The following is a 288,358-nucleotide window of genomic DNA, read 5'->3' as shown; positions in this document are numbered from 1 at the left end:
GTGGATTTCTACCTCATACCTGCAACCAGCGGGGTGATTGCCATGTAAATGGGGTTGGCCCAGCCTGTCACGCCAACCTTCTCCCTTTCACTCCATGGGCTTCAGCCTCCATTCCCGTGGCCCATCACATGACCCTGCTGTTACCAAGAACAACTCTGCCTCTGACGTCTTAAAAAGCTTCTCGCAGCCTCCTTCCCACTGCCGTTCTAATACGCATGGAAGCCTCCAGAGCTCGATCCAGGCCCTGATCTCTGTTAGCCTTTATTCTGTTGGCCAGTTTGTATTATTCGTCAGGGCTCTCTTCCTGTGGCCAGTGACGGAGCCACTTTAAACTTGAGTAAAGATGAGAAGGGTCCCTGAACATGGCAGAGCGCACAGCCACCTCTGTTCCTGTTTTCAAGCCTGATGACTTATGGTTTTTCAGGTTGTACAGTGCTATGTGGACAAAGAGTCCTTTCAAGTTGAGGAGAGGTGCTTTTTCCTAATCCACACAATGGTGCTATGTGGGCGAGGATGACCCTGGCCAGTCTTTTACTCTTCATCTCTCAGTTCTGTTTTTATTATTCTGAAGTGTTGTAGAGGGGTTCCTCTACCTACAGGTGTCAGTGATGGCTTCACAAGGAGAAAGAGGTGCTAACCCTTCTCTGGACTAATAACAGTATTAACCAAAATTTGATCAGCACCTTGAAAGTGTTTTCCACTTTATTATCTTATTTAATCCTTATAACCAGCTTGAAAGATGGGCATTTTGATTTCTGTTTTACTGCTCAGGAAACAGACACAAAAAGACCCGCTCAAGTTCACCTGGCTTTATTTAGCTCAAGTTCAGGACTGTTGACTTCAGCCTGGTGCTCTCTCCCTGCCCATAGTTGCCCTCGCTGTTGGCACTTTGAAGAAGTGGGTTTGTGTAGTGTTTGGTGTAGCGTTCTGTAGTGTCTCGTCAGATTAACATTTGGGGAGCTAGAGAAGATGAGAGTGGGCCAGAAGAAAAGCAATTTCCATGGCCTGGATTTTCTATTTTTTATTTAACACTAGGGGCCCGGTGCACGAAATTCGTGCACTGGGTGTGTGTGTGGGGGGGGGGGGAGTGTCCCTCAGCCCAGCCTGCCCCCTCTCACATACTGGGAGCCCTCAGGCGTTGACCCCCATCACCCTCCAATCGCAGGATCGGCCCCTTGCCCAGGCCTGACGCCTCTGGCCTAGGTGTCCGGCCCGGGCAGCGGGGACCCGCAGTGGCAGCGGGTGGCGCTGCGATCGTGCGGGCTCCGCCCCTGCCCCTGCAGGACGCCTCTAACTGAGGCGTCCGGCCCGGGCAGCGGGGACCCACAGCTGCAGCGCCCCGCGATCGTGGGCTTCGCTTTAGGCCCAGGCAAGGGACCCCTAGCTCCCGGGACTGCCAGCTTCGACCGTGCACAGCTCCCATCGCTGGCTCCACCCCTACTTCCTGCTATCACTGGCCAGGGCGGAAAAGGCACCTGATTCTCTGATCATGGCTGGGCCTGCCCCCCAGCTCTTAGCTCCCCCCTGGGTTTCAGATCACTGTCAGTGGCAGGGGACTTCTTCCTGCTTTCCTTTTCACCTCCCTGCATTGTGCCTACATATGCAAATTAACCGCCATCTTGTTGGCAGTTAACTGTCAATCTTAGTTGGCAGTTAATTTGCATATAGCCCTGATTAGCCAATGAAAAGGGTAGCTCGTACGCCAATTACCATTTTTCTCTTTATTAGTGTTGATGTTCTCTTATCTGAGGAACCATAATTCAGTCAGCAGATCCCAGTTCTCACTTAATTTGCTTTTATATGAGCTTTCAATTCAGAAATTAGTATGTCCTAATAAACCATCAACTTTTTTCTTATTAGATTGAAAGAAACTTGACAGCACATATTTGTATTTTTTTCTTTTAAAAAATATATATTTTATTGATTTTTTACAGCGAGGAAGGGACAGGGATAGAGAGTTAGAAACATGGATGAGAGAGGAACATCGATCAGCTGCCTCCTGCATACCCCCTACTGGGGATATGCCCACAACCAAGGTACATGCCCTTGGCTGGAATCGAACCCGGGACCCTTTGGTCCGCAGACCGATGCTCTATCCACTGAGCCAAACTGGTCAGAGCCATATTTGTATTTTTGGTGCCTGTTACAATGTTTTGGAAATAAATATTGCTGAGGGAACGCATTTTTCTTTTATTAACAAGCCAGAGCCCTTTCCTCTGAAGTTAAATATTTAATACCTTAAAGTTCCACCAGATGGCGTTCCAAGACTGCCTCGTTTAGGTAACACTGGCTGAAAAAGAATTCTGGGCACAGGGACAAGGCACTGAAATGCTATTTTTGGTTTAAAAGAAAGAAAAGGGAGACAGAAGAGAAAACACCTTTGGTCTTGGCATTCTTGGCATCAACAGTTGAGCCGTAGCATGAGACCTCCTGTGGTTTTACTTAGGCATTTATGACTCCCTCTTTTTCTAGCATTTTCTAGCTGCTCTAGGCCAGGGGCTCTCCTATTTTCCCTTGTACTCAATACAAGGTCCAGTGCATAATAGGAACCTGATATATTCTTGTTGATCTGAGATGGCTAGCTCTGTCTGGAAGCTGACCTCTACAACATTTCCCTGAATTAGGCTTCTTCCCCTACTGATCACTTCTTGGTTGATGGCATTGGCTGTCCTGGCATCATGGTTGAATCCTCAGAGCCACCCTGCTGCCCAGCAATCCCTCCACGAGTCTCTGGTGGGCATCCAGTCCCATTTTATACAGTAACTGTGTCAAATCTGCAGTTCTCTCCTCATTCCTCCCTCCCCTCCCTTTCAGGAGATGCCCCCCCCCCCCCAACTCATAGATAAAGTAAAACATCTGTGGAGACTCTCTCAGCTTCCTAACTCTGCACCTCTGAACTTCCTCCTATTCCCGTCTATCCTCTTCAGCTCGCCTTCCGTGATGCTAGAGGAGGCACCTTTTATTTTAATCAAGGTAAATTCTATCTACCTACACTGTTTTAGTCTTTCATTTGTTCATTTATTGACTCATTCTTCAAACATGTATTAATTATTACTGTGTGCTAGATTCTGGGAATACAATGGTGAGTAAAATGGATAAGATCTCATAGGAGAGACAGCTGGTTATTCATTGAGTAACCAAACCTCTAGATCAGTGGTTCTCAACCTTTCTTATGCTGCGACCCTTTAATACAGTTCCTCATGTTGTGGTGACCCCCAGTTTCATTGTTACAAATTGAACATAATTAAAGCATAGTGATTAATCACAAAAACAATATGTAATTATATATGTGTTTTCCAATGGTCTTAGGCGACCCCTGTGAAAGGGTCGTTCGACCCCCAAAGGGGTCACGACCCACTGGTTGAGAACCGCTGCTCTAGATGAAGTGGGGTCAACATTTTCATTCTACACTGAGATATGCTAAGAAAATATGGCTTTTAGTTTCCTATAACTGATATGTCTTCCTCACAACCAGTTATGGTGCCTCAAGTGTAGACTAAAGAATCAGAATAAACATACCGGGGCAGGCCATTCCCTCTAATAGAGTCGCCTGCACCTCCTGGGGGAGGGCCCTGCTTGACTCCCAAAGAAGGGTTCTGCTGGGCACGGTGGCAGGAAGGCCACCAACACGCCATTGATGCTGATTTCTCATATTATGCTGCCCTGGTGTCTGTGGTTCAGCTCTCCCATTGCCTGGTGGGGGACATGGGAAGGCCTGAGTGAGGACAGCATAAATGTGTGGCACCTATGGCTAGACTCAAAGAGAAGGATTCTGGGAACTAGTGGAAGCAGGTCCAGTGAATGTTCAGGCCAAGTTCATGTCCAGGATTAATTATCTGAAGAGGCCAAAGAAGAGCGTAGAGACACAGTTGAGGCAGGGCTACCATATGGAAAATGGGGGGATAAAATTATATGAGGCCCTGGCTGGGTGGCACAGTTGGTTAGAGTATCATCCCAATACACCAAGGTTGTGGGTTCAATCTGCAGTCAGGGCAGATACAAGCAACAACCAACAAATGCTTGTGGGACAACAAATCAATGTTTCTCTCTCTTTTTCTCTCTCCTTTCCCCTCTCTCTCTCTCTAAAATCAATAATTAAGCTTGGCTGATGTGGCTCAGTGATTGAGCATCAACCTATGAACCAGGAAGTCATGGTTTGATTCCCGGTCAGGGCACATGCCTGGGTTGTGGGCTTGGTCCCCATATGGGGCATGCAGGAGGCAGCCCATTGATGATTCTCTCTCATCATTGATGTTTCTCTCTCTCTCCCTCCCCCTTCTGCTCAGAAATCAATAAAAAATATATTTAAAAAATCAATAATTTAAAAAAAGTGGTATGAAAACAAGATGGACACCATGCCTGGTAAGAGTAAATGTACCTGTTTTGACTATGGGAGAGAATATTTGAAATTGGGAAGAATTAAGAAAATTCTGGTTTTATAGCCTTTTCTCAATAAACGGGTCACCCTAAGACTATTTAACGGTGTGTGGAGTCCTCAGTTTTCTTTCTTTTTCAAAATATTGCCTTTTTCCAGTTTCACAATATTTTCTATTACCCTCTATGTTTCATTCATGTGCCTCTTGACTTTAGGTCTCTAAGGTGTTCTATTTGGAGTATAGCAAAACCTTAGACACCTGGCGTCATTGCAGAATGAGCCCGTTGAAGTTTCTCATCATCGTATACCTCTTCAGACACACTCGGGCTCTCTGCGCTGTAGTAGTAATCCTCCTAATAATAATTCTCAGACTTCCTGCGGTTAGGGTTCTGCCTGTGACGTAGGTGTGCTTTCTGAGACTTGGATGTCAGAGGGGCATTCCTCACAATGTAGGGTAGCTATAAGGCGGTGGCGATGCAGAGACACTGGGTCTTTCTGGATGCTGAAGTGGAGCATCTATTCTGGCTCCGGAGATGCCAAGTGGCAGGCAACAGCAGGAGTGGGGTTCTACTAGGATTGTCTCATGGTGCAGTTGCCCTAAATTTATAGCAGCCAAACTTAATTCCATGTCTCCAATGAATCCTGTAAGTCATACTGTAACAAATCCTTGTAGGTTTAAACTAGCAGGAACGGGGATCTGAGTTAATCTCTCTCTGTCTTTAGCCCAGACTCTGACTTCTAGACCCCTGTACCCAGTGCCCACTGGGCATCCGAACTTGGGTGCTGTGCATGCACCTCAAAGTTAACATGTCCCCACTGAACTCAGCATCTCTCCATCCATACCTGGACCTCTACCCAGGCTTCCGAAATAAAAACTATTTCAAAAATACAAACTTGATTGTGCTTTGCCACAACTCACCATCCCCTAATGACATTCTTTGGTAAAATTTCTTATTTTGGCGCTTACTATTCACTCCTCCTTTACACACACACTGCATATCATCCATACAGAGCTCCTTGCATTCCTTACAGTCATGCTGTCTTTCACCTCTGGACCCCATACCTCTGTCACTTCCTGTCCCCATCTCTCTGTTGGGGTTCTCATGCTCTTCTTTTGGGCTCTCCCTGAGTCCCCAAGACTAGGTTAGATATCCTTGCTATGTGCTCTTGTGGTGTGAGCAATGGGGAACGGAAGGCAAGAGGCAAAGACACACTTTGAGAAGATGAAGCTTTGATCATCCGAATGAGCTGCTATGCAGAGCATTGTTCAGATACACTTTATTTATTTATTCTTTATTGATTAAGGTATTACATATGTGTCCTTATCCCCCCATACCCCCCCCACCCCCCATGCCCTCACCCTCCTGGTGTCTGTGTCCATTGGTTAGGCTTATATGCATGCATACAAGTTCTTTGGTTGATCTCTCCCCCTTACCCGCCCCCTCCCCTACCTTCCCTCTGAGGTTTGCCGGTCTGATCGATGCTTCTCTGTCTCTTCTCTGTCACTTTAAAACCCAATTCTGTGACTGTATTGAAAGGAGAATCTTGTTCAGGGCCCAGGGCAGCCAAGTCATAGCCTAGGGTGTGTCCTGAACATCCCTTCGATTACTGGCCACACCAATCTAAGGGACGATGCACAAAGCCTGCACTTTATTCATGCCTTCCATACACAGGCCACGTTTCTCTTTGTAAGAGCCTGGGCTAAGAGAGGTCAGTTCCATTGGTCCTTAGAGGTGGCATCCCCGTGGCCTCTTTGATGCTGCCCCAGAGTCCAGTCCGTTGGGAAGAAGTGCTGACAAGCTCAGGGCAGCCTCAGCCCTGACCTGGGGGGCTGGGATTGGTTGGTCTGCTGCTGACTTACGTGTGGCCTCAGATTATTTACTCCTCCCTCCTGGTAGTCCTTTATTCACCTATAAAATGGCTATAATAGTTTTAACCTACCTCAGAGGTGCATTGGGAGGTATAATTAATGGTGGTTAAAATATTTTGAGAGGCATAGATGAAAGGCTCTATATAAGTTCACATCCTTATTATGATTAATGATATTTTTCTTCCTCGAACACACTGGGAGACAGCCCTCTTAATTTCAGTCATTTAACTGCATCTCAGCTCCCAGTTCAGACAAGAGGCAGTACAGCCTCCAGGCTGACCACACAAGAAACCTTTAATACTTTGGAAATCTATAGACATCCCCAAAGTGACTTAAGTCTTTTACTCACTCTCTTTTGAGATGCCTCCCAAATGATGTGATCATGAATAACCTATTTAATTCAAAGCATTTCAGCAAGTGTGAAGGGAGAAAAAAATATACTCGTCATTGTTAATTAATATGCATGGATTAACGTGGCACCAGCCCAGCCTTCCCCCAGATCACAGAGATAACCCAGGCATTAGTGAGCCAGCGAGGGACCCATTTCCCAAGGTAGGAACCCAAGTGACTCATTAGGGGGCAATGCTAAGACCCTGTTGGGTGTTTGGGTTCCTGGGACTTGGGATCCCTGCTCCTGAAAAGGGAACTGCTTTGTGATTCCCACCCAGACCCCTCCAGCCCCATCCCGTGGAGCACATGTTACGTGTAGGTTGTGAGTAGAAAGCGATGGCTTCTCTGGTGGCCTGACAGAGGGGCACACCGGCCTGGGCAGCCAGGCCAGGATTCTCGTTCCTACCTGCTTGTAATTAGCTGGGTGACCTTGGGCAGGTTACACAAACATTCTGTGTTCCCTGAGGACAACACGTGTCCTTCTCCTTCATAAGGTGATCAGGGAATGGAGAGAGAGAAGTTACCGTATGTGAAACACCATAGAGCTGGGGAGGGGTGAGGATTAGCCATGTGTTTTTAAATTATTTAAAAATTTGTTTGAGTATTTAAAAATGCCTCTTATTGTTTAACAGACTTGTAAACGTCTAACACTTATTCACATGCATGTATTCGGACCTGGACTCCCTATGTGTGGGCTTATGAGGACATGGCAAGGTGGCTTTAGTTATATTTGTATCCCAACTCATTGCTCCTCTTTTTCTTGATCGGAACATGCCCTGGAGCAGGGGGCTCAGTTCTGAACAGCACACTTGAAGAGGGACATAGACAAAAATGGAGGGAGTTTGGAGGTGATGCTCAATTGGTAAAAGGAATCACAGAGCTGAGAGCTGGAGGGGAGGATGGCTCAGGGAAGACGTGATCACTGTCTTCAAGTGTCTGAAGGTGAAATGAAAGACAGGAGAAACCCAGGGGCCAAAGGCTACAGAGGGAGAGCTCTCGGCTCACTAGAAGGAAGATCTTCCTAACTGTCTGGCTGTCCAACATGGACCAGACCGCCTTGGGGGTGGGTTCTCATCAATTAATGTCTCAGTAGATAATGGACAGGCCTTGATCAGAGGATTTAGGCGCTGGGGAGGTGCACTGACTTAAATCAGGTCTCTTTCAAATGTCCAAAATGTATGCCTTATGATTCTAAAATTTGCCTAAATTAACAATCCATGTATAGAACATATGGCAGCTTTCTATTTACCAGAATAGTTGCTTAGTGGGAGTGTCTGTCCTCGGCAATGCTTTGTAGTATAAGGTTTGCTGTAATTTTTTAAGTTATGGGAACATAGCCTTCGCTATGTACTAAATACTACTAAAAATATGAGCATACGCTTTAGTATGAAGCTACTTTGCCAGGCCCTCCAAAGTTGGGGAGTGGAGCCACAATGTAAACTCCTTTTAGCATCCACAGTCCCTGTGACCCCTTTGGTCAGTGTAGGTGGGAGATGCTGAAATAGTTTGACCAATTACTTGGCTTAGTGATGCTGGCAACATCTCTGATGGCTCCCAGGCCCTTGGGGGAAATGCCCTGGAAGTGCACTCAGCAAGCTGCAAGCCAGCAGAGCCCGGACTTAGAGGTGGACACTGGACGATACCTTGGTCCACCGTAGGGTCCAGTCCTGCTTTAAGACTAAGGTGTAAAGAGCTCGGAAGGTAAGAGAGGGTCCCACACAGGCAATAGGCTAACTGGGGATGTGACTCTGGAGCCAGCAAAAGACTTCACTTCCTTGAGTCTGTATCTTGATGTGTGGGATGGAGGCGATAATTACAGCACTTGGCTTACGGGATTGTTAGGATGAAAGGAGCTGATGGGGATGTTCCAAATGTCTTAATTCGGTTTTAAATCTTATTGTCTTTAGAAGGATAAATGACCCAAACTTAGAAAAAACCCCATAATTTTATTTAAAATATGTTTTTTTTAAATTTTGTTTTATTGCTTAAGATATTACAAAGAGTATTATATATGTCTCCTCCCCCCCTCTTCTTGACATCCCCCCAGCTTCCCCTATCCCCCAGTGTCTTATGTCCATTGGTTATGCTTATATGCATGCATACAAGTCCTTCGGTTGATCTCTTACCCGCCCCCCACTTGCCCCCCAACCCTCCCCAGCCTTCCCTCCGTAGAAAATATGTTTTTATTGATTCCAGAGAGAGAAAGGTAAGAGAGAGAAAAACATGGATTGGCTGCCTCCTGTAAGCTCCCTACTGGGGATCGAGCCTGCAACCCAGGCATGTGCCCTGAACACAGGAATCGAAGAGGCAACCTCCTGGTTCATGGGACGACGTCCAATCAACTGAGCCACACCGGCCAGGCAGAAAAAAGCATCATTCGTCATTTTAAATGAACTCAAATGAATGCCATTAAAGCACTTTAGAAGAGTGCCTGACGTATAACAAGTGGAATTCATACTTTGGAAAACTCTGGCTTTCTGGGAAGCCACTCCTGAAATCTCACAGATGGAAGGCATTCACTAGACTAGATGTTTTCAGGGTATATGAGGAAGAAGAAAAGGAAACGGGGATCCAGGAGCCAGTGGTCCCCAAACTTGAATGCTTGTCAGAATCACTGAAGAACTTATTAAAACTAGATCGCCGGGCCCCACCCCAGGGCGTCTGATTCAGTAGGGCTAGGGTGGGGCCCCTGAATTTGCTTTTCTAACAAATGACAGGTGACGTGGTGCTGCTGGCCTGGGGAGCACACTTTGAGAATCACTGCTGTGGGGGAACGGGTGAAGGAAGCTGATCTGGTCTTCAGGTCACCTCACCTTCCTGGAAGGGAGGAGCCCAGGAGGCCGGGTCCGGGCAGGCTCTTCTCCACACACCAGTCTATGAGTGGATGGGTGATACGAGAAGGAGAAACTCCCAAAGTCATAAAATGGTGGCTGAGGTTAGAGCAAGCACCCCAGAGGCCCACGGGTGGATGTAGAAGGGAAAATGGTGACCATCTGAGGCAAGTCCTGGTAACAAATCCGAGAAACACTCCTGTGAATGTTACATTTATGTGTCAACTTGGCCAGGCAATGGTACCCAGATATTCGGTCAAAGATCATTCTAGATGTTCCTGTGAAGGTCTTTTTTTGAGATGGGTTCTGGGAGTGGGATGTGGAGGGATTGAGCAAAAAAAGAAAAAAAAAAAGAGAGAGAACTCATGGACATGGACAATAGTGTGGTGAATGCGGTGGATGGGAGAGGGATGGACGGAGGGGGGGGGCAGGGCATGGGAGGATAAATGGCGATGGAAAAAACAAAACAAAGGAGATAACACTGAAATCAGTAGAGAAGATTACTGTCCATACTGTGGGTGAGCCTCATCCAATCAGTTGAAGGCCTTTGGCCTCGACCTGTAACTCTTCTCTGGGTCTCCAGTCTGCCAGCCTACTCTGCAGAGTTTGGACTTGACCAAGCCTCCATGATCGTGTGAGCCAATTCTCTCCCTATATACCCTGTGGGTTCTGTTTCTCTGAGAGCCTGACTTAATGCAGCACACATGGGGATGTGCCCACTGGCATCTTAAGAATACACATATAATCCTTGTTATTGTCAAAACTTTGAAGGCACATTTTGTCAACACAGTTTGAAATGTCCATTCCCACCCTGGGCTGGAGGTGGGTGGCGGGTGGCAGTGTGTATCTGTTGTGGTGTTATTTGGACTGAGTCAGAGGAAGAAAGTTGGTCCTGTGGGAGGCGGGCACATCCCTGATGACAAAAGGGTAGGCACTAATTTGGTGTTTTTCTTCTAACAAATGATGTACCTCTTTATTTTCCATTTTGGGAGACTCAGCACTTTCAGCTTCAAAGGTGCCTGCAAAAAGTAATTAATATCCTTACAACAGCCCTGGGAAGCAGAGGGTGTTATTTCCATTTTATGTCTGTTAAGACTGAGGTAGTAAGAATGTGACACATCTGAAGATGTGAATAGAGACCTAACTTGGGACTCCCTGGCACCTGGGTCTGTGTTTTCTACCAGGCCTTGCTTCCTTCTAAAGAGATTCATAATTGGAGGATCAAAAATACTTTCATCCTATATAATAAAACCCTAATATGCAAATTGACCGAATGGCAGAACGACCAGTCGCTATGACACGCACTGACCACCAGGAGGCAGGTGCTCAATGCAGGAGCTTCCCCCTGGTGGTCAGTGCGCTCCCACAGGGGGAATGCTGCTCAGCCAGAAGCCGGTATCATGGCTGGTGAGCAGCGGCAGTGGCGGGAGCCTCTCCTGCCTCCACGGCAGTGCTAAGGAGCAGCAAGCCGAATGGTAAGGAGTGAGCAGGTGGGCAGTAAGGAGTAAAGGGTCCTGGACTGCGAGAAGGATGTCTGTCTGCTGGCTTAGGCCCAATTCCCAGCCAGACATCGCCCAAAGGGTCCCGGACTACGAGAGGGCGCAGGCCAGGCTGCAGGACCCCCCACAGTGCACGCATGTCGTGCACCAGGCCTCTAGTTAATAATAGCTACCATGTATTGACAGCTACCATGTGGCAAGTGCTGTATAAAATACTCTGCATACATACATTACCTCATTCAGTTCCCCATTACCGCATGTAGCTGATGAGATTACCATCCATACTTCACAGATGAGAAATTAAGATTTAGGAAAGTTAAGATATCTGTTCAAGGTCGCTCAGTTGGGTAATGGGAGTGAAAGGGTTTAAACTCAGTCTCATTTTCTCCACATCCCACACCTGCACCACCACATCCTAAGGCCTTGTATGAATCCTGAGGAGCCACTGGAAAACAAGAGCTTGGAGGCCAGAGAGTCTGAGCATCAGAGATTCTGAGCACCACTGATTGTAAACAACACGAGGGCAAGGACCCCAGGCTGGTTTGCTCACTACTGCAGCCCCGTGTTTAGCACAGACCTGACACCCAGTAGGTGCTTAGTAAATACTTGTGGGAGAAAACAGAGAATAGTAGAATGCTTTGGGAACTTCCTGCAGAAATGCCTTGAAAATAAATAAGGCAGCTTATTTATTTATTTATTCTAGCTCTGTAAGATATTGCAAAGAGTATTTTGGTGCCCCAAAAAAGAGGGCAACCCCAGAGACATCTGTAAGGTGTAATGTGGGAAGCAGTATGGTACTCGAGGACCTGCAGACGTGGTTTATGGTGCTAGTGGCTTCTTCTGGTTGGTGTTCTGTTTGGATGAGTTACCATATTCTATCTCTCAGCAAAGCTGGAGAAATAGTATTGGGATTCAAGATGTCATGCCAGCCCGGCCAGCATGGCTCAGTGGTTGAGCATTGACCTATGAACCAGGATGCCATAGTTCAATTCCCTGTCAGGGCACACGTCCAAATTTCAGGCTCGATCTCCAGTAGGGGGCGTGCAGGAGGCAGCCAATCAATGATTCTCTCATCATTGATGTTTCTATTTCTCTCTCCCTCTCCCTTCCTCTCTCTCTAAAAGTCAATAAAAAAACAAAAAAAGAGATGTCATGCCAGCAGGATGAGATGATGTCCACTCCAGCAGCAATCTGTGACAAGGGCTTGACTCTTTCTACAATGCTTCTCCTCAATTTCTGTCCATTAGAGCAAATCTGGGTTGCGCTTGTCCCTCCGTCAGCTTAGAATCCAGAAGCTTCTCTCTCATTACATTATTTCTTTCTAAAACCCAGGTGGTAGAGAAAAGGTCTACCTGTTACTGGCTCAACCATATTATCTTTCAAGGTAGGGCTGAGTTGAAAACAATTATTTTAAAATTAGTGATGTGTTATAATTAATGATATATTTAAATTAATGCATGTTTTTTTATTGTGGTAAAATATACGTAACGAAAATTTACCATTTTAACCATTTTAAGTGTACGATTCAGTGACATTAAGTATATTCACATCGTTGCGCAACTGTCATAACCATCTCCCTCCAGAACTTTTTCGTGTTTTTATAATGAAAGGCTGTTAGATTTTGCTAAATGATGACAAAAATCTACCTATTGAGATATCATGTGGCTTTCCCCCCTTTATTTCATTTTATTTAAAAAAACATTTTTAAATAAGGGTGTTTCCTTTTATTACATTTTTGTTAATCATCACCTGAGGATATTTTCTCTATTGATTTTTAGAGAGAGTGGAAAAGAGGAGGAGAGACAGAGAGAAACATTGATGTGACAGAGACACATTGATTGGTTGCCTTCCACTTGCACCTGACCAGGGCTGGGGATCAAGCCTTCAACTGAGGTATATGACCTTGACCAGGATTGAACCCAGGACCCTCGAGTTCTTGGACTGATACTCTATCCACTGAGCTAGGGCTCCCATTTATTTTATTACTAGAGGCCCATTGCAGGAAGATTCCTGCAAGAATTGGGCTTCCTCGGGCCTATTCCTGCAAGAACAGGGCTTCCTGAGACCAGAGCGAAGCTCACTGAAGTGGGCTTTGCTCCCTTCTCTGCTGCCTCGCTCTCTTCCTTCGCCGCTTTGCCCACGGCTCCCTCCCGTCTCCACTGCCTTGGCTCCCTCCCTTCCCCGCCGCCTCACTCCCTCCCTTCTCCGCCACTTCACTCCCTCCCTTGTCCCCTGCCTCAGCTCCACTCCCGTCTCTGCTACCTCTGATCCATTCCCTTCTCCGCCGCTTCGCTCCCTTCTGCAGTGCTTGGCTTCCTTCTACACTGTCTTCAGTCTTTGCTGGGTGCCTGTGTATGCAAATTAACCGCCATCTTTGTTGGGTTAATTTGTATACTCTTCTGATTGGCTGGTGGGTGTATCGAAGGCATGGTCAATTAGCATCTTTGTCTTTTTAAAAAAATATATATTTTATTGATTTTTTTTACAGAGAGAAAGGGAGAAGGATAGAGAGTTAGAAACATCGATCAGCTGCCTCCTGCACACCGCCCATTGGGGATGTGCCCACAACCAAGGTACGTGCCCTTGACTGGAATCGAACCTGGGACCCTTCAGTCCACAGGCCAACGCTCTATCCACTGAGCCAAACCGGTTAGGGCTGCATCTTTGTCTTTTATTAGTGTAGATGGTCTATTACATAGATTGATTTTTAGAAGTGAGCCCAGCCTTGCACTTGTGGGACAAGTCCTTCTTGGTGATGGTGTATTGTGCTTTTCCATGTTTCTGGAGTCGGCCAGTGCTCTTTCATCAGCTACAGTTACACCTCACAGGCTCCTTCTCTTCCTCAAAGCAAAGGTCTAGATCTCCCCTCTGACCTTAAACACTGCTGACTGTTAAATGCTAATCTGTAAGCCAAACACCATTCAGTACGTCATCTTGAAGCAAACTTATAGATGTAGTCATAGGAGAAAAATAGCTGCTTCCTCAAGGGACCGTCGGGACTTGGTGAGGCCGGCCACAAGGCCAGCTCGGAGGAAGCTCTGGGATACTGCTGCTATTCGTCTGGTGTGTGGAGAGACAGTCTGTGAATTGCAAGTGAGCTCAGTGAGTTGATGGACCAGGTGTCCCACCACCATCCTATTTTCAAATATTTTTTCTGTCGGGCATCAGACCGCATGTCCAGATTTTCAGCCTAGAAAACACAGCTTCTCTTGTCATTAGAGCCAAGCCATCCAGATCTCAACCCCAGATGACAGCACCGTCTGGAATGTGGACCATCACCTATGGCTACAACTCGGGGAGAGGTTTGGCTCAAAGCAGATGTTCCTCCACCTCAGACTCTCGATTTTCTCACTTGGTCCCAATTTTTAGTTTTGTTTGCATTTTAAACACTACAAAAAAATGCAAGAAAAAAGACTCTGGAACCGGAGGGATGAAAATTTATTATAGCCAGTAGCTGGCGGCATACTAAGCACCCTAATTATAGCACATGGCCCAAAATGTATCCGCAGTAAAGGAAAAATAGTCAGTAAATCATGTTGAAGCAAACTTATAGATGTAATCACAGGAGAAAAATAGCTTTAGGTTTGGAATTAAATCAAATTGAGCCCTCGGACTTTATGGCTCTCTGCACTAAGCACCATTATTATGTATTATTGTTATAGATCAAGGCAGGAGGATATAAATCCTGAGTCCTCCGTGGAATTTATGGGCCTTAAGGCTGTCATGCCATTCCTGGCGCCTCTTCATGCCTCTTGGAGCGTCCACGAGGCTGGTTCCAGCGGCAGGTTTTATCTATCTCCCCGATGAACTTTGAAGGAGGGCTTCACATCCAGGCCTAACATGGTATTTTGAATACATTTCTCCACTCAATAGTCTGAGCTGATCCTGCCCCAGTTCTTGAAGAAAAAATCCAAATGGCTACAGGAGGTCCAAGACTTGCCATGCCCAGGGGTAGTGCGATGTGAGACGTGGGCAAAGCTCGAGTTTCAGGTTTCCTGCCTCTTACTACGTAGGAAGCTTGGGACTTGTATCTTAATTAGAGACAGAACTTCTGTCTTTTTCTCCAGGAAATTGAACTTGCCTCTCTGAGTTGTCGTGATGATTATTAAATGAATGTATGTAAGGGATTTAGCAAGACGCTGGGCATACAGGCGGTGCCCAGTAAATGTTGATTCATTTTTCTCCTTCAGTTGAGGCAAGAACATATTCTGCAGCTAAAGACCCAGAAAAGAGTCAATAGCACATGGTGGCTATGGGGTTGTAGCCATGAAGCCAGGCATGGCCATATCAAGAAGATGTTAAGAGCGAGAGGGCCTGGGGTCAGTGCTGGCTCTGTTACTTACTAGTCATGTGGCTTAATCCAGGTCACCTAAACCCTCTGAGCCTCAATACCCTCATTTTATTTTATTTATTTTATTTTTTTAAATATATTTTATTGATTTTTCACAGAGAGGAAGGGAGAGAGATAGAGAGTCAGAAACATCGATGAGAGAGAAACATCGATCAGCTGCCTCCTGCACATTTCCCATTGGAGATGTGCCCACAACCCAGGTACATGCTCTTAACCGGAATCGAACCTGGGACCTTTCAGTCCGCAGGCCGACGCTCTATCCATTGAGCCAAACCGGTTTCGGCAATACCCTCATTTTAATAAAAGAAGTGACTTTTATTAATAAGATAGTGTCTGAGACGGAGGCATTTCTTTGCTAGCTACTGTTTCAATACTTACATATGAGAGTTTGAGCTTCATGCTTGGACCAACCAAGTCCTCCAATCTTTTGCTTTTCCCATCTCTGCTCTCCCCAGGGTACTCCTTGCACCTCTCTTGCCTGGATGACTACGGCACGGCCAGATTGGGATGCTGACCACAAGTCCCTTGGCTGTGGCACGGTGACCCATTCTTTATGCTATGGTGGCTACCAGCATGGGATCTTGGTCAGTCATACAGTATGGGCCCTGTCAGTTACAGTTGGTGACTTTGATACATGACTTTATCTGTGGCTCTTTGTTTCCTCATATATAAAAAGGGACTAATGATATCTAACACTTGCTTCAGAGAGTTGTGGTGAACTTTAATATTATTGGTTAATATTTATTAAGCATTTAATCTCAGTAAGTTAGTGCTAAGCATTATGTTAAATACTTTGCACAAGGTTCCTCATCTAATTCTCACGATTATGAAATGAATAATATTATTAAGCTGTCCAATGAACAGATGAGGAAACTAAAGCTCCAAGAATAATCAATCTTCTTTAAGGTCACATAGTTATTATATGACAAAGTTGGATCAAGGCCCATATTTTTCTGACTTCAGAGGCAACCTCTTAGTCAGGTAATAAGACATGTCTAAAGCACTGATAACACAATCGGTGCTCAAAACAAGCTACTTGCTCTGATAAATAGAATATGTGAAGTGTGGTGAGATTGATACTTCTTTAGCTTTTGAGGATGACCAAATGCCCTGAAGACAGAAGTCAGAGGCCCACCTCAATCCCTGTACTCCCTCTTGCTGTATCTGCTATTCTCCTAGGGATCCCCCGTACTCCTGGGACAGGGAGACGGCCACTCTGCGTCAACACAGCTGCTTCCTCATAAAGATGGCACCTGGCTCACTCCTGGAGGGATGAGTGAAAGAATGAGTAAAGCAAGACGGTTAATGAGTCAGACTCTACTAGAGAGAGGTGATCGTGTGAGGTTGGGCTGGAAGAGATAGAGTTAAAGTTTATGGCTAATGCTGGGTTTTCCACCCACTGCCTATGGAATGGGGTTGAGCCTAATGAATGTTTGCAAAGGGTCTTTGAAATTTCTGAGATGAAAGGCTGTGCCCCATTTTTTAAGGAGCTTTTCTAGCTCTCATTGATCTATTTGTCTGTTATTGGGGATGGAGAGCAATTAAATAATTTTGAACATCAAAGATGTATTACATCACTTTGTATCCTCACTGCTTAACTGAGTGTCCCCTGTGGATAATGGGAGCTCTATAAACATCTAATTTCATGAGAAAAGATGTGGGCCACCTGGCTTTTCTTATGGCTCGGGTTGTCTTCATTTAGCCATCCCCTCTTCTGTTAAATGTGTATGAGGTGCCATGCATGTTAATGGGGATTGCTGGAGGAATAGAGGTGGTAAAAGGGAGAGAGAGAAATGGAGCATTCTTCTTTTCTCTCTTTTGCATGTCAATTAGAGTATATAATGGTCAACACATGGGAGTTCCTGGCACTAGGGCAGCGGTTCTCAACCTGTGGGTCGAGACCCCTTTGGGGGTCGAACGACCCTTTCACAGGGGTCGCCTAAGAGTATTGGAAAGCACATATATAATTACATATTGTTTTTGTGATTAATCACTATGCTTTAATTATGTTCAATTTGTATCAATGAAATTGGGGGTCACCACAACATGAGGAACTGTATTAAAGGGTCGCGGCATTAGGAAGGTTGAGAACCACTGCACTAGGGGAATGTGTGTGTGTGTTGGTGTTGGGGTGTATAATGAAAACCAAATGCAGAGCAAAAATACTATTCTCAACTCTAAAGGAATCAGAACTTGTTGCTATAGGGAAAGCCCTCCTGAAGGGCCTGTGAAACTGAGCTGTGCATTTGGGCCAAAGTTGTATTCTCTGGAAACCAGGCCTGGGAACACCTCTCAGGCAACGCCTTTCAGAAGCTGTGACATTTATTCCCCCAAGATAGACCTCAGGTTAGAGTAATTATGACTTTTAATTAATTAACTAACGAATTAATTAATTTTTTACTGTTTCCACTGGCTAAGCAATGCCATTATTGATAGAATTCTGGATGTCCTATGCCTTAATTTCTGGAACTTCTCAGATTTTCTTTATCACAAACATTCATGAGGCTCTCCATTACCCTCAGTTTGCCGTTTGGGTTTGTCAAGCTACCTAGCATTTCCTCCTTGCGGGATTTCAAATGAGATGCTACCTGTGTTCAGGCAAGTGAGGGGACTGGGCTGGTTGGGTGTAATGGCGTGGGGCTACAGGTGAGCTGTCCCTGCTTGGGATGAGTATGGAGCAGTTTCTAAATTTTCCCCCAGAAGGTCTACACCACCGGCCAATCTGATAAACTAATTCATGCAGGGACATCTGGTGCGGTAGGCAGAGCCCTGCATTTTAAATCAGAAGACTTGGGTATAAATAATAGCTCAACTACCTATAAAGTTGTGTGTTAACTGACCAGCTCTCTGAGCCTTGCTTTCTTCATTGAGTGACATGAGTATATTCATATCTCTCTCTGTTACCGCTGTTTTGGGATCAATGGGATGATGAATGTGAAAGGTAAGGGGCTATATGGAGGAACAGATTTGGTAGAGAACTAACCAACATGGCAGGGCACGTGCCTATTTTAATTATATTTTCTAGAGAAAATAATCTTTCCTTCATTGTCAAACTCTGAGGTACTTGGTTTCAGTTGACTCTCAAGTCACATAGCTAAGAATCCAATGCCCAGAATAACAGGTGACATTTGATAGGCACCCAAACATTGTTCACTGGGTGACAGAATAACTGGGTGCGCCATGGAATGTGCTTGTGTAGACACCTTCTGAGTATTGTGGGGAGCATTTGTTTAGTGGGCTTAAAAGCATAGTTTTAAATATAGGAACTCAGATATCATAAAAAATGAAGGAAGCTCTAGAGTTCTCAGTAAAGAATCAACAAAATATTGCATTATGTATTACAGGTTACAAACCCAGAATTGTTTCTAGTAATTTCAAAATACATAACTGAGTATGTCTCGCAGCTTCAAATCTACTCTTCCATACTGGGCTCTAGGGCAGGGACTCAGCAAATCACCTTTCTCCTTTGCCAGTTGCTCCCCGGTAGCGCCAGGAGGGGGCGCTGGAGGAAGGCTGGAGGAGGAAAAAGGGCATGGACTTGGCCTATCTGTGAGACTTAGGTGCCTCTCAGCATCACCCAGCAAGGTTCCTCTTCACCTTGGCACAGCCAGTTTGTTCCAACAGCAGCAGGTGAATCCAATCCACTATTTTCTCATGTTCCCAGAATCAGCCTTGTGACAGCACTCCTCCCTGCCTGACCTGGGCCATCAGCTCCAGCTGGCCGGTGTCTCCTCCTCACAGGTCTGGATCCCAGTCCCATTGGACTCTTCCTCCAAGCTTCTAGGTTTTCATCATTCCACCCTCTTCCCTTTGTTTCCCAGCCCTCCAGATGGGAGCTGTGTCCTGCCCCTGTTCCCTCTTTTTGCCTTTGCAGTTCTTCCAGATCGAGCCAACCCTTCTTTATATTAAATTGCCCCTGTTCAAATCACAGGTGTGGCAGCTGGTATGGTGGACTCCACTCTGACCCATACTCTGAGTCTTGGAAACCCTGAGAGCTCTAATGAGAAGTTGTTCCATTCATGGGGGTTAGTGGGTCCTGAGGGACCACCTTTCTAGCCAGAAGGCACAGGGCGATGTTTGAAGAGGCACTGCCTGTTCCAGAACATCTGGAGAGGTCGCATTATTGGGAGTTAGGGGCAGATCCTTTAGTGGATATCTTACAAATATCTCTGTCTCATTGTTTAGAACTTTTTCTCCTGGCTTTTCAAAATAAGAGGCTGGAAGAGACTTCAAGGACCACTTAATTTAAGCTCTTAATTTTATCGGTGAAGAAACCAGGTCCAGAGAGGTTGATAGCTGCTTGAATCCAGTTAATTAAAGCTATCGCCTGGGCTGGACCGCATGTCTCTGGATGCTCATTCCTGTGCATTTGTCACATCACGTTGGTCTTAGTTATCGGCTCACCTTGGCCTTGAATGGGCTGATTCCTGATCAGATGGTCTCCCACCCATGTGGGCGTGGGGGATGGTTGCACTTTCTGGAGTTATTAGGCATAGGATATGGCTCTTCGGGGCTGTGTTGTGACATGTGTGTTGTATTTTTTTCTGGAAACTTCACATCATAGATGCCACTGAGAAATGACATTTTGACTGTGGGGAAGGTATATACGCTTGCTTTGCTGGCTTCTTGCCTTCTAAATGTCCAAGTCCCCCAAGCCTTAGGCTTTGAACCTTTTCCGTAGCTACACTCACTCTCTAGGTGACCTTATCTAGTTTGACTTTCAGTTCATTCTGTTTTCCAGATTCATATCTTCAATTTTGCCCTACTTTTCAGACACATACAGCCAACTGCCTATGTATCATCTCCCCAGGGACACCAGTAGGAAACTCAGACTTGACATGCCCGAAACCAGACTTTACCTTGCCGCAGTCCCTAAGCCTGCTTCTCCCGCAGTGTTCTCCATCTCTGTAAGTGGTACCACAATTCACCTTGCTGTTCGGGTCAAAAAGCCCAAGAATCATCCTTGATTTTTCTTTCCTTCATCTCCACATATAATTAATCTGCAAGCCCCATGGGTTCTACCTCCAAAATATACCCAGAATCTAACTTCTCCTCACTTCCTCCACTGCTCTACCCTGCTTTAACCAGACTACTGCAGTTCTCTTTTAAACGGTGTCCTGTTTCCACTCTTGCCGTCTTTCAATCTGTTCTCCACATTGCAACCAGACTTTTACCACTTTTACCCTGCAGGTCAGAGAACTGGAAACAAACAATGTGAGCCCAATGGTCACTCCAGGCTTGCCATCTGGAAGTGCTCTCCAGACTGTCGTGCAAGGAGGGAGAAGCTAAGCAGAACATGGCGGCCTTGCTGAGCTGAGGAGAGATTGGAGTTTGGGGGTGGGGGGGGTGGAGTTTAGTTGCTGAGGCAGCTAAAATTTGCAAAGCAGAGTAATGAAGAGGAGGAGGGGGCACACAGAGAAAGAAATCCTCTTGAGTCATCTAACTCATCTCTTGCCTCTGGTCTTGCTTCTTACAATAAGTTATCTACAGTCCAGTTAGTGTGTGCAAAACTGATCACTTCGCTCTTCTTTCTGACAACTATTCTCTCTTCTGAATAAAGCCCGAAGCCGTATTCTCACCAAGCAGAAGATAGCATCGTGCAGTGTGTAGTCTCTGCATTGCTAGCTGGCCGACTTGCTAGAAAACCAGAGTAAAAGAACTACTTGCCATTCTCTGTGGTCCCTGAACCTGACCTCACTTCTGGGCTCTGGCTAACCAATGTCCAGAAGGGAAGAAGGGCAAACAATGACAGTAAAATGGAGCAAGTACCATCACAGAAGCCAGCACTGAATGTTCTGTAGGAAGCAAAGAGAAAAGTGCTTGGGAGTGGCAGGAGGCAGTTGGAGGAAGTGATGCTTAAGTTGCATCTTAAGGGATGAGTAGGAATTTTGCAGGGTCAAGGTGAGAACACGAATTCTGGGCTGCGCACACACTGTGACACAGGTGCAGACGTGTCAGATGGTAAAGGGTGTGTTATGTCATGCACATGATTCTGCATATGTACTGGAGGGTGTTAGAATCAGATTTGTGTGTTGAAAGACGACTTTGGCAACAATGTATGAGATGGATTTAGTGGGGAACTGGAAGCCAGAAACCAGTTAAGAGCCACTGCGATAGTCCAGGCAAGAGATAAGGAGGGGCAGAAATACCACCACTCGCTAACATCCCTTCAGAGCTTAGTATGTTCCAGGAACATAGTAGGTTCCCATTTTATTCTAACAACTTTTCTATGAGGTCAGGAAACTGAGGCAGTTTTCCCAGGGTCTTACAGCCAGTTGCAAAGCTGATGTAGAAGCCCCAGTGGTGCCAGGCTGGGTGGCTCAATGGTTGAGCGTTGACTTATGATTCCTGGTCAGGGCACATGCCCGGGTTGTGGGCTCGATCCCCAGTAAGGAGTGTAAAGGAGGCAACTGATCAATGAGTCTCTCTCATCATTGATGTTTCTATCTCTCCCTCTCCATTCCTCTCTGACATCAATAAAAACATATTTTAAGAAAAAGGAAAGAAAAAGGAACCATCGTGGTGGCTCCAGAGCTCATGCTGTACACAGGGGTTGGACTCCAGTCTTCTAGAATATTAAGTAATTAAGGGACAAGTTCCCATTTTCCTCCCAGAATAGTTGAACTCAGAGTGCCTGACTTGGCTTGTGGGAGGGTCACCAGAAGCCAACCAATCTCCCCTGAGCATGGAGGACATGAGTCAGGCCTTCTGGGCTGGCAGCTGGGCTGGTTTGTGTTTCCTCTGAACTTTGCTTGCTTTGTTTCTGCCTCGTCACACATGCCACTGGATTAGAATGATGAGAATTACTGCGGTAGGTGGGTGCAGCGTGGTGCGTGACAATCTCCAAATTGGAAGGAATGTTCCCTATGGGCTAAGTTTAGGGCTCATCAGGAGGCCCAGAAAATGCCAGTATGCAGAGATTTAGCAGCAGCCTCTCCGTAAGGCAAAGCAGATGGCTCTGTTTTCTGGGAGGGACTAATAAGAAGAAAATGACTTCCCAGCATGTACCACTCACCAACAAGGTAGATTTTGAAGACCAAAGTGATAAAAAGTGTTTGTTTGTATTTCCTAGATCATTTCTACCTAATAGGAATGCAAATTTATTTTTATTTTTTTGAATATATATTTTTTTATTATTAGTTAAGGTATTACAAATGTGTCCTTATCCCCCCCATTAACCCCCAACCTCCCCCCCACACACAAACTCATGTTCCCATCCCCCTGTTGTCCATGTCCATTGGTTTGGCTTATATACATGTATACAAGTCTACGCCATACCACCCTGAACGCGCCTGATCTCGTAAGCGAATTTATTTTAAGCTTTAAAACAGCTGTGGTGCATTAGTAACCGGACAAGCAATGGATCCGTGCTGCCTGTCACTACTTGAGCCAATGAAGCAGAGACAGGGTTCAATCATATATGAGCGTTTATTCCAATACTCCCTGCAGGATGGGAGAGCAGTAGGTCAGCCACAGAAATCTGCTCTGCAGCTCCCCATAAGCCAACTCTTTATATAGATAGAACTACAAAGGAAGAGTAGGCAAAAGGGCAGTTTACAGATATGCAAAAGGACTAGGGGTCCTTTCAAAGGGCTTAGTGATGCAAGGGCTGGGAAATGGCCAAAGGGAGTGCCAGATGGACAATTAACAGGTGAGTAGGCTGGAGGTTTGCAAAGGCCTGCAGGTGTGCAAAAAGGACTGGGGATCTTCAAAGGGCTGGCAATTCTGGTTTCTGCAGCAAAGTTGTTCATCTTTCCATGATAATAGTTAGCTCCAAATGGGGAGGGAGGAAGGGCTGCATGACCAGGTCAGCTCCAGCCAGGGTAGAATGTACCTTCTTTAATTAGAACAAAGCAATCATAGTTAACAGAGCAGGATTACTATTCTTACAATACTTTCTCCCCCTTTAACATTTACACAAAGAAATACTACGTGGCTGTGAAAACCTCCCTGACATCTTACCTTTTGTGACAGCATGGATGGGCCTGGGATTATTGTGCTAAGTGAAATAAGCCAGTCAGAGAAAGACAAGTACCATATGATCTCATTTATATGTGGAATCTAATGAACAAAATAAACGGATGAACAAAATAGGACCAGAGCATAAATACATGGAACAAACTGACAGATCTCAGAGGGAAGGGGTTTGGGGGTGAACGGATTAAGCAAACACACACACACACACAACATAGATATAGACAAAAGTGTGGTGATAGTCAGAGGGTGGAGGTGGAGGTGGGCAAAGGGGGGATAAATGGTGTTAACATAAAAAACCATTGAAGCCTGTAAAGAATTTTTGTGAATTTATTTGAGCCAAACTGTGGACATATGCCAGGAAGTAGAACCTCAACGAATTGAGATAATGCTCCGGAGAATGGAGGGTTACATCTGTATTTATACTTTGCTATCAAAGGAAAGGGATGTAGGTGGGTTACATGAAATTCATTGGTGATAGATTAAGGAGGTGGGATTAAGCAAAGTCGGGAAACCTCTGGGATAGGATAAAAAGTGAAATGATGGACATGTGCTTCTCTTACACAGATGGGTACAGGATAGCTTAACATAATTAACAGTTGACAATTAACTTGATAATAATAACAATGAGGGAATGTCCTGGTGCCTTTTGTTGTGCCCTGAGGGGTCCGGGGGTAAAAGAAAGTTACAAGTTACCCTGACATATGGAGGATATGTTATCTTAGAGGCCAAAAGGAGAATGGGCTCAGTAAGGATCAAAGTTGATCTTTGTCAGGGAAAATATCGGCTTAGGACATGACTACCCACTATAACCTGTTTGTAGTTAATATTTAATTTTCAGACCTTCTTTTGTGGTTATTTTAGGTCTCTGAGTTTGCAAGACTGCCACGCAGGCCTCCCCTGAGCTTGTCAGGTTAGCATGTGGCTCCTTTCATCCACAATGGGAACAGGAAGAGACTTTACTTTGGGTGATGGGCACACGATTCTGTGTGCAGGTGATGTTTTGTTGAGTTGTACACTTGAAACCCGTATGGTTTTGTGAACCAATGTCATCCCAGTAAATTCAATTAAAAATTAATCAAACACGCTATTAGTGATCTACTAGTGATGGCTGTATTATCATGCTTCTTTTGCCAAAATAGACTTTTTGAGCTCCACTGGCAGTTGGATAAAGCAGAAGCAGAGCAAGCAGGACCCCCTGCTCCTTGAGAACCTCTGTAAGTGCCTGAGAAACCCCGGCAGCTCCAGTGTCCACACAACTGGCCTGCAGGTCACTCTGATGTGACAACCTTCACAGTGCCCTTGAGCCTACTGGACTTCTGTATCCTGCCGCAATCATCTACAATGCACACGAAATAAACAAAGCCTTAAAAAAATGTAAAGAAAAAATAAGTAGTTGAAGTATAAATGTTTTATTGGCAGCATTTTTATTGTGTTTAAACCTGTGGATCTCAAAGAATCACTTCACTTCCTTTAGCTCTCTGTTCAAGACCATCCTATCTGAGAGGCCTTCCAGACCCCTGAATATAAATACCAAGGTTCCTTTTTTTTTTAAAAAAAATATATTTCTTTATTGACTTCAGAGAGGAAGGGAGAAGGAGAGAGAGATAGAAACATCAATGATGAGAGAGAATCATTGATTGGCTGACTCCTGCACACCCCCTACTGGGGATCGAGCCCGCAACCCAGGCATGTGCCCTTGGCTGGAATCAAACCTAGGACCCCAAGTTTCCTTTATTAAAAAAAAAATATTTTATTGATTTTTTACAGAGAAGAAGGGAGAGGGATAGAGAGTTAAAAACATCGATGAGAGAGAAACATTGATCAGCTGCCTCCTGCACACTCCCTACTGGGTATGTGCCTGCAACCAAGGTACATGCCCTTGACTGGAATCGAACCTGGGACCCTTCAGTCCGCAGGCCGACGCTCTATCCACTGAGCCAAACCGGTTAGGGCCCAAGATTCCTTTGTCCTGCCCACTGTTACCCCCTAACCCTGTTGTCCTGATTTAGTTTTCCCCATAACACTTAGTAGCACCCAATAAATATATTGTTTGTCCTCCATTTCTCCCTACGAATTAAAATTTCATGAGGGCAGGGACTGTATTTTGCTCACTGCTCTATCCCCAGTACTTAGAACAGTTCTTGGCACACTGTAGATGCTTGACAAATATTCATGGAATACTAATTTAAAAACTCCTACCTCCTTCTAATTACATTAGTATAAGGTGTATTCGAAGTTCATGCTGATCTTCAAGCTGCATACTCAAAAGCCTTCTATTTCATTCATCCCTTTTCTGCATTTCTTTTTTTTTTTTAAATTAATCCTCACCCGAGGATATTTTCCCATTGGTGTTTAGGGACAGTGTAAGAGAGAGGGAAAGACAGAGAAAAATATTGATGTGAGAGAAACACATCGATTGGTTGTCTCCTGCACGAGCCCCAACCAGGGCCCGGCCCAGGGAGAAGCCTGCAACCAAGGTGCGTGCCCTTGACCAGAATGGAACCTGGGACCCTTTGGTTCTCAGGCCTACGCTCTATCCACTGAGCCAAGTCTGCTAGGGCTCTGCATTTCCTGCTGGTGGCGATCCTTTTGCAGTTATAACGCTCCTCACATGTGGCAGAATTGTCTTTGTTTTTGAGAATCATTCCTGTTGTCAAAGACCTCAAAGCAGGATGTGCAATCTGCTTCTCATCATTTTAAACATTTATTTATTTGTTTGTTTATTTATTTATTTTACTATTGACAGTGTTACAGATGTCCCCCATTTCCCCCCGTGTCCCCCTCCACCCGGCCCCCGCCCACCCCAGGCCTTCACCACACTATTGCCTGTGTCCATGGGCTATGCATATAAGCATATAAATTCTTTGGTTAGTCTCTTCCTGTCACCGCCCCAACACCTCCTCACCCCTGCCTGAGATCTGTCAGTCTGTTCCTTGCTTCTGTGACTCTGGACCTATTTTGTTCCTCAGTTTATTTTGTTCATTAGATTCCACATGTAAGTGAGTTCATGTGATGTTTGTCTTTCTCTGACTGGCTAATTTCGCTTAACATAATAATCTCCTGGTCCATCCTTGCTGTTTTAGAGTCAGAGATCCTTCTTTTTGACAGCTGCACAGTGTACTTTTGTTTCCATTGCCCCTCTTAATAATCTCAGTAAATTCCTAAAACTATGTGAGCGTAGCCATGTGCCCCAACAATATACCAGAGGGCAAATGACTGCTAACACCAAGTGCTGGTCAAGGACATTTTGGCTCCAGAGTTCAGCTTTGTTTTTGTGTGAAGGCTCATGCATCTCAAGTTCACGAATAGAAGAGCTTCTCTATTCCCAGGCATGGTGTTATGCCACTGCCCCATCACCAGGCTCTGTAGAGTGTCCCCTGGAGGCCCTGAGAAGTCCTGCTTCCCCCCGCTTCTCCCTCTGCCTGGAATGGTCTCCCCTTTCCACTCGTCCAGCTCAAGCCCCTGTCCTCCTGAGGCCTCCCTCACTGCCCCAGCCTGCAGCCCTGTGGTTCTTTCCTCTAAACCAGTGGTTCTCAACCTTGGCTGCACATTAGAATCGCCTGGGAATCTTTTTAAAATCCTGATTTCTGGGCCTCATCCTCCGGAAATTCTGTTTCTTTGTTACTAATGTTGTGGCCTCACTCCATAACAAAGAGAATCAGTCTTTTCACTTAGGAAATTTCAAGATATTCAGAGCTCTGTGCCAGAAAGGAAGGAAGGCCGGATATATCCATTTCTTATTATAAACTAGAGGCCTGTTGCATGAAAAGATTCATGCAATAGGCTTTCCCTTCCTCTGGCTGCTGACACCAGTTTTCCTCTGGCACCCGGGACCCAGACCTTCACTCTGGTCACCGCCTTCCATCTTTGCTCTGGACACAGTCTTCGCTGTGGCTGGAGCCTTCAGTCTTTGCTCCTCATTCTGGCGGAAGCCTTCAGTCTCTGGCCAGAGCTGCTCCTGTAGCTCCTTCCGCCCCCCACCCTTCCCCTCATAGCTTGATCACTGCTTCGCCTGCAGACCTCGCCGATGGGCTCCTGGGTCCCAGGGGTGCCGCCTTGCCTGTGGCCTGGCTTTCCGATCACAATCACTGTCTGGGGCCCGGTTCTCTGATCCAGGGCCACCTTTGCCCTGCCACCTGGCTCTTGCCTGCCTCCTGGGTTTCCGATCACCGTTCTGTCCTTCCCCTTTCGCCTCCCATCTTTGTGCCTACGTATACAAATTAACCGCCATCTTTGTTGGCAGTTAATTTGCATATCGCCCTGATTAGCCAATGGGAAGCGTAGCAAAGGTATGGTCAATTACCCTGTTTATCTTTTATTAGATAGGATTGCAGTATCACCATGCTGCATCTAGAGCAGCCTGGCTCATACTAAGAACTTCATGTAACCCATAGCTGATGGGTGGTGGCCGGCGACAGAGTACATTTTAACTACAGTTGCAAAATGAAATGACTCTGACTTGGCTTTGTTTCCTTCTGGGAACTTCCAGGTCTGGGCCAGGGTGGTGAAAGAGAGGAAGAGAAAAAGAAGGAAGCTGAGCTTTTTGTTTTTATTTTAAATATAATTTTATTGATTTCAGAGAGGAAGGGAGAGGGAGAGAGAGATAGAAACATCAATGATGACAGAATCATTGATTGGCTGCCTCCTGTATGCCCCACACTGGGGATCAAGCCCGCACCCCAGGCATGTGTGCTTGATTGGAATCGAACCCCGGGACCCTTCAATCTGTAGGCTGACGCTCTATTCACTGAGCCAAACTGGCTAGGGCCGGTTCATAGTTCTTAACTCATATCACTGTGTGAACCAACTTTAGAGTACAGTATTTATGTACATCCAATTCCATTTTTCTTTATTAAAGGCTAGTTTATTGATTTTTAGAGAGAGGAAGGGAGAAGAAGGAAACATCAACATGGGAGCCCTAACATCCATCAGCTGCCTCCTGCACCCCCTTCCCACCCCCCGACCCCCAAACTGGGAAGCCAGCAACCTGGGCATGTACCCTGACTGGGAATCAAACCAGCAACCTCTCGGTGCATGGGGTGGTGTCCAACCAACTGAGCTACAATTCGGCTTAATGCCGAATACATTAAGCATCTATCATTATATTATAGATGCTCACATGGTCTCCTCTCTGTGTGTGTTACTTCTCTTTTTGTAAAGACACTGGTCACACTGGACGTAGGGTCCACCCTAATCCCAGTAGGACCTCATTTTAACTAACGATGGGCCAGGGCAATTCTCTTTTTCTTTAGCCTTATAGTTTCTAGTCAAAACAACTTTCTCCAATTTTTTTTTTCAGTTACTTAGTTTATCTTCTTTCTCTTCCCCCTACTCCTTTTAATGTATCCCCCTTTTAAAATTATATTCTGCCCATCTGGCTCAGGAATAATGCCAGATGTTGGTTTGTCAATGAGCCTTTGAGCCATGAAGTTTGTCTCAAGTCAGTGTAGACCTGCAAGAGCATTTTGCCAAATAAATGAGTTCTCTAGATGGTTTTCGTAAAATGGTAAAATCAATTTTTCACACATATTTACAATTATATGAGTCATCCTTGCTTTTTCTGGAAAACGGGGAAATCGTTGCACTATAGCGAAGTGTAAGGAGCCAAATGGGAAGGCTTTCTAAGCTCACTCAGGAGAGCTACTTCCTCCACATTTCCAATAACGCGTACCACATTATGTAACCTGTACCCTGCAGTTAAAAATAGTTTTTAACCCCTAGAATGAGTCTGGGGGAGGGGGAGGAATGTCAACTGTGGTCTGCAAAACACGTAGTTTCCCTTGAGAGAGTAAGGGATTGAAAAGATGAGATGTGCTGGAAGCAGAGATGGAAGTGAAAATCATCACCTTCCTGTTTCTGCCTTACATCTGGGTGGTTGCGCGCTGCGATTTCCCCTTTGCTTAAACCCTTTCTCCCAGAACATTTGACCCCCTTTCTCCAGGCACTTTTCGCTTTGCACGCTGTAGGAACTCAAGACATACTGGTCATGCAGTTGAAAAGTAGACCTAGCCCTAACCGGTTTGGCTCGGTGGATAGAGCGTTGGCCTGCGGACTCAAGGGTCCCAGGTTCGATTCCGGTCAAGGGCATGTGCCTTGGCTGCGGGCACATCCCCAGTGGGGGGTGTGCAGGAGGCAGCTGATCGATGTTTCTCACTCATCGATGTTTCTGACTCTCTATCCCTCTCCCTTTCTCTCTGTAAAAAATCAATAAAATATATTTTAAAAAAAAGAAAAAAAGAAAAGTAGACCTAAGCCAGCCTTGAAAAGAATTCGTTTCTCCTTAATTTCAGAGAGCTATTTTTTATTTGGCAATAAACACTTTCTTCAGTGTGTTCGTCATGGATCACTTTATGGTTTGCCCACATTTCACATGTTGATGGTGCTCTTCCCGCCTCCAGAGCCCTTGATGGGGTGAGTTAGCTGAGCCCCGTGTGGCCTGCAGGCATCCATGAGGTGGGGCTCCACCAAGGGCAGCTCGGTGCCTCCTCCACCCACTTTATTGGCCACAGAATGTACTTTGGTGTCTTTAACAGCAAATTCCTTTTAAAGGAAGAACCACAAGAGGGACTTTTTGCCAGAGGCAGAAAACCTTTCTCCTCCCTTTCTTCAAATCCACCACTTTACACAAAGGGTGTTTTAATGGGGAATAGCTAATAAAACTTTTTGCTTTAGATTTGTTTTTCTTCCCAGGGGAACAGTAATTGGGCCATATACAGCCATTCTGTCTGGTGGACTGACTGGTCCTAAAGACTTCGCCTCCCTAAGCCCAGTTTCCTCTCAGGATGACCCCCTCACAGCATTGTCAGGGCTGGGCTGGTGCAGTGCTGGGCTCCGTGCTTGGGGCTTAGTACATCTCTCGTCTGGGCTGTATGTCTGGCTTCGTGTCAGTGGGAGAGCTACAGGGAAGCTGAAGAAACAGCCTGGTTAGCAGGGCACTCAGGCATTGGTGACACCGGCAGGGCCACCCTGTTCATGAGTAGCTTGTTTCTGCACAAGGCAGATGACTTTGTGCATGTGTGTATGTGTGTATGTGTGGGGGAGGGGGGGAGGGGGGGAGGGTGTGGGGGTCTGCTTCCTCGCACCCTGGGCTGGGACTGTGTATTATATGAATTTCCTAAGGCTGCTGTAACAAGCTACTACCAACTGGGTGACTTAAACCAATAGGAACCTATTCTCTCAGAGTTCTGGAAGCTAGCAGTCCACATTCAAGATGTCGACCTGGTTCCAGAGGCTCAGAGAGAGAATCTGGCTCATGACTCTCTCCCAGCTCCCCCTGGTTGCCTGGAATCCTTGGCTTGTGGCAGCTTCAGTCTCTGCCTTGATCCTCACATGGTCTCCTCTCTGTGTGTGTTACTTCTCTTTTTATAAAGACACTGGTCACACTGGACATAGGGTCCATCCTAATCCCAGTAGGACCTCATTTTAACTAACTACAGCTTCAAAGAGCTTATTTCCAAGTTAGGTCACATTCTGAGGTTCCTGTTAAATATAAAAGTTGAAGGGATATTAGTCAATCCAGTACAGGCTGCACCAACCTGGAGGATAAGACACCTTTTCAAAATTTGCCATTGGTCCTGTCTGCTTGCCACGCTGTATCCTCTGCTTTTTCTCTCATTTGTACAAAGGCACAATACGGGTTAGCCGGGGCTCGGATACCATGGAAGCAGTCAGCTATGCAGGATCCATTAGTTTGCAAGCTTCCTCAACCAGAGACCCTGTCTGATGCCTTTTTGGGAACTGTCAGAGCTTGTATGGTAGATATCGAATTCTCAAAAAATATATATTGCAATGACAGTAAAGGAACTTTAAAATAAAACTTCTGGTTCCTGCTATTACACCAAACTTAAAAAACAAAAGCCAAAACAAAAAACAAGTGAGTAGTTCTTAACCTATTTCATTCCATATTTTTCTGCTTCTCTGGTGGTTTGGAAAACTTTCTGGGACTCTCATGGGTTAAGTGAAGTAGGTTCTACCTCATCACTGAGTCATAGAGTGTTTCTCAAAGTGTGCGCCATGGGATATTAGCCCCATAAAAATTGTTCCAGGAGAAAAGGGCTTTGTGGTCAGATAAGACCAGGAAATTGTGCATTTGCTATTCTCTTCCTGGAGATAAACAATGCATACTGGTTTTGTAAAGGTCTGACAAGTCCTGCAGCAGAGAAGCCTATTATACTTTGTTTAATCCAGTGTATCTCAAATTAATTTGACCACAGAACCCCTACCATCCTTTTTTTTTTTTTTTTTGTAAATGAATACCAACTAGTTAGTGTCTAAGCAATAATCTCTGAGATCCACAAGAAAGTGGTCTAGACTAGTGGTTGGCAAACTCATTAGTCAACAGAGCCAAATATCAACAGTACAACGATTGAAATTTCTTTTGAGAGCCAAATTTTTTAAACTTAAACTATATAGGTAGGTACATTGTTATTAACTTAATTAGGGTACTCCTAAGGCTTAGGAAGAGCCACACTCAAGGGGCCAAAGAGCCGCATGTGGCTCACGAGCCGCAGTTTGCCGACCATGACTCTAGACTATAAATATTGGAATCAGGCTCAAATTCAAAACTTAGATTCACTGACTTCAGACAAACAACTGATCCTCTCTGAGCCTGAGTTTCCTCATCTGCAATATGGCATTGCTTTATAGGACTAACTAAAATTATGTAGATAAAGGCCTTAGCCAGGGCCTGGATACAATAACCACCGAATACATTAAGCATCTATCATTATATTATTTTTTATTTCTATCAGTGTACATCCCTATGACTGCTTATGTCATTTCTAGAGATCGTTTGGAGGAAATGTCAATCTTTATTCTAGCAAAGTGGATGAAGTTCGCAACACTGCTGTCCTTTATACAAACCTACTCTGGTAAGAAAGTCGGGTATTTTTTTTCTCAGCTTCTCGGAACTCTGGAGATTAACATTCGCCAAATCCAGTCCTCCTGAAACCCAGGGATTTTTCCTTCACCTGTCCATCAGTTGTGATTTCTTAGGCTGCTCATAAACCAGTTATGTTCACCTGAAAGAAAAATTAAACCCAAGGTGGCAAATGAAGTTCTACATTTCAAAGGGCATTTCCTAGTTGCTGGCTTACCTCTGGGCAGGAGAGAGACAGTGTGGAACCGATCAGGGGGAAGTGACTGAAAAATTCCCGGGTTCTAGGAGCACTCACCTGTCCTTTTCCGATGCAGGTACCACAGTAGACGTCACAGAGTCCACTGATGACTTGGCTAAGGCAAAGCACTGCTTCGACCACGCCGATCCCTAGGAGGATGGAGAACAAGACCACGTTCCACAGGACGATATGCTCAGGCTCCTGGCACGTGGCCCAGGTGGGCTGGTTGAACAGGTAGTTGTCCCTGCCAGGATAGACGAGAATATGAGCCTGGCTTTGAGAGACAGTAAAGGGAGGGAGGTGTTATTGACGAGCACGGGAGAGGCACTAGTCCAAACACAGGAGATTACAAAGCCTTAGGGTCTTCATTGTTCTCATTTTCACGAAGATAGAAGCTTTATTGTTGCCCCTTGGTGGAAAGGCTGAGCAGACCCTTTCCCTCCGATAGCACAGTTTCTCAGCAAGGCGTTGTGGATGTAGACATAGCTGCACAAGACAGCATATGAAGAAGCGGGAAACCCTGGGCTACAAGATTTTAACGGCTGCTATGAGGTCTCAGAGGCAGTGGAAGTGGTTAAGAGCTTGGGTGTGAAAGTCCCGCAGAACCAGGTCCTAACTCCAGCCTCCTCATTAAAAAGTTCTACATAAGTTTCCTAAATGTCTTTGTACATAGGATTCCTTATGTATAAAGTGGTGTTAAAAATGATGACAAGGCCCTGGCCGAATAGCTCAGTTGGTTAGAGCATCGTCCCAATTTGCCAAGGTTGTGGGTTCAATCCCCGGTCAAGGCACATCCAGGAATCAACCAGTGAATGCATAAATAATTGAAACAATAAATTGATGTACACCCTCCCTTCCTCGCTTTAAAAAAATCAAATTTAAAAAATGGCATCAACACCATAGAGCGATCGGGAGGATTAGATACGGTGTTAGCACATCGCCTGCCATGCAGTAGGCAGTATAGTTTAGTTATATCCTCGAAAGGGGAAGACTGGAGGGGTAGAGTAGCTGGAGAAGGCTTCATAGGGAAAGCTGGAGTCACCTGGCCTTGAAGGAGACAGCAGCAGAGAGGAGAGCAATGAATTATAAAAAGAAATAGCATGTGAGCAAAAACTGTAAGGGAACTTTGGACTCACAGTGTACTAGTTGGATAAAGGGAAAATGGAATAGGTTTTCAGGCCATATTTCATAGAGCTGTATATTCCTTGACATTTCTGTCTTTATTTCTACCTTTACCCATATTCATATACGTATCTATTGGGTTTCCAAACTTAAACTTACATTTAAATTTCTTTAAATGTAAACATTTCTTGGCCTTATCAGCATCTTTACATTTGACAAAAACCCTTTTGGCAAAAGGATTGAAGGACAAAATGGAACCGGGATACTGTTGCTTCCTAAACCTGGTCAGGAGCCTCCCGGGTGTGACCTGAAACCAGCCCCCACAGAGGGTGGGTAGGGAGAAGCTGAAGAAAAAGACAAACCACACCAGACTGGGAGGCGGCACGTTTAATAAGCAAGGGAATTTACTTACAATACTTACATGGCTACAAGATGAGTGGTTTTCCATACCCACCCACCTGCCAGCATCTTAAGTTTTTATAGAGAGGCCCTCACTGGATTCAGTCCCGTAGAGTCTCACTGTCACATTGCTCTCTCCAGGCTGTATCCTTGGAACAGCTTCTGGGAGGGGGGAAGGCTAGTGAATGCACATTTCAAGGACGGGGGAGGGGCTGAGGAGCCTCCAATTGCCCCGGTCCAGCTTGACTGTCTCTTCTTCTTCTTTTTTTTTTTAAATATATTTTTATTGATTTCAGAGAGGAAGGGAGAGGGATAGAGAGAGAGACAGAAACATCAATGATGACAGAGAATCATTGATTGGCTGCCTCTTGCATGCCCCCAACTGGGGACCAAGCCCACAACCCTGGCATGTGCCCTTGACCAGAATTGAACCGGGACCCTTCAGTCTCCAGGCCAACGTTCTATCCACTGAGCCAAACCAGCCAGGGCAGTGATCACGTCTTCTTGATGAGCTCCCCCAGCAGGTACTTGTTGGAGGTAGATGGTGTTGGAGATTGGGTGCAGGGTGATACAGACTAGGTGAAAAGCAATGTATATTCAAGATATTGTCAGGAGAGAATTGACAAGATCTGGTAATGGATCGAACATGGGAAGGAAGAGGAAGAAGAATCAAAGATAACTCACAGCTTTTAGGTGACATTTACTAGGGTGAGGATGACCAATAGGAGATTTGTGGACATAGAGTTTAGGACATATTAATATTGAAATACTATGTGTTCGAGAGGAAATTTCAAGGAGGTAATTAGATATTTGGGTCAAGAACTCAGAAGATTTAAGCTTGAGATAGATACTTTGGGATTATTTACATGGATAGATGGATGGTTGTGAAAGCCATGGGGATGGATGAGGCCTGCCAGGGAGAGAACATGAAATGAAAAGAGAAACAGGGTCTTTCTCAATCAGTTGGTGTTGGGTTTTTTCTGTGTCCCTTCAGGAAAATAAATGTGCATCATAATCACAGGGTCCAGACACTTCAGGTAATTTGTGTAATTCCAAACTTGGTAATTATCTTCCCAGTATGACTATAAACTACTTGCAAACAGGCAAGTTGTCTCATCCTTCCTTTGCACTCCCTTCTCTTATCACAGTGCCTAGCAAGTACTAAGCAGACCCTCAGCACATACTCAGTTGAGTTTAATAACTGGGGCTAATGAAATCAGGTATTAATTATATTGAATACCTTGGGCGGACTGCTTAATTCATGAGCACTTCTCCCCTTGGCCAATCACCTCCTAGAGATTTTAGATTTGGAAGCAGGTGTGGAGAGAGGAACAAGACACTAGGTCTGAATGAAAGTACCTGATCCCTTGGTCAATACTGAGAGCACATACTCTTTGTGGTCATCAGCTGTATCGTCATTAGATCTTAGACACTGACCCAAGACCGTGAATGCTACTCACTCCAGGCTGTCATTCCTGAAAGGATAGGTGTAGTTTCCACTGCCTGTGTCACAGAAGGGGCCACTGAGCAAACCCAGTGAAGAAATGACCACACAGTACACAGCCCCCATTGTGCCCTGTGTGGCCAGAAGCACAGGGAACAGCATCTGCAATGGAACAGAGTCAGACATTCAGTGCAGCAATGGGAAGGACGGTGGTGGGAAGCCAGCTTTTTACAGATGCAGCCCCTGAGTTCCCTGGCAAATTGAAAAGGATCCAAGTCTTTTCTTGCAGATGCCAGACCTGGTAGGTGTCCTTGTTTTGCTTCCCACATGTACAAAATGAGTGCTGGAGGCAAGACGCCCTCTGTCCATCGATCTACCCCAGTTACAATTCTAAAGAATGAAATGATCCACTACTATTTGCCATCCTGGTGCTCGGTGTTCAGTACGTGTTTGCTGTATGGCTGGGTGAGTAAATGAATAATTACTTGTCGCAGGGAGGCAAATGTCGAGGAAAGGTGGCATATTAGCACATTAATGAACTGGGGCGAAGCTGGTGAACTTGTTTGCTTCAAAGCATGAGGTTTTATTCCTGACACATCCATGTTGTGTCCCTCTGACCGCAGGGAGTGAGGCAGGGGGACAGCTGGGGCAGAAAGGAATGACTCAGGGAGCTCCTTGAAGATGGTCCTCAGGCGACATGGGGCTAAGACCTCTGCGATGCGGTCTGATTGGAAGCTGCAAGGGTTGGGGCAGGGACTTTTGAAGCAGAAAAGAGAAATGAGACGGTGTGTGAACTAGGAACCTAAAACCAATGGACAACTTGCTGTGATCAGGGACAAGATCAGGAACAAGAAATAAATCCGTAATGGAAGAACTTACAGGGTGGCAGCTTTTGTTCTTCACAGGACATTTTGAGAGAATTCCTGTGAAAGTGTTTTTGAGACTACAATCTTCAATGTCCCCTCTTGCTTGGGGACGTTCTGTGACGTGTTACCCCATTGGCTACCAGGGAATAGGAAAGTCAAAGGATGTGGGGGTCCTAGACCTCCCCACAGACAGACAGGCAGACAGATAGAAGTGCAAACAGCCAAATGCTAGCAGGCTAGCCTACCAGAGCTTTGTGTCCAATGCAAGTGACTCTCCTCACATCTTCTCCAGGTTCGTTTTTCCCGGATCTCTTTTAGCTAGAGCCCTGCATAATATCACTATGTTCCAAAGGAGCACTGGTCTAAAAGCACATGGCCTAGGCCCGGGGTCAGCAAACTGCGGCTCGCGAGCCACATGTGGCTCTTTGGCCCCTGGAGTGTGGCTCTTCCACAAAATACCACGTGCAGGCGCACGTACAGTGCGATCGAAACTTCGTGGCCCATGCGCAGAAGTAGGTTTTCGGCCAGGGCGAGTCTATTCTGAAGAAGTGCTGTTGCTATTTGGCTCTGTTGACTAATGAGTTTGCCGACCACTGGCCTACGGAATAAGCCCTTTGGGGGAGGGGAAGGTAGGTAGGAGGTTAAACGTTCTGTAGAATCCACAGAACTTACCCCACATCTGTGGACACAGCAGCCTCCTCCACCTCCTCTCAACAGCATTAGTGCTGGCACCATGACCTGTGGCAAAAATATAAATAAAAATGAAAACTCTTGTAATGAAGAGAAGATTACCTTTTTGGAACAAGGTTTTGATTGTGTCTGATGGCGAACCTTTTGAGCTCGGCGTGTCAGCATTTTGAAAAACCCTAACTTAACTCTGGTGCCATGTCACATATAGAAATTTTTTGATATTTGCAACCATAGTAAAACAAAGACTTATATTTTTGATATTTATTTTATACATTTATATGCCATTTAACAAAGAAAAATCAACCAAAAAAATGAGTTCACGTGTCAGAGGTGTCATAGGTTCGCCATTACTGCTCTAGCTATTAAAAGGGTCCAATGATTCCTCATTGCCTGTAGAATACGACATAGGCCCTACTTGGTGTACATGAGCCTTCGTGGCTTCACCCCCCCTCCATCATTCAGACCTCCCGACACACCAGTTTATGGCCTCCCGGGATGGACCCAGGACTTTCCCTGCCTTGGGCCTTGAACAGGCCTTTCACCCGTGGCTATCAGGTAAACTCCTTTTCACCCTCAAAGGGTCCGTTTAGAAGCTATCTCCTACGGTAGGCTGAAAAATGCCCCTCTCCAAACCCTAAAGATATATTCACTTCCTAATCCTGGGACCTATGAAGAGTACCTTCGATGACTAAGGATGTGGTTAAAGTGGGGTTTTACTAGGCGTTTATCCTGGGTGGGCCCTAAACATGATCACATGCAGAGGGAGTTTTGAGAGACCAACACACAGAGGAGAAGGCAGAGGCTGTGAAGATGGAGTGATGGAGCCACAAGTCAAGGAATGCCAACAGCCACCAGAAAAGGCAGGGAATGGATTTTCCCCTTGAGCACAGAACATGGGGCTGTGCCAACACACTTCATTAGAACTCTGGCTTTAAGAACTGTGAGGGAATACATTTCTGATGTTTCAAGCCACCAGGTTTGTGGTAGTTGATTATAGCAGCCGTGAGACACCCCATGCCCTCTTTGTAGTTTTCAGTGACCTCTCCTCTCCCCCTACCTCCCACAGCTAAAGTGAATAGCTCCTTCCTTCCCACCACTCTGTCCTGTTGCCCTGAGCTCACTGCATTCTCCTCCTCCCTCTGGGCTCTGGGCTCTGAGCTCTGAGCTCTGGAGGGCAGCAGCTCTTGCCCCAGTGCCGGACACAGAACCAGACCCAAGGACATGGTGGTGAAATTTGTGATGATGTTTCCCCCGGTTTCTTCTGGCAGTGTGGGATAGGAGAGAGGGCACTGGCCTGCTGAGACCATGAGCCAGGAACAGGAAATAAATACACAATGGATGAACTCAACTTTATGAAAAAAAATCACCTCACCGAGAAAGGGTTGGTAATGTGTCGCTGATGCAAGCATCTGAGAGACCCCCAGTCCCCTGTCCTCATCAAGGTGACTAAGACATACCTTAGGGAAAATACGATTGGTGTGTGGTTGATGCTAATGATGAGAGCCTGAGGCTGGGTGTGGGGGGATTGGGGCGCAAACTCACATGATTTTAGAGGCTCTGCATGTAATATTAAGTAGAAAGTATCTCCTGGTATAAGGTATTAGGGAGTGGTGGGGACTGTGGAGAACTGGAGGGCACATTCTCCTCCCCAGAGTATCCAAGTCACTGTAAAGCAAAACATGCAGACACTGCACCAAACTCCCAGCTGGTGTGCAAGATTTGACATCTTGATGAGAGCTGGGACAGTTCCGTGGCACCCAGTAAAAGGAGAGCCACAGGATTTGGCAGTGTGTATCCACAATGCTGGAGAAGAGTGCACTGAGTTTGCCTGATTATCAGCTCTCTCTTTATAGTGGAAGTGGGTGGATCCAACTCCATAACCCTAGATACAAGGGTGGTTTGACCTCCCTTGCTCCGATTCTCTTATGGCTGATGCTGAATGAGCCCTAGCTACAAGCCAGACTTGACTCTCTACATGATCTCATACAGTGCTCACCATAACCGTGGGAGATGGCTGTTATTGATAGCCCCATTTTACGGAGACTTCAGAGAGGTGCTGCGCTGTGCCTAACATCTCACAGCTCAAATACCCCCTCTTCTCTCCAACCCCATGGCCACTACCTTCGTTTACCCTAGAGCTGGGCACCTGGGAAGACATAGAGCGGCACTAAAGACCGACTGAACAAAAGAGAAGGAAAAGAAAAGGGAAGGGGGGGGGGGAGAAAGAGGGACTGGCTTTCTGTTTTTTACTTTATGCAACCATTTTCCCAGGAGATCCGGGAGGTTTTGTTGGGAAGCTGGAGCCAGGGTTGGACAGCCGCTGGTGTTAAGGGGTGCAGTGGAGACAGGGTGTCGGGTCCCTGCTTGAGCTGGGCTCCCTCTGTTTTCCTCCTGATCAGAGAACGCTTTCCCTCCGAGTCATTCTCTTCAAATACAGGTTCTGAGATTCTGCTTTTAGGAAAACCTGGTCTCAAGCTGCTTGATTCCTTTCAATAGTCACTGTGCCTGCTCATTTCTATTTTGAGAGAGGTTGGGTGCTGATGTTCCTGTGTTCTACAGCTGGAGAGAGTGAGTTTAGGAATTTGCCTGGTGGCGGCGCTGAGAAATGCAAACCTGTCCTGCAGAAAGAAGCAGCGAAGGTCAGAGGCAGGAGTCAGGCTCTGGGTGGACCCACAGAGAGGGTGGAGGAGATGGGAATCCATCCGCGCCAGGAAAGGGGGCAGCTCGCATTTCACTGGCTGCCGGGGGCTGGGGGCACTCTGCATACATGGTCTCATTTAGCGTCTCCACCTCGTTGTGAGATGGTCCTTTCACTGCCGCTCAGGGAGGAAGCACAGCAGGCGCAGGGCAGACTCATCATCTGAGCAAAGTCTGTTAGACTCCTGGGTCTGTGCTGCCCATAAAGAAGGGCTCTGCGCCGAGAAACAGACAACCTTGGCCCAGGAATTGCTGGTTTAGATGTTCTCTTGTGCAGGGAGGGGCGGGTGGTCAATGGATGCAACTTGAGACATCACTGAATCTAATATGTGGGGGGCGGAGGGGGGGGGCGGAGGGGGGGGGCGGAAGGGGGGAGAAGCAGGAAGGGGGACAGTCTACTTTTTCTGAGGCTTCCTTAGGCCCCATGCATTCATCCATTTATTGAACACTTACTCAGTGTCTGGCACTTGGGTCTCCCATAATCAAATGATCTTTTCAAAAGGGACTATTGGGAGAGGAGGAGCCAAATGAAAACAAAGGCGGGAAGGAAGGAAAACACACAATGTCTACTTCACGGGGTAACAAACTACAACCTGTAGGCTAATCCAGCATGTTGCCTGCTTAATAAATCAAGTTTTATTGTAATATAGCCACACCCATTTGCTTACATATTGCCTATGGCTGCGTTTGCCCTGTGATGACAGAGCTGAGGGCTGAAACAAGAGACCACATTGCTTGCAAAGCTGGAAATTTTTACCATCTGGCCTTTTACGAAAAAGGTTTGCTAATCCCATAATTTTTCTAGGGAAGCCTGGATGGGAGTGACATAATTTATATTTCAAGGTGATCATCTTGAAACCAGATGAACTTGACAAGTACTCAGTTACTGTGCTTTTTATAAAGTGTATCTTTCACGCAATGAGCAGCCACATATTAAGCTCTAGTCTCAGCCAGCACTTTGCTAGGTAGGCTCTTAGTGGGCAAAGGTTAACAAGATTTGGACTCTGTTCTGGAGAAGCTCACAGCCCAATGGGGGAAGCAGGGACATAAAAAGATGCTTGCAGCATGATATGTTGGGCACAATGTGGAACCTGTTTGTGTATCATGTGTTGTGGGTCCAGAGGAGAAGCAGTCAGCCAGGCTCCGGGGCCTAGGGAAGGCAGCTTGAAGATGAGACAATTGCTCTGTGACTTGCCGGGTGTTAAGAGGAACCCTTCACCTGGAGGAGGTAAGCTAGCTGAGCCTCATTCTTTTTGTTGTTGTTAATCCTCACCCGGGGATATATTCCCATTGATTTTTAGAGAGAGTGGAAGTGAGGGGGAGAGACAGAGAGAGAGAAACATCGACGTGAGAGACATATCGATTGGTTGCCTCCCACATGTGTCCCGACCAGGGCTGGGGATCGAGCCTGCAACTGAGGTATGTGCCCTTGACCAGAATCAAACCCAGACCGGCAGTCTATCCACTGAGCAAACTGGCTAGAGCTAAACTTCATTCTTACCAAGAGACCAGCTCCAAGAAAGCCGTGGAAAAACCAGACCAAGTCTGTGATCTTGGCAGGCTCCAGCACCTGCCCATTGGGAAAGTACAGCAGGAGGTTGGCAATGATGGCAGCAATGGCCAAGGGCAACAGCAGCATGCCGGTGTACCTGGAGCCCGTCTCAGAGCACATGGTGGCTCCTCCCTGGAAGAGAGAGAGAAAGCAACCAGGAACCTGCGCTCCAGCCAGTGCACCCGGAGAGAGTGCAGCACTGCAGAGCCCCAAGAGCAGGTGCCACGCCCACCTCCCCACCCTCTCCACTGGTAGGTGGTGTGACCTGGGAAGGCACGTCATCTCTCTGAGTCTCAGTTTCCTCTGCAAAGCAGAGAAAAATATCGACCTCCTCGATCAGTGGTTCTCAACCTTCTGGCCCTTTAAATACAGTTCCTCATGTTGTGACCCAACCATAAAATTATTTTCTTTGCTACTTCATAACTGAAATGTTGCTACTGTTATGAATCATAATGTAAATATCTGATATGCAGGATGGCCTTAGGCCACCCCTGTGAAAGGGTCATTCGACCGCCAAAGGGGTTGCGACCCATAGGTTGAGAACCACTGTCCTAGATGGTGGTATATGGACCAAAGGAAGTAAAGTCAATGTGAAGACTGCTGGCTCATACTAGATATCCCATAGGTTGCCTTAAAGGACTGGGGGGACTGAGGTCGTATTTAGGAAATTACTGGTATCCTGTTCTGGTTCTTTCATCGACTCCAGGAGTAATTCCCATAGTGATTATGAACTAGATCCTGGGTCTGAACCCTGGCTCCACTACACAGCAGCTGTGTGACCTTGGGCAAGGTATTTAACCTCTCTCGCCTCAATTTCCTCATCTGTCAAATGGGTTTGACATTAGTCCTCCCCTTGTGGGATTGGTGACAGGATGAAAATAAGGTAACATATTCAAATCTTCTCATACAAGGTCCTCAATGCATGGTAGCTGGAGAGTAAAACACCAGGGGACTTGGAATCATCTCATTTTATTTATGTAGAAAACATCTTTTCTCACGTTCTTTGTCAGTCAAGTTTATTGAGCCTGGAGGTTACAGAGAAGCCAGGATGGAGGCACATAGAGAGAGGGAAAAGTTCTACATTTTATTTTCCCTACACTCACTGCTACCAAACATACAGGAGATTAAAGTCAGGGATTCATTCGTTGGGCGAGGGCTGCGGGAGAAGCCTGTGGAATGTGACTGCGACCCGGGAGGTGTTCCAGTTTCGTGTTAGGGGGCGCTCTCCTGGCACCTCTTTGTGGCATTCTCGACTCAGATTCCAGCTGAGATTGTTGACCGGCTCTTGAGTAGCGGCTCATTCACTACCCGGCTCCTCAGACATGGAGGCCAGGTGCCCGGACTGGCCAGTCCCAAGGGGAGACCTGCAGGGATTTGCACAGCCAGGGGCCGCAGCTGAGAAATGTCTGGCATTAGCTCTCTGCTCCTTGGAAGGTTCAAATAGTTATTAATGAACAACGGCTTACGCAGGAAGATAAAGCTCGGAGTCTTATTTCTAACTGTTATCTACGTCCAGGCTGCAGAAAGCTGATGCCTGAATGGGGTGCTGCCCCTGGCTCCTTTGCTGGGATGGAGGAGATTGAAACTGTCGACCTCACTCCCCATTGTGACCACTAACAGCTGTGATCATGAAAATGTAACACTTAGCGGGGCATTATACTGGATGAGGTGCAACAACACGCAACTACTTGCTGTTTGCTCAGGCGCAGTATAGACATTATTTCATTTAATCCCCGTGAGGTAATAGCTCACAGCTCCACGAGGAAACAGTATTATAGAATCCAGGGTGTCCCAGAAGCAAATGTCAGACCTGATACTCAAATGTTGGTCCGCCCATTTCCACCTCTAGTTATTCCCAGTTAGGGCGGGTGGATGAGTAGGCACTGGGAGCGCTGAGAAGCCAGGGCCGTTGAGCCTTCTTACATCCTGTAAAAGGGTGCAAACCCAACAGCCTCCTGTTTCTCCTTAGCGCACGATGGATGTCACAGCTCTTGCTGCAGTGAATACAGTTGTGCTCACCCTCCGGGAAAGCTGCAGATCTTCTTAAGAGGAAGGGAGGGTGGGTGGAGACGGGGCCATGTTTGGAAAGGGGGAGCGTGTGGCACTCAAGGACGGCACTTAATTAAACTATAAGAGGCCGATCATTCCCTTGGGCCATGGCGGAGACTGTTAGATACTAAGAACTCTCAGAAATCCAATCCCTTCATTTCCTGGCAAGCATAGCCCCAGGGAGTTAAAATAATTTGTTCAAGGTTTTACAGCTGGGCAGTTGGAATAAAATGACAAACATAGTCACAAGCATGTTCCCAGACTTGACTTCATTTGACTCTTCAATAATCCCATTACAGAGACATCATTATAACACCCATTTCACGCATTTGTTGCTGGACACAGTCTGAGCTCAGAGAAGCTGAGAAACTTGTCTGAGGCCACACAGCTTGTCATGGGGCAGATCTGAGTCTATCCAATTCCCATAGCTTTTGGCCTCAACAGGTGGGACAAGCACAAGCCCTTGGGTTCCTTCAACACAGACTTCATTTCAAATCACCTGCCTCTTGCTTCCCACATAGTCACAGTCATACTTGTCGGACCAGTGTACCCCATGTTTGGGTTTGGACAGCCTGGTGGCCGCCCTGAGGCTTTTAGGCCGGCTGGGTAGGGCCACGCCGTGGCACTTGCTTTCAACGCCAATCCTGCCCACCCCTGAGCAGAAACACACAGACACACCCGCCAACCCAGTACCTGGTCAGTGGGGGTTTGGGGCGCAGGCTTGCTGGGAAGCTGCTTCTGGCCAAGCCACCCTGGCCCCACCAGGCCAGCAGCGGTGAAGGGGCCCTGCCGGCCGTGTTGCAGTTCCAGAGCCTCTTCTAGCTCAGCTTCTGGAAGTTTCTGGATGGGCACTGGATCCTTTCACCTTTCAGGAGACACAGGTGAGCCCTTAGAAGATGTCGGAGAGCAACAAGTCCCAGGCTCCCACCTCACAGGACCGTTTAGACATCCAACCACAGCGTCAACTCTTCCCCGAAGCCTCTTTCTGAATGAGCAAGACCTTTGTCTCTGAGGCCGAGGCCCAAAATCTTTCTAGGCCCCTCTGAGGCCGCTCAGCACTATGGCAGGCTGGGTTCTGCGACACTGGGGCTCCCCTCGTCCTGTCTGTCCCCACCTCTCTCCTGCTACCCCCAGGCTGGGCAAAGTGGCTCATATTCCCTCAGTAAGAGCTGGCACTGCCTTCCCTGCCAGGCGGCCCCAGGGGAGGAGCCCAGCCACCCAGTCCCGAAGGCTCCCTGTGCTGGGTCATGCCTGATAACCTCTGAACAGTTTCCCTGGCGGATGTGTTTCCACCGAGCTGAGATGGAGGAGGGTGTAGGGCTGTGATTGCTCTGGATGATGGTGGGCAGGACGGGCATCAGCCCTGCGTGAACACCTGTGGGAAAGGCTCAGGTTATTTTTTTTTTTTTTCAATCCCTCCTCCCCCATTTCTAACGTTTAACATTGTTGTAAAGGAAACAATATTCTTACTGAGCTTGTTATGAATGCTTGTGGAAATTTCTAAAATTGTAAATGCATTTACAATTCTGAAGGCTCAGGTTATTGACTGGAGGGTTGGAGCATCACCTTGTCATCCTGCAGAGGCCCTGCTCAAGGACCCGGGGCTGTTGACCAATCACAGGCCACCTTGATGGCCAACGGGGCCTCCTGGCTGTGTTTGGTTTTCTGGCTGGGCTTGGTGTCTGAGCCAGCCAAGGAGGGGAAACAGACGGTCCAGGAGGCCTTCCCTCGCTTCTCACCCATTCCTCTGGCCCTCAAGGCTGTGATGTTGATGTGGCGAGAGATGGATGAAGTGTAACTGGGGCACTGTGCCAGGAATCTGGTTATCTGATCCCCCAGGGACGTCTATCTCGACTTTCGCAGTCAGTGGCCAGCGGTGGCGGCAGGAGAATGGCCTCTTTGTCTTTGGTCTGGCTGTCACCCCTTCCTGCCCATGAGAACACATTTCCCTTTAGGAATCTGCCAAGTCTTATTTTTCCTCCACAGTGACCAGCAGTGTGTTACTAAGCCTCTGAGAAAGTGGAATCAAGTGATTCCGTGATCAGATACCAGGCTCCTGAGGTCTAACCATGTTGTAAATTATAACCCACATCTTAGCAAAGTGCTTTCCTATGCTGTGTCTCTAGTCTAGACTGTCCTTTCCGCAACCCCGAGGGCTGTCCGGACAGATGTTTTCCCCCTCAGTATTCAGATGGGGGAACAGATTCATGGTTGAGCTGGCTTTCTGATCTTGGGCTGTCCCACACACAGCCTGCCGCCTGCAGGAAGTCCCTGGACATGCTGCCCATAATAATTTCTCATGTGTGATTCTCCATCCCTTGTCTGCTGGCTGGATACATAGAAATCCTATGCTCACACCACAAGACCTTTTCAGCTCTATCCTCCATTCCCAAGTTCCAAACCAGAAAACTCCTGTCCCTGAGCCTTCCCAGGTTGAAGGACTTCTCATCTCCTATTCTCTTGGTTTTTTCAATTATTTTACTGTGTTTTTGGAGGGCATTTCCAGGAGGGGCAGAGACAAACACAGGTACGATCCTTCATGATTAAACAGCAGTCCTGTTTGACCACCTTTAGAATTGACATTGGAGCGGCCAATGTTAAAATAACTTCAGAAACAGTGATTTTGCATTTATTAGTTGTTCTTTGGGATTTGTAAGCACAAACTACACCTGTGTAATTCATTTACCTTTAATAACTGGATAATAATTAAATAGGACATTGAAATTACATATAATGTGTGGGTTTTGTTTTGCCTTTTTTTTGCTTTAATTTTTAATGATTTTTTTTTTTAAAATAAAAAGGGATGGTGGGCCCTGGCTGGGTAATTCAGTTGGTTAGAGCATCGTCCCCAGAATGCCAAGGTTGTGGGTTTGATCCCCAGTCAGGGCACATACAAGAAGCAATCAATGAAGGCATAAATAAGTGAAACAACATATCAATGTCTCTCTCTGTCTCTCCCTCCCCCTCAACCTTCTGTCTCTCTCTAAAAATCAATCAATAAATTAAAATTTAAAAAAAATAATAAGAAGGGCTGATGGGAGCTTCCTGTGCAGTTTTGCCGCCTGAGCTTGTTTACTTTCATGCTGACTTGGATGCATGCCTGAGGCAGGCTGAGGCTGGCATAGCTCCTTGGTGGATGTGGCAGAGGGAACTAGGATCAGGTGGGCAGCTGAACTAGATGAATGTTGGGTTCTCTCCCACCTCTGAGGTCCCATGACTCTGTGTAATGTCTAATGTCCATTTGTAACTTTTTTGCTCTTCTGATTCAAGCATGAAAGGCTAATCACCTCAGCCTCTCTACTGAAGTTACTGAACAGCTTTCACATATGTTTTAAACATGTATTTTGAGTCCTTTTCCGAAGATCAGATGAGAGAAATTTGTACTGAACGTTACCCTGTCTGGGCTTTAGAATATCAGAAGGCACCACAGCGTCTGGTAGGCCATGTCGTACCCATCGCGTCCCTGAAAGGGTGAGATCAGACCAGACTTCTGGGTGAACTCGAGGAGCTCCTCTGTAACAAAATATGGCCATTAGAGGGAGCCTAGACCTTGTGAGAACATGAAACCCTGGTGAGGGAAGAATTGCATGAAAAAAGCAGCAGGGCATAGATTCTCTTATTCAGTTTTTATTAATTTTATTAATTAAGAAAATATGCGTGGGAAACAAGATGCCTAATTCCTGAGGGTTCATGGACAAGTCAACAAACTAGAGGCCCGGCACACAAAATTCATGCATGGGGGTTGGGGAGTCTCTCAGCTGGGCCTGCACCCTCTCGCAATCTGGGACCCTTCGGGGATGTCCGACTGCTGGTTTAGGCCCGCAGTTGGACATCCCTCTCACAATCCAGGACTGCTGGCTCCTAACCATTGGCTGGTCTGCTTGCCTGCCTGCCTGATTGTCCCTAACCACTCTGCCTGCCTGCCTGATCACCCCTAACCAGTCACCTGCCTGTCTGATTGCCCCTAATGCCTCTGCCTGCCTGACTGATCACCCCTAACCACTCACCTGCCTGTCTGATTGCCCCTAATGCCTCTGCCTGCCTGCCTGATCACCCCTAACCACTCGCCTGCCTGTCTGATTGCCCCTAATGCCTCTGCCTGCCTGCCTGATCACCCCTAACCACCTCTGCCGGAGCCCCTGAGGCTGTGGCTTCGTCCTGAAGGATGTCTGGAATGACATCTGGAAGGTCATTCAGCTATCTGGTCTAATTAGCATATTATGCTTTTATTATTATAGATAGTTAAATTGACCACTATTAGTAATAATTATAAGTATTTATGTTGACTTTGATAACGTTAGTTCAAACTAATAAAATATTTACTTATAATGACTTAATTATTCACAGTAATAATATCAATCATGTGTTTCTTGGAGAGCAGAGAGACACATGTATGTAATGGCTCTGTTTGGGGACATCAGGAGAATTGTGATGCGCTTTTTGGTGGAGTGAAGAGGTGAACCTGAGGAGCTGAGCCTCCTTCTCCAAGATCCTTGGATCTGAGGGAGGTGGTGGCTAGGCTCCAGCACTCAGCAAAGGCTCTGCATGGACTGGGGATCTGCTCATGTTTGCTTGTCATCATTGTCTTGTGTGATGAACAGAGAGTGTTCCTGAGTTTAGCTCTTTACACTAAATGAATGGGCAACGAATAGGCAGACAGGGCAGCAGAAGGAGGACACCGAAGAGCCGGGAAGAAAACAGCCTTTCGGTCTGTCCTAGCGCACAGACACCACAGAGTTATGCTCTATTGTGTGCCACCTACTGTTCTTGCCAGAAAGACTAGGGACCCATTTCTTTTGACGTGTGGAGAAGGTGGGTTGTAGCTGATGATGTGCGTTAATCCAAGTGATTTCTCCGCCTGGCCCAGAGCCCTTGTCATTGGCAAGTCAGGGAGTGTTCCTCCTTGCTCAGTAGCGACTGTCCCCACCCTGACTCCTGGCCTCCTTCAGGGCCCCAGGCGGGTTGAGAATGCAGTGCACTCCTTCCTTGGCAAAACGCAACACCGTGTGGACTTCCGCTCCTTCTGAGTCACCCAAGCTGATTTGACAGCTCCACTGGCTGGTGTGGCTGGGATTTCATCGGGAGCCCACATGTTCATTGCATGTGGGTCCTTGCCCAGACATTGGTGTTCTTTGTCAGGTTCAAGATACAACTTTGTGTTGCTAGAGGCAGTTTGGGGCAATGAACTTGTACAAATAGGAAAATATTCTTAATAAGGAATATTTTTTAAAAAACCACCCAGATTCTTACTGTAAAGTTAAAATTTATAGAAGATTTGGAGATATTTTTTTTTTTTAGTAACACACATGGCTTGATGCCACTGTTAAAGTTAGTGTAGACAAGAGAAAGAGATTTGGAAATGGAGGGGAATACTTTTCTTCAACTCAATTAGGCAAAAATAGTATCATTGAAGGGAAGAGTCCTGGCCTCGGAGAAGAAAGCTAGGTGACCTCAGGGAAGAATTGTCAGATTGAGCCCAAGCCCTTCTTTCTCCTTGAAGCTTCTTTCTTTCCCTGCCCTCCCCTCTCTGGATGGTTCTCTCCCTCGGGCCAGAAACTCTCTCTCCACCTTGTAGGCACAATGTTCATTCCTTATTTAGGTCTCAGCTAATATAGTTTACTTCTAATTGGGAGGCTTTCCTGTCACATGCTCCCTACCCACTACTTCTCCCCAGATAACCTAGCCTATAAGCCCATGAGATCAGGGATGGGTATCATACATGAAGGCTCTAACACAGTGCCTGGTCTTTGGTGGGTGCTCACTAGAGGACTACTGGTTGAAAAATAAGACTGCTCAAGCCCTTGCTCACCTTACCTTTCCCTACAATCTTATTTCACTTACTGTCCTGTTTCTACTTCCCAGGGCAGTATTGTTTCCATATTTTTCAATGTATGTATTTCTTATGAACTCAAGTACATTATAAACTACCGGGGACTGGGCACCAATTTGATTCTTCCCTGAATTCTCCTGGCCATCAAGCGAAGAACTGAAAACCTAATGGGGGAGAGGGGGGTTTATAAATACTTTCTGGTCTATTTAGTGAATGGATAAGACTCTGCCCAAAATTAACTAGGTCTTTCTATTTCTCCCCATCTTCCATCGCTGTTTGTGATTTACTCCTTTTTCCTCATGGCTCCACCCTTTCTTGGCCCCAGATCACTCAGCCGAAAGAGGGAAGAGATGGAGCCCATAATTAAGCCTACTCACAAGTGTCTTCACAAAAAATACTCTTCAGGACTTTACAAAGCCAGATTAAATATCCCAGAATCCCTCCCAAGGGTCCCGAGGCTCAGCACTTACCCCTTTAATTCTGAGTGATAGAACCAATCTAGCAAGTTGGTAATGAGAGCCCTTTGCCTCATTTTTCCCATATGTATAATGGGGTTAATAATACCTGCCTTCTGCCTTCTACACAAGAACATGGTGAGATAATGTCATAACATGCACTGCTGTCCTCAGATGAAAGGTACCCCATAAATACCAAATGCTATTAAAAACCCTTGACCTATGGAAGATCATGGAGGCTTTATTGCTTATGGCGTTCACAGCAAGATGAATGAAAAGGGCTTTTTGGCACTGAGACCTGGCAGCTGCCCATGAGAATTAGAATCTGTGCATGAAGCAAGGGCCTAAAAGCAATTTGGCAGTGATCCAAGGATGCTTTAAAATTTTTTAAATAAATGTATAAAATAATTGACTATGGTTAATAAATCAAAGTAGAAAACACTCTTGTAATAAAAGTTCCTTGTTTCATCCTTTTCTAATTCCTGTCCTTTTCCCAGTGTAGCCACTTGTAATCTTCTTACTGTATTTTTGATATTATCTGCTGCATCTAAAGAAAATATTTGTCTCCTGTTTTCTTATTGATCAATTTTAGAAGTTAGTTATTGAATTTATGCTACTAATTTATTATGATTTTACCATCCCCTTTCCCTCATCCTTTTAATGTAGCTATATCACTATTTTATTCCTTTTATCACTGTTCTTTGAAGCTTTGTCATAAGTTACCACTCTATTTCTTGTTCAGCTGTAGACATTTTTTACTTCCTACCTTAAAAAATGGGAACATTTGCATCTTTACCTTTTCTTACAACTCCCCTTTCTGCTTTCTACCTTCCCACTTCTATCATTTGAATTTCTACACCGTCAAGATCTATAGTATTTACACTCTGTCCCAAAACCATAACTGTATTCTGTGCTCTTCCTATGGGTTTAGCTTCAGAGCTAAAGTTCATTTAAATTGCTTAGTGTGGAACCCTATTTTGTACTATGATTATACTTCTTCTCTTGTAGAGCTTTGGGGTTTATTTTTTAAGTCTCTATCTCCTTTCCTTTTCTGGCACTGTTTCTTTTTATTATGTTTATTATATTTATCTTTAATTTATTTTCAGCTAGGCTTCTTGATCCAAATAGGCATTCTATTACACACCCCTCACCCACTTCCCTGAGATACCCCTCCTGGGCTCTCCATCCTCTGACTGACTCTTCTCTAAATGCTGCACAGTCACACTCTGGGACTTCCTCACTGTCTCAGGTTTTTAGAGCCCACATTTTCCTCATTTTTGGTTAATCTTTTGTTTTGCTGAGGTATATTCTCAATAGCTCCCCAAAAAGGCATATTAACAAATAAATATTTAGTTTTGAATGCCTAGAAATGTTTTTAATCTGCCCTCAACATAAGTGGTAGTTTGTCTGGGTAGAGAATTCAAGGTTAGAAATAGTTTTTTCTGAGAGTTTTGAAGAACTTATTCTATTATCTTCTAGTTCCCAGTGTTGCTGAGGGGAAGTCTAGCGCCAGTCTGATTCTTTTTTTTTTTTTTTTTTTTTTTTTTTTTTTTTCCTTATGATTACCCACATCCATGGCTGCAGTAACTATGGACAAATACATGCCCAGTTTTATAAAATCTCATCTGAGCTTCTATTCTCAACTGCATATTTTACCATTTCTACTTGGGTATCCCAGTGAATGGCACCACTATTCACCCAATTTCTTCTTTCAGGAGCCTAGGGATCTTTTTCCTTTATTGCTCATATCTAATCAATTACAAAAGTAATCAAGTTTGACTTTTAAGTATCTCTCTAATATGTTCATTTCCTTCTGTGTATACCATTGCCACCTCTTCTAGCTGCTTCATAGTGTTTCACCTAGTGATTCTTTTTTTTTTTTAAATATTTTATTGATTTTAGAGAGGAAGGGAGAGGGAGATAGAAACATCAATGATGAGAGAGAATCACTGATTGGCTGCCTCCTGCACGCCCCCTACTAGGGATCGAGCCCTCAACCCAGGCATGTGCCCTTGGCCGGAATCAAACCCGGGATCCGTCGGTCCACAGGCTGAGGCTCTATCCATTGAGCCAAATCAGCTAGGGCTAATTCTTGTTCCTTTGTCAGTAACCTGTTTTCCTCACCATAAAATCTCATAGAGTCTTTCTGTTTCCTTATCATTTTGAACTTTCACAATGATGTGTCTAGATGCGGGTCTGTGGAGACTTGGTGGGCCCTTGCAATGTAGGAGTATTTATCTTTTATCTCTGATAAGTTTTTCATATAGCTTCTTTGATAACTGTTTTTCCTCTTTGTTTTTCTGAATTTTTCTTTTCACTCTTGCTGGTTGTCATGGGCTGAGTTGTGTGCACCCAAACCCACATGTTGAAGCCCTAATCACTAGAACTTGCACATGTGACTGTTTTTGGAGATAAGGCCTTTAAAAATGTGATTAAGTTAAAATGAAGTTATTAGGGCGGGCCCTAACCCAACGACTGATGTCCTTTTAAGAAGAGGAAATTTGGACACACAGGGAGACACCAGGGATGCATGCACAAAGGAAAGACCATGTGAAGGCACAATGAAAAGGGAGCCATCCGCAAGCCAAGGAGAGAGGTCTCAGAAGAAACCATACTTGCCAGCACTTTGACCTTGGATTTCTGGTCTTCAAAACTGAAGGACAATAAATTTCTGTTGTTTAAGCTACCTAGCCTGTGGTACTGTATTTTGTCAGTCTTAGCAAATTACTACACTGATCAAGTTCAAGTGAAACATATAGAAATTAACAAACTTTAATTGGTTTCTTTTAATAAAGAAAATTGATTGGTCACATAACTAAATAGTCAAAGGTTGGAAATGGCCTTGACCACTGCTGAATTCAGGGGGCCAAGCAACATCACCAGGATATGACTTCTTTCATCTCTCAGCTCTATACTCTTCTATTCTGCCATTATTCACAGACTCTGGGTGGGGTTAGGGTCACATGGTCCAAGGTTTAAGTGCAATGGGAAAGAATCTCTCTTTTCCTGAAGTTCTAGAAAAACATCTCCTTTTTCTTCATTTGTCTTTTTGAGTCACATGTTCCTACCCAAATTTTGAGACCAGGAGTATGTAGTGTTCTGATTAACTAGTACGGTATTACATACTCCCCTTCAAGCTGGGGGTGTGGAGTCATCTGCACATCCCCATCTAAACTGAATGAGTGTGAATGGAAGAGGGATGGTTATCCAATCAGAAGAAATAAATGTTGGTGCTAAATAATAGCAAAGGTTTATATTGTTAGGTTACATTTAGAATTTTGATTTAAAGGTGTCTGGTGAGAGGAGCATAGCTGCATTCATTTATATAAATTTGAGATATTTAATAGTGGAAGAGAACAAGATAAATTGGGAGAAACCAAGATGGCGGCATAGGTAAACACCTGAAATTGCTGCCTCACACAACCACTTCAAAACTACAACTAAAAGACAAAACAGACATCATCCAGAACCACAGGAAGGCTGGCTGAGTGGAAATTCTACAACTAGAAGGAAAGAGAAAAGCACACTGAGACTCAGAGGAGGTGTGGAAATAAAGTGCAGAGGTATGGAGGTGTGCACAGAAAGGGCTGGCAACTGAGGACGCCGGTGTCTTTTTCAATCGGGAGTTAGACACAAGCTCCCAACGGCTCTGAACTCCAGTTCCGGGCAAGTCTCTGGGGACCCAGACTCCTACAGGGTGAAACTGGACTGTCTGGCAGTGGGCGGAACTCAAGGGTGGCTTTCTCTCAGAGGTGCTTGCAGAGATTACCGTGAGACACTGAGACCCAGGGGTCTGTTAGGGCAGGACTGAGGATCAGCCATAGCTTTTTGCTCCGCCCTGTTGATTCCCTGAGACCCTGCCCCACCCAAGCTGCAAGCAGAGGCTTTTGCATATGAATGGGCTGGCCCTTTGCAATCTAAAATTACCTAAAAAACTGCAGCTGGGTCAGAGAGAGCCAGAAAATCCAAAAGAAGGCCCAAGCGCCCACAGCAGCTTGCATTGCTTCACAACTGGGCCTCATCTGGGCACCTCCAAAACCCAAACGAGGAAGAGGAATCTGCAGTTCTCTCCATAGCTCCTGCTGGGTAGCCTCAGGCAGAGGCTAAATCAGCACCTGCTTAGAGATCCAAGAGCCAGTGTACCCAGTGGTCAGATTGGGACCATCCAGATTACAACTCCTCAGATCCATAAGGGACACACTCAGTGGGCAGACTCAGTAAGCACCAAAGCCCCACTGAAGCAAGTCTTGCCCCAGAAGGGTGTCTCCAGCTCAGAAGTTCTCCCACCATAGACACAGCTGATTCTCACAGACAATTGGCCTGGAGGTCAACTCCTCCCAGTGATACCAACAACAATCAAGGCTTAACTACAACAAGACTGTGCACACAGCCCACAAAGGGGTGCACCAAGAGTATCCAACTCAGGTAATTTGGGAGGCTGACCCACTGGGCCCTATAGGACACCTAGCACAGAAAGCCACTCTATCAACACAGGGAAGCAGCCAAAACGCAGAGACAAAGAGACAGATCACAAACGACAGAAATGGAGGAAAGCAAACTACTGGATATAGAGTTCAAAACCATGGTTATAAGGTTTTTCAAGAATTTTCTAGAAACTGCTGATAAATTTAGTGAGACCCTCGAGGATATGAAAAAGGACCAATGAGAAATTAAGCATACACTGACTGAAATAAAGAATAATATACAGAGATCCAACAGCAGACAAGAGGATCCCAAGAATCAAGTCAAAGATTTGAAATATGAATAAGCAAAAAATACCCAACCGGAAAAGCAAAAAGAAAAAAGAATCCAAAAATGTCAAGATAGTGTAAGGAGCCTCTGGGACAACTTCAAGCGTACCAACATCAGAATTATAGGGGTGCCAGAAGAAGAGAGAGAGCAAGATATTGAAAACCTATTTGAAGAAATAATGATTGAAAACTTCCCCTATCGGGTGAAAGAAATAGACTTACAAGTCCAGGAAGCGCAGAGAACCCCAAACAAAAGGAATTCAAAGAGGACCACACCAAGACACATTATAATTAAAATGCCAAGGGCAAAAGACAAAGAGAGAATCTTAAAAGCAGCAAGAGAAAAACAGTCAGTTACCTCCAAGGGAGTACCATACTACTGTCAGCTGATTTCTCAACAGAAACCATGCAGGCCAGAAGGGAGTGGCGAGAAATATTCAAAGTGATGAATAGTAAGAACCTACAACCAAGATTGCTTTATCCAGCAAAGCTATCATTCAGAATTGAAGGTCAGATAAAGAGCTTCACTGATAAGAAAAAGCTAAAGGAGTTCATCACCACCAAACCAGTATTATATGAAATGCTGAAAGGTATCCTTTTAGAAGAGGAAGAAGAAGAAAAAGGTAAATATACAAATTATGAACAACAAATATGCATCTACCAACAAGTGAATCTAAGAATCAAGTGAATAAAAATCTGATGAACAGAGTAAACTGGTAAATATAATAGAATCAGGGGCATAGAAAGGGAGTGGACTGACAATTCTCGGGGGGTAAAGGGGTGTGGGGGGTGTGGGAAGAGACTGGATAAAAATTGTACACCTATGGATGAGGACAGTGGTGGGGGGGTAAGGGCAGAGGGTAGGGTGGAACTGGGTGGAGGGGAGCTATGGGGGGGGGGGGAAGAGGAACAACTGTAATAATCTGAACAATAAAGATTTATTTTAAAAAAGATAGTGGAAGAATGGTGAGTGAGAGGGAGTAAGGGTCTGATCTAATTAGTATTTGGCGAGTATGTACTCTGTACCTTGGAGGTAAGTGAAGGTGAGGACAAAGAACCGTTTTATCTTTAGTGAGTGTGTGTGTGGTCAGTGATGGTTGCAGCATTTCCATCTGTGTGCAGATGGGTCATCCTTTAGCACTTTTCCATGACCTCTGTCTTTGTAGTGGGATGGGGAGTTATGGATCATCTTATTCATCAACACTTGAGGCTCCATGAAAGAGCTCTGGGAAGAGAAACTTATTTCAGAGGGATTATTATCACTGGTCTTATGGTGTTTATTTCAATAACCTCTGTCACCAGTGGATGAGTCCATGGGCCTTTCTTTGACAGATGGCTTTCAAACTGATGTTAATGTAGAGAAAGTGGGCACATATTTTTAGAAAATCTCCTAAGACTAAATGAGATTTGACTATGCTTTGTAACTATGCTCAGGAAACCCATTTCTGGGATTGGTTCCAGGTCCCATTACTGACTCACTGAATGGCCTCTGATCTGCAATTCATAGCTGATTGCCTCAGTTTCCCCATTTGAGAACAAGCTGCAACCAGACCCATTTCCTTCTGTAAGATGTTGTGATATGTAATTAGAGTTTTACTTTTCTTTTTAAATTTTTATTGAATTTATTGGGGGTAACATTGGTTAATAAAATGAAATAGGTTTTGGGTATACAATCTACACTAATAAAAGAGAAACATGCAAATTGGTGTCACTCCGATATGCCAACCAGCCAATCAGGATGAGTATGAAAATTAACCCAACAAAGATGGCGGTAAATTTGCATATGCAGGCGCAGATCGAAGATTGAAGAAGATTGAAGAGGCTTGCCTTCTCTGCTGTGGTCAGAGCGAAGGCCTGGGTCCCGGGTGCAGGAGAAAAACCGGTGCCAGCAGCCAGGGGAAGGAAGGCCTATTGCACGAATTTCTTCGTGCAACGGGCCTCTAGTTGTAAATAATACATCATCTGTATATTGTATTGTGTGTTTACTACCCAAAGTCAAGTCTCCTTCCATCACCATTTACTCCCTCATATCCTCTTCTACTTCCCTCCACTTCCCTTTCCCTCTGGTAATCACCATACTATTGCCAATGTCTATGATTTATTTTTTGCTTAGTCCCTTCATCTTTTTCATCCAGCCCCTAACCCTCTCCCCTCTACCAGCTGTCAGTCTGTTCTCTTATGAGTCTGTTTCTATTTTGTTTGTTAGTTTATTTTGTTCATTAGATTCCACATACTAGTATAAATGAAATCATGTGGCATTTGTCTTTCTCTGACTGGCTTATTTCACTTAGCATAACAATCCCAGGTCCATCCACGCTGTTGCAAAGGTAATATTTCCCTCTTTTATTACTGCCGAGTAGCATTTCATTGTGTAAATGTATCACAGCTTTTTTATCCACTCATCTACTGATGGAACTTGCTTCCATTGCTTGGCTCTTGTAAATAATGCTGCATTGAACATAGGGGTGCATATATTTTTTCAATTCAGTGTTTTGGGTTTCTTTGGATATATTGTCAGAAGTGGAATTGTTGGGTGGTAAGGTAGTTCTATTATCAATTTTTTGAGGAAACTCCATACTGCTTTCCACAGTGGCTGCATTGTCTGCATTCCCACCATCAGTGCAGGAGGGTTACCCTTTCTCCACATCTTCACTGGCACTTGTTTGCTGATTTACTGATGGTAGCCATCAGTGAGGTGATATCTCGTTGTGGTTTTAATTTGAATTTCTCTGATGATTAGTAACATTGAGAATCTTTTCATATGCCTATTGGCCATCTGTATGTCCTCTTGAGAGAAGTATCTATTTAAGTTCTTTGCCTATTTTTTAACTTGGATCGTTTGTTTTGGGTTATTTTGTGTGTGTGTGTGTGTGTATGTGTGTGTGTGTGTGTGTGTGTGTGTGTGTGTTGAATTGTATAAGTTCTTTATAAATTTTGGATATTAAGTCCTTATCAGATATGTCACTGGTGAATATGTTCTCTCATTCAATGGATTGTCTTTTCATTTTGTTGATGGTTTTCTTTTACTTTGATGTAGTCCCATTTGTTTATTTTTTCTTTTGTTTTCCTTGCTTGAGGAGATATATCAGAAAAAAATATTGCTATAAGAAATGTCCAAGATATTAGTGCCTATGTTTTTTTCTAGTATTTTTGTTTTTGAGTCTTACATTTAAGTCTTTAGCCCATTAAAGATTCTTTTGTATGGTATAAGAATGTGGTCTAGTATCATTGTTTTGCACATCTCTGTCCAATTTTCTCAACACCACTTATTGAATAGACTATCTTTACCCTATTGTATGATCTTGCCTCCTTTGAGTTTTATTTTCTTCCTCTCTTAAATTTATTTCCTCCCACAAGCTGCCCTCATTGCCAACTGATCTCAGTTAAAAGGGAAGTGGTATTTATTCTTATTCTCATTACCATTATCATCATCATCATCTAATAACTACTACAGTAATAATAGCTTACATTTATTAAGTGTTTTCCATATATCAAGAACTCTGCTAAGTGATTATTTTTAATAACGCTTTGTGGTAAGTGGCCTCATTACATAATCCAATTTTAACATATGAGGAAACTGAGGCATAGAGGGGCTAATATGGATTTGCTTTTTTTCCCTTCAAATTTTTAGCTTTTTTTCTTACTTTTACAAACACATTTTATTTATTTATTTTTAATATTTATTGTTGAAAATATTACATAAGTCCCCCCCCCCCCCACTGACCTCTTCTAACCCTCCACCTACCCAGGCCTTCACCACCCTGTTGTCTGTGTCCGTGGGTTATGCATATATGCATATAAGTTCTTTGGTTGATCTCTTCTCACCTACCCACACTCCCACAACTTCCCTCTGAAATTCTGCAGTCTGTTCCATGCTCCTATGTCTCTAGATCTATTTTGTTCATCAGTTTATTTTGTTCACTAAATTCCACATATGAGTGATATCATGTGATCTTGTCTTTCTCTGACTGGCTCGTTTTGCTTAGCATAATACTCTCCAGGTCCCTCCATGCTGTCTCAAAGGGTAAGAGATCCTTCTTTTTATTGCTGCATAGTATTTGCCTCACTCTGGAGCCATTATTCTTAACTGTTATACACAGCTATCTTCCTGAACAGCAAGAAGTCAAAGGGCTTATGGAACAACAGCAGCTTCTAGCCCAAGGTTACCCAACTTCAGTGGTCAGAAGACTAAGACTACTTGGGGGATTTAGGAAGAACTTTAGGGGTCATAGCTCTTAACACTCAGATCATAGGTGAGAAAGTTAACATAAAGAGATTGAGTGACTTCCTCAAGTTCATACTGAATAGGACCTCTTTATAAACAACGATTTCCAAATACCTTCTGAGCCAACATCAGAGCTCACACATTAATTGCTAATTAACAAAATGTTCTACTCCTTTAACATTGATTTTTAGTGACAAAGAGGAAAGTTACAAGCACGACTTTCTGATATGGGTACTTTCCATTTCAAGAACTGAGTCAGACTCTTCACATTGGTATTTCATCCAACTCTTGGAAAATTCTTGCTAGTATGGGCTCCTCGTTGCTGTTCCATGATGTGTGCTGTTAATGTCATCTGATACCAACAGTACCTTCGATATGGGAATTTTGTCATTAACTCCTCTATATTCTCTTTAAGTATCATATTGTGTGTTTGTTTTTAAGTGGGGGTTTTTATTTTTGTTTTTTGTTTTTTAACTTTTGGGTTGGTTTTAGAAGCTTTTGGGAACTATCTAACTTATTTACTTTTGTCCTGAGGAGTAAAAGTTTGAGTCATATCTCTGTGGGCTTTTTGCTCTTCCAAGACTAGATTAATCAATTTATTGAAAAGCAAGGCCACTGGGCTTCGTTTAAACAAGGAACAAGAATAATTGCCCTGAGGGGGAACCAAGATGGCTGCTTTGAACAACTACTTCAAAAGTAAAACTAAAAGACGGAAGGGACATCACCCAGAACCACAGGAACGCTGGCTGAGTAGAAGTCCTACAACTAGGAGGAAAGAGAAACGCATACGGACACTCAGAGGAGGCGCAGTGCTGAAGTCAAATTCTGAGGTGCGGAGTGCGCGGAGAAGGCTGGTGGCGGAGGGCGCGGTTGTTGTTTTCAATCGGGAGGGAGTCGCAGACTCTGAGCTCCAGATACAGGCGAGTCTTTGGGGACCCAGACTCGGGCGGGAGAAGCGGGACTGTCTGGCTTCGGTCAGAGCGAGTGCAGCTTTCTCTCCGAGCTTTGCATCGGGTGCTGGGACTCAGAGAGGCAGAGCCCCTGGGGACAGGACTGAGAGCCGCCATAACTGCTCTCTCTGGCCCACCCTGTTGATCCTGTGCGACCCGCCCCGCCCAAGCCCTGCACAGAGGCATTTGCCGGATAGCCTCAGGCAAAGGCTAGATTAGCACCTCCCTAGAGGACAGAAGTTCTCTCACTGCTGACACTGCTGATTCTCATAGCCACTTGGCCTGGAGGTCAAACCCTCCCTGGGATTAGCTACAACAATCAAGGTGTAACTATAAGACTGCGAACAAAGACCACTAGGGGGTGCACCAAGGAAGCATAACAAAATGCGGAGACAAAGAAACAGGACAAAATTGTCAATGGAAGATATAGAGTTCAGAACCACACTTTTAAGGTCTCTCAAGAACTGTTTAGAAGCTGCCGATAAACTTAATGAGATCTACACGAAAACTAATAAGACCCTCGATCTTATATTGGGGAACCAACTAGAAATTAAGCATACACGGACTGAAATAACGAATGTTATACAGACTCCCGACAGCAGACCAGAGGAGCGCAAGAATCAAGTCAATGATTTGAAATGCGAGGAAGCAAAAAACACCCAACGGGAAAAGCAAAATGAAAAAAGAATCCAAAAATGCGAGGATATTGTAAGGAGCCTCTGGGACAGCTTCAAGCGTACCAACATCAGAATTATAGGGGTGCCAGAAGATGAGAGAGACCAAGATATTGAAAACCTATTTGAAGAAATAATGACAGAAAACTTCCCCCACCTGGTGAAAGAAATGGACTTACAGGTCCAAGAAGCGCGGAGAACCCCAAACAAAAGGAATCCAAAGAGGACCACACCAAGACACATCATCATTAAAATGCCAAGAGCAAAAGACAAAGAGAGAATCTTAAAAGCAGCAAGAGAAAGAAACCCAGTTACCTACAAGGGAATACCCATACGACTGTCAGCTGATTTCTCAACAGAAACTTTGCAGGCCAGAAGGGAATGGCAAGAAATATTCAAAGTGATGAATACCAAGAACCTACAACCAAGATTACTTTATCCAGCAAAGCTATCATTCAGAATTGAAGGTCAGATAAAGAGCTTCACAGATAAGGAAAAGCTAAAGGAGTTCATCACCACCAAACCAGTATTATATGAAATCCTGAAAGGTATCCTTTAAGAAGAGGAAGAGGAAGAAAAAGGTAAAGATACAAATTATGAACAACAAATATGCATCTATCAACAAGTGAATCTAAGAATCAAGTGAATAAATAATCTGATGAACAGAATGAACTGGTGATTATAATAGAATCAGGGACATAGACAGGGAATGGACTGACTATTCTTGGGGGGGAAAGGGGTGTGGGAGATTCGGGAAGAGACTGGACAAAAATCGTGCACCTATGGATGAGGACAGTGGGTGGGGAGTGAGGGCGGAGGGTGGGGCGGGAACTGGGAGGAGGGGAGTTATGGGGGGGAAAAAAGCGGAACAAATGTAATAATCTGAACAATAAAGATTTAATTTAAAAAAAAAAAAAGAATATTTGCCCTAACCGGTTTGGCTCAGTGGATAGAGCGTCAGCCTGGGGACTGAAGGGTCCCAGGTTCGATTCCAGTCAAGGGCATGTACCTTGGTTGTGGGCACATCCCCAGTAGGGGGTGTGCAGGAGGCAGCTGATCAATGTTTCTCTCTCATCGATGTTTCTAACTCTCTATTCCTCTCCCCTCCTCTCTGTAGAAAATCAATAAAATATATTTAAAAAAAAGAATATTACATGGCTTTGTACTTGAGAAGTTCCATCACAGATAGTACACTGGCACTAGAGACGGATGCATTGTCCCTTCATTAAATCAACTTTTCAGATACTAAAAGAAGGTCACTTTCTTTTTCAGTCACTGTGGAAAATCATCACATTCACAGTTTCACTTATTCCAGTACAAACTCACAGTCTATAGTTACCCTAGCATCTTTTTCACTCTCATAAAGGGTTGCTTTTGACATGGAGACATGCTAAGTAATCTTTCAGGTAAAACGCTAACAGCTCTGCCTCTGCAGGTGTCTGCTTTGAAACCAAGGGGCCTTTATTGTAAAATGCTTTGGGCAAATGAAGCCTTTGATGAAGGGGACATATAAGATATGGTCTCATACCACATTAAACACACCTGTAGGAAGAAGTATCGATACATGAAAACCCTATTCTCTGTCTATATGCCTCTTTCATTAGGATTTATTATAGCATTGGTTGTTCATTTATATGCATTTATTAAGCACCGTAGAAGGTGTTGTTGGGGGATATGAAACTGAGCAAGCGTGGGATCTGTTTTGTGGGAACTTGTTGGATAGCTGGGGATACAAGTTGTGAGCACAGGGCGGCTTGCACAAGAACTATGACACAGCAGTCAGACACGTTGACAAGGGTGCTACAGCGGGATATAAAAGCCCAGGTAATTCGGGATGTGAGGAAAAGGGGGCAGGGCTAATATTCCTACGGGAAATATTTCTGGAAGAGCTGGATTTTGATACACTACCTTGAAGGAGGTAGAAGCTGTGAATTAGAGAAGAGAATTATGGGATTTGAGGAAAGGAGTGTGAGGAAAGGAATCTACACTAATAAAACAGAAACATGGTAATTGGCGTACGACCGATACCCTTTTCATTGGCTAATCAGCGAGATATGCAAATTAACTGTCAGCCAAGATGGCGGCCAGCAGCCAGGCAGCTTGAAACTAACATGAGGCTTGGTTGCCTCAGTGACGGAGGAAACCAACGTTCCCCGCCTGGGGCTGCAGGCCTCTGAGCGGGCAGTTTAAGAAACATTGTAACAAATACCGCCCAACTTCAGCCAGCAGATTCGCAACATTGTAAGCAAAGGCCAGAAACCTACTTTCAGCCGCGGAGGCCTAAGAGCTGGAGCCAAGCCTCAAGCTAAAGCTGGCCCAGAATAAAAAAAAAAAAAAAAGGAAAAAAGGAGTGGTTGGGAGCTTCAGTCACCCCCAGCCTAAAAACAGCCCTCAGCACCTCACCCAGACTGGCCAGGCACCCCAGTGGGGACCCCCACCCTGATCCAGGACACCCTTCAGGGCAAACCAGCCGGCCCCACCCATGCACCAGGCCTCTACCCTATATAGTAAAAAGGTAATATGCCTCCAGGCACCGGGATCAGTGTGACAGGGGGCAGTGCCCAAACCCCCTGATCGCCCTGCGGCTCTGTGTGTGACAGGGGGCGGGGCCCCAACCTCCCTATCAGCCCTGCTCTGTGCCTGATAGGAGGGAGCTCCCCCCCCCACGGGCCCTGCTCTGTGTGTGATGGGGTAGAGCCATAACCTCCCCATCAGCCCTGCCCTGAGTGTGAGAGTGGCGGCGCCCCAACCCCCTGATCCGCCCTGCTCTGTGTGTGACAGGGGGGAGCTCCTCAAACCCCTGATGGGCCCCGCTCTGTGCGTGACAGGGTACGGAGCCCCAACCCCCCTGATGGGCCCTGCTCTGTGTGTGAAAGGGGGCAACGCCCCAACCCCCGGATTGGCCCTGCTCTGTGCATGACAGGGGGTTGCTCCACAACCTCCCCATCGACCCTGCCTTGAGTGTGACAGGGGGCGGCGCCCCAACTCCCCAATCGGCCCTGCTCTGAGCCTGACCAGGGGCTGCACCTAGGGATTGGGCCTGCCCTCTGCCACCCGGCAGCAGGCCTAAGCCAGCAGGTCGTTATCTCCCGAGGGGTCCCAGACTGCGAGAGGGCACAGGCCGGGCTGAGGGACCCCCCCTCCCCCCCGAGTGCACAAATTTTTGTGCACCGGGCCTCTAGTAAAGTATAAAAACACTAAAATTGACTTGGCAAAACATTTGTTTAGCTAGAACACAGGCAGCATGTGGGAAGTAGGTGGTGGGATTTCAGAGGCGTAGGCTTGGGGAGGGGGGGCTCCGTGGATAGACGACAAACTGAGAGGTTATGATTTGATATGAAAACTACATGGGAAGCACTAAATGAAGAACTGCCATGTGAAATAAAGAGTTTGAGAAGGGCTTTCTGGCCCGAAGGAACAAAACTTGGCGTCACTGGAGGTTGGAGATCATCTAGGAAATTGTAATCACCCAATAGAAATATAATGCAAGCCACATATGGAATTATACATTTTCTTATAGTCATATTGAAAAAGTAAAATTAATTTAAATGACATGACTTATTTATCCTGATATGTAAAAACATGACATGTGCACATGTAAGTGATATACAGTTATTAATAAACTATTTAACAGTTTTTTTATATTGAGTCTTTGGATTTGTGCACTTATACTTATGGCACTTCTCAATTTGGATGTTGAAGTTTTACTGGAAATATTTTATCTGGGTTTAGATTTTATAAAATTTACAGTTAAAAAATGTTGATTCACGTACTCAAGTTGTTCCCAACATACTTGAATGTTTACCAATAACTGAATTGAGTCCTAGCTATTAAATTAAAATTACTTAAAATTAAAGTGAAAACATTCAGTTTCTCCACTGCACTAGCCATATGTGAAGTGCGCACTGGCTTCATGTGGCTAGCATTGACTATAGGGACAGCTCAGCGCAGAGGCTTGTACTGAGGGGATCGGTAAGAGCAGGAGCTCGAGTGGAGGGAGTTTCCATGGAATTGTGCTTCTTGATGACCTAAAGAGCAAAGTAATTTTGTCCTGAAAGAGAAGAAAGATGGTCGCCTTTGTCTAAAAACGTTCCATCGTAAGTTCCCTGATGGCAGGGGCACACAACTGTGCTCACATTCCTTTTTAATCCTCCCCCAATGCAATGCTTGTTATGTGGTGCGTGATTATTAACAGGCTTCTTAGAACACCATGGGTTGTTCATCTTTGTTTGAATTACAAATCCACCTTTGCCTTCTAGCCATTATCAGTATTTGATCGCAGACAGGAAGCCTGCCTCTCAGGGACCCTGTATTAAAGAACATTGAGCGGAAAGTCAATGTTGAAAAGCAGGCTACACAGAGCTTGATCTGGGTATTTTCTCCTTTTTTTTCTTGCTTTTTATAATATTTTCATTCGATTTATTGTGGTGACATTGGTTGTTAAGATTATGTAGGTTTCAGGTGTACAATTCTATAATACATCATCTGTATATTGTATTGTGTGTTCACCACCCCTAGTCAAGTCTCCTTTCATCATCATTTATCCTCTCTTCTATTTATTATTTTCTAGCCCTTCTTTCCTTCCTACTCCTGTTTCTTTTTTCCTTGTAATAGGTATAATATCTGAATCAAACACAGAAAATTGTTCCACAGCATTATAAAAATCTGGGAACTTCTCATTTTGACCTATGAAGAGAGCTGTGGTCACTGTTCTATGAAAGGGCAAGGATCAGATTGACCCTGCAGAAGGTGCCCCTGGCTTTCATCTTGACCCAGACAAGAGTGAGTGGGTGGCTCTGTCACTACTTGCCAGGTCATTTCATTCAGCTGGGACTTATTAAATCACTGTGCTACTTGGGGCCTCAGAAAGCAGCCTTCATGTGTGAGATATATATATTAATACTTTTTTCAAGACTTTTTTATTTTTTATTAACTTTTAGAGAGAGAGAAAACAAGCAGGAGAGGGAAAGAGAGAAACATCGATGTGAGAGCAAAACATTGATTGGCTGTCGAAACCCAGGCATATGCCCTGATAGGGAATCCAACCAGTAACCTTTTGGTGCATGGGACTACGCCCAACCAATTTAGCCACACCAGTCAGGCACCCCCTTTTTTAGAACAGATTTGGATGTGCAGAGTAATTGAACAGATAGTACATAGAGCTCCCTGTACTCTGCTCCAGAACCCTATCACCCCAACACAATTTCCCCTGTTTATATCTTGCATTAGTGTGGTACATTTGCTAAAATTCATAAACCAATATAAATGCATTGTTATTCACTAAAGTCCATAGTTTACATTAGGGCTCACTCACTCTTTGTGTTGTATACTTTACAGGTTGTGACAAATGCACAATGACATGTAGCCACCATGACAGTATCATACAGAATCATTTCACTTTCCTTAAAGTTTCCAGTGCCTCATGTAGTTAAGAAATCAAAAGGACAATATTAGTTAATGATGTGAAAATTATGTGAATTCCAATTGCAATTCCATAAGTAAAGTTTTATTGAGACACAGTCACGTTTGTTCGCTTACCTATGGTCTATGGCTGCTTTTGCTCTGCAATGACGTTCAGTAGTGGCACCAAGGACACCTGGCCTGCTAAGCTGAACACATCCACTACCTGGCCCTCTACAGGAAAAGGTTGTTGACCTTAGTCTAGAAGCGTTTCTCAACCGGTGGGTCGCGAACAATGAAAATACATCCTGCATATCAGATATTTACATTATGATTCATAACAGTAGCAAAATTGCAGTTATGAAGTAGCAACGAAAATAATTTTATGGTTGGGGTCACCACAACATGAGGAACTGTATTAAAGGGTTGCAACATTAGGAAGGTTGAGAACCACTGGTTCTGGAAAGTTTGAACTGTCACCTCATAGCACGCAATGAGGGAAAATGAACCTAGTAGGTTTCTATCCTAACCTGACTGATTTCAGATACAAAATGTCCTCTCTGGAATGTTTATCATCTTTTTCCTGGGGCCCTAGAATCCCTCCTGCTATTTTGCTGATGGGTCTTTATCACTTTTGTCTTGAAATGTGCAGTTGAATGTTTATAAATCATAAAACTGGGGATATAAGAATTAATTCATTTTTTCATATATTGTCCCTCACTCCCTACAACAAATATTTCACTTAATATTTGCTTTTTGTTGTGCACAGTCCTAGTTAGCAGAAGTTTAAAAAGCACCTCCGTTCTTTAGGGAGGTCGGATATGAGTGTGGATGACAGACAGATAAAATAACACCAACACAATAAGTCCAGAGGCATGGAGGCATCAAACAGACTGAGAGGTCTCTGAGAGGAGAACTTATATACTTACTAGTGGTCCGGTGCATGAATTCGTGCACATTGAAAGGAAATTAATTAGAAGAAATATTTTTTTAAAATTTTTTAAAATATATTTTATTGAGGTTTTACAGAGAGGAAGTGGGAGGGATAGAGAGTTAGAAACATCGATGAGCGAGAAACATCGATCAGCTGCCTCCTGCACGACCCCACTGGGGATGTGCCCGCAGCCAAGGTACATGCCCTTGATCGGAATCGAACCTGAGACCCTTGAGTCCGCAGGCCGATGCTCTATCCACTGAGCCAAACCGGTTAGGGCTAGAAGAAATATTTTAATGTCGCTATTCGCCCTTTCTCTATAATAGAAGTGTCAACCAAATTCACAATTGACACTGACAGATGGAAACACATGTGTGCGATTGGCGCCAACGAGAGCTTTATATGTATCGCACATGCGCAAGTCAACTTAGCCTTTTAGAGAACAAACTTGCTTAATTAGACCTGCTTTCTGATTTAGTTAAACTGTTTCCAGCCCAGTGAAGCACCCCAACTTCTCTTTCAGGTAATTGTCAGCAATACAGCAGTAAATATCAACACAAAGCAGATTATTATTGTAGATCATGAAGGGAGAACAAAGGGTAAAATATTTAACTGCAACGGTGTTTGATTATATTCTGCACAGTGAGAAAACTTGAAGTCATTTTCAAGGTCCACCATTTCTTACTTCTTTTCAGTTGGGTCAAGTTTCTAAGCTTTCTAAATCTCCATTTTCTAGCTAGTGAAAAGAAAATAGGATTCCACCAAGTCTCCTATCTACCGACTCCAGGACTTCTGTGAGGATCAAATGAGATGAGGCATGGGAAAATGCTTCACAGACATTTGGTTACAGTGTAAAATGTTTCCAGCTGGTTATAAAGCAAGTCGGGTTCCTGGGCTGAAGAAACTCCAAGGAGGCTAGTTGCTAGGGAGAGGAAGCTGGGCGTTGCTATATGACATCATTACCCGGATGAACACTTAACATATTAGCCTTTTATACATATGTAGATATGCATAGCCCATGGATACAGACGATAGTATGGTGAAGGCCAGGGGTGGGGTAGGGGCTGTGTGTGGGGGGAAAAAGAAGCTGGGAATGAGAAACATCTATAATACTATCAACAATAAAAATATATATTTAGAAAATAATAATAACATCAACACAGTGTGGTGAGTACTATAATTAGCCTCAGGCATCACAAATAGAATCATAGGCCCAAGAATCAAAGAACCACCAATCATTTATTTAACAAATATTTACTAGATACCTGTTAAGTGCCGGGTACTGTGCTAGGTGTTGGGAATATTATGGTGGGCAAGACAGATCTGAAAGAGCTTTAAGTCTAGCTTATAGTTTATAATTATCATAAATACAGGAGAGATTTTTTGAGGCCATCTGATGCAATCCTCTTATCTGATGGAAAACCCTTGCAACTGCTTCTTGACAAGTGCCATTTACATGAATGTGGTCTATCTCCAGTGATAGGAAACTCCCAAATTAATTTATATCTAATGTTGGACAATATAAATGTTGGTTGTTATGCTTTATTTGACTTTATTTTATCTACCCTGTGCCTCTCAGTATAAATGATATATTTCACTGCTGAAAGGTACTTGGTAGACCATCTAAAATCCTTTTTTTCATGTGAAAATATAAAAGATATTAACATTCACTAAAATATAAGCTTCATAAGGACAGAGATTTTTGTCCTTGTTCACCACTTTAGTTATAGCATTTACCCTGGAAGAGATTTTGACACATGATAGACATCATGTGCGTGTAAATGAGTGAATAATAGGCTTATCGTATAATGAGCATAGACTATATATCAAACTCTTTACACAAATTATCTCATGTCTTATACCATGAGACTATTTCTTCCTTCTCATCCTCCTGGTGGGTCAACTGATACTTAAATAACTTGCTGAGACCAACACACTTAGGTGGTAAAGCTTAGGCTACAGCTGTTCTATACCTTCTGGTGGCCAGGTGTCATTCTTGCCTGTACTCTGGAGACCAAGGGTGTGCAGGCAGTTCACAGGCTTATCTTTCCTGGCACAGGAGGGTAACTGGACAAGGACAGGCAAAGTTACATTGAAGAAGTAACCAAGGAAATGTTGAACAATCTTTGTGGCACCACTGAGGCCAGGGGCACTGCATGGGGACTATTTGTAAGGATGCCACGTCTGAAGGATGGTAGCACAGCTAGCCCATTTCCTACTTGCTCTCAGATCCTTCCCCTGCCATCCCCATGACATTTTATGTATCATAGATAACTACATTTCACAAACTCCCTTGCCAGCTGGGTTCTGAGTGGTGTGGTCAAGAGGATGCATTGCAAGAGGAGAGCAAAAGTCAACATAATCTGCCTTGGGTGGCACTTCCGGTGGTGGCTGTCTCTCTGATCTTTAGCTGCTGCAAGATGGCCTCTCCCTTTGTGGTCCCACCTCTGACTGGCAGCTTCCACAGGGTTCTCCTTCAGCTGCCAGTTCCGGTATCCAGTTCTGACAAAGCTCCCTTCTTCTGTTGTCCAGCTGAGCCCAGGGATAGAGCAGCAGCACCCTGCTGTTGCTAATTTAAATTTTTCTAACAGGCACTTTTCAGCTCTGAAATATATCATTTCTACTGAGAGGCACAGGGTAAAATAAAATCCAGTCAAATAAAGCATAACAACCAACATGTATAATTGTCCAACATTAGACATAAATTAGTTCATGAGTTTCCTACCACTGGGGATAGACCCCTTTCATGTAAATGGCACTTGTCAAGGCAGCAGTAGCAAGGGTTTTGCATCTCACATTTGACTTGTAAGTAAGCTCTTTCATCTTTTGTGTAGCCACTCCTTATTTTAAACCAGGGGACAGCTCCTGCATGGAGCATCTGCCCCCTGGTGGTCAGTGTGTGTCATAGTGACCAGTCATTCCCAGTCGTTCTGCTGTTAGGGTCAATTTGCATATTACCCTTCTATTATAGGATGCAGGCCTGGTGCACGGGTGGGGGCCAGCAGCTTTGCCCTGAAGGGAGTCCAGGATCAGGGTGGGGGTCCTGCTGGGGTGCCTGGCCAGCCTGGATGAGGGGCTGATGGCTGTTCTCAGGCTGGTTAAGGCCCCCCTAGTGGGGACCCTCACCCCATGGAGGTCTGGCCAGCCTGGGTGAGGGGCTGATGGCTGTTTTCAGGCTGGCCACACCCCCTTTAGGGTGGGGGGTCCCCACTGGGGTGTTTGGCCAGTCTGGGTGAGGGGCTGAGGGCCGTTTTCAGGCTGGCCAAGCTCCCTGGCGACGGAAGCTCCCAGCCTCTCCTTTTTTTCTTTCTTTTTTTTTATTCTGGGACTTATTTACCTTCTATAATTGAAACTTTGTAGCCTTGAGTGGAGCTCAGAGCCGGCTGTGGCAGGCAGGAAGCTTGGCTTCCTCCATCACTGGGGCAACCAAGCATCCTGCTCACTCCAGCTCTGTGGCTGCTGGCTGCCATCTTGGTTGGGTTAATTTGCAATAGTCGCTCTGATTGGCTGGTGGGCATGGCTTAAGGCATAGCGAAGGTACAGTCAATTTGCATGTTTGTCTTTTATTAGTGTAGGTTCCCTCTGTTGAAAGACTTAGAATTGTTTCTGTTGCCTGACTGGGTGGATGTATCTGATACACAGTTAAGTCCCCGAGTTTCAAGGCCTTAGAACAATACAGATTTGTTATTTCACATGCTTACAGTCCAGTCAGGTGTTCACTGGGCAGCTGTCCACATGACTCAGGCCCATGGTCCCTCCTTTGTGACTCTGCCTTTCCCTGGGGCCTCAAAGCCCTCTCTTGGATGCTGTGATGGCAGAGGGAGAGTCAAGCATCACACCTGAGAGGGTTTTATGGGACAGTCTTGGAAGTGGCATATAACACCACTGTCCACAATCTATTGGGCAGAACTTCGAGGGAGACTGGTAAGTGTATTCTTGTTGTGGGTCCAGTAGGAGAAGGAGATAGGTTGAGTAATCAGCTAGCCAGTCTTACTACACTGGGGTATAAGAATCTGGTTGAGTTGGGCTATGTGTGCACAGGTTGCTCTCCACTCCTTGTCATCCCCAATTCACTCTTCTCCTCTCACCTTGTTCATACACCATTCAGTTGAAAGGCCCTATCGAAACCTAGTATAAGGTAATGCCTACTCTCTGGGGGTAGAGATGAAGTGTATATAAATATGTTCTTAACCATCTAGTTAACCACAGCATGCCCCTTCAGGTCCCAGAAGTTGGTACCTGAAAGTAGCCATGGGCAGACTTGTGATAGCTGCATATTCTTTCATATACTGCACGAATGAAGGTAGGGATCTGCTCCCCGATACATTGATGTGGTGTAACCTTTGCTTCTCAAAGAGTGCATCCCACCAATCAGCAGCATCAGCAACATCTGGGAGTTTGTTGGAAATGCAGATGTTCGGGCTTCAGCCCAGCTGTGCTAAATCAGAACCTGCAATTTAAGAGGATTCCCAGGTGATTTGTGTGCACATTAAAGATTGGGAAGCAACTAGTGTAATTCATAAAGTTAATGCTTTGCTCAGCTGGTATCATACAGGCTTCTATGTGGGACACGCTATGCTCTTTCCTGGCTTAGGGAAATCTTGCTGAGCATCCTTGGAGTGAACTCATTCTGTTCTACCTTCTGGACAAGCTAAGAAATTGTATAGCTGGAATATGTTCTTGGTATTCCTAACAACAACAGACACATGAAAGAACAACAGAAAGAAAGAGGAGTAAATGAAAGAATGAAAAAAAAACCCCAAAGAAATGAAAAGAAAGAAAAAGGGAGGAAAGAAGGAAGGAAAGAAGGAAGGAAGGAAGGAAGGAAGGAAGGAAGGAAGGAAGGAAGGAAGGAAGGAAGAAATAAAGAAAGGAAAGAAAAGAGGGAGGGAGGAAGGAAGGAGGGACGGAAGGAAGGAAGGAAGGAAGGAAGGAAGGAGAGTGTACCTAGCTGGAGGGTTCTCTGGGCCAGAAATGCCCAAGCTGTCCAGGGATAAAACTCACTGGGTAGCTGCTCAGCTGGGACCAACCCTTCCCCTAAAGTTAGCATGTGTAGTGACCAGGTATGAATAACTTACCACTGCTCTGGTGGCCATATTTGGGCTGTGGGCAATGGGCCAACTCTTAGCCATCTCCGAAACAGTCAAACTCTGATTTTAATTCCTTCTTGCCTTATCTGCCTGCATGACAATTCCTATGTATTCTTCAAACGGAGCTTAAATGCTAACGCTTCCATAATTCCCTGAATCCAAAACGTACCCCAGGCCTTCAGTACCATTCTAGATGGACCTTCCTGGGAAGATTCTACAGCCCTCTCTCCCCAAACCCCCACCCTCATCATCCCCACTTTTAAAAAAAGAAATAAGTAGACTTTTTTTTTTTTTTTGAGCAGTTTTAGGTTTACAGAAAAATTGAGCAGAGAGTATAGAGAAGCCCTGGCCAGTTTGGCTCAGTGGATAGAGTGTTGGCCTGCAGGCCAAAGGGTCCCAGGTTCATTTCTGGCCAAGAGCTCAGTTGTAGGCTCCTCCCTGTACTAGGCCCTGGTCGGGGCTTGTGCAGGAGGCAATCAATCGATGTGTTTCTCTCACATCAATAGTTCTCTCTGTCTTTCTCTCTCTCTAAAAATCAGTGGAAAAATATCTTCGGGTGAGGATTAAAAAAGAAAAGTATAGAGAATTCCCATATACCCTCCACTCCTCTCCCAGTTCCTCCTATTATTAACATCTTGCATTAGTGTGATACATTTGTCACAAGTGATGAGCCAATATTGATAGCGTTATTAAAATACAGTCCACAGTTTATATTAGGATTCATTCTTGGTGTACATTCTATAGTTTTGGACAAATGTATGAAGACATATACCCACCGTACACACACGGACCCACCATTATGGTATCACATAGCACAGTTTCACTGCCCCCCAAATCCCGTCTGTAGCCCCTTTTGCTCCTCCGTCCGCTGTCCTCAGGATCTGCCGCCTTGCTTCCCGGGCCCATGCCACACCCACTTGGACTGACAAGGCGCAGCTTGTACTCAGGTTACCTGCCCCACCCAGGAGCTTGGCTGACTTAGCACCCAGACATCTCTAAATCTCCACCGAACTTGATGGGAAGTTCACCCTGAGAACTTGGAAAGTTCCAAAAGGAGATAAGAAGAAGCAGTGTCTCTGGGCTCAGAAAGTTACCAAGAACCCAGCAGGCTGAACAGGGCAATTTAATTTCCTGCTGAGCAGCCTCGGGGATTTTCCCAAGAAATGCCAGGATTTCAGAAATGGCGTTTCTTTAATCTTGATGACTCATTCCTCCCGAGCCAGTCCCCGTCCTTTAATGGAGCGTTTTGCGGACATAATTTTAGAGGTGCCACAATGTGTCTAATGAAGTAATAGTTTATGGATGCCCAGGGTATACGAGGCAGGAGGGGGCCCAGTTTCGTGAGCTCGGAAGCGAAGCCAAGGTCTCAGCCCGATTTAGAAGCTGCCCATTTCCCAGGCTCTACTGGGCTGCCTCACGTTGGGCCCTGGGAACCCTGTGATTGGGAAGGACCCTAAGAATACATTTCACATGTTATCTTTAAAATCCTTGTTCCAGGAAAGCAGCAGGGCAGACGGTAGACATCCCAGTTTGCAAGACTGTATCTGAATCTGCTGCGGGCATGTTCTGCTGGGGTTGGGAGCGGTGAAATTCCTCCTCAGAGAGATACTGATCTTCGGGAGGCAGAAATAAGGTACGATTCCTTGTGGTCTGCAGGGCCACCCCAGGTGACAGTTCAGGAGGCCAGGACTGTCCCAGCTCTCTTCCAAGCTCTCTCGCTGAGGCCCCTCCCCATTCCAGACTCCAGGGAGCTGCCTTCTGATCCGTCTGGGTGCCCCTGCCACCTGCTCCCCAGCAGCAGGCGCTTCTCCCGTCAGGGAACTCATCAGAACCTATTGTCGCTGTCTCCTGACATGTCCATAGTCCCCACTAGACTTCTTATTTACTCACTGAGGCCTGGACAATCCCTACAACATTGTCGGCAAAGTCCTCAGGTCGGTTGAATGAATGAATGAAGTGAATGGTGACGAGATCCCATAAATGGCATCTCTGTTACAAAACAGAAGCCTCAGCACTGTTCACTTCTTCCCTCTTCAGCATGTGCTCATTCTATTTAGTCATGAACTGCTACCCGTTTTTTTTTATCCTAAAACATCTTTGCAAACCTCTTCATTTCTTTGTCCCTACCAGAGGTAAGACTCTGAGCATCTCTTGCCAGATAAAATATAGGATGCCCAGTTACATTTGAATGTCAGAAAAACAAGAAATATATAGGATGCCCCCCCAAACGTATACACACACTTTGAATAATTATAAAGGCAGTGTTTATTAAAATACATTTCATTTTCAAAACTGAGCTATCAGCTGTTAAAGTGTGTATACATTTAAGGGGGGACACTCTGTATATTTTTTTAGTATAAGCAAGTTCCAAATATTGTTTGGGACATACTCTTGCTAAAAATAATCCATTATTTATATGAAGTCCAAATATAATTAAATGGTCCTATATTTAAACATTTTTTTAAATTAAATTTATTGGGGTGACATTGGTTAATAAAATTATACAGGTTTCAAGTGTAATGCAATATACAGAAGATGTATTAAGATTTTTATTGTAATAAAGCACACAAAATTTACCTTTCTAGCCACTCAATTCAGTGGCATTAAATACATTCTCAATGTTGTGCAACCACATCACTATGCATTTCCAGAACTTCTTCATCTTCCCGAGTAAAAACTCCCCATTGTGAAGAAACTCCGTACTCCCACCTCCCTGTGTCCCCTCGTAACATCTGTTATACTTTCTATCTCTACAAATTTGCTTATTCTAAGTGCCTTATAGAAGTGGGGTCGTACAATACGTGTCCTCTTTTGTCTGGCTTATTTCACTGAGCATCATGTTTTCAAGGTTCATACATATTGAAGCATGTACCAGAATTTCATTGCTTTTTAAGGCTGAAAATATTCCATTGTTTGTATATACCACCTTTGTTTATCCATTCACCTGCCAATGAATAGTTGGCTTGTTTCACCTTTTGGTTCATGTGAATATTGCTGCTCTGAACATTGCTGTATAAGTAGCTGTTAAGTCCCTGGTTTTAGTCTTTTTGTGTATATATCTAGAAGTAGAATTGCTGGATCATAGGGTAAGTCTATGTTTAACTCTTTAAGGAACTGTCAAATTTCTTTACTCATTCATCCATCATGGCTTTTTAGGCTGTTTCTACATTTTGGCAATTGTGAACAGGGCTGCAGTGAACATGGGAGTGCTAACATTGCTTCGAGATCCTATTTCAGTTCTTTTGGATAAGTATCCAGAAGTGGGATTGCTGGATCAAATGGTAGTTCAATTTGTTTTTTGAGGTTTCTTTACTGTGTTCCATAGCAGCTGTACCATTTTACATTCCCACCACAGAGTACAAGGGTTTTAATTTCTTCATGTCTTTGACAACTCTTACCTTTTTTTAAAAATAAAGGTTGTCCTAAAAGGTGTGAGATGATATTTCATTGTTTTGATTTGTACTTCCCAGATGATTAATAATGTCGAATATCTTTTCTTATACCTGTCAGTCATTTGTATATATTCTTTGGAGATATGTCTAGTCAAATCCTTTGCCCATTTTTCAATTGGGGTTATTTTTTTCTATTAAACTAGAGGCCCAGTGGTGTCCCTCAGCCCAGCTCACACCCTCCCCAGTCTGGGACCCCTTGGAGGATGTCTGACTGCCTGTGGGATCAGGCCTAAACCGGCAGTCAGACATCCCTCTCACAATCCGGGACTGCTGGCTCCTAACCGCTCACCAGCCTGCCTGCATGATTGCCCCTAACAGCTTCTGCCTACCAGTCTGATTGCCCCCTAACCACTCCCCCGCTGGCCTGATTAATGCCTAACTGCTCCCCTGCCAGCCTGATCACCCCCAATTGCCCTCCCCTGCCAACCCAATTGTCCCCAACTACCCTCCCCTGCTGGCCTGATCTCACCCCCAACTGCCCTCCCCTGCTGGCCTGATCTTGCCCCCAACTGCTCTCCCCTGCAGGCCTGGTTTCCCCCAACTGCCCTCCCCTGCTGCCATCTTGTGGTGGCCATCTTGTGACAATGTCATGCGGGGCATCGGTGTGACGCCACCTAAGCTTTTATTGTATAGGATTGGTTTCCTTATATCTGTTGGATATTAACCCTTATCAGATATGTGGCTTGCAAATCTTTTCTTCCATTCCACAGGTTGCCTTTTTATGACTCATTGTGGTTTTGATTTGTATTTTCCTAATGAGTAGTAATGCTGAGTAGCTTCTTAATGTATGTATTGGCCATTTATATATGAGTTGTTTGGCGAAATGTCTACTCTAGTCCTTTGCCCATTTTCAGATTGGGCTGTTTTTCTGTTGTTGAATTGTAGAAGTTCTTTACATATTATGGAAATTAACCCCTGATACAATATTATCAGATATATGATTTGCATATATCTTCCCCCACTCCATAGTTTGTCTTTGAAAGGACCCTGTATTTTTATTTTTATTTTTATTTATTTATTTTTTTTCCCCTGTATTTTTATTTGTTAAATCTGGCAACTATATGTGTGTGAGAGTCCCTCTATATCAGTGGTTCTCAAAACCATGGTGGTTTTGCCCCCAATTTGAAAATGGGCAAAGGATTTGACTAGGCAGGTCATACAAATGACCAACAGGTATAAGAAAAGATACTCAGCATCATTAAAGTCATCAGGGACGTACAAATCAAAACCACAATGAGATATTTGGAAACGTCTGGAAGTGTTTTTGGATGTCACAACTAGGGAGGAGTGCTACTAACATCTAGTGGAAAGGGACCTGGGATGCTAGTAAACATCGTACAGTGAACAAGACAGCCCCTGGTAGCAAAAAAACTGCCCAACCCAGACAACAACGACGCTGGGGTTGAGAAATTCCACACACTGCTGCTTCTCAGCTCATCACCCTCCAGGATGTTTGGGAGCGTCAGCTCCAGTGATGACACTGCTCTCAGAGCTTCTCTGGGGCCCTCTGAGGCTAGTTCTGCCACTGTGGGCGCAGAAGGGGAATCTGCGGCGTGAAAGAAAGCAGATCACAGTGAGGGGTAGTTAGAAAAATACCCTATTGACCTGTACCATGGAGCTATGATAGCCCTGAACTAACTTCCTCGACTCCCAGAGACCAGATCAAGTCCTATTTCTGATACGAAGCCTCCCAGACAAAAGACATATTTATTGAGCACCTGCTCTGTACACCAGGTCTGTCCTAGGCACTTTGACAAACATTAATTTGATCTTGGAAAGTAAATATCATTCCTTTTATGCATGAATATATTAATTTTTAGAAAGATTATAAACTTTAAGTGCTAGATTGGATTATGTGTGTGTGTGTTTTTTTAACCTGTGTATCTCCCAAGATTACTAGTAGCTCATAAATTAAAGAATCGCAGAAACATAATAAATATTTGTCAGATAAGTGAAAATTAACATAGCAACCAAGTGGAGGAGCGAGGGTTTACCTTCCCAGTTCACTTGTAGGGTCTAAGAGAGCTAGAATCATTTGCTATATATTTTTAATAGTTCCTTGAGTACCTAGCATACTGCTAAGAATATAATGAGTGTTCTATAATTACTTGTTGTTGTTTTTTTAAGCTAAGTATCATTTTTGGAGCAAATACATTACTTAGGAACCTGAATGTTTGCCTTGTGTGGGGCTCCCATGGATTCACAGAAATCTCAGAGACGGAATTCACCTTGGAGGTCATGCAGTACACGCAGCCTGATGGCAGGATTTCTGCTTTGGCAGTGGTTATCAACTTGTGGTTCCTGGATTAGCAACATCAACAGCACCTGGACGTTTGTTACAAAAGGAAACTCTCTGGCCCCACCCTGGAACTACTGAATCAGAAGCTCTGGGGTGGAGCTGGGCAATCTGTGGTTTAATAGGCTTTCTAGATGTTTTTGATTCAGAGACAGCTTGAGAACTGCCTTATTGCAGTCTTGATGTCTAGTTTTGCTCTTTCTTGGACATGGCCACTGATGGGTTTCACCATGCCCTGTTTCATTACCCTTCACAGATGTGTGTTTTTTCTTGTTTTATTTTAAGTTTTTTATTTTTATTGATTTAAGAGAGAAAGTGATAGGGAGAGACAAAAATATCAATGCTGAGAGAGAATCATTGATCAGCTGCCTCCTGCACAGCAAACTTTGGGGATCAAGCCCGAAACTCAGTTATATTCCCTGGCCAGGGATCAAACCATGATCTCCTGGTTCATTCACATCATTTTAATTGTTAGAAAGATTCTTCTTATTTTGAGCTATAATCTGTTGCCATTCCTACATGTTGACCTGCCTCTATATTCTGGAGCTAGATGGAATAGGGATCAATATACCAGAATTTTCTATCAACACTAATAAAAGAGAAAAATGGTAATTGGCGTACGAGCTACCCTTTTCATTGGCTAATCAGGGCTATATGCAAATTAACTGCCAACTAAGATTGGCAGTTAACTGCCAACTAAGATTGGCAGTTAACTGCCAACAAGATGGCAGTTAATTTGCACATGTAGGCACAATGCAGGGAGGCGAAAGGGAAAGCAGGAAGAAGCCCCCTGCCACTGACAGTGATCGGAAACCCAGGGGGGAGCTAAGAGCTGGGGGACAGGGCAAAGGCGGCCCTGGGGCCGCCTTTGCCCTGCCCCCCAGCCATGATCGGAGAATCAGGTGCCTTTTCCGCCCTGGCCAGTGATAGCAGGAAGTAGGGGTGGAGCCAGCGATGGGAGCTGGGCACGGTCGAAGCTGGCAGTCCCAGGAGCTAGGGGTCCCTTGCCTGGGCCTAAAACGAAGCCCACGATCGCGGGGCCGCTGCAGCTGCGGGTCCCCGCTGCCTGGGCCGGACACCTCAGCCAGAGGCATCAGGCCTGGGCAAGGGGCTGATCCTGTGATTGGAGGGTGATGGGGGTCAATGCCTGAGGGCTCCCAGTATGTGAGAGGGGGCAGGCTGGGCTGAGGGACACTCCCCCCCACACACACACTCAGTGCACGAATTTCGTGCACCGGGCCCCTAGTCTATATATATAAAAGCCAGCGACCGGAACACCACAATGACTAGAACGACCGGTCGGTCGCTATGACACCCACTGTGGCCAGTGAACAAGCCCAATGGTGGGGGGAGGGGTGGGCGGTGACCAGCCAACCCAGCCACAGGTCTCCCCCAAACCAGCCCCACCCGATTACCCCCCCAATAGGGGTTTGGGCGGGGCCAACCAACCTCCTGCAGCCCCTCCCCCTGGCCAGCCTGCCCCAGATGGACCCCCACCACCCTGATCAGAGGTGGGGCCGGCTGGCCAACTTCCTGCAGCCCCTCCCCCCAGCCAACTCCACCTCCAATCAGCCTCCCCATGATGATCAGGGGCAGGGCTGGCTGGCCAACCACCCATGGCCCCTCCCCCAGGGTACTGGCCCCGGACCGGCCCCCCCAAACCAATTGGCCCACTTCCCACAGCCCGTCTTCACAACCAGCCCTGCCCCCAATCGGCTCCCATACCCCAATCGGGGGCAGGGACTGCTGGCCAATCACCTGTGGCCCCTCCCCCAACCCTGTCAGGCCCTGATTGGCCCCCGATCAGGGCAGGCCAGCCTGCCAACCGCAGGCCATCTCCTCCTCTCGACAGGCCTGCCCCAGTCTGCTGATTGGGGTTGGGCCAGCCAGACCCCACCCGTGTGTGATTTCATGCCCTGGGCCTCTAGTGTGTAGATAAAAATAGGCATTCTTTATGAAATTCAAATCTGGCGTTAGAGAAATGGGGATGGGTGGGTGGCAGTAGTAGGTTACAGTGCATCGTGGATGATTTGGAAATTAGCCCAGTCCCCTGAGGACTACCTGGGATCAGAGCAAGGCTGCACATCACAGCCAGGATTAAATTACTGGCCTCACAGTCGTGACCCTCTCATCCTCCTCCACTTGATTTAGATCTCTCTCTCTAACAAAGCACTTGACAGGGATCTCTCACGGGGACTTCCCCAGCCCCTGCCACAAGCAGGATGCAACTAACCCTTGATCTTTCATAAGTGGGGGCTCCAACTTCAAGCAGCCCGGAGAAACTTGTCTTGATGTTTTCACCTCTGGCTTTATAGAATCTCATATAGCAGTTTCTCCAATAATGTCGCTTTGTTCAATGTCGTTTAGTTATAATGCTGATGAGAAAAACAAAATTGATTCCTGGCCAGAGCCACTGTCTGCATGAAGTTTGCACATTCTCCCCATGTCTGCATGGGTTTCTCTGGGGACTCTGGTTTCCTCCCACATCCCAGAGATGGTCCTGTGAGCTGAATCATGTCTGACTTGCCCCAGTCTGAGGGAGTGTGGGTGTGTGAGTGGCTCTGCAATGGAAGGTGCCCTGTCCAGGGTGGGTTCCCACCTTGTGCCCTGAACTGCTGGTTGGGCTCAGGCCACCCTCAACCCTGAATTGGAATCAGCAGGCTGGGAAAGAAGTATCTTACTAGTTTTTATTCTTTCTTAAATGTAGGCATAGTTCACATTTATTTCAATGTTTAATATTAGGAGTGTTTTGAGTGTTTATTTAGAAGTTTGGTGATATTTTTGTGACCAGAAATATGCTGTAGGAATTTAACCCTTGTTTATTGCATAGCCTATGGTAAAATTCATTTCATTATATGTTGTTTCACTTAAAGTTGCAGTCTCCAAGAACCTATGATGACATGAACTGAGGCTTGACTGTATTCTTAATGTTAAAAATAACCTTAGGGGTCATCTAGTCCATCTTATAAATATGAAAACAGAAGTGAAGGTTAGCAAATGAGCGCTGGGTCTTGGGATATCTGTCTCTAATCAGTTTTATTGCCCACTGGTGTATGTGAAGGCTATTACTGACTATCAAGATTTTTAAAAAAACAGCTCTATTGAGATATAATTTACAAACTCTACATTCAGTCATTTAAAGTGTACTATTCAATGGTTTTTGAGATATTAAATAATTAATTTTTAGAAATTGTGGTGAATATATAACAAAATTTGCCATTTAAACCATTTTAACTGTGCCATTCAGTGGCATTGATTACATTTACAAAGTGTGCAAACATAAACATTATCTATTTTCAAGACACGTTCATTTCCCCAAATAGAAATTCTATAACCATTAAGCAATAACGCCCATTCCTCCTCCCTCAAGCTTCGATAACCTCTAATCTAATTTTGTCTCTATGAATTTTTCTATTCTCAGTATTTCATATAAATAGATTATACAGTATTTGTACTTTTGTGTCTGGCTTATTTCACTTTGCAAAATATTTTTAAGGTTTATCCAAGTTGCAATATGTATCAAAATTTCATTTCTTATTAAGGCTAAATAATATTATATTATACATATATATCATATTTTGTTTATTCACACCTCTGTAGAAATGGGTTGTTCATACCTCTTGGCTATTGTGAATAAACTGCAATGAACATAGGCATACAAGTATCAGTCTGAGTTCCTGCTTTCAATTCCTTTGGATATACTTTCAATTCCTTTGGTATATGTAGGAGTGGAAACTAACAAAATTTAGTGAAACATTTTTATTTTAAATCAAACAAAAATAAAAGTAGAGAAAATGATATATATATATATAAATCCTCACCAGAAGATATTTTGTCCCTCACCAGGGCTGGGGATGAAACCTGCAATCAAGGTGTATGCCCTTGATTGGGAATCAAACCTGTGACCCTTCAGTCCTCAGGTTGATGCTCCAACCACTGAGCAAACAGGGCAAGAGTTAGTTCACTTTATAGAATACTTGCTAACAACCAGGAGGTCTGCTAGTTTCTTGGAGACAGAGAAAAAAGACCAAGTCATAGATACACAGGTAAGTGCACAGATATTTTCAATGTGCTATCAAAATAAATATAATAGCTAGCATGTAGGGGGTGACTCACATGTTCGAGGCACTATTCTAAGCACTTTACATAAATCTCAAGTAATTATCCTGATAACCCTGTGAGGTTGAAGCTATTATTATATTTTGCATATGAGGAAAATGACATAAGAGAGATCAGGTCCTGCGCTCAGGGCCATGTGACCTTGATAGAGGTCAACCTGAGGATCTGCAGGAGCTTCAAGGCAGAGGAGCTAACCGAAGCTGGGAAGGACCGGAAGTGTTGCCAGAGAAGGCGGTATCTGCTTTGAGTCCAGAAGGACAGGAAGGAGTTAAAATGGGGCAAAGGCATCCCAGAAGAGGAACTGAATGAGAAAAGCAGAGCTGAGGGGCAGCGTGGCATGGGGTACGCAGGGAGCCCCGGCAGGGCGTACTGCTGGGACAGAAAGCTTCCCAAGAGAGTAGCAGGTTTCAGGGGTGGGCAGGGCTCAGCTCAGCAGGGCTTTGCATGCCAGGCTGAAAACTCTGGCCTTAATTTTGTTGCGTTTCACACTGATGGTAGAAGGGAAAAGAGCTAGCATTTATTGTTCACTATAATGTGGGTTATTTTAACATATTACCTTCTTTTTATAAAGTTTCCTCTATTAATAAGGAATAGGGGATCACAAGTTACTTTAATCAGGCAAAAAGCGTCATAACAACATATCCCATTTTGTGTTGACATTATAAGAAAGATGCTGCCAGAATTAATGTAATACAAAATTACTGTTTTTAATTAGAAAGGGATGTCCAAAATAAATAAATAAATGAATAAATAAATAAATAAATCCCATGCTTTACTCATACTAGACACAGCGTTGTGAGTTTATTATTAACCTTGAAGTGACAGAACCAATTAACTAGAAACCAATTTGTTAAAACTACATTATTTATATCTCACCCTGTGATTCTAACAGTTGTGAGAATCTAACTTAAGTTAGAATCTAACTTAAGAAGAAATAAGAAAAAGACAAGCAAACAGTTGACATTAAAGATATATTAAGAGTAAAATAACTTCTAGGTCAAGTTCTGAGGTTCAGTGAACACTCATTCTAGCTCACTGTCTCTACCCTACAGAGTGTACAGTGAATTATCAATTCAGTTCATTATGCTATACTTGTAAGTCAGGGGAATGTAACAGACACCATAGAATGATTTTTTTTTCAAATAAAGAATTCATTCACTTATTTTTAGCAAATACTTATTGTGCTTAACTCTGTACCTTTCCTTTTCAGGAACTGGGGTTTCCTCCAGAAGAAGCGAGTTCTTGAGCAGACACTGAGGTATGGGGTTTGTCAGGGAGGCAAGCAGGAAAAGAAAAAGAAAAAGCATTCCAGGTGGGGGAACTCCAAACTGTGCATTGAAAGGCCCCGGGGCCCCACTGGGCATGGTGGGTTCGGAGACATATGAGGTGCATACATGGTGGAAGATAAAATTCATAAGCAGTGAGGCTGGTTGGTTGTCAGGAGTTGATGCCACAAAGAAGGTTGAACAGGGTGTCATGATCAGATTCATGTAATAGAAAGATCACTTGGAGACAAAGTAGAGCCACCATATTGGGTACAAGAAAGGTCCCGAGACCAGTGAAGACCTGGGAGCCATCTCTAAGCATGAGATAATGACTGTCTCCACAATGACTGTTGGGGTGAAGAGGAAAGGTACAAGAGCTGTTTGGGAAGACAGCAATGGCGAGTGTGGCAGAGAGCAGGAGGAGAGGGTAAAAGAGGAACCCAGGTTTCTGGACTAGGCCCCTGGTGATGATGGTATTAGCTGTCGGTGAGATGGAAGCAGGAGGAGCAGGTTTGGGGGTTGAGATGGAAATACAGGTGACATCAGCCCTAAGATCATACTCTGATCAGCAGAAGGCCAGGGTTGCTCCTCCCAGTCTTGGGTGGTGGAATAGCTCAAGTCAGACTGAGCGTTGGCGTACTCAGAGGAGTCACAGGGCCTGCTACATTGCAAGGCTCCTCTTTGCATTTCTAAGAACCCAAAAATGTGGGGCTATTCATGTATTTCCTTAAAAAAATTTTCAACTTATGTATGACAATATGCTTGTTGCAAAAATTTAAGTTATGGCCCTAACCGGTTTGGCTCAGTGGACAGAGCGTCAGCCTGCGGACTGAAAGGTCCCAGGTTCAATTCCAGTCAAAGACATGTCCATGGTTGCGGGCACATCCCCATTAGGAGGTGTGCAAGAGGCAGCTGATCAATGTTTCTCTCTCATCTATGTTTCTAACTTTCTGTCCCCTCTCCCTTCCTGTCTGTAAAAAATCAATAAAACATATATTAAAAAAAATTTACGTTATGTAATTTACCTTTGCTAGGTTTATCAGAATAGATCCGAAGTTTTCAAACTTCTGAACTCAGGACTTCTTTATACTCTTAAAGGTCATTGAAGACCCCAAAAAGCTATAGTTTATATATTTTATCTACTAATATTTACCACATTCAAAATAAAAAATGAGAAATTTAGAAACTATTTATAAATTTATTTTTTAAAATAGTAATAAATATTAATATAAAACCCATTAAATGTTAATGTAAATAATATATTTTAAATAAAAACATATCTTCCAAAAATATATTTAGTAAGAACATCACAATAGTTCTAGTTACGCCAACCGTTCAATGATAACTTCATTATTCTCATGTCTGCTTCTGCCTCCAATCTGTTGTGATTTCATACATCGTGTACCTCTGGAAAACTTCAATATGCATTTAGGGAAGAATGATAGTGATGAAAGCAAATAATAGTTTTGTATCATTAGGAAAATACTTTTGACCTCACAGATCCCGAAAGTATCTTGGGGACTCAGAGGCCCCTCAGCTTTGAGAATCACTGGAGTAGGCACACTGGGAGTGCCATGGCCATGGTGTAATTGGATTTCAGTGAGGTGCTTGGCAGTCTCAAGTGAGACAATCACATCTGGCCACGCTGCTTCTCACTAACTGCAGCTGTGCCCAGGGCAGCTTTGCGCTGCTGTATAAGTCACACAGCTCCTGGGCCTCAGCTGTGAAATGAAGTGGTAAGATGAGAACATCTCCAAGGATTCCCCCGTACCCCCCGCTTCCCCTGCTAAAATAATGTGCTTATAAGTCTGCATATAGTAGGTGCTCAGTACATTTTTTAAAATGAATATATGAATAAATGAATAAAGAATGCATATGTTGTTGAAGGGACTTTTGCATTGAGTGGAAAATTTTGGACTAGAATTCAGTAGTCACAAACACACATACCTTTGGGCCACGTCTTAAACAGATGAAACAGACAGATTTGAGACAGTGAGGAGTGGTGGGGTCTATGATGAAATGGAGGGCTCATATCCTACTTAAAGGAAATAAATTTGAGATGTTGTATTAGACACTATTCTAGACTAAAAACATGGGCAGATGAGTTAGGACTCCTGAACAAGATGCTCACTTGGGTTTTTTCTAACTTGAAGCAGAGCCTTCCTAGACCTCTTCCTAGAAGACCAGTGTTACCCTCTTCCTCCCCTCAATCTAAAACTATTCCTGGGAAAGGACCTAATAAACTCATTGAAGACAACCTCAGCCAGTGAGGTCAATATCAAGAGATATTTTCATTTTTATAGCGTTAGTCCTAACCCAAAATCAGGGAGCTCTGATTGTGGAATTCAGGCATCAGTGATCAGGCCAGAGCAAGGAGCCTTGGCCATGCTCCAGAATCCATGCCACATGTGCCTACGTGCCCCAACCTGGGAGGTGAAGCGCTACCTATAAAGACCTTCTCCACAGAATCACAGGTGCTTTGATCATCAGAAACATTTCTCCTGGGAATCTATGTCCCAGGGAGGTCTCAGCTAAGGCAAGCCTCACCTGGAGCCAGGGCTTTCCTTTCTAATAGGAATTCACTTTCAGCCACTCAACACCCAAAAATCTGCTACAGTTAAGCAGTCTCTCGTGCCATATCACAGGGTTTCCTGAAGTGCTGTACTCCTCCAGTGGGATTTTTAATAAATGCTGAGATGAGCAGCCTGGTACCTTCTCAGAAAACAGATTGGGAAGTAGGTAAACCCCTTCCTGAGTGCCCTGCCCTGCTGCTCTGCATTCAGTAGGCCCAGGTCATGGGGGGTGTTCTGAGGACATCCCTACTGAGCCGTTATTGGAAGAACCACAGAAGGGTGGGAGAAGGGAGACGGGTCCTTGCATCTCCCAAGGAGTGGTAGGTCTAGAGTGTGGATTGAACAGCAACCAGTCAATATTATAAAGCATCCTGATTTACCAACTGACTTCATACAGACACCACTCTGAGACCCCATGGCCTCTGACAAGAGAATTCTCTCTCAGTTTCTGGTCACAGTAATGGAGGGCAATGGAGCTTTCTCCATTAGTAAAAATCAGTGCTATCATGACCAAGGTCATTACAAAACAAAAGTGGATACATGGTGGAGGATAAAAGTGACAGAACCAATCTAGGGTGGCTCAGGGATGACCCACCCTAGGTGTCTTGATCTGTGTGGAAGAAGGGGAAGATGGAGGAGTTTGAGAAGAGAGGGAAGGGAAGCCATTTCCTCTGCTTTTTAATTATTATTATTATTATTATTATTATTTTTTACTATATCTGTGATTGAAGGCTGGCTCTCTTCAGTCCCTGGCAGGAGAGTTTGCCTCAGGCATGTGGGAGATGAGGCATCATGAGGCACTTCTCCAGTGGAGTCCCCACTGGGCAGGGATGTGGCCCGTTAACTTTCCTCACAAAACTCAACCTAAGTTGTCTATCAAGCTAAGCTTGTATTTTTTGTTGTTATTTGTTTTTTCTTTGATGATGGCGGTGGGTGGAGCTTCTGTAGAATGGGACTTCACTATGCTCTATTCCTCCCTGTAAAATATAAGCATACTTCAGAACAAGCTGCCTGGCCACCTCCCCAAACATCTCAGACACATACTAACATTCTCCCCATTCACTTTGGATTTAGCTTGAATTTTGCTGAGCTCATCATGATATTTAGCTAATATTTTAAAACTTGTTAATTGTTTATAATCCATTTAACTCATTAAAATATACACAGGTTAAGGGCAGGTACCATGTGTATCATATTCTTAGTTGATTAGAACAGTTAATAAGGTAGATACTCAGCACATATCTCCAAATGGTGTAATGACTGATTTCATCACTGGACTTTGTTTGGTGGAGTGTTTGCCCATGTGCATTCTATATTGTGTTCCATTTAAATTCTTAGGTCATGTTTATGCTTGAAGAAAATTCTTGTGTATTGTTAATGGTCCCTTCTTTGAAAGGGTCTTCTGACCTGGCCTTGGCTTTCAGTTTAATACAGTTCCAGTAATACCTATGGAGTGTGGCATTCTGTAGGTTCTTTTAATAAGGCCCTTGGACCTCAGATGTAACAGGAGGGAGATGTTGAGGGCTTGTCAGCTAGGCACTGTTCTCAAGGACTTTAGAGACTAGTATGGGAGGCCAACATGTAAGCAAACAATAATATAGATAGAGATGCTCATGCATACAAAGTCTGGAGGAAAGGTGTGGAGGTCGAGGCAGGAACCAAGGAAGGTTTCAGAGAGGAAGAGCCTAGAAGGATTTGGGAGGAGGAGAAAGAATTTAGTGCAGGTGAGGGATGGAGTGGGTGGAGGTTGGGATATAAAATGGAGGAACGAAGCAGAATGATGGCATGTTTGTGTGTTTTTAAAGTTCTGTAATAATTAGGGCTTTACCTGGGCTGGGCTGAAGGAGCATTTTGGGATCCCCTCCAATGGCCCCAAATAGTCTGCTTCTCTAGAGCGTGAACAAAAACTCTTTGGTCCAGGAACTCCTAAAGCCCTACTTCCTCCAAGGCCGTGCGCGGCTTTGCCCTGGGAGTCCTTTCCCTATAGTGGCTATTAAATGATGAACTCACACAAAGTGCCCAAACTCATATTGAAGAGTAGATGTGCGTTAAAGGAAGGTGTGTTGTGGCAATTACTCCACAAATGTCCTGATATTTAAAAAACAAAACAAACCCAAGGTCATCTAGATTTGCTGTTATGTCATTCTTCAAATTTTCTTATCAATCCCTTCACCCCTGTTTTGCAGACCCAGGTTTAGAGAGGTCCAGTGATTCTTCAATGCCACTAAATAAGTGCTGGGCCTGGATTTCAAACACAGGTCTGTTCGACCTGAGAGTCCAGCCTGGAGACCATCTCCATCATTCCACATCTGTGGCCTTGAGAGCAAATCTGGGGACCTCTAGGTTGGTTCACTTGCAGGGTCGGATGAATTCTCTTTGTTTTGTTTTGTTTTATTTTGTTTTGTTTTGTTTTGTTTTGTTTTGTTTTGTTGTTTTTGTTAATCCTCACCTCAGGATATTTCCATTGATTTTTAGAGAGAGTGGAAGAGAAGGGGAAAGACAGAGAGAGAAAAACATCGATGTGAGAGAGACACATTGATTGGTTGCCTCCCACACAAGCCCCAACCAGGGCCAGGGATTGAGCCTGCAACTGAGGTATGTGCCCTTGACCGGGATCAAACCTGGGATCCTTGAGTTCACAGGACGATGCTTTATCTACTGAGCCAAACTGGCTGGGGCAGATGAGTTCTCTTTAAGCACTGAGATTTTAGGACACAGATAAGAGCACACAGAAGAATGGGCGCTCCCTTCACCTTTTTGACCCAAAGACCTGCTACTGAATTAGGTCTTCATGTGCCTGCAGGGTATCCCTCATGTATCATTGTCACTCATGTCCAGAATGGCAGCTCAGTCTTAGGGGTGATAACCTGTAGAATTGTGGCTGAACTGGGAGATTGAACTCCTAATTTTTGCTGGTGGGATTTGAATTTGGTGGAGATGATTCATGAGCAAATGAAGAATTAGTGTGGTTTTACAATGTTGTTATGAACTTTATGATGTGAGTTGATTGTTTCATGTAGCCCTATAAAGCAAGATGGCAGAGAGTGATTGCATCATGCCCTCTGCGCTGCTGACGAGATGAAGCCTTCTTTAGTGCTTGAGATATTTCCTGATGCTCCATTCAGGCCAGCCCAGTATTCAGATTTTAATATGTTCCTATAATGGGTGTGGAGGGGGGAAAAAAAAGAGGAAGAAGGCGGGGAAACCTATTAGCCCAACTAGTTGTACTGCCATTCCTGGTAATGATGAATGATTAATATCAGAGCAGAGCCCCAAAACCTACAGGAACAGGCCTGTTTGGCTTGGGTACCAAATAAATAAGCCAGTTACACATTTCTTGGATGGCTGGCAAAGGTTTTGTCGTCATAGCAACGCCCCCATCCAGCTTGCTCAGCTTATACGAGTTGTCAGCCTCTGTCCCAACCCCAAGCTCCTGAGGGGGAGGAGCTGGGCCTTGTCTCTTTCTCATTTATAACTAACTCCGAATGAGGGGGAGGGCCAGGCAGGGTTGCCTCCTGCACACGCTGCTGGCCTGAGTTACATTCACAAATGCCTTGGAAGCAGCAGGCTGCCTGCATCCTTCTCATCACATTCCTGGGTGTGTCTGGGCTGGTTGGCGCAGTTACCAGAACATACCACATTGGGATTGTGGAAGAATACTGGGACTATGTACCCCAGGGGAAGAACGTTATTACTGGGAAAAGTTTCGCAGAAGACAAGTGAGTGAGCATGGGGTCCCCAGGGACTCCCAGGTTTGGCTTCCTTTTCACTGACACGTGGAAGGTTGTATTCCTTGGGTGGTGGCGATGGGGGTGAGTTGATGTAAATCAACAAGAAGGGTTTTGCGTTTGCTTGGAAAGCCCAATCGAGGTGGGTGTGCAGTTTGGAAGGGACATTCTTCACTCCATCTGTTTGCTGAACTTTCTATTCAAAGCCTTGTCTGTGAAGAGCCACAGACACAACCAGGTGCTTGAATAATGGCTCATTCTATAAATGGACAGTTTTCATGAGACATCTGTAGTAACTCAAGGAAGTTCTAGACTCTGTTTTTTGTTTTTTTTTAAAAAAAGAATGGCAATCTCTGGGATGGAAATTTGAGAATTTTCAAGAATTCTTCACTGTTAAAACACACAGTGTTTTCTTAGTTTTTATTTTTTGGAATGAAACATCATTTTTGTGTTTGCTTTGTAATGTTTAAGAGCGGGACAGTTACAATAGATTTGGCTGGTGGTTGAGCTTCTTTGAGTCCATTACAAATGGCTTTTTCACTGGTGAGAGGCTTGTTCCAGCCCCGACTCATTCAATCTGAAGGCAATAGCCTATCTCCAGAGCCCATGGTGTAGCTGGGTGAGATGGTTCTAGAATATTCTATATCCATGATTTTTTATTTTTGCAGAATATAGCCCTCGTTTCCTGTTTTCCTTGTGGGGTCTAATGTCTTATATCTCTTATCTGTTCCCTGGAGATCCCTCTGAAGTCACCCCCTGGCTCCAAAAGTTGTTATGCATATTTTCAGCTTTGTGCTTCTTAGAACAACTTTTGAGATGTTCTGGTAACCACTGTTGGATATTTGGATGCTTGTTTCTTTTCTGATAGGCAGAGCCCATTGCAGTCAATATTCAAGTTTCATTTTCTAAAGATGAAATTAGTTGCTAAGATTCAGTAAGAGCACAGGGTCTACCAGCAAGTCTTTCGAGCCAGGTCCCTGGGCAAAGAACAAAGATCCAGTTGGCTTGGACACACGGCTTCCAGGTTATGCCACAGCGGTGACACAGCCATAGCCATGGGTGTTTTGTTTGTTTGTTTTAAAATTAAAGGGTGATGCTTTGCCGAAACCGGTTTGGCTCAGTGGATAGAGCGTCGGTCTGCGGACTGAAGGGTCCCGGGTTCGATTCTGGTCAAGGGCATGTACCTGGGTTGCGGGCACATCCCCAATAGGAGATGTGCAGGAGGCAGCTGATCGATGTTTCTCTCTCATCGATGTTTCTAACTCTCTATCTCTCTCTCTTCCTCTCTGTAAAAAATCAATAAAATATATTTAAAAAAATAAAAATAAAATAAAATTAAAGGGTGATGCTTGTGCCAGCCAGGCTGCCAAGAACGTCTTTTCCTTAAGCTTTGTACCAGGAAATTTAATGTACAGGGCCTATTTCCAAAGAAAGCTCTTGACTTCTTTGAATCCTACCTGTGCTGGCCTTTGGTGGTGGTAATCTTCCCTGGACATGGGATTGAAAGGCTACCCTCCCTGTTGGTGCCCTTCCCAAAAAATAGGATTCTGCCATTCTCAAAAAACGCTCAATAGAAAATAGTCGTGAGCAACCATTGGACGCAAGACTACTCAAGATATGTGTGTTGAGTGTAGTGAGTTTATTCCTGAGCTCAGTGTGATACTGGACGACCTTTCCATATGGTTGAGTAAAAGAGAATGCTATCTTTCTCCTTACATGTCCATGTCAGTATTCTTTGATCTTTGTTCTTACATAGGAATTCCATTAGAAACTTTCATTTCATTGCTGCTTGTACATATTATTATTCCAATTTTACAAGCCAGGAACTGAGGTTCCACGAAGTACTTGGCAGAGTTTATAGCGTGAAGGTAGCACCAAACAACATTGCTTTAGCTCCAGAGCCCTCCCCACCCTGCTTTAAACCATGAAACTTGTTTCTTGGCAAAGGTGATCCTTTCCTGCTGAATTAAACTCAGCTTTGCGGAAGCCAGGGATTCCAGTAATTAGAAGTTCTAGAAAGACTCAATTCTTAGCAAAGACAGGTTCAGTCCACTTGTCACTCTTCTCAGAGAGACACTGAAAGTGATCACTTGTGTCAGTGACCAAACTGGTTACCTATTCATTGAGAAGCCCAAAATACTTAAAACCTCAAATATTGGAATGCTGTTTCCACAAAGCTGGGTGCAGGTAGGAGTTAGGGGCTCTCTTTTCAGCCATAAGATGGTGCTTTGAAGAAAGCACACAAAGAATGTATAGCCCTGGCTGGGTGGCTCAGTTGGTTCGAGTGTCATCCCATACACCAAAAGGTTGGGTGTTCGATATGCAGTCAAGGGCATATATGGAAGGCAAGTGATCGATGTTTCTCTCTTGCATCTCTCTCTCTCTCTCTCTCTCTCTCTCTCTCTCTCTCTCTCTCTCTCTGTCTCTCTTGGTGAGGATTTAAAAAATGTATGAAAATAGTTTTGGTGAAAAAGAAATGGAAAAAAGAGCCATGACTAAAACACAGTTTGGTATCCGAGTAGAGTGAGATGGTTTTACAAATGTGGTTTCACATGAGAGGACTCCTGCCTTTAGGGACAGCTAGCATGTATATGTCATATTGGATCCAAGGTCCCCACACGCTTCCTCCTGGTGTGTAAAGAGACAGATTAATGCAGGGTGGCTCCTGACTCTTGAATGGGGAGCCTGGTTGAGTGTGCCATGTATATTGGTTTTTATCAACAGTTATCTCAGGAGGTGCTACTGGTGAGGCAGGTGGCTCAGGGCAAGTCCCCAAGAAGGCTGCTGATCCTTGTTTGAAGACCACAGAACACATGTCTCAGATACTACAGTTCACAGTTGTCACATGTGAAGATGCCACGATCGTGGATCATGTATGTGCGCTCTGCGTGGTGCCATTTCCCCAGGAGCAAGGAATCATCTTGGATGATGCGGCCATGCTGTCGTTCAGAGTCCTGCAGGATGAGTAGGTGGCGTTTCTGAGGACGGTCTGCTCTTTGGATATTCAGAACCAGACAAATGCCTGGTATTTAGAGGTTCCCAGCATTCCACTAGGGTGGAAAGAACCTGAAATAGGAATCAGGAGACCTGACTTCTAGTCCTTGCTCTGCCCCCAACTTGCTGTGTAACCTTGAGCAAGCTACATCGTCTCTCTGAACATCCATTTCTTTAATTTGTATAATGAGGGAGTTGAAATATAATCCCTAAAGCTAATTGGCAAAAGTTAGGAGAAGAGGAAAGCGAGTGCTAAAGTTTCAGTGACGTAAAAACGCTTGGAAGCCAAAATTAGGCAGCAATAAGAGTCTAATGAATCCTGATTCACAAGAATGAGATAGAAAATGCACTGAAACCATTCTACTGAGACACTAGAGCAGTCAGATGATGCAATTTAACTTTCCAACGTGGTGCCATTGCTGGATCACAGGGTTCAAAAACATAATTGAGATTATATCCACTAACATTTTTTTCTAGGAAGTATAGGATATAGGAGTTATATTCTACCTAGAAATATTTTTCCTCGATGAATATATTCCCCCTCTGCCCTCTTGTGCTTAATGGGGACACAGGGCTCCTTTGATCTGCCTGGGGACGGTGTCAGCATTTGATCCATCGTGCCAGTCCTGCTCGAGCTCGTAAAGCACTTTAAGGCGTGACTGTGCTTCGGTGGCAAAGCCTGGTCTTTCATGGAGCCAGAGTGGGCTCACTTTATTTAAAGCCACAATTCTCACCAAAGCCCTCATTAGGCAACCCACACGTGCAGGCTTCTGCTTCCCAGTGAAACTCAGAGGTTTTTGTGGGCACTAACTCACAGGCAGAACCACACTTGAATAGTGTGGCTGGCAACTGCTCAATCCCCAAGTTTAGGGAGTTCACCAATCACAACACTGTGTAAGCCCAGTTGATGGCACAGGGTTTTGAGCAGGCTCCAGGATGGGTGTGAAGGAGAGCCCTGCATATCTACTGAAAGAGTCAACTGGAGGAAGCAGGTGGGAGAAGAGAAGCTTTAAAATAAAGGGAAGGATTTCATCTTTTTAGGGCTTAGTCTTGGACAGAGAGTGACTTTCAAATCTCAACTTTTATCAGCAGAAAAACATCTTGTGGGGTCTGATGTCATGTGACTCTCTTGGGGTTGCTGTTATTTCCCTCTATCGGTTAGTGATTGCTTTTGGCTGCCAGTAGTGACAAGAATAGAGTGGCTTAAACAAATTAGGGTCTTGTACACTCTTCTCAAAGATATCCAGATGTGGGCAGGGCAAGGTTGTTGGGACAGCTGGTATGATAGGATTTCAGGGGCCTTAGCAATTTCTGACTCAACATCCTTAGCATGTGATTTTACTCCTCGAGGAAGTTCATGGTCACACAGCGGCGGCTGGAACTCCAGCCTTCATGTCTATGTTCCAGGAAGGAAGAGAGGAAGGAAAAAGGTAGAAGGAGCAAATTTCTGCTGCATCAGCCCTATAAAGCGCTCTCATGGATATGCCACCCAATGAATTCTACTTCTATCTCATTGGATACTCCAAGCCTCAAAAGGAGCTTGAAGATATAATCTTTCATTTATGTGTTTTTTGGCCTGAAAACAGTAGGATTTAATTCTTTTACTAATAAGTGGGGCATGAATTTTGCAAGGCAGCTGGCAGCCCCTGACACCTTCCTCTTCCTCAGTTCTCCCTGTTTCCCATCCTTCACAAAACCCTCTTGATCCCCCTCTTCTCTTTCCCACCCCAAGGCCTGGTTAGTGGGGTTCTGGAGAAGTCACCAACAACATTAATAGCTAAGTGTCATTGAGTCCTTACTATGTTGCGGGCATTGTCATAAAAGCTTTTCATGCCATGCATGCAGAGATGTGACAGATCTTCTGCCCGGTCAGGGAGACCAGGAGGCCCAGGGTGGGTTTCCCCAGCCAAGTGTGGCCCAGCAGTGGTTGGACAGAGATGCCAAGGCAGCCTGGCTTGCTGGTGGATGTGGGGCTCTAGCATCAGCTTAGAAACTTAGAATTCTTGTTCCACGTACTAAACAAGTTATTGAATCTCTGTCTCAATTTTCTCATCAGTAAAGTGGGGATAATGATAGTCCTTTCTTGGTGGTGGTTGTGGTGGGGGTGTATGAGTTTTCTGTGGCTGCTGTAACAAATTACCACAAACTGCATGGTTTAAAACAATAAAAAAATGTATTCTTTCCCAGTTCTAGGGACCAGAAATCTAAAGTGAAGGCATTGCCCTAACTGCTTTGGCTCAGTGGATAGAGTGTCGGCCTGCGGACTGAAGGGTCCCAGGTTCAATTCTGGTCAAGGGCATGTACCTTGGTTGCAGGCACATCCCCAGTAGGGAGTGTGCAGGAGGCAGCTGATCGATGTTTCTCTCTCATTGATGTGTCTAACTCTCTATCCCTCTCCCTTCCTCTCTGTAAAAAAATCAAAAAATATATTTAAAAATAAAGTGAAGGCATTGACAGAGCCACACTGCCTCTGAAGGCTCTAAAGGAGGATCCATTCATTGCCTTTTCCAGCTTCTGGCGCGGCTGGCAATCCTTGGCTTGAGGAGGGGGCATCACTCCAATCTCTGCCTCCATTTTCATGTCACCTTCTCCTGTGTGTGTCTAATCCCCCTGGTATAAGAACACTTTTAATGGCATTTAGGACCCACCTGGATAATCCAGGATCAGCTCCTCATCTTAAAATCCTTAACAGAGGCCCCTTTTCCAAATAAGGAGATTAGGATATTGACTTACTTTGGAAGCCATTATCAACCCATAAGACAGATATCAGAGGTAAAGCCTGACACTGAGTTAGCACACAAGAAATGTTAGCCGTCATGCTCTCTCTCCTATCTCTGGGACTTCTCCTGTGAGCCGGAGCTCTGTGGGAAAGACACTTCAAATGGTCACATTTTGTTCTTTTCTGATTAAAGCTTTTCCAGAAATAATCATTACTCCCATAATTACCATTGCTTCAACATTCAGACACTGTGTGTGGGGCTCCACGTCTTGTCTCATTTACTCCCCTTGATGGCTCTACGATGGCCACCGGTTGACAGCCAAGGAAACTTGGGTTCAGATCTCCCCAAGATCTCCCAACATCAAGTGGGGAAGTTGGGATTTAAGCTCATTCCCTTTTCCCTTCACTGTGCTAATTTGTTTTCAAGCTGCCTGATGTGTGTTCTGAGGGGCTTCTGTGGAAATGAAGTGGGAGAAGGAGGAACTCAAGACTCAGGTGGTGCCGGGGAACCCGGGTGAGAGAATGTGAACGGGAGCACATCGCTTAGGTGGGATGGCTTTGAAATCATTAACCCAATTAGGGAGCGTGTGGCTGCACCTGAGCTGCAGTGTATAATCACCATCTCCACCCTTGTCTTTGCCAAATGTCATTTATATCCATCTAGTCTTGTTTCTCCTCGGTGAACAATGTCCCTTCTCAAGCTCAGACAACAATTGCTTATCTATATTGTGACTATAATAATTTCCTATGTTTTCCCTGACCATACCTCTGCTGATGTTACTTCAAAGCTCATCTTTACCCTCATACTCTCACACACACACTCAGACATTCAGCTCTACATGATATCTTTGCCACTTGGTATGGAAAACTGGGTGTTGCTATTTATTCTCCAATGCATATGTTTTGTCTTCCCAACCAGATGGTATGTCTCTTGAGTGCAAGGACTGAGATTCACACATCTTGGCCCTAGTTTCTAGATTAATGTCCCATATACAGGAGAGGTTCTGCAATTTCTCAGTGGTTGAATGGATGCGGAAGAATCCTGCTAAAAGGTCCAGGCTGTGGGGAACAGTGGTTCTGGCAAGGTGCATGCCTGCTGTGAGCTATGAAATCCTGGGAATCTAACCTGGAGTCCGCCTCTGCACTGGTTCAATGATTCTCAGGGGCAGGCTCATTCCCGCAGTGGTTAATCTCACTGGCTTTTAGAAGGTGTCTCTTTGGCAGGATTGCCCCTGGCCTTAGCAATGTGAGCATTTTGCATCTCGTTCTGTCCTTAAAGTGGTTGCTGATGGGAGACTCCCAGCCCAACTGGATTCCTTCACAGCAGGACAGAGACACCTGCTCAGTTTGAGTCAAAATGTTAGGATGTATGCTGGGGGTGAACCTGAGGGGTAGTGACCACTTGGTCCATCACAGTGGGACCGTCCTGCAGCTGAATTATAAACAATAGACAGCCCGCCATTGAAGCATGCTAATGCGTGCACTCCAGCTACACCTCGGGCTGCTTCCTGAGGATGCCTTCTGTGAAATCACCCCTTGCTTTGTTTGGGGGCAAGACTTGCATTTTTAGAACTCATATGAGCTGGTGTCTCTGTCCAACTGTTACAAGGGTATGCTGTGTTCTAGGGGTGGTCAGCTGCATAGACATTCTCTGACTTCCATTCCTTCCCTGCCTTTTCCACTTCCAATAGTTCCTGTGGTTTCAAATAGTTACTATGGGTCAGGTGGTTTCTATGGGTTTTGTGCTAAATGCTATAGAAATGTGATTTCCCAACTTGCATTCACATCAGAATTGTATTAGTCAGACTAAGTCAGCTGGTGCTGTATGTAGCTACACATAATCTCCAAGTCTCGGGCTCACACCACAGAGGTGTATTTCTCACACACTGGGGTTCACCAAGGGCCATACGACTGCAGGACACCTGGGTGAACTAGCGAGCCAGGCTGCTTCGATCTGGAGGCTTCATGTCGCCGCTGAAGGCTTCCCCTACAGCAGAGGAAGTGAGTGGTCTTGTAATTAAAGGCCCTGGCCCAGAAGTGGCACATGTCACTTCCTCTCATAGCTCACTTGCCAAAATATCATGGCCCCACCAAACTGCAAAAGTTCTCTGTTCTCCCCTTCTGCTGGGAAGAAAGAAGACTCCGAATGGGCAAGCACTGGAAGGCTCTGCCGTGAGAATCGGTTAGTGAGCTCAGGAAGCATAGAGGCCACGGCCCTGACACAGAAAGTCCAATTCAATTCCCCTGAAATGGGGCCTGGGGACCTACATTTTTGGCAAATGTCCCAAATAATTCGGATACAGTTAGTACCTAGGAGGTGGACATTTGGGAGCCACTGTTTGAGTAAACCTAATCCCTTCTCAGGATGACTTTTTAGGTGATAAGATTGACACATGTCCAGGAAGATGCAAAACAAGTCAATAAATAACTCAGTGCTAAAATATGCAGCATATGCAATAAGTGCTATCAGAAGGCAACCAACAATTCCCCTCCCTCTTGTCTGGCTGGCTCTGCCAGACAATTCATGATAAGGAACTTCTGCTCAGCATGCATATGCATGTGTGTTTACTGGTGTAAGTGTGCGTGTGTGTGTGTGTGTGTGTGTGTGTTGGGAGCCCAGAATAGAGAAGCAAGGGGATCAGATGTTCAACAGTATTTTTGATCCCCATTTGGGAATCCCCATTTGGGAATGCAAAAATACTGTTTTCTATCCATGCCTGAATGAATCCTCAGATGTGAAACTCAAGGATACAAAGGATCAACTTTATTTCTTGAAAACAACCTGCGTGTAAATGGATCCACACAGTTCAAACCTATGTTGCTCAAAGATCAGCTGTATATCCGATGATGCCTGGGTCCAGGGTAGAGTTTGTGGCTACACGAAAATATCCAGTGAACATCTTTCCGGAAATCCACCAAGTAACCTTGAGAGCTTTGGTTTGCTGGGCTTGCCTTTCAAAGAATGTTTTCTTTCTCCTAGGGACTTGCTAACAAGGAGGGTTTACTTCACGTTTATAAACTGAGGCTTATTGCACAACAAAGTTAAAAAGAAAAGCATTTAAATAGACTATGGCACAGTTTTAAAGTTAAAAATTGATTTTTCACAACCATATCACTTCCTCACTCTAACCAGCTGAGGCATGCGGCCTGCCCCAGACCACCTAATATGATCATAGAACAAGGTCAAGCCTGTCAGCAAAAAGGCCCCTTTAACAAGAAAGGCCTTGGTCTCCGAGATGGGAGAACTTCCAGGGGTCCTCAGCTGAGCCAGATTAAGAGGTAGAACCTCTGGGCCTCAGCTCTCAGGGCACTAGAACATCCCTAGGGCGCTGCAGGCCTTGCTGGGGGCACAAAATTCACTGGAAATGACAGTGAAGGTGGAGAAAATGACAACTTCCAGAACTTCTCTAGGATGAGTATTATATGTGGTTGGAAAGAATCACCTGCTTGAGTTGGGTTTGGGATTTGGAAGTAGGAGACCCCAAGATATGTGTTCAAGTAATAACAGGTGTCACTGAAGTCCCTTCCGACGGCTTTCACATTAGTGAGCTATAGGGTAGGCTCCTTCTCTTCTGGTGACCAAGGGGCAGGTGAGCACTGCCACCACCAGGCCCCCTTCTCCTCTCCACAGCACTCAGTCTTTCCTCCAGGTAGGAGGATTTTTTGCAAATATCAGGTGGAGCCACATATACATTATCTGCCCAGAGCACCAGATTAGTAGCCTGCCCTGCCATCTACATGTGTCCGCCCTGCCCACTTCCATCAATTCAGTTGACCAGGCCTGGACCACAAGGCCTCCCTCCACCAATATCTGAGGGGACTTGGTGTCTGATCGGTTAGGCTGAGTCACTTGCTCCATGACTGGAGCTGGGGGTGGAGGCCTCTCCAAGGTACTTAGCATGAGAATGGGGAAGGTGTGCTATCAGATCAAAGAGTGGAGTGTGGGCACTGACTTGGCAGAGCGCCATAGTGTCTACTACATCAGCCCTTTCCATATCATTGCTCGGGCAACTCCTCTTTGATCTTCGAGGCCATATTTAGGCATTACTTCCTCTAGAAAACCTTCCCCGATCTGTCTTCCACTCCAGATTAGATGCCCCATCTGTGTTCTCATGGCTCTCCCTTCTAGAATGAGAGCTCCTTCCAGGCTTTGCCTTTTTGTTCTGTAGCCCAGGTCTGACATAAAGTCTGTTGAGTGACCGAGAGGGAATGCATGTGCGTAGGCAGGGGTGTGTGTGAGAGGGGGGCCTGCCTCTCGCCCTCCGAGGGCACAGCTACACTGGGATGGCTGCACCTGAAGGGGTGGAGCTTTACTTCAAGCAGAAGCCATATGTCTGGGGTGGAGCCCTGTGCTAAGCACACAGACTGAGCGTGGGGAGTCGGCAGTGCTGCTATTGTCTCCAGCTCCCAGACCCTGGGACTGAGTGCCCCCTTCCCCGTGGGGCCCCAGGAGGGCATGTGCTCACATCACATCTTACAATCCTATTTTTACACATCTGCTCCTTTCTTTCTATTGCAACTACACCCCGCCCCATCTCCACTGGTCTCCTGACAGCTTCCCTGCCCCCTCATTCATGCTCCCCCCTTTGCCCGACTCTTCTAAAACTTGCACACCACTGTCGTAAGGTTGGTCCTGAAAGACTGATGATCACGTCACCACTTTAGGAAAAACCTCCGTGAGTCCTCAGTGCTTCCAAGACAGATCCTAAATTTTTCAACCTGGTCAGTCTTCTTCCAGATGTTACATGCACCCATATTTCTCACGACTCCTCCCCTTCCGGACTCATAACCTCCAGCCTAGAATTTCCTCTCCCCCCCAAAAATGGGGACTGCTTCTTTCTCATGGTTTTTGCTCTGTCCCTGCCGAGTGTCCTCACTTTCCCCTTTTGTTATCTAATCCTCCTCCTCCTCAATTCCTGCATTTTTCATGAGGTGTTTATGACCTCTTCAACCACTGCAACCTTTTCCTTCTCTGAACTAATTATTCCTAGAAAATGTGAGCTGTATCTGATGCTTCAACCACTCGGTTGGCACTTGCTCAATACTGCTCTGCGCAGTTCCTTAATTTTTCCATTATTAGGCCATGAGCTCTTTTGTATCCCCCCACAGCACCCACCGAAGTACTGGGGATGCAGCAAGTGCATATTGTTTGTCAAACAAAAAAGCAAAGGGGGGGGGGGGTGTTGAATGAAAGGGGCAAAGGGGCAGTGTGACTTTAGAGTGTTTGTGTTTTGTTTTAATTTGTGCCTTTGGCTTGTCACTTAACTCTCAGCCCCCGTTTCATCCTCAATAAATCAGGGATAATCTTGCCAGCTCTCCAGCGGTGATAGGGCTATGGTGAACACCAAAGGAGAATTTATAAGTGTATGTACTTCATGACCTGTGAAGGCATGTTATTAAGATTTTTCTTTCAGTTTCCACATTTAAATATTTTTTTCTTATTTTTAGACTTGCAACCTTATTTCTCGAAAGCGGGCCCAACAGGATAGGTGGTCTTTACAAAAAGGCTGTTTACAGACACTACACAGATGAGACGTACTCCACGGAGATCCCCAAACCGCCCTGGCTTGGATTCCTGGGCCCCATCTTGAGGGCTGAAGTGGGGGACGTGATTGTCATCCATTTAAAGAACTTTGCTTCCCGACCTTACTCTTTGCATCCCCATGGTGTTTTCTACAACAAAGACTCGGAAGGTAAATGTCAAACCTGTAGTATTGATCTCCTGTCACTACTTCGTAAATCAGGCAACTGCCCGTTACAGGGAAAGGGATTCTAAGAGCCCAGTGATTGCACTGGTTCATTTGTCTTCTCCCTGTCACCTTCTCTCCCATCTCCATCTCTTTCCCCTTCTCTTTCTCTTCTTTTTCCTCTCCCTTATTTCCACCTTCCCTTCTTTCTCTTGTTCGTGTGGATTCCACCTTGGGTGCTGGGCTCCCTTGGCACAAGCGCCCCCACACCCCCAGCAGCACACTAACTTTCGTCCTTGTCAATCGCTCGTGACTGGGCAGCACAATGGATAAGAAGGGCACGCACCAACAGCTTCCAGGGGCCTGTCAGCAGTAACAGCCTTGGCTGTGGGTAGCGTGCCTCCTGCACGCCCCAGACCGAGCCTGCAACCTGGTCATGTGCCCCGACCAAGGATCGAACTGTGACTTCCTGGTTCACAGGTTGATGCTCAACCACTGAGACACGCTGGCAGGGTCATCACTTTATTTTTTAATGTTAAGCCAACCTTGCACTCATAGAATAAATTTGGTCATGTTATATAATTTTCTTTATATGCTGCTGAAGTCAGTCTGCTAATATTTTGTTAAGAATATTTGTTTTTACATTCATGAGGAATATTGGTCAGTGTTTTCTTTGCTTGTGATATCTTTATCTGGTTTGGTATGAAGGTAATGTTTGTCTCATAAAATGAATTTGGGATTACTCCATCCTTTATTTTTCTGAAAGATTTTGTAAAGTATTGACATCGTATCTTCTTTAAGTACTAGAATTTATAAGCGAAACTATCAGAGCCTGGGTTCTTTGGGGGAAGATTTTAATTGCTAATTGCATTTATTTACATGCCATAGGTCTTTTTCAAATTTTTATTATTCTTGAGATATTTTTGATATTTTGTGTCTGTCTAAGAATCCATTAATTTCAGAAGCTGTGTAATATTTTGACATAAATTATTTATAATATTCCCTTATGTTCCTTTTAATTTCTGTCTGATCAGAGTAATGTCCCATCTTTCACTTGGTTTTGGTCATTTGTGCCCTTTTTCTTTCTTGGTTAGTCTCAGTAAAGTTTCCTCAATTTTGTTGATCTTTTCAAAGAACCAACATCTGTTTTCACTTTCTCCTTCATTGCTTTCTGCTCAAATCTTTATCATTTTTTTTCTGTTGTTTTAGGGATAGTTTCACTTTTGTTCTCTAGTTTCTTAAAGTGGAAGCTCATATTATTGATTTGAGACTGTTATTCTCTTTTGACATAAGTGTTTAAAGCTCTAAATTTCCTTTTAAGTACTACTTCAGCTCTAGGCCACACATTTTGGTATGTCTTATCTCTGTTTTTTATTTAGTTCAAAGAATTTTATAATTTATCTTGTGATTTCTTCTGAGAACTATAGGTTACTTAGAAGTGCATTGTTTTATTTCCAAATACTTGTGGAATTTGAAAGATTTATTTCTGTTAATGATATCAAATTAGTTTCATTGTGATTGGAGAGCATGCTTTGCATCCTATGAGTTCTTTTAAAATTATCAAGATTTACTAGTATTTTATGTGTATGTAGCCTATTGACCATCCTGAAGAATGTTCCATATGCTCTTGTAAACAAGGTGCATTCTGCAGTCATTGGATAGAATGTTATATAGATGTCAGGTCTAGTTGGTTGATGGTATTGTTGAAGTCTTCTACATTCTTGCTGATCTTCTACATGGTTCTGTCAGTTATTAACAGGAGGGTATTTAAATCTCTAACAATTTTTGTTGAGCTGTGTATTTCTCCTTCAATTATATCAGTTTTTATTTATGTATTCTGAGACTCTTTTGTTAGATGTGGATACATTTATAATTGTTATAGCTTCCTGATACATTAACTCTTATCATTATGAAATACCTATCTTTGTCCTAGCAATATTTCTTGCCTTAAAATATAGCTTGTCTATATTGATAGCACTTAAGCTCTCCTATTGTTACTATCTGCATTCTTTTACTTTCAACCTATTTCTGTCATTGAATCTAGGGAACAGACTGCATATAGCTGGATATCATTTTTTTGGTCCAGCTTGAAAATCTCTTCATACTAATATGGATGCTTAGAATATTCATATTTAATGTAATTATTGATTGGTTTCATCTACATTTGTCATTTTGCTAATTATTTTTTATATGCCTTCTGTCTCTTGGTTCCTCTGGTCCTCCTTTATTGCCCTTTCTGGTGCTAAATATTTTAAATGTATTCTTTATATTCCTCTATTGATTTTTTAACTACATATTGAGTTATTTTCTTATTGGTTGGCCTAGAGATTATAATATGCAACCTTTAACTAATCACAATATACTCCATATTGTTTTTTTAAATGTATTTTATTGATTTTTTACAGAGAGGGATGGAGAGGGATAGAGAGTTAGAAACATCGATGAGAGAGAAACATCGATCAGCTGCCTCCTGCACTCTCCCTACTGGGTATGTGCCTGCAACCAAGGTACATGCCCTTGACTGGAATCGAACCTGGGACCCTTGAGTCCGCAGGCCAATGCTCTATCCACTGAGCCAAACCGGTCAGAGCTACTTTATATTTTTACTGACCTAGTTCTGTCAAGATATAAAAGCTTTGCTCCAACAGTGCTTCATTCTCTTCCCCTCTTTTGTGCTACTATTGTCGTGTTGTCATTATATCAATAATAGTAAAAGCATAATATGCTAATTAGACCAGATGTTCTTCAGGACATCCTTCTGGATGACCTCTGGAGGAATCTAGGGCTGCAAGGGAAGCCCGGCTCTTGGGTGCTGGAGGGAAGCCCCGGTCCTGGGTGCCAGAGGGAAGCTGATGCCGGCAGCCAGGGGGAAGGAAGGCCTACTCTTGCACAAATTTTGTGCATTGGGCCTCTAGTCTCTCTATAAATACAACAATGTGATGCTACAATCAGTACTTTATATTATCTTATGAGTGGGAAAGAGTTAACAGAAGAAAGGAAAATATATTTATAGAACTTTTTATATTGATTCACATATTTTCCACTTTTGATGCTTTTCATTTCTTCCTATAGATTCAAGTTACTCCCTAGTGGTATTTCCTTTTAGTCTAAAGGACTTCCTTTAGTATTCCTTGTAAGACAGGCCAGCTAGCAACAAACTCACTCAACCTTTATTTATCTAGAGCATCTCTATTTTGCCTTGTTTTAGGGGGCAAGTTTTGCTGGATATAATATTTTTCAATGGCACCCCCTTAGCACTTTGAGTATATAATCCCAGTTTTTGTCTTCTCATCTTCAATATTCAGAAGGGAAGTCAACTGTTAATCATGTTGATGCTCCCCTGTATGTGATGACTCATTTTTCTTTCTGTTTTCATATTATCCCTTTGCCTTTCAAAAAAGTTTGACAAAAATGTTTCTATGTATGGATTCCTTGTATTTATTCTATTTTTGATTCATTAGGCTTTTTTTTGATGTGCAGATTAATGTTTTTCACCAAATTTGTAACATTTTCAGCCATTATTTTTTCCAACATTTTTTTCTGCCCCCTTTTCTTTCTCATTTCCTTTGGCAGACTACTATTACACATATGTTAATGCTCTTGATGTTCTGTTTATTTTCTTCTATCTTCTTCTCCCCCTCTTTTCAGATAGGATAATTCTATTAATCTATCTTCAAGTTCACTTATTCTTTCTTTTGCCATCTTGAATTGTTGTCAAGCCCCATCTAGTAAATATTTTATTTCCTTTATATATTTTTGAATGCCAAATTCTAACTTATTTTTTTATAATCTAGCTCCTTATTAGATTGTATATTTGTTGAATCATTTTCTGTTTCCTTTAATTATTTGAATATAGTATATTTTTAGTTGTTTGAAAATATTTATAATAGCTGCTGAAAGTCTTTATCTGCTAGATTCTATATCCAGAGAAACTTAGAGAGAGTTTCTATTGGCTGCTTGTTTTCTCCTGAATATGGTCACACTTTCTTGTTTCTTTGCTTGTCTCACTTTGTTGATGTTGTTGAAAACTGGACAGTTTTGAGAATGTATTGTAGCAACTCTGGATTTTGATCCCTTCCTCAGACAAGGTTGTTTTTATTGTTTGTTTGCTTTTTTGTTTAATAACCTGCCTGGGATAAAACTGTTAGGTCTGTCTTTTCTATAGTGTGTGATTACTAAGGTTTCTGCTCTTTTCTTTTTCTTGTTTTTATTTTTAAGCCTGGCTACTGAGAGTCTGCTCTATATCTGCCTAACTTAGAGGACAGCAAAGTATTGGACAGAGGTTGTGTTTAAGCAGCAGTAAATCTTCTGGTCTCTGCCATTAGATCTGTAGGTAGATAGGAAACACATTCAAAGTTTAGGTGGGTTTTTATCTGCCTTGGCTTTTACTTTTTGCTGGGCCTGTTGCCTCTTCTCTTTGAATGCACACAGCATTAGAGCCAGCCATGATTATGTAAATAACCAATGTCCCAAGCATAAACATTGTTGTATGCCTTTATTTAATTTCCAGAGCACAAACATGGTTATGTTTATCAATTTCATCCAACTTTGTAGTTCCTTTCAGGGGAGAGAATTTAAAGACCGCCTCACTGTCTTTTAATCAGTTTTTGTCTTGGCTATAGTTGCAAGCTTGCCAGTCTTAGAATCTCTCCTCAATTCAATTTAGCGTTTACTGTGAACTAGACACAATACTGGATACCAGGGCTGCAAAAACCAGTATCTACATAGTTGTTACCTCCAAGATACTCATCTGAGGAGAGGTAATGAAACTTAGAGCTAGGTGGGTGGGAATCACATTAATTTAGCAGTTACTGTAAGCCAATGCCTATACTAGGGCTTTTGCAATCATCTCATTTAATACTAGAATTAACCAGTTCTTTCTTGATCTCCAGGTGAAATATAATTATTAGGACTATTTTAAAAAGAACACTTATTGGTTTCTTAAAATATAGAAAAGAGTACAGAGAGGTATAAAAAGTAAAATCCCCTCTTACTTGTCTCTCACCTGAAAGACACCTAACTTTAATGATTTTTTTGTAAATTTCTTCTAGAAAAATTTAAATATGTCATTGTGTGTGTGCATATAAGTGCTTATTCATTTATAAAAAAGAGAAGATATTATAATGTACTTTGTTTTTCATTTTTTACTTCATCTTGGAGATTTTCTCATATTATTACATATAAAGAGACCTCCTTTTAACAGTTATACAATATTCCATTGTATGAATATACCACTTTGGTACTGATGATTATTTAGGTTGCTTTCAGTTTTGGTTTGATACCAACAATTCTACGATGAATATTCCAGTTCATGTGTTTTTAAAAACATTTTCAGCTATGCTTCTAGGGTAAATTTTTAAAAGTGAAATTGCTGTTATATTCATACATTTCTAAAAAGTTGTCCTCTAAACAATTGCATGCTTTACTCTTCTACCATTTGTTTATGAGCTAGCCTGTTTCTCCCACAACCCCACCATCCTCAACATTCTCAAATCTGATGGGTAAAATTTATATAATTTCTAAAAGTTCACACATCCTAGACTACATACAACCACACAAATGTTTTTTAAAATACTCTAATATTGTTAATGTTACCATTGCTCAAAATCTTGGTCAAAGTCTTTCTTGGGAGTGACTTTGTAATAAATTAATAAGCTACCCATCCCCAAAACACTTTTTATTTTATATTTACTGTTTATTTTAGATCCCAAATAATATTCCTCATCTTGAGTGGTATCACCAAGGATTATTTGGGGACTCTAGCCCCACTTTTCAATAAAAGCTATCAATGACCCCAATAATAATAAGCAAAAAGAAGGCACATTCAATATATTGTACATAAAGGAACCTCTAGGAAAATTGCCATTTGTGTCGATTGTATCATAATTAAAGCAAACCGAGTGATCTCAATTGAAGCTTCAAGACAAGTCTACTACCCACCCACCCTCCCCTAACTCCTGACCCGAAGCCTCTTCATATATAAATTCAGGAGCTTCCAAGCCATATTTTTTATTCACAGGAGTTTGGATAAAGATGCTGTACAGTCACGTCACCCATCCATTATTGTATTCAACAGATATGTATTGAGCACCCACTTACCAAGCACTGGGATAGATCTTGCAAATACAATTTTGAGCAAAGACAAACCTAATTTTTATGAAACTTATAGTCTAACATGAGAGACAGGCATTATTAGTCAAGCAATTACACACATTTTATATATATACATATGTAATTAAAAACTTAGATAAGTGCTAATAAATAATAACCCATGTTTATTGAATGCTTCCTATATAATAGGCACAATGATAAATGCTTTATAGATATTGTGTCATGTAAACCTCAACTACTCTATGAGGTAAGGATTATAATGATCATCTTACAGATAGGAAACTAAGACTCACAGAGGAGAAGGGAATTGCTCAGATCACAAGCTCACAAGTGATGGAGAAAGGATTTGATTCCAAGCAAGTCTAACTTCAGTAGCTGCGAACTCACTGCTATCTCTACTGCCCTTCTCTCTGGGTGATGCATTTTAGAGAACCGACCTAGTCCAGGGAGTTCAGGATAGCTTGAACCAGACTACGCTGGGCCTTGCAATCTATTTCAACACATTTGACCTTCATCCCAACAGTGACGGGAAGCCATGGAATGATTTTAAGTAAAGAACAATATAATCAAATTTGAGATTTAAAAAGACACTTTTTCTATGGCTTGGAAAATGGATTAGAGAAGCAAGAGATGCTGTGAAATCAGCTAGGCTGTCACTGCAGAAGTCCAGGTGAGAGATAATGTTGTTTGGACTAGGACTGCGATAGTGGAAATGGATATGAATGGATACATTTCGAAGAAGCAAGGACAGGACCTTGTGGTGCTTTGGAAATGGCAAGGGAGGAAGAGGAAGATGAATAGAATGCTTCTTTGTTTTTAGCTCGTGGCGTTGAATACTGGTGGTGTCTTTCATGGAGAGAGGAGGCAGTGGCTGAGGACCAGGTTTGGGAGAGCTAATGTTTTGGGGGAAGGTTGCTTTTGAGATCTCTCTGAGATTTACAAGTGGAGATGCCCAGTAGCCAGGAGGATATCCATGTAAGGTTCAGAGACCAGGTCCAGGCTGGAGATAAAAGTGGGAGTGGCTGGCATGTGGCTTGTTGGAGTGCTGTTGGGATGGGTGCTATCAAGCAAAGAGAGAGCTCTGGGCATGGAGATGGCTTTATAACTTGAGGATTTCTGACACTGAATGACAGACAGAGGAGAATGTGCTGGAAAAACTAGCCTGAAAAAGAGTTGCCAAAGAAGATAGCGTGATGTCACAGGAGCCAAGGGAGGAGAATTTTTTATGAGGGAGGAAAATGACAATAATATCAAATGCCACTGAGAGGTTAGGTAACAGGAATTGTTTAAAATGTCCTTTGGATTTAATTCATGGTGGGCAGCACTCTGGATTTTTCCTATTCCTTTATCAGGTTAGATCAATTATCAAGTTAGACAGCAGTAAACTACATTAGTTTAACTTGAAGTAAAAATGGTTTTGCCAAATATTTTTCAGTGTTATATTCTCACGTTATATTAAGAGATAATGTAAGAAATTATTTTTAAAAATAACATTTTGTACCTTTGAAAACATTAAAGACATAATTTGTTATATTACTCAATAATTTGTATATAATTATTTTCTTAAAAATATTCTCTTAGAATTCATACCAACAAAAAGCTCCTCTCCCTTAAGGAACTAGTAAGTTTCTTTTTATTAGACAAAGAAAGAATATAACCTAATTATATCACCTAATATATATTAAACATAGATATTTTAATATAACCTAGATATAACCAGGAAATTTAGAGCTACACTTAATAATGAAGAGATCTGACTAATTAAATCAATCTCCCAATACAGTACTTTTATATAGGTTTTGTTCTCAGACTTTATCTTTTTAGTATTATATTGTATACGGGTATAAGTTGAAAAGTAATTCATATTTTTCAGATTAAAAGAAAGTATATAATAGAAAGTTTTACATAAACATAATACATAAAAAGAAAGTATGTAGCCCTAACCAGCTTGGCTCAGCGGATAGAGTGTTTGCCTGCGGACTGAAGAGTCCTGAGTTCGATTCTGGTCAAGGGCATGTACCTTGGTTGTGGGCTCAATCTCCAGTAGGGGGCGTGCAGGAGGCAGCTGATCGATGTTTCTCTCTCATTGATGTTTCTAACTCTCTATCCCTCTCCTTTCATCTCTGTAATATATTTTAAAAAAGAAAGAAAGTATTTAGCCCAGCTGGCATGGCTCAGTGGTTGAATGTCCACCTATGAACCAGGAGGTCAAGGTTCAATTCTGGGTCAGGGCACATGCCCAAGTTGTGGGCTCGATCCCCAGTGGGGGGAGTGCAGAAGGCAGACAATTTGTGATTCTCTCTCATCATTTATGTTTCTATCTCTCTCCCTTCCTCTCTGAAATCAATAAAAATATTTTTTAAAAATAAAGTGAATAAATATGTTAGAACAGTTTATACACTATATTCCCAATAATCTGGGGGGAGGTATCATAGTGTAGTGGGAAGTCAGACACAACTAGATTGAAATCTGGCCCAGCCACATGCTAATGTGTTACCTTGACTCGATCTAAAAGGAAGTGTTAATGCACACCATATGGGGTTGCTTTGAGGAGTGAGGTAATATACACAAAGTACCCACTATGCTTGGCACATAATAGGCTCTTAGCTGGTATTCTTCTCCAAAAACCAAACTATGATTCATGGTAGCATTTATTTAAAAGGTAACGTTGGATTTTTTAAATTATATCTTTTCTGCGGCTTGCCTTAGAAACACTGGCTCTTGCTGCCTTATTTGAATTTGTATTCCTAACACCAGCACATTTGCTGGCCTCTGGTCAAATAGCCAATACAGGTTTGTTGAGTGAATAAGTGAGAGAATGAGAATGAACTTGGAATGTTTTCACATCCATCTTCCTCTCAGCCCTCACCCTCCAGCCTTCTTCTCAGTACCATCCAAGTCCTCCCAGTAGTTGAAGGCCCCTCAAATCCCACCTCTGTTATGAAGCTTCTGGTAATTATAACTTGCACAGGTTGATCTTCTGCCTTCCACCCAGGTGATTTTCAAACTATTTTTAGCGACGGACCTTCCTTAATGGAAAAACCTTGTGCAATCTTAGTTTATAAAACAGAAAGGGAATGCCATGCCCGTGTGCCCCCCTTCTCTGTGGTAGAACCTCCACCTGGCATAGACTTCAAGTTACATAGAACACATCACCCTGCTTTATCTTTCAGTTGACCTATGTGTTCATAGTTCATATTCTTGTCGCCCCCGAGGAACTGTAAGGTCTCTGGAGGCAGGAAGAATGTCTTAACTCTCTTCCTATATTTTGTGAGACCTCATATAGGTGCTGACTCTGTTCTAAGTGCCCAAGAGGTGTTTGTTCTTTCTTTTGCTGCTTCTCCTTTCCTCTTGAGTTGGCGTTAAGTTGAGTGGATTGCGAGCTTCCTGATTGGTACAGGAGGCCTATCAGGAGGGTCCTTAGGAACATCTTGTAAGCATCCGGGTCTTGTGCAGGACAGTCATATACATGGCCATCTAGTTCTCGCATCCCTCTGGGGCACACAGTAACATTCCAGCTGTACTATAGAGAGTTGAGGCATTGAGAATGTAAGTACTTTCCTTCCATCTCACAGGAAATAAATTTTAATTGGTTATGTGTTTGATTCCAAAGCTCTGGCCCTGTGGTCTCTGTGTTTAACTGTGTTTTCTCTTTTCTTGGAAGGAGCCTTGTACCCAGATGGGACGTCTGGAAAGAACAAAAATGATGATATGGTTCCTCCTGGCAAAAACTACACCTATGTCTGGCCCGTGAGAGAAGAATATGCCCCAGCTCCAGCCGACGCCAACTGCCTGACCTGGGTGTACCATTCGCACATCGACGCCCCCAAGGACATCTGCTCTGGGCTCATTGGCCCGCTGCTGGTGTGCAAGGAAGGTAAGAGGGTGCCCTCCCTGCCCCCGCAACCAAGTAGGCTGTTCCCAGGTGTGATGAAAAGTGTGCATACATCTCAGGTCTTGTCTTGCCTACCTCCTTTGCTTCATATGGAATGTGCCTCTTCTCCCAAGCTTCCTATAAGATGGGAGAAATTCCTCTAACAGAGATCAGTCTGACACCATAGCAGGGGCAACAATTCAGACTTCTAAGGACCACCATGGCCTTCTGAAACATATATGCTTTATTTTTTTTTTAAAGAAAAAATAAGGACATTCTCTATTAATAGCTGTTAACACCTCACTGACACCATGCAAGGAAAATGAAAAAAAATGTCATAAATGACCAGGAATGCTTTTGCTTCTTTATTTCACCCACATATTCACACTGCTATTTCTTCTCTATTGGTTTGGTGTGTCTGTATTCTGTCAATAAAGTTGACTTCCTTCCGGGAGGGGACAGATTTCCAAGTCTGCAGTTGTGAAGATTTCTGTCCTGTGCCCTTTGTTTTCGGCAGTTCTGTCATTTTCATTAAAGCCCTTCGCTGCTTGTAAGTTGCAGGTTACTCTTGTACATATAGGTCTTTGACAAACCTCACGCTTATGTGTCACCATTGGCAGGAAGCAAAACTCATCTTGATTTAGATCATTCTGAACCTTGTCCTCTTCTCTTTTCAATGTGTTTGACAGGTGTCCTGAACAAACATTCAGGGACAAGGACGGATGTGGACCAAGAGTTCATCATAATGTTTACCCTGGTGGATGAGAATCAGAGCTGGTACCTCGATGAAAATATCAGGCATTTCTGCACTGAGCCTGACTCAGTTGACAAGGAAGATGCTGTTTTCCAGAGGAGTAACAAAATGCATGGTAGTGTCTCCCGTGTTTCCAAATACATACCGGCCGCCTCTGTGTATCTGGTGCTACGAGGGATGCAAAAACACAGAAATGACCAACCTAGTTTTCCAAGATTTGTAACTTAGTGATGAGAATGGTTAGAAAGTGATATGAGACATATTAACACATGATATACCAGAACCCGCAGCAATCTGAGAAGGAACAAGGCAATAGATATAAGCTGAATTGCGTACGACAAAGCTATGGGACCACCAGGGGAAGGATTGATGTTATAATCAGGGAAGAATCAGGAGGTGACCCCAGAAGATGGGTGGCTTTAGACCGCAGAAGAAAGGGGAACAAGTCATCAGCCTATATGAATCCTGGGATTTGCAACCTCTTGCTTTATCCAGAAACCATTTTCTAAGCAGCCGCTAAACGTCAAGAATGATGCTGTGCTCAGAGTTAAATACCCACTTGTGAAATCATGTTTTCCCAGACATTCTTTAAATCAGCGACATCTATTGAGCTTTCACTGGGTGCCATAAGCCCCATCTAATCAGTACCTTTTCTTTCCATCTTGCTGCTTGCTTTTGTCACTTACATTAGGTAGTTACTGTGTGCCAGGTTTTCTGCTAGGTCCTGATAGCTGTAAGATAAGTGAGACAGGGTTCTGGTTGCAGGGACAGAGTCAGTGGGGAAGGCAGATATGCAAATGAAGCATTGGGAAAGAGGTGGCTGACTGACCGGTCCTGGAAGTTTGAGAGGCACTGTTTACTCCTGATCTCATTGGGCCCACACAGCAGCTCCAAGGCTGTTTTCTCGTGTGCCGATTACCATTTTTATTGAATGCTTTTCTCTCAAAAAGACCAATACCTTTCATTCCCTTCTGGGGCACAAAGTCATTACAGTCAGTGATCTGCGCTGACTTTCCAGCTGTGCTAGAGAATGAATTACCAGGGTCCGTGGTTCTGCTCGCCTCTGCTGGGGAGTCTATTCCTCTCATGTGCTTCTGTGTTTCAGCCCTCAATGGATACCTCTTTGGGAACTTCCCCGAGCCTGAGATGTGCGCTGGTGAATCGGTGTCCTGGCACCTATTTGGGATGGGGAATGAGATAGACATCCATTCCATCTATTTCTATGGTAACACCTTCATCAGCCGAGGGCATCGGACTGACGTTGTCAACCTGTTCCCAGCCACCTTCCTGACAACAGAAATGATAGCTGAGAATCCTGGGAAGTGGATGATAACCTGCCAAGTCAGTGATCACCTACAAGGTAAAAGGCCAAAGGCCAGTGTAAGAAGCTTAGAATAGAACAAATAAATCACATGGCCAGTAGTGCTCATCCAGTGCCTGCTGTTATGTGTTATATTTAATTGAATATTAAATACATAGGAAAATGTACAATGCTTATGTGACAGCCTGTCAACAGATATTTATTGATACCCTTCCTATGAACCACGTGAGAGGTGATTGAAAGACATAAGGCCCTCAATCTATAGTCTAATAGTCACTTGCAAAATGACTAACATTTGAGGCAGAATGATAAACGCTCTTTGGGTGCCATAGTCACTTCTCTAGAGCGATCAGAGAGGCTTCCGGAGGAGTTGGCTCCTCCTCTGAGCGTGGAAATATGGGTAGGAACTGAATAGATGAAGAAGGGAAGACAGACTTTCCAGGTAGAGGAATCAGCATGGACTGGGAAAAACGTGTTCTCTGTGAGCAGCTGTAATTAGAATAGCACATTTTTAGCACTGGCATGGAATCTGTAGGTAATCTGGATCAATCCCCCCATCCTATCTTCCATTTCCTTTGGAGCATCTCTTTTTAAGTAATTGTAGCAGCCCATTTCATTTCTGGGCTGCTCTGTTAGAACGTCCTTCCTTATATGCAAAATCTGATGAAAGGTGTGCAGTAAACATTTGTTGGCTTAAATGCCTGCTGAGTGACTTGGGGCCATATGCAAAAACATATAACTTAAATGCCTGGTTCTTTGGGGCCACATAGAATAGGTCCTTACTTAGCTGGGCCCATGCTTAAGGAGTGATGGGAGAGAAGCCTAGAGAGGCAGTTTGGCCCCAGTGGGAGCAGTTTTGAATGGCAGGGGTAGGGAGGCGGGACTGTGTCTGGAAGGCAATAGTGAGTCCTTCTGGATCCGTAGGCACACTAGTGACATAATCAGTGATGTGGGAAGAAAACTATGATACCTGCGTGCAGAACAGTTTCAATGATGGGGATTCTGGCCACTAGATGCTAGTTAAGAAGCATTGTCAACATTAGGGTTACACATATAAAAGGCCTGGCCTCACATGGTGAAAGCAAGGTTAGAAAAAGAGATAGACACAGAAGAAATAATGTGTGGTTAATTTGGGTACTGACTAACCACACACAGTCACTGACAGTACAGGGAGGCAACCTTCAGAGCTGCTTTGATAAGACATTCTTGTTCCCATCAACTTTAAACAGCTAATCTGAGCACTAGGTCAGCTGGGTTATTCCAACTAAATTAAATTCTACAAATGTTGGGTTGATCAGTTAATAGATATCAGATACTGTTCAGGGAAGACAAGGATGAACAAAATAAGTTTCTGATTCTGCTCCCCTCTCCCCCAGCTTTATTTTTTATTTTATTATTTTTTAAAATATGTTTTTATTGATTTTAGAGAGAAGAAAGGAGAGGGAGAGAGAGAGAAACATCAATCAGTTGCCTCCTGCACACCTCCCCACTGGGGATCGAGTCCACAACCCAGGCATGTGCCCCAACTTAGAATCAAACCGGCAACCTCCCGGTGCACAGGACGATGTTCAACCAACTGAGCCACACTAACTGCACCTCCTTCCCCGCCCCCCACCTCCAGCTTTATTGATGTACTAGAGGGGCCCAGTGCATGCATTTGTGCATGGGTGGGTTCTCTCTGGGTGGCCTGCAGGGATTGGGCTGAAACCCGCAGTCCAACGCAGCCTGCAGCTTCTACCTGCTGCTCCCACTCATCCCAGCCCCACTGTGCCTGCTGTGGGCTCATGCCCAATCAGTCCAGATAGGGAGAGGCTCATGCTGCCGCAGCAGCTCTCGCCAGCCATGAGCCCTGCATTTGGTGACCTCCCAAGGGGAGTGGCCTGCGGGATTGGGCTGAAACAGGCTCTCCGACATCTCCTGAGGGGTCCCAGATTGTAAGAGGGCACAGGTCAGGCTGAGGGACACCAACGATGCACAATTGGGCCAGGGAGGGACTGTGGGAGGGCTCCAGGGCATGTCTGGGACATCTCTCTCAGTCCCAATTGGCCGGACCCCAGCAGCAAAAGCACCTATGGGTCAGAGCATCTGCCCCCTAGTGGTCAGTGCGTGTCATAGTGAGTAGTTGAGCAGCCTTAGCATATCATTAGCATATTATGCTTTGATTGGTTGCTCTGCCATTTGGTCTATTTGCATATTACCCTTTTATTATATTGGATGACCAACAAATAGGAATTGTATATGTTTAAGATATACAACTGGATATTTTGATACATGTACACATTGTGAACTAATCACCACATTCAAGCTAATTAACATAGCCATCACCTCACATAGTTACCTTTTGTGTGTGTGCTGAGAACAGTTAAGATCCCAAGGCAGTGGTTCTCAACTTTCCTAATGCCGCGACCCTTTAATACAGTTCCTCATGTTGTGGTGACCCCAAGTTCATTGTTACAAATTGAACATAATGAAAGCATAGTGATTAATCACAAAAACAATATGCAATTATATATGTGTTTTCCGATGGTCTTAGGCGACCCCTGTGAAAGGGTCGTTCGACCCCCAAAGGGGTCACGACCCACAGGTTGAGAACCGCTGAGTACAAAGTTTCTATGATGCAAGAAGAATGAGTTCTAATAACAGCATAGCCTCTACAGTCAATAACACTGTAGTGTGCTTGAAATTTCCTAAGAGGGTAGATCTTAAGTGTTCTCAACACAAGATCCCTACTCTTGAAGGGTCTCATGCTATTAAATCTAAGAAGAAACTAGTTTTCAAGAAACTAGCATTAGCAGCCAATCTTAGTAAGATTGCTAAGCTTGGCTAGCAGTTGTGGACATAAACTGGTGTTTATACATTACTGAGATACAATATGCTCTAAATTGTCCATACCTTCAGAAAAAATTATTGTGAAAAATTGGAAAATACATACAATTCCATTTTTTAAATCAGTAATTCCATCTAAAGATAATGGCATCACATTTTGATGAATATCCTTCATCACTATTTTCTAGACCTTTATACTAAATGCATATGTTATTTAAATATATTTTTATTGATTTTTTACAGAGAGGAAGGGAGAGGGATAGAGAGCCAGAAACATCGATGAGAGAGAAACATTGATCAGCTGCCTCCTGCACACCCCCTACTGGGGATGTGCCCGCAACCAAGGCACATGCCTCTGACTGGAATCGAACCTGGGACCCTTCAGTCCACAGGCCGACGCTCTATCCATTGAGCCAAACAGGTCAGGGCGCATATGTTATTTATAAAATAAGATAAAATACTGCCTACTGCCCGATAGCTTACTTTTTCCACTTATTAGTATATCAGAAATATATTTACATGTCAGTGAATATAGAGTCATTTCCCTTCCAATGCTCTTTATAAGGCGATTACAATTTATTTAACCAATACTCTATTTCTTAACATTTATATTTCCCCCCATTTTCTGCTTTTATAAACATACTAGTAAACATCAATTTACAGAGAAGTTTATACTTTTGTCTGACATTTTCTTAGCAAAACTCTTGGATTTGGAGTTCCTGGGTCAAAGAGTTTGATTTTTTTTTTTAAAGCTAGGGACATACATCACTATATTCCCTTTTAAAAATCGTTACTATTTACTCATAGTGTGTGAGTATTCCATTTTCCATATTCAAGTGTCAACAATGGGAATTATTTTTTATAGTTTTTACCAATCTGATAAATGAACAACAGTGTCATTGATTACTATTAAGGTTAAACTTTTTATTCCATTTGTTTGTGAGCCAATAGTATTTCTTTTGTAAATAACCTAGTTATGTTCCTAGAACATTTTCCATTGGGAGATTTACTATTTTTTTCTTATTCATCAATATTATTTACATATTAATTGTTTGTCATATGTGTAAAAATATAGCCCTGCTGACCTTTTATCTGTTACTTTTTTAAAAGTTTAAGTGTAATTGGTATATAATATTATTTTAGTTATATTAGTTTCAGGTGTACAATATAGTGATTCAACATTTTTATACCTTACAATGTGATCACTCCACTAATTCTAGTATTTGGTCTGTCATTGTGCAAATTTATCACAATATTATTGACTGTATTATTCTCCTTAATCTTTTCATCCATCCCCCAACCCTCTCCCCTCTGGTAACCATCCCTTGGTCTCCATCCCTTTGGAGTCTGTTTTTGTTTTGCTTGTTTGTTTTATTTTGTTTTTTTAGATTCCATATGTAAGAGAAACTATATGGTATTTTCTTTCTCTGTCTGTCATTTCATTTAGCATAATATCCTTTAAGTCCATGGAAATACCAAGAAAATACCATATGGTTTCATTTATAATGGAATATCACACAGCGATAAAAAACAACAATGTCTTTTATTTATCCTTTATTTTTAACTTTGTTTATGGTCCTGTTTTCTGTACAAAAGTTTTAAATGTTCGTTCATGAAGTCAAATTGATTAGTATTTTCCTGTATGATTTCTTTTGTGAGCAGTTATACCTTGGCTGACCGTTTTCCTCTGTTCTGCAGCTGGTATGCTGGGGCAATACAATGTTGGTAACTGCAAAAACAGTATTTCTCATCCCAAGATCAAGGGTGGACAAAGGCGCTACTTTATAGCAGCTGAAAAAATTCTTTGGGATTATGGTCCTCAAGGTTATAACAAATTCAGTGGTCTTCCCCTAAATGCCTCTGGCAGGTAAGCTTTTCTGATGGTGTTTCTGAGCCTCTCATTAAAGCGGTTTCTGTTGGCCTTTTCCTTGAGATCTCATTCATATTCCCAGCACTGCTCTTATGAGCACATCTTATGAGATGACATAATGATAACACTTAAGGAGATCTGAGCTCTGGATATACTGCTGAGAATTGGCAGACTATTTATTGCTTCACAATTTTCTGGCTAAATCAAAACACCAGATTCATTCACTCAGTCATCAGACATTTCTTGAGCACCTACTATGTGCAAATTGCAGTGCTAAGTGCCATGAGCAATACTAAGCTGACAGAGAACAGAACAAAGCCTCTTTGTACATATGGAGCAGCCTGTTTTGAAAAGGGAATAAGACAGGACTCTTTCAATGGAGATGAACTGGCAAGGAAGGTTACCTTTTTTGGTTTGAGGACAGCCTGATGTAAGCCTCCCTGTACAGTAAAATGCCATTTTCCTTTCAAATCTAGCACTAATGTCACCTCTTTAGTGAGGCCTTCCCTGACTCCTGAGTCATAATTGATAATTTTCTCACTTGGCTCCCATAGAACATAGTATTTTCAAAATGGAATCTAATGGTTTATTAAGTGGTTGTGGATTCCTGTTACTTCTTATTGTAGAGTCACATGCAATGCTATTTGTGAAAGCATTTAAAAATGTACATTGCAATACCAAAAAGTACTGCTATTACCCTTTAATCCTTTTTATGTTTGGGGAAATTTTTTTTTTTAATTCTCTTTGTGATCAATAAGATACCCTTTGTTTTTTCACTGTAGATTTCATTCATTCATTCATTCTTCCACCAAACTGCTGCTACACTTAATCCTTGTTTAAAGAATGTGTGTGAGCCATATATGAAAACTGTGATATCAACATTCTCAACTGATCAGTATTTCTCCATAAACAGAATAATGAGAATTAGTGTTGAAAATTATGTCTTAGAAGCCTTACAGACTATGAAGCACCTTTTAAAATCTGAAGTTAGATTAAGCTGCATTCAATCGATATTTAATGTAATATACGAAAGCACAACATACACTGAGTGACATGAGGAATGCAAGAAGATCTCAGACAATGTTCCCACCTTAAGGTGGAGGAAGAATCTGTATGCACAGATGAGGTAACCACCAGTTACAAACAGGAGTGAGTTGTTCAGTCAGTTCTCTGGGCATTCAGAGAGAACTAAGAGACAGGAACCCTACACAGAGGAAGCGGGACCTAAGCAGGGCCATGAAGAAGGATAGAATTTGTTACACAACAGTGGAATTTTAGCTGTAGGGGTTCGTGCAGCACCTTTCATGCAGGAGAGAGTGATAAGATCAGAATGACTGCAGAAGGGGATATGCAAAGGTGAGTAGGCATTTACATAGAGAGAATTGGGGCAAAATAAACTGGATATCAATTGCAGAGGTCCTTGAACCCTCATATGATTGGCAGTTGAAAGCAAATGACAATTTTGAAACTGGTATTTGACAATGCAAATGGCCATTTTGGAGATCAGTGTTGCAGTAGTGTGTATGCTGAGAAAAAACTGAGTGAGTCTGTGTGAAATAGAGGATGGAGAGTTAGAGGTTCATGTAATGGTCCAAACACAAGGTGATGAGGGCATGAACTGGGTCATGGCAGTAGGAAGAAAGGAAAAAAAAGGTTCAAAAAAAAGGTGCTGAAAAGGAAGGGTGCACTAAAAGGTTACAAATAAAGAAAATAAGGGGGGGGTAGTAAACAGCCTGTGTAACTGCAAGAGTGATGGTACCATTGACAGAAATAAGATAATATAGAGTTAGTACTAGTCAGAATGTATAGTATTATATTTCACAACTTTGAAGCAGTATTTCATGTATGTAGCTTTTATAATGACTCTCCATTAATTAAACGACTTGATTAACTAGACACTCCATTCCTTAATCAGGCCAGATACCAAAGAGCTTACGATATGCAGAGATATTCATATTGACATCAGCAAGAGAGAGAGGGTTGCTTATTCTGCAAAGAAACCAGTTAGCTCTTTGTTACTTTGTAGGACACCATTCTGGGACTCCAGTACCGGTAAGTAAGGAGTTACCTGTGCCTTCTTCTTCGGTTGCTGGACCTTTGGGGAAGAAAGGGCAGTGGCTAAGAGAGAAATGAGCTTGCACATCATCCAGCTTCCGGCGACTTTTAAGGCTGGTTGACTATTCCTGGGAACTCTATTGAAGCCTGTTTTGTTGTTTCTTGAGAGATGGGTGGGTGGATGGGCTAAAGATCATAAAACCAAGCTCCATAATGAAGGCAGTTGGCGGATATCAGAGATGTGTTCTCAGTCAGGTTCCTACTCTTTCCACAGTGACTCTGAGCTCTACTTCACACAAGGGGACAACAGGATAGGAGGAAAATATTGGAAGGCTCAATATATAGAGTATGTTGATGCAACTTTCACTCGAAGAAAGAGACTCTCTGAGGCAGAAGCCCATCTTGGAATTCTTGGTAGAGTAAAACCATCCGGCCTGTTTTGAATGGGGGAGGGGAGATGTTTTAGCAGGCATGTACATCTACTTGGAATGACTCTTCTTCTCTTGCCTATATTCACGTCTCTCTATTTTCACCCTCTTCTCTTCTTGATATTTTTCAGGCCCAGTCATCAGGGCAGAGGTGGGCGATACCCTGACAGTGACCTTTGCCAACAAAGCTGACAAAGTCTACAGTATTTTGCCCCATGGCGTGGTCTATGACAAGGCCTCTGATGCAGCCCCAAACATAGATGGTAAGTCTCAGCCTAAGCTTAGGGAGGAAACAGGATGAGTATGCAAAGGACTTAGAACTGGACAGAACAGGTCCAAATCCTGGTCCCTTCACTTACCAGCTCAGTGAGCTTGGGCAATTATTTCTACTTTCTAAACCTTATTCTTCTCACCTATCAAATGCAGATAATGGCACTCAACTCACAGGGCTTTGGGAAGCAATGCAGAGAATTCAGGACGGAGTCTGGCCCACAGTAGGTTCTTAGGAAATGTTAATTCCTTTTTTTCCCTTAGTAGTGTAATAAATCTTAAAGCAAGCCACTTTCACAGTCATCCCCACTTCTTTAAGGTGAATAACTTTTCTGCTGCAGGTTACATGGAATTCTGTGCGTGAAGGATGAGGGGGAGATGTTTTGTTTGCATCAAAATTTTACACATGGTTTTTGCTCCAAATCTACCAAAAAATATTTATTTGTTTGTTTATTTATTTATTTATTTATATTTATTTTACTTTACTTATTTGTTAATCCTCACCCAAGGATATTTTTCCATTGATTTTTAGAGAGTGGAAGGAAGGGGGAGAGATATAGAGAGAGAGATGTGAGAGAGACACATCTATTGGTTGCCTTCTGCATGTCCCCACCAGGGCCTGGGACCAAGCCTGTTACCAATGTACCTGCCCTTGACTGGAATCGAACCTGAGACCCTTCAGTCAGCGGGCCGAAGCTCTGTCCACTGAGCCAAACCAGCTAGGGCCGAAATATTTATTTAAAACCGTATTATGTGCTTATCATCATCGATGGCTTCTCCCCATCACAGAGTAGGCGACACAGGCTCTCTGTATGTAAGGAAGGCAGCCTGTGCCCAGCGGCTGCAGGAAGTGTCCTTCCCTTCATGACACTGCTACTGGGAAACTCCGGGTCTCCTCCCAAGCCTCCTCCATCACTGCAGCTGACAGCATGGCTGCCTGGGCTACCTCTTCATGTCCCAGTGTGAGGCCAGGCCTATCAGAGCTGGCTTTGTGGTGATGATGAGGAGGGTAGAGGATGAAGGAATGGAGAGAGAATTCCTCCTCCCTAGGCCCATCCTCGCCCTCCCTGCTGCAGTAGCTCCTGTACCTGCACTTTCTTCCTTGGTTAAATGCTCACAATGACTTTTCGTAGGTGTCCAGAAAAAAAAATGTGACAACCCAAATGTCTATATTTTCTATTGTTTAACTCAGCAAACTTATAGGGCATCTTTTTGCAAAGCCCTGGATAAGATGCAGAGTGGCTCCATCTAGCAGGAGAGATTCAATATGTTCATTGCCATGTAACGTGAGGATTAAGTGCACTGTCTTTAGAATTGAACCGCCCTGGGTTTGGATCCCAGATCAGCCTTGCAGCCTTGAACTTTTCTTGTAGTTACTTGGGTTATTTCCTAGTTCAACCTTCAAGGTTTTAAACTCTTTAAAGATAGGCCTTTGGCTTAACTTTGTGGGATATACTTTGCTGGGCCAAATGTAATATATTCCACATAGAAGGCACTCAGTAATATTTTATGGCTACATTTAATTGCTAAATGGGCAACTACCACATTTTAAATATATGCTAAACCTGGTATTTGAGTAAGAATAGCATCTATGAAAATAAAAAATGTAATCTAGAAGACAATCCTTTGATAGAAGCTTCTGTCTCATGAAACAGAAGACTGTGGCAGCAGCAGCTTCCCTCGGTAGATATGTAAGCAAAATCAACTGTCCTTCTGCAAAACATATCAGAGAGAGACACCCTGGGCTGGGAGACCCAATCTGGCAAGTTTAATAATGTTCCTGGTTGTTGCTTCGAGTAATTGTTCCATTTATTTCCTCAGGATTTGTGAAACCAGGGGCACATGTTAAGCCGGGTGAAACCTTCACGTACAGATGGACAGTGCCTGAAAGCGTAAGCCCCACAGCTGCTGACCCTCCCTGTCTGACCTACCTTTACTTCTCAGCAGTTGAGCCAATCAAGGACACCAGCGCTGGCCTTGTAGGGCCGTTGCTAGTCTGTAAAAAAGGTGCTCTCAATGCTGATGGCACACAGGTAAGTCAACAAATGTTACCGAGTTCTTCTCAGGGTTGGACGTAAGAAAAAGCAGTAATACGGTTAGAGATCAGATCATAATAGTCAGTTACAAAAAGCAATTTCCCCCTCTTCCTCTTGAAACTGACTTCTACACAATGGGAATTTTATTTTATTTTTTTGGTAAATTTACATCTGACTTTCCTGTGTTACAGATGCCCACCCAGAAACCCAGGATTTCTGCTTGTTGCCTGGGGTTTGGTGGGTCTCTCCCTGTGCATTGCTTTGATTCTAGAATCTTCTGAGGTCGACATGGAGTGCAAATTGGGGTCCTTTCTTCTCGGACAAGGTTACTCAAACCTGGCCACCCATTGGAATCGCCTGGGAGCTTTTAAACATCTTTTTTCACGTGTTCCAGACCAATCCATCAGAATCTCCAGGTGATTCCAATGAGCAGCCAGGGCTGAGTGAGAACCACTGTTAACTCCTCACTACGAACTGGAAGTTAATCACTGGCTGAAAGGATAAGAAACATGTACATAACTTCTGGCAAGTCCCACCTTAGAGGCTTGGATGGTTGCACTGGTTAGTGTGGCAAAACATAGCATCCCAAGCCGTGTCTGCGTGCTATTAAATACATTGATGAAAAGAGGAAAGTCCAGTCATTTAACCATTTGAAATGACTTCACCAATCAGAAATAGCAAGACTATTTACTTAAATGGTATATTTTATAATGCTTGCATTGTATGGACCCACTTCTGGGCTCAAAGGAACTGCTAGGTAGAGGACATAAAGTGTCTTGGTCCGCCTCACATTCTCATTTCCCTGTGCAAAGGACCAATCCTGGAAATGTCTATTGGAGATTCAGTGTGTCCCTGGCCCTCTGAATGACCCTCAATAATGCTTGTGCAATAAGACTGAATATTTATACCGAACCCCAACAATCAGATAAGGTGAAGCAGAATGACTATCCCTATATTTTAAAGCTGAAGGAGCTGAGGCTCAGAGACGTTGCATGATATCCCAGGAAACACACCTAGTAAAGTAGTGATAGTCAGCAGAATATGGAACTTTGAGCATCCAACTTTGATCGTTTATCAATACACTACCCTGCTTTCTATTAGCTAAACACCTGAACCAAAAGCATAGTGTGCCAGAAACATTTTGTTAGGTACTTCTGATTTTGTCCCCGTTACATCCATTCAGTGGTAACTTCGAGGTTTGTTAGAAGCGTCTTATATTCTCTGGGAGTTGTTACCTAAGCCAAATACCATTTGTGGTCAGTCCAGTTACATAAAATCATGAAAAAAATAATGGCATTAGAACCTAGGCCTGCCTGCTTCCATACCCATAATCTTTAAAAATATACTTGTCACCCCTTTTTCCCCTCAATTTTTTATATTTTATTTTGCAAAATTTCAGGCCCACATTGTTTCTTTCTATAGCCCATGATCCTAAACTCCTGCCTGCTGAAACACCAGGCGATAAAAGCAGTTAAGTGTACAGGTACAGTATGAGTGTAAAGCAAGCAGTATCCACATCTTCCATAGGGTGTTAGGAAAGCATCACAGAGATGGGACAGCTAAGCTGGCCCTTGAGGCTGCATTAGGGTGGCAGACCATCAAAGTCAAGGGTACATACATGGAGGACAGAGACCTCCAGAACACAGCAAGTTCAGAATCGCGCAAGAAGCTAGGCTTCTCTTTGGTCAAAGTGCCAGGAGGGAAGGGCCAAGAGAGGAGGCAGTACAGGCAGGGGCCAGGTCACCGTGAGTTTAGGTTGTATTGTCCAGTATAAGGAGAAGGAGATGTGACCAGATGGCATTGCTGAGGAGCTCTCCGGAGCAGGCGGCAGGATGAAGGGTGGATTAGACAGGAGCATGTTAGGGAAAGGAGGCATTGAGGGACAGAAAATACAGTCCTCTCTCTGTTTCAGCTTTAAAGAAAAGCATATTCCATCCATTCGAGATGCTGTGTGGTCAGATGTGCTCAAATAGAAGGATTAGGAGTATACACAGTGGGAAGTAATCCATAGTCCCTTCAAGATCAACTCAAGTTAACATAATATAGCGAAGTCTCATGGGTTAACTCAATTCATTATTTCACTCACAAACATGTATTGGGTGCCTGATTTTTTTATTTTATTTTATTTATTTATTTATTTATTTATTTATTTATTTATTTATTTATTTATTTATTGGAGCTGGGGATACAGAGAGGAACCTAGAATGTTCCTACAAGGCCAACATTGCAGTGAGAAAACAATAAAAAATATGTTTATAAACAAAATATAATTTAAGGTTAGAGATATGTGCTATGAAGAGCAAAGCGAGGTAAAGGGAGTGAGTTTGAAGGCAGGCTAGAAGGCGAGTGACTGTTTTAAACAGGTGCCAGGGAAGGGCACCCCGAGGAGATGACATTTGTGCAGAGAACTGGATGGAGTAAGGGAGTGACCCAAGCAAAACCTGGGAGGACCTTCTAGGCAGTGAGAACAGCACATGAAAAGGCCCTGAGGTGGGAATGGGAGAGGTTGGTGTGAGCGTGGCTGCAGTAAGCAGGGGATGAGTATGAGGGCATGAAACGAGAGAGAGAGAGAGAGAGAGAGAGAGAGAGAGAGAGAGGCCATGATCAGGAGAGTAAGACAGTGATGAACAGCTGACAACAGCAGTACTACATGTAGAAAGCCTTCTCTCCCACCTGGGGAAGGAGAAGGATATAATGAGAAAGACGGATTTGGGGGGAGTGTAATAAATTTATCAGAATCCTCCTCAGAATCCCGATTTACAAAATTACCCTGTACCTCTACGGCTGATGCCGATTCTTGTTTACTTCGTGTTAACTTTGAACGTGAGACCGAGCTAAGAATGTCTCCAAGCTGTACTTTTCACATATTCATTTCTTTCTTCTCTGTAGAAAGGCATAGACAAGGAATTCTACCTGCTGTTCACAGTCTTTGATGAGAATCTGAGTAGGTATCTTGATGAAAACATTCAGAAGTTTACCCTGCGTCCCTTCAGTGTTGACAAAGAGGACAAAGAGTTTGTGAAGTCCAATCGGATGCATGGTATGAAAAATGACCCTTTCCCGTAAAGAAAAGGCGTCGTTGCATTTGGAGTGAAAACGTTTTAACTATCTTAGTTTTTGGTGTCTTGGGTATTGTTCTTGGATGAGCCAATTAGTTCACGGCTTCAGCCTCACAAGGTATAGTGAACCCTCAGTATCTCCCAGAGAGGTTGTGACCTTAAGTAACACTTCTAAAACACTTGGTCAGCCTTAGATGGAGCAACACAAAATTAGAACTTGCAAAGGTCACAGTGCATCTTAATTGTATGAAATCACTGACAAAATGCCCTCCCTTGGGTTCGCGATAACGGCATTAAGTCTGATAACCCCAGTGATAACTGGAGGTAATCACTGTACTGCAAAGGAGCTCTTATCATGTTGTCTGTGTGTCTGTCTAAAGGGTTAATTTGTAAAATTCTAGCCATTCCTATTCCAGATCTTCATTTAGGAGGAATTACTTAATTCACCTTCCCTGCAAGATTCCAGACTCAAGTGCCTGCTAGAGTGTGCAGCCAAAAAGGAAAAAAAAAAAAAAAGTGCCTAAAACAAACACTGTAAGATAGATAAAGGTGCTAAGCTTCTTGTCTTAGGACCCAGGATAACATCTACTTATTGCCTTTAAACATTATGAGAAAATAACAAAGCAGCCCTTAATCTCCCTCCCCTACAAGGAAGTCAAAGGTTCCAAGTGACTCACCGCAACCAGCTCACAGACTCCTAAGGTCCCGGATGCTCCATTCCACCAGAGTTCCTTCTTGGGCCAATAGAAAGCATGGAGTAACGCATTTTCATTATCATCTTCTACAAAAAGCTTCGTTATAACTCAATACAAAGTTTGTTTGCAATCTGCCTAGTAGCCAATAAAAAAACTAAAACTAGAAATGAGGAAACATAGCAATTCCTTAGTGGAGAAGGTAAGTTGCAAATGAAATTTATTATAAGAGAGGCCTGTGTATAGAAAACATTCAACAACCTCATGGGCCATGTCAAATCCAGCCTCATCTTGGTTTGGCCATGTGAACATGTTTGCATATTTTGGACATGCAGACTGTGTCATTTTAAAAGCAAAGTCAAGGAAAATCATGTATTTTAATTTAAATTTTACATTAATTATGAGTTAAATTACCTCTCAGGTCTTGCTTGTATGGAGTGGGAGGAAGAAAGGTGGCAACAATACCAAAGAGAAGGTACCTCACATGGTATACAATGCTTTGCATTGCACCTGTTCTATAGTCTATATTCAAAGATGTTTGCTGAATGAATGAACAAATGAATGAATGAATGTTTCAGAAAGAGAGGCATTAAAATAGAGTTCCCGGGCAAGAGAACATTTTTACCAGCCAGCCAAGGACTAAGTTATTACAATGATATCTCTTTGATATTCAGTGGACAAGATTTAGATAATTTATTTTCAGAGCATGATGAAAGATTCTTTTTTCAGAAAATGAGATGTTCTTTCTCAGAAGCCCAGGGCTTCTTGGAATTTCCACTAATAATCTTAGATATCTGAGGAAAATTACCAACCACCACTGGTTCTGAGACACAGAAATAAGAAGTAATTTTGTTTGAGAATGGGATTATAACAGAAGATCGTTCAGGGTATAGCAGTTGTTTCTTCCTACGATGGGCATTAGTGAAGAGTGGGGGCAGGGATGGAATCTTTATCTCTCTAATGGACATCAAACATGAGACATAGTTATGTGCAGTTGCCCCTCAGACAGTGCTGTTCAGTCATGGCATTCATTCCCTTCCCCGCCCCCCTCACACACACAGAGTGAGAATGTGCTTTGTAAATTCTCTATGCACTGCTCCAGGTAGCCACTATCAATACACTGGGATTGATGTAAAAGATAAAAAACAGTTTGCATTTCTGAAGATACAGATGGTATTCATATCTAAGTAAGAAGTACTCTAAGTTCTTTCAATTATTTTACTGAGGTAGGAAAAGTTACCATAAGGCAAACTTATTTACCCAAAGACTACCTTCTTATAAACTTAGTGTTCCTCTTCCCCACCACCCACCCCCCCAAAAATTCCTCTCCACTGAAACAACAGCCAATATAATGTCAATTAATTGCAAATCTTTCAAATGATGCAGGATCCATGAAGTCAGTAAAGGAATGTCTAATATCTTCTAGAATCAAATCAAAGCATTGACAAATAAGGATCTGACAAAATTATATGAATTAAAACTGAGAAAGAGACATTTTACAAGGGAGATGACAGGATAGGAATCTCAAAAGAAAATGATTTTCATATCAAGAGTTTTAGAGAAGCCCTAACTGGTTTGTCTCAGTGAATAGAGCGTTGGCCTATGGACTGAAGTGTCCCGGTTTCGATTCCAGTCAAGGGCATGTACTGTGGTTGCGGGCTCGATCCCCAGTAGGGGGTGTGCAGAAGGCAGCTGATCAATGTTTCTCTCTCATCAATGTTTCTAACTCTCTATTCCTCTCTCTTCCTCTCTGTAAAAATCAATAAAATATATATATTTTTAAAAGTTTTAGAGAAGACTTTGGGGAAATTGGTAAAGTCCAAAACTAAAATTGAAAATGAAAGATATCATGTTAACCATGAAACAATCTTATCAGAGAAAAGGATACCAGAACACAACCTGATTTATTCTTTACTGATTCTTATAATTCACACATGCCCTTGTGTATATGTTGTTACATGTAACATTTTCACAGTTTTCGTGTATTTTTATTATTCATTGTTCTTTCAGTTTCCATTTGAAATTGATTCACCACGACTTTTCCCCAGTACTATTATTCTCTGATAATAAGGATCTTCTGTAAAGAGTTTGAACACTTGAACACCCCACCCCCATGCATACTGAGAAGCTTTCACTAAGATTATGTGTTTTCAGTATTTCTTCAAAATTATAGTGGGCTCTGACTACGTCTTTCCTTCCATTTAGCTATTAATGGATATATGTATGGCAACCAGCCGGGCCTTAACATGTGCAAAAAGGACAGAGTTTCCTGGCATATGATTGGAATGGGCACTGACACCGACATGCATGGAGTTTATTTTCAAGGCAACACCATCCACCTTCGAGGCACTCACCGTGACACCCTGGCCCTGTTTCCCCACACCTCTACGACGGCATTCATGCAGCCGGACTATGCAGGTAAAACTTGGCAGAGCCATCTCAGGTGACCAAGTTTCTATCTTCAGGCATATACTCTTAGGGTCGTTCCTCAGAAGACATTCGTCAAATTTGGGCACTTCAGGGTGTGTAGAAAGAGGTACAGTCTTGATTAGAATCAGAGAATTCCATTTTATTCCAAACATGTAGCATAAAGGACAAAGGAGAACCATCTAAAATAACATCCACATCCACAGAGCAGAAGTGGGAGTCCTCTAAATGACCTCGCTGCACAAATCCTAGAAGCACGCTCTTGATTCATATCCATGAACAATTTAGCCCTGAGAAAGGATACATTTTTTCTCTTTAACCACAGACATCATTTTAGTTGCTGCTCTGAAGCATCTTACCAGATATGGACAGCCCAGTGGGTGCTTCTAGGTTATGGACATGGCCTGGTCTGCCTTCGCTAGAGATTGATAATTTCCCTTTTGATGACGTATTTGGGGGCTTTCTGTTTTCATTCTGTTGGGCACTCTTGGTTTCCCCAGAGGATAAGCTGCACTGGGCCTGAAGTCCATGGAAGGCCCAGTGAGGTGCCCGCATGGCACCTCTTCTTTTAGAGACTCCTAAGCCAATTAAATACTCAAGGCACTTTTATAAGAGATATAGAGCAATACAGGGCAGCATATGCTTGCTGTTGCATGAAAAGTAAGGATAACAAGTGCTATCCTTTCAACATGTTTCTACACCTAACATTTTCGTTAGCTTTGAAAAGAAACCAATATGCTACTCAAGATGAGTACTTGCCAACTCTGCCCCCTTCATGAATGGATGTTTACTTCTTTAATTAACACTGAAATTGCAGTGTAGGTGCCTCCTGGTGCCATTGGTTAAGAAATTGAGGTTTGGGCTTCAAAACTTTTGCCCAATAATTGCCCCAGAGTAGGAGCTCCATAATCTGTGCCTTGTAAACATCTAGTATTCAGCCTTTCTATATTAATATAATTATTCAATTATAAGTCACCCAAACCAAGGGATGCCTTGGGCACAATGATTTTTTTTTTTTTAAAATACACTCCAAAACCAAAAAGAGGAGAGGAGAGAATTGCCAAATAGTTTTAATCCATTGAAACAGACATTCAAAGCTAGAGCTGGCTGGGATAATTTTAGAGACCTGGCTACTTATTACATGCCATGAGTATTACTCATGTGCTCTACAGGCTTCTAAAGAGCTTCATGACAGTGGTTTCCGGTTTATGTTTGGTGGTAAGTATAAATCTGTGACTGCTTAACAGCTTGGTCATTTCACCAATTCCTGTCCCTCGTCTATCAGCCAAAAAGAGTGCCCCAAACTGGGCAAAGTAGACTATAGTCTGCAACTCAAACATTTTCTTTTTCTTTTTTTTAAAATCACTCTGTTGAGGTATGATTGATATGCAAAAAGCTGTACGCATTTAATATCTACAAATGAACTAGTTTGGAGTTAAGTACACACCTCTAAAACCATCACCACAAACAAGGCCTTAAACTCCTCTTTGTTCTGGGAGAAAATAATTCCTTGACTATTGAAAAACATGATGAACACAACATATGCAGAAGAAGCTCTTTCCAAGTCTGTCCTCAGAGGTGCTTTCCCTTGTGGTTTCACAGAGTCTCTTCTGCCGCAACCTTTTGCAGCAGGGGTTCAGGATTTGAAGGAGGGGCTGACGCACAAGTGAAAATACTGTACAAGAAATATGAATTTAGAAGGCATGGGGGGCCAGGTGGAGCCCTCTCGCTTGGAGAGGCACACTGAAACCTGGACTCATCTGCTTTTTATTCAGTTTTAGATGCACATCTTGCTCTCAGTAAAGCACTGGCAAACAGGTAGCAGACAGACCGTCTCTAAGGTCAGTAAAGATCAGTAAAGAACAGTAAGGTGCAGTAAACGTTTACTTTGGGCTATTAGGTCAGGAAATTGCTTCGAGCCACCACTATTTCAACACCAAACAGTCGGTGCCTAGCGTCAGCCTACTAATGCCCAAGGTCCATGGGCCTCCCTCGTTCCTTGGCGCACTCTTATGACAGTATTAGGAAAGCGGTGGCTTCCCACACTCTTCCTCATGAAGGTACGCACCAGAGGCTTGGAGGTTCTAAGGTGGCCACTGAACCAACAACTTTTGCTCATCCTGAAGGGATAATTTGGCAGTATTTAGATATGTGTAGCATGATAAAAATTCTCTCTGTGCACCATAGATAATGAAGGCTACAGTAATTACTCACCTCTAAGAACAGATTCTACTAGAGGAAGAGGAGATTTATTGATCCAATCATTTTAATAACAGTAAATATCTTCCAACAATTTTGTTTTATATGATTTTATGGTGAGTTCAATTAAAATATATCTACCTGATGCTAATACATCTAGAAAATTCAGTTTAAAAATGACATAATCTCAATCAAACATGATTGTTGGCCCTAGGTGGGGAAATCTGATTGACTTTTTATTTTTTACTTTTCCTCTGGCATAATGTAGACCTATCATTGGTAATGAGAATCTCCTTGGCTCAAAGGCTTAATGAAGTAGTATGTTTGGCTTTAATAATACCTTATATGTGTATGGTGCTTTATAGTTTATGAAATCCTTTAGGGCAAATACATGGCTTCAGAAATGAGTCCCCATTTGAACTTTGTCTAGGATATTAATCTTACAGGTAATTAGTTCTGTTTCAACTGGGCTGGGCTAAGATAATCATCCCCAGCTGTGATCTTCCAAGAGTACCTATCTTCTAATAGGTGTGCACAACAGAGAAGACCCAGAGAAATTACTTTTCGGCAGCAACTTTAGAAGTTTTATTTTTCCACTAGAGGCCTGGTGCATGAAAATTCATGCACTGGAGGAGGGGGTCCCTCAGCCCAGCCTGCCCCCTCTCACAGTCTGGAAGCCCTCAGGGGCAGGAGGTGACCCGGTGATCAGGGGAAGGTGACACCCCCATCACACCTCTGCTGCTGCCACTGCCGGCAGTGCAAGCCTGAGCCTCAAGTGGCCCTGGGTGGCTGGACAGCCACCATCGAGGCTTGCCTGCACCTCGGGCCCATTCTAAGCGGCTGGGCAGCCGATATCTGAGGCCTGCCTGCGCCTTGGGCCAGCTGTAGGAGGCTGGGGGCTGAGGGCAGGTCTGGCTGCACCATGCATCTACCTCACCCTCCCTTCCCCCCTCCCCCCAGCAGGGCTGAAAGGACTAGAGGTTCCAGCAGGGCTGAGGGGACTGGGCGCCTCCATCTTGGGGCTATGGGCGCTGCCATCTTTGTGATGGTGTGACAGTCAATTTGCACATTCCCTCTTTATCAGATAGGATTGCAAGTGAATTTCAGATGGTATTTTCCTCCCATAAGTAAATATATTCCAAGTAATGTTTTCCCCCTTGGGGGTACGATTTTGAAATACTACATAAAGGTGACGTTTTAAAAAAAATGTACCTTCCCAGTTATTTATTTTGGGATAAAATATGTAAGTTTGCTAGCAAACCCACACCAAGAACAACAACAAAAACCACAATCGACCACCATACCAAACGCCGAGCCGTTTCTCTTCCAGGTATTTTCAGGGTGTTTTGTTCCACCATGCACCACTTCACGAGAGGCATGAATCAGATATACGAGGTCAACAGCTGCGGCAACAAGGACCCTTCAGAGCAGCCGTACGGGATGATAAGAACCTTTTACATCGCCGCTGAAGAGGTAGAATGGGATTATGCCCCTAACAAAAACTGGGAGTTCGAAAAGCAGCACTTGGACGCAGGAGGGGAAAGGTACCACGGGCGAAGCCGCCAGGTCTCTTGGGTGGGATTGCACATGCGCCGTAGACAGTTTTCAAATGTGGAAACCTAAGAATGCCCCAGTTTTGCCTGCACGGTTCTGGCAGAGACTTTTACTGTGAGCACAAAAGGTGAAGGAAGCTGCCCGTCTCCATCCCAAGAAGGGGACCTGAGGTCATTTTGAGGGCCCTTGCGGGCGGGCTCAGTACACCTCCACCAGCAGTGGCTGGTCCACATGTGGCTGTGACGAATGAAAGTGACTTTGAGTGAGCGTCTAGAGCAGCGGTTCTCAACCTGTGGGTCCCGACCCCTTTGGGGGTCAAACGACCCTTTCACAGGGGTCGCCTAAGACCATCGGAAAACACATATATTTTTTATGATTAATCACTATACTTTAATTATGTTCAGTTTGTAACAATGAAATTAGGGGTCACCACAACATGAGGAACTGTATTAAAGGGTTGCAGCATTAGGAAGGTTGAGAATCACTGATCTAGAGCGAAAGGGTTTAGGGGAGGAGGCGGATCCCAGTGATCGTGGGACTGAGAAGACAGAAGGTGAAGCAGGCGGCAGAGAGGGTGTAGACCCTGGTGAGAGGATGGACTGCGGTAGATTGAGGACTGCGAGGAAGGGGGCGGGAGGGGGGGCCACTGGCCAAGTGCTGATCTGGGTGGGAGACAACCCAGCAGCAGGCAGAAATATCATTTGAGATAGGAGGAGCAGGTCTCCTCTACAGGGCCCTGTACCCAGGAAGTCAGCAAGACTGATCTTCACCTGAAAGCGCTGTCAGCCATGCTAAGCATCAAAGAAACAGCGAGGCTCAAGCCCCTGCTGGCTAGTGAGCCCTGATCCTCCTAAGCCCCCAGGATGCACTGCGGTAGAGTCAGACAAGGTAGAGGCATCTGTCAGGCTCAGACCTGCAGACTTCCTCCCCCCAAAGTTCATCTCCCCCCACTTCTCAGCTTCCCTCTGTTTGGATATCACTGCCCCCCATAGACAGACTCGGAGATTTCCATGCAGAGAGCTAAAATCGCCCAACTGGTCATTGGAAGAGCTGGAATTGAACACAGACCTTTTGAAAGACAAATACCAGGACATGTTGACTTCGGTGCCCCTGTCCTCTTGGTTCTTTATTATCATCCTTCCTTCTCCCCTCCCCTCCACACTCCTCATACTTATCCTTTATGGCTATGCCACGCACAAACTCCTCTACACATAGCTGTTCCTGACCCAATAGGTTTGTATCTCTTCTACCTTGTTGACCTCTGTTTTGAGGGTTCAGATTCCTGGAAAAGAGAGTATAACAGTGCCACCTTATGGATAACTGAAGAAACAAAATGAATCCACATTTTAAAAAGATTTGCCTCGGGGACAAGACGACTTAAAATTCATTCAATTATTCACCAATCCATTTGTTAAACCAGACACCCCTCTCCTACAAAACCAGTGCTGCCAATACAAGCTAAGAACTGATGTCAGTGCAATGGAATAGGAATGAATACTAATTTGGCCTTTTCTAAAAGGATTATTCCTTTACAAGGCTGCCATAACTAAAGAAATAATTTTGTTGCATGTACAATTTTAGCTCATGAGTATGTAAGATACATAGCCTTCCTTATTTTCTGGAAACTCAGTGTAATTTCAGTATTAAGTCGCCCGCCCTCACCCCTCATCCCTCTGGGCTGGCAGGAAGTTCTAGGTTCAGTCTTCTGGGGTTGTCTCCCCAGTTATACAGAAGGATAGCAGGTGCTGAGTGTACTTGCACACTGCCCCTGCCACTCTGGATTATTGTCCGTGAACAAATAAATAGATAAAAGCAAAGTAAAATGAGAGCATGTTCACATGTTCAAAGTATAACCAATTTGTAGATAAAATAACAGTACAGAAATGAAACAAGTTCCCCTAGTGGGACATCTGTGGTACCCTGTCAATAGGAGCCCAGGAACAAAGGCCCCTTCTATACCCCAGTTGCAATTCCTCTGTCCTTTGACCCAAGGCCATCGTGGGACACATCTGTTTTTTTAAACCACCACTGGGTACAGGAAGTCTTTCCCTGAGGCTTGCTAAGATCATACTGGGGGAGCCTTGGGTCCCAGAAGGCAAAAATGGGGCCATCAGCACAATGCCAGGGTTTGTGCAGTGGGAGAGAATTTGAAAACAGAAGTTCAGTTGCTATAGAGAAATAAAGTTGAATTATTAGTATTTTTGACTGACATGCAGATAATGTAACTAACCTGGGATTCAAGATAATAACCTCCATCTATTGAGCACCCACCGGGATCCAAGCATTTTGCTAGAGCTTTTACAAACTACCTGGTATGACCCTCACAACACACGTGATTAGCTTTGACTCAGCACCACACAGGACATCCTAAAGAGATAATGATAGAGCAAGTGCTTACATGGTGCTTAATAAGTGTCAGGCTCAGTGCATTACAGATCTTATCTCATATAATCCTCACACCAATCCTGGGAGCTAGACACATTATTATCACCTCATTTTCAGGAAAAGGAAAGCTGAAAACAGCAGAGCGTGGCTCCAGAGTCTGTACTTGTCACTACCACAAGCGTTACTGTGACACCTGGAAAATAAAAGCAGAAGAAAAGTTCCTTCCCTTGGAAAGCATACAGTGTAGGGTAGAAGGTATATGTGCGTTTGTTAAATACCTACTGTGTGGTAGGCATTGTGCAAAGTGCTGGCGAAACAGTGCTGAGAAGGGCAGACAAGGCCCTTCTCACATAGACTTGATGGTCCATGGGGAAGACATAAGGACAAGCACATTGAGTGAGGCAATCACTATGGGAGGGAAGTGCAGAGTGCAGCCAGAACTCATAACAGGAGCACACAGCCCCCTCTGGGGGAAAGACAGAAATCGGTTAAGTGGTTGGGGAAAGCTTCTGGGAGGAAGAAATCTTTGACCAGGAACATGAGGAGTAAACAAATTGAAGAGGTAGGAGCTGCACTCTTGGCACAGGGAACAGCACATGGGAGGCCTGGAGGTGGAGAGGGCATGTGGTGTTCAAGAAAGTGAATGTTTAGCCCTGATGGGTGTGGCTAAGTTGGTTGAGCACAGTCCCATGCACAGAGAGGTAGCTGGTTCGATTCCTGGTTGGGTCAGGTTTTGAGCTTGAGCCCCATAGGGGGCATGCATGAGGCAGCTAATCAAGGTTTCTCTCCCTCTCCCTCTCCCTCTCCCTCTCCCTTCCTCTCTCTCTCAATAGAAACTTTTCTTTTCTTTTTTTAAGAGTGAGTGTTTAGAATGACCTGAGCATAGAGTATGTGGGGGCCAGTGATGGGAAATAAGGCTTGGGAGGCTGGCAGAGGCAGATAGTGAAGTGGTGACATGAGAGCCAATTCAAAGAGTTTGGCAGTGGGAAGCCATAAAAAGGCTTTCCACAAGCACCGACGTGGTTGAATTTATTGTTTAGGATCACTGTCTGCAGTGTAGAGCATAGAGGAATGGGAGGAGTGTAGTCGGCAGGAGGATGGTTAGGAACAATTCCAGTTAATGCCGGTGGCTTAGATTGAAGTGTGGGCAGTTTCACATATCGCCATAGTTTAGAGATAAAATTGATAGATTTTTTTTAAATCTTCTGTGATGGTCTAGCTTGGTGATAGATGAAGTATACAGTCAGTCTTCATTATTGGTGGGTTCCACATTCACGACTTCGCTTGTTCATTAAAATTTATTTGTGACCCCCAAATACATTCTTGTGGTGCTTTTGTGAACATTTGCAGATATGCATAAGGCAGCAATAATTTTGTGTCCCCTGATATTCGTGTTAAGCAAGGCCTTGCTCTGCCTTCTTGTCTCCAATCTCATGCTGTAAACCAATGTTCTATTTGTCGTTTATTTAGCAACACTTCCCCCCCCCCATTTTATGCTTTTTATTGGTGATTTAGCTGTTTAAAATTTCCCCCAACAGTATCTGAATGCCCAAGAGGCCTTACAGAGGAAATATTTGTGTTAGACAAGCTTCATTCAGGCCTGCGTTACAGGACTGTTAGCTGTGAATTCAATGTTGATGAATCAGAAGTATATATTAACTAAGATGAGTTTAAACAGAAACATGTGTAAAGCAAGGTTCTATATTGATCTGTTAATGGAAATATTGTGGCCAAAGGTGAAGTGGAACCCAGCCCTGTATTTCCCCGGGGAACGTAGTTCAGTTAACTCAGTGTTTGTGGTGACTTTCTAGAACGTAACTACTGTGATTAACGAGAACCAACTGTATCTGTATTTGTACATTGGCATATGCCCAAACCACAGGCTTTCTTGAGCTCTTTCAAAGTGGGAAAGCAAACCAAGGAACAGAATGATAACATGAAATCTGGAGCAATGTGGGCGCGTGGGTGTTTGCACGCATGGGCATGTGTGTGAGGTAGTTACTACCCAGAAGGAAATTCCAACCCCAAGGGGCCCTTGGGCGTCTCTAACTGAGACCAGCCCTTACTCAGCACGCAGCCGGGCTGTAGAGCAATGGCTCCCAAGAGCGAGCCGTGAGCCAGTGCTGGGCTGCTTGCAGCAGTACCCGCTGAGTGCCTTCAAATGCGGACTCCTTGCCCCACTCCCCAACAGCGTGGCGCAAAGGCCAGCTCCCCGGGGAGATCCTAATCGCAGTGAGGTCGGGGCAGTACTGCCCCGGAGTGCCCCGCATCACTCAGAAGCACTCGGGTTTTTCTATCGTCTAACAACTTTAATTTCCGCTGCTTCTGGTTTGCAGACATGGAGATATATTTATGAACCACACTGAAAACTGGATTGGCTCTCAGTACAAGAAGGTGGTTTACAGGGAATACACCGATGGAGAATTTGTCGAGATCAAAGCCCGGCCACCTCGAGAGGAGCACTTAGAACTGCTGGGTATGGCGCATGGGCACGCGCACACACACACACACACACACACACACACACACACACACACACACACGTCCCTTAGATTTACACCTGAGAACGGAGGGAAGGAACAGAGTAGCCTGCCTGCATTCGGCCGCGTGCAACCTCTTCCTGCCCTCCCACTTTCAAGGAGCATGCTCTGTGCTCGGCCCATCCAACGCACAGTCAGATGGACAGAGCGCTGGCATAACTTCTCCAAGGTCCTCGATTACCCGTGCACGAGGCCATAACAACACACATGGAAATAATTCTGACGAAAGAGGAAGCCCTTGTGGGAGAGGGGTGCTCAGGGTGAAAGGCCTGGTTTCCATTTGGGTCATGGCCTTCTTAGAACCATTCTGCCTGGCTGATGCCTGGGGCTGCCTGACCCTGTGATCAAGTTAACCCCCCCCTCCCTTTCTTCCTTTTTTCACCTGAGAATCCCCAAACCTGATCCCATCGTGAAGATGTGATCTCAAGGTAGAGGACTAACCTAGATGACTTTCTGAAACCCGTTCCCATTTTTAAATGCCCATGGTAACTTATGTGCATAACATGACTTTACGTAGTGCTTTTTAATATCAAAATAAGGGCCCACGACTGCTAGCTCAATCAATGATCAAATACCCCACCCAGCCACACCACACCTTCACCACCTATTAATATTGGCACACAAGCTTGTTTGTCGCACTGAATGAAGTCAGCCCTGGTGGCAGCGTTTCTTCTTTTGAGACTTGTGTGTGCCAACTGAGCTCTGAAGAAAAGGTGCTGGTCCTGCCAAGGGAGCTGGGTTGCCCCTCAGAGAGCCCCAGGTTGGTTCTGCTCAGTAAAATGACGCAAACGATGACTCCCTCAGAGGCAAGTCCTTGCAGCACTTCCGCCAGAGGAACAGGAGGCCCATCGACTCCTTTTCTGCAGCTCAGAGAGAGGCCTGCCTCCTGAAGTTACAAAAGGCACAAGGCAGGCCCAGTACCGCTCATTACTGCTCCCTGTGACCTACCAGGCCACACATCCAAAAGCATTCTCTGTTACCAGTGCAGCAAGCCTGTGCAATATAAGTGGTAATGAATATACAAATAGTGATTTTAATTTAGGCATACACATGCCCTACTGGTAATTATACCAAACTTACTGTTTAAAAACAACATGCCTAGAAATGTCTTTTCTAGCTTTATCATTTTTTCAGACACTTCCTAATTCACACTATTTCCTTCCAAAGATAATAATAGTCCAACAAATGTTAGATTTTTTTTTTTTTTAGGTCTTTCTCAGAAAATCAATTAAAACCATGGTCTGAATCAGTAATGAATGGATAGGTGTGGTCAGACCTTCCTTTCATGAGCATATCTCCCATGAATGTAGAATTCAATAAATGCCCAAGAATGTGAATAAATAGGGAACTGGTCTCAGGTGCTTTCAAAATGGGAGTCTGTTTCCATCCCCATCAAAGCGGGGCCTCAAGAATGCCACTGTGTGTAATGCTCTGTCAGTGTGGTTGGGGGCTGGGCAAACTGCCTGGGCCACATTCTGGGCACTAAGAGCTAAAAGGCACCTGGCATGGGCGATGGCATCCCATAGTCATGCTGGCACAGGCTTCCCCTGCTTTCCATTGGCACACAGGCCGGTTGCTTCTAACAGAAATTTGTATAAATGAGGACCGAAGTGAGCGCATCTCAGCTATCCAAATATTGAGAAACAGCGTTGGACATGCATTAGTGAAATCACTGTATTGATCATAAATCAATATATAAATTTACATTTTGTCCTTATCTTTCAAATCCCTTTTATACATATAACTTCACTGTATCATTATTTATAATAATTATTATTACATCCATTTACCAGATAGTGAGCAATTTCAGACTTAACAAAAGTTGCACACAGGGAGATTACAACTGAAAGTCTTCATTTTGTGGATATGGCTTTTCCTGGAGATTATGTCTAAGCAGTAGTAGAAATTTAAGCATTTATTGTGTTTCAGTGCACTGAAATAAGCACTTTACATGCAGTAACTTATTTAATCCTATAATAAAAGCATCATTAAACCCATCTTATAGAAGAAGAAGTTGAGATTCAGGCAGGCCTTGACTATAAGGCCTCTCTAATAAGTGAAGGAGGCAGGATTTGGGCCCAAATTGGTCCAATTGCCAAAACTACATGCTATTTAATACTATATATATGGCCCTCTAAAGGAAATACACTAATGAAGAAGCTAATATTTATTTTATTTTGCCAAATACTACCTATATTTAAATTACTTCAGTGTTGAAAGAGCAACGATAATGCACACAGACCTGTGTTTTGCCTTTAGGCCCAATGATACATGCCGAGGTGGGTGACTCTATCCTGATCATATTTAAGAACAAAGCAGATCGGCCCTACTCCATCTCAGCCCATGGTGTGGAGAACACGGAGAGTGGGAAGCGACTCCAAGTGTCCATGACAAAGCCAGGTAAGTCACCCCAGAGGTCTGCTCATCCTGATGAGGATACCAGACTCAACTCTTTTCTGATCATTTCTGATCTCATTTTAATGTTAATGCATTCCAGCCATCATGTAGTCACTCCCAATATGAGATCATCATTCACCCAATGACCAAATGTTTATGGAGGTCCTAAGGTCCATTAGGGACCTAAATATGTAGTAAGACATGATAATAGCTAACACATATTGAATGTTAACCTTATGCCATGCTTTATATATTAAAAAAACACACACACTAATTTACCCTTATAATAACCCAGTGAGGTAGACACTAATAATAGTTCATTAAATCTGGTACCATTGATTAGAATGTCCATCATTATTTATTCTGTTTCTTAAAAAGAAAAAGACATGCTGCCAATTAAACTTTAACATGCCACTGATTTTGAAAACACATCCTGACTTCAGTTATATTAAATTGTGAAAAATGTTTATCCTATAATTGATGAAATATGGTATTATGTCCATTTAACAAATGCCAAAAGCACAAAGGAGTAAAGAACTTGACTAGGTCATACATTAGTAATGAGGGGAACCCCAGTTTGTTTGATATTAGAACCTGACCTCTTAACCACGTAGCTCTCTAAAGATGCTTCAAATGAGTTTGGGAGAAAAAAGCAAATAAGATCAATCATTTCAGTAGTAGTGTGGGTTACACATGATGAAATTCTAAGTAGTGAAGAATTTTAAGAATGTGGCTGGGTGTGTTTATAAAAGTTCCAGAGAAGGAAAATTCATGAAGACTGATTGATTACTTAGAAACAATTAGGAAAAGGAGTAATTAGGTAAAGTTTTATATAGGAGGTAGAATTCCAGTTGGGTTTTAAAAGATAAACCAAACCCAGCTGGCGTTGCTCAATGGTTGAGCATCAACCTATGAATCAGTTGGTCATGGTTTGGTTCCCCGTCAGGCTACATGCCTGCATTGTTGGCTCAACCCCAGTAGAGAACATGCAGGAGGCAGTTGATCAATGATTCAATGATTCTCATCATGTATATTTCTCTCTCTCCCTTCCTCTCTAAAATAGATAAATAGATAGATAGATGATAGATAGATAGATAGATAGATAGATAGATAGATAGATAGATAGATCCCCGAAGGGAGAGAAAAAGCTCATAATTTAAGCAGCTTCCCATAACATTTACACAGTTGAAGTGTGGTTGTAATAAATGTGAAGAGCTACTGTGACCTTCAGTTATGAAATTGACAGCAACCATCAGTATAATTGTATAATCACAGGGTGGTTATATTTCTTTTTACCTCTTCTGTGTAGTAAAATTATAATACTTAATACTATAGTAATTATAATAAAAGTCATATGAACTTTAAAAAAAGTAAAAACGCATAAGAAGGAGAAAACAAAACAATCTCATGCATCGCTAGAAACATCAGCAAGGTACCTATACAAGTATGCAGCTGGGGAAAGGAAAATCATCATTGGCTGATATTCTTCTGCCACACCCCACTCCACCCCATCCCCAGTAACAGAAGCCTGTATTTTGCGGCTTCAAAAAGCTTCTCATGAACATCCTAAATGTCTATCTATAGGAAAACAGTGAAGTAAATTTTGGAATATCCTTACGATGGACTATTATGCAGCCATTAAATGAAATTTAAGACAGCTTGAATGACATGGGAAACACTGGTGGTATCATATTAAGCAAAATACAAGTATAATGGGGAGGCCCGAGGGAAATAAACCAAAATGTTAATAAAGGTTATATCTTCGTGATGGTACTTGAGTAGCAGAGTGATGCTTTTTTCTACTTCTTCACATTTTATTGTACTTTTTAGATTTTCTATAATGAATGTGTCTTACTTAGGTGAAGAGGGACATGTTTTAAAATGGGTCAAAAATCCATTTAGTTATTCATTTTTGATGGTTGAAAGCATCTCAGGGGGAGAGGGGGAGAAAGAAAGGTGCCAATCAGGCATTGATGGGACTCTGGTAGGGCTGTGGACAAGCTGGGGTGACCTTTTGCAGGCTGTTGTGCCCTAATGGTGAGGACGTGCAAGGGACACAGCTCCTCTATGCTGGCTGGCTTTCCAAGAGTCCTCGATGTGAGGTTATGGGAGTGGGGAGAAGAATGATTAGAAAGTGACAAAGGGGAATTTTTCCAACCAGAAATCAGAGAGAGAGAATCCCCACAAGGGTCTGACAGGCAGAAGGGTATGGGAGAGCCCAGAGATGAGGGTAGGAGCAAGAAACTAACTGTGGGCAGGAAGTCCAGGCAAGCTGGAGAAGAGTAATCTGGGCATGCCCAGCATCGTAAGAAAACTAAGCAGCCCCTATCTTCTCTTTCAAAATTAAATGACTCAGAAAACATTTACGGAGCAGCTTCTTTTTATTTAAGGCTGTGCTCTCTGCTGGATTGTTCCAACTTTAATCATACCACACCAGTAGCCACTTGCATTTAGGAAGCTAAATATCAGCGTTTTTATCTTGTGATTAATAAGGCATGGAGGCTATACTAAACTTAATGGAAATTAGACCTAAAGTCATATTGCTAACCCACTGGTGTATGAGCACTTATGGAGCAAAGTTACATGTAAGCAGTACCTTTATGGCTCACATTCAGCTATAGGTTATTTGTCCTGATGTGGTGGGGGTGGGACACAGTTCAAAAGGAGATAGTGATTTAAATGTGGCTTTTATTTGAGACTTTTACAATGGGATTATTTAGCTAATTCATGAGTATCTTTATGACTCCTCTGCAAGGCTCTGGATTGGCCACGGGGGGTTGCACAGGTATGGTGCCTAGCAACAGGCAGTGCACACACTTGTTATTAGTATAGATAGAAATGAACATGTATTGACTGCCTTCAATGTGAGGCACTATCCTAGGTATTTTACTTCATTTCATCCTCACAACAGTCTGAAGACTGGATAACTACCCCACTTAATAAGTCAGGTGTGCCATGCCAGCACAGCCAAGGGTTCGGTGAGCCCGAGGGGGGTGGCAAAGGATGTAGGAAAGGTAGACAAAGAGAATAAGCTGAGTCTAGGTGGATCTCCTGCGCCTGGCTAAGGACACAGAGAGCGAGATCCAGAGGGCAAGTTGAGCCTTTATTTTATAGCCAGAGGTAAACAAGCTAGTGGTCACCATAGTTACAATGTTCTTGTGAGTTTCACTTGTTTTGGCAGCACTTGCTGTACCTCCCACAGCCCATTAGCTACCCAGATATGATCTAGGGAGGTCATAAGGTCAAGCCTAATTATGCTAAGAGGGCTGTGCCCTCTAAGCTGGGACTTATTTGTGGCTTTGCCAACAGGTCAGTCAGAGCTTAACCCTATAGTGCTCCCTACAGTAAGGAAACTAAAGTTCATGGAGGTTAAGTAGTGTGTCAAAGGTTGGGTAAGTAGGAAATCATGGGGTTGAGATTTGGAACTAGATCTCTCTGGTTCTAACTAGATCTCACCTGTTTGCACATTAAAATCACCTGAGAAGCTTAAAAAAAATACCCTAGTCCCAGACCCCCCACATTCTAATTTCATTGGTTTGGGATGAGGCCTGAGCAGTGAGGGTTCACAAAGCTTCCTGGTTATTGCATAGGAAGCCAAGGCTGAAATCCATGGTAATTCAAGTGAGCTTGAGCGTAACTCTTGGGAGAGAGACATGACATTTGAGGGGGGAAAGCAGTGAAGTATAAAATAAGTCTTCATTTCTTAAATAAACATCAACACTAATAAAAGAGAAAAATGGTAATTGGCGTACGAGCTACCCTTTTCATTGGCTAATCAGGGCTATATGCAAATTAACTGCCAACTAAGATTGGCAGTTAACTGCCAACTAAGATTGGCAGTTAACTGCCAACTAAGATTGGCAGTTAACTGCCAACAAGATGGTGGTTAATTTGCATATGTAGGCACAATGCAGGGAGGCGAAAGGGAAAACAGGAAGAAGCCCCCTGCCACTGACAGTGATCGGAAACCCAGGGGGGAGCTAAGAGCTGGGGGGCAGGGCAAAGGCGGCCCTGAGGCCGCCTTTGCCCTGCCCCCCAGCCATGATCGGAGAATCAGGTGCCTTTTCCACCCTGGCCAGTGATAGCAGGAAGTAGGGGTAGAGCCAGCGATGGGAGCTGGGCACGGTCGAAGCTGGCAGTCCCGAGAGCTAGGGGTCCCTTGCCTGGGCCTAAAGTGAAGCCCACGATCGCGGGGCCGCTGCAGCTGCAGGTCCCCGCTGCCTGGGCCGGACGCCTCAGCCAGAGGCGTCAGGCCTGGGCAAGGGGCCAATCCTGCGATTGGAGGGTGATGGGGGTCAACGCCTGAGGGCTCCCAGTATGTGAGAGGGGGCAGGCTGGGCTGAGGGACACTCCCCCCGCCCCCACACACCCAGTGCACGAATTTCGTGCACCAGGCCCCTAGTTAATTGATAATAGAAAGAGCAAACTAGAGGGGAAGCTCTAGTCTGAAATGAAATATCGGCCACTATGAAACTGCAGAAAATCAAGATGTGAGTTTAATGGGGTCATTTCTAATGAATGGGTACTTCTCCCTAGCAAGGAACATCAACCAAAATATATATAGATCTGTTTGTATTATTTCTCCAGCTAAATCGCCTGGAATAAGAGGTAACACTAGTAAATCCTTTCTATTTCTTCTCATTCATTTCAGGAGAAGTAAAAACTTACATATGGAATGTCCCTAAAAGGTCAGGTCCAGGGCCATCTGACCCAAATTGTATTCCATGGGTTTACTATTCAACAGTAAACTTTGTGAAGGTAAGATGGAGAGAGCAACCAAAGTGCTCACAGTAATATGGCTTTAAGTTGACTATTAAGTTATCACAATTCTGGTGGGTATATGTGAAGGGTATCATGGTTTAGAGCAGGGGTCTCAAACTATGGCTATTTGTTTACATTCTCTATGATTGAATTGAGTAGTTGTGAAAGAAACAGTATGGCCAACAAAGTTAAAAATATTTATTACCTGGTGCTTTGCAGAATATAAGTTAGTTGACTCTTAATCTGAAGTATGGGGGAAAAGATCAAATCAAATCCCAATGTTTCAGTTATCACATTTAGATTTTACAAGGTAGTTTATGTAAATAGGTAGCCATAAAATAAAAATATTTTAAATATAATTTATACCATGGTTTTCAATGTGTGGAATCCACCATTTTAAAAGGCACCGCCACTGCTGTCGGGGTTTGGGAAAAGAAAACACATGCCAAACATAATAACTGAAATTTCAAACTATTTGAATAATAAATAGGCTAACTTTATATAGAAATGAAACGCAAGATTCACTATTGATTGAGTCAGAAATTTATATGGTAAAACAACTAGTCTTTAATAATATGTCATAAATGAAAGTCCAAACTAAAATCACATCTCTCTATATAAAAGGCTAATATGCAAAGTGTCCCCTCAGGAGTTCGACCAGGAGACCAGGAGTTCGCTCGCTCGCTATGACATGTGCTGACCACCAGGGGGTGGCACAGAATAAAGGGAGGCCCCCACCAGCAGCCGGAAGGCCCCAACCTGCCAGGCCTAGGGACCCTACACCTGTAGGAGTTTCGTGCACTGGGCCTCTAGTATGATATAAAATTTAAGTAGTGCCCATTGTTTAAAAAGTAAAAGATTCTCTTAACCTTCCTCTTAAATATTAGATGGTTGCATTATTGTCCTTGAGTTGTACTGGACAGTGCAGGAGTTACAGGGTGACATTCAAGACAATTCAAAAATTAAACTTATATTTTGGAATTATGGGAAATGTACACTTATTCATTTATTTCTTTGTACATCCCCCAAAATATTTATTGAGCACTTGTACTATGAGCTATGCAAACATTCTTGTCTTGAAGGACTTAAACTTTTTGAGGAAAATAATATATATGCACTCCCATAATTATAACAAAATTCTGAATCTGGTGCGTTCTATAGGAGTGTAGGGGAAAGAGAGTCTAGGAAGAGAGAGCATTGTGAGGAAAGCTGAAAACAGGAAAGCCAGTGTGTTTGGGAAATGCTGAGAGTCCCATTTGGCCAAATGGGTAATAGGAAAAGAAAGCAGTGGAGGAGCGTAAGCTAGAGAATCCTGATGGGTTCAAGGAGCTGTCGAGGATTAACATTCTATTCAGTAGGTCATGGAGATTCACTGAGGACTTCTAGATATGGGAATGATGAGGTTAATCTGATGGAAGTCCGCAGCGTGGGCTGGAGGTGAGTGAGCCAGAGACCAGAGAGGGGCCAATTTCTAGTCCAGGGTGAGGTGTTAAGGTCCTACACTAGAAGGATGGCAGATGGAATGGAAAGGAAGTCGCAGAGTGGAGAGGCATGGTGAGGGAAAAGAAATGTCAGGTTTGACGGTAAATGAAATGGGACCATCTGAGGAAGACAGAGGAATTAAACACTGAAATAAAGTTATCTGATCTAAATGACAGGTAGTATCATAGCACTGTTAACAGCAATAGAGAAATAACTTTCTTGTAAGAAAATGACTTTGTTACAAGCGCTTAATCGGTATCATTAAATTATTTAAAGGCTCTTCTACTCAGTTTTATTTTCTTTCAGGATACATATAGTGGTTTGATGGGCCCTCTGATTATATGCAGAGAAGGCGTGTTGAATGAAAAAGGAAGAAGAAGCGATGTTGATTATGAATTTGCTCTCTTGTTTTTGATATTTGATGAGAATGAATCTTGGTATCTGGACGACAATATTAAGAAGTATCTCAATAAAGATCCACGAGATTTTAAGCGCACTGATGATTTTGAGGAGAGCAACAGAATGCACGGTATATCAGAGATTAAAAAAGAAGACCTTTGGTGAGATAAGCTCATAGAAATTCCTGTAACTGTAGGAGGTCCCCAGCCTCCTTCTCTGAGCCCGTCCCCACCCCCAGGTGCTCCTGGACGGAAACAAGTCCTCTAAAGCTTTCCTTCACAGGGAACCGGTCAAGTCATTGGATGGCTGCCAGCAAGGTCCAGCCAGGCTGCGGACCAACTGTTTTAGGGAGCTCTACCTCTGAATGCTGGGATCCCTAAATTTTAAGACTACGAAATAATTATTTAAAAGTGAATCAGCACTTATTCGTATATTTCTATAAGAATACATCATAACTTTTAATTGATCAAAGTTAAGGGCCTGGTTGAACTGTTTCTGGGACATAAAATACCATCACCAAATTTCTGTTTTAACGTGTCTATATTATTTAATTCTACGTAATTTAGGGTAGTTTTATTTTTAAGCAGGAGTAATGGGTTTCGTTGACACATCTGTACTCTCTCAGCAAGATCTACTTTTGACCAAAGGTATACCTAAAGAGACCACAAAGGTCACAAAGCTGGTTAATTGCCAACATAGATCAGAATTAGCCTGATTTTTGACTCAGCTACCCTTTCCCCTACCTATTTTGCTTCCTTCTCCCAAAAGTTTCTTGGTATGCTCTCTATTTTTAATGGATTAATTCATCTGATGCACAGAATAAAAACATAGCAGAGAGTAAAGGAGAGTCCCACTTCACATCAACCCACCTTGAGCTTGCTTTGGTCCCTATGAGGTCATGGGCTCTGCTGGTGTGAAGCTGTTTAGAGAGTCAGCCAGGCTTAGGAACTTGCCCCAAGGTAGTTCTCAGAAAGTACATATCAAGAAAATAGCTTCTAATTGGTTCAATGATGATTTATATGAACTTGATTCTCTGTGCTTTAGTCCACTCAACTGTAGAATGATATGAATCTGGCTACCTGGCAAATGGGGCTATAATCTACTCCACAAAGAGACTATACTGAATAAACAAACCAACAGCACACCCTGCTACCCAAGATGTAGCTTTCAAAACCAAACGGCTATTCTCTCACCTAGCCATCTTTGTATAAGGATTTCTTAGGAATGTGAATTTTGGGTCTAGAATGGTGGGGACATTGGCAAGTGCAAATGAGACTGTTCCATTTAATCAGGCAGATGAGGACATTGGTGACTTAGAGATTGGCTCGAACCAGATTAAGGAATGAGGGTCTCCTCACTAATCAGAAGCTATTTTCTCTTCACCATCGTAGCTATTAATGGAAAGATTTTTGGGAATCTCCATGGCCTCATCATGAATGAAGATACAATGACAAACTGGTATTTGTTAGGAATGGGAAGTGAAGTGGACATACATACCATCCATTATCATGCTGAGAGCTTTCTTTTCAAAGTAAGTATAAGGAAAATGCTTTGGGGGAGGAGACATTTTGAACTAATAAATTCAATGCATTTCCACTATAAAGTAAGAGGTTTATTTGGCAATAAAGCTTGAGGGGTGGTGGTGGTGTCAATATTAGAGAATAGAACAGAATAATGTGGTTATAGCCTGCCCCTGGTAGACATTTCTTAATATGTACATATATCTTATTGTGCTTAAAAAGTCCACAAAAACAAACAAAAAAACCTCTCCAAGCTTCAGATGAGAGTTTTTGCATCTATGTTCACGAAGTCTATTGGTAGTAGCTTTATTTTCATGTAAACTATTTGTCTTGGTTTTGGTATCAGGGTAATGCTGGCCTCATAAAATGAGTTTAAAGTGTTCCCTCCTCTTCTATTTTCTGGAAGCTATGTTTAGAATTGGTATCATTTCTTCTCTAAAATTTGGTAAAAATTGCCAATGAAGGCCTATGGATGTGGAGTTTATTTGATGGAAGGTATCAATATAATTTCAGTTTCTTTAACAGGTAATCTGAATAGTGATAATTATCAGCTTTTACCGTAAGGGCTTTGTCCATACGATCTAAGTTGTAGAATTAATGACCAGTTGTTCACAATATTCCTTTATTATCCTTTTTAATGTCTATAAAACTCAGTAATGTCCCCTCTTTCCTTCCTGATATTTGCAATTTGTGCCTTCCTTCTTCTGCTTTTTCCTCCTTGGTCAGTTTGTCTAGAAGTTTGTATTAGTTATCTATTGCTACATAACAAATGACTCCCAAACTTAGTGACCTAAAACAATAATTGCTCATCTCAGTTTCTCGGGGTCAGGAATCTGGGAACAGTTTAGCTAGTTGGTTCTGATTTAGCACCTTTCATGAGACTGCAACCAGACGTCAGCTGGAACTGCAGTCATCTGGCTTGACTGGGGCTGGAGGATCCACATCCAAGCTCACTCACAGGGCTGTTGACTGCACGCTTCAGTCCCTCACCATGTGGGTATGGCATGGGAGCTGGCTTCCCCAAGAATGAGCGATCTAAGAGGAGAAAGCAAGAGAGAGGGTATAAGGCAGAAGTCACTGTCTTTTATAACCTATTCTTGGAAGTAGAATGCCATCACCTCTGCCAGTAGGCTGTTGGTTTCATAGACCAATTCTCATGCAATGTAGGAGGGGACTACAAAGGTTATGACTACCAGGAGGTGGGGATTATTGGAGGCCATTGTGGAGGCTGGCCACCACAAGTTTATCAATTTTATTGATCTGTTCAGAGAACCAGCTTTTGGTTCCTTTATCTCTATTATATTTCTATTCTTGATTTTATTGATTTCTGCTCTTACCTTTATCATTTCCTTCTTTCTGCAGATAGATAAATCTTACCGAGAAGATGTGTATGACCTCTTTCCTGGGACATTCCAAACCATCGAACTGTTTGCAGATCACCCAGGGACATGGCTGATACACTGTCATGTATCCGATCACATCCATGCTGGCATGGAAACAACCTACACAGTCCTTCGGAACATAGGTATACTGTTGTCTGTCAGTGATACCAGGGGATAGGCTTTTTGTAGACCCTGAAAACAGGAGGCATAAGACCCCCAAGGAGCTCAGAGTTAAGCAAGAGAGACAGACATGTAAATAGTAACCATAATAGAATCTGCAACATGCCAAAACAGAGTGCAGAGTACAGGGCTCAGTGACAGCAGTAGGAAGCAAGGGTCAACAATGGGGATATGAGCCAAGGTTCCACAGAGTCCATCATGTTTCCGACGGGTCTGAATGGATGGGTAGAAGCCTAAAAGGTGACTGGGTTGGAACAACATGTATAGTGGAAGGAAGAATAACACTGAGAATCCAAGAAAGACTTACAGATAACTGACGGGGAAAAGTTCTATTTGGTGAAAGGAAATAACTCTTGAAACAACTCATGTCATGAAAAGAACCTACTTCTATTGTTTATAAAACAATCAACTTGCCTTCTTTGTCCAGACAACAGGATTCCTTACTCCACCAAGTCTCCTTCTGGAGGAGCCTCCCATCCAGCCACCACCGCGCCCTCCCACGGTAAGGACCCCTCCCTGTCCCCTGCGTGGGAATGGTCAGTCTCACGCTCCACGGAAAGGCAGAGGCCTGACACCTCGCTTTTCTTTTTCACAGAAGAGCCTGTCAAGGAGCAACTCTATTTCTTTGGCAAGAATCTGAGTCCCAGAGGAGCTAAAGCAGCCTTGGTCATCCTGTTCATCATCGGACTCCTCCTCCTGATCGTCACCATGACCCTGTCCCTCAGACTGCGCTCTGCACGGAAGCAGGTGGCCTACCAGGCGGTGCAGTCCTGCGCGCTCCCCACCGACGCCCTGTGAGCGGCTGCTCTTGCTCCGCAGGGGAACTGGACAAGGCATGGTTCACCAAGGAAGGTCCACACTGTACCCTGGGTGGGCGCTCATCCTCGGGAACACAGTCAAAGCAATTTGCTTTTAGTTATTTGTTTTTAAATGGGCTGTGCGTAATCCTCAGGTATGAAATACAGAGAGAGGAGAATGGGCGTGACTGACAGGCCTGTTCTCAGAATACATTTGCTGAAGTGTGGATTCCCTTTGAAAGATGTCTTTCGTTTCCAGCTCTCACACTTCTTAGATTAGACAGTGAGTGCTTCCTTAGCTAACCGTCAAAGTTCTCAGATGGACAGCTTCTGGAAAGTTATACTGCCTCCGACATCTAACTGGAACAGCACTGGTTTCTCAACCCCGTTAAACAAAATGCTTCCTTTCGCTGTTCCAGGGAAAAGACCTTTCTCAGGAGTTCATGGAAATGTCTGTGTCAGTATCTGCTGATAGAATCTGACCAAGTGAATATTTTAGAGCGTTAGCCAGCTCTCCTGGCCTTTTCCACTTGAATATAAACAGCTGGCACACTATTTGTTGCAGAAGGCAAAGTTATACACATTTTTAAAATATTGGTGCTATTTTTATGCAAACTGATAGAGATACTTGAATGTGTATGACTCACTTTATGTTATTAGTTTTTACCGTCTGTTTCTATGGCAACGTTTGTATTTTCAAGAATCAACTAGAGAACTTGAATCTGTGTTTCAGAAAGTGGAGGGCTGGAATCTGAAACAGGGGGTTAGGTTCTCGCATGGTGAGTCAGGGCTCTCCGAGAGTTTTGAGAGAGCATCTAAGATGGAAGGAAACTTTGCAGGAGGCGAGTCTGGGCTTGAGTGTTGAGTCTGATTTTTTATTCACTTCGGGGTTCTTTCCAAGTCTCTATCTTCCAGGAAATAAAAACAGTCTCATCATGTCAGGAACACCAGGAAGAACTCAGTAATGCAGCTGACTGGTTGGGAGGAGAAGGGAACCTCATAAAATCCGTGATTCTATGCCTCTTAAAGACATAGCCCCTTGTGAGAGAGCGGGGGGGGGGGGGGGGGGAAGGAAAGGCTAGAAAAAGAGAGTCCCAGTGGCAATTATTTACACCATTAAATCAGCTTTCAAAGGCTCAAATGCAAAAATAACATCTTGAACAACTAAACTCAATCCACTATGAGGCAATCCATACTCTTTGTATGCATAAGGGTTAGGTGTAAGATTAATAAAAGCAATATTGTTTATTACAACTAGACTGAGAAATTGCCCTTAGTTCAGGGCAAGCTGCTCTGTGATGCCAATGCCGATGCCAGACTAGTGACAGTAGAACATCTGCCCTAGCCATGGATCACTTGGATGTCCAGATGAATGAGTAGGATCGAATAAATACTGGTGGAGGGAACTTTCATACTTTCTGTCTTCATCTTGGTGAGGGGAAACGGGATTTGGTAGAACCTAGCTTTACCTAAGACAGGATGTGAATGCTAATAGTTCTGTTCCTTGTTTGGTTGAATGCCCTATCAAGCAGGGGTTTGAACTCCACCCTGCTAACCACTGATAATGTGATTTTGTAATAGGTGCTCTACAGTTTTCATACATGTGTAGACTAAATCATTTCATCATAATGATTATGAGAAATGTCTTATTTATAACTCACTTAGACAACAAATTATATAGTTGTAAGTTTTTTCCCCTTTCCTCTTAGTTTATTTTTTTTTAATGAACATGAAACCACACAGTAGTGTGATTATACCATTTCTCTTTTTAATAAAGTTTCACATAAGATGGCTATTTGAATGTTTGTTTGTCTTTTAACTAAAAGTTACCTATCATTAAACCTGGGATGGGGAGTAGTTAAAGGAGAATATATTTTAGATATTCAGCAGCTATCCCAGTTATACGTGCTAAAGGAAAGGAAATGAAACACCAATTTATCTCCACAAGTAATATGACACTCCCCAACCATTGTTTCCTCAAACGTTACCACACTTCATCCTCAGCCTCACTCCTTTGAGAAAAATCAACCACATCACACACATCTTTTCCTCCAGTTACAATAGAGGAACTGTTCCTGCTCCTGGCAGGGCTAAGTCTCTCACTCGGCTCTGGACCTCATCCCTTCTTGCTTTCTCAAGGACTCATTCCCTCAGTTACCAGTTTTTCCTCTTGCATGCAGTCATCGTCAATACCCACCATCAACAATAGAAAGCAAAATTGCCTGAGCCACTTTGGCTCAGTGGAAGGAGCGTTGGCCCTTGAACCAAAGGGTCCCAGTTTTGCTTTCAGTCAAGGGCAAGTAACTCAGCTGCAGGCTCCATCCCCAGCCCCGGGCATGCATGTGGGAGGCAACCAATCCGATGTGTCTTTCTCCCATCAATGTTTCTCTCTCTCTGTCTCTCCCCTTCCCTTCCACTCTCTCTAAAAATCAATGGAAAAATATCCAGGGGTGAGGATTAACAACAACAAAAGAAAGCAAAACAAGAGCCCTTGTCCTTAACTCCATAAACCCCTCCAGCCCAGTTTCTCTGTTCCCTTGGTCGTAGAACTTAAAGCACTGTCCATGCTGGCTGCCTGTACCACCTCACCCCATGCATTCCTCAACCCACTCCAATGGCTTCCAATTCAGGGTGCCCAATCCTCTCTTCCCCCACATCCCAATCTGCTGTTGTCAAAATCAATAACCATTATGCCATTTCTACTGCTTTCTTGCCCATCTTTATCTTACTCAACCTCTCAGCAACAACTGAATGCTCCTTCCTTCTAAACATCCTCTAGTTTCTTGGTTCTGCAACATGAATCACTGCCAGCCTTCCATCTTCCTCAACTGCTACTCTATCTCAGTCTCTTTTGCTAGTTACCTGTCCTTTCTCGGACTTCAGTGTCAGCATGCCTCAGGGTCTGACACTAGCACCTTTTCTCTCTTATGCTCTCTGGGTAGACTAAATAATGTCCCCGAAGATTTTTGTCTTAATTCCCAAACCTGTGAATGTTACTTTATATGGAAAAAAAAGGACTTTGCAGTTATGAGCAAGTTAAAGATCTTAACATATTGCAGACGGATCACAAGAATTATCATGTTTTCTGTGCTAAGGCTTGTGGCCAATCACGAGATTTCTTTAAAAAGATATTAGCTTTTAAGAACATGTAATGAATAAACTTCAAAATACAATGGGTATTTGATTTTAAAGTGTACCTTTAACATTTATGTAAAACTTTTTTTGTACTCATTCAATAGAAACTTATCTGGCCACTGGGTAAAGCTAGCAATAAAACTACTGGTCTGCAATGTGTTAGTATGAGAAGTGGATACTGGATTACCCACACTGGCTCTAAGTGTAATCACAAGTGTCCTTCTAAATGAGAGGCAGAGAGAGATCTGATTACAGAGGAAGGCATTGTGACGCTAAATTCTTCGCTGCTGGCTTTTGGGATAGAGGAAGGGGCCACAAGCCAAGGAATGCTGCCTTAAATGCTGGAAAAGGCAAGGGAACAAATTCTTCACCACAGGAGGGAGCATGGCCCACTGACATCTTGATTGTACTCCAGTGAAACTGATTTCAAACTTCCCGAGTTCAAAGAGAATAAATGTGTGCCACCAAATGTGTGGTAATTTGTTATACCCCTCTCCATAGATGATGTCGTCCATCTTCACGGATCTGAAAAACATCTTTATACAATAAATTCAAAGTTGCTTCTCGTGCGGCTGCAGACCATAAATCCTGCTCAAGCAGGATGGACCACTGCTGCAGCCCCCTAACCAGCCTCTCCCTGTCACTCTTGCTCCTTCCACCCAGCCCACACAGCTGCAGCAGTGTTCTTCCACATCTGACACATCACTTCCTGGCAAATACCCTGCAATGTTTTTCCATTTCAATTTCATTTTCCTTTTCCTTTCTGAAAAAAACCCAAATTCCCCAGTTGCTGACACCAGAAATATAAAAATAACCGGAAATGCACAAACATTAATCAACTGCTCAATTTTTCTGTAACTATGAAATGGCTCTAAAAATTAAAGTCTATTTAAAGCAACAACAACATTACATACACTCTGGTGTGACACCTTAAACTTCTGAGGCTGATAATGACAGCTATCATAATGCTAAGCACCCATGAAGTGACAGGCACCGTTACATATATTATCACAGGTAATGCTCAGAACAACCTGGTGAGGCAGGCAGTGTTAGCCTTAATTGGTAAGTGAAGAAACTGAGGCTCAGATTTCCAGTGACACATCCTTGATCAGACAGCAAGTACGTGGCAAATCTAGGAGTTGCAGCTGCCTTCTTTTTCCTCCCAAAAACCTTGGCACACATCAGATTATTTGATCTGATTTTTATAGTAGGAAAAATGGCTCCCTTAACTATCACTTTCTTTTGTGCCATTCACCTCTGTCCTCAAAGGCAAGGGGCCAGTTTGGGATCTCACTACTCCTCATGTGCAAAATTTCGACAGCCTCTTACCTGGCCTCCCCACCTCCAATATGTGTTCCAATCCACTCTACATGTGGCTGACAGATTCACCTTTTTCAAGCACAACTCTACTTACATTACTTCTCTCCAAACATTCCCTACTACTGGCTGGAAAAAAAGGCCAGACTACCTTCTCTGGCCCCTCCCTTTTCATCCCTGACTCCCCCACCTTCGTCTTTCCTGTATCAGTGTTAGATGTCTGTACCTCCCATTTCCTAGCAAGTCCTCTTTCTTGCCTCTATTGTAAATTCAACAAATGTGGACTGATTTTCTGCTAAATGTAAAAAACTCTGCCAGGGCTGAGGGCAATTTACAAAACTGCAGATTCTGTTCAGGCCCTCAGAGGAACTTGATATGTAATGAGATAGCAGAGATGCAACCCATCACACAAGGCAAAATGAGCTAAAAGCTGGACCAGGAGAAAGTGCTAGGGAGGGAGTGATTCATCACAACTGGGGGCTCAGGAAAGCTTCCAGAAGAGGGGACCTTTGAGCCTGTTAGATGTGTCCGTTTTGACAAGGAGAGAAAGGTCACAGCATCTACGCTTTCATTCACTGCTGGAAAGCTCCTGCCCCAGCTCTGCCTGCCAGACTTATCCATACTAGGCCTCAGTCTTTTATGCACCCCCCTTGGCACACCCCACCTTTCACAAAATCACTTACCCTTTCCAACTTGTATTATAGTTAACTAGAGGCCCGGTGCACAAAAATTTGTGCACTCGGGGTTGGGAGAGGAGGTCCCTCAGCCTGGCCTGTGCCCTCTCACAGTCTGGGACCCAACAGGAGATAAGGACCTGCTGGTTTAGGCCTGCTCCTGGTGGCAGAGGGCAGGCCTAATCCTAGGTGTAACCCCTGGTCGGGCTCAGAGCAGGGCCCATTGGGGAGTTGGGGCCCTGCCTCCTGTCATGCACAGAACATGGGAGGTTGCCATGCCACCCTCAGTCATGCTCAGGGTAGGGCCGATTGGGGGGTTGGGGCACCACCCCCTGTCACACTCAAGGCAGGGTCCATAGGGAGGTTGCAGCGCCACTCCTGTCATGCAAAGAGCAGGGCCGATCAGAGGGTTGGGGCTCCGCACCCTGTCACACTGATCCTGGTGCTGGGAAGCCTCGCTGCTCCGCTGATCCCAGGGCCAGGACGCCTCTCGGCTCCCCTGATCCCTGGCCCAGAGGCCTCTCGGCTCCGCTGATCACGGGGCCGGGAGGCCTCTCGGCTGATCACCGGGGCTGGGAGGCCTCTCGGCTGATCACCGGGCCGGGAGGCCTCTGGACTCCGCTGATCACCGGGGCCGGGAGGCCTATGGACTCCGCTGATCACCGGGGCCGGGAGGCCTCTCGGCTCCGCTGATCCCAGGCCCTGAGGCCTCTCTGCCCTGCTGCTTCAGGGCTGTTTGGCTTCGCTCTGCTTGGAGCCTGAGTATGCAAATTAACCGCCATCTTTTAGCTTCTGTAATTGAAACATTGTATCTTTTGGAGTTGTTGCTTCAGGAGCTCAGAGCCCCGCAGCTGCGGGGATCCTTGACTTTCTCCATCGCTGGGGCAACCAAGCCTCCTATTCTCAGCTGCCTGGCTGCCAGCCGCCATCTTGGCTGACAGTTAATTTGCATATCTCGCTGATTAGCCAATGAAAAAGGTATTGGTTGTACGCCAATTACCATTTTTCTCTTTTATTAGTATAGGATTGTGCACATGCCTTATTTATCTTACTAAATCATGAGGTCTTTGAGGGAATGGAATGTGTCCACTTCATCTTTGCTTCCCTATCCATCGAGCCCAGAACTGGCCCATCTCTTGGCCTCTAGTATATGCCTTGAGAGTGTGGATAAATGAGTGTAATTGGGCTACTTGTTTTTAAACAATTTTCATGGTGAAAGCCTTTCAAATTCCTTTAGACACTTAACAAATATTTATTAAAAGACTTACTATGTACAAGGCATTTATGCTAAGTGTTAGAGTTAAGAGTGGTATACCTGGGCATGGACCTACCCTCATGAAGCTTACCACATAAAGGGGGAGACAAACATTAATGAAAAGTTAGACAAATACCTGTTGAATTATAGTTGTGAGTAATATTAAGAAGAAAAAATAGAGGGCAACAATAACAGGTAACACTTATAGAGCACTCATCAGCTGTCCTCGGCACTTAATATAGGTTAAGTCATTTGATCCTTATCACAATCGTAAGAGGCATAACCACTTTATAGATGAGAAAACAGGCACAGGAGGGTCAAGTACCTTTCCCAAGGCCCACAGCTAATAACCAGTAGTGCCCATATTTCAAGAATATATAATAAAGCGACCTCAGAGAAGACTTTCCTGGACAAGTGGCATCTACCTGAGATAAAGAGGGTGAAAAGAGCTGGACAGGCAAAAGGGCCACTGTGGGAATGTTTTGCAAGGAAGGGCCTGGAGGAGGCAAGGAGCCTGATAGACTGGAAGAGCCGTATGGGAAGGAGTGAAGCTGGCGAGGCAGGCAGTGACTGTGCTAAGAAATTTGGATTTTATTCTAAAAGCAACATCCAGTTGAAGAAGGGGGAGGTGACATGATCAGATTGGAGCTTTTAAAAGCTCCCTCTGGCAGCTGGGAGAGAATGGCTTGCAGGCCTAGGGGATACATTCCTATGTGGTTAGGAGAGAGGCTGGTGGCCTGAATTGGGGTGCTGGAAGTGCAGGGAGAGAAAAACTGCCAAATTTTCTATATTTAGGAGAGAGAAGCAAGAGAATTTGGAAGTTGGTTATGGCAGCTGGGAGAGAAGGAAGTGTTGGGCAGATGGGTGGGTGGTGATGCATTTAGCGAGATGCAGAAGACTGGAGTTCAGGCTGAGGGGAAGATGAGGATTGCGGTTCTGGCCATTATGAGTTTGAAGTCCAGTGAGCATCCAAGTGGAGAGTTGTGTGGGCCCTTGGGGGAGTGCTCAGAGGGCAGGCCAGGGTGGAGAAGTACATGTGGGAGTTGAGAACATACGGAAGAGGCTTGTGTGCATAGGCACCACCACGACCCCTCCCCCCCCTCCACCCCCCACACATACAAAGCGGAGAAGGCAGTCCAGCCCGGCTCCAAGGAGACATCATGTTTAAAGGTCCTGTCTGCTCCCAGTGCTGCTGATTAAAGCATCTCCTGTCTATTTGCTCAGCATCCACTTTCTGTAAGTGGTTCCGAATCTGCTTTACCCCAACATCCACTCATCCTCGGTCACCCCTCTGCGGGCTCCCAGCCCAAGGCTCCGACAAGGTACGCAGGAGAAGCTCCACTGCGCAGCAGTCACATCAAGACTCACGACCTGTGCTCCCTGCCACTCGGAGCTCCTGGAACGGCCCAGGGCTCCCTCTGCCCCCACACGCTCAGTCTACACCGCGCGATCGCCTCTGTTGCTCTCTGAAGCATTCGCAGCTCCTTTTGACCTGAATCATCAGGTGGAAATGTTGGGGGTGGGACGTAAAAGTGGGCCATTCTGTCCACCGCGTAAGGGGTTGCTTTTCAGAAATGTTTTCAAAACTTCCGGGTGCCCAGAAGTGGGAGGATGAGGATGGGAGGAGCGCGAGAAGGATCAGACTGAGGTCCTTCTCTGGAAGGGAAGATCTCTTTGGGGATGTAGATGCCCGGGTCGCGGGATGCTGCCGTGCCCCTCCGCCCCGCGTCACCGCGGTTTCCGGAAACTCCACGCCCCCCGGTCCTCCGTCTCCCTCCGGATTCCGGAAAAGCGCAGCCGAGCGGGCTAAGCGCGCTGGCCGGCCTGGAAGCAGCGTCCGCCGCCGAGCAGAGCGGAGGGGCCGGGCAAGAGCGAAGCGCTTTGTTCCCTGGTTGATTCCCGCGCCTCCGGGCAGCGGAGAGGCGCGGAGCCTGGGTGGCGCGCGCGTTGCGGGGACCTGCGCGGGCCGAGCGCGCGGGGGCGGGTCTGCGCGGCGGCGGCGGAGCGCGCAGAGCTCGTGCGTCCAGCGGAGGCGCCGGCAGCCGCGCGCGCCGAGGCACAAAGGCTGGTGTGGAAGCCACTGGCGAGGCGGCAAAAGGAAAGCGAAAGCCTCGGCGGGGCCGGGGCCGGAGAGAAGGCGCCGCGCGGCGCTCTCAACGCCGGCAGTTCCCGGGGCTGCCCTCCGGGGCCTGACGGGCCGAGCCCGGCGCGCCGCGGCCATGGCCATCGCCCACCTGGCCACCGAGTACGTGTTCTCGGACTTCTTGCTGAAGGAGCCCTCGGAGCCCAAGTTCAAGGGGCTGCGGCTGGAGCTGGCCGTGGACAAGATGGTCACGTACATCGCCGTGGGGCTGCCCCTGCTGCTCATCTCGCTGGCCTACGCGCAGGAGATCTCCATCGGTAGGGCCCGGGGCGGGAGGGGCGTGGCGGGCGGTGGGCCGCGCGGAGCCGGCATTCTGGGAGATGCCGGGGCCCGAGACGTGATTCTCCCCTGTGCCCCTGGCAGTGCTCACTGCTGAGCTGCGTGAACGTGAGGAAGAAAGGTAGCCCCGGTTTTCTGGTCTGAAGCATTCCTTGTCCACGGGGACTTCATTTGTGCCCCTTGTGGACTCTGCTCGCATCCTCCCATCCTTACTCCTCAGTTGTGTCTGCTGCGCCCTGCTGATCCCGACGGTGGCCTCGTATTCAGTTCCACTCTTATGACCGGCGCCCTTGCCACCAGAACAGCTGTCCCCCGCCTTGTCCCTACACGCATTCGTGTTGTCATCTCAGATTTTGTGCCAGAGAAGTCCCTGCGTGGCTGAACGTTGGCTATGGAGACAAGTGCTCCGTGAAAAGTTATTTTATCCCTTTGTTAACTTATTTTAACTGATATTTACTGAAACTTTGGGGCTGCAGGATTGTGAATGATAGGACATACCTGTGGCTGGCAGGTAATAGACAGATACCAACATCCTCCACGTAGATGTTCTTATTATGAATGAGATGAGCGAGTCCCCTTCATGTAAATTCTCACTTGATCATAATAACAGTTCTGTGAGACTCGAAAGTCTGGTGGTTTGGGCAGGATCACAGCTCTTCTGGCTTTCAGCACAGGAGAGAGTGTTTGAGTCAACAGGAAAGCGTGTATGACGGACAGCTGGAGACAGGTGCGGGTGGGGGCGCAGAGGCTGGTGGAGCTGGACCTATGTGAGAGGTTGGGCCGGCCCTGAGCCTTGGAGCGTGGGTGGGATTTGGATAAGCAGAGGTGAGAGCTTTGCCAAGATGCTGAGATGGCAAAAAATGTTATCTGTTCCTGGAAGCGGGGAGACCGTGGCGGTTCTAGCCGAGGCAGGAGAATTAGTCAGGGTTCCTGGAATAGGAGAGTGATGGAGGCCTGAGTTACTTAGAACAGAGGTGTACAGACTTGAAGGCTTAAAAAGCACTAAGTTCTTATTTGAACAAAGGATGGACCCGTTGAAAACAGCACTTAATAAATAATAGCCCGCCCTGACCGGTTTGGCTTAGTGGATAGAGCGTCGGCCTGCGGACTGAAGGGTCCCAGGTTCGATTCCAGCCAAGGGCATGTACCTTGGTTGCGGGCACATCCCCAGTAGGAGGTGTGTAGGAGGCAGCTGATCGGTGTTTCTCTCTCATTGATGTTTCTAGCTCTCTATCCCTCTCCCTTCCTCTCTGTAAAAAAATCAATAAAGTATATTTAAATATATATATATTAAAAAATAACAATAATAGCCTGATGGTGGCATATAGGGTCTGTGGAGGAGGGGAGAGTGGGGTTAGGGAGGCTGGGTGCCGCAAGATGGGGCATCAGTTGAGGTCTTGTGCATGTATGGAGGCCAAGAGTGTAAGAGGATGGGAAGGAGTGATTTCTGAGAGATGGAGGAGCATCATGCAGCACTTGAGTACCTCATTTTTAGTAGGACACGAAGGGCAGAGACAGGTCAGAGTTTTGGAAAGGCTGCAGGCCTGGGTGAGGGGAGAGTAGTGTTTTTGTTGAAGGAAATAGTGCAGTGGTTCTCAACCTTCTGGCCTTTTAAATACAGTTCCTCATGTGACCCAACCATAGAATTATTTTTGTTGCTACTTCATAACTGTAATGTTGCTACTGTTATGAATCATAATGTAAATATCTGATATGCAGGATGGTCTTAGGCAACCCCTGTGAAAGGGTCGTTCGACCGCCAAAGGGGTCGTGACCCACAGGTTGAGAACCGCTGAAATAGTGAATTGAGCGAAGAGTTGATTAGAAAAGGGTTAGGATGCGTTTGATTTGGGCACGAAGTTGTTCAGCTTCTCAGGAAGTTGCCAAATTCGCTGTGGAAAAATAAGTGTGCCGTTTTCCCTGTCTCTGGGTAGGCATAGCCACGGGGTTCCTTCCCTTCCACCTTCCAGATGGCCGGCTGCTGAGGCTTCCAGCAGGAAGGAAAACCACTGACTAGCATGGGTCCTGGAGATAGTCTCTCCCTGCAGCAAATGCTCCTTGAGTATGAGTGCACCAGCTGTGGGCTGGACCCAGGGCTGGGCACCGAGGACCCAGGTGTAAAGGAGTCATCGTCGCTGTCATGGAGGAGCAACAAACAGTCTTGGGCACCTGATGCCAGGAGGGAGGAGTTGGTTACCATCCTGACCACATATTAGAGGGGCACCTAGGGTACCTGCACCAGTAATGCTGTAGACTCATCCACATTGATGGGTTGTCTGAGAGGCATTTAGTTGGCATTGGTGGTGGGTTTATGCAGCCAGGGCGTGGCCTTAGGCTGTTTGCATAGCAATGCCGGGGGTTGAGGGGACATGAAAGGAGTCTGAGGCATGGTCCTCTCTTCGCCCTGCAGGAGTTTACCATCCACTGGAACAGACATGCTGACAGGTAACATCATCCAGTTGTGCGTGATTCAGTGACAAGAGAGTGTAGAGCTCCAGGCACCAGGCAGGGGAAGGCTGGCCGGGACTTGGCTAAAGAGCTGCCGAGCAGACAGACTCCCATGTCTTCTCAAATGCTTCAGGACCCCCAAGGGCAGGACAGGCATATAGGATGAAGCCATCAGGACCAGGGAAGACCTGTCAAGCTCAGAGCACGTCAGATAAAGCCAGAAGAAAGGCTCAGGAGAGAAGAGGAGAGGGACATACATTAGTACCTGGAGTTGGTACAGTGGCGTCGTGTCCCGCAGCATGTTGTTTTACGCACACTAGATTTTGTACAAAAAACAAACAAAGCAATAAAGGAGAACAACAACAACCACAAGAGAGAGGAGTAGTTTAAATGAGGCAGACGCTCTTGCGCACCCCTTTGGGGAGTGAGCACTGGCCCAGAGTGTGAAATAGGCCTGCAGACTTTAAACCTGGCTTCATCCTCCCTCTCATGAGAGGTGCACCCTGCCTCCCTGGTGCCTGGGGTAGCCTTTCGTTGTCGTACACTGTGCATTGCATTATAACCTGTCCCTGTGGCTGCCTCACCTACAAGGTACTTCATTTGTCTTCTGTTGGTCCTTGAAGCTGGCCAGTGGGGAGAGGGGGCTGTAAAGGTTAGAGAGAGAATGGCCTCATATGGTAAAACATACTGGGTGTCACATTAAAGGCTGCTTCTCAGCCTTTGGCCCATTTTCTCATTAGTTCAGTTCACAGGGTTCCTTTCAGAAAAGAGGGACAGAACCTGCCCAGGCCTTAGAGACCAGTGGGCAGAGCAGCAAGCGGACCTTTAGGCTCTGCTGGGTGCCCGCATTGTGGCTGCAGGTGAGTCCACTCCATGGAGATTCTGGCCCCTCCGCCTCCCACAGCAGCTCACACAGGCCTAGTGTGGAGGCTGCAGGGAGACAGTTCTGTGCCACAAAAGGACCCTCATTTCTTTTTTTTTTTTTTTAATTAAATCTTTATTGTTCAGATTATTACATTTGTTCCTCTTTTTTTCCCCCCCATAACTCCCCTCCTCCCAGTTCCCGCCCCACCCTCCGCCCTCACTCCCCACCCACTGTCCTCATCCATAGGTGCACGATTTTTGTCCAGTCTCTTCCCACATCTCCCACACCCCTTTCCCCCCCAAGAATAGTCAGTCCATTCCCTTTCTATGTCCCTGATTCTATTATAATCAACAGTTCATTCTGTTCATCAGATTATTTATTCACTTGATTCTTAGATTCACTTGTTGATAGATGCATATTTGTTGTTCATAATTTGTATCTTTACCTTTTTCTTCCTCTTCCTCTTCTTAAAGGATACCTTTCAGCATTTCATATAATCCTGGTTTGGTGCTGATGAACTCCTTTAGCTTTTCCTTATCTGTGAAGCTCTTTATCTGACCTTCAATTCTGAATGATAGCTTTGCTGGATAAAGTAATCTTGGTTGTAGGTTCTTGGTATTCATCACTTTGAATATTTCTTGCCACTCCCTTCTGGCCTGCAAAGTTTCTGTTGAGAAATCAGCTGACAGTCGTATGGGTATTCCCTTGTAGGTAACTGAGTTTCTTTCTCTTGCTGTTTTTAAGATTCTCTCTTTATCTTTTGCTCTTGGCATTTTAATTATGATGTGTCTTGGTGTGGTCCTCTTTGGATTCCTTTTGTTTGGGGTTCTCCGCGCTTCTTGGACCTGTAAGTCCATTTCTTTCACCAGGTGGGGGAAGTTTTCTGTCATTATTTCTTCAAATAGGTTTTCAATATCTTGCTCTCTCTCATCTTCTGGCACCCCTATAATTCTGATGTTGGTACGCTTGAAGCTGTCCCAGAGGCTCCTTACACTATCCTCGCATTTTTGGATTCTTTTTTCATTTTGCTTTTCCGGTTGGATGTTTTTTGCTTCCTCGCATTTCAAATCATTGACTTGATTCTTGCGCTCCTCTGGTCTGCTGTCAGGCGTCTGTATAATATTCGTTATTTCAGTCCGTGTATGCTTAATTTCTAGTTGGTTCCCCAATATAAGATCGAGGGTCTTATTAGTTTTCGTGTAGATCTCATTAAGTTTATCGGCAGCTTCTAAACAGTTCTTGAGAGACCTTAAAAGTGTGGTTCTGAACTCTATATCTTCCATTGACAATTTTGTCCTGTTTCTTTGTCTCCGCATTTTGTTATGCTTCCTTGGTGCACCCCCTAGTGGTCTTTGTTCGCAGCCTTATAGTTAAATCTTGATTGTTGTAGCTAATTCCAGGGAGGGTTTGACCTCCAGGCCAAGTGGCTATGAGAATCAGCTGTGTCAGCAGTGAGAGAACTTCTGTCCTCTAGGGAGGTGCTAATCTAGCCTTTGCCTGAGGCTATCCGGCAAATGCCTCTGTGCAGGGCTTGGGCAGGGCAGGTCGCACAGGATCAACAGGGTGGGCCGGAGAGAGCAGTTATGGCGGCTCTCAGTCCTGTCCCCAGGGGCTCTGCCTCTCTGAGTCCCAGCACCCGCTGGAAAGCTGGGAGAGAAAGCTGTACTCGCTCTGACCGAAGCCAGACAGTCCCGCTTCTCCCGTTTGAGTCTGGGTCCCTAAAGACTCGCCCAGATCTGGAGCTCAGAGTCTGCGACTCCCTCCCGATTGAAAACGCCAACCGAGCCCTCCGCCGCCAGCCCGCTCCGCGCACTCCGCACCTCAGAATTTGACTTCAGCACTGCGCCTCCTCTGAGTGTCCGTGTGCGTTTCTCTTTCCTCCTAGTTGTAGGACACAATTCTGGACAGCAGGATTTGGTCCCTTTGGGTTAGCTATGCTCTGCTGCTGTCATTGTAGGCAGGCGCTGGGCCAGCCTCAGAGAGCCAAAGGACAGATATAACTGCAGCTGCTTCAGATCCTACGGGTTTGGTTACCGTTTCCCTTGTGCTTTCTCCATCTGAGTCAGCAGCCAGGTGGCTTAAGTCATCTGCTCTGTTGCGCCCGAATTTAGGCACATCTTTGGGAACATGTTTAGGCTTCTTTTCAGCATGTACTGGACGGTAAAGCTGGTTGATTTTTTTCAGGGCACCTGTAAGAATGGGCTAATATTTAGGGTCTCAGAGCATAGCCCCCGTAACAGCACACTCTCAATTCATACTTAAAGCCAAAGAGCCCAGAGAGCCGCCTGGCCCCTTCCAGAAGGATACCTGCTGTCCAGAGAGGCTGCTGATGTGCGTGTGGATCTCTTTGTTAACTTTTTGTTGTATTTTTATTGTATAAATAGTACCTACATATTGCGTACAAATAGTCTCATGCCAAAGGAGTCATAAACTTCCTTCATCACATGCTAGAGGTGACCACTGTGTAGAGACCTGTGCAGCCTTAATGTCCCCTTTGTCTGCATTAATAAAACCTGCACATGTTGTTGTTTTTTTTTTTTAAGCAAATTGAGTTATATTTGCATTTTCTCACTTAATATTAGTGGCTTGCATTTTCTCACTTAATATTTTGGATAGCATTCTGTGTCAGTGCATAAGGGTCACCTCACTATTTTTTAATAGTCAGGCAGCATATTCTATAGCCTAGTATATTCTTATCATAATTCTTCTAAGAACTCCCCTAGTGAGGTACATGTAGGTTCTTTCAAAATGTCTACTATTACAAATGAAGCTTGTGTGTGTGTGTGTGTGTGTGTGTGTGTGTGTAAATCTTTGTAAAAGTTCCCTCCTCCCAACATTGAAAGGGAAAGGGAGAGAGCAGTATCATTTCCCTGAAGGATAAAACCATCTTCCAGGATAGTTTGCATTCCCGAGTTTTTATTTCAAGTAACTAGGAAAAAATGCTGCCTTGTATACCCCCCACCTCTCACTCCTGCTAAAGGCGACTCTATCAGAAGATTGGAGGAGGCGTTTTGATGTGCTCCTGGTTTTAAGAAAGCAAAATTGCAACTTTCGGTGGTGGATTCCCTGATGTGTTCCCAGAGCACACTGTCAATTTCCTTCCTGACACTGAAGTTGCAGTTAGGTAATTATTTGTATTATTTGTTGAATAGTGTTTCCCCACCAGACTGTACTTTCATTAGGGACACCTGTCCTCTATTGGGCTCACTGCTCTGTCCATAGCTTTTAGCAGAAAACTGATACATTGTAGACATTCAATAGAGGGTGCAAATGAAAAGAATTATCGGGAGTGTCAGTAGCATTTTGGGATTTTCTATAAGGTGTGATTAATAGAGCAAGGAATATGAATTGATAGATAATAGCAAACATTTAGTAATGGTGAGATCAATTTAAAAATATATTAGAACTTACCCAGTAGCATTTGTTTTGTTTCAGTACATACTGTTACCTGACTTTAAAAGACCCAGTGAGCCTGGCTGATGTGGTTTAGTAATTGAGCATGAGGTCACAGGAGGTCACAGTTCGATTCCCAGTCGGGCATGCAGGAGGCAGCCGATCAATGATTCTCTCTCATCATTCATGTTTCTTCTATCTCTCTCTTCCTTCCTCTCTCTGAAATAAATTAAAAAAAAACACACACATAAAAATACCTTAAAAGACCCAGTGAATTACAAGATTCACCTATATATATAAAACCCTAAGGGACTCTTCTGACTGAACAACCGCTTGACCAGTTGCTATGATGCTCACTGACCACCAGGGAGCAGACGCTCAATGCAGGAGCTGCCCCCTGGTGGTCACTGTGCTCCCACAGCCAACCTCCTGTGGCCCCTCCCCCCTGCCAGCCGCCCCCCCCCCCCCCAATAGGCCTCCATCGCCAGCCAGGCCGAGGGACCCCACCCATGCATGAATTCATGCACCGGGCCTCTAGTATTTAATGATTTACTTCTCCCTTTTTCTGTCACCCCACCCCACCATCTCAAGAAAAAAGGAAGAAAAGAAAATGAGGCTGTGGAAAATATTCTGTTATTTCAAAATAGTTGGAATTCCCATCTGCAGCAAAAACCAAACATACGTCTCAGAACCTTTGCAGAAGCTAGGTTTGGATTAGTGACATCCTTTCAAAAAACCATGCCAACCCCATCCTTCCCTGCAGAATGCATCCTTGGACCACTTTCTTCTCAAAGCCCTGACTGCGGCAGTAAGAGTTTGGGCTGAGTGGAGAAGGGGAGGCAGTTTGGAAGCACTGGGCCTGGTGAAGCGAGGTGGGCACAATTGTGTGTCTGGGGTTACAGAGGGAATTTCCCAGAGACTTTTAATTTGACAAATGTCTGTGTCTTTGTGGTCAAGATCAGACAGTAAGAAGACATTAAATTAAAGCCCTGCTTTTTTTTTTTTTTTTTTGACACACCCCAATTTTGGTCTCTTCCTCAGAGGTAACTACTGTTTTTGTTTTGTTTTGTTTTTGTTGTTGTTTTGTGTGTATGTTTCCTTTTACACTGCTCTATGTTCCTAAGGAAAAATTTGATTTTATTAGTGCTTACCATTACTAAATTTTTAACACGTATTCTGCCATATATTAAAAATTTGCAATTGTTCATTTGCTGTAATATGTCCTGGAGATATTTTCATGTCAGTGTGTTTAAATCTGCCTCATTTTGTTGAGATGTGGCATAATCTTCCATAGTATGACTATGGAGAATTTAACCATTCCGCTAAAGGACATGCAGGTTCATGCCACTTTTTCTCACTGCACACATGGGTCAGTGAGCATCCCCAGATGTGCTTCCTCATTGGGAATGGGAAACTTTTTGTTCTCAGGAGCATGGGACACTCTTAAATTTTATTGGAGATTCCAAAGAGCTTTTGTTTGTGTACTCTATCTGCAGGTATCAATCGTATTAGAAATTAAAACTGAGAAATATTTACTTTTTTCATTCATTTGAAATAAGCCTTCTTCCATATTAGCATATATATTTTTATGAAAAAATGACTTCAAAACTAAGACTTAGTAAGAAGAGTGACATTATTTTCCAATTTCACAGATCTCCTTAACGTTTAGCTTAATAAAAGACCACTGCCTTCTCCTATTTGCTTCTCATTCATTTTGTGGCGATAACCCATGTCAGCAGCCTCTGGAAACTCCCCTGTATGCACTAACGAGAGAATAAGGATAAGAAGGCAAATAGCAACCCCGTATTATCATGGAAATAGGTTTAAGGTGATGAACTTCCTGAAAGACTCTGCGGTTCCAGAGCACACTTTGAGAGCCATTACTCTGGGGTCAAACTTGAGGGTGAAGTTTACAGTTAGAGGGTCAACAGGTGTGCACATTTCAGCTTAAAAGGTGCTTCTCATTTCCCTCCGGAATACCAGTTCACACCGCTGTCAGCAGTCAGCATCATTGTTATGATGGAAACGGCATCTCGCTGTTTCAGCTTACAGTTCCGGGCTCCTGAGGTAACAGCAGTGTTCTGGGGCTGCTCTTTCTCTCCAGGCTACTTACTAGTGCCTTGGTCTGGGCGGTTTGATCCCAGAGAGACTGTCAGGTCTTAGCTGGTTACCATTAATTTATGAAATATACCCCTGCCCCAGTATATCTTAATTACCTCTTTTCACCTTTTTTTAAAACTAAAGGTTAAAAAACGTTTCATTCAGAGCCCTCTGTTTCCTATTTAAATTGAGTCAACTAGCAAAACCAGCAAATACCATTTATTAAGAAATGTAAAGATACCTTTTAAAAAATCTTTTTTTTTTAAATGTTACCATGTGGCCCGACCAGTGTTGCTCAGTGGTTGAGCGTCGGCCTGTGAACCAGGAGGTCATGGTTCGATTCCTGGTCAGGGCATATGCCCAGCTTGTGGGCTCAATCCCGTGTTGGGTGTTTAGGAGGTAGCCGATCAATGATTCTCTCATCATTTATGTTTCTCTTTCTTCTTCTCCCTCCCTCTCTGAAATCAATAAAAATATATATTAACAAATAGATAGATAGATAGATAGATAGATAGATAGATAGATAGATAGATAAATGTTAACATCTGGTTCACATCTCATGATGGAATGTAAGGGTTGTCAAAGTTTTCAAAAAGCCTGGTCCCTCCGGTGGACAGTTTACTTTTCAGAGAGTTCTTGCTCAGCTCTACCCAGGCTTGCTGAGTTTCACCTCTCCTCTCTGACAGCTCTAGGTTTTCTTTTGCAAAGAGGTAATGATACCTATTAAGTGGGATAATATATGGAAATGGACCCGACACATGGTTCGTAGCCCGTACATGCTGGTGACGCTGAAACTAGTATGCACTGAGCTTCTGCAGCCTGAAGGAATATGGTGAGCAGCCACGCAAGCTGTGACAGAGACCTCAGGCTTCTCTGCGGTTCTCACTCAGATTCAGGAGTTCTTCCCATGGGCACTTGGAGGCTCAGCCAGGTTGAGTCCGGGTGATGGTGACTGTGACTTGCCTCCCCTCCTCTCTCCAGGGTCCCTTAGAGGGAGGAGCATCCAGGGGCTGATGGTCTTGACACTCTTCTTCTTCAGGCTTTATTCCTTTTAAGTCTCTAAACACCCTAAGCCTTCATGTTATTAGTGCGTTTTCTTTGTTGCACACATTGAAGCGAAAACCAGAACAGGAAAATACGCACTTGGAAGGATTATAGGCACACTCTAAGGACACTATTAATAGTGTGGAACAGCTGTGTGGAGCATGTGTGAGCAGAAGGCATCTCACCTTAGAATCAGCTACGTCCCTTTTAACATGCGGACACGGGACTAAAATTAAGTTATTAGATGCTCTCCAATAGCCTGCATTCTGGTAGACTGCTTCGTGCCCCGTCTTACTGTGATGACTCTTGTTCACCTTTGGTCTCCATTCACTCCTGTCCTCATTCCTTTGGCACTTGCTCCATGAGCGCTGTGCTGTGCACCAGGCCCCATCAGTGAGGAAGGCGGACATGGTCCTGGGAGCTTGCACCCTGGCAGGAGAGATGGCTTCCCAATATTGTAGAGTTCTGGCTGTAAGTGCTTTGGAACAAGCACCGTGGCAGGAGGCTTGTCCGGTCAGAGGCGCTGGGGTGGCTTTCTGAGGAAGCAGCATTTGCTGTTGGGAAGGGGGAAGAGCGAATGGTAGAAAGCAAGCATGTCAAACTTGTGGCCCGCGGGCCGCATGCCTTGTGTAGTTAGCCTGTGTTAGCCTTTGAGTTTGACATGTTTGGTATAAAGAGATTGGAGAGATGGGCAGGGGTCCGATCTTGGAGGGCCCTGTGGGATTTGGATTTTAGGGTTTATCCAGAGCAGACAGAGGGCTTTTGGCTATAAGCGACATAATCAGATATGCATTTTAAAATCTCACCCCAGATACTTTGACAATGGATTGGAGATGTGGGGAGATTACGGAGGGGTTATTGCAGTTAATTTCAGGCTTATTAACTCTGTGCACTTTTTCTCTTCTTTTCTTTTCTTTTTTTATTAAATCTTTATTGTTCAGATTATTACATTTGTTCCTCTTTTTTCCCCCCATAACTCCCCTCCTTCCAGTTCCCACCCCACCCTCCGCCCTCACTCCTCACCCACTGTCCTCATCCATAGGTGCACGATTTTTGTCCAGTCTCTTCCCGCATCTCCCACACCCCTTTCCCCCCCAAGAATAGTCAGTCCATTCCCTTTCTATGTCCCTGATTCTATTATAATCAACAGTTCATTCTGTTCTTCAGATTATTTATTCACTTGATTCTTAGATTTACTTGTTGATAGATGCATATTTGTTGTTCATAATTTGTATCTTTACCTTTTTCTTCTTCCTCTTCTTAAAGGATACCTTTCAGCATTTCATATAATACTGGTTTGGTGGTGATGAACTCCTTTAGCTTTTCCTTATCTGTGAAGCTCTTTATCTGACCTTCAATTCTGAATGATAGCTTTGCTGGATAAAGTAATCATGGTTGTAGGTTCTTGGCATTCATCACTTTGAATATTTCTTGCCACTCCCTTCTGGCCTGCAAGGTTTCTGTTGAGAAATCAGCTGACAGTCGTATGGGTATTCCCTTGTAGGTAACTGAGTTTCTTTCTCTTGCTGCTTTTAAGATTCTCTCTTTGTCTTTTGCTCTTGGCATTTTAATTATGATGTGTCTTGGTGTGATCCTCTTTGGATTCGTTTTGTTTGGGGTTCTCTGCGCTTCCTGGACTTGTAAGGCTATTTCTTTCACCAGGTAGGGGAAGTTTTCTGTCATTATTTCTTCAAATAGGTTTTAAATATCTTGCTGCCTCTCATCTTCTGGCAACCCTATAATTCTGATGTTGGTACGCTTGAAGCTGTCCCAGAGGCTCCTTGCACTATCTTCGTATTTTCGGATTCTTTTTTCATTTTGCTTTTCTGGTTGGGTGTTTTTTGCTTCTTCGCATTTCAAATCTTTGACTTGATTCTTGCGCTCCTCTGGTCTGCTGTTGGGAGTCTGTATAGTATTCTTTATTTCAGTCAGTGTATGCTTAATTTCTAGTTGGTTCTTTATCATAACATCAAGGGTCTCATTAGATTTCTTGTAGTTCTCATTAAGTTTATCGGCGGCTTCTAAACAGTTCTTGAGAGACCTTAAAAGTGTGGTTCTGAACTCTATATCTTCCATTGACAATTTTGTCCTGTTTCTTTGTCTCCGCATTTTTTATGCTTTCTTGGTGCACCCCCTAGTGGTCTTTGTGCGCAGTCTTGTTGTAGTTAAGCCTTGATTGTTGTAGTTAATACTGTGGGGATTTGACCTCCAGGCCAACTGGCTGTGAGAGTCAGCTGTGTTTGCAGTGGGAAAACTTCTGTCCTCTGAGGAGGTGCTAATCTAGCCTTTGCCTGAGGCTATCCGGCAAATTGCTCTGTGCAGGGCTTAGCATTAGGAATGACTGCCTAAGTGCAAGGTGAGTAGCAACATTTCCCTCAGGACCAACCCCTCCAACTGTTCACCTCCAGGGCCCAGGTCAGGCCCCTGGAGCTGCAGCTTTGCCCGGCCCCTCAACAGACAGGGCTTCCTGCTCTGCCAGATGATGAAAGCCAACTATGAGACCCACCTAGGACCTGGCTCCCACACTGGACCTGGCTCATTCCCGCCAGACACGCCTTCTTCCTCAGCGTCCACTGTCCCGGCAGGTCTCACGGGATCAACAGGGCGGGCGGAGCGAGCAGTTATGGCTGCTCTCAGTCCCGTCCCCAGAGGCTCAGCCTCTCAGAGTCCCAGCAACTGCTGCAAACCTCGGAGAGAAAGCTGCCCTCGTGTTCTGACCGATGCCAGACAGTCCCGCTTCTCCCGTGTGAGTCTGGGTTCCCAGAGACTCGCCCGGAACTGGAGCTCAGGGCCTGAGCCTCCCTCCCGATTGAAAACGATAACAGCGCCCTCAGCAACCAGCCCGCTCCGCGCGCACCTCCGTACCTTTGTATTTTCCGCACTGCACCTCCTCTGAGTCTCGGTATGCTGTTCTCTTTCCTTCTAGTTGAAGAATTTTCCCTCAGCCAGCTTTCCTGTGGTTCTGGGTGATGTCCGTTCCGTCTTTTAGTTGTATTTTTGAAGTGGTTGTACGAGGCAGCATTCTCCGGTGTTTACCTATGCCACCATCTTGGTTCTCCAACTCTGTGCACTTTGAGGACAGGACTGTCATATATATCTTGGTCTCCACTATGGTACTTCGTATGGGGCAAGTATTTCATCAGAGTTTATCAGGAGCTGTTGTGGGGATGCCTGGTGCCTCCCGTTTGTCCCAGGATGCTCGAGCTGACTTGGGAAGGACCCGAGCTGGTCACATCCAGCAGCTCTGCTCTGGGGCTCCATGGACACTGCTGAAGCCTGTCCTGGCACAGTGGACACTGAGGAAGAAGGTGTGTCTGGCGGGAATGAGCCAGGTCCAATGTGGGAGCCAGGTCCTAGGTGGGTCTCATAGTTGGCTTTCATCATCTGGCAGAGCAGGAAGCCCTGTCTGTTGAGGGGCTGGGCAAAGCTGCAGCTCCAGGGGCCTGACCTGGGCCCTGGAGGTGAACAGTTGGAGGGGTTGGTCCTGAGGGAAATGTTGCTACTCACCTTGCACTTAGGCAGTCGTTCCTAATATTCCTTCCTCCCTCCTTCCTTAGGACCAACATTAACAGCTACTCTGAGTGTGTGTGTATGAGTGAGTGTGTGTGTGTGTGTGTGTGTGTGTGTGTGTGTGTGTGTAAGACTTTTTTAGAGCAGTTTTAGGTTCACAGCAAAATTGAGGGGAAGCTACCTAGATTTGCCATGTAATCCCTGCCCCCACACATGCATAGCCTTCTCCATGATCAACATCCCCCACCAGAGTCGTACATTCTGTGGGGTTGGAAAAAAGCATAATGACATGTATCCATCATTTGGTGTCAGAGTATTTTCACTGCCCTGAAGGTCCTCTGTGCTCTGCCTATTCACCCCACCCTGGAGGGGGTGCCTGGTCTGTTAGAGTCACGGCCAGCCCGACCCCCAGTTCAGCACATCATCAGGACCAGGGCTGCAAGGATTGCAGACCTGGGGACATTAAACCAAAGCTCCCCTGCCACCACGCCACCACCCCCACAAACCACCCCCTGCCCCGCCCTGCCAGGCTGTCCTTGCCATTATTACAGAATCCAGTAGGACTTCCCAGCATGTTGTCCCAGGGCGTCCTTTAACTAATCCCAGCTGGACTCTGTTCCAGACGCAAAGTCTGCTTCCTTCATAACATGCTGCCACTCTAAAGTTCCAAGTCTTTACTTGTGCTATTTGCCTATCCTGGGTGCTTTCCTCCCTTCGAATATGAACATCCACCCTGGCTCAGCCATTACCCCCGGATAATTTTTTTTGTCCATAACATTAGTGGTTCATTTCTTGGCTTCCACTGGACTATAAGCTCTCGGAGGACAGGGACCCTGCCTTCTTTCTCTTGAATCCCCCATTTCCCGTGAGGTACCATGTACATAGGAGGTACCCAGTGAATACCGTTGGGGTTGAGTTCAACACCACTGAGTTCTGAGTGCGTCAGGTAGGACATCTGTGCTTTTTTGGTACCATAATAGAGACAGAAAAAAACAGAGCCCTTGGGGAGGGCCGGGTCCTTGGGTCCCTCTGGTAAGCTGCTGGCACAGAGGTCCTATGGCCTTAAATACCAGCTCTGATGATCACGTGAAACCCTGATGGTCACTTTAGAATGTTTTTGTGTTTGCATGACCAGTCTAAATAATGGGAACAGTCATTTGAAGTTCTTTTCACTTTATTGGAGTCACTAATCATTGACTCAGTACTGAATTTAGATGCTCAAGGCCTCCTCCTACTAAATAGGGTTTCTTTGTTGCAGGAACTACAAAAGCTAGCTGTTAAAAGTGTCAGAGAAAGAACATTCAGCCTAAGAAAAAGTCTTATAAGAGTGTATTTGAGCCAAAATGATGACAGTTGCTGAGAAGCAAAATCTCAATTGAATGAGAAAAATGCTCCCGAGAATGGCAATTTTACAGCTTATTTTATACACTTTAATTAAAGGAGGAGAGGTAAGGGGGGGTGGGGAATACATGAAACCCATTGGTGATATATTAGGGAAACGAGAGAAAGCAAAGAGGGGAACTCACTGAGACTAGATAAAAAGTAAAGTGGAAAAACATACTTCTTTGATACTGGTGAGTTCAGGATAGTTAATGATTAATATTTACAGCACAGAGATGGTATTTAGGCAATAAGATAACAACGAAGGAGTTTGTGGTCTCCCGCTGTGGTGGAAGACTGTGCCTTTGGGATCTGGAGAAGGAGATTACTCTGACATTTCAAAGGTATATTATCTTAAATGCAAAGAGACAGCAGGTAGACATGCTCAATTAAGATAAAGATTGACCTTTGTCAAGGAAGATACTGGCCTATGCCGTGACTACCTGCCATTACTGGCATTTAGTTGGGGAATTTTTATGTTGAGACCATCCTATGAGGTTACTTTCAGTCTCTGTGTTTGTAACACCCACCATTCAGGCCTCTCTTGAGTTTGTCGGCTTTAGCACGTGGCCCCTTTTTGTCACAAAAGGCATCTTTGAGGGAGAGATGATACAAAAGGACTTAGCAAAGTTGGGTCTAGTTTCAGGCTGTGGCCCCATTAAATCTAAGATCCTAGCTATCCAAGGCCCACTGTATGTTCAAGAGTTGTAGAAGATAAGACAAGTAAACCAGTAAGTGCAGGTGAAATTGGAATAATTATAGTGCACTAAGAAAATAATACGGGAGCCCTGTCTCATGTGGCTCAGTTGGTTGGATTGTAGTCCTTACACCAAAAGGTCATAGGTTCAATTCCCAGTCAGGGTACAATCCCAAGTTGCAGGTTTGATTCCCCAATTGGGGTGTGTCGGGGAGGCAACCAATAGATGTTTCTTTTTCACATTGATGTTTCTCTTCCCCTCCCTCCCTCCTTTTCTCCCTTCCCCTCTAAAATCAATGGAAACATATCATCAGGTGAGGATTTTAAAAAAAGAAAATAATACAGGATGTGACAAAGGAGCCCTATATCTTTGTATCTCCAATGCTCATCATAGTATCTGTCACATAGAAATAAAATAATAGCTACCACTGCCCTAGCTGGTTTTGCTCAGTGGATAGAGCATTGGCCTGCAGACCGAAGGGTCCCAGGTTCATTTCCTGTCAAGGGCACATGCCCGGGTTTCAGGCTTGTTCCCCAGTAGGGGGCATGCAGGAGGCAGCCGATCAATGATTCTCTCTCTTCATTGATGTTTCTATCCCTCTTTCCCTCTCCCTTCTTCTCTGAAATCAATAACAAAATATTTTTAAATAATTAAAAAAATAATAGCTACCACGGATTGAGTTCTTACTGTGTGCTGACACGGTGGCCAACATTTCGTTTAATCCTTATAGGAATTCTATGAAGTTTTACAAATGAGCAAATTAGGTTCAAAGAGGCTAAGTAACTTGCTAGCAAGTGAAACGGAAAACCCAATGCCTATTTGCTGGGGTCCAACCCCAGCAGGTCCAGGGGTCCCCAAAGGTGTGGACGGAGTCGGTGAAGAAAGAATGACACGGAGACAGCGTTCAGTTGATCAGCACCCTAGCCAGGATCTCTAGCCAGGATCTCCAGCGAAGTTCTGGTTAGGATCTCCAGCCAGGTTCTGTGTCCATGTTCTCTTGCTAGGTTCTCCAGCCAGGTTCTGTAGCCATGTTCCCTCGCTAGGTTCTCCAGCCAGGTTCAGTCACCAGGTTCTAGTCAGGTTCTCTTGCCAATTTCTGTAGTCAGGTTCAGTCCAGGATCTTTTGCCATGTTCTCTCGCTAGGTTCTGTCTCTAGGTTCTGAGGCCAGTTTCTGTCCAGGATCTTTTGCCATGTTCTGTCTCTAGGTTCTTCTCTAGGTTCTGTGCCTCTTGGTTCTGTCTTCTAAGTTCTGTGTTCTAAGTTCTGACTTGTTACATCTGTATTTATACCAGTTGATTCCAATCCTATCAATCTCTATTCCAAAGGTTAGGGCGTTTCTTATCTCCATTCTAGGGAGTAAAGATTATGTAGCTTAAGCATGATTGTTCGTAGTTAAAGTGATTAATTACCCGCCTGGCACTTAGTTAAGAGGTTTTATTCCCTCCCTAACTTCAGGGGAAAATCCCTACCTGGGGAAACAACCTTTCTCAGAGACCTTGGTTAAAACACATAGTGCCAAGAAGGTGAGCAAACATATTAAGAACAGTATGCCATATATGCCAGGTCCCTTGAAACAGCAAGCATGGACCGGCTCCCGGCACCTATTGGCTATAATGGGATCTTTTAAAAACAATAACCAGGAATAAAAATTCCAGAGCCTCTTTTTATAGATGACCTAATTTTTTTCCTTTAGGCTGAAATTCCTTCCCCATATCTAACTGGACTTTTATGTGTGTTTTTTCACACAGATTAGGCTTCTATGTCAGTGAAGATCACCTGGACAGTAATTTTTTCTAAGCCTTTTTATACTTAAACATGTCTATTAGTTGCCCCTTGGCATTAGATGATTTAATTTTTTTCTTAAGGTGCCCCCCTCCCCCTTTACGGGGGGCAACATCCAATATCTCATGTTCGTTTTGGGATGGTGCCCAGCTTCCCGTTTCCCCTCTTACAATGCAGAAACTAAGACCAATGGTGGAAGTATGACCAGTCTGGAGTTGCCGCAAGGACCTGTTTCCCAGCTCGCACATGTCAGATTCCTGCTGTGACATTTTTGATGATGTAGTTTATTCTCTCTGGTCCTTTTCTTCATGGGCCCAGCCTCCACCCCTACTGGGTGAACTAACTCCATGCCTGCAGTCCCGGCCACCCTGCCAACAGTCTGTCTGCCTCCACACAGAACAGCACTAGCTGCTCTGGGTTAGGTCTTCACACACCAGCCAGTGACCACTTGGGGCTGCCCTTGTTGGCTCTGTGGTTTTTGATGACACTTTTATGAAAGTGAACTTTGGGCCTAGAGCTCAGGACCAGGCTTCTGAGGAGATTGAGGCTGGCCCTCTTCTGCTGCTTCGTGTGTTACTGACAGGCCTTGCATTCCACAGTGCCTGTCCTTCTCCACTCCGCCCTGCCTCCATGCCCTGTCGCTCATGCCCAGGGCATCATCACACTGGGGAAAGAGTAGGGCCACACGCGTGAGATTGTATCGCACCTATACCAAATGTTATCTGTCCGACTTTGGGAGTTAATCTCTCTGAACCTCTATTTCCTCATCTGACAAATGGGACTAAATATGATGACTGGTGCCCTGACGGGCTCTTTTAGTGGACTGAGTGAAAGCATCTAACTAATTCCTATCCAGTCGTAGTAGTTAGTAAATGACAGGCGTTCTCCTTCAGCAGGTGATTCTGTGATGGGAAGTAGCTTCTGTTACCAGCACATAGGGCAGGGATGAGGAACGCCTGGCCCTAGGGCCGTATAAGGCCCGTGAAATCATTGGGTCAGGCCCTTCCAAGGCCTTAGGGGTGAGTTCATTAAGTGTTTGACCAAATATAGCAGGCTAATGGTTAAGTTTATAATGTTGTATGGCCCACGAATGATGTTATAAATATCTGAATGGCCAGCCCTTGGCAGAAAAGAAGTTCCCCACTGCTGCCATAGGGGGATGCCAGGATAATGAGAGTGTCACAGATGCTCATAAGCCTTTTTTCCCATTACCAGCGTGTGAATGGCTTGTGCCACCAAGTAAGAGGATCTGGATGAAGCAAGCTGCAGAGGAGTGTGGCAGGCACACAGTGCCCGCTCACCCCAGGCTCTTCCTCTTGGCTCCGTTTGTTCACGTGCCCTGTTTCGGAAGTGCTCTCTGGTCTTTGTGCATTTTTTATTTTATTTTATTTTATTTTATTTTATTTTATTTTATTTTATTTTATTTTATTTTATTTTAATTTTTTGTGCCTTCCACAGCAGCTCCAACCCCTTCCTTACCACACCCCTTTATCCCACTAGGATGTTTCCATCAGGATTGTTGCTGTTTGGTTAGTGTTCTAGGTTCAAAGTCTGCAGAAGGGGGAGGGGACACCGGTAATAATGTCCACATTAAAATTTTGTAATTAATAAAAATCTGCAGAGATTTTGCATGATATGCCCTAATCTTATAATATCCATAAATTTTGTTAATTTTAGTGCTTCTCCAGAACACTACATTAAAAAAAACAACAACCCACGTAAGTAGTATTATAGTAGAGTTATTTGTGTTGATTTCCCTTCTACCTTCCATCTGACCTTTTGCATTCATCTTCATTTCATGGAACCAGAGTCTTTGGCCTGGACCAGGCTAGGACCCAGAGGTGGTGGGAGAAACTTCAGACAGACGTGTGCTGTGACTGTTTCTTCATATGATCCCTCACCTGGACAATTACAATAGGTCCCTAACTGGTCTCTGCTTCTATTCTTAACCCAAAGGGCCAGTTATTGACATAACATCCAGTGTGAACCTTTTGTTTATTTTATTTTTTTAACAGGCTAAATCCACTTTATTTATTTCTCTTGCATAAAATTATGTGGTGGCCACAGCCAGAGCCTGGGTCCTCTGTGCAGAACCTCTGGTGGGGTCTTTACGAGATGGTCAGTGAATGCCTGAGAGGGAGACTTGGTGAACATGGTCTCTTTCCAGAGGTCGCAGGTGAGATGGCTGTAGGCCTTGGAGGCATCAAAGGTGGCCTTGGCGAAGTTGCCCCGGGTGGCAGTGCTGCCCCTGGCCGAGGTGTAGCAGTCATGGATACCCGCCATCAGCAGCAGCACCTTGGGCACAGGGGCTGAGACGATGCCAGTCCTCGGTGGTGGGGATGAGGTGCACCAGCACAGGGCCACAGCGGCTGGTCACCTTGCAAGGGCTGGTGTGGGGCTTGTTGATCTTGTTCCCCCAGTAGCCTGGCTGCACAGGACAGTAGAGAGCTTGGCCAGGATGGTGGCCCCACAGATGGCAGTGGCTGCTCCCTTTGAACACTTAACACCCAGACAACATGTCCATTATAGTTCCTGATGGCGACAGATGCCTTGAACTGGGTCCTCTCGCCACCATACGTCTGCTTTTGCACCAGCATAATCTTCAAAACCTTGTGCTTGAGGGGTGCCCCCAGGAAAAAGGTCAGTGGCCTCAGATTCCTTGATGGGCAGGGAGAAGGGGTAGATCTCCTCTAGGGACTCGATCTTCATGCCTTCACCAGGCGGCCTAGCTTGGTGACAGAGGTCCACTCCTTGTGCTCAGCCTTGCCTCTGTGAGCTCTACGGACTTACTTGGCCCTGGCCCCGACCAGCCTCGACTTCAGCCCCGTGTGGCTGCTAGATCCTCCATGGAGGCTGCTGCGGCCTCCCATCCCGGGACCAGGGGCCAGGCGCCCTTCCACAGCACTGTGCCATCTGCCATTTGCCGTTTCCTCCGAGAAGACACCAGTGTAAACCTTTTAAAGTGAAAATCAGAAGATGTCTTTGCTTTTAAAATTATTTTGTGTTGATTTTAGGATTGAGCAAATGAGTAACTATGATACAATTGGGAGCTGGAGTTCTCACTGTAAAAGAAGGATGATACAGTCATGGAATAGGAATAGCCAGGAAGAACCCAGTGGTGTTGGATTGGAATAAAAATTGCAGTATAAACACACACACACACTGATTTCCTAGCTGTGTCTTCTGAGAGGGCCTGGGAGCAGTAGTCATGAGTGCATCTAGCATCTTGGTTTTAAACGTTCATTACCCACTAAAAGGAACTGAGGGCTCCTTGGAGAAATAGCGAATGGCAGGGCTGGGACAGGGAGACTGAAAGAGAAGCCCAGAACATCTTGTGCCAGGAAGTGTGAGGAGGGGGGCCTGTCGGAAGGACACAGGATGTACTTTGACACAGTGTGAGCATCCAGATGCACAACAGTAATGGATTATAACGTATTGAAGAACGAGAGACTGAGAGTGCATATTGATACTAAGAAGCAATTGCAGGGGAGGGGAAATTCCTCCTTATAGTAAAACTAGAGGCCCGGTGCACGCACGGGTAGGGTCCCTAGGCCTGGCAGATGATCAGGGCCGATCTATGGGGTGATCAGGGGGCCCTCGCTATCACCCGCCTTGGTGGGCCTGGCACGGCCTGCTCGCTGCACCCCCTCCCCCGTCACTCCCGCTGGTCACCTCCCTCTGTGGGGCAATTGGGGGGGCCCCCGCTGGCACCCGCCTTGGCTGGCCTGGGGCCTGTGGGTTGGGGGCAGCTCTTGCATTGAGTGTCTGCCCCCTGGTGGTCAGTGCGTGTCATAGTGACCGGTCATTCCACTGTTCAGCTGATTTGCATATTAGGCTTTTATTATATAGGATGCCAACTAATAAATGTAGAGAGAAGGATAAAGTTGGAAAATCATCATTTTGCAACCACAGTTGAAAAATAGTGGCTTCAAAAGATAGTGGGGGAAATCTGAATATAGATTACAATATTGTATCAGATTTTTCTGATTTTGTGATTGTATTGGGTTATAGAAGAGAATGTCTTGTTCTTAGAAATAAATACACACTCTGAGAGTAAAGGGTTATGATCTTTGCAACTTACTCTCAAGTGGTTCAGAAAAAGAAAATAATGCGTATATTACCTATGCCTATGCATAGAGAGAGGATATGTGGCAGAATGTTGATAGTGGTTGAATCTAAATGCCAGAGTATATGGCATTTCATTGAAACAGTCTTTTTTAAAGATACTGTGTTTTATGCAGGTTTACAACTTTTATTTATTTCTTCTTTCTGTTTTATTGAGATATAATTGACATATAACATTGTGTAAATTTAAGGTGTACAGCATCATGATTTGACATATGTATTAATGGTGAAATGATTGCCACTATAACGTTAGCTAACACCCCTCACCTCTTATGGTTATAATTTGTGTGTGTGTGAAGAGAACTTTTAAGACCTACTCTCTTAGCAGGTTTCAAATGTACAACCTATTGTTGTTAACTTATAGTCACCATGTTGTACCTTACATCCCGTGACTTACTTTTCTTAGAATTGAAAATTTGTGACTTTTGACCACCTTTGCTCATTCCTTCACCCTCCACCTCCCATCTCTGGCAGCCACCAATCTGTTCCCTGTTTCTAAGAGTTCTGTTTTATTAGCTCAAACATATAAGTGAGATCATGCACTGTTTGTTTTCCTCTGTCTTATTTCACTTACCATAATGCCCTCCTCGTCCATCTGTGTTTACGCAAATGGCAGATTTCCTCTTTTTTATGGTTGCATAGCATTGTAATATTCTTGTAACGTTTTTGTAGGTCTGAAAAAAAAAATCAAAATAACATGTTTTAAAAAGAGACGAGGTAACTACAGCAAAATGTCCATATTGTTTTAAACTCCTAGGTATCTGTTATATAATTTTCCGTATGTTTGAGTTAGTAAATCTCAGAGGACAAAATTTTTTTTAAAATAAAATGATATTTAGATACACCGAGTAATTTTTTGCATGTTTAGTAGAACATTGAGGTTTTGTAAGTCTTTCTTCCTCTGGTACCCAAGTTATGAAAATTTTATTCACTGGGCAACTGTTAGGTTTTACACTGGGTTTATACAAGTTCTTCTTTTGTGTGGTTTAGACTCGTGGGCGAGCTAAGGGACTGGGCTCTCCATCACAAGAAAGAAACCCCTCAAACCACTCCTGAGTTCTCTCGCCTCTCCTTCTGGGTATAATCCAGCTTCGTGATTCCTTGGGGCTGTCGTCTCAGTCCAACTTCATTTTCGCTTTCCCCTCTTACACTTGGCAAGCTATATAATATTAGATTGTTTATGCCATCATTTTTTTAAAAATGTAACTTCTTTTTATATTTTATTGATTTCAGAGAGGAAGGGAGAGGGAAAGAGAGAAACATCAATGATGAGAAAGAACCATTGATCGGCTGCCTCCTACACGCCCCCTACTGGGGGTTGAGCCCACAACCCAGACATATGCCCTTGACCGGAATTGAACCTGGGACCTTTCAGTCCACAGGCCAGTGCTCTGTCCACTGAGCCAAACCAGCTAGGGCATCATTCATTAAATCATTCTTGATTTAATTAAAGGAGCCCTGTAGGTTCCATCTGAGGCTCACCAGCTTGGTTGCATGTTCCCTGTGGTCACACATCCTGGACCATGTGGTCGGTCAGTACAGGCTTATATTCCCTCCTCATGAGTGAGAGCAGTGTGCACTGAGGGGGCCTTTATCTAGCGCAGTGGTTCTCAACCTTCTGGCCCTTTAAATACAGTTCCTCATGTTGTGACCTCAACCATAAAATTATTTTCATTGCTACTTCATAACTGTAATGTTGCTACTGTTATGCATCGTCATGTAAATATCTGATATGCAGGATGGTCTTAGGCAACCCTTGTGAAAGGGTCGTTCGACCGCCAAAAGGGTCGCGACCCACAGGTTGAGAACCGCTGATGGCGTGTTAGACCCGGAGGGGAAGGCAGTCTGAAATCCTGAGCTGTTGTGTATCACTCTGTACAGTGTGGGTGGCTAGAGGAGTGTCTGGGGACTTCTTGGAACTTGTTCAGAAGTTCACATTTGATGATGTCCATCTTAGCAAAGGAGCAGATGCTCGCCCTGGTTGGCTTCTCTTTAAAAGTCAGGCTTAGCTGTGGACACGAGAGATCTGGTGAGTCATTTTGGTTTAAAGGAAAAGAAGACTGTCATTTCAATTAAGTTTTGTTTTGTTTGGGCTACAGAGAGTACTTATCTCTTTGTGCTGGTTTAAAACTCATGTGTGCCTTGGGGTCAGTTCCTGCAAAAGCGAAGGCAGTAATGGACAGTTTGGGACTTCCGGGATATATTTAGTTGCTTGGGTTTAAAAGCTGGTCTGGGTGGAAGTCTGATGGGGAGGTAAAAGGGGAGAAATTTGGCTCTTTTTTTTCTTTTTAATGTAAAGATCTAATTGGCTTTATTGAACGATTCATGAATCAGACAGCATCCCATCTAGTAAATGGAAAGGTGTTCCTTGGCTCTTTCTTAAGAAAGAGAAGATGTTCTGAGATTCTTAGAATTTTGCTGCGGTTTATGATCGCTGGGAGCTTGGAGTATTCGGCAAGGTAGGGTCCTTTGGGGCAGACCCTGTGGGTCATCGGTTTTATCATATTGGGGTCAAAGGGACTTTAAACAGACCCAGGCCCGTTTTGTCCCGTGGGTGCACTGTTCTGTGTTTAAGATCTAACCACCACCCATCTCTTTCTCTCTTCTGCACATTCATGGTTCTCTTCATGTGATTATTCTCATTGAACTTGAGAGTTTATAATCGTTTTCCATTTTTTGGACAACCTTAAAATGAGCCAGAATTTTTAAGTTTGGTGCTTTCTAGGTTGTAGTATGATGTAAATAATTAATAAATAAGTGCATAAATAAATAAACAAATAAATAAATGTGTGTGTGAATATAATTTATATTACTTTGAATTTAAACCGAATTTTTGTTTTGCAAAATAAAAATATTTTGTAATTTTAAGAAGCTATATAGATAGTAATGATTATAATTGATATCATCATTATTATACTCTATTTTTACTTTGTACCTCAGAACAGCAACCCCAGGATCTACTTCCCCTTAAAGAAACTCCTCTGTCTCCTCCTTTCTCTTTCCACCATCTATGACTCAACCTTTGTCAACAACCTGTGCTCTTATGTCTCCTCTTTCTTGTGTCTGAAGGTGAAGACAGACTCCCAGGATGATAACCAGCTCTACAACCTACTAGCCACGTGATCTCAGTGCCTCACTTTTCCCATCTTTAAAATGGGGCTAAAAGTACACACAAGAGGATAATTCTCTGTGCTTGCCTTCTACTGCCTCTTCACTCTTTCCTATGTATCAGTTATTTCAGCTTCAAATCTCTTCTATTTGAAAGGTCCTCGTTCTCCCAGCCAGTTACCTAGATCCTTCTATTCGTGTTATTTTTTGTTAAACTTGTGGTTTTGGTGAGTTTTCTTAACTCCTCAAGAGGCCTGAGCCCTGTGCCACCTCCCAGTTGTAGGCAGCATATAAATGCAGAAGCAAATACCGGGAGCATTCTCACACAGCGCCTGCGAGTGGGTGTTTGTCAGGGGACACAGGGGCTTGCTCAGAACTTACAGCCCCTCAGATGGGGGTTAGTGATGCGTAAGAGTGAAATGAAAGCCTGTTCATGGGAGCAGGGCCATACGTAACTAGGCCAAAGTCCCTCTTTTCGAGGTTGGACTGGGAACCGAGAGGGCCTTGCACAAGCTGTGTGGGTGCCATTGAGAAATCACTGGACAGGCTTGCCCTTTCTGGCTCTGGTCCTGTGCACCCTCGGGTTCTCCACCAGCTGTTGCAGGTGTAAGCTGCCTGGGCTGCCACTCAGGGAGAAGGTGTGACCCTCGCCTGGGCGCCCTGGCTCCAAGCCGAGTCCAAGAAGGGGGCAGGGAGGATGTCTGAGGCTGGGTTACTTACTGAGCAGATGTCGCTGCTTCCACGGTGCCCATGAACACATGTTTCCTCCTGTGGTCTTTCATAATATCTGGCCAGACACATGAGGGTAAGCCCACAGCTCCCTCTGCACTCTCAGCCAGGGGAAAGTGGTGTTCTCTGTTCCCTGCATAAACCTGAGACTCGCTTCATGCTTTCTCTGCAGTTGTGAGGGCAGTGCATATCTCACTAAAGCTCCCCCTAGGAATTAGTGCTCATTCAGCCAACACATAGCAGGGTGGAGGTAGAGTATGGGACTCAGTCCCTCGGGCCAGAGGATCGCTGTGGGTCAGGGGGCTGTTTTCTTGGCTATCAAACAGGGATACTTGAACATTGAGACAGTCTTTATATTAGTACTTTGAAATGTTTAAAATTCCAAACAGGGGTTATTTATATGATACGGGGGGGGGGGGGGGAAGAGAGAGAGAGAGAGATTGATTCTCTGTCAACCCTACCAGCCAAGAGTTGAGATCTTACTAGAGGAGATGAGATATACCTGCATGTTTGTACAGCATGGTTGAAGGTGATTATCTGCGTGTCTCTGATGGCTTTAAAGGGCTCTGGGAACGCACTGGGGAAGAAGCTTCATGGTGAAGGTGACCATCTGCGGTGGGTTTTGAAAGATGAGCCATGGAGGTAGACGAGATGAGCCATGGAGGTGGACATGGAGGGGCATTGACCTAACAAACAAGTATTGGAGAGAGGGCCCCAGGTAGAGGGAATACTGTGAGGAAAGGCTCAGAGTTAGGAACGAATCAGGCCTGTGCAAGCTGCAGCAATAATTGGGTTGGAGTGGAGCATCAGTTTGGATTTATACGATGTGCAAAGGAGAACCCGTGAAAAAACTTGAGCCAAGGGAATGTCAGGATTAGAACTGAGCTTTAGGATGAATAGTCCAGGGGGAAATGGGAAGGTTACTAGGCAAAATATAAAACACCTGTGCACCTTTCGATACTATTTTTGAAAAGTGGGATAAAGGATGTGGGAGTACATTTGGAGATGGAGCGGGATGGTCCAGGACCCAAGCATCCTAGCCCCATGGCAACAGCTGAGCACCCCGACACGGGTGCCTTTAAGCCAGGCGGAGCTGTCATGCCCTGGGTGAAGGTGTGGGGCTGCAGCACTCAGCACATGCTCGCCCGCCTACCCCCTCTTGTTTTGCCCCTTCCTTCACTCCTGTTCTTCACTCCCAGTTTGGCTTCTGCACCTGCCTGGCTCTTGACTTGCTTTGTTTCCCATTTCTGGCCTGGGAATACCCAATACCTGGGGCTTGGCCTGGTTCCCCAGATTGGTCCTCGACCCTTCCCAGGAAGCTCTGCCTGTTCTTGTCACTTGGAGGAACTGTTTGTTCAAACCATCCCAACTCCAGCTGGGCCTGGCTCCTAGGACCTCCTTCAGCATGGCCTTATTGGAGGAGGGTTCTAAGAGAATGAGAGTTGGACACAGTTTCAAATTCTGGTGCCACCATTTTCTAGCTTGGGTCGGGGATTACTGAACTACTTTGAGTTTGGTTTCCTCCAGGATAAAATGAAAATAACATGGATTTCTTTATCTCTATCTCTTTATCCACCTCCCTCTCCCTCTTTCTCTCTTTTTCAGCTTGGTTGTGAGGTTTAAATGAGGTGATGATTTAAGAGCTGCTTGGTGTCCTATGAATATTGGTTGCCCGCTATCTTTTCCTCTGACCTTCTATTCCAGATGAAGGACATTGACTTGTGCGCTCAGCACATCCTCATCTCTGTCTCTTGTGACTCAGTTATATTTCCCGTCTTGCTCTTTTGCAAAAGCTTTGAAATAAAAAGTTTAGTTATTTATGCTCCAGCAGTTTCTACCACTGCCTTGGTGTAGGCCCCTGAGGTCCCAAGACAGAACTTGAAGCACATTTTCCAACAGAAAGAATGTTACTGTATGTTGGCTACGTGTACTAAGCCCACAATACCTAAGGAACCTGTGGGCCAGACAGGTTCTCATGAAATCCTAACAGCGTTGTCCATTTTCATGAAAAAATATTTGAACAGTCGTTGCCAAGCAAGCGACTTGCGAGGACCCACCCACGTGTAACCTGAGCCTGCCTGTCCCTCAGTGCCTGGTCATCATGCTCAGGATGTCAGGGCGGGGCCACACGGGAAGCATTTGACAAAGGCCTGCTGATGGGAGAGCGGTGTGACGTTAGCCCCATGGTCCCGCGCTGCCCTGACTGCTCTGTTCTTAGAAAATGTAAGAACTCAAGTTTAATGGGATGAGAGAGTTGGAAGGGACCTGAAATACCTTACCTACCCCCAGCTCATACGTAAGCCATTCCTAGCAGGTATTACAGGCATGTTCTAGTGGCGCCTGACTTTCCACAGTGATCTCCACGGGCTCTCGCTGAAGAGTTCCTTTCTCGATGCCTGTGGACATGAAGGCACCGATGAAGAAGAAGGGATGCTCGGGGCCTTGCCCATTGCCCCTTCCGCCACCACAGGAATGGACTCCCTGGACAACATCCCATCACTGCCCTCTCCTGCCACAGCTATAGAGGCCACCCCCTCCCCAGGGAAAGGTGACCCTTCTAGGCTTTTTATGCCCTGGGGAGTAGGGGAATTCAGTTCAGTGTCTTCTCACCATCCCTGTCCCCTCTCTGTAGGGAGGGAAGAGAGAAAGTGGGCATGCCCCCACCTTTAAAGCTGTAACAGAATACACTGGTTACTTCGTGTAGAAGAGTATAATGCTTATTAAGCAACCACTGCGAACCAGGCGCTACACTAAGAAGGTAGACATTAATGCCATCGCCCTTTTGGAGATCCTTGGCTTTGGGAGGCTAGGTGACCCGAGGTCACGCAGCTGTGAGTGGCAAAGTTAGGTTTCAGTACAGCTAACATCAGCGCTGCACCTAACACTTCCTCTCACGCCGCACAGGATGTGGACAAGCGTGTGCCTGCTCTTGGCCTCAGCAGCTGGTCCCTGTTCCTGTGACACACCCAGGCTCCTACGTGTGCTGATGGGACAGGGAAGCATGGCTGGGCTAGGCGCTGCCAGGAGAGGCTCAGTGCCAGGTGCTGTGCCTGCTGTCAAGGAGGGGGGGCACGGCCTCAGCCCTGCACCCCAAAAGTCTCTGTGTGAGTCAGGGGCACACAGGCCCTCGGGGAGTGTGGAGAGTCTTCAGGTAGTAGGGAGTGGTAGCATTTGCAGAGTGATGTAGTCCCAGTTTGCAGAGGAGAGGACTGAGTTCCGAGCTCCCAGAAGAGCAAGGTAACAGCAAGCAGGACCCAGCTCTCCTGACTCCCCATCCAGCACCCATCTCCCTGCCTGGAGGCTTGCCTTCCGGAGCATCTGCCTTCCAAATGTGAACACTTGGGCTGCAGCTTCAGCCTGCGCCTTTTTTGTTAGAGGAGATGGAAAGCTGCTGATTTGTCATCAGGCAAAGTATTGCCAAATGTTCCATCAGCCTTCTCTTCCTCCGGCTAAAAGTTCTTTGTTTCTTTGTTCCAAGAGGCCTTCCTTTCTAATCTACTTGTCTGCACTGACTCTCCTGCTCCCTGCCCCGCCCCGACCCTGTAGTCCCCCTCCTTTCTCTCATTCCTCACCCCAAAGGAACCAACTCTATGCAGGTTTCCTCCGTACATATTTGGCTCTGGTTCTTTTCCTGCTCGCTTTTTCTTTTTATGGTGGTTTTACTTCTTTTAAGAGTTTTCCCCCACCTGAGTGCAAGCTGCTGTCATGACCAGTGTTGGCCCCCAAAACTCTCAAATACTCAGCTTTACCATGCATGTGGGCATTTGGTTCAGCTCTGCCCTTACACCTGTGTGGTGCTCCCTAACTTAGCTCACACTGGAAAACCGGAGGCAGGAGGGAGACGCGGGCGGGGTGGGAGGGGTCCAGACCCTGCGCTTCCATTCACCTGGAACGATCTGTTTTTGTTTTGTTTCTTAGGTACACAGATAAGCTGTTTCTCCCCAAGTTCTTTCTCCTGGCGTCAGGCTGCCTTCGTGGATTCTTACTGTTGGGCCGCCGTTCAGCAGACGGACTCCTTGCAGGGCGACACTGGAAACCTCCCCCTGTGCCTGCACAAGGTAATGGGGACTTTTCCCCATGTCACCTGTTTGCTTTAGAGATGTGGGTACCGAGGCCCAGAGAGGCTGTGCCAGCCCTTGCCACGCAGATACATCCAGCCAACCAGGGCTTCACTCCGATTGTACAACCGTAGCACTTTAAAATCAGAAGGAGCCTCAGCGGAACTTGGTCCAGCACCTTCATTTAGCAGATGGGGAAACTGAGGCACTTTTTGCATTTGAGCTCCGTAACGGCAGGCACCTCATGTATCCTGGTCACCTTTCTATCCTTAAGGCCCGCCTCAGTGTCTGGCCCGTAGTGGGCTCTCAGTACGTTTTGAATGCCTGAGTGAGCATTGTTAGATAGTGGCAGAGAGGACCCAAGCATAGCTTTGGGACCAACAGAGAGTTCATTTGCTTCCAGCCGGCGTGTGACTGAGCACCGAGACGCCCAGGGATGACTCCCTCTGGGGGTCTGGGCTGCAGCACAGCTTTTGGAATAGATTCCTTTGCTTTCTGATGGACACAGACACTGCAAGGAAGGGGAGACACTGCATAGGAGATGCCTGTGTCCTATAGGGAAGAGGTACAGGCAGGAGCTCTGTGGTCGGGGGAGTGGTGGAGGCGGTGGAGGCGGGGGGTGGGGGGAAGAGGCTGGCAGGGCAGAACCTGGGCCAGCATTGGCACGTTTGTGCAGGACGTTCTCTGCAGAGTGAAGAGGCCCCAGGAGGTCTTCTCTTCTTTGCATTTATGAAAGTAGGGCTTTGTCATTATCTTCAACCACTGGTTCTTTTGTCCAGGGTGAACACAGATAGAACGTGTGTGTACCTTCTGCTATTCCTCCACTGGGGAAAGTGTGGTATTTTAGCTTCTGAAAAGGCAAAGGATGAAGTTTGCTCTCCCGCCTTGGCCTGTTGCCAAACACAGTCAGCGTCCTTCTTTTTTTAAAAAGAATAATTTAAGTCCTTGGCTAAGACTCAGGCCTGTTCCCCTCATGTTTATTTATCGTGTGCCGTTAGGCATAGTGATGCTCTACAGTGACTCTCTTCTTTGGGCTTGGGCTTTTCTCTCTGACTTTCAGCCTTAGTGTTAGTTGGGTTCTCATCCATTTTGCACGACTTTATAGCCAGGGCAAGAAAGAATAAGGCTCTTCAGTATGAAAGGGCACAGTTCCAGAAATTGAACAGCTTTGCTTGCAAATCTAAATCCATGCTGTTGTAGTTTTTTTTTTAATTTTATTTTATTGTTTAAAGTATTACAAATAGTAGTACATATGTCGCCATTTTTTCCCCATTGACCTTCTCCCGGCCTCCCCTATCTCCCCCCACCCCGGCACATTCCCTCACCTCCCCCCACCAGTGTTTTGCATCTATTGGTTATGCTTATATGCATGCATACGAGTCCTTCGGTTGATCTCTTATCTCCACCCACCCCCAGCCTTCCCGCTGTAGTTTGACAGTCTGTTTGATGTTTCTTTGCCTCTGTATCTATTTTTGTTCATCAGTTTATAATGTTCTTTACTAGTATATTCCACAAATGAGATCATGTGGTGTTTTCCTTTCACTGACTGGCTTATTTCACTTAGCATCATGCTCTCCAGTTCCATCCATCATGCTGTTGTCGTTTTAAATCCATTTGTTATAATGTTCTTATATAATGTTCTATTCCCTTATATGAGAATAGAAAGTTGTAATCAGGGCTAGGCAATGATGGATCCACAAAAGAGGAATGTATAGCCTGGGATTGTCCTTACGTCAGAAAGGTTAGAGGTTGCAAAACTTTCAGAGCAGGAAGAAAGCCAGAGATTTTGATCCAACTGCATTTTACACAGAAGGATAGGGGCCCCTGGAAAGGTCAAGCCTAGGAGTCACAGGACGAGTTGCTGGCTGAGATTAGAACCAGGTCTCTGGGCTCCCATTGCTCCTGCAGGGTGGGAGGGGAGATCTGACAGAGCAGCGTGGTGGGCAAGCCTTAGGTTGTGAGTATTAGTGAGGATTAAGGAGCTCTCTTCTGGCTGTGGCAGTCTGGATTGTTTGGATGGAAGTTTGGCTTGGGATCTGAGCAGAGAGCGCTCTTGCCAGGTTCATAGAGCTGGAGACAAAAATTGGAGTTGGGACCTGCCTTAGTTGGAAGGACACTGTTCAACATCCAAGGCTTGAAAGGCCATTGCTGAAGAGAAGTGGTAATCCAGAATTAAACCAGGCCTCAGAGGGACTAGAGCCCTGGTGTGAATCATTTCAGTACCAATGGAATGAGTGACATACGGGATTTTCAGCGCCTCTCCAGCCTGCCTGCCAACCAGAAGCCAAAATAAACCAGTCTCTCTGAAGGAGGGGTCCCTTCATCCAGAGCCTCAGATTCTTGCACCAGTTTTTCACATGTAATGTTCAGCACTCAATTAAAAATAAGCAGGGCCCTGACCGGTTTGGCTCAGTGGATAGAGCATTGGCCTGCGGACTGAAGGGTCCCAGGTTCGATTCTGGTCAAGGGCATGTACCTTGGTTGCAGGCACATCCCCAGTAGGAGGCAGCTGATCAATGTTTCTCATCGATGTTTCTAACTCTCTATCCCTCTCCCTTCCTCTCTGTAAAAAATCAATAAAATACATATTTTTTAAAAAAGCAGGGTGTAAGAAAGTCAAGAGAAAAACCAGAACTAGAAACAGACCCACAGGAGTTCCAGATAATAGTAGTTATGAGACACACACTTGAAAATAATCATTAATATAATGTTCAAAGAATCAAGATAATATGGAGAATTTCCCAGGGAAATGGAAGTTCTCAAACTGAAAACAGTAAGTGGCAGGGAGTTGGTTTTTGCTAACATTGGTTGAGGGCCTGCCATAGACATTCTAGTATATTTGCTATCAGAGAACCACACAGGCCGTGGTCTCTTCCTCTAGGAGCTCACTGTTTAGTGAAGAAAACAAACATGTGAAGAAGATACACTGAAGATACTGAGAAGGAATAAACAGGAAGCTAGATGAAAAAAAGGAGAGTGTGGTGGAATGCTGCTGAGAGAAGAGTGCAATAAAGGTGGAACAGAACTTACTGGATTTGGTGAAATTATTAGTCATCCTGACAGGAGTGACTTTAATGGAGAAGTGGGCACCGGATGACAGTGGGTGAGCGGGAGGCGAGGAAATAAAGATGACAGTAATAGACAATTTCTTCAGATGTTTTTTCATTTTTAGAAAAATCTCTGTCCTAGAAAGGAAAGCAACAAACTCAGTGGTAAATAGAGGGTTTGGGGTCTAGGAAGTTTTGTTTTGTTTTAGTGTGAGAGAATTTTGAACATATTGAAATGATGATAGAAATAAGAAGGTAGAGAAAGAAAAGGATGACAGGCACTGCCTGGGGAAGGCACATGGCACCTTCTGGGAGAGGGGAAGGCATTGGTTTATTCTATTGGGGAGCAGTGGGGCCTTGATCAACTCTGGAGGGTCAGGCCAGGTTATAGAGAATCTTTGAAAACTACCTAGGTGTACAGACTACACCAGTGATGGCGAACCTATGACATGTGTGTCAGAGGTGACACGTGCACTCATTTTTTTTGGTTGATTTTTCTTTGTTAAATGGCATTTAAATATATAAAATAAATATCAAAAATATAAATCTTTTACTATGGTTGCAAATATAAAAAAATTTCTATATGTGACACGGCACCAGAGTTAAGTTAGGGTTTTTCAAAATGCTGGCACGCCGAGCTCAAAAGGTTCGCCATCACTGGTCTACACGGTGGGGGGACATTGGGAGCCACTGCAGGTCTTGAGCAGGGTGAGCATGGTGTTTCCAGGAGTTAATCCTCAGTGAGGGTTTGCTGGAGCGAACAGAGACAGGAAGAGCGCCACTTGGGAGGCACAGGGTTTTGATCAGAAAATGGAGAGGAAGGGACGTTATTATTTCTGAGAAGGCAAAGAACAAACACTCAAAGAGCAGCAGTTGGTGTTTTATTGCCGGTTAGAGGATTACACTAAAGGACTGTCCAAGGTGATCAGATGCTTAGACTAGGGGTCAGCAAACTTTGCTCTGAAGGGTCAGAGGGCACATTTTTCATCGTTGCCAGTTGCGGTCACTGTTGCCGTTACTCGGCTCTGCCGAGGTGGATGACATGTGCACGACTGGTTGTGGCTGGATCTGGCTCGCGGGCAGTGGAGCTTGTCCCCTGGGCTCAGGCGATTGATAGCAGCAGGGCTGGTGGGCAGGAGACAGAGCGGGGCATCACAGAGGGTGGAGCCAACAAGATGTCCTGATTGGCCTGGGAAGAAGAAGGAAAGATTAGAATCAAGGACATGACGTGACCAAGGTTTTAGGTGCTGGGTAAAGGTGAGACCATTTGCTACACTGAAGATGAAGAAGTCTGAGGAAAGAGAAGGTTTAGGAGGAAAACCAAATAATTCTGCTTGAACACGTGAAATCAGAGTTACTGGATGGCCCAGGTAGGCAGTGGGCTGTGGTTCTGGAGATCCGAGGGTGGGTGGAGGCATAAATATAGGGTGGGCAAAGGTAGTAGGTTTACAGTTGTTTGTATGGAAAGTAATACATACAAAGATTAAAAAAATAATACAAGAATAAACTCTTGTTTCATGTACTCACAACTGTGAGCCTACCTTTGCCCCACCCTCTATAGCAGTTTTCAGAGGATAGATGGGATTTAAAGCTATGGGACTGGATGGGGTTGGCTGGGGAGTGAGTGTAACAGGGACGAGGTCTGAGGGGTGCTCCAGCTTTGGAGGTGGTGGAGTAGGAGGCATTGGCAGGGGAGAGAGCTGGGGATCATGGGGAAAATAAGGGTGTGCTGTGCAAATGAAAGACTGATGTCCTGTAAGAAGGCCTTTGTTGGTGTAACAACCGGCTATAGGCATCTGTTGTCCCTACTTTCAGTTCTTTTGAGTAGATGCCTAGACGTGGGATTGCTGGCTTCTTTTTCAAGCTCAGAAAACTTTTCCTGTTGGTTTTCTTTAGTCCTGTCCACAGTCAGTGACCTCGTGTCTGTGAGGATGACTGGGGTCACCTCATCCAAGCTCTCACTTCACAGAGGGGACGCTGAGAACCACGGCAGTTGCTGCCTTGTCCAAAGTCCCATGGCCTGATAGTGGGAGAGCAAGGTCCCAGGGCCTCCTTCAGATTTCAGATGTTTCTCCCACGTGTGTGGCTTCAGACGTCTGCCCTCTTACCTGTGGGTGAAAGTTCCCAGCTGGACACAAGGAGAGTCTTTCCAGCAGAATGCTGTCCAGCAGCAGAGCCCACTGCTGACCGGGAGATCCTTAGTTCCGGCTGGGCATGAAGCTGTGTCCTCTTCCCGTATTTTTCCTTACTCTTGCCGCACTTCTTTCGTGTAGAATCCTGGCTCCCAGGATGTACTTGACACCCAGCTACGTCATCCCCACCCTCTCCCCCAACACTTTCAAAGAAAATGGAAGCTCAGACATGAAAACATGCTCAGCTTCTGCATCAGACCTACCAGGGGTCCCGGTGGCAGCACCGGCCTTTTCCTTCCCTTTTGATAAATGGAAGAGGCCCCTTCTCCTGACCAAAGGCCGGACCCCTTTGTGCCCCACTTGTGTACTAGATCCCCCCAATCCCTGTTTGAAGGAACTCAGCCCCCGTTTCCCTCTTTTTTTCTGCATGTTCTCTTCCCATTAACACTTCAGCACATTTCTTTCCACCAAACCGATCTTGCCCAGATCATCAACCACCTCCCTGTTGCTACATCAGTTCTCACTCATAAAGGTTTATCCTACTTGGCTTTGCTAGGGCATCCAATTCTGTGGACCGTGCCCACCTGCAGATGCCCTCTTGACCCTTGGGGCAGAGTCTCCCTGGAAGACTCTTTCTCTTTTGCCCATCCCTGAGAAGTTGGGGTTCCTCTGGGCTCTGTCCTACGCTTTTCTTTTCTCCTGCTTCACCCTGTCCCTGGATCACATCATCTCCCTTGTTTCAGCTTCCATATGCCACCAACGCCAGGTCTTTATCTCTGACCAGCCTGCTCTCCTCAGCTCCAGTCCACACTCCCAGTGTGTCCTGAACTTGAACACTTGAAGGTCTGGCAGATGCCTCCAACACTAGTTCAAGGCTGAACTCACCTTCCCTCTGTCCCCCCTGGACCTGTAGTTCAATTAGGGTCACACCATCCACCCTGTGACCTCAGCCGGAAATCTGAGAGCCATTTTGACTCTTTTTCCTTCCCCCCACATCCTGTCAGTCCCTAGTCCCATCAGTTCTGCTTTCTGTAGCTCTTAAATCCTTCATCCCTTCGTCCACCTCTCTAGGGTGGCCGGCCGTCATCCCTCACCTTACTGCCTTCATTCCCACTATTTCCACATAATCACAGGTGCTCTTTTTTGCCTGTCTGACTGTCCTTTCCCTAAAAACAACAACAATAACAGCCCTTCAGGTCCCTACGAAATGTCTCTATTGCTTTGAAAAAGCAAACCATTTTGTCTGTGTTCACTCTCCCTCTGGCCCCTGTGAACCACCCCAGCCTCACTTCCCGATGCAGCCTCACCACCCGGTGTGCTCCAGGGAACCTGACTTTCCTCAGGTCCCCAGTTTCTGTTCAAACACACTCTGCTTGAAGACTCCTCCCCTGGCAACCCTCCCCCACCCCCAGATCTGGTCAACTCCTAATGTATTGTTCTGGTCACGAGTTCAATGTCATTTCCACCTAGAAGCTTCCTCTGAACCCCTAGACTGAGGGTTGTTGCCAATTCAAACTGCTTCCAGAGCCAGCAGGGTCGATGTGAAGCCTCCAGGAAATGCCACATGCCCTGCCTAAGACACAGAGCCAAAGAATGGGGTGCCGGCTAAGCTACACACCAGCTGTACTCCGTTGTGGTTTGTGTTGCCTGGTTGTACATTCCCTGGGATCACCCTGGGATATGGCACTTACTAGCCTTAGTTCTACTTAAGTGGTTGTTTATTTCTAGGACTGAGTTCCATACAAGCAGATACCATGCTTGGGTCTTGTTCGTCGGTGTACAGCTAGGGCAGTGTGTAACTCATGGTGGGTGTGCAGAGCACATCCGTGGAGGGAAGGACACATGGGGGAAGGAGAGGAATGGGGAGCTCGTACGTCCTGTTCAGAAGCAGGCGTAGCTCTCTAGGAGCATCTGGCTCTGGGTGAGAGGCACAGAGTTGATGTGGACACTTCTCAGTTCAGGATTAAAACCAGGAGACCCAACCTCCCCCCAGAGAAGTTACTCCATGTAATATTTCAATGTGCTTATCATCAGCATAGAGTTTATGGCAGTGGTATAATTAATACTGTAATTTCTCCCCCACCTACTTCTTCCATGTCTCCTTTCCTTTCCCTTCTCCCTTTCTCTCCCATCTATTGCTGGTGGCCTCCGGTACCCCCTGAGGGAAGTCTTTTGTGCAAATGTGGGTGCACTCAAGGACACCAGCAGGTGGCGCCTTAGGACTTTTTGATAACTGGCTTTTTTTGGGGTGTTCTATTCTTGGTCAAGTTCATAACGTAGGCAACTGTTAGGCAAGATTTCTTTCCAAAACAGGAAAGCAGCGTTGTTGTTTTTTATACTGAAAAGCAGAAGGGAAAAACAACAAGAACAAGAAAGTAAAATTAACAGAGTTGTCAAATCTTTGTTTAGTTCTCTTAAGTGGCTTTACAGAAACTTAGAGGGGTCCTCTGAGGCTGCCAGACCAGAGGTTTCAAACCTTAGCCTTATCTGTATGAAAATATAGGCTCCTGAGCCCCATCCAGACCACTGGATTGGAACCTGGTGCGGGGGAGGGAGGAGGAAGAGGGGGGGTCAAGGCCAAGATTATGGTTTTTATCTATTTTGGGGAGATTTCTGATGCTGCTGGCCCAGCTTGGATTCCAATGTAGATACCACTCATCTACACCCATGTTTCCCAAACTCTGTGTGCATGTGAATCACCTCTCTGTGCATAGGCCTATAAATGGAGGTCTTTGTTGAAATATAGACTCAGATTCAGTAGGTCTGATGGGGCCTGCATTCTGCATTTCTGACAAGTTCCCAGGCAATACTGAAATTGCTGGTCCGGGGATCACTCTCGAGAAGCAAGGATGCAGACAGAGCAGGACTTGGCAAATGGTCACGTCCATGCTTCAGCCACATGCAGCCCATCCCCTGTTTCTACACATAGTTTTATGGGGACACAGTCATGCTCATTCATTTGCTCATTGCCTGTGTCAGATTTCACGCTGCGACAGAGTCGAATCGTTGCCACAGAGGCCGTATGGCTCACAAACATTTACTGTCTGACCCTTTGCAGGAAAAAGTTTGTCCACCCTTGATCTAGAGCAGCGGTTCTCAATCTGTGGGTCGCGAACCCTTTGGTGGTTGAACGACCCTTTCACAGGGGTCGCCTAAGACCATCCTGCATATCAAATATTTACATTACGATTCATAACAGTAGCAACATTACAGTTACGAAGTAGCAATGAAAATAATTTTATGGTTGGGGATCACAACATAAGGAACTGTATTTGAAGGGCCATAGGGTTGAGAACCACTGATCTAGAGCTTAAAGTCCTTCCAGTGGATCAGTGGAAAGGGAACTCCCTGCCTCACAGGATAATTCATTTAATTTTCTTTTTTTTTTAAATCCACACGTGAGGATATGTTTTCATTAACTTTAGAGAGAGAGGAAGGGAGAGAGAAAGAGACAGAAACATCCATGGGAGAAACATTGATCTGTTGCCTCCCATAGGCACCTCAAACAGAGCCCGAACCCACAACCTAGGTATGTGCTCTGACCGGGAATCAAACCTTCAACCTTTTGGTGTACAAGACAATACTCCAACCAGCTGAGCCACCCAGCCAGGGCCATTCCGTTTTCACACAGAGCTTAAGGAAGGTTTTCCCTTGCTTCCATTAACTGGGTTCTAATCCTATTGACAGGAGTCTTTTCCTTCTTCCACACACAAATGCTGTGCTTACCATCTCTATTCCATGTTTCTCCCCCACCAGAATATCACCCAGCACAGAGCCCTGGGTGTCTTCCCTTGATTGCAGAATGGAATGACCTACCCCCTTCTTCTCTGTCCTCTGTCAGCTGCCCATGGAATGCATTAGCCTTTTCGGGTAGCCCCTCACCCTTGACATCCATATTTGTGATTTTTTTAAGCGGGGTACTGTCTGAACATCATAGAACCAAGAACAAACATCTTTTGCACATCTATTTATTTCACCTCCTCAGTACAATTTGTTCTTGGTTTATCTGCTTCCTGGTTTCTGGAAGCACAATTCCTTCACATCTCTTCAGTTCTCTTGTTTCTCGACCCTTAAATGGCAGGCCCTCACATCTCTCCCTGGTCCTCGTATCTCCTCCTCCTACACATTCTCCTTGGATGATCTCAGCCAGGCTCTTGGCTTCAACCATTTACATGCTACAAAGTCCCGAGTCAGAAGGCCAGCCAGACCCTCTCCCTTTATTTTCAGTTATCTTACGACCTGTGTCAACCAGGATATTCCTGACTACACGTATCTCACGTTCAAAACTTCTCATCGTAGGGGCTGCCTCCCATCTCACCCTTTTCTACTGTGAATCTGTTCCTTCTTGTTTCTCCATTTTAACTAATGGCACCACCACCACCACCATATCCTTGGATAAGCTAGAAACCCAGAATTAGCCTCACTTCTTCCCCTTTTCATCCCTCACCACCAAGTGGGCACTGAAATGTATGTTTCCCCCTGTCTGTAGCTCTCAGGCCCACCTTCCCTTCTCCCCACTGCTGCCACCTCAGCCTCAGTTCAGTGCTTATCACTCTCAGTGCTTATCACTCTCCGCCTCCGCTGCAGGAACCTCCTGCCGTGTCTCGCTCTTCTCCAGTGCTCTCCCTTCGCCACTGCTGGAATAGTCTTTCTACAATCAATTTTTATCACGCCACCCACCAGTGACTTCCCATTGTGTGTATGGTAGGAAACCGAGGGCTTCATAATTCAGTCCCTGCTTACCCCTTTTGTGAGTTCCCAACGACCTCTGTAAAAGATTACCACAAACTTGGTAGCTTCAGAAATTTCCTCGCTCATAGCTCTGGAGGCCAGAAGTTAGAAATCAAGGTGTAATAACCAGACAAACAATGGGTCTGGGCTGCCTGTCACTGCTTGTGCTAATTAAGCAGAGACAGGGTTGAATCCTACATGAGCGTTTGTTCCCATACTGCCGGCAACGCGGGAGAGCAGCAAGTCCTCCACAAAAAAATCTGCTCTGCACCCCACCATAAGCCGGCTGCTTATATTGGTGGTAGAAGTACAGAAGGAAGTGTGCAAAGGGCTGGCGATTCTGGTTTCTGCAGCAAAGTTGTTCATCTTTCCGTGATAATAGGCAGCTCCAAAAAGGGAGGAAGGGCTGCATTCCAGGTGAGCTCCCAGGTCCGGAGTGTGGCTGCAGCCAGGTTAGAATGCGCCTTCTTTAATCAGAATAAAACAATCACGGTTAACAGGGCATGATTATTATTTCTTAACAATTCTAGCTGGTTCCCTAACATTCTACTTCTGCCGCTGTCGGTGTCAGCAGGGTTGGTTCCTTCCTGAGGGCTCAGAGGGAAAAATCTGTGTGCCTCTCTTCTAGTGTCTAGTGGTTGCCAGCAATCCGCCGTGGCTCAGAGTTGCACCATCACTCCAATCTCTGCCTCCTTCCTCACATAGCTTCTCCTGGTGTGTCTGTCTTCATATGACCTTCTTAGAGGTCCGCCAGCCACCAGGTTAGGGCCCACCCAATTAATTATGCCCTCAGCTTAACTAATTACAACGGCAAAGACTGGGTTTCCAAACAGTGTCACATTTTGAGGTTCCAGGTGGACATGAGTTTTGGAGAATGCCATCCAACCTAGGGTACATGTCCGGCCTCAGCTCTGACAGCTCCTCACTGTGGGCTCACTCATTAATTACATTTGGTGCCTGGGAAGGGAGAGAATTCACCAAGCAGGCAAAAAGAAAGGATTCCAATAGAGGAAAGAGGATGTCTGAAGGGGCTCAGAGAAGGTGAAATTTGAGCTGAGTCTTAATATAATATAGTAAGGCTTTATCTTTTGTGTGTGTGTGTGTGGGGGGGGTGTTTGTTTGCTTTTGCCTCACTGTACTTTAAAACAGCGGTCACCAACCGGTGGTCGCAGACCACTGGTGGTTTGTGAGGTCTGAAAGGTTGTCAACTGCTGCTTTAAAGCATAGCTCAGATGTTACCTCCTTTACAGAGCCTTCCTTGACCTCCCTAAGAACATTTCTATTCCCTCAGTAGTTAGTACCTATCTATATATTGTGGCCATCACTTTTATGTTTTGACTACAGGCCTGGAGCACGAAATCCCTGGCAGGGGGGTCACTCAGCTCAGCCTGCACCCTCTCTAATCTGGGACCCCTTGGGGGATGTCCGACTGCCGGTTTAGGCCCAATCCCACCTAAACCGGCAGTTGGACATTCCTCTCATAATCCGGGACTGCTGGCTCCCAACCGCTCACCTGCCTGCCAGCCTGATCACCCCTAACCACTCCCCTGCCAGTCTGATCGACACCTAACTGCTCCCCTGCCGGCCCAATCGCCCCCAACTGCCCTACCCTGCTGGCCCAGGCGCCCCCAACTTCCCTCCCCTGCTGGCCTGGTCGCCCCTAACTGCCCTCCCCTGTTGGCCTGATCACCCACAACTTGCCTCCCCTGCTGGCCATCTTGGGACAGCCATCTTGTGGCGGCCAATTTGTGCCTACATGGGGGCAGCCATCTTGTGTGAGGGTGTGACAGTCAATTTGCATATTGCCTCTTTATTATATAGTATTGGTTAAATACCAGTAGATGAGGCATGCTGGCCGCGAGTTTGACGTGCTTGTTGTACACTTTCAGCCCACTGCCTAGCACCTGGCAGGTGCCCAGGAGATGTTTTTGAATGAATTTTCCCATCTGCATTTAATCCATAGACATGATCACATACGTTTCAGGGAGGAGTTCAGTCCTAACTGGTCAGTTCTTCACCTTATGAGGCGGAGGGGATTTGAACCTGGAGGGAGGTTATACTGGATCCCCTCCATGCCTCCTTCTGTCTGGAGGTTCTATTGGTCTCATGATAGCCCCTTATAGGAAAAAGCATAATTTTTTAATGTTTTTATTGATTTTAGAGAGGAAGGGAGATGGAGAGAGAGAGATGGAAACATCAGTGATGAGAAAGAATCATTGATCGGCTGCCTTCTACATGCCCCACACTGGGGATTGAGCCTGCAACCCCTGACCAAGAATCAAACCCTGACCTCCTGGTTTATAGGTTGACACTCAACCACTGAGCCACACTGGCTGGGAAAAACACAATTTTTTAAGGCAGGGAGACTGTTGTCCCCGCGCTGCTTTCAGAAGCTTCATCATCATTAAAAGAACTCAGTGCCCCTTGGACATCATGCAGAAACTCTGCAGTCACAGCTGTGAGAGGTGCTGAGCATTTCACACCTAATTGGGCAGAGATGGAGCTGTGGACAGAGCTGTTCCCGTCCAGCAGATGCAGTCATAAAACTTAGCAGGTTTCCCATGCTCCTTATTTGGATGGAAGGATTGTAAAGACTATATACTAGTAGTGGAACCTCGGTTCTCGAACTTAATTCGTTCCAAAAGGCTGTTCAAAAACTGAGTCATTTTCTCCTGTTAGAAATAATGTAAATTTAATAAATCTGTTCTAGACCCCCAAATGATTCCCTGTTTTAACTTTCTTATATACAGTACATGTCGAATATACTTTTATAAATACTTTAACAGATGACCAAGAGACATATGAAAAAATGCTCAAAGTCACTAAAATCAGAGAGATGCAAATTAAAATGACAATGAGGTATCACCTCACCTGTCAGAATGGCTACCATCAACAAATCAACAAATGACAAGTGCTGGCAAGGATATGGAAAAAAGGGAACCCTAGTACATTGCTGGTGGGAATGCAGACTGGTGCAGCCATTATGGAAAACAGAATGGCGTTTCCTCAAAAAATTAAATATGGAACTGCCATTTGACCCAGTGATTGATCCCACTTATAGGAATATATGCTAAGAAACCCAAAAATACAAATCAGAAAGAATGTATGCACCCCTATGTTCATAGCAGCATAATTTACAATAGCTAAGATCTGGAAATAGCCTAAGTGCCCATCAGTAGATGAGTGGATCAAAAAGCTGTGGTACATTTAAACCATGGAATACTATGCAGCAGTTAAAAGAAGAATCTCTTACCCTTTGAGACAGCATGGAGGGACCTGGAGAGTATCATGCTAAGTGAAATAAGTCAGAGAAAGACAAGTATCACATGATCTCACTCATATGTGGAATCTAAGTAACAAAATAAACTGATAAATGGAGTGGATCCAGAGACTTGAAGCATGGAACAGAATGTGGAATCTTTGGATGGAAGGTGGGGGAAGGTGAGTGGGTGGGAGGTAATTAACCAATGACTGTGTATGCATTTATGCATGGCCCATGGACACAGATAATGGGGCAGTGTGGTCCTGGGGCAAGGCTGGGGCAGTCTGGAGACGGTTAATGGGGGGAAAAAGGAGACATACGTAATACTTTCAACAATAAAGAATTACTTTTAAAAATAAACATATAAACACTTTAAAAACAAAAAAGACATGAATTGTAAATGAAAATTTAACAAAAAAGAAATGAAATATATAGTAAAAATTGAAAATCCTATATAATAAAGAGGTAATATGCAAATTGACTGCTACGCCCTCGCACAAGATGGCCACCCCCATGTGGTCCAAAGATGGCCACCACAAGATCACCGGCAGGGGAGGGCAGTTGGGGGCGACCAGGCCTGCAGGAGAGCAGTTAGGCATAGATCAGGCTGGCAGGTGAGCGGTTAGGGGACGATCAGGCTGGCAGGCTGAAGTGGTTAGGGGCAATCAGGCAGGCAGGCAGGCGAGGGGTTGGGAGCCAGCAGTTTCAGATTGTGAGAGGGGTCCCAGATTGGAGAGGGTGCAGGCTGGGCTGGGGGACAACCCCCGCCCCCCAGTGCACAAATGTCATGCACCAGGCCTCTAGTTTAATAATAATAAGCAGCGACAAAAGCAAAAAATCACAAAAATATTCACAGAACAATTTCCTGAGATGTTAACAACGTGAGGTTTAGCAGTAAACTGACTCATACTCGCACATTCGCTCTTTTGTCACCTGAGAGTCACGACTGATCATACAGGTGTCAGCATGAAAGGCTTATCGAGGTAAGAGCCAAATTGTTCACAATGGGAGATGTTCGAGAACCAAGGTTTGGCTATAATTGAATGCTTTCTTCTCTTTGTAGTATAGGTTTTTTTTTTTTTTTTTTTTTTTTCAGTTGTGTTTTTTTTTTTTTTATTGCTTAAAGTATTACAAAGGGTATTACATATGTATCCATTTTATCCCCCCGCCCTAGACAGTCCCCTAGCCTCCCCTATCACCCAGTGTCTTATGTCCATTGGTTATGCTTATATGCATGCATACAAGTCCTTTAGTTGATCTCTTACCCCACTACCTCCTGCCCCCCAACCCTCCCCGGCCTTCCCGCTGCAGTTTGACAATCTGTTTGAGGCAGCTCTGCCTCTGTATCTATTATTGTTCAAAAGTTTATAATGGTCTCTATTGTCCATGAATGAGTGAGATCATGTGGTATTTTTCCTTTATTGACTGGCTTATTTCACTTAGCATAATGCTCTCCAGTTCCATCCATGACGTTGCAAATGGTAAGAGTTCCTTCCTTTTTACAGCAGCATAGTATTCCATCGTGTAGATGTACCACAGTTTTCTAATCCATTCATCTACTGATGGGCACTTAGGCTGTTTCCAGATCTTAGCTATGGTGAATTGTGCTGCTATGAACATAGGGGTGCATATATCCTTTCTGATTGGTGTTTCTGGTTTCTTGGGATATATTCCTAGAAGTGGGATCACAGGGTCAAATGGGAGTTCCATTTTCAGTTTTTTGAGGAAACTCCATACTGTCTTCCATAGTGGCTGCACCAGTCTGCATTCCCACCAGCAGTGCACAAGTGTTCCTTTTTCTCCACATCCTCTCCAGCACTTGTCGTTTGTTGATTTGTTGATGATAGCCAGTCTGACAGGTGTGAGATGGTACCTCATTGCTGTTTTGATTTGCATCTCTCGGATGATTAGTGACTTTGAGCATGTTTTCATATGTCTCTTGGCTTTCTGAATGTCCTCTTTTGAAAGGTGTCTATTTAGGTCCTTTGCCCATTTTTTGATTGGATTGTTTATCTTCCTTTTGTTAAGTTGTATGAGTTCCCTATAAATTTTGGAGATTAGGCCCTTATCAGATATGTCATTGGCAAATATGTTTTCCCACACAGTGGGTTTTCTCGTTGTTTTGTTGATGGTTTCTTTTGCTGTGCAGAAGCTTTTTATTTTGATGTAGTCCCATTTGTTCATTTTTTCTTTAGTTTCAAGTGCCCTAGGAGCTGTATCAGTGAAGAAATTGCTTCGGCATATGTCTGAAATTTTCTTGCCTTTGGATTCTTCTAGAATTTTTATGGTATCCTGTCGTACATTTAAGTCCTTTATCCATTTTGAGTTTATTTTTGTATATGGTGTAAGTTGGTGGTCTAGTTTCATTTTCTTGCATATATCTGTCCAATTTTCCCAACACCATTTATTGAAGAGACTATCTTGGCTCCATTGTATGTTCTTGCCTCCTTTGTCAAATATTAATTGAGCATATTGGTTCGGGCCGATTTCTGGGCTCTCTATTCTATTCCATTGATCTATATGCCTATTCTTGTGCCAGTACCAGGCAGTTTTGAGAACAGTGGCTTTGTAATACAACTTGATATCTGGTATTGAGATCCCACCTACTTTGTTCTTTTTCAGGATTGCTGCAGCTATTCGGGGTCTTCTTTTATTCCAGATGAATTTTTGGAAAGTTCGTTCTAGATCTCTGAAGTATGCTGTTGGTATTTTAATGGGAAGTGCGTTGAATTTATAGATTGCTTTGGGTAGTATGGACATTTTAATGATGTTGATTCTACCAATCCATGAACACGGTATGTTCTTCCATCTGTTTATGTCTTCCTCTATGTCTTTTTTCAACGTCCTGTAGTTTTCTGAGTAGAGGTCTTTTACCTCTTTAGTTAAGTTTATTCCTAGGTAGCTTAATTTTTTTGGTGCAATGGTAAACGGGATTGTTTTTATAATCTCTCTTTCTGAAAGTTCACTATTGGTATATAGAAATGCCTCAGATTTCTTGGGGTTAATTTTGTATCCTGCTACATTGCCAAATTCATGTATTAAGTCTAGTAGCTTTTTGATGGAATCTCTAGGGTTTTGTATGTATAATATCATGTCGTCTGCAAATAAGGACAGTTTTACTTCCTCTTTTCCAATTTGGATGCCTTTTATTTCTTCTTCTTGCCGAATTGCAATGGCTAACACTTCCAGTACTATGTTGAACAGGAGTGGTGAGAGGGGGCATCCCTGTCTTGTTCCTGTTCTTAGGGGAAATGGTGTTAATTTTTGTCCATTGAGTATGATGTTGGCTGTGGGCCTGTCATATATGGCTTTTATTATGTTGAGGTATGATCCTTCTACTCCCACCTTGCTGAGAGTTTTTATCAAAAATGGGTGTTGAATTTTGTCAAATGCTTTTTCTGCATCAATTGATATGACCATGTGGTTTTTTTCTTTCAATTTGTTTATGTGATGTATCACGTTTATTGATTTGCGGATATTGTACCATCCTTGCATCCCTGGGATAAATCCTACTTGGTCATGGTGTATGATCTTTCTGATGTACTGCTGGATCCGATTTGCTAAGATTTTGTTGAGGATTTTGGCATCTATGTTCATGAGGGATATTGGCCTGTAATTCTCTTTCATTGTGTTGTCTTTACCTGGTTTTGGTATTAGGGTGATGCTGGCTTCATAGAATGAGCTTGGAAGTGTTCCTTCCTCTTGAATTTTTTGTAGTAGTCTGAGGAGGATAGGTTTTAGTTCTTCCTTGAATGTTTGGTAAAACTCCCCTGTGAAGCCATCTGGTCCTGGGCTTTTGTTTGATGGAAGCTTTTTGATGACTGCTTCAATTTCTTCCATAGTTATTGGCCTGTTGAGATTTTTAGATTCTTCCTGATTGAGTTTTGGAATGTTGTATTTTTCTAGGAATTTGTCCATTTCCTCCAGGTTGTCTAGTTTGTTGGAGTAAAGCTGTCCATAGTATTTTTTAACAATCATTTGTATTTCTGTGGGGTCTGTTGTTATTTCGCCTCTATCGTTTCTGATTTTATTTATTTGGGTCCTCTCTCTCTGCTTCTTGGTGAGTCTGGCTAGAGGTTTATCAATCTTGTTTATCCTTTCAAAGAACCAGCTCTTGGTTTCATTGATTTTCTGTATTGTTTTTTTGGTCTCTATGTCATTTATTTCTGCTCTAATCTTTATTATCTCCTTCCTTCTGCTCACTCTGGGGTTTTCTTGTTGCTCTCTTTCTAATTCTTTGAGTTGTAGAGTTAGATGATTTACTACCATTTTTTCTTGTTTTTTGAGATAGGCCTGTAGAGCTATAAACTTCCCTCTCAGGACTGCTTTCAATGTGTCCCATAGGTTTTGGATTGTTGTGTTTTCATTGTCATTAGTTTCCAGGATGTTTTTAATTTCTTCTTTGATCTCATTGGTAACCCAATCAATATTTAATAGCATGCTATTCAGCTTCCAGGTGTTTGAGTATTTTGGGTTGTTTTTATTGTAGTTTATTTCTAATATTATGCCATCGTGGTCTGCGAAGACGCTTTTTATGATTTCAATCTTCTTGAATTTGGGGATACTTTGCTTGTGACCCAGTATGTGGTCTATTTTTGAATATGTCCCATGAGCACCTGAAAAGAACGTATATTCTCTGGCTTTGGGGTGAAGTGTTCTGAAGATGTCTATTAAGTCCATCTGATCTAGTGAATCATTTAGGATTGCTATATCTTTGCTGGTTGTTTGTCTATAGGACTTATCCAGTGCTGTCAATGGTGTATTAAAGTCCCCTACTATGATTGTATTGTTGTCGATCTCTCCTTTGATATTTTCCAGGAGTTTTTTTATGAATTTGGGTGCTCCTACATTGGGTGCATATATGTTTACCAGGGTTATATCTTCTTGTTGTATTGATCCCTTTAGTATTATGAAGTGGCCTTCCTTATCTCTTGTTAAGGCCTTCACTTTGAGGTCTATTTTGTCCGATATAAGTATTGCTACCCCAGCTTTCTTTTCCTTTCCATTTGCCTGAAAGATATTTTTCCATCCTTTCACTTTCAGTCTGTGTGAGTCCCTTCTAATGAGGTGGGTTTCTTGTAGACAGCAGATGTATGGGTCATGTTTTTTTATCCATTCAGCCACTCGATGTCTTTTGGTTGGAGCATTTAGTCCGTTTACGTTTAAAGTTATTATTGAAAGGTATTTGTTTGTAGCCATTTCTTTTTTTGTGTGGCTGTTTTCTTTCTGAACTTTTTATTTCTTATTTTTATATCAGTCCCTTTAGCATTCCTTGCAATGTTGGCTTGGTGGTGACAAACTCCCTTAGCCTTTTTTTGTCTGTGAAGCTTCTTATTTCCCCTTCAAGTTTGAATGATAGCCTTGCTGGATAGAGTATTCTTGGATTCAGTCCTTTGCTTTGCATCACTTTGTAAATTTCAGTCCATTCTTTTCTTGCCTGATGTGTTTCTGTTGAGAAGTCATTTGACAATCTAATGGGAGATCCCTTGTATGTAACTTTCCGTCTCTCTCTTGCAGCCTGTAAGATTCTCTCTTTGTCCTGAACATTTGCCATGGTGATTATGATGTGTCTTGGTGTGGGTCTTTTCGGGTTCACCTTGTTTGGGACTCTCTGGGCTTGTGTGACTTTTTTCTTCCCCACCTCAGGAAAGTTTTCTGATATTATTTCTTCGAGTAGGTTTTCTAATCCTTGTTCATCCTTCTGTTGTTCTGGTACTCCTATTATTCGTATGTTGTTTCGTTTCATGTTGTCCCAAAGCTCCCTTAGGCTCTCCTCCTGTCTTTTAATTTTTTTCTCCAATTGCAGTACATTTTGGGTGTGTTTTGCTTCCTTGTCTTCTAATTCACTTATTCGGTCCTCTGCTTCTCCTAGTCTACTGTTGATACTTTCAATGGAGTTTTTCATTGCAGCTATATCACTCTTCATTTCCTCTTGGGTCTTACTTAGGTTGTTGATTTTTTCATCTGTTTCTTCTAGCTTCTTCCATATGTTATCGATTTTTTCATCTGTTTCTTCTTGCTTCTTGAAGAGGTTGTCGATTTTTTCCTCCATCCGGTTTATGCACTCTAGGATCCTTATTCTGAATTCTTTATCTGTCATGTTGCATGCCTCTGTATTACTTAGCTGCTTTTCTGGAGAGTCCTCCTTCTCTTTCCTTTGGGGGTTTCTTTGTCTACCCATGTTTGATCTCAATGACATATCTAGACGTTGAGTTGTTCAGTGGTTGCTCCCTTGGTGGCAGTGACTCCTTGGTCTGTGGTTGCTCTTCGGGCGGTTGCGGTAGCAGCTGCTCTTCAGTTGTCAGCAGCTCCTCTGGTGGGTGCTATTCACAGCTGTGGTGGCTCTTCTGGCTGGTGGGGCGAGGTTTCACGTACAGCTGCTGTTCCTCAGCAGAGTATGTGGTGCTCAGGAGGTTGCTGTTGCTTGGATCTGCTGCATTGATTTAAAGGCACAAAATACAACACAACAAGGCACCACGTACCAGGCACTATACACAAATATATTTACGATATTAATAACCCCAAGTAAAGGTGACCACCTGAATTAAGAGAATTAGGGGATAAGGAAGACGGAAGAGAAAAAGATAAAAGAGAGAAAGGAAAAGAAAAGTAGGGACCAAAAAAAGGGAGTGCAAAAATGAAATTGGGAAAAAGGAAGGGGGAAAATAAAAGCGAGAAAAGAAAAGAAAAAAAAAAAAGAGCGAAAAGAGAGAATGAAGTGGAAGAGGGGAAGAGACTTTTTATATGAGGAGAATACTCCTATAGAACAGCCATTAATCCCAACAAATTCCAGCAACAGCTCCCTGGATATGAATGCAAACTAGAAACAACCAATAATATAACGATGAAAATAGAATGGTGAACACTAATCCCAAAATAAAATAAAGAAAAAATAAAATGGCACTTTAAAAAATGGTAAAATGGTAGCAGTAATAATGCTGGTTAAAAATAAGAAGGTAGTAATTAAAAGGGTAAAATCAGGTGATGGAAAAAGAAGAAAAAAAAAAAAAAAGAACAGAAAAAAAAATAAAAAAAAAATTGGTTTCTTAGTTAAAAAGTGAAAAAAGAAAAAAAAATTGCAGTAGTGAATGTCCTTCGTTTCTTCTATTCTTCAGTGTGGCTCGCCTTAGACCTTCCAGGTATTCAGGAGAGTGTTGAGATTCCCTGCGATATACTGTTCCTCTGTGTTGTAAACCACAGTCCTTATTTTAAAGCATGCCGCATTTATTTCCCAGACTGCCTTATTTTGTGTTTAGCAAAGAGTCAGTTTGTGGGTCAGCCTCTGGGTGGCAGTGTTCTGGGGTTGGCCTCTGAGGCTATAGGGCCTCTCTGTCGAGTGGAAGTTCACTGCCCAGAGCTGACTGCGTAGTAGTTAGTTACCGGCGCTATGTTGTTGCTGGGATTGAAAATCCCCCTATAGGCCAGACCCTGTTAACTCCCAGGGACTGATCAGATTATCTTAATCCTTGATCTCGTTCAGGGTGGAATCTGGGTGTGGCTGTGCTCCTTGCCTGGGGGCTGGGCGGAGGAGACTCACTCTCAGGAGCGGGTGGCTGCCCCAGTCCTGGCCTCAGGGGTGTCTCAGCACTCAATTCACTACCACCTCTCCCGGCTCCCCCTCTTTCCCCAGTCTCTCCCCAGATTCCACTCCTCAGCACACTCTCCCTCTCTTCAGCACAGGTGAGTGTCTGTATCCGAAATGTCCCATGAACAGGATTCAGTGTAAACAAACAAACAAATGCCGGCCGCGGAAACGGGGAAGGCTTGGTTTCTGTAAGCTTCTTCTCTTACCGGGACTGCATGGTCAGGTCAGCTCTTCAGGCTGCCCCCTTTAGGCTCAGTCCTCCGTGATCACAGAACCCAGCTCTCAATTTCCCTGGCGGTGCCAGGAATCCCGCAGTTCTCCTTTCCCCCGTCAGGGGCTGTGCCTGTCCCAAAGGACGCGGCTGTCTGCCACGCGGTCTCCCTCCGACTCTCTGGGCTCAGAGGTCAGGCAAACTTTCCTGCCCAAATCCCTGGTTTTTTTTTACCTTTCCAGGGGAGTTCTGCTCTTCCCGGCTGCAAACCCTCTCACCAGCTGAGCAATTTCGCCAATTCGGTGTGAGTGTTACTAGCTTCAGCTGCTTGTTCCATTTGCTCCGGGACACGACCTGGGACACGTCTGCCTATATTGCCGCCATCTTGGTTCTCTCTTTGTAGTATAGTTGAATTGAGTTTAATACCACCTTGTTACAGATTCACTGAAAGTTGCCTTTTTATTTTTGATGGTGGGAAATAAGGCTTCACTGGAAAACACCATGAAATGGTGGCATTCAACCACATTTCTAAGGGGTGGTCAAAGTACAAGGATATTTTGGAGAGAAATCAAACACCCAGTACATAATACCTTTAAACATTCATTTTCCTAATTATAATAAGCCAGGCTGAACAGCTCATTGGTACTAATTATTACACCAAGTGGACCTGTTAGAAAAATTACCACAGCGTGTAAGATAGTCACTTTTTAATTCAGAACAGTTTGAGGTAAAATGCTATTATTCAAATAGCTTTGACAGGGAAAGTGTTCTATAAAAAGATTTCACAACCCTGAGTTAGAAATAGTTCCCTCTGTGACTCTCAAGGAGAATGCCTGGTTGTGGAAACAAACTCTGTTGCACAGTTACATGTTTATGCTAATGGGCACCCTTCAGAGTGGGCAAGGGTGGAAGGAACACTGCTTCTTTCTCAAAGCAGCCAACCCTGAATTATGCAGCCCCAGTTCAGCTAACCACTGCCTGTGGTGTCGGTGCGCAGCAGCCCTATGCAAATTGGGTTAATAATTTTGAGAAGGCCCGTCCCAGGCCAGAATCCCAGGCGAAGCGGCTGTGTTGGTGAGAGGGCTTGGCGAAGCTCAGAGCCATTCCTGTGATTTCCCTCTTTCCTCTGCGGCAGGGATCCCTAACCTGGGGTCTGTGATGGCATCAGGGAGTTTGTAACTGGGATAGGAAACACACGCCAGCGTTATTTTTTATGCACTTCTAACTAACTTAACACGAAAGTGTGCGTATGTGCGTGCCACAATCCATAGTGGTATGAGTGGTACTTAGGACTTCTCACCCACAGAAACCACAGATTACTAGGAATACTGTCTCCCCCTCATGACTTAGAGTTATTGCTATCAGGCCAACTGTTAGAGTCTATGAAATGTGTTCATAAAGAATCACATGCAAGCCTGGCCAGTGTGGTTCAGTGGTTGAGTGTCAACCCATAAACCAGGAGGTCTCTGTTCCATTCCTAGTCAGGGCACATGCCTTGGTTGCAGGCTTGATTCCCAGTAGGGGGCATGTGGGAGGCAGCCGATTGAGGTTTCTCTCTCGTCATTGATGTTTCTATCTCTCTCTCCCTCTCCCTCTCTGAAATCAATAAAATAAAAAAGAATCACATGCAAAATTGTTTGAAGTATTTTATGCACTTAAAAATATTACTCTCCATGGAAAACAAGGAAAGATTCAGGAGTTGTCACATAACCAAGACGACTAGGGAGACGTGACAACTCTGTAATGGATGCCCCATACTGGCTCTGGGAACAAAAAGAAAACAGTCATGAGAACACTGGAGTAATTTAAGTAACATCTGTAATTTAGTTCCTAGTAATGTGCCAATGACGGTTTCTTAGTCTTGACGGGTGTACCATGGAAACGTAGATGGTAACGGAGGCTATTCGAGAACTCTCTGTACCCTTGCTGCTGCCGCTCCCAGAGGGGTGTAGAGTGGAGGTTTTGTGTCAGCTCGGGCCTCTTCCTGATCCAACTCCGAGGAACTGTGGGAAGGGAGCAATCCAAAAGTAGGGAGAGATTTTCCAGGGAAGCTAACTAACTTGCAGTGTATTATGGTGGGACAGGCATGCCTTTGGGGTCAGAGGCCAGGCTTCATGTTCTGTCTCTGTCCCCAGCCTTGTGCTCTGCAGCCAGGAAATGGCTGTGGACTTCCTCTTCCCCCTTGCAGCACGCAGCCGTCACCAAGGCCTCGCCAGGGTCATCGTGAGGACTAAAGATAACGTGCCCGGCAGGGAGCCCTTTGGTGCCTATTATATACCATGCTAAGCATTTTTCATACATTATCTAATTTAATTCTCCTAATACCTGTATTACATGACCATTTTGTAGCTGTGGAAACTGAGCGTCAGAGGCTCAATGACCTCACTGCCCAAGGCCACTAGCTGAGCTGAAATTCAGATCAGTGCTGACTAGTTCGTGGATGTCCTGTGCCTTCCCTGACCACCCGACAGACCTGATTGCAGGGTGCTCTTTGCTGTCACCGACTTCTGAACCCCCTCTTGTTTGTTTGGCACAACCATCCCCATCCCGTTGCCTTCCTCCTCCTGACACTGCTGCCCGTGTGGTTGGTTTCTCCCGACTTGAGGTTGTCCAGCTGGAAAGTGCGGGTGTTGGGCCGAGCTCAGGTCTGTCCCAGTGTGGAAGATTTGTTCTTGTTTCGTGATATTTAGCTGCTTGTTTCAGCGGTTTGGTGGGATGATTCCTAAATAACTGAAGCCAAAATTTTTCTCATTTGTTGTGAGCGAAGTTAGGCATTTCTATGTCATTCTCCCAGATTCCAGAGAAGGAGAGAGAGAGAGAGAAAAAAAAAGCAGAGCTCTAACTCTTCGGGACCTTTTAAAACTACAGCAATTTTTTAAAAAGAACATAGCAGAGGCCACTGTGACATTGAGCTCTTCTTTGATTGGGATTTTGTTGAGGGATTACTCAAAAGGATATGGGAGTACTTTTATTTATTTATTTATTTTGTTTCTTTCTGTGATTAGAGAGAGGAGACACCATGTGTCACCCTGTAGTGGCCAATCATTTCCAATTAAAGTCTATTGAAAGGAAGGAGAAAGGTAATTATCAATATCAAAGCTTATCTGGACAAGTGAGTTTAGCCATGAGAAGCAGTTATTCGGTAAGGAGCCGGATTCCCACAAGTGGCATGGGCGCTCACATCCGTCTCGGAAGGAGGAGGCCACGCGCTCGGTGAGGTGGCCTCCGCGGACCTTTGATCCCATGGTGTGCTCTTGTGTTTCAGTTTTTCCCCTACATCCTGTTGCTGGTCGCCATCCTCCTGTACCTGCCCTCCCTGTTCTGGCGTTTCGCAGCTGCTCCGCATATTTGCTCAGATTTGAAGTTCATCATGGAAGAACTTGACAAAGTTTACAACCGCGCCATTAAAGCCGCGAAGAGCGTGCATGACCGCGACCTGAGAGATGGGACCTGCTCAGCCCCTGGTTCTAATGAGAACGTCGGACAAAGGTAACTTAGTCCCCTGCCGGTACCAAGTCGGGTTTTGTCGTACACACATTGTCTGCCCTTTTCCTGCCCGTCTGGGCTTCGGACTCCCATTGCCAGTAGATGGGAGGGGGAGGGCCAGGAAGGCTCGATCTCCTTAAATCTCACCCCTACCTGTATGCCCCAGCATCTGTCCTCACATCAAGAGTCCTCTCCTTGTTGAGTGAACCATCACTGTTTCACTGGAAGAGGTACCGGTTAGGGCACGAGGTGTGGCTCACTTGCTTTGACCTACACCTTAATGGGGGAGCACGGAGGATTCTGAGGCCTCCGAGCTTAGAAAGCAGGAGTGAGAGAAGGGAATGAGTAGGCGGTGCCTTGCCTTTTTTACATTCTTCCTCTGATTCTTGTTATTAACAATAGGAATAGTGTTAATAGCTCTCATTTAAAAAATACTTAATCTACTTCGGACATCATGTTGAGTTCTCTAAGTACATGATCTCACTTAATCCTCAGAGCATCAAGAGCATTTATTTATCTCCCTTTCCCCCTTTGCAGATAAAAACACTGTCCTGTAGCAATCAGTGGGCAAGATGGGGCCTGAGCCAGGTCTGTTGGCCCACAGCCTGGGCCCACACCCACTCAGTGGTCTGCCTCCCTCCCTCCCTTGCCAACAGGAAGCACGTGTGTTCTAGCCAGGCCAGAAAATTCTTCTTTACTTTATTCTGCACATTTGAGCAGAAAATTACCATTTAAAAAAAGCAGCAGAGTAAGAACTATCAAATTTATTTAACAAACATGTACATTCACTAGGTAACAGGTGTTCAAAGAATTTACAAATGTAACTCATTTAACTAAGTAGACCTTTTTTAAAATATTAAGGGGAATGGTGTTTTATTATTACTTTTCATTCTTTGCTTTTTCAAACCTGATTTGATTCTCTTGTACGTGAGTGAAGTTATAAATAGAGGAATTTGGGAGGAAGGCGTAGAATGTGTTAATGTCTTTACTATTTGATGGTCTTGGTAAGGGTTTAAATGCTTTTTATTTTCTTACTAGTTTGTGGGAGATATCTGAAAGCCACTTCAAGTACCCAATTGTGGAACAGTACTTGAAGACAAAGAAAAACTCTAATAATTTAATTATCAAGTACATCAGCTGCCGGGTGCTAACACTCAGCATTATACTGTTAGCATGCGTCTACCTGGGCTATTACTTTAGCCTCTCCTCCCTCTCAGATGAGTTTGTCTGCAGCATCAAATCAGGGATCCTGAGAAATGACAGCACCGTCCCCGACCGGTTTCAGTGCAAACTCATCGCAGTTGGCATCTTCCAGTTGCTCAGTTTCATTAACCTCGTGGTTTATGTTCTGCTGGTTCCCGTGGTTCTCTACACGCTGTTTGTTCCTTTCCGGCAGAAGACAGATGTTCTCAAAGTGTATGAAATCCTGCCCACTTTTGATGTTCTGCATTTCAAGTCTGAAGGGCACAATGACTTGAGCCTCTACAACCTTTTCTTGGAGGAGAATATAAGTGAACTCAAGTCATACAAGTGTCTTAAGGTACTGGAGAATATTAAAAGCAACTGTCAGGGCATCGACCCAATGGTTCTCCTGACTAATCTTGGCCTGATCAAGATGGACAGTGTTGACGGCAAAACTCGCAAGCAGTCTGAGATGATGGGAGAGCAGCAGGGGAACCAGATGGCAGATCTCAAAGGTAGGGTTAGCTTTCATCTGAGAGAACTCACGTGAATGATTGACAGTCTTTGCCACCCCACCCCTCCGCATTAAACCGTTTTCCTAGTGCGCTCTTAAGTGAAACCCTTCAGTACTAGGAGAGAGAGGCAAAGAATTGGGGCTGCCCAAATTTCCAATTAAAGAAAGCTGTGCTTTTTCTAGACCAGCGGTTCTCAACCTGTGGGTCGTGACCCCTTTGGGGGTCGAACGACCCTTTCACAGGGGTCGCCTAAGACCATCGGAAAACACATATATAATTACATATTGTTTTTGTGATTAATCACTATGCTTTAATTATGATCAGTTTGTAACAATGAAATTGGGGTTCACCACAACATGAGGAACTGTATTAAAGGGTCGCGGCATTAGGAAGGTTGAGAACCACTGTTTTAGACTGTTCTCTCTTCCTTCTCCTCCTCCTCTCCATTTCATACTCTGCCTCTTGCTCCCCCTTGCTGTCATTCTTGCTTATATTTTGGTCTTGTTTTAGTGGCTTTTCTCCCAGTACCTCTGATCCTTTTGTCTCTCATGCTCTGTCTCTTTCAAAAGGAATGAAAAGCCCAGCCAGCATGGCTCAGTGGTTGAGTGTCAACCTATGAACCTGGAAGTCACAGTCGGGGCACATGCCCTGACTGTGGGCTTGATCCCCAATAGGGGGCGTGCAGGAGGCAGCTGATCAGTGATTCTTCTCTGTCTCTCTCTCTCTCCCTTCCTCTCAAATCAATAGAAATATTTTTTAAGGGGGCGGGGGGAGGGGAGATGACAGTGTATTGGTTTAATTGTTGCCCCGGCCTAACTTCACTGTGCAGCGAAACTGGCTAAGGCAAAGAACATGAGATAGATGTATAGCGGCAGAGAAGTTAATTTGTGCTATGTGACTTCTGTCACAGATATTTGCTTTCCATTTTGACAGATTTGAATGCACACAGTGAAACTAAAGCAAATAATGGGGAGAGGAATGCTCGACAGAGACTCCTGGATTCTTCTTGCTGATGATCGTTTTCAGGAACTTCAGAGCCGTGACTCCTGTGGCATAGGATTCATTTTGGCTGCAGCGCCTCTGAGGTTTCAGCTGGTTTGCAGTAAATGGCTCTTGGTAATGGCAGACACGACTTACGGAGTCCCTAGTGAAAATGATGGCCCTCCGCATGCTGTGCGAGAGCCGTTCGTGCACTTCCTTTGAGAAGCAATGCAGAGATGAGTAAGCCACAGCAAGGATGTGAGCTCTCATCAGGTAAAAAGTGGAAAGACTAATCAGAGTAAGAATGGTAGCCCTTTGAGTGCCTCAAAGCAACACCTTTCTGTATAGATGGTGCGATGAGACTCAGAGCTACGGGAAAGCAAGGACCTCGGGAAACTGTTGTTTTGTTTTGTGAAATAATAATAATAAGCATGTCAGAATACACTTCAGTATGAATCTCCCACATGCCCTCATGACTGGCTGGGCCCAGAGGTGGACCTGCTCTTGGCCTTGTCCTGAACTGGGAGAAATGCACACCCTGGCTCTCTCGGCGCTGCCACCTGAGAGCCTTGGCTAACCAGGCTAACCGCTATTGGTTGCAGCCTGTATGGAGGGCACCCGCCCATGCACTGCTCTGCCCGACAAGTTAGTGTATAAGACAGAGTCTAAAGGGTATTGAATTGTGACTTCTGTCCCGGAAAGAATGCTTCTGAAAGAGCCCATGGGGAAATCTGAACTTTCAGCCCAGGTTTACTTCAGGCACTGTCCAAAGGGCGTTCACAGCGCAGCCTCTCTTAGCAGAAGCATTTGAAACAGGGTGTTACTTAAACAAATTAACTGAATGCCGAATGCCTAAAGTGAGGGACGTTTTGCCTACTGCGATCAGAACATATGACAGCTGCCATACCGTGTGCCTGGAGCCAGCACAGCTTCACAGTGTATTTTATTTATATTTAAGTACATCTTTTATACATTTATTTTAAGTTAGTGTCATATGGTGTCAGAATTGAGGCCATTTGGGAAGAACATTCTAACACTGATGGGGAATTACAGAATAAATGTGACAAAAGGGTACATATTATAAATCCAAGCATTATTTTGTAAACATTATCAAGCAAGAATATATAAAAACTCTAACCAATTCTGACCATGTAAAGACATCCTAACTATGTTTACATTTTATACAAACTTTTGAAAAATGACATCTGTGGACCTCTCCATTTGAACCTCAAAGTTTACATGTGGCTCTTAGGGACAGTGTTGACCTGATGTAATGATGGTTTTGTGAAGAACAAAAGTTACATAAGCTGCTCTTTGTCTTTCAGAATATTCACAAAGGCAGTTTTCACTTGTGCTTCTGTGATGGTTTCTGCGAGGGAGAGCTAATAATAAATACTCAAGGATGCAATTAATGCTTTAAATTATTCTTATTATGTGATATTTATTACCATTAAATTATAGTGGAAATGGCAGTGATCTATTTAAGTAACCAATTTTGCTACATGTTCATGTCATTGTATCTGAGATGTTCAATCACTATACTCTGCATTCATTGCTTTTTATAATTTGAAAATATATACTTTTCTACACTATGCTTTTCTTTCAAAAAGCCTCATCTTTTCTGTAGACTGTCCCTGATTTGCAGTGTTTTGAAGCAGTAAAGTGGATACATTATTTAGGGGACAGGAACTCTCCAAGTCCCGCCATGTGTCATCCTTCCATCAGAGTTATAACTGACTTCTGTTCATGTCCCCGTTCCCACTCTCTGAGCTCTGAGAGGGTCTGTGACACTAGTCAAGTCACCGACTACGTGGGCATGAAAAAGACAGGTCCCCATCTTTGAGGAGTGCAGAGTCTAGTAAAAGGCAGGGAAGACAGAGGAAGGTGCAAGAAGAAGAGGAGCCGCAATAAAGGCCCTTCCAGAAAACGCACAGCGGGTGCTCTAAGCTCCTAGGAAACACCCTGTCATTTTTCTCTTTTTCATAGTGTCTGTGGCTGATGGTTTTGAGAGTCTAGTTACAGTTTTCCCCAGAGGCTCTATAGCCACGTGTCCCCCAGGTTGAAGCCTGGACCAAACCATGACATAGACCAGCCGTGGGCAAACTACGGCCCGCGGGCTGGATCCGGCCCGTTGGAAATGAATAAAACTATTGAAAAAAAAGACCGTACCCTTTTATGTAATGATGTTTACTCTGAATTTATATTAGTTCACACAAACACTCCATCCATGCTTTTGTTCCGGCCCTCCGGTCCAGTTTAAGAACCCATTGTGGCCCTCGAGTCAAAAAGTCTGCCCACCCCTGGCATAGACGGTGATTTTGAACAGTCAAGAGCTCCAATCACTCCAATCACCTTTCATCCCTGACCTGGCATGGCGTGGGGAGGACAAGCCCATGGGCTGGTTGCCTGAGAACAACTGTCATGATGCCAGGAAGCTGAGGTGGATGGCATACATTTTTGCTTGGAAAAAAGTGTTACTAGGAAAGTTAACCCATCCCATCCACTGTGAGTTACTGGCTTAGCGATCTAATTTGAGCAGCCAGATTTCTGAGGGTGAGGAGACATTCATTGCTCTATAAAAGGAGACAAACTTCCTAAATGAACTCCTCGTGTCCTCCCTCCCCTGCCAAGTAGCACTTGACCTTGTCTCTGACCCTCTGACCCAGGTCTGCCTAGTAAACCACCAGGCAGCCTCTGAACTAGGCTCATAGCTCCCATGTTGCAGCTGGGCCTGGGCCCTTCATTCTGAATGCAGTGACCAGTTGCATGTATAGTTGTACCAAGGGACCGCAAAGACCCTCCAATACAGAGGTCCTTAAACTTCTGGGAGGTTACAAACTCCCTTGGAAATATTTCTTTAAAGCTATATACCTTCTTTTCAGATCTACACAAATACTAAGCAAACCTTCCGGGGTCACAGCCCACGCTCCCAGGGTTAAGCTGTGCTTTAATGGCCAAAGGCCACCGCACAGCAGCGTGGAGGCCCCCACTGCCCTTGTGTTTCCACAGTGAGCCTTAGCGGAAGGCTCGCTTTTGAGTGAAGTGTACCTATTGAGTAGCCGACTTCATTTTCTAAAGTCAGATGGGAAAGTTACAAGAGTTGGCCTGGGTAGCCTGGATTGGTCAGGCAGTTGCCATTGGCTGCTGTTCTCTCTCTGGCCACCAGGTGTTACTTATTCCAGATCCGAATCATTGTCCCCGTGCAGCCTCACTGGAGGGTGAGGAGGGTGGACCAACACTTGTAAAACGCTTTGTCCTGCTTCGTAGTGGTCCTGTGAGGAAGCTGGGAACTTCCAGGTATGTGGTGGGTCTTGTGGCGTGTTCATGCTCCATTTGTGGAAGCAGCCTGTTGACTGGGTATCCTCTCCTATCCAAGAACTAGCCAAGGTAGGACCGCAGGGCACTGGGCCTCGTTCCTGGGAGAATTAGTTCAGCTCTTAGAGGCAGGTGCACACTTTTTTTAAGTGCGTGCATGTTCGGTTTATTTTGCTATTGTCAGGCCAGGGTAAATTGAAAATCCATAAGGGTGGGAATTTTTATCCACTGCTGTACCCGAAGCTCCTAAAACAATGATTGTCGTGTAATAGGCATTCTCAAATGTTTGTTGAATCCATAAACACATCAGCGTGATAACTCCTCATTTGTTGGCAACTGTGATTTGATTTTAAACCGCAGATGGTTCTCTGCAGGAGAGGGGAAGGGAGCTCACTTAGCTTCTTGGTAGGGGGGGAACTATTTCTGCAGATGAATAGGTTTCTACAGATAAGTAGTGACCGTTCTTAGCTTTTTATTGTGGAGTTAGTCATGACCACTTTCCAAGTTCAGTACAAGATCAGTGCTGCCCTGCAATGATTAGGGCAACTAACGTTTTAGAGGTCCTGGTCTCCGTAATTTCCCAGCAGAGCCTCATGAAAAGGGCTGTGGATTGAAATGTGCAGTTGTCGGTAACTGAGGTTTCATCTCGGGGCAGTGAATGAACTAGCTTCTGGGCAGTCACTGGCCTTTGGGCTCTGTTTTTCACAAGTAAAATGAAACCTTTAAAGAAAGATGACACTGTGTTATTTGTGGAATATCATCAATGTTCATCTGCGATTGGTTTTGCCTGCTTGAAATGAAATGTTTTGTGTTCTGGGTTCTCTTTCGAGCAGTGAAAATGCGTTGTCACTTAAAGCATGTGACCTGATCAGTAATTGTTCTTCAAGTTCCTGAAAGTTATAAAAGCTTCTGGTGCCTTGAGTGCTTCCCCGCTGCCCACCAGAAGAGGAAATCTTGTAGACTTCTACAGCGCCACAAATGTCCCCACAAAACTGAAGCCATCAGCTCCTCTGTAACAAGGTGGCTTTTAAAAAGCATCCTAAGTACATGTAATGGTATTCTGTAAGTGGTGCTTCTAGGTGTAATTTAAATTCTTTTTAATGACTAAATTTCTTCAAAACTTTTAAAGGAAAATATGTATGTTCTTTTTGCTGGGTCATTTGGAAAGAATGATGGCTTCTACTCCACAAAGGATGAGAACATACCATGGTTTAGAAAATGATCCTTAAAACCAGTACGAGCACCTTGAAAGCCCTGTGTTTGGGTGGTTATCACTGTATTTTGTATTCATTCCCACATATGTCAATTGTCCAAGGTCTTCCTTCTGGTTGTGCTGACTTCTTTTAAGGAGGGATGACAAGCTAAAATCAAGGCTGTAGTGTCCATAGACAAAAGTGAAATGCTGTTTTGGTTCTGCACTGTTGTGTCCACCTAAATAAAACTTCTGTGAGTAAGAAAAAATGTCTGAATATTCCTTGCCTCCTCTTCAGGGAAGATGCAACAGAAGATGAGTCCTGAAATGTCCTGAGGCTCATTCTTCTCCACTGGATGAATAAATTTCAGTGGGCTCCATGGTACTTACTAAAATCCAGCTGGTGATAACGGTAGGAAGAAAGGCTTGATGAAGGGCCCACGGATTCTGGAATTTCTAAAGCAGAAATCACAGGCTTTCTGATTGGGGATTGTTTGCCTGAGCTTGGAGAGGAAAGAGTACAGACTCTGTGCTGCTAAACATGATTGGCCTGCCCACTTCTCCCAAGAGGGGGACTCTTTTGTACAATGGTCAATTAACACAATTGACAATTGTGGGTAATGAATCAGAGCCATTCAAAATCTTAGTACAGTGTCTGCCATCGAGTGAGTGCTCCATACATGGTAGCTGTGGTGATATTCCTCCTGCTCTTGGCTGTTTCCTAGGGTGGCATCCCAGGAACCTTGGAAGCTGTATTTGTTTTCTATCATTCCGTAACAAATTACCGCTACCCTAGCAGCTTAGAGCAACACATTTATTGTCTCGAGTTTCCCTGGGTCAAGAGCCTGGGCATGGCTAAGCTGAGCCCTCCACTCAGGATCTGACAAGGCTACAGTGGAGGTGTGGATGGGTTACATTCTCCTCAGAGGCCTGACTGGAGAAGGAGTGGCTCCCAAGCTCCCACAGGTTGTTGGCAGAATTCATTTCCTTCTGATTGTCTGACTTCTTTTTACTGAACTAGTGGCCCGGTGCACAAAATTTGTGCACATTAAAAGGGAATTAATTAGAGGAAATATTTTAATATTGCTATTTGCCCTTTCTCTATAATAGAAGTGTGAGAGATGAAAGGAAATTAGTAAAATGTATATAAATGTATTAATAAACAGTAACAAAAGGATATACAACAACAGAGGCATGATATAAAAACAACAAAAACATGATATGAAAACAAAAACATGATATAAGAACAACAAAAACATGATATAAAAACAAGCGATGCAGCTGAAGCCGGTTTGGCTCAGTGGATGGAGTGTCGGCCTGCGGACTGGAGGGTCCCAGGTTCGATTCTGGTCAGGGGCATGTGCCTGGGTTGCGGGCACATCCCTGGTAGGAGATGTGCAGGAGACAGCTGATCGATGTTTCTCTCTCATCGATGTTTCTGACTCTCTCTCCCTTCCTCTCTGTAAAAAATCAATAAAATATATTTAAAAAAAAACTAAAAAAAAACAAGTGATGCAAACAATGACTGATAAAGTGATTAAACTTATTCTAATATCTCCCTGTACACCACATGAAGAGTGAAAACACTTTCAGAGTGCTTGACTAATTTCCCTTGTGGTGAAGTATTTAGAACTTTAACTTTAACGTCACATGCTCTTCAAACTCGAGAGAAAGCAACATACAACTGACCATGTGCAAAAACGGGTTCAGGTAGGAATATTCCTACTCTGTCTAGAGTTTGTCCTTGGGATTTATTAATAGACATCACAAATGCTGGCATCACGGGAAACTGTCGTCAAATTAATTTAAATGGGAGGCCAGTGTCAGATGGGGACAAATTAATTCTTGGAATCAGAACAACCTCTCCCTCTGCAGATCCTGTTAATACTTCAGCTTCGATAATGTTAGGTCATAATCTTTTGATAATAAACCTGGTACCATTACAAAGACCCCATTTACTATTAAGATTTCTCAATAGCATGATGATTGCACCCACTTACAATTTTGACTTATGACACAGCATTCCCGAAGGAGTAATACTAATAAGAAATTTGATGGGAAAATTTTCCTTTCAGCATCATCTGTTGAGTCAATGGAATCATCACTCAAATATGTGTGAAAATCTCCATCAAGTATATCCAAAATTTCTTCATTTAATTTTTGAATGTGCTCATTTTTTGGACAAAGAATCGCATATTTAGGTATATTTTTAATATTATCTATAGATACAGTATTTCCAAAGGTAGTTTTTTTTTGTTTTTTTTAAATATATTTTTTATTGATTTTTTACAGAGAGGAAGGGAGAGAGATAGAGAGTTAGAAACATCGATGAGAGAGAAACATCGATCAGCTGCCTCCTGCACATCTCCTACTGGGGATGTGCCCGCAACCCAGGTACATGCCCTTGACCGGAATCGAACCTGGGACCTTTCAGTCCACAGGCCAACGCTCTATCCACTGAGCCAAACCTGTTTCGGCTCCAAAGGTAAAACAGTACCACCACAGCCTCTAATATAATGTATTAAAACTTTATACAGATAAGCAGGTGAATAGGATTCCTAGCTGGCAGGCCCCTGACAGCAAGCTGGCCACCTGTCGATTCTGTGAGGAATGGGGCTCCCTCCTCCCTCCTGTCAGGGTCCAGGGTGCAGGTGAATGGGGTTCCTGGCTGGCAGGCCACTGACAGCAAGCTATCCAACAGAGGATTCTGTGAGGAATGGTGCTCCCTCCTGTCAGGGTCTGGTTTGCAGGCCGGCCACGCCCCCTGTTGGGCCAGACCCAGAGTTCTACCACGCAGTGGCCTCCGCCTTGGCAACCTAGGACTGACTGCCACTGGGCGCTCCTGGCGCTATGAGGGTGGGTTCTTCCCTCAGGCCTCACAGGAAACAGCTCAGGGAGGGCGCAGCCATTGCCAAGATGATTCAGGACTCAGTGCCTCCATGCTCCGAGAAGGCCGGTTCCTGTCTCAAACCTCTCCCTCACCGGAAACAGCTCAAACAGTTCAGGGAGGGCAAAGCCGTTGCCAAGGCGACCCCTGCAGGACTGACTTCCTTCCCGTTGGTCGAGCCTTGGTCATGATGGGTGTTACACCCAGGGTTTTTAAATAAATAGATGTTGGCTGGAGGCCGCCCACAGATCCTTGCCACATGGGTTTCTTTGACATGACTGCTGATGTCATCAAGCCTATAAGGGTTGTCTCTCACCTCAGCTGGGGCCCTATTCCCCTTTTAAAGGTTTTTACCTGATTATGTCAGGCTAGTCAAGATAATTCTTCCTTTTGGTTAACTCAAAATCAACTGCTTTGGGAACTTAACCACATCTGTAAAATCCCTTCACCTGTGCCATATTCTGTTGCCTAGAAGCAAGTTTCAGGTCCCACCTACACTTGGTGAGGGGTCAGATGGGGGGTAGGAGGAGATTACATGGGGCATGAACATCAGGGGAATCATGGGAGCCACCCTAGGGTCTGCCTGCCATGGAAGTTGTCCTAATCCCAACCTCTCTGTCCCTGAGCCTGTAGTATAACCTCCTCCACATCTTTTTGAGGCCCCTCTCCATTCCCAGTGCTATTGTCAGGCTCTGGTCACTTCCTGAATTCCTAAAAGTCTCACTGTGACCCATGCTACAACAAGGATAAACCTTGAGGGCTTTATGCTCAGTGAGATAAGCCACTCTCTCTCACACACACACCAAAACAAAATATCAAAAACCATACATATGATTCCACTTATGTGAGGTCACTAGAACCATGACATTCACAGAGACAGAAAGTAGAATGGTGGTTGCTAGGGGCTGTGGCAGGGGAGAACAGAGAGTAGTTGTTTAATGGGTGCAGCGTTGTTTTGCAAGATGGAAAGAGTTCTGGGGATCTGCACAACAATGTGAATGTACTTAACATTACTAAATTGTACACTTAAAAATAGTGACGATGGTAGATTTTATGTTGTGTATATTTTACCGCAATAGAAAAACAAAGCTGTAAGGTGCCCCCAGGGAAGTTCTCAGTGATCTCCCCCCATCAGGTGTTTCTTCTGTGCCGGGGATTGCATATTGCCTCCGTGCTCGGCACACTGCAGCTCTGCACTGGTGTTCTTGTCTGTCTCCCACCAGCCTGGGAGGCCCTCGAAGGCAGGGGTGGTGCCTTCCTTTTCCCTGTGTCCCCAGCACCTGGCCCACGGCCTGACACCCACCCAGACACTAAGGAATCATTTATGCCTTCATGTTCCCCCATGAATGCCTTCTGAGGATGCCCAGTGTGAAGAGGAGCACCAGATTAGACGGGAACTGTCCCCGGGCCCATCATGGTTCTCACTACTGCTCCTCCATTTTGCCCAGTTTGAGGTGGCCAAGGACAAGGCATCCTCCATCCTCCCACGTCAGGGATGGAGGGCCTAACGGGGGCCTTTCGGAAGGAGCTGGCAGTTTCTCCACCTGCACTCATGCTCATTGACATCTGAGCCGCCTCACTTCATTCTGTAAAGGTTCTAATGAAACTGAAAGGTGGGGTTTGAGTCCAAGTCCATTGTCTCACAAAACTGAAGAATGAATTCACAGACAAAAACAGAGGCCAAGTTGTTAAGAGAGAAGCCAGTCCTGGAAAAGGTGCAGCTGAGGCTCTATGTTGCAACTGGGTGTAGTTCAAGCAAATTAGTCTATTAGTACATGGATGGAATCCTGCATGGCCATAAGCTACATGGGCGTAGGGGAGCACGTCTCCTGCCATCAATCCAAGAATCTTCTAGAATGTAGGGGGGGAGGGGAAGAAGGCGGTGTGCTTTTTTATATATATGCTTGCTAGTTTCTGATTGGTCCTTTCAAAGAATTCTATATTAGTAACAGTCTTGGGATTGGTTATATATATATCTCACTGTCTTGTGATTGGTTACCTGCAAGCTGCCTGTCTTAGCAACGTTCATACATTTTAAAGTTTATGTCTTCCTGGCGCACCCTGCCATCCCTGCCCAGTTGGGTTGCCTTAGTAACTACATCTAGCTGGGTTCCCGAGTCTACTTTCTCCCCCTCACCATGGTCCCGATTCCTGACTCCTAGCTTGCTTTTGTCTCCTCACTAACATACACCACTTTATTGGAACCCCGAAGTCAGAACTAGTATTGAACACTGATACCACTGTAGTGAGAGGAGAATGATGACACCTTTTCTGTTCAGGATTTGTGCCCAGTCAGGAAAGAGGCTTAGTCTATGATGCTTTCTACCACCCCACCACCACCGCCACGCAGGGGGTGAGGACAGGGTTCGGGGAGGGATCACAAACTGGAGGCTGCTGACCTGGGCCTGCGGCTCTATACTCCCCTCTTGACTTCAAGGTGAACAAAGAGAAGGAATAAATGCTACTGTGTGGTAGACTAGACACTGCAGACCCCTCGGGAAAGAAGCAACTCAAGTGTGGGGAATGAAGGAAAAGCAAGAGCCCTGTTCCAGTGTTTCACGGTGTCTTTTCTCAGACAGAAGGAAAACGAAAACAAGAGACTCTAAAGTGCTGTCAAAAATCACTCCCAAATCCCCAGAAATGTAATTTGCATGACTTCAGGAAACAAGGAGTCCAACAGAACCCCAGCTTCCATGGAAACTTATGGAATGTAAAACGAAGTATTCTAATGGTAATTTCAGAGGTAAAGAGACCCTAAAGATTTTAACTGTCAATGCATTTATTCATTTTGAATATTAAAGCTGCCTGTTACAAAGAAAGTATTGATAAGCACAGAGGTGATTGAAGCTCTTAACTATCTAAGTACTTTATAAATAATATCATCTCTTGAGATAAGGGAGGCTTCATTTAAGAAAAAAGAAAAGAAATTGCCCCAAACTATGGCTGCTTCAAAAAATGAGCAGAAAAAAGAGCAAGCATTAGACAGCAAAAGGATGGCCAAGACAGGTTACCCAATAGCCTGCGATGAGAGCCACATAAGTCATTTTAGCTTTCAGGTAGCTGTTAGGTTTGGTCAAATAATTGAATCGATGCTCCCTCCCCCTGGAAACTGACCTGTAGGCCACTTCACAACAGACATTCCCTTTCGCTTAGACCACATTCCACTTGCTAAGATCATTATGTCTCCCCTCCGGACTTTCCCAGGATCCGGACCTGCACAGAGAATTCTCTGCCCAGAAAAAGCCCGCCGAGAGTCCTTTAAAATCTCTGACTCCCCACCCCTGGGTGCAGGTGCCATTTTGGAGGTCAGCCCATCTGTTTTGCATGTATGACTTAATACATGTATAATCCCTAATCACTTTGGCCTCGTGCATTCCTCCTTCAGTGACCCTAACAGTAGCCACATAAAAAAATAAATAAAATGAAATAGTGAAAATAATGCTGAAAGGACAAAGCAGAAACATACTCCCCTCCTTCTCCCCTATCTTGCCTTGTAGGGCTGGGCCCTCAGCCCAAGCCCCCTCCTTTTCTGAGTGACCACAAGAATGCCGGTATTGACCTAACTCCCCCAACCACCACCTGAGTGGACCAATGAAGCTCCAGGAATGCAGCTAAGGTCCTGATAAGGCTATAGTGGGGGACGGCCCAAGCCTCAGAATGTGCTGGTCACTTCCTGACCTTTGTGCTGTAAGACCCTGATGAAAAACCCTGACCTAAATGACCAATCTCTGTAACCCACGTCACCCCCTAAGCCCACCCAAATAACTAGCCCTATATAACCTTTGTTCTCCTGGGACACGGTCTCTCGCCTTACCGCTGCGTCGGACAGGCTGGGAGCCAATCCTAGGATTGATTAATAAATAAAGACTCCTTGCTTTTGCATCGGAAGAGGCTCCCTGGTGGTGGATTATTGGGGACCCCGAACTCTGGGCACAACAATACAATAATTTTAACTAACCTAATACATCCAACATATTGTTATTTGAACATGTAACCAATATAAGAAGTGTTGGAATTTCTACATTTTTTGTTCTAAGACTTTGATCCAGTGTGGATTTTATACTTACAGCACATCTCATTTCAGACTGGCCTCGTTTAAAGAGCGCAGTACTAGGACAAAGGAGGCAAGGATATACAATGGGGTAAAGACAGTCTCTTCAATAAGTAGTATTGGCAAGACTGGACAGATACATGCAAAAAAAAATGAAATCAGACCACTTTCTTACACCATAAACAAAAATAAACTCAAAATGGATTATGCACTTAAATGGTAGATCTGAAACCATAAAACTCCTAGAAGAAAACATAAGCAGTAAACTCTTAGCAATCTTTTTGGATTTATCTCCTCAAGCAAGGGAAATAAAAGAAAAAAAATAAATGAGACTACATCAAACTAAAAAGCTTTTGCACAGCAAAGGAAAGCAAAAGGAAAAGACAACCTACTGAATGGGAGAAGATATTTTAAAAATGGTACATCTGATAAGGGGGAAACATCCAAAATATACAAGGAACTCATATAAGTTACACCACCCCCACCCCAGACAATCCAATCCAAAAATGGGCAGATGACCTGAACAGACACTTCTTCGAAGAGAACCTACAGATGGCCAATAGACATACGAAAAGATGCTCAACATCACTAATCATCAGGGAGATGCAAATTAAAACCACAATGAAATACCACCTCACACCTGTCAGAATACACCGATAAATCAACAAACAAGTGTTGGCAAAGATGTGGAGAAAAGGGAACCCTTGTGCACTGTTGGTGAGAAGTGGCATTGAATCTTTACTGCCCTGTTTGCTTTCCTTTGCTGTACCCTGACCAGAGTACATGGGATGTTCAAGGCCCATGTGCCCTATGCATGTGCAAAGGCAGTGACACAGCAGTTTCATTGTATGCACTGCACAGGCGTATCTTTCTATAACCCAAATACTGATGTCACTATTTGGCAAGAGGCCTCTTTTGTCTAAGTTGGTATAAATATGTGTCACTGAGATAAGGTAATAGGTACTATTTGTTGACCTATTGAGTGTGACCCTGGTTCACGTGATCTCACTGAATCCTCACAACAGCCCTGAAAGGCAGACATTGGTACCAAGAGACATTTTAAATGACTTCCCCACGGTCACTTCTCGTAAGTATGAAAGCTAAGGCGCCAACCCAGATTTTCCTAATCAAAACCCAAACTGCTCGGCTGCTCTGTGGGGGCTACTTTGAAGAACTTTGTCCGATGGCTCCTGTGTTAGCAATGGCTATCTGGTCTGCAATAAAGTCTTTCCCATATGCCTCCGACTACTCATGTCTTCTCCCAATTCCCGCCGTCCACAGAGGTCCAGTCCCTAGCCGAGGGGCTGCAACCCGACAGTGGGATTGCAAACTAGTGCAGCCACTACGGAAAAAGGTATGGTTAGCACCCAACCACCCTCTGGCAACCACTAATCTGTTCTTCATTTCTATAATTTTGTCATGTCTCGAATGCTGTAGAAATGGAATCATATACCATACAACTTTTTGAAATGGCATTTTTCCTTTCAGCACAGTGCCCTGGAGATTCGTCTAAGTTGTTGCGTGTGTCAATAATTATCCCTTTTTATTGCTGAAGAGGATTCTACAAAGGCTTGTTTGGAGGAGTTCACAGAATAGCACAAAGGTATGTCACTTGCACAGAGCTCAGTAATGGTCAGGCCTTCTTTTCTGGCAGCTGATGCTGAGCTCTAGCTGGAGATGGGCACCAGCTTGGAGCAGCGATTCCCACTGACCATGAATTCACACTCCCGCTCAGTCCGTCTTCCTGCTGAATAAAGCCCTGTGGCCAGAGCTCATCTGGCCCACTCCTTCCTTTTAGAGCCAAGGATGGTAAGGCCCAGAGAGGGGAGGAGGCCGAGAGTATAAGACCCCAGGTCATGGACTCCCAGCCCAGGGCTCTTTTCACTCTATGGTGCCTGCTTCCAGGCTTGCAGTCTGTGCCGAGTGGGTAATCTCCCATCTGGCCCAGGACAGTCTTTGGTCAGCCATCAGCTGAGGAACCAGGCTTCTCACTGAGCTGAATGAACATTGATCTAGTTGGGGCAGGAAGCCAAAGATGGTTGGTTTCCCAGTGGTTCTCAACCTTCTGGCCCTTTAAATACAGTTGCTCATGTTGTGACCCAACCGTAAAATTATTTTCGTTGCTACTTCATAACTGTAATGTTGCTACTGTTATGAATCGTAATGTAAATATCTGATATGCAGGATGGTCTTAGGCGACCTCTGTGAAAGGGTCGTTGGACCGCCAAAGGGGTCGCGACCCACAGGTTGAGAACCGCTGCCCTAGACACAAAGCTCTGGTGAGGAGCCTTCACGGCCAAACTCTGCTCAGCTGCAAGAAGAGGTGGCATACCCTCATTCAACAAAGGCTTTTCAACTCCTATTGTGACCAACGAAGGGGCTATAAAGTTGAACAAACCGATAGGTCCTTGGCTTCATGGAGTTTTCTGGGGAAGAATGTGGCAAAAAGGGAGGGGAAGGCCGAGAAAGGCTCCATTAGCTCACTAAATCTTCACAAGCCAATCAGAATGTTCCCTTAGCTTTGGGGTGAGGCACATAGTCAAGTGGTTAAGGGGCAGGGTGCTTATGACAAGCGGCCTGAGTTCTGTCTCGAGGCCACCAGTGACCACTGTGAGATCTTGGTTCCTGATTTCTTCATCTGTCACATAGGAGTCAGGGGGTTTGGGTGAGGATTGGAGATGTCTACATATAGGTACTACACAGTGTCAGCTCATAGAAAACACGCAATCCTTTCAAAAAAAAAAAAGGTCAAACAGCACAGAGTAAACTTTGTTCGAAAACTTAAAAAATCCCTAACTTTTGCAGCAGAATAAAAAGGCAGTGTGGTATGTTGAAAAGTTCAATTTGGGTTTTGACTAGGAAAACCTGGGTTGGCGCCTTAGCTTTCATACTTCTGAGAAGTGACCGTGGGGAAGTCATTTAAAATGTCTCTCGGTACCAGTGTCTGCCTTTCAGGGCTGTTGTGAGGATTCAGTGAGATCACGTGAACCAAGGTCACACTCAATAGGTCAACAAATAGTACCTATGATCTCATCTCAAATAGAAACCCACGCACCACACCTAAGCTGCAAGGGAAGGCACTGCGAGTGTCTTCATAGAACCCAGTGGTGAGGCACTGGGCTGGATAAGGATTGTGGAAAGGTCATTTCTAAGACAAGAAAACCTCCACCTTTTCCAAGAGGAGAGTTTTGTTGCTGGGTCCCAAGTGAATGGCAGCAAAGACAGGGGAGGGTTGTAAGAGTGACGGGTATTTTCAAAACGACTCAAGAATATCCCTGACTCAGAGAGCCCCCAAAGATACACCAGATGGGCCCTGTGGGCGAGAACCTGTAGCATTTGGAGCGGAGGCTGGAGAAGCTACTGGGGAACCCCGCCCCCCCCCCCTGGCCCACTGTGCAGCCTTTGTGGGCGCTGATGGAAACCACGCAGTTCAGGCATTAACGCTCCTGTTCCCAGCCTTGGGCTCCCCTTCAACCTTCCCCACCCTCACCCCTCAAACAGGTCACTGTTCCTCTTGGTCTCTACTCTCCTTTCTCTCTTTTCTTTTTCATTAAAAAAATAAAGATGGAGCTTTTTATGATTACATATTCATTTCCAAAAATTAAAAATTAAAAAAACCAGGCAATACAGAAACATACGGAGTCCAAGTCCTGCAGTCACTGCTCCCTCTCCCAGGCCTTGTCCCCCTGTCCTGCGGGAGTCACAGTCATGGCTGGGTGTCTGTCCGTCTCACTCACCTTGGTACCCACACCCCACATGGAGCTACAGCTCTCCATAGACACTTGCCTTGTTTTGCCCACGTAGTGATTTGGGGACTGAATTACTCAGGAAGAGAACGCACATCGTAATTTTCTAACGTGTTTTTCTATCAACACGCAACAGTTCAGTCAAGCATTGCTGGCTTGGGAGGAATTCTTTCCCAAGTAGATTTAAAGAGGGTTGAGTGGGTGGGCTCCGAAGGCTGACAGACTGGCTCCTACTCGTGGTTTTGCTACGTGACTTCAGAAAGCTCATTACGACTCCATATTCAACTGAAAAATGGGGATGATCTCACCCACCTCAGAAGACCATTGTGAGGATTCAATGAGGGAGCACATAAGTGGGCTTCTACGTGTTATGGCAGTGCCTGTGCCCGGCAAAGACAGCCTAAGCCTAATGTGGGTTCTCATTATTTTATTAGAATTCATTGTGTTTGTCCTATTTTCACTCGCAGGTGGTAATCTTCCCCTGCATTTTCAGGCCCGTAGTGGGTGTCTCACAATAAGAATCCATCCAACTCACAGACTGAAAAAGGAGGATAATGGCTGTAGGCTTCTGATGATCCAGCATCCAGGCCCAAAGGAGTCAGGTCTGGTGGGTGGGAATTACCAGCAGGTGTGTACTAGTACATGTTTCCCTAATTAGAACAGTAATGTATGTTCACAGGGGGAGAATTTGGAGAGTACACGCAGAAAATAAAACAAAATGTCACTAATGTATGTGGCTGACCAGGCCATTGGACAGGCGTTAGGATTATTAATTTATCATGGGTCAGGCACTGTGTCCTTTACAGGCATTGACTTGCTTGGTGCCTGTGAGGTAACAGAGAATGCATGCATGGCTCTCTGCCCCCGGCCATTTCCTAAGTGGTAAGAGCGCCAGGAGCATCCTTTGCTCTGGTATTTGGTCTTTCACCCCGGTTCCTGACACAGGGATGCTGAAACCCTTGTTATTTCCTAGGTGATAGAAAAGCCTTGTTCTAATGAGGTGACTCTGGGGGGCTCCCGGTGCTGTACCCCCTACCCTGGCCTGGGCCAAGGAAGGAAGAGGGGAGGCTGCTCCAGCAGGGGTAGCAGAACCTGCTGAGATCCATTGTTTAGGAAAACGGTGAAGCTTTCAGGACTGCAGGAACAATGAGGTTCCCCAAGGATACCCCTACCCAGGACCCACTGGATGCCTGCTGACTCCCACATTCTCACATACATTTCTCTAACTTCCTTCCCCAGCCCCAAGACAAGACAAACCCCAGTGCTCTGCAGGGGCGCTGGCATTCACAGAACCCCTGAAGCAGCACCAGTGAGCTGTTCCAAGGGTGGGGCAGGCTCTGGGCACCCTACCCCTTACCCACCCTGTGTACCATACCCCTTACCCACCCTGTGCACCATACTCCTTACCCACCCTGTGCACCCTACCCCTTACCCACCCTGTGCACCATACCCCTTACCCACCCTGTGCACCCTACCCCTTACCCACCCTGTGCACCATACCCCTTACCCACCCTGTGCACCATACCCCTTACCCACCCTGTGCACCATACCCCTGGCTCCTGTGGTGCCCGCTGTGAACTCAGTGCTAGTTTCTGCTAATGTGACAGGCCATCCTTAGCAAGCAGGGGACCAAAGGGGGTCAGGAACTCCCTTTGCCGATGTTATAGGACTGGTGCCATCTCCTTGTCCAGGTGAGAGGGCTGATTATGCCCATTTTACAGATGAGGAGCATGAGGGCTGACACAGGGAATGGGGAGGCAGGGCAGAGGGTGAGAGAGGCTGCATGAGGGAGTCACATGCCCTGATTTGTCCCGAGATGGGGAGGGGGAAAGCTGGTAGCCATCACCTGGGTGATCACTGCATGGATAGGTAGGGTAGCCCAGCCCCCACAGGGCAGGACTCAGAAGCACTAGCGCAGGGCCAGGCCCAGAGAAGGGACCCCCAACATTATACCACTATAATAGTTTGTTCATCCAGATGCTTCCCCATTCCTCCTCTGCCAAGCACTCCCACTTGGCCTGCAGGGGATGGAGACCTGGGGAGGGGCCATTCCACAGCCTCTGGAGCTGCTCTGCCACCCAGGCCAAGTGCAGCATCAGGACCAGCAAACCTGAACGCTAGTCCAGCCCTGCCGCTGACTAGCTTCATGGTTGTGGGTGGCCACCTGGCCTCCAAAGGGAAGGTGCCCTTCTCCCCACTTAAAATCAAGCAGATGAGACTTCAGAGGCGGGAGCACAGACTTGAGACTTGCCTGACTAGAATTCCTGGTCCTAACTGCCATCCACACTAGTGTCTCCCGGGGTGGCCCCACCAGGATCCCCTGCCCTCCCTCCCCCCCCAATCCACTGATGGGAATGCAGCGGTGCAGCCCTGGAAACCGCGTTTTCATGGGCTCTGCAGGCGATTCATCTGCACCATGAGCCTTGGGAACTAGCTCCCCTGACACCTCAGTTCCACTTTTAAACAGGCATCTGCAAGCCATCACCACAGAAGCAGCAGGCACTCTGGGAGCACAGCGGGCAAAGGCTCTGCTCCCTGCAGCGAATGGGGAGAAAGCTGCCCTGCAGCTGGCGTGACTTCTGTGACCAGAGGAAGTCACCAAGCCACCAGAACTGCTGTGGGTCAGTGTGTAACGAGCCCAGGCCCCCGCCTTCCTGCTGAGAATTTTACCCATTGCCCAGGGAGAAAGAACTGGAGATGGCATCCGAGCTGCACTGGAGTAAGGTACATTTCAACTTTTAAATTCATGTTTAAGGTATAAATATATTAAATTCATCATTCCTTAGAGTTCGCTCAATTCTCTTCAATCTTTGTTCTGCCTGTAAAATCCCCAGCGAAGGCACAATGATGTGAGGTTAAAAGATCTTCAGTAAATACTTGTCAGTGTGTGTTAATGGGTTCCTTAATCCCCCATAAGCTTCGTCAGACCACCTCCCAAATTTACATGCAATTTAAGTCAGAGTCAGTATGCCTGGCATCTATACTAACGAAAGGGTAATATGCTAATTAGAACAGATAGACCAGACGTCTTCTAGATGTCCTTCCGGATGTCTTTCTGGACAAAGCCATGGCGGCTGTGAGGACCAAGGGCAGGCAACAGCCGCAGTGGCTGTGAGGGCAGGTGGTGGCGGCAGCTGGCAGTGGCAGCAGCAGCAGGGTGATGGGGGCGGTGCCTTCCCCCGATCGGCCCAGTTGCCTCCCACAGAGGGAGGCCTGACTGAGGCTTAGGGCATCCCCTGAGGGCTCCCGGACTGTGAGAGGGGGCAGGCTGGGCTGAGGGACCCCCCCCTCCCAGTGCACGAATTTTCGTGCACCAGACCTCTAGTATAAATATAATTTCACAACAAAACCAAAACCCACTCTATGGCTGCCCCATTACCTTTTCTATCGACATCCAGGAACTGCCAGGGTGCCTGTTAAAATGCCTGGACACGCCCTGGCCTAGTGTGCCTTAGCTGGTCAGGCATGATCCCATGCACCAAAAGGTTGCAGGCTCAATCCCTGGTAGGGGGTGTGCAGGAGATAGATGTTTCTCTATCTCCCTCTTCTTCCACTTTGTCTAAAAATCAATGGAAAAAATATCCTGGGGTGAGGATTAACAACAACAACAAAATCTTAAAAAAACACACAAAACCTGACCACAATGGACCAGCCAGTGGCTATGGGGCCCAGAGCAGTGAGCAGTAGCTCCAAATGATGTCTGTCTGCCTCTCTGAATCACAGCCACCGTCTGTGCACGGATCTGGGAACTAGGCACCCCCACACCACAGCCCGGCCCAGGTCTCCCTGTCTTCATATTCCAGCTCTCTACCCACTTCCCTCTTCCAAACTCCTCAACTGGGCTCTGCAACAAGGGGCTGAGTTTACAGGGACACTCAATAGCTTCTTGTTGATTGACCCATTCATTCTGTCGCTATGGGAACCATCGGATTCTAATACAACTGTGGGACTCCTTCCTGATTTTATGCTAAAAAACAACAACACCCACACTGACTCTGGGCTTGCTTCTTCTCTGTGTGCCACCCCATCTGAGTCAGAGGAGCAACTGTAAACAGAAGCCCCAAGAGAAAGGCGGGGATGGTGGTAAACCTGGTAAAGTCAACAGTAAGAGGGGTGTTCGGTCACAAGGGGCTCAGCCCATTCCATTGTTTAAGGCTCTGGATAGAAAATGAATAGCTAAACAATATTTCATAGTTTGGGGAAAAGCTCACATGTGAACATTTAGTGAATGATAACTTTCATATCAAAAATACAAGGAACGATGATTATAGGAATTCTAGAAAATATTAACTCAAGGAGCTTGTAGACTCTATGTTCAGAAATGGTATATGATGAATATCCCCTTCTCGGGAAAACTCAGTGGTTATATTTAAAACCTTTTTGAAAAGAACATTAATGGTCTAAATGTGTGGTCCTCTGTGAATGAGCTACTCAGGTGACCCTTCTGCTCCCAATCAGCCTCTCTGGGCACAGAGCAAGTGCTTCAATAACCATGAGTGATTTCAAGCATCATCAGCAAAGCAGAAACCATTACACTTACTGCAGAGTTATATGCACTGCGCACCGTGCGCTGGTGGAAGACCTGGGCACCTTCAGGCAGCACAAACGAGATTGACCTACCTGCAGACCAAACCCTAAGTCTTGGCTTCCCAGACCCTGTGCAGCAGTGTAACTAACTAGTATTTGCATTTCAGGACCCAGTTCAAGTGGCAGCTGCCCTTTGAAGAGCCCCCCAGTTACCTGCTCAGGGTTGGTAATGTCCTTATTCATGCTCCCAGCACACTCTGTTCATACCTCCGAGCAATCATCATTAATACTGTTCACCACATGTTTCCAGTTCTCCCTCTGCCCCATTGGAGTTAACAGTGGCCTTGTGAGTTTGACAAGTCAAATGACGAGCTAGTGAGTAGTGAGTGCTCCCTTTCCCTCTGCCACAGCAACTAGCAATGTTCCAGACAGTGGCTGTCAGCCTGGGCCCTGGATTGAGAGCAGCACAGGTGGAGGTCCTGGACATATAGCATGAGGTCTAAAAAGACCATGTAAATTCAGGGTTATATATTACTGCAGCATTAACTAGCTTGTACTGATTGATATCGTCTCTTTTAGACTTGCAACACTGTGATAATTCTGTTTATATGTTTGTCTGTCCTCCTTACCATGAACTTTATAAGGGTAAATACTATGTGTTAGTCTGTCCTTGTGTAGTATTATGTTACCCATATGTATATGAAAATGTATAACATTGGTCATTTGGCACAAGATAGCACCCACCATCACATCCTCAGCAGCCCTCCTGATTGCTTCAGACATCCATTCACCAATCCACTTTTGCTCTCATTAAAACATATATTCATTTATTCCTCAGATAGTCTATGAGTGTCTACCATGTGTCAGACACTTGCTATTGGCTGGGAATTTGGAAATGTATCACATGTAGATCTCAGTCTAATGGGGGGAAACGGACAAACAATCGGATGTGAAAAATGCATCCCATAACAATTATTTCTGTTAACACAAGGGGTGTTCATATTTTTTTCCCAATGAAAGAAAAGTTGAAAAGGTCTAATCACCTGGTTTTTATTTCATTTAAAATATATATATATTTTAACTGATTTCAGAGAGGAAGGGAGAGGGAGAGAGAGAGAGAAACATCAATAATGAGAGTCACTGATGGGCTGCCTCCTGCAATTCCCCTACTAAGGATCAATCCTGCAACCTGGGCATGTGCCCTTGACCAGAATCGAACCCGGGACTCTTCAGTCCACAGGCCAAGGCTCTATCCACTGAGCCAAACCAGCTAGGTCTCCCCTTGTTTTTTAGACCAAGAAACTGAGGACTTGCTGGGCCAGGGGAGCAGTCCCTCGCCTAGTGCCCTGTTGGGTGGCTTAAAAAATGTGCGGGGCTGACCTGACCTACGAAGGGCTGGAATCATACAGAATGTTTCTATGGCAATTAAAAAGTAAGAGCCAAAAACCTAAAAATGGAACTCCCATTTGACCCAGTGAGCCCACTTCTGGGAATATATCCCAAGAAACCAGAAACACCAGTCAGAAAGGATATATGCGCCATATGTTCATAGCAGCACAATTCACCATAGCTAAGATGAGGTAACAGCATAAATGCCCATCAGCAGATTACTACACAATGGAATACTACGCTGCGGTAAAAAGGAAGGAACTCCTACCATTTGCAACAGCATGGATGGACCTGGAGAGCATTATGCTAAGCGAAATAAGTCAGAGAAAAATAAATATCACATGATCTCACTCATTTGTGGAATATAATGAACAACATAAACTGTTGAACAAAAACAGATCCAGAGACAGAGAAGCATCGATCAGACCATCAAACCTCAGAGGGAAGGTAGGGGAGGGTGGGGTAAGGGGGAGAGATCAACCAAAGGACTTGTATGCATGCATATAAGCCTAACCAATGGTCATGGACACCAGTGGGGCGAGGGCATGAGCAGGGCGGGGGGTGTTTGGGGATGGGAGGGGGGGGGGAAAGGGGAGGGTAAGGACACATATGTAATACCCTAATCAATAAAGAAAATTAAAAAATAAAATACGTAAGGGTGAAATTGAATACGCCAGGAACCACACCTAGAACAGCAGCCTTCATGGCACCTCTAATGAAACACTCCCAGTGGTCTGACATTGTTCCCCCTATTTGTGCATCAGCTACCAGGAGCCAGAACTGTCCTCGGGCCAGAACAGGAGTGGCTTTGCTAGCTGTGTCCAAGTGTGCTAAGGCTGTGGGGTTCAGGGCTTGGGTAAGCTGGGCATGCCATGACGTTCTGCCCTCCGAGGCAGCCAGGGAGGCCTGGAATATGGACTTTGGCCTGGACTGATTGGGGTTCAAATTGTGGTTCAGCCACATAATAAGCATGTGCTATTATTTTAACCTCTTAGACCAGCGGTTCTCAACCTGTGGGTCACAACCCCTTTGGGGTCGAACGAGCCTTTCACAGGGGTCGCCTAAGACCATCGGAAAACACATCTATAATTACATATTGTTTTTGTGATTAATCACTATGCTTTAATTATGTTCAATTTGTAACGATGAAATTGGGGGTCACCACAACATGAGGAACTGTATTAAAGGGTCACGGCATTAGGAAGGTTGAGAACCACTGTCTTAGACCCTCAGTTTTCTCACTTATAACATAGGGACAATAACAGAGAGTTGCTGAGAAGATCCACTGAACAATCTACAGAAGGCATAGAGGTCTATGGAAATCTCCACCATGTGGCAGATGTTATTGTTCCCAGTGTCATGGTTAAATCAGATGATATATGCAAAGTGCTTAGACCAGAGGATGTTCCATATAAATTAGTCATCATTTTCATTACTTAATACTATATACAGAACATGACATTTTTTTTTGCCCACTTTTATTTATTTATTTATTTATTTATTTTTTATTGCTTAAAGTATTACAAAGGGTATTACATGTGTGTCCATTTTTTCCCCCCGCCCTAGACAGTCCCCTAGTCTCCCCTATCCCCCAGTGTCTTATGTCCATTGGTTATGCTTATATGCATGCATACAAGTCCTTTAGTTGATCTCTTACCCCCCTACCTCCTGCCCCCCAACCCTGACCGGTTTGGCTCAGTGGATAGAGCGTCGGCCTGCGGACTCAAGGGTCCCGGGTTCGATTCTGGTCAAGGGCATGTACCTTGGTTGCGGGCTCATCCCCAGTAGGGGGTGTGCAGGAGGCAGCTGATCGATGTTTCTCTCTCATCGATGTTTCTAACTCTCTATCCCTCTCCCTTCCTCTCTGTAAAAAAATCAATAAAATATATTTAAAAGAATGTATTTAAAAAAAAAAAAAGAACACGACATTCTTAAAAAGCTAACTTTAGATTTAGGTATGCCTAAATCAATACCAAAAACAGAGTATTTTTTGCCTGTGGAAAACTTCATATACTTTTTTTCCCCTTGTGTAGAAATGAAGCTACTAGGGAGACAGAAGTGTTTGCCTCGAGGCACATGCAGATGCCAGCAGATTTCATGCGATGAACTGCTTGGCTTGAAAAAGAGACATGGATTACAGCCAGGCAACCCATGTGCACAGTTTACCAACCCTATTAAAATAGTGAAATACTGCCCTGGCTGGGCGGCTCAGTTGGTGGGAGCATCACCCCATACACCAAAAGTTTTTGGGTTCGATTCCCCATCAAGGCACATATCTGGGTTGTGGATTTGATCCCCAGTCAGGGCATGTATTAGAGGCAACCAAGCAATGTTTCTCTCTCACGTCAATGTTTCTCTCTCTTCTTTCCTCTCTCTCTAAACATCAGTAAAAACATATCCTCAGGTGAGGATTTTTTTTTTTAAGTGAAATACTAAAATCTAATGCAAAAGCTCTGCTGTGCTTCACCCAGAGTTTATAGGGCTCTGAAGCCCAACTTCCCATAGAAACCACTCTTTGTGACCCATCAGAAGAATGTGCTGAGATAAAGTTCATAAGTTCTGAACCAAATCCAGGGGAGACGGTACCATGAGCTTTCTCTCAGCTTTTGAGACATATGCAGCACAAAATGAAAAGGACATCCAGAATCAATCTTGCCAAATGTCAGGAATTATCTGCTGGGGAAAAGGATTGGAAGTTGCTTCACAAGCGAAGACATTTTAAATCTCGTTGGTTCTCAGAAGCACTGAGCTGCCCCAGGCTCCAGGCCAGGTGTCAGTCTCCATTGTGTCAGGGGCAGGGCAGGTAGAGACTGATGGTGGAGGGGGAACTCGGTGTGAACCTGGGGCCAGGTGTGCTCATAACTTGGCAGTTAAGGGAATGATAAGGATCAGGATGAGGCATTTAGACAGCATGGAGGACACAAGCTCTCCAGTGGCCGTCAAAGGCAGTCATCCAACATGAGATGACATGAGCTACTTCTTCTAGTCTAGGAATTTTCTAGAGCCACCATCTTCCTGTCAATTCAAAATGCTCTGCTATGAGTCTTCCTTTTGCAGTGTGAAGAGGAGAGGTCCAAAGGGGTTATTAGTTCCATGATCTCAAAGCCAGTGAGCTCAGAGCCTTTTAAGGCACTGGGTTTGCCCCATTCTAATTCCTTTTGACCGTTTTGAATTTGACACTGTTAAGTTACATAGCTTTGCATCCATTCACTCATCAACAAATATGTATTATTACTAAATGCCTTCCTCCTTGAAATGTCAAAACCCTGCCTCCCACCCCCATATTGTAGCACCTCCCTCCTCCATTCTTCTTATACCTCTTTTCCTTTCTGCCTAGGAATTGCCTTATGTCCAGCATTGTAATATAATTCACCCAATAGCCACGACCTGTGGATGTGCTATGTATTTTTCCTTACAGCTTTATTTTCTTTTATGTGATGTGATAAATGAGTATTACAAAGGCAAAAACACACACATAAAAAACAGAGACCTGAATCTGAATTTGATTATTCAACAATAATCAATAGCCTGTTCCCAGAGCCCACAGCCCTGGGTCCTCGTTTTATCCTTCAAACCACCTCGTCTACCCCAGCCTTTCTCCATCACTGCCCAGTGGGCACCAGTGTTCCTGATTCTCTTCAAGCCCCTCTTGGTCTGGATTGAAAATAGGAAATGGGAAAACGTGAGCAGTTGAACCAGTGATTCTCAAAGTGTAACCTCTGGACCAGCAGCAGCAGCACTCGGGAGCTTGTTGGAAATGCAAATCCTCGGTCCCCCACCTCAGACCCAATGAATCAGAAACTCTTGGGGTGGAGCCAACTATCTTCACCAACTATTTTAACTAACATCCAGATGATTCTGAAGCTTGAGAACGGCTTAGGATGGAAGGCACCGACTGCTGCCAATAAATTAAACACCTATATCAAATTTCCATTTAGCCCAGTCTCAGCTGATAAGGATGGAGGATCTTAATTTCCCTGAGAGCGCTCCCATCAGGTTATTGCTTATTGTCCTGCTTTCTCAATTTTCTGGACGGGGCTCTCAGAAGAGGAAAGTCCTTTGAAGGAGAAAATATCAGTCCTGTTGTGCACATTCTCACCACTCACATTTTGAGGACATTGTGTGCCCTCTGTGTCTGCCCTCTCAGTGGTCCTACATCTGTAGAGAAATGAAAATCAGCTTCTTCCCACAAAAAGATGGGGATGTGCTTCACATTAAGAGTGAAGTCTTAAAAAAATCAGCTTTGAAATATTGCATTATCATTTCATGATAGATTAGCTGAGAGGGGAAGGAAAGGGAAGAAAAGAGGCACTTCTGTTCATAGACATAAAGCAGCAGAAAGATTTATATACACCTGCCTGTGTCTTCCCGGGGATGTCCACCACATCCTGGGAGGAGATCTCAAAGCTCCGTCAAGGTCAGCCCCTCACATAACCCTGTTTGTCTTTCTCCTCCACATGATTTCAGAGGCAAAAGCACGCGAGGAGCAGGGCTGGGAGGTGACTGACAGCAACCACTGGAAAGTCAACAGCAATGGCAAGCCAGGGAATGATGCAGCCCCGTGACCCCTGAAACAAAGCCTGTTCCAAACAAACGCCAGCAGCACAGAAACCACGGGGTTGCTTCTCTGTCTCTTTCCTTTTTCCTTTTACATATAAAAATAAGTCCAATTTTTAAATGTCAAAAGAGAGAAAAACAAATCCATCCTTTCAAAAACCAACTCAATGGCTACTGTAGATTTTTCATGAGCTTTTCAGTATTGAGCCATGTGGCTCTGTACTAATGCATGCCTTGGGTTTTGTAAGTGGTCTCTTAACTTTAGCATTCACGCATTTCCCCGAGGTTGTTGTCAAGCAAAGCCTGCAATCTAATCAGAAGGTTGCCCCAGAATTGCAGAATGCCAGAGCTATATAGTATTTTATAGATCATCTTCTCAAGGAATTCTTAAGTACCTCTCCAGAGAGGGGCTTCAGCAGTTTGTATTGCTCTGGAAATTATTTGTGGAATTCACCATAGGATGTGCACCTTTCTAGAGAATAGTGATATTCCTGTTTTTCATCAGACCCTCAAAGCAGTTAGACCCCAAAAAGTTATCCATTCTTTCTACAAGTGTCACCGTGTGCAGCCACAACTCCAGGTGAGTGGGGGGGGGGGGCTTCACATAGACTATAACACCCCCTAGAGTTGTGCAGTGCACACCCATGGATGGTGAGCCTGCATTCTAGTCTACATTCATTTTATGGTTGGCATTGTAATTAAGTGAAAGCTCCTTCTAATCACCACAATGACAGCCAATAAGTCGACTAACAAGGAGTTGGGGCAAGGAAAGCGACTATTCAGAAAGCCAGCAAGCCAAGAAAATGGAGGACTAGCATCCTAAAAAAACATCTTGAGAAAACGCAGAATTCGAGCTTCTTTTATGTCAAGGGAAGGGTGGGGAATGGGAAGGGTTTGGGGTCAGGAGGTGATTGATAACTGAAGACATCTGGATGTCAGCAAGGGTTCCAGGGGGATGGTGAAACTTCTTTGCTTTTGGTCAACAAACTCTGATTGCCATGGTCCCAGTCATAATGTTCCTACAAACCTTTTGCTAAACAATCATTATTTTATAGATACCTTCCTTATCTCCTTCAGCACCATGACAGGGCCCTATCTTCCAGTACTATTTTGAGCTGGGAAGCTGTTTCAGTAATTCCTAGGTTGCAGGTTAGATCCCTTTAATGAATAGCATATCTATGTGCAGGACTAGGCAGAAGTGCTAACAGGCATGTTATGGGAACTGGGCAAGCTCAAGCAAGATGGAATCAGAAAGACTGGTTATTTTTTATTCTATTATATCACCGAAAGTCTGGGAAGTGGTTTGCCCTTTTCTGCTTCCATAGCTACCTACATACATTATGTCCTATCACATTTAGATTACACTGGAATAATTTTAGGAGGTATGTCTGTCTAGTTCTAGGATTCAGGATTAAGAAATCCACTGCACATACACTCATATTCTCCAATGTCAACTTAATTATGAACAAAACTGGTATTTTTATCCTCCTTGAGCCTCACTCCTTTCTATTTTTAGTTGGTTCCCAAAATCATGTAAAGAAGAGGAATGCAATTTATTTTCTCCTATACTCTAAATGTGTTCATGAAGAGTCAATCAACAATTCTTGAGTAGGCTGAGTGAAAAAGGTAAAAAGATTAAGAAAAAAAAATAATCCACAGAACAGTAAGGTGATTACCAGAAGGAAAGGGAAGTTGGGGAAGGTAAAGGAAAATGAGGATAAATGGTGGTGGAAGACTTGACTTGGGGTGGTGAACACACAATACAATATACAGATGATGTATTATAGAATTGTATATCTGAAACCTATATAATTTGATTAACCAATGTCACCCCAATAAATGCAATAAGAAAGTAAAAAACAAAACCATGCAAAACAAATTCATGAGTAAAAGGAATGTAAAAAATAGTTGTATGAGGCAGTAAGGACTAAGGACCCAATGAAAAATCAATCCCTTTTCTAATCACAGCTGCTAGCAGTAGTTCCCCTAGGCTATTTGTGTAATTTTTTGTTTCTCTATTTAGAAACCTCAGCTCCCTTTTCTATTAAATCTTGACAAGGACTTCTATTAATTTTAACAAAAGCCAGTGTTTATAGCTTTCAGAACACTTGCAATTACCAGTACCTGAGTTCCTCTGCATCTCAATAGGAAGGACAGGTGTCATTTGCACTTTACACAAAGAGAAGAAATAAGACTCAGGGCAAAGGAGGGACTCATTATTGTGAGTGGCAGAGCTGGAACTGGTAAACAAGGTATGTCTGAATTGAATTCATTGCACCAACAGTGTGGTAGACAATACAAATGATTACCAACACCTAGTGCTCCTCTATTTCCAGGTAAACAGAGAACTGCCCTTCCCTTCCTCCTTGAAGTTAGACATGGTTGTTCAGATTGGCCACATACAGCCAATAAAATGAGGACAGGGATTTGCATCCCTTTTGGACCAAAGCACTTAATTCTTGCTGGCCAACTCACCAGATCTCCCTCTTTCTTTGTTACAACTTTCAACACATGGAAGCAAATTTTTATATGGAGGTGCCATAAGATCAAGCAGCCTGAAATGATGAGCCAACACATTGAGGACATTTGTTCTGGTGAGCCACCTGGTCCTGCAGCAGATGTTGGTTTAGCAAGAACTTTTCCTGTGGTCAGATGAGATCTGGGGATTGTTTTTTATCAGAGCATGACCTACCCTATACTGACTAGTACTGGCAGACTCCATTCTATTAGACTGACATTCTCTCTATTAGAGCTCAGACTGGCATTCAAAGAAGCACATGTAGCCATGCCCAGCTGCATTTCCCTCCTCCAATTCAGCAATCCCCTTGGCTCTTTGTACAATGAACCTTTAGTTACATTCAAAGCCATGATACAGCAGGAGAGTTGGGGAGAAGTAGATTTCTGCAAAGCTGTGGGCAGAGACACCCTCAGGTGTGGTGAAAGTTCTGGTCTGGGCACATATAAATTTGCCATGATTGGTTGCAATGGCCTAATGAGATGAGGTCAAGGTAATGGTTCCAAGACCAGTGAAAAAGCAAACGATCAAAGTAGCAGTGATCAGGGTCAAGTAAGAGAGGAGATGGGGTCAACCTGGCTGGGAGCAGATTCAGCACCATAGACAGGGCCCTATCTTCCCAGTTGTTTTTCCTGGGCAGCTCAATCTTCCCCAGTTAGCCTGCTGTTTCTACTTTCACATTTTAATGATTATTAACAGCCATACGTTGGTTTTATAGGGCTGCTATAACGAATAATCGAAAACTGGCTATTTTAAAATAGAAATGTATCTTCTAACAGTTACAGAAGCCAATAGTCCAAAATCAAGGTGTCCCCAGAACCGTGCTTTCTCTGAAGGCTCTGGGGAAGGCTCCTTTGTTCCCTCTTCCTAGCTGGCAATTCTAGGTGTTCCTTGGCTAGTAGGCACATCATTCCAATCTCTGCTTCCCTGTGTCTCTTCTCCTCTTCTTATAAGGACACCAGTCATATTGGATTAGGGCTCACTCTAATAATGATGTCATCTTAATTTTATTACATCTGCAAAAATACTGTTTCTCCCATCCAAGTACTAACCAGGCCCGACCCTGCTTAGCTTCCGAGATCAGACGAGATCGGGCGCGTTCAGGGTGGTATGGCCGTAGACAAAATACTGTTTCTAAATAAGGTCACAGTCACAGGTACCTAGGGGTTAGAACTTCAACATATCCTTTTGGGGGACTAAAACTCATAACAAGCCTGATCTCATTTTCAAAATGTTTGAAGTGACTTACAAAAATGAATGAAGCTGTGATAGCCCAAGCCTCTCACGAGCTTGCGAGTTTGAAGGTGGTTGTATTCATATCAGCATTAATCTCTCAATTACACTAACAAGTTCTCTCTACCTGCTTATGGGGGACCTCAGCACCCTTCCAAAACCAAACCGAACAACAAACCTAAGAGCGATTCTCCCACCAGGAAGGAAGACCACACTCACACTCCTGTGCTCTTGCTCTGTACCAAGCCATGTCTCCCCACCTCTGTGGCTGGGGACATCCTGAGAATACTTGCCACTGCTAGACCCACTGCATTTCCATGGCAGAGGTGCACTGTGGTTTGTGGCAGTGGAAGGAACTTAGGCCCCTTTTCTCCTTCTGGTTGCACTTTGTCACCTCACTGCCTTGCTTTATAAAGTTCATCTTGAGCCAACCCCTGCAACCCAGGATCCTATGCATTCACACAGAGGCTCATATCTGGGCTGGGGCCACTTTCTCAATGGACATCATTTCAGAGTGTCTCCTCAAGTACAGGGCACACAGCTCCACCCCCCTTAATTTCCCTTTTCTCCTCCTAACCACACAGATAAGCAAACACCCTTTCTTATCAATTCGTAAAACTAGACCCTAGCAGAGCCCAAAACAAATTCATAAGATCCTTAGCAAACAACCAGACTTTGAAACTTGGTTTCAAATCCTAAAAATAGGAGCCCAAAGGTATCTTCTTCATACACAAATCCATCTCCCCAAGATTGAGAAAGAAATGTGATAAAAGAAGAAAGGAATGGAGAACTGAAATATAAGGCTAGAAGAAAAAGGTCTATAATAATAAAAGCATAATATGCTAATTAGACCAGACAGCCAAACAACCTCCCAGATGTTATTCCGGATGTCCTTCCGGATGAAGCCGTAGTGGCAGAGGCCGAGGTAAAAGTGGTTAGGGATGATCAGGCAGGCAGGCAAGCAGTTAGGGGTGATCAGGCAGGCAGGAGAGCAGTTAAGAGCCAGTGGTCCCAGATTGTGTCCCAGGGATGTCCAACTTCCGGTTTAGGCCTGATCCCAGAGATTGGGCCTAAATCAGCAGTCGGACATCCCCCGAGGGTGTCCTGGATTGCGAGAGGGTACAGGCTGGGCTGAGGTATCCCTCACCCCCGCCCCCTCCCCCCTGCACGAATTTCATGCACTGGGCCTCTACTTAAACATAGAAGCACACATTGTAAACACATTCTATAGTTGAGCTTTGTAGTGGCCAAAGTAAAGATAGAAAAAGAATCAGCAAGAAGATTCAAACTGTCTTTAAAAGAAAACAGAATGGTAGATCAGGAGGAGTGAGGCTTAGGCTGACATTGTGGTCTGGAATCTTTATTTCAGTTAACTTTTTGTGTTGGTTTGCTGCTTTGTCATACTGAGCCCATTTCCCTTTCCTCCTAGACCAGCCGTGGGCAAACTACGGCCCGGGGGCCGGATCCGGCCCTTTTGAAATGAATAAAACTAAAAAAAAAAGAGACCGTACCCTTTTATGTAATGATGTTTACTTTGAATTTATATTAGTTCACACAAACACTCCATCCATGCTTTTGTTCCGGCCCTCCGGTCCAGTTTAAGAACCCATTGTGGCCCTCGAGTCAAAAAGTTTGCCCACCCCTGTACCTAGACACACAGCTAGGTGAAGCCATGTGACTGAGCTCTGTCCAATGAAATATGGCAGAGGTGATGTTTGTCATTTCTGGGCAGAAGCAGACAAAGAGGTATACATTTTTAGAGTTTCTTCCCTCATCTATAAGCTAAATGGGAAAAACCCTGACCTATGAGGAGGGTGGAGCCACACAATGGAAAGAACCTAGGTCCCTGAATATTGACGTGAAAGGTGGCTGAGCCATGCTACTCACATCAGACTGTGTCATAGAGATGGGCAACTCTATTGTGCTAAGCCACTGAGACTTTGGGGTTGAGATGTTATAGCAGCCAGTATCACTTGAACTAGAATAGGTGGGATAACACTGGCCTCCTCTGTCTTGTACTTCTCTTCCACCCTCTTTTCCTGAGGCACCAACAAAAGTTCCAAAATTTCAACTGCAATTTCTCCCAGTACAATAGAAAATATTTTATTGGCAGGGGAGGGGTCTCCAAGTCACTTGGATGAATTCTGAGCTCTTATGTGATCTTTGTTTCTCCTGGATCTCTGTGCCCTCTGGCTAATATAATCTTGTTCTTTCCGATCTGACTATTCATTCTTCTTAATAAAAATGACTACACTGAGGTAGGACTTGGGAAGTCCTGCATTCTCTCTGGCTACACTAGAACAACTGAGAGCTATTGTTTCCTTTGATGAGAAAACACAAAAGCATGTGTCCTTCCTCCTGCTGAGAGGCAGAACAAGCTGTCCTCACAATTTTCCCAGAAGAGCCAGGCAGAATGAAGAGAGGGGAGAGGGCCTACTCCAGCCACTTGTGTTTTTCATAGAGTAGGTTAAGCATGGGCCTGGTATGATGTTCACAGGCATGCTGATGTGGCTAATGGAGTCCCCGTGTCACACCATTAGTACTCTGAATGACTCAGGCACTATCGTTTTCTGGTAGGTCATATTGACATAAAATTCCCACGATGATTGGCTTTGCAAAACTCACTGGTCAACATGTTCATTTCCTGAGCACAGATTGCAGTTGGTAGCCAATCAATGAAGCCAATCATGTAGCACTTCCCTTACAGCTTGAAGAGGGCTGAACTTCCTGATCATGGTCACCTGCTAAGATCTAGAAGAAGCACTAATCTGGAAGTCACACTGCCTATTATTGATCCAACAATAGCTACCGCTTACGGGACACTGGCAGGTGTTCCAGAGCATTCTGGCACTTTGCATGCATCACCTCAAACAGGTCCGTTGAAATAGGATATAATTTGCATGCCTGCAAATTGTATAGATATCTCTATTTTGTAATAACTTTACAAATATCCCCATTTTACAGGTAAAGACACTGTGGCTCTGTCCACTACATGCTGAACAGTATGCTAGTGCCTTCTGGAAATAGATTAAGACTCAGATTTTGAGGAGTTTAAAATCTCTTTAAGGAAGTGAGACTTTCTGGAAGTAATTTTGGAATTATATACAATAGCATAGAATGCTAGGTGAGTCTGTTTAGTGCTCAAAGCTAGAGAGTGAAGGTCATGACTATAGTTGGGGGTGAGAGTCATGTGAGAAATCAGGCTAGGACAGTGGTCGGCAAACTCATTAGTCAACAGAGCCAAATATCAACAGTACAACGATTGAAATTTCTTTTGAGAGCCAATTTTTTTAAACTTAAACTATATAGGTAGGTACATTGTTATTAACTTAAGTAGGGTACTCCTAAGCTGGCCTTTGCTAAAAATGTCCTCAATCTGATTGAGGTACGTTCACTGAGGTCAACCCCTTCCAACTCTCCCATCCACACTCGTCTTGTATACTTGTTTCGTCCATCTCCTTTCGTTCATCCTCTCTATATGTCCAACCCCCACTTCTTCTAATGCCACTTCTTCAAAATAGACTCGCCCAGGCCGAAAACCGACTTCTGCGCATGGGCCACGAAGTTTCAATCACACTGTATGTGAGCGCCCGCACGTGGTACTTTGTGGAAGAGCCATACTCAAGGGGCCAAAGAGCCACATGTGGCTCGCGAGTTGTGGTTTGCCTACCACTGGGCTAGGAATATCAGAGTAAAATCAGTTCAGTTGCCAGCTGTCTGCATAGACAAACACGAGTACCTGAGGGGAGTGTGGCCAGCAGTGAAATGTGGGTGGGAGGCACAAGAGACACCAACCTGGGAGAGAGGAGACAAATGCTCAGGAGGAAGCTTGGGATGGGCTGTTTGTATTCTGGTGGGCATCTGGCCAAGGGTTGCCCTTAGAAGAGTGATTCTTAACCTTATCTGAACCTAAAAGATGCTCAGGGGAGCTTTTGAAACATACTGATACCTGGTCCTCATCCCCCAAGATTCTGACTGATTTAATGGAGTTGGATCTGGGTGTTGGGATTTTTAGGAGCTGCCCAGATGACTCTAATATAAAGTCAAAACTGAGAATCTCTGCCTTAGAGGTGCCACCACTCACCTGCCTGACCATTCATGTGTGGTTTTAATAAGCTTCCACATTCATTGGCTCTATTCTCACTCTTACCGTTGCTTTCCTGAGAAAAAGTATCAAAGGGCAGTCTTCCTGGAATCCGTGGGTCTCCAGTCAGTTAGTCAATGTGTCTCTCAAAACCGGTGTGGTTGTATAGCAGTGGAGCCGTTGGTGGTGGAAAGAGGATTCTTTCACATTATCGCAGGAAAAGCATTTCAAGGATACAGGTATAGGAGGAGGGGTGGCATTGTGGCAAGATTTATTGGAGTAAAAACAAAGGAAGTGCTTAGGCCATGTCTCATCCACAACAAGGTGGTCTCACTGTGAAAGAACTCCAGCCCCTGGGGCCTCAGGCCCACACTTGTCCGCACCAAGCCAGGAGGACCAGGGTCCAGAGATGCTGTGTCCTTGCCTGGGCGCCGATACCGGAAGCTCCAGGAGTCTAGCTCAGTCTCTCTTTCCGGCCGGCTCAAGGGTGGCACTGTGCTTGGGCCTGCACTTGAGCCCCTGTGCCTGCTACAGAGAGAGAACGCATGAACTCTGGGCCTTTGTTAAACTTTAATTATATTATCTCTGACTTGGGAAAGAGCAGGCTTTCTTTCAAATTAACCAGTCTTTTCCCTGACTCTTTGCAGGCTTGTGCTGGGCCCTCCCCCTGCACCATCTTCGCTCCTGCTGTGAATGTGCCCAGCAGAAGGCATTTCCCTTTGCTGGTTCCAGTAATGTACTGAATAGAGAGGTTGTTCCCTAGGGAGACTGGAAAGCCACCAGCTTGAGGACAAGTGTGGGCTGAGGCCACAGGGGCTGGAGTTCTTTCACCGTGCGACCACCTTGTTGTGGATGAGACATGGCCTAAGCACTTCCTTCGTTTTTGCTCCAATAAATCTTGCCACAATGCCACCCCTCCTCCTATACCTGTATCCTTGAAATGCTTTTCCTGCGATAATGTGAAAGAATCCTCTTTCCACTACCTTTGGCGGAGGATGTGGCTGTCCCCTGAGGTGTCTGTGAAGTTGCCCCTTCCTACCAAGAGCTACTTACCTACTGTAACAGACCAAGGAGTTGGGATGCCTCATGAAATCCTGCTTCCACCTAAGGGTGGAGGGAAGCTGATAAAATATTTCACATCTTGGCTGAGGCCTTGCCCTGTAAGCATGGGCTCCTTCCGGGTCTTGCCTTCTAGTCAGCCTCAGAATTTACATTTGCAGCTTTAACAAACACTGACTGATGGACACTTTTTGTGTTGCAGGCCCTGTGCTGGGGGCTTTTCATGTTATCTCACATTAGGCTTTCTTTTTTTTTTTTTTTTACAATCCTTTACCTTTTCCTCTTAGGTCCTTGGAGACTTCATATAAACATCTTATCAGCTGGACTGTGGAAGAGGGATTAGCTTTATTGTTTGGGGCTTTCAAGAATAGTTAATACTTATTACTATTATCATCATTTATTTATCTATTTATCTATTTATTTATTTATTTTGACCATAAGAATTACAAATATATTTAAATCTCAGACCTGGGAAATGGACTATACACAGCCTTCTATGTTCTGATAGCACTGCACCTTGGCTTATTTTCAGTGGTTGGTGGAACATGAATAGGAACCCCACGGTTGCTTGGAGACATGTCATTTTCACGTCTGTCTGACATTTGCTTCTGCGAAACAATGCGGTGTATCTCTGTCAGAACTGTCTGAAAAGCAGCTTCTACATTGGTAGAGTCTGGAGCTGATGTCTCAAAGAATGACAAGCCATTTTTTTTTCTGCAAAAGCACTTGTTTCATCTGTAGGAACTGCCCTGAGATGACACAATTCACTCTTATGGCCCACAAGCATGATGACAATGTTACTATCAGCATGACCTCTCAGTTCTTTCAGCCGTCGCTCTACATTTTCACATGTGGGATGTTTAGCGATGTCATCAACCAACAAGGCACCTACAGCGGATGTGATAGCTCGATATCACTCTTGCCCAGCCGTGTCCCATATCTGTGTCTTTATTGTTTTTCCATCAACCTGGATGCTTCTTGTTGCAAACTCTGCTCCAATGGTGCTCTTGCTTTCAAGATTAAACTCATTTCAAGTAAATCGAGACAGGAGATTACTCTTTCAAACACCAGAATCTCTGATAAGGACAACATTAAAGAGGTAGTTGTTGCGGGTGCCCATTGTGCGGCCGATGAGTGAAGGGGCAGGAGCAGCGGTGGTATCAGTCACTATTATCATCACTTACTAAATCCCAGGCATGAATTAAGAATTTTAGATTTTTGCCCTCCCAATTCATTTTCATAGCAACTCTAGAGATGTATCATTCCCTTTTAGAGATAAGGAAATAGATGTTTAGAGATTTTAAATAAATGTTTAAAGGTCCTTTAACGGTCTTGCCAGGACTGGTGCTTAGATCTGTTTGTGTCTGAACAGACTGCTCTGATACCCTAGGATTGTGGTTCTCAACCTTTGGGGGCATAAGCGAACTTTTGTGGAACTTTTAAAAAAATAAATGTTTTATTTGGAATAATTTTAGATTTTCAGAAAAGATGCAAAGACAGAATGTTCAAGTCCGATTATGTTGAGTGTTCAAATATAAAGGTGGAAAATTTGATTTAAAGAAATAAAGGATGAATTTTTTTAATTAAATCTTTATTGTTCAGATTATTACATTTGTTCCTCTTTTTTCCCCCCATAACTCCCCTCCTCCCAGTTCCCGCCCCACCCTCCGCCCTCACTCTCCACCCACTGTCCTCTTCCATAGGTGCACGATTTTTGTCCAGTCTCTTTCCGCATCTCCCACACCCCTTTCCCCCCCAAGAATAGTCAGTCCATTCCCTTTCTATGTCCCTGATTCTATTATGATCACCAGATTATTTATTCACTTGATTCTTAGATTCACTTGTTGATAGATGCATATTTGTTGTTAATAATTTGTATCTTTACCTTTTTCTTCTTCTTCCTCTTCTTAAAGGATACCTTTCAGCATTTCATATAATACTGGTTTGGTGGTGATGAACTCCTTTAGCTTTTTCTTATCTGTGAAGCTCTTTATCTGACCTTCCGTTCTGAATGATAGCTTTGCTGGATAAAGTAATCTTGGTTGTAGGTTCTTGGTATTCATCACTTTGAATATTTCTTGCCATTCCCTTCTGGCCTGCAAGGTTTCTGTTGAGAAATCAGCTGACAGTCGTATGGGTATTCCCTTGTAGGTAACTGGGATTCTTTCTCTTGCTGCTTTTAAGATTCTCTCTTTGTCTTTTGCTCTTGGCATTTTAATTATGATGTGTCTTGGTGTGGTCCTCTTTGGATTCCTTTTGTTTGGGGTTCTCTGTGCTTCCTGGACCTATAAGTCTATTTCTTTCACCAGGTGGGGGAAGTTTTCTGTCATTATTTCTTCAAATAGGTTTTCAATATCTTGCTCTCTCTCTTCTTCTGGCACCCCTATAATTCTGATGTTGGTACACTTGAAGCTGTCCCAGAGGCTCCTTACACTATCTTCGTATTTTCGGATTCTTTTTTCATTTTGCTTTTCCAGTTGGGTGTTTTTTGCTTCTTCGCGTTTTGAATCTTTGACTTGATTCTTGTGCTCCTCTGGTCTGCTGTTGGGTGTCTGTATAATATTCTTTATTTCAGTCAGTGTATGCTTAATCTCTAGTTGGTTCTTTATCACAACATCGAGGGTCTCATTAGATTTCTTGAGGATCTCACTACATTTACCGGTGGTCTCACCAGTCTTTTCGAGGGTCTTACTAAGTTTATCGGCAGCTTCTAGACAGTTCTTGAGAGACCTTAAAAGTGTGGTTTTGAGCTCTATATCTTCCATTTCTGACATTTGCGTCCTGTTTCTTTGTCTCCGCATTTTTTTATCTTTTCTTGGTGCACCCCCTAGTGGTCTTTGTGCGCAGTCTTGTAGTTAAGCCTTGATTGTTGTCGGTAATACCAGGGGTGATTTGACCTCCAGGCTAACTGGCTATGAGAGTCAGCTGTGTCTGCAGTGGGAGAGCTTCTGTGCTGGATCTCTAGGGTGGTGCTAATCTAGCGTTTGCCTGAGGCTATCCGGCAAATGGTTCTGCGCCGGGCTTGGGCGGGGTGGGTCCCCTGGGATCTACAGGGTGGGCGGAGCAAGCAGTTATGGCTGCTCTCAGTTCCATCCCTAGGGGCTCTGCCTCTCAGAGTCCCAGCAACTGCTGCAAACCTCACCTCGGAGAGAAAGCTGCCTTCGAGTTCCGACTGAAGCCAGACAGTCCCGCTTCTCCTGTTTGAGTCTGGGTCCCCAGAGACTCACCCGGATCTGGAGCTCAGAGTCTGAAACTCCCTCCCGATTGAAAACAACAACCGCGCCCTAAGCCGCCAGCACGCTCTGCGCGCGCACTCCGCACCTGAGTATTTCACTTCAGCACTGCGCCTCCTCTGAGTCTGGGTATGATATTCTCTTTCCTCCTAGTTGTAGAATTTCCACTCAGCCAGCCTTCCTGTGGTTCTGGATGATGTCTGTTCTGTCCTTTAGTTATATCTCTGAAGTGGTTGTTCGAGGCAGCAATCTCCTATGCCGCCATCTTGGTTTTCCTCATAAAGGATGAATTTAATCCAAGTTTGGGACGGTGGTGGTGGTGAAGGATGGCTGCACAGATATTGGTGCTAAGTTCTAAGGGATGTGTAGTGTCCCAGCAGCCTAGTAGGAGGCAGCAAGGTGCTCAGGCATCAGGGACCTCGTAAAGAAAGGCATGGCTGCCTGAAAGTGCATGAGGATATTTGGGCAAGGATAAGCTGCAAGGGGGGTCTGAAGGATGCATTCATGGTAGAAAAGTAGATTAGAGTCAGGAAGAGAATCCTAAAATATCTTTTTGGTAATGTGATCAGGTATGTTCATTGGACTGAACAGTTTAGACTATGGAAAGGATGGATTAGAGCAGCGGTTCTCAACTTGTGGCTCGCAACCCCTTTGGGGGTCAAACAACACTTTCACAGGGGTCACCTAAGACCATCGGAGAACACATATATAATTACATATTGTTTTTGTGATTAATCACTATGCTTTAATTATGTTCAATTTGTAACAATGAAATTGGGGGTCACCACAACATGAGGAACTGTATTAAAGGGTCGCGGCATTAGTAAAGTTGAGAACTACTGGATGAGAGGTTTACTGGACTGTGGTAAACTCCACAGGTCTTATATGGAATCAATTCCCCATTGTTCTCCAGCATTTCTCATCTTGGTAGTTAAGGCTTACCTGTCATATTCAATCACTCTTCAGTCCTATTGATTTTACCCCCTTCTCTCCAGTCCCACTGTCATTGACATAATTAAAGGCTTCATCTCTTTTCTGAGTATTGCATTAGCCTCCCACATATTCCCTTGATCATAATGTAGCTCTCGTTTAATTTACCCTCTCCACTGTTGGTAATGTTTCTAGCATACTGAGTTGATTTATGTCACTCCCGCACTAAAATCCTTTGGTAGTTGTCTTTACCCATAAAATAAAAATAGAAACCCCTTGGCATTGCTTCTAGGACCTTTCATGACAGGATAGATACCTACACCCCACCTCTTGTTCACCCATGTTAGCACTTCATGTTTTAGCAGCATGGAGCCACTCATGGGTCCCCCAAACATCAAGTTGTCATAGGCCCCTGTGCTTTTGCATCTGCCATTTTCTCTGCTTCAGACACCATCCTTCCCAGCCCCATGCATGTATCCACCTGCAAACTCTTGCTCATGCTTCAAGTCTCAGCCTAAAAGGCACCTCCTTGGTGAAGCCTTCTCTGATCCCTCCAGGCAGACCCACAGCCTGTAGCAACCAGCCTGGAAAGGCAAACCACAGCCTGCAGCAGCCAGTCCATGACCGAATCACAGCCTCTATAGCAATTGGTCCTGTGTGGCTGGGATTTAATCGATACCTGACAGCTTCCCTAAGCTTTGTCCTCACTTCCAACTGAGGACCAACAAGAGAAAGTCAAATATGTTCCCCTAAGCCAGTGATCAGCAAACTCATTAGTCAACAGAGCCAAATATCAACAGTACTTCTTCAAAATAGACTCGCCCAGGCCGAAAACCAACTTCTGCGCATGGGCCACGAAGTTTCAATTGCACTGTATGTGTGCCCACATGTGGTATTTTGTGGAAGAGACACACTCCAGGGGCCAAAAAGCCGACCACGGCCCTAAGCAATCGCATGGGATGCTCTGCTTCTAGTTAGCCTGCAGCCAGCTTCCCCAGGCCAACAGCTGCCAATTGAAGCCTTCCTTCTGCCCACGATAAAGCTTTCCCACTCCCCTGCCTGCTTTTGAGTCTCTGTCAAGATGCAAGTGATGGTGGTTGACTCCCTTATTAGAGCCAAGTTCTGCATAGATAGCCTTTACTTGTTCTCATGTAGGTGGTCTTTATTTCCACCCTTGATTGTGAGCTGGTATGCTTTAGTAATGGAGTTAAGAACATGCCAACCTCATTGTGCCATTTTGCTATGTTGATTATTTTGAGCTGAAGCACTTGAAAAATAGAAAAAGCAGAGAGAGAGAGAGAGAGAGAGAGAGAGAGAGAGAGAGAGAGAGAAATCCTCTTAACTCCTCTTATCTAAGGACCATTCCTCCAAAAGGAACTCAGTTGTCATAAATCCCCTTTCCCCTGGGATTTCATCAACCAGAGAAGGCTGACTCAGGAGAGGAAGCCAGCAGTCAGCACCACACCAAGGCATACCTTCTCACAGCTGTTGTATCTCCCATCTATTCTTTGAAGGGTCCATTCGTTCATCTTTTCTAGAAATCGTTTACTCTCCCCTGAATTGCCTACACCCCTTCCCCTATTAAGATGGCACATAAGCTCTCAAATCCCACCACTTCATGTTCGCAAAACTGCCTGGTATTGGCACAAGAACAGACATATAGACCAATGGAATAGAATAGAGAACCCAGAAATCAACCCAAACCACTATGCTCGATTAATATTTGACAAAGGAGGCAAGAACATACAATGGAGTAAAGACAGTCTCTTCAATAAATGGTGCTGGGAAATTTGGTCAGACACATGCAAAAAAATGAAACTAGACCACCAACTTACACCATACACAAAAATAAACTCAAAATGGATAAAAGAATTAAACTTAAGACAGGAAACCATAAGAATATCAGAGGAATCCACAGGTAGCAAAATCTCAGATCTATGCCAAACGAATTTCTTCACTGACACAGCTCCTAGGGCAATGGACACTAAAGGGAAAATAAACAAATGGGACTATATCAAAATAAAAAGCTTCTGCACAGCAAAAGAAACCATCAACAAAACAACAAGAAAACCCACTGCATAGGAGAACATATTTGCCAATGATATCTCCGATAAAGGTTTAATCTCCAACATTTATAGGGAACTCATACAACTTAACAAGAGGAAAATAAACAACCCAATCAAAAAATGGGCAAAAAAATAGACACTTTACGAAAGAGGACATACATAAGGCTGAAAGACATATGAAAACATGCTCAAAGTCACTAATCATCTGAGAGATGCAAATCAAAATGACAATGAGGTACCATCTCACACCTGTCAGAATGGCTATCATCAACAAATCAACAAATGATGGTGAGGATGCGGAGAAAAAGGAACCCTCATTCACTGCTGGTGGGAATGCAAACTGGTGCAGCCACTGTGGAGAACAGTATGGAGTTTCCTCAAAAAACTAAAAATGGAACTTCCATTTGACCTAGTAATCCCACTTCTAGGAATATATCCCAAGAAACCAGAAACACCAATCAGAAAGGATATATGCACCCCTATGTTCATAGCAGCACAATTTATAATAGCTAAGATTTGGGATCAGCCTAAGTGCCCATCAGCAGATGAGTGGATTAAAAAACTTTGGCACATCTACACAATGGAATACTATGCAGCTGTAAAAAGGAAGGAACTCCTACCATTTGCAACAGCATGGATGGAGCTGGAGAGCATTATGCTAAGTGAAATAAGTCAGTCAGAGAAAGATAGATATCATATGCTCTCACTCATTTGTGGATTATAATGAACAACATAAACTGATGAACAAAAACAGATGTAGAGACAGAGAAGCATCGATCAGCTGCTCAAAACTCAGAGGGAAGGCAGGGGAGAGTGGGGGGAGGGGAAAAGATCAACCAAAGGACTTGTATGCATGCACATAAGCATACGTGATGGATGTGGACAACAGGAGATGAGGGTGAGGGCAGGATTGGGGGGATGAGGGACATTGGGGGGATAAGGACACATGTGTAATATCTTAATCAATAAAGGGGGAAAAAATCTCACCACTTCAGAGGGTATTCAATTTTGTTTGTGGTGCCCTTGTGCACAGAGTATTAAAAATGAATAAATGTGTATACCTTCCTCCTGATCTGCCTATTGTCAGTGTACTTCATGGACCTAGACTAGGAGACAGTCTTTCTTCCCCTACAGCATCCCCTGGAGCCTTGCGAACCCCTTCTATGAAATTCAGATGACTCCTACCTTGAGGAGTTACTATAAGAGTTAGAGACACTCTAACACAGGTGAATCACAAATGCCTTATGCTAAGGAAAAGAAGCCAGATTCAAAAGGTCACATCACACATGACATTCTGAAAAGGGCAAAACTAAAGAGACAGAAAACAGGCCAGTGAATGCCAGAGGTGAGGGGTGGGAGGAGGGTGGACAAGGGGCACAAGAGAATTTGGGGAGATGACAGAACTGTTACACATCTTGATTACAGTGATGGCTGCATGTCTGTCAGTGTCAAAATTCACAGAACTGTACATAAAAATGATGAATTTCACTGTGTGAAAAATAGACCAGTAAACTTGCTTTGCAAAGTCATGGCAGAACTAAAAGGCACGGACACAATAATTCTCTCATGCCAGCCCGTGGAGACAGCTACTTGGGCTTAGATTGCACCTCTGAGCTTGCTGAACTTAGTACAAGCCTGTTTTCCCCCATACTTCCCTACATCCTCTAAGGCTGCCCGCCCACACCTCCATGTCTTGGGGGATTTGTCACTCTGTGGAACACAGACTCTGCCCAGGGAAGGCAGGGCCATGTGTGATCTGGAGTAGTACTAGGGCCACTCAGGACCAGCACGACCCTCCTCACCTCACCTTGAAACAGAGACAGCTCCGTGCCCTGTTGTTCAGGATCCCACCAGCTAACACTTCATTTATCATCAGCATCTATGGAAATTCATGTTTCTTACTCCAAGCCACCAACTATGATGTTGACACAACCAGAGAGCACCGGCTACAAATCAGACGTGTATGTTATGTGTAACCTGCTAACAAAGTGATGAATTTCCCCTCACTTACACCAGGGAGATAGAGAGCTGGAGTTGTGAGTGTTTCATCAAACCGGAAAGTGAGAAAGAAACAGAACATGGCAATGGAGCCTGTTAATATCAGCCCAGCCACAAGCCTCCATTTCTATGGAAACCGAGAAAGGCAGTTTGGATAAAAGGAAATGAAATCAGAGAAAAGAAGAGATTGAATGTGTTCTAAATAAGGCTGATTTCCAAGGCTGGAGAGTTGACAGGCAGCTTCACAGCTCGGGAGGCGCCTGGAGTTCCTGGCACTGGCCAAGGCTTTTCACAGCCTGGGGGCCGGGGGGCAGCCTGGGTCTCCAACCTCTTTAGGCCTCAGGGCTGCTAAGGAAATCCGTGTGTGTGTGTGTGTGTGTGTGTGTGTGTGTGTGTGTGTTGGGGCGGGGGGGGGGGGCTGGTCAAAAGCACAGGCTGGAGAAAAGAACAAAGAAAGTAGCTCCTGCACTCCATATTTGGGATGGTATCCCTCCTCAGAATCGATTACATTCAAATTATTAATGCCTGATGGAATGTTCCTGATGCTCAACCAGCTTCATATCCCTCTTATCTGTAGACTCTCCCACCAGGAGAAATACTCTTTGGGATAAGTGCAGAGTGTCAGAGAGTCCAGGTAAGCAACAGAAACAGTCTATGCATTCACTTCGGACAATTGACTGCTCCCCTGACCTCCCGCAACACAGATTCCTCATCCATAATTTATAAGCTGGAGACAGCCCTGCATGTGCCTCCACTGCAGCACAGACCAGGCTACTGTAATAGGCTGCTTACCTGCTCTCTCCACCATCAGGTTGCTCAGTAAGAGATGTATTAACAGAATCCAGCTCAGTACCCAGCCCTTCTAACAACTACTGTGAGAGGAGCAGCTAACCCTTATATAATAACAAGCACACATTGCCCTTAGAGTGTCTGCTATACTCTACATTCTTACATGTATTAGCTTCTAAAATTCTCACTATTAATATATTCATTTTATAGATGAGGAAACAGAGGCACAGAGTGTTCAAGATGCTTGCCTAAGTAAATGGCAGAGCTGGGCTGTCTGCTCCAGATTCTATAATAATGATCTCAAGTAAAGGTCTGCTGAATGAGTAGCTGGCCAAGGCCCTGTCCTTGACCTCTTCTCTCGCTTTTTCCCAAGGTCTTATCTATCTCCTCAGTTCCAGCTATTACATTTCTGCAGGTGGTTCCCAGATCTGTATCTACAGCTCCAATCTCTCTCCTAAGAGCCGGTTTCCAATTGATACGAAGATATCCCTGCCTTCCATATGTTTATGTCAACAGACAGATACATAACCAAGTAGCTGTAAATCATTCTTCCCACTGCTGCCCTACCACCCTATCCCCTCTCCTGCTCTTTTTACACACACACACACACACACACACACACACACACACACACACGTGCACGCGCGCATCCCAGAAGTTCATACCCTACTGCCTCCTCCTCTGCTTGGTATAACTGACCAGAGCAGTATGTCCTGCTTTCCTCTTTCCTTGTCTCTCCATCTCTCTAAAGGCCCCATAAAGTCCCTGAATTAAAAATGAAATCAGATCTGCAAAACAGTTCCACAAGGGAGACAGCTGAGCAAAGCCAGAGTTTTAATTTCCTCTGCCACATGGGATCTTGTCTTAATTCAAAATTATCAGTGTCTTGTATTTCTTTTAAAAATTGATGTCACGTTGACCTCAGGACCCAAAGGTTAAACTTGTAGACAATTTCAAATAAGACTCGAATTATTAATGTCTCACGTATATGTCCCTGGTGCCTGAACAGCCTCATGTCACTTTTCTCCTAGTCTCTCCCACCAGGAGAAAATACTCTCGGAATAAGTACAGACAGTCCAGATAGTAGCAGAAACATCCTATGCATTTGTTTCTAACAATCGACTTCTTCCCTGACATGCCTTGACATGTATCTCCTGAAGTATGCTCATCCATAATTTATGTCATCAGTCCGAGCTACAAAAACTCAGATTAACTTGCTGGGGACTCGCCACTGTGCTTTTCTCAAAGAAAAAAGAAGGCTGCTATTCAATATGGTGAACATTTGTTGCAAGTCCACTGAAGGCATGAACAGTGTCAGGAGCGGACACATGTGCTTTCCCTGTGCTGATGGTGTGTTTAACCAAGGAGACAGACACACAGACAAGAGTAAAACAGAGAGAAAAACTACAGAAAAACTTATGAACAGTAAGGAACAAAGCAAAGAAACAATTTTGTTCCAGAGGTATGTGAAGGCAGGGGAGAATTAGGGCTTTGAAAGGTTAGGGTCTCTTAAACTGAGACCTCAAAAATAAGGTCCCGCCCTGACCAGTTTGGCTCAGTGGATAGAGCATTGGCCTGTGGACTGTAAGGTCCCAGGTTCGATTCCGATCAAGGGCATGCACCTTGGTTGCGGGCACATCCCCAGTAGGAGGTGTGCAGGAGTCAGCTGATCAATGTGTCTCTCTCATCAATGTTTCTAACTCTCTCTCTCCCTTCCTCTCTGTAAAAAATCAATAAAATATATTTAAAAAAAAATAAGGTCCCAACCCTGTGATCAGCTCAGTCCCCTGACCACTCCCCTGTGATCATCAAATTTAAAATATTTACCAATTTGAGCAGAAATTATATCATACGGTTGTTTTAATTTTTATTTTTCTGATGATGAACTTGTAAGGGTCAACATCTTTTTTTGTTACTATTTGGGTTCCCTCTGTGAATTGCCCATATTTTTTTCTATTGAATTTGTAATGCATTTTTCTATTATTGATTTGAAACAGTTTATCAGTAAATATGTTGAAAAATTCTAAGTTAGTCTTTAAATTTCCTCTTGTTTACAGCACTCTTTGCCATGGAGAAGTTTCAACTGTGATGTAGTCAGACATACGGATCCCCTCCTCTGTGGCAGATACCGTCCGTGTCCGACCAGAGACTCCATCCATACTCTGATGTGATAAAGATAGTCTTTTATATGATCTTTCAAAAGCTTTAAAGTTTTGATTTTCACCTTGAGGTCTTTTGTCCATCTAGGATTTATTTTGTATATGATATGAGATAGGGATTAATCTTCTCTTTAGTCTTATAGTGTTACTGATTCAATAAATGATCCGTTCTTTATGCCAAAGTTCCATCAAAGTGTGGGTCTATCTCTGGGTTATTTTTCTCCATCGATTTGTTTATTCCTGTACTGCAGCTCTTTTTTAAATAATGTTTCAAGTATAGCCATCAAACTGACAAAAATATGAAAATACCAACTGTGGAAAATATAAAGAACATTGAAAATTCTCATACAAAGCTGGTAGGGATATAAATTAAAGAATCACTCTGGAGAACAATCTAACATTTGCATGTATGAAATTGTTTCTTTTTATAGCTGAGGAATATTCCATGGTATAAATATACCACAGTTTGTTCAAGGATTTACCTTTGGATGTTTATTTCCAGGTTTTTGTTTTTTGTTTTTGTTTTTGCTATTATGAATAAAGCTGCTCTGAGAATCTGTGTAGTACATTCTTTTTGTCTTAATTCAAAATTATCAGTGTCTTGTACTATTACATGCTTTTTGTACTACACAGATTCTCAGAGCAGCTCTAAATAATTTTTTATTTCTGTGGGTAATTAGCAGTAAATTCACTAAATTCATGGTGAGTGTATGTTTAACTTTATAAGAAACTTCCAAACTTTTTCCAAAATGATTAAACTATTTTAAATCCCAAGTAGTAATTATCAGACTTCCAGTTCCTCTACATCCTTGACAATACTGAGTATTGTGACTCTTTTTAATTTTAGCCAGTCTTGTGTAAAGTGATAACTCATGGTGGTTTTAATTTGTGTTTCTGATGATTGCTATTAGGCACATTTCCATATGTTTTTATTGGACATTCATGTACTTTTTTGGGTGCAGTCTATTCAAATATTTTGCCAATATCTTACTAAGTTGTTTATCTTCTTAATATTGAGTTCTAAGAATTATTTATACATTCAGAATTCAAGTCTATAGTCAGATATATGTATAGGGTGTCCCAAAATTCACACAAGATTTGCAATTGAATTGAATTGCAAATCTTTCATGAATTTCGGGACACCCTATATTATGAATCTATTTTTATTTTCTTAATGGTATCTTTCAAGAAGCAGAAATTTTATTTTGACAAAGTTCAATTTATCAGCTTTTTCCCTTATGATCTGCCTATCAAGAAATTTTACTTACGACAAGGTTGTAAATACTTTCTCCTCTATTTTCTTCTGAAAGTTTTATAACATGAGCTTTTACATTTAGATCTATAATTCATTTCCAGGTAATTTTTGTGTATGTTGTGAAATAAGTTTCAAAACTCATTTTTCCCCCAACTTTTTCAGCACCATTTAGAAAACACTATCCTTCCTCCATGAATTACCTTGGCAACTTTGTAGAAAGTAATTGACCATATATGTGAGGGTCCATTTTGGACTCTATTCTGTTATATTGATCTATATTTGTGACCTTGTACCACAACTACACTGTCTTGATTACTGTCGCTTTAGAGCAAGATTTGAAGCCAGTGTATGTCCTCTCTTCCAACTTTTTTATTAATTGTTTTTGCTATTCTAGGTCCTTTGCATTTTCAAATACATTTTTGAATCAGCTTACCAAATTCTAAAAAAAAGTCCTGGTGGGTTTCTCTTAGCATTGCATTGACTCTATAGAGACCTATAAATCAATCTCTGAACAGGATATATCTCTCCATTTGTTTAACTCTTTAATTTCTCTCAGCAGTCGTCAGAATGAAATGTGTTTCCAAAACTGAGCAGAGTGAGTGGGGGGGAAAGAAATTCAGATACATCATGAAAGTTCCACTAAGGATAAGTACTCCTAAAAGCTGCCATAAAGAAACATATAGCCCTCTCTGACGTTGTTCAGTGGTTGGAGTGTCGGCCTGGGAACTGAAGGGCCGAGAGTTCAATTTTGGTCAATGGCATGTACCTGGGTTGCAGGTTCCCTGCCCTGGTCGGGGTGCATTGGGGGGGGGGGGGCAACCAATTGATGTTTCTTTCTCTCTCCTTCCCCCTTCCCAAGAAAGAACGAAAAGGAAGGAAGGAAGGAAGGAAGGAAGGAAGGAAGGAAGGAAGGAAGGAAGGAAGGAAGGAAGGAAGGAAGGAAGGAAGGAAAGGAGGGAGGGAGGGAGGGAGGGAGGGAGGGAGGGAGGGAGGGAGGGAGGGAGGAAGACCTGTGAAAATATACCCAGTGGCAGGACTCTCCCAAAGGATGGTTGGAGAGAGGCAGCAGATACAAGCAGAGCATTTGGGTCCTTCTCTGTAGATAGTACAGAAGGTACAACTTATGGCCACACAGAGCACAGGCCAGTAGCCAATCCAGTCAGAGTGCAAATTCTCTGCCTTCACATCCACCTGAAGGTGCAAACTGCTGCTGCATCACCCAGCTCAAGAGATCATTCCATTCAACAAGCTCTACTCAGTGTGGTTTTCGTACTGAACCCTCTTCCCCACTCTGGCTGCTTTCCTGCCAGCCCACCAGGAGCAAGTAAGTGATTATGACTCCAGCATGTCCCAGAATGTTTACTGTGCGAGAGGGTGAATCCAAGGTCAGTCTTCCAAACTCAGTCTCCCCGAAGTACCTGCCCTCCAGCAGATCCATTTCTGCTCTAATCAGTCACCACGGGGACGGGAAACTAAATTCACTTCAGAACGGCAAGGAGTTGAAGCTTTATCTCTGACAGGGGAGGGGGGAAGACTTGGGAAATTACTTGGAAATTGGGAGGTGAAGCTAAAAATAATTTCAGAAAAAAAATGGGTTGGGTGGAGGCAGTCTATGAAAAATAGAATTATTCCAAAGACACAATGAAAAAAAACATATTAGGTGACAGTCATACATTGAGTTAATAAAGTAATTGTCCCAAATTAGAATTTGAAGTCAAAGGACTCCAAGATGACTATCTCAAAGAATGGATTTCCAGCAACAGGTAGTATTTACAAGCTGGAAGTATCTAATAATTTAATAAGGAGGTCATTTGTTTCCCTCAACATGAAAAAAAATGGAATTAGAAATTCATGGAAAAACAAAGAAACAAATATGAGAAAATCCTAGTGCAAAGATGGAGCAAACTAAAATGACATGACTTAGAGCAACGGTGGAACGTCAGAGGAGACTTTATTTGCTCCTTGTGCTTGAACATCTCCTTTAACGTGGAGTATTTGGTTCAGAATAAAAAATACAAAACTGTCATATTGGTGGTGACATTTATTTTTGGAGTCAATCTGTAGCCAAAACATGAGAGACATAATTATAGGTACAGAACAGAATTCAAATGGTATGCAACCTTGTAAAAAGGATACACTAATTGACAAAAGAGGTGGACAACACGGCATCAGCTCTCATGTGCCCACTTACCAGTGATGATGGTGTCGAGTTGACTGAACCACGAGTACCAATTTGAGACTATTGTTCAGTTCATCCTACAGTTGCTTGTGAGATGACCTCCACATGCCAGGCACAGCTTTGGGTCCAGCTACAATGCTGAGCACGTCTGCAGTGATGACTGGCAAGTTTCCCACCCTCTTGGAGGTCACACGATAATGTGGAAGAGAGTACAAATGGACAGAATTCACCATTGTTGACAACAGCGGGAAATAGTGGATGACTCATCGGCAATTTCAGTAATAACCAAAACAAGAAGTAAAATGAAAAATAGTTAAAAGTGCTTGCTTTTAGGCAGACTTGCCATTGAGGCAACAGAGTTTAATGGATTAGTTTTTCATTTACCTCAATTTGTACTACTTTGAACTTCTCCAAGTAAAAGGTTTATTTTAATAATTTAAAAAATAAGCCCAGTATTGCTGTTCTTAAGTATCAGGATCAGGGTGGTTTATACTAAATCTAAATGCTGAATGGAAGACCTGACCTCAGGGCTTTAGGATCCAAATTTCAGTGCAAAGTATGTGCAATGGTGCAGCTGGAACCATTTGCCTCAATATATCTATTTCTCTTTATTTTGTATTTTTCCATCACCATTATCCCCTCCCTGCTCTCTTCCATCTCCACCACTATTAGGATAAGAAAAAGGCCTTTTTTTCCTTGCCAAAACCCTCCATAAGCACCTGGCAAGTAAATCCCAAGACTGATAGCTCCTCTGATTCAAACAGCACCTCTGTTCAAACTGCAGAACAAGATAAGCTACTTTCTTTTTTTTTTTTTAATATATTTTATTGATTTTTTACAGAGAGGAAAGGAGAGGGATAGAGAGTTAGAATCATCGATGAGAGAGAAACATCAATCAGCTGCCTCCTGCACACCTCCCACTGGGGATGTGCCCACAACCAAGGTATATGCTCCTGACCGGAATCGAACCTGGGACCCTTCAGTCCGCAGGCCGACGCTCTATCCACTGAGCCAAACCAGTTAGGGCAAGATAAGCTACTTTCAAGGCCACATTCTTACATACTCCTCCTCTCTACTGTTTTCACAACTCAGGGATATTTCCCACCGAGGAGTCCATGTTAATAGAAAGTTCCCTTCCCCTCCTCGCTTTCAAACATGCCTCTGCTGAACTCTTCATAACTTTTGCTCTAAGCATGTTGTTACAGGCTTGGGAAAAATGCTGTTAAGACACCTCCCTAGGACATCTGCCCAGACTGTCTCCTGAAGAACAAATTACAATCCCCCTGATGTCCACTCAATTTTGGCTGGCCCAGGGCTGCCCCCCCCCCCCCCCGCCTCCTAATGCTTAGCAACAGCCAGGGCTTAAAAGGGAAAGCTGCCCTTTGTTCTCTTGTTCTTGTATTGAGTAGCAACACAATGGCCCTTTGGAGAAAGTAAAATAAACTTCTTTTCTGCATCTCTTCTTTTAGTTGTGAGTTCTTTCACAGCCCAAGTCACAGGCCAAAATTCTAACAACCACCATGCAATCACCACACCATTATTTATATCCATGAGTTCTCTCTTTTTTTCTTTTTTGCTCAATTCCTTTACCCCTCTCCCCCGCAAATCTTCCTGCCCCACCAGAGCTGTCTGGCTGCTCTCTATGATTCTATCTCTATTTTGCTGGATAGTTCAGTTTGTTCATTAAATTCCACATTATCAGTGAAATCAAGTGGTACTTGTCTTTCTCTGACTGGCTTATTTCATGTAACCCTTTGTTCACTGCAATGTTGTTTACAATAGCCAAGATTTGGAAGCAGCCCAAGTGCCCATCAGTAGATGAGAGCTTTGGTATATTTACATAATGGAATGTTACTCTGCCGTAAAAAGGAAGAAAATTTTACCCTTTGCAACAGCATGGATGGACCTGAGGAACATTATGTTAAATGAAATAAGCCAGTCACTTCAATATATCTAAATAGATTTTCTCCTTAATTATACATCAGGGTATTTTAATAGTGGTATGATATGAAACGAGCTTCTATAAATATACTGTGTTGCTCTTTCTGCTTCATTTATTGCTATAAATTAGCTGACTTTTTAAAAACAGTGTATGTATCTATTTCTAAAACACTATGAAAAACTTTTTAAGAAAATATATTCATCTATATATGAAAAACAAAATTGTAAGTAATTTAACCCCTCTTTAGCCCAAACCTAACAGCCTGTTGAAATCTACCACTGGTGTGCAACAATGATCCTTGTGGAGGTGTATCCAGAGTTCCATTTTGCCTGATCCCTTCCAATCCCTTGCCTCTTCCTCTCACGAACTACCTACTGCCAGGCCTTCCACACTTCCAGAACTCTGTGGGAGCAGGAGCATCACGGAGTGGGTGGAGGGAGAACTAGGGGCACTGAGATGGGGCAGCTCTAGGTGGTGAAGGGACTCTTTGAGGTGAGCATGGAGGAGCAGGGCAGAGAGGCACCGAGCTGCTCCAGAGGCAGGGGGAAGGTGTGGGGGCTGTGGAGAGCTGGCGAGGAGTTCAGGGCAGGGAACACAGCGGCTCCAAAGGGAAGGGCAGGAGGGACAGGAAGGCAGAAAAGATTAGAAAAAAGAGAGAACAACACAGCCAAAGCCTTGTGGTGAGAGAGTTCAACTGCTGTCATAGTAGCAGGCATTGCTCGGGAAAGGGTGGGCATTAGGGAGCCTGCCTATGGGGGACATGTCATCTACCTTGAGGGGCTTCAGCCAGAGATCCAGGAACCAAGCCCACCCAGGGCCTCAGTGACATGGAATGGAGATTCTGTTTAGAACTCAGAACCATGAAGAATCTGATCACCAGGCCTGGCCGGTGTGGCTCCGTGGCTGAGCATCCACCTATGAACCAGGAAATCACAGTTGGATTCCCGGCCTGGGCTATGGGCTTAATCTCCAGTGGGGCTGTGCAGGAGGCCGCTGATCAATGATTCTCTCTCATCATTGATGTTTCTATCTCTCTCTCCCTTCCTCCACGAACTCCACAAGAATATATTTTTTAAAATTAAAAAGAATCTGATCACTGAAGCAAAAAGCACTGGAGGACCACATCTGACCTCAGCTGGGCGCCACTGTTCATCTGTTCTGCTGCCGGTTTCCTGGCATCCTCTGCTCTTATCCTTAGAGCTGATACACTCAATCGATCCCTTCTGCCTCCACCCCTAGTCTGTCCCTAGACACAGCCCTCGTCCCAGCTCCGGGTACTGAAGAAACGTGGAGGGAAAATGTGTTGTGCCTGAGCTCCTGAATCAGAGCCATAACGGTTCCTCCAAAAGAAGGTGCCTCTATTGGCCCAGGTTTTCCGAACTCCCCTTCCTGGCGGTGACAACTGCCAAGCACTATTAATTCTAGGACTGCCATCATTCTTCTCCCCTGCGGTGCTCAACATGAGGAACCATGGACCATTAACTGCCTTCTCTGCAGAGCAAGAAGAAATATGGCTGTTCCTTCCACCCTCAGCTTTGGGAGAGTCAGTATAATGGCCATGGGCTTTGGAAACAGATTGACTTAGGCTGAAATTCAACCTCACAATTTTAAAAAATAAAGGTTTAATTGATTTCAGAGAGGAGGGGAGAAGGAGAGGAAGAGATAGAAACATTAATGATGAGAGAGAATCATGGACCGGCTGCCTCGTGCAGACCCCCTTCTGGGGATCGAGCCCACATCCGGGGCATGTGCCCTGATGGGGAATCAAACCACAACTTCCTGATTTATAGGTCAATGCTCAACCACTGAGCCGCATCATCTGTTGGGGTCCAACCCCAGCAGGTCCAAGGGTTCCCAAAGGTATGGATGGAGTCGGCGAAGAAGAAATGACATGGAGACAGCGTTCAATTGATCAGAAGCCTAGCCAGGTTTTAGCCAGGTTCTGTAGCCAGGTTCTGTCTTTATTTGCCGGAAGCTGCTCCATCCTTGCTGCTTGACACAGTCGCTGCAGGGAAGAAACATCTACACAGCATATGTTTCAAGGGACCTGGTGTATATGGCATACTGTTCTTAATATGTTTGCTCCCCTTCTTAGCGCTAGGTGTTTTAACCAAGGTCACCTCTCTGAGAAAGGTTGTTTCCCCAGGTGGGGAGTTTTCCCTGGAGTTAGGGATTAACAGGACTAAGGAAGGGAATGATCAGTAAAACCCCTTAACTAAGTGCCAGGCCGGTAGTTAATCCCTTTAACTATGAACAATCACCCTTAAGCTACATAATCTTTACTTAGGATAATCTCCTTCAGTTACTGCCTTGTCGCTTAACAGAACAATAGAGTAGTGACCTTGGAATGGAGATAACAAATGCCCTAACCTTGGGAATAGAATGGATAGGATTAAAATCAACTGGTGTAAATACAGATGTAACAGGAGAATAAAGACAGAACCTGCCCTGACCGGTTTGGCTCAGTGGATAGAGCATCGGCCTGTGGACCGAAGGGTCCCAGGTTCGATTCTGGTCAAGGGCATGTACCTTGGTTGCAGGCACATCCCCAATAGGGGGTGTGCAGGAAGCAGCTGATCGATGTTTCTCGCTCATCGATGTTTCTAACTCTCTATCCCTCTCCCTTCCTCTCTGAAAAAAATCAATAAAATATATATATATATATTTTTTAAAAAAGACAGAACCTGGCTACAGAACCTGGCTGGAGAACCTGGCTAGAACCTGGCTAGGCTGCTGATCAACTGAGCGCTGTCTCTGTGTCATTTCTTCTTCGCTGACTCCATCCACACCTTTGGGAACCCCTGGACCTGCTAGGGTTGGACCCCAACAACCATCTGGGCAAACCTCACAATTTCCTAGCTGTGCAGTCTGGAAAAGTTTCTTAATCCCTCTGAGTCTTAATTTTAAAAATAGACAACTTGAGAATATTAGCTACCTCATTGGGTTGTAGTGAGAATTTTTTTAAAAAACTTCATTGTTGAAAGTATTACATATGTCCCCTTTTTTCTCCTATTGACCCCTTATAGCTCACCCCTGCCCCCTCCCAAGGCCTTCACCACCCTATTGTCTGTGTCCATGGATTATACATATATGCATACAAGTTCTTTGGTTGATCTCTTCCTACCCACCCACAAAATAATGCCCCTAAGCTGCCTAATTCAGAGTCTGGCACATTGTACAGACACTTGGTTATCTTTGTTCTCTAGTGCCTACCAGTGGTTCTCAACCTTCTGGTCCTTTAAATACAGTTCCTCCCTCATGTTGTGACCCAACCATAAAATTATTATTGTTGCTACTTCATAACTGTAATGTTGCTACTGTTATGAATCTTAATGTAAATATCTGATATGCAGGATGGTCTTAGGAGACCCCTGTGAAAGGGTTGTTCAACCGCCAAAGGGGTCGCGACCCATAGGTTGAGAACCACTGGCCTAGACATAACGAGGGTTGCATGAAAGGATCCTTGCCCTCTGAAGGGGAGCAGAATCTGGCACCAGGAAATATACCACTTTGGCATATTATTCTGAATGAAAATTACCTGAGAAACAGCCAGTGCAAGGAGAACACTCTGATCCTCCTTAATCCCCTGGGAAGCAGGGAATAAATCTGCCATGTGAAAGGTGCCCTTCCTGTACCAGGAGAAGAGAGACATTCTTATCACCAGAGACAGGGGGTCAAACCTTTTTGCTTCCTTCTATTTCACTACCGCAAGCCCAAATGTCTTTGTCTCGTGAATTCTCCACAAATGTATTGTTTCTTTGCCTGCTCTGGTCACTTGAGTCTCATATTTATTTGTTTTCATTTTTGTGGTTTGTTTGTTTTTTGTTGTTGTTGTTAATCCTCATCCGAGGGTATTTTTTCCATTGATTTTTAGAGAGAGTGGAAGGGAGGATGGCAGGGTGAGGGGAATAGAGAGACAGAGAAACATGGATGAGAGAGACACACATTGATTCGTTGCCTCCCCCATGCACCCCAACCAGACCTGGGGATCCAACCTGCAACCCAGGTACGTGCCCTTGACCAAGAATTAAACCCGTGATTCTTCATGTGTGGGCCGATGCTCTAACCACTGTGAACACTGGCCAGGTCTTGAGTCTCATATTTTTTAAGGGGCTCCTGTACATACAAAATTAAATTCCTCTTTCTCCTATTGATGTGTCTTGTGTCAATTTAATTATTAAACCAGCCAAAGAAAGGAAGAAGGAAATTTTTTTTTCTCCCCTACTCCTCATCTCCCAGTGGAAAATGCTGGGCCTGTGGGGTCTGGTGCCTCCACAGCCCTCAGGCAGGCCCACAGCCTCTCCTCACACTGGGGTATGCTTTTCAGGCAGACTCTCCCTTTCTCTGTTTACATGGCATGCATGCTGTGAGCGAGTGGCAGTCTCTGGCTCCAGTCCTACCTGCCTTGAGTTGCCATGCTCCCCAACTCCGCAGGGGATGCGGGATGTCCAAGGCCCACTAAGTCAGCGTTGAAGCTGGGTCTCAATCCAGCCCCTGGACTGGTTCCCCCACCTTGCTTCATGCCCTGACACCAACCCGGCTAAGCTTGTACATCAAAACCTCAATACCAGCTGTTCCCTCTGACTTCACCCTGCGTGGGTCCCACCTGTCTCTTTTAGCTACTAGAGCAACTCCCAGACGTGATAGCAAATAAGTCTGCAGAGCCATTTCAGCCTCTTACTGGAGCTCAGTGTTCCAGATGCAGAAAGGCCAGGCCCCAGCAGAGCCAAGGCCCGGGTAGGCCTGCTGTTTCCTCTTCTCTTCTCTGCTCTTGTGTTACTCTACTCCTTAGGGTTCTCACTGAAAAACACACTTTATATTAACAACACTGACCATGTAAACCTAGCCTAGTGGTTGGGAAGACAGATTTTAAGTCTGAATAGAACTAGATTTGAATGTTGCACCACAATTTACCAGCCGGGTGACCTTGAGTTAGTTACTTTATCTTCTCACCCCAAAAATGAAAATGATAGGATGCTACAGCACATGCTTTGCATCATTTGTTTACAAGTAAAGAAACCTGACTCACGTTGCTTAAACCAAAAAAGATATAGCTTTTCTCACTGAATAAGAGCTCTGGAAGTGGTGACTAAACGCATTGGTCAATACGTCAATCATCCCTCCCTGACTCTTGGGGCCTTTCCCTCATCTTATTGCCTCATGCTTATAAAACGACTGCCGTCACTCCAGATATCACCTTTCTATTCAAGGCAGCCACATCTCTCCTTTTATACAGGAAAATAGAAGGCTTCTCAGTAGTCCTTGCACTGGATTTCCTAAATCCTGTTAGCCAGAACTGGAGCATATGGCAACTCTGACCGCAAGGAGCTGGCAAATGGGAGAACAGGGTTGTCCGTATTTGGTTAGACCAACCAGAATTCATACGTTGCAGCTCAGAAGAAAAAAAAAAGGCAGAATTTACATAGCTATCAAGTGTGATACTATGATTTAGTATAAGAAATACATATTTGGTCTTCATCTTGTTGCTGGCACAGAGCTTCAAACCCTTAGAAATTTCCTAAGTGTTGAGAGTGATAAGGGTTCTTTTGTTATGTTTATGAGGAAACTTTTGGAAAGCACCTAAACTGGGGGGGCTTGTTGCCAAAGGAGCCAAGTAGCCGTGGGCAAACTATGGCTGCGGGCCGGATCCGGCCTGTTCAGCTGTTCTATCCGGCCCGCGGAGCCGAAAGAGCGGAGGGTTCTCTTGCTCTCCCCTCCGCTCCTTCACCAGCAGCAGTGTTAACATGGCAACGTAGGGAAACACGGCCGCAGCTCCTTCTTCTGAGTCCAGTTTAAGAACCCATTGTGGCCCTCGAGTCAAAAAGTTTGCCCACCCCTGGATTAGAGGATCGGAACTTTTAGTGACCTCCTTCCCAGCCCCAGCCTGGACAGGGCTTGGAGAGTTTCCAGGCTGGTGAATGTGCGGAGATTTGAGGTGAGCGCTGCTCCTGGAGAGGGCCTGGAAGCTCCTCACCCTGTCCCTTGCTCCACGCATCTGTCCCCATCTGGAGATTTCTGAGTCATATCCTTTCCTAGTAACCCAGTAATCCATTAACTCAAATGTTTCTCTGAGTTCTGTGAGCTGCTCTGCAAATTAATCAAACCCAAGGAGGGGGGTCATAGGATCCTTTCATTTACAGTCAGTCAGAAATACAGTGAACAGCCAGGGCGTCCACTGGGGTGAGGAGGCTGTGGGAACTTCCAGTCTGTAGCCAGTTGGTCAGAAGCACAGGTAACCTGGGCTCTGCGACTGGCATGTGAAGTGGGGGGAGGTGGTTTCGCAGGACTGAACCTGTAGAATCTGATGTTATCTCTGGGTAGATAATATCAGAACTGAGTTCCATTGCAGTTCTTGTACTGGGCTCCCTAGTCCTGTAGGAAGTCCAGTGGGACACCAGTGGGTTTCCCTGGGGAGTTAGTGGTGTGTGGGGAACCTGCCACCTGACACACACACAGGAATTAAGTCTTAGAACCATTTTACTAAGAGGTAGGTCTGGTTAAAGGGTAGGTAACCAATGGGGTTGGTTTGACACAGAGTTGTAAATTTAATAATATTTGTAAAGTGCTTAGCACAGTGCCAGACTTTTAATTAAAAAGTATAGCCATTACTACCAAGAAAACATAAATTGCCAAAGATGGTTGGCCATGCCCTACATGCAACTAAATATAATATTTACAAACTTCTAAAATTGCGAGAACTCAGCTGTACTGATTTCTCAGTGTGTCCCCACCCCCACCAGCTCAGGACTTGCTCCGTGTCACTCTTTCATGCACAAATATTTATTAAGTACAAAGTTAGTGCCAGACACAAGGGCAGATATGAGGGACAAGCTTTTCCCCAGACTCGATGGGGTTCCCAGGCTTCAGACATTTCATTTCCATGCCTTTTGTGCCTATGTTCCCTCTGCTGGAACCTCAGGCCGGAGCTCCTACCGACCCACAGAACTGCTGCTTTTTTCCCCCCAAAATCGGAACCCGGATGATGGCTTTAACTTGGTTAAGGGCAGCACAGTAAACTGTGGCCAAGCCCACAACCTCACTTTTAGATCTTAGATCACTTGGACGTAAATGCGAAGAAGCACACATCCAAAGAGCTAGTAGGGAACGCTTCGCAAAGCGCACACTTCTCGGGGTGCCACACCGACAGCTCCCCCAGATTCTGTCATCTCATCATCACCGGCATCAAATGTTTGCTGCGGATGGGCACGTGCAAGCTGAATTCCCTGTGTTGAACCCCAAGAACACTTCAGATTTGTAGTACCTTCATTTTCAGCAGTGAGATCCTGAGCCCTCATCATCTTTAATTTATTAATGAAGGAGCTGGGATCTATAAAGGAAGCTATTCACAGTACCAGCCCTGTACACACATTCCCTCATTTAACCTTCATGAACCACTGAAATACTGGTAGGTAGGTCAGAGGATTCTAGTTTACAGATGAGAAATCTAGGCCCAGAAAGGCGAATGGACCTAAGATCACACAGACTGTCGATGGCCAAGCCACAGCTGGAACCCGAGCCTCCAACGTCCAAAGCCAGGCACCGTCTCCTGGGCCAGGGGGCCCTCACTACGTGCAACCTTTGGGATAAGGTAACTGTGATGACTATTTTCACGCAGTCTGAGTAAAAGGTTTTTAGAGAAAGATACTATCACACTATGATTGTGGATTTCAATTGCGTATATTTCCTGTCATTACATTTATAGAAATGACAAAATTGCCTAAGTGCCTTATAATTATATTTTCTACCCATTCTGTTCTTCCTGCCAACGGGCACCCCACCATCACCAGTGTGTGGTGCTTTTTGCCGCAAACAGGAAGCTATTGGGCGTGCGTTAAAACAAGCTTGACAAGAGAACTGCAAAGAATCACTGAAGTGGTGTTAGAATTAGTCCCAAGGCTGGCTGCCTCATCTCGGTTTTCCTTACAGGGAGAGACCCTGCGGGTACCAAGGACACATCAGGAAGCATATCATGGAGAGAGAGGTAAAGAAAAGGACGAAATAGCCCATGGGCTAAACCATGGCCTGGAGTTACAGCACCGAGTCAGGTAAATACTAGGAAGAAGTAAAGCAAAAAAATCCTGAAATGAAGATGGGTGGACCCCTGTTTCTCTTCACCTTGTTCCTGAGGCAGAGATTACAAAACGGAGTGTGACTGACCTCCCTTGGAGCTTGGCAAGAGGAAGAAACCAATTCACGGAGTATTAAAAGTTCTAGGGATTTAATAAGCATCAATTTATATAATGCTTAAACAAGTCTTCAAGGATAGCATAACTAAATGGGAGAAAAACTGAGGCTCATGGAGGCCTAACAATTCGCCCAGTATTTCAAGTGGTGAAAGTGGGGTTCAGATTAGGTGTATCTGACCCTAAGCCAGCTCTCCAACTGCTATAATATAGCATCCTTGGTAGAGGTGATGGTTTGGATCTAACTGTAGGGCTTCACAATGACCGCTCTTACATTTTGTTTTGTTGGATTCAATGCATCAAGGTTATGTTTGATGAGGCTTGTCAGTCACATGGGTAGCTCTACATCCTAGCTTTGCGCCATCTGCAAATTTTATAAATAACAATAAGTGCCATTGAATTGATGTGGTGGTGAAGCATTTGACTGTTGACATAGCGTATTGATATAAAGTTGTTGACAACTTCTCTTTCACCCCTTGTGATGGGTTGCCTCTGCCTCTTGCGTGAAAGAAATAAAGTATAGTGCCCTGTCTGGTGTTCTCAATGGTTAGAGCATTGGCCTGTGCATGGAAGGGTAGTGGGTTCAATTCCCAGTCAAGGGCGCGTATCTCAGTTGTAGGTTTGATTCTTGGCCCTGGGGTGAATGCGGGAGGCAACCTATCAATGTGTCTCTCTCATCGCTCTCCCTCTCTCTCTTTCTCGGTTTTGCTCAGTGGATAGAGCGTCGGCCTGCGGACTTAAGGGTCCCAGGTTCGATTCCAGTCAAGGGCATGTACCTTGGTTACAGGCACATTCCCAGTGGGGGGGGGGGGGGGTGTGCAGGAGATGGCTGATCGATGTTTCTAGCTCTCTATCCATCTCCCTTCCTCTCTGTAAAAAATCAATAAAATATATTTTTTTTAAAAAGAGAGAAAAGGTATAGCAATAGATTGTCACAATTACTATAACCCACATTCACTGTGTTCTATGCTCAGCTGGATTGTTACTACCTACTTGGTCCAACCAAATTGCAACCATGGCCTCCTTCCACCTCCAGGAAAACTGAAAGGAAGCCCTGTACCAGGTCAACCCTGAAAGAGTTCTGAAATTAAACCTTGCATGATGTCTCAGCCCATTTTACTTGTGTCATTGTATTTACTAGTAATACCGTGTCCAAAAAACAGGGCTTATCTTAGAGTCAGGACCGAACAGAAACACCCAGCAGGTAGTCTAACCCTCTAGAGCAGGGTTGACCTGGTACAGGGAAAGCCTCACCGATAAAATATAATCCCTTTGCTTCATGGTAAGAGTGACAGCAACCTATGAAGGGTTTACCTTCTAGGTGCCTCTTCTGCTTACTCTTTTGCACACACCTTGGCAAAGGTTTGAATTCTTATAACTAAAAATAAAAATTGTACATATTTAAAATGTACAACATGATGTTTTGACATGCATACATTATGAAATGATTACCACAGTCAAAGTAATTAACACATTATCACCTCTCATAGTACGTGTGTGTGTGTGTGTGTGTGTGTGTGTGGTGAGAACACAAGATTTACTCTCTTAGCACATTTCAAGTATGAAATACATTATTACTAATTAAGCAAATCCTCACTTAACACAGACAATAGGTTTCTTGGAAACTGAACCCAGTTTACCATACGCTAATTTACATAAACAAGACTTAAGTTCCTACAGTATATTTCTGGTCACAAAAACATCGCCAAACTTCTAAATAAAGACACCAAACACGTCTCATATTAAACACTGAAGTAAATGTGAGCTAGACATACATTTAAGAAAGATTCTTAAAAAACAAGTAGGATCATCATTTTTCAACCTGCTTCCTCCAGGGTCAAGGTGGCCGGAGCCTATCCCAGGAGCTCAGGGTGCAAGGTGGCAGCCCACCCTGAAGAGGACACCCTTTCATCCCAGCGCACTCTCACACACTCACTCAGACTGGGACCATTTAGACGCGTGAATTCACCGAATATGCACATGTTAGGGATGGGGAGGAGACAGGCGTCCCAGGAGAAAACCCACATAGACATGAGAGAATGTGCAAACTCCACACAAACTGCCTTGGCTGGGAATTGATTTCTTCCTCTCATCAATGTTATAACAAAGTGTTGAATAAAGCAATATTATTCACGGACCTGATATATAGTCATTAGGTCTCCAGAATTTATTCATCTTATAACTCAAACTTTTTATCCTTTGATCAATATGTTGCCTTTTTCCCCACCCCAGCCTCTGATAACCACCATTCTACTCTCTCTGTTACTATAAGTTTGACTTTTTTTTAGATTCCCCACACAAGTGAGATCATATGATATTTGTCTTTCCTTTAATGGCTTATTTCACTCAGCATAATGTCCTTCAGGTTTCACAGTAGCTTCTAAATACACAGTAAGAAATATCCGAGAGAAAACCAAGATGGCGGCATAGGTAAACACCGGAGATTGCTGCCTCGCACAACCACTTCAAAAATACAACTAAAAGATGGAACAGACATCACCCAGAACCACAGGAAGGCTGGCTGAGTGGAAATTCTACAACTAGAAGGAAAGAGAAAAGCATACCGAGACTCAGAGGAGGCACAGCGTGGAAGTAAAATACTAAGATGTGGAGGTGCGTGCGGAGCGGGCTGGAGGCTGAGGGCGGGGTTGTCGTTTTCAATCGGGAGGGAGTCTCAGGCTCTGAGCTCCAGTTCTGGGCGAGTCTCTAGGGACCCAGACTCATATGGGAGAAGTGGGACTGTTTGGCAGCAGCTGGAACTGGAGGGCAGCTTTCTCTCCGAAGGGTTTGCAGCGATTAACCAGGACATTGAGAAGCAAAGCCTCTGAGGGCAAGACTGAGAGCAGCCATAACTGAAAGCCCCGCCCTGTTGATCCAGTGTGACCCACCCCACCCAAGCCCTGCAGGGAGGCTTTTGATGGATAGCCTCAGGCAAAGGCTAGATTAGCACCTCCCTAGAGATCCAGGAGCCAGGAAGCCCAGAGATAAGAGTGGGACCATCCAGTTTGCAGCTCCGTGGAAACATAAAGGACACACTCAGGGGGCAGACTCAGTGAGTACCAAAGCCCCATTGAAGCAAGTCTTGCCCCAGAGTGGTGTCTCCAGCACAGAAGTTCTCCCACTGCAGACACAGCTGGTTCTCACAGCCAATTGGCCTGGAGGCCAATTCCTCCCAGTGATACCTACAACAATCAAGGCCTAACTACAACAAGACTGTGCACAAAGCCCACAAGGGGGTGCACCAAGAGTGTCCTCCTCAGGTAATTTTGGAGGCTGAACCACTGGGCCCTAGAGGACACTTAGCACAGAAAACCACTGTATCAACACAGGGAAGCATAAAAAATGCGGAGACAAAGAGAAAGGACACAAATGACAGAAATGGAGGAAAGCAAACTACTGGATATAGAGTTCAAAACCACACTTTTAAGGTTTTTCAAGAATTTTCTAGAAACTGCCGATAAACTTAATGAGATCTACAAGAAATCTAATGAGACCCTCGATGTTGTGATAAAGAACCAACTAGAAATTAAGCATACACTGATTGAAATAAAGAATATTATACAGACTCCCAACAGCAGACTAGAGGATTGCAAGAATCAAGTCAATGATTTAAAATACGAAGAAGCAAAAAAACACCCAACCAGAAAAGCAAAATGAAAAAAGAATCCAAAAATACGAAGATAGCGTAAGGAGCCTCTGGGACAGCTTCAAGCGCACCAACATCCAAATTATAGGGGTGCCAGAAGAAGAGAGAGAGCAAGATACTGAAAACCTATTTGAAGAAATAATGACAGAAAACTTCCCCTACCTGGTGAAAGAAATAGACTTACAAGTCCAGGAAGTGCAGAGAACCCCAAACAAAAGGAATCCAAAGAGGACCACACCAAGACACATCATAATTAAAATGCCAAGAGCAAAAGACAAAGAGAGAATCTTAAAAACAGCAAGAGAAAGAAACTCAGTTACCTACAAGGGAGTACCCATACGACTGTCAGCTGATTTCTCAACAGAAACTTTGCAGGCCAGAAGGGAATGGCAAGAAATATTCAAAGTGATGAATGCCAAGAACCTACAACCAAGATTACTTTATCCAGCAAAGCTATCATTCAGAATTGAAGGCCAGATAAAGAGCTTCACAGATAAGGAAAAGCTAAAGGAGTTCATCACCACCAAACCAGTATTATATGAAATGCTGAAAGGTATCCTTTAAGAAGAGGAAGAAGAAGAAAAAGGTAAAGATACAAATTATGAACAACAAATACACATCTATCAACAAGTGAATCTGAAAATCAAGTGAATAATCTGATGAACAGAATGAACTGATGATTGTAATAGAATCAGGGGCATAGAAAGGTAGTGGACTGACTATTCTTGGGGGGGAAAGGGGTGAGGGAGATGCGGGAAAAGACTGGACAAAAATCGTGCACCTATGGATGAGGACAGTGGGTGGGGAGTGAGGGAGGAGGGTGGGGTGGGAACTGGGTGGAGGGGAGTTATGGGGGGAAAAAAGAGGAACAAATGTAATAATCTGAACAATAAAGATTTAATAAAAAAAATATCCATTAATTAAGCCAATACTATCTGCTGAAACAGGTAACCCCCCCCCCCCAAATCCTAGTAGTGTAACATATCAGAGGTTGATTTCTAATCCTCATAGTGACCCAGTAGTAACTGGGGATGGGGATTCTAAAGGGTGATTTCGGGATTTGTATTGATGAGGATTGCTATCTTCAAATAGAGTTTCCATGATTATCCTGGGCTCAGTATTTGGACTCTAAATGGCAGATAGCACTGGTTCTCAACCTTCCTAATGCCGCGACCCTTTAATACAGTTCCTCATGTTGTGGTGACCCCCAACCATAAAATTATTTTCGTTGCTACTTCATAAATGTAATTTTGCTACTGTTATGAATCATAATGTAAACTAGGGGCCCGGTGCACGAAATTCGTGCACTGGGTGTGTGTGTGTGTGTGTGTGTGTGTGTGTGTGTGTGTGTGTGTGTGAGGGGAGTGTCCCTCAGCCCAGCCTGCCCCCTCTCACATACTGGGAGCCCTCAGGCGTTGACCCCCATCACCCTCCAATCGCAGGATCGACCCCTTGCCCAGGCCTGACGCCTTTGACAGAGGTGTCAGGCCTGGGCAGGGGACCCTCATTTCCCCCCATCACTGATTCTGCCCCCAGCCCAGGCCTGATGCCTCGGCCAGAGGCGTAGACCCTCATCACCCTCCGATCGCCTGATCAGCCCCTTGCCCAGGCCTGACGCCTCCGCCAGAGGTATCAGGCTTGGACAGGGGACCCCCATCTCCCCCTGATCACTGGCTCTGGCCCCCGCCCAGGCCTGAGGCCTCTGGCCCAGGAATCATGCCTGGGCAGGGGACCATCATATCCCCCCAATCCCCAGCTCCGCCCCCCACCCAGGCCTGATGCCTCGGCCAGAGGAGTTGACCCTCATTACCCTCCGTTCACCAATCACCGGATTGGCCCCTTGACCAGGCCTGAGGCCTCCGGCAGAGGTGTCAGGCCTGGGCAGGGGACCCCCAGCTCCCCGCGGTTGCAGGCTCCGCCCCTGCCCAGGCCTAACACCTCTGGCCTAGGCGTCCGGCCCGGGCAGCGGGGACCCGCAGCTGCAGCAGCCCCGCGATCGTGGGCTTCGCTTTAGGCCCAGGCAAGGGACCCCTAGCTCCCGGGACTGCCAGCTTCGACCGTGTCCAGCTCCCATCGCTGGCTCCACCCCTACTTCCTGCTATCACTGGCCAGGGCGGCAAAGGCGCCTGATTCTCCGATCATGGCTGGGGGGCAGGGCCAAGGCGGCCCCAGGGTCGCCTTGGCCCTGCCCCCCAGCTCTTAGCTCCCCCCTGGGTTTCCGATCACTGTCAGTGGCAGGGGGCTTCTTCCTGCTTTCCCTTTCGCCTCCCTGCATTGTGCCTACATATGCAAATTAGCCGCCATCTTGTTGGCAGTTAACTGCCAATTTTAGCTGGCAGTTAACTGCCAATCTTAGTTGGCAGTTAATTTGCATATAGCCCTGATTAGCCAATGAAAAGGGTATCGTCGTACACCAATTACCATTTTTCTCTTTTATTAGATAGGATATCTGATATGCCATATGTGTTTTCCAATGGTCGCGACCCACAGGTTGAGAACCGCTGGTCTATATATAAAGAAAGAGAGAGAGGAGAGAGAGAGGGGGAGAGAGAGAGGAGAGAGAGAGGGGGAGAGAGAGGGGGAGAGAGAGAGAGAGAGAGAGAGAGAGAGAGAGAGAGAGAGAGAGGAGGGGACTATGTGGTGGGTTTTTATGAACCAGCCCTAAAAGGGCTTTCATCACTTCCACCAACATGCCATTGTGCGGTGGGCCCTGCAGTGGTAGGGAGCAAACAGCATGCACGTTATTTAGCAGCAAATTCTTCAGGCCAAAGAGAAAGCCCCCACATTATTTCTATCCAGAAAGTCCTAGCTGAGCAGGGAAACAGGACCAGAGGTCTGTGCAGCTATGACAAGTTACTCTCTTCAAACAGCTTTTCCTGACTCAGTATGAGGAGTTCAGTTTATAAAGCTGATGAAAGAGGTTTGTTAAAAAGTGCCATGGTCTGGGTTTACCTATATGGCAGGAAAGCCTGTTCTCAACAGACGTGCATTCAAATGGAGGCCTGGGTCAGAGTTAGGTCACAGGGCAAGGGATGCAGACAGAGCATCAGTGACTGAGTGTCCACCACCTCTCCCCACTCCACCCCCTGGGGCCAGTTCTCGTTTGCTGGTTGGCTCCCGGGACATTTTTATTCGGATCAGAATGGTGGATAATGAGAATAACCCAAAAAGCTGAATGGGCCTAACGTCTTTACTTCTGAACCGACAGAGAGTTATAGGGAAGAGGCAATGTTACAGGATGGGAAAAAGAAGATAAAACAAGCATAGAATGAGCTCATGAGTTTGTGAGACTTGAGAATGAGGGAAGACTTCAGTTTGAGAGGAACTGCTGCACGGGAAGATACTGAATGACAGGGAAAAAGGATGAGACAAAAGGAAAGTTTAATTTTTTTTCTGACCATTTTGTGTCATGAAGACACCGGATAAGGTTTGAACTATTTTAATTAATTTTGGGATTAAAGACTTCCGTTATCTTAGGTGTGACTCCACGCCAAGGGGAGGCAGTTGAGCTACAAAAATGCTACATCGTAAGAAGCATGGGACTTCAGTCCAGGATGGAGGACATGGTACTGTCGTCAATAAATAATTGTTAAAGGAAATCTTCCTTTTGCAAGAAATATTTTTAGTACAGATGACATCCATTTCTTTCTCTTCATCTCAAGCTTCCTGATGTTGTAGCTCTAGAGAAAAAAAAGCTTCAGCCAACAGCAATCTTACCTCTCTGAGATCAATGCAAGTGACCCTCAAACTGGGCCACTTATGCTACCACTTAAGTCAATTTCTTGTTCTTCTCTCATCAGTGTTAGCTTGTGCTCCAAGTCTTATGAAAGGAGGCAATCACACTACCATGGAGAGAAAAAGAAAATAAAAGAAAATCTGTCTGCTAGGAATCCTTTTCATGCAAATGGCAGAAATCCAACTTGAATGAAAGAGTTAGAAAAGTCATGGGTGTGCTGCAGGGTCTTGGTGATATCATTGTAATTAGCTAGTTATTCATAATAGAAAAGGAGCAAAAGGGAGGCCACAATTATAGGCATTGACATTTGGGCAGCTTCACCAGGAAGCTGCAATTTCACACTCCCCAGGCAACCCCTAGCCCATTCCTTGCAGACCATTAAGGGAAGGAATTCACCAAAGGGGAGAGAGACCTATGCACAGTGAAGTTGAGGTATCTGGGGAAGGTGCCTGTCAGTCATACTTGGGAATTGTGATCATCGGCCCATGAAAATTTGGGAATACATAATCCCCCAAACAAAGGAATTCTCTTTTTTGGCTCCTGGCTCATGGGCTCTCTTGTTCCTGCTTCCTTGCATTCCCCCATGTTTCCTCCTTAGCCATGTGGCCTGGTGGACCCCACATGCAATGGGCTGATGGACTGCAGCAGGGAGCACAAGCTAAGCCAGCCTGATGCTGAACTGGACCGTCCCAACATGGAATGGAAACTCTGGACACTAACTAATTCTAGCCCGATTGAAGCCAGAGCTACACTTCTTCCTTGGTGGGACGAGGGGAAACGGGACCTTGGAAACTCAGGGGTGTAATTCCACAGAAATAAAAAATCACTTATTCTCCCACACAAGTCTCAGAAAGTCCTTTTTCTCGGGATACCACAAGAATTCCTCCCCCATGAGCAACAGGTAGTAACGAGGACGTCTCCCCACCAATAACACTGGGAATAACTAAAGCCAGGGAACAAAATGCTGCCAGGACCTTTTCTTCCCACCTGATAACAGTGCTTTGCGGTACTCTTCCTCACTGAAAATTGAATTTCTCTACCTGGCTGACAATGTGAACTTTTAAAAATTAGTCCATGTTATTAGCTTTATGCTGTGGCAGAGATTAACCTGATAAATTTGATCTCATGTCCAAAAACTTAGAGTAGGATCTCATTTGCCTCGTTTAAGTCAAGTCCCATCCCTGGAAACCAAAAAACAATGGCAAAAAGTGGGCCCCAAAAGAACAGAGCAGCTTCTCCACATGAAGGGAGAGAAGGACGGAGCAGTCTCCTGAAGAAGGGGATGACCGAACCCAACCCAGAAGCAGTGTGTGTGTCAATAGGTGGAGTGACGGGTGCTCATCACAAGGTGAGTTCAGAAAGAGACAAGGAAAGGGCAACAGGGTCTAGCTGCTAGTCCCCTCCCTTGCTTCACCGACTGAGAAACCAAGGCCCACGGAGGTAGGTTCTGGATTTTCACCAGGGAAGCATGTGTAGTAATAAAACAGTATCAAAATATTAAAGACTTTCATTCAAACACTCACCAATAATAATAGCATTCACTGGGAAGGAGAAGATAAGAGGACCATGAGAGTGAGGAGAAGGTAAACCTTCACTAATTCACATCCTTCATCAGGATGGTTCTCTAAACTTTCATCAGCTGGTGGAGCTTGTTTAAAAAATGAACGTTCCTGGGCCCCGCGCCAGGCCGACTGAATCAGAATCTGAGGGGTAGAGTCAGGAACCATCGTTTTAACAACTGTCTGAGGTTAGTTATTCTGACACGGGGGTTCTTTATACAAACGCTAGAGAAACACTGCCCCAGAAAGAGAGTTGGCTGGCTTCTTTAATTTACTGACAGAATTTGATAAACAGATAGCTTTATGACCAAGAGGCATTAAAATGTAATAAAGTTTCCAAGAATGGGAAAATAGATTGATGAAAAAAAGATGATAGATAGAAAAATAGATAGATAGATAGATAGATAGATAGATAGATAGATAGATAATAAATAGGTAAAAGAAAACATGTTGTGTGAGGAGACAGTCATCAGGTCAAACTCTAGTCTTATAAACCGGAGTCATCGAATAGTCACAACCATTGACCTTTCCCAGATAATCACATCTTAAGTAAACATAAAACATTCAAGAGCTTCGCATATTATTATGTCACATTGATTTATAATAGAGGTCACTGAAAAATCACAAAAATTCACTTTTCTAGAAATGGCAGCTGCTTAATTGTTGTATTACCAGAAAGTAATTTATCCATTGATTCTTGAAAAATTTATTTTCTCCCTCTCTATCTTTTCATTTGTGGGCACAAGGGCATAAGGAGTCAGATATTTGCCACCTCAAAACTATTTTCCACCATTTTATATAAACTACAAAATGTTCTGAACCTTCCAATCCCTCTGTGCATTTTCTCAGACGTTTCCAATGCAAGACAAAGACATAAAGATTGAAACAAATCTAGGAAGATGTATATTTATTTCCTTTAATGTATGAAATATAAACTGACCCAATGCCATTCTTTAAACTTGAAATTGTGTAAGAAACAATTCACCAACCACATTTGCCAAACTCATGGTTAATAGAGCTGTGGGGCGTCAGTAAGATGGGCAAACCAAGGCCCTCCAGGCATAGGTCATGTAGTAATAAATAACAGGCAAATGAAGAACAGAAAAACAATTCTTTTAAAAAGGTGAAAATCCATGAACCTGTACATCACATACACATTAACTCTTACGACTGACTACACAAAAATTCTGGGGTTTCCCAGAATTTCTCCTGATGTGCTTCTTAGTAAAAATGAGTCACAGGAGAGAATCTTTCTTACCAAAAATAAAAAATAAGTCGCTAGTTCGCTTACCCCTGGGAGGCTACTGTGTTCCAGGCACTGCAGTGACAGCTGTGAAACAGGCAGACATGGTTTCTACTGTCCAGGACAGCAGGCAAATCCAGGGCAGTGTGGCGTCAGGACAGGGGTAACCGAGGGCTGTGAGAGCACCAGGAGGGACACCCAACCTAGGCTTCAGCCTCCGTGAATGTGGACCGCTCCAAATCGAGACCTAAAAAATAAGGCATCGGCTAAGGGAAGGTACTAAGGGTGCTGAGAGTAGGGGAGAGGTCTCCGATGAAAGGGGAAAGCATGTGCTACGGTCTGGAGCGAGAGCCATCCCAGAACGATGAAAGTATTACAGGTAGTTCAGGTTAGCTGGAGTGTGGGACCCTGCCTCTTTCTCTCACTAAGGATAGCATTGTGGTTACAATTCTAAGGCAGGTGTGAGCCCGTAGGCAGGTGTGAGCCTGTAGGCCGGCATTCACAGCGACGGGTGGTAAGGCCCAGGACAGAAGCACGGAAGACCCCAGGAGAACATCTCACTAATCCTCGGGGACAAGGAAAGCTTCCCTGAGAAGCCCTTCATTCTTTGAGCTGAGGGACAAGTAGGAATTCCCAGTCACAAAGGGTGAGCTATGAGAAAACATCCCCACGGAGAAGCCATTAAGAGAGCAGGACAATAACTGATGTCCGGTGAGGAGTGCCTGCCGCGCAGATGGAAGGACGGCGAATGGGGGTAGAAAAATACGTAAGGACCAGATGAAACAGGGTCTGTGTGCCATGGTAAGGATTTGGGATTTATCTTAAGCCTAGAAGGGTCTTTTTTAAAAAAAAAAATTTATTTCAGAGAGGAAGGGAGAGAGAAAGAGAGAAAGAGAGAGAGAGAGAGAGAGAGAGACATCAAGGATGAGAGAGACTCATTGATCGGGCTGCCTCCTGCCCGCAACCCAGGCATGTACCCTAAGAATAGAACCATGACCTTCTGGTTCATAGGTGGAAGCTCAAGCACTGAGCCACGCTGGCGGGGCCCTAGAAGGGTCTTAAACATGGAAATATTGTAACCATCTCTGCCTTTTAAAAAGATCCTTCTGAAAGAAAAAATCCTACAAATGCTGACTCTAGTTAATGATATGCATGCTTAGGAGGAAGCATGCAGATGTCTGCAAGCTCCTTTGAAATGCTTAAAAAGTAAGACTGATGCATGACTAGAGGGCAGGATGGTTGGCTAGAGGTGTGACAAAGAAAACAAAGTAAAACGGTAATGGTAAAATCTAAGTTGTGGATCCATTGTAAATTTCTCTCAACTTTCCTTATGTTTGAAATTTTTCATAATCAACTACTCTGAAATAAAATAGCTCTGGCTGCTGTTTGGATAAAGCGTTAGAAGGAGGTTGTTTCCTAACTAAGGCAAGAGATGATTATGGTCCAAACAGTAGGGGGAGAAACAGGGATAAGAGAATTTGAACTCAAGAGGTATTTAGGAAGGTAAATCAACCGCTTTGGTGATGGGATAGATGTGGAGGGAAGGAGCAGGTGGGGAGAAACAATACTCCTTCACCTGCTCTCAATACAAACCAATTGCAAGTTGAGACATGGATGATCAATAGATCTGGGGACAAGAAGGATGCAAATGGCCCACTAAGAACTCTAACTCAGCACTCTGGTCAGTGCGCTGAGTGGTTAGAGTGTCAGGGCCCACACATCAAAGGGTGGAGGGTTCAATTCCCGGTCAAGGGCACATGCCTGGGTTGCAAGTTCAATCCCTAGCCCCAGTCGGGTCAGGTATGGGAGGCAACCAATCGATGTATTTCTCTCTCGTGGATGTTTCTCGATCTCTCTGCCTCCCCCTCCTTCCCTTCTACTCTCTCTAAACATCAATGGAAAAAACATATCCTCGGGTGAGAACTAATAAAAAACAAAAACTCTGAATCACTACGTCCCCTCCAGCTGGGCTCTGCCTTCAGACTCTTACCAGGAGACTACTGGCACTCCTTCTTCGCTCTTCTAGTCTGTCCTCAAACTCAGTGGGCTGCAGCACTGCGGGCAACCAACCACCTGCGCGGGGAACAGAGAGAGGCATGTGCCGTGGTCTCAAACCAGGGAGGCTGCCCTGCTTCCGCTGCTGCCCCGCCTGCCTCCCCCTCCCCCAGGACCCTCTGGATGCGGCGGTAGCTCTGCTCCTGACAATTCTGTGTTTGTTTCTTTGTGGGTTTTTGTTGTTTTTTAGCAAAAGTAAAGTTTTATTACAGAAAAGCTCCCTGCTGCAGGAGGGAAGGGACCCAAGTGGGTTGCCCTGTGGGTTCAATTTTATAACAAAATTGTTTGGGATCAGCAGCTTCATCCACAGCCAGCCTTGTTCTACCAACTTTCCTCAGAAAACTGATTTCTCTGCAAGACTCAATCACAATAAGACATAAATGAGTTTTCCTCAAGTGCTGATGACATCTGAGAGGCAGGCTCCATAATTTTAGTTCGTTTCCTACAGCCCTGACCTAGAGACCGTTAGCAAATCCCTCCCGTCCTTCTCCCCTCCATGTGAGGGATGTTCAGAGGACCTGTTTCCCGTTCCAGTAATTGCTTCCACGCACATCCACCGCCATCTGAAACTTAACGTTCAACCCAAACTCTCTTTCCTCGGCAAGCCTTAGAGCAGTGGTTCTCAACCTTGGCTGCACATTAGAATCACCTGGGAATCTTTTTAAAATCCTGATTTCTGGGCCTCATCCTCCGGAAATTCTGTTTCTTTGTTATGGGGTGGGGCCACAACATTAGTAACAAAGAAACAGAATTTCCAGAGGATGAGGCCCAGAAACCAGGATTTTAAAAAGATTCCCAGGTGATTCTAATGTGCAGCCAAGGTTGAGAACCACTGGTTTAAGGCAAGGACATGGGAGCCTGGGCTGGTAATTCTAAAGAGAGGGAAGGGGGGAGCCTTTCTTTTTCTTTTCTGTGGTCTTCCACAGTTTATGAGAAGCACCTGGCAATTAAACCCAAAATTGTTAGCTCCTCTAGTTCAAACGCCCCTCTGTTCAAACTGAGGGACGAGATAAGCTACTTTTAAGGCTACATTCTTGCATACCCCTCCTCCCTGCTATTTTTACAACTCAGAGATAATTAGTAAACAGTTCCCTTCAAACAAGCCTCTTTTGAACTCTTCATAACTTTTGCTCTAAGAATGTTTTAGAGGCTTTGGAAAAATACTGATAAGACACCTCTCTAGGTCCTAGAGCAGGGGTGGGCAAACTTTTTAAACTGGACCCGAGGGCCGGAACAAAAGCATGGATGGAGTGTTTGTGTGAACTCATATAAATTCAAAGTAAACATCATTACATAAAAGGGTACGGTCTTTTTTTTTTTTTTTTTTTTAGTTTTATTCATTTCAAACGGGCCGGATCCGGCCCGTGGGCTGTAGTTTGCCCACGGCTGTCCTAGAGAGTAGGACATCTGCCCCTGCTCCGACTCTCTCCTGAAGAATTAACAAAGACAACCCCCTGAAGTCTGCTCAATTTCAGCCCCCAAATCCTCCTCCTTTCCTTGTCACCTGTCATCAGCAGCCAAGGCTTTAAAAGGGGGAGCCACTACTGTTCTTTGCCCTTCTATTGATTAGCAACGCACCAGCCCTTTCCCTTTGGAGAAAGTAAAACAAACTTCCTCTATCTCTCTTTGTAGCTGTGGCTTCTTTCACAGCCCACACCACTGGCCAAAGACCCTAACAATAACCATCACTGTTCCCCAAATAGAGCCAACACATGCTTCCCAACATACAATCTGATTAAATGTTTTTTTATTGTTTTAGAGAGAGAGGAAGAGAGAGAGAGAGAGAGAGAGAGAGAGAACCATTGATGTGCGAGCCAAACATCAATTGGCTGCCTCTTGCATGCTCCCCACCTGGGATCAAGCCTGCAACCCTGGGCATCTGATGGCAATCGAACTGGCAACCTTTTGGTGCAAGGGACGATGCCCAAACAACGGAGCCACATGAGCCAGGGCTTGTCTTTAAAA

The 288,358-nt window shown here is 44.6% G+C and overlaps 3 protein-coding genes and 1 pseudogene across 6 annotated transcripts; 2 read left to right on the top strand and 2 right to left on the bottom strand.

The window, feature by feature from the left end:
* Positions 1-32,048: 32,048 nt before the first annotated feature.
* On the bottom strand, positions 32,049-44,356 carry LOC132242049 (transmembrane 4 L6 family member 1-like). Of its 2 annotated transcripts, XM_059710976.1 has the most exons (6): positions 43,922-44,356; positions 41,129-41,311; positions 36,913-36,978; positions 35,391-35,536; positions 32,467-32,653; positions 32,049-32,313 (listed from the first exon to the last, which is right to left on the bottom strand). In XM_059710976.1, exons 2-6 carry the CDS (start codon positions 41,297-41,299, stop codon positions 32,293-32,295), a joined length of 591 nt encoding a protein of 196 aa, XP_059566959.1. In that variant the 5' UTR covers positions 41,300-41,311; positions 43,922-44,356; the 3' UTR covers positions 32,049-32,292. The 2 variants fall into 2 exon arrangements, with proteins under 2 accessions (XP_059566959.1, XP_059566958.1); XM_059710975.1 differs by lacking the exon at positions 43,922-44,356 and having other exon boundaries at positions 41,129-41,638.
* Positions 44,357-88,758: 44,402 nt separating this feature from the next.
* HEPHL1 (hephaestin like 1) lies at positions 88,759-149,690 on the top strand. The gene is made up of 20 exons (XM_059708134.1): positions 88,759-88,961; positions 100,132-100,376; positions 110,146-110,358; positions 111,045-111,224; positions 112,215-112,469; positions 116,955-117,123; positions 119,456-119,595; positions 119,741-119,872; positions 121,701-121,912; positions 124,805-124,955; positions 127,872-128,084; positions 131,623-131,836; positions 136,568-136,707; positions 139,031-139,171; positions 143,820-143,926; positions 145,718-145,940; positions 147,202-147,341; positions 148,693-148,855; positions 149,320-149,394; positions 149,488-149,690. The coding sequence occupies exons 1-20, from the start codon at positions 88,792-88,794 to the stop codon at positions 149,688-149,690; spliced, it is 3,486 nt and encodes a 1,161-aa protein (XP_059564117.1). The 5' UTR covers positions 88,759-88,791.
* Positions 149,691-157,702: 8,012 nt separating this feature from the next.
* PANX1 (pannexin 1) lies at positions 157,703-260,686 on the top strand. Of its 3 annotated transcripts, XM_059708128.1 has the most exons (6): positions 157,703-158,470; positions 187,594-187,733; positions 211,967-212,190; positions 213,226-213,884; positions 232,524-232,780; positions 260,494-260,686. In XM_059708128.1, exons 1-5 carry the CDS (start codon positions 158,290-158,292, stop codon positions 232,715-232,717), a joined length of 1,398 nt encoding a protein of 465 aa, XP_059564111.1. In that variant the 5' UTR covers positions 157,703-158,289; the 3' UTR covers positions 232,718-232,780; positions 260,494-260,686. The 3 variants fall into 3 exon arrangements, with proteins under 3 accessions (XP_059564111.1, XP_059564112.1, XP_059564113.1); XM_059708129.1 differs by lacking the exons at positions 232,524-232,780; positions 260,494-260,686 and adding an exon at positions 214,818-219,641; XM_059708130.1 differs by lacking the exons at positions 232,524-232,780; positions 260,494-260,686 and adding an exon at positions 214,795-219,641.
* LOC132242048 (ras-related protein Rab-11A-like) lies at positions 249,884-250,540 on the bottom strand (annotated as a pseudogene).
* Positions 260,687-288,358: the final 27,672 nt, after the last annotated feature.

The sequence above is a fragment of the Myotis daubentonii genome, chromosome 9 (genome assembly GCF_963259705.1).
Source record: "Myotis daubentonii chromosome 9, mMyoDau2.1, whole genome shotgun sequence".
NCBI classification, from domain to species: domain Eukaryota; kingdom Metazoa; phylum Chordata; class Mammalia; order Chiroptera; family Vespertilionidae; genus Myotis; species Myotis daubentonii.
Note: the sequence above shows the minus strand (reverse complement) of the source record. Positions and strands in the feature narration are given on the sequence as shown.

Excerpts from the sequence above, each read along its gene's own strand:
- LOC132242049 (XM_059710975.1), bottom strand. The coding sequence starts at position 41,461 with ATGACGTGCCTTCCCAGGTCACACCACCTACCAGTGGAGAGGGTGGGG. Across the intron at positions 32,654-35,390 it reads TTCAGGAATGACAGCCTGGA|GGACAACTACCTGTTCAACC; the intron begins GTGAGTAGCATT and ends CTATCCTGGCAG. Across the intron at positions 32,314-32,466 it reads CCTGCATCGGAAAAGGACAG|GTGAACATAACTGGTTTATG; the intron begins GTGAGTGCTCCT and ends TTTTTCTTTCAG.
- HEPHL1 (XM_059708134.1), top strand. The coding sequence starts at position 88,792 with ATGCCTTGGAAGCAGCAGGCTGCCTGCATCCTTCTCATCACATTCCTG. Across the intron at positions 112,470-116,954 it reads AGTCAGTGATCACCTACAAG|CTGGTATGCTGGGGCAATAC; the intron begins GTAAAAGGCCAA and ends TCTGTTCTGCAG. Across the intron at positions 119,873-121,700 it reads TGCAGCCCCAAACATAGATG|GATTTGTGAAACCAGGGGCA; the intron begins GTAAGTCTCAGC and ends TTATTTCCTCAG.
- PANX1 (XM_059708128.1), top strand. The coding sequence starts at position 158,290 with ATGGCCATCGCCCACCTGGCCACCGAGTACGTGTTCTCGGACTTCTTG. Across the intron at positions 158,471-187,593 it reads CGCGCAGGAGATCTCCATCG|GTACACAGATAAGCTGTTTC; the intron begins GTAGGGCCCGGG and ends TTTGTTTCTTAG. Across the intron at positions 187,734-211,966 it reads TCCCCCTGTGCCTGCACAAG|TTTTTCCCCTACATCCTGTT; the intron begins GTAATGGGGACT and ends CTTGTGTTTCAG.